We start from the raw sequence: 288,358 nt of genomic DNA, 5'->3' as shown, positions 1-288,358 counted from the left end.
AACAGACACAGGACAAGCAACAGAGTGGTCTGCTGACTGGTATGCAGAGATGTGGCTACCATTCCGTGGCATGGCACAGGGCAGGCTTGGGGCCAAAGCAGGGACTTCAGAATAGTCAGTGGCTGTGCCCTAGAGCAATGCCGTGCGTCACTCACACCTGGAGAACAGAGGCCAAGTCATCTCTGCAGAAGATGAGAGAGATCATCAACACCCAGACGTGTCCCCCGGTGTCATGATGCTCCAAAAGTCTCCCCAGGACCAACAAGCTACCCCAGAGGTGAGAGAGAAAGAAGAGAGGGAACAAAAGTGTCTAAAACTGGTAAGTTTTAAACCAGGATAGGTTTGCTTTAGATGACTGGAGAGGACTAAGAAAACTAAATGACGTTTTCTGTTTCGGAGTACAAATGAGTGCCTCTAAGTTAATTTTACTGTAGAAAACTGTTTCACTTTTTGTACCTGAGATTTAGGGACTATTGACTTTTAAGAATAGATCCTTTACACCTCACATGTGTAACACACTTTCAAGAAGTCTGTAAATCTCTTGGAATAGCACCACAAGGGCTTCCCAGGTGGCTCGGTGATAAAGAATCCACCTGCCAGTGTAGGAGGTGCAAGAGACATGAGTGATCCCTGGATCGGGAAGATGCCCTGGAGAAAGAAATGGCAACCCACTCCAGTATTCTTGCTTGGAAAATACCATGGACAGAGGAACCTACCAAGCTACAGTCCATGTGGTCACAAAAATCAGGCATGACTGAGCAACTGAGCACCCAGGCATGCATGTACCATCTATGAATGCAGATTAAGAATATATGCCCTAGGGGATCTGGTTTTATTAATCTGGTTTTATGAAGAATCTTTTTTAACTGAAAAAATACCTGTTAATATATATAATTTTCCACTCATGTATTATTTGAAATTCTATTTTCTGAAAGAGTAGTGTCTATAAGTTACAGCACAATGGCTCATGTGCTTGTGCTTAGTAAATGCCAGAGAAAGAACAGAATCATAAATAGAGAAATTATAGACAATCACTGGGTAAAGATAGCTATATTCACATGGAGGTGACAGTATCATGCTGCTTTACTTTGAGAAATAAAAAGCTTTTTAACAGAAGTCTTCAAGATGAAAACATCTGAGTTAATTGTTTTTCTTCTTCCCCATTTTCAAGCAAATACTTTTTATTACCTAATTATATGTCAGTAGTGTCATAAAATGAAGGAGAAGCTACATGTCAGACATATTTGTAGGGAAGGCTTGTGGTAATCAGGGCCATTAATTGCAGTGACATTTCTGAATATTTTCTTATATCTTGTTCATCAGTGTTTCTCTCTTGCATTCCACTCTTAAACATACAAACAGATTCTTCTCACCCTATTTTCAAAAATTTCCCTACATCCAATATGTGTGTCAATTTCCTATCCTGGGTCCCTTCTTCCTTGGTATAATCAAGCTCTGTCATCTCCTCGTGAATTGACTTAGGCTGGAATAGACCAATTTTGATCACCAGAGTAAGGCAGAACTTGTATCTCCATCTCCAGAGATGCCTCTCCACCAAGACTTAATCTGTGGGACTTCCCTGGTGGTCCAGTGGTTAAGACTCTGTGCTCCCACTCCCCATGCAGGGGGCACTGGATTTGATCCCTGGTTGGGGAACTAAGATCCCTCAAGCTGCTCAGTGTCGGGGGAAAAAAAGACAATTTGTTTTTGTTCATCAAGACAAGATGTGTACTTTGTAATCAAGTTAGGGCTCAACCATGGTGTTCCCATTCACTGGTTGTGTGACCTTTGGTGAGTGCCTTCAAATTTGGGGGTCACCTTATCTGAAAAATGGGGACAGTAGTACCTACCTCATAGAGAAATTCTGAGACCCCCAGGACACTACAAGGACACAAAATGAGCTGACACCCATCTTGCCCACGCGTCTGCCAGTATCCTCTTGCCAAGACTGAAGAACACGGACAGGTAAGGGGCACAATGAGAGTTTCAATGTGAAACCTTCTAATGCATATGTCTGCAACTCGCTATTTTCACTATTACCTACAACCTGATATCTGTCACAGAGATATTGATTGGCACCTGTAAAGAGTCACATGGTTTTGAAGAATCTGCCTAAAGTCTTGGCATCTGAGAGGAGAATTTTCCAAAAAGCTTGAAATATAAACCTTCTGCAAAACCACTTCTAACTCCCAGTCTATCTTTACAACTCTGTTCCCTATTCAGTTCTAACAAGCATTCCCAGAGCACCTACTGTTTGCCAGGAATTGTACTAAATTCTGGGAATAAAGAGGTGAAGGAGGAATAAAATTTGTCTTCAGAGAGCACATCATTTACTAGGTTTAGACTTGACTTTTCTAAACCTAGCCTCTCAATTTATTTCTTTACTACTCAATTCACTTGAACATTACATTTATTGTCTTGTACACAGAGGGTACAGGGGCAACCCAGGGATGAGCATAAAATTTAGTCGAAAGGACAGAGTAAGGATACAAACAGGCATAAAACAAGTAGAGAGATTAAGCTGGCATGCCATGAAAATCAAGAGACGAGAAATCAAATCTAGTTGGAAGGATCAGAAAAATCTTCACGAAGGAGGTGCTGTTTGATATGTGAGAGATTTCAGGAAACGAGGTTGGCACAGATTCCACAGGGAGGCCTTTCAGTACATGGTGTGTGGAGAAAACCTCACCCACCAGAGCAGTCCTTCTCATCCACTCCCAGGAGTTATTGTTCAGTCGCTCAGTCGTGCCAGACTCAGTGACAACATGGACTGCAGCACGCCAGGCCTCCCTGTCCTTCACCATCTCCCGGAGTTTGCTCAAACTCATGTCCATCGATCAGTGATGCCATCCAACCATCTCATCCTCTGTCATCCCCTTATCCTCCCACCTTCAATCTTTCCCAGCATCAAGGTCTTTACCAATGAGTCAGTTCTTTACATCAGGTGGCCAAAGTATTGGAGTTTCAGCCTCAGGATCAGTCCCTCCAGTGAATATTCAGCATTGGTTTCCTTTAGGATGGACTGGTTGGATCTCCTTGCAGGGACTCTCAAGAGTCTTCTCCAGCCCTCTGAGGAGACCACGCTTCCCCAGCACCGTGAACCAGCCTCAGTGGTACCACTTATTGCATTGGATTTGTTTACCTGTGTGTCTCCCTCACTGGGTGGCAAGTCCTCCTAAGAGGACAAACCATGTTTTAGACAGTTTTATACAACAGATACAAAAGTTCCAGAAAACTCTGAGAACTAGGAACCTAGAGTATTTTACATCTCTCTATTTATTTTTGGCTGTGCTGGGTCTTCGTTGCTGCTTGGGCTTTTTCTCAAGTTGTGGTAAGCGGGGACTACTCTCCAGCTGAGATGCACAAACTTGTCATTGCAGTAGCTTCTCATTGTAGAACATGGGCCTTAGGCACATGGGCTTCGGTAGTTGCAGCTCCTGGGCTCTACAGAATGGGCTCAATAGTTGTAGCACACCAGGCTAAGTTGCTCCATGGCTGTGGGATCCTCCAGGACCAGGGATTGACCCCACGTCTCCCGCACTGGCAGGCAGACTCCCCACCACTGAGCTACCAGGGAAGCCATATCCAACTGGAGCCTCTCACTACACTTGCGGAAAAATCTACCAGTTTTTAGCGTCTGCTTCACCTGTCTTAGACCTTCCGCTTAGAAGGGGGTTTACTTAGTCCTGAGACATCTCTGACCCACGGTTCTCTCAGCACTTTTGTGTTCATTGCAAGGTCATCAGGAACTTTAGACCTGCACGTAGCACATGAAGGTCATGAGAAACCACGGCCCATCCATCTAGAACCTTCCTCTGTCAAAGCTTTCTAACACGTTCCCCTGGTATGGAACTGCTCTGAGAGGGGCCAGGTTTGGGGTTCTTCGGAACATGTATCTACTCCCTCCCTTGAAGATTAACCTCTAAGGGAGAGGCAGGACGATCACATGTGTATCCCTGCCCTTTTCTCATCTCCAGCCCTTTCTCCCCTCCTCGTTTTGTACTTTGCTACCCTGTTCATCAAGGCTCCTACCTCATAGCCTCCTCTTTTTCTAGTAGCACTTGTATTTCCCTTTCTTCTAACAATAATGCCAGGGAAGATACAGAGAAAGAATCTGAGTGACCATGAAGAGTAAATTTATATGGGTTATTTCCAAAACCTCATCCCATGTTACACAAATTGATGAATGAATGTGTATATGCTCATGCGCGCGCGTGTGTGTGTGTGTGTGTGTATGTGATCACTAACTTTTTGAAGACTTTAGAAATTCCAGAGTAATTTTTTCATGTACACTCGAGTATTGGTTTCTATAACATATTCCAGCAAAGCATAAAGTTACAGATATTTTTCTTTGTAAATAGAATATAAGCTTCTCACGCAGAACGCATTGCAATATTCTCTAAGGTAAAAGCCGAGAAATCATTATAGATAACTCAAAAGTGCTCTTCCTTTGAAACACAGCACTTGTGGGCAAATAGGATCATTTGAAACCTTAGGAAAAGGTTGAGGAAATTCATCAGTGTGAAAAGACAACCATTTTATTTGGTCTAAAATGAAGTAACATTTTATAAGGCTGAATTTCATTTTCCTGAAAGTTATAATGAAAACAAATGATTGACTCATTTTATGCTTTCTATAACATAAAAATAAAAACCTCCCTGAGTTAGCCTTTTCTGGTTTTGTAATGGAAAGCTTCAGCTGAGAGTAGGCTTGCATGTTTTATTTAAAAACAAAAACAAACAAAGAAAAAAACCTCGATAGGGTACTCAGAGGTGATTGGGAGCAGAGAGCCAAGAAACACCACTATTTTAGAACTGTGAACATTTTATCAAGTTCTCCAAATGGAAGCTTAACTTGAACCACATGTCAGATTGCTTTTGATTTAGGAGGAACAAGGTACCCTGGTGGATTTTGATAAAGTGGTGGTAATCCACTGGTGGTAATGATACAGCCAAAAAGAATATTATTCTACAATGGGACATTCAAAATAGTGAGGAAGCAAGCAGTTCCACATAACAATGAAAAAGGTCGTCTGCATTCCAAACCCTACTACATCTCTGAAGAGGATTATGTTTCCTGGAGGCTAGCTCTGAGCTGGAGGTGAGGAGTGGCAGATGAGAGAAACTAGATCTGTCTCTTGCTGGACTCGGAAGACTTTGGGGCGACTGAACTCCAGGCAGGAAGCTCAAGACCAAAGGCACTTTCGTTCAAGGGTGCCGAGTGCTCTCTGCACTGTGTTTGTCTACCATGTTGCCTCCCCTGCCCACCCGATTCTGTCCCTGTGGCCACATCCCAGCTACCCCCATAGAAGGATGTGGCCAGCACACTTTAGAAGAAGTCCTAAGAAGTCTCCTGTTCTTTGCTTGTTCTTCATCCGTTGTCATTCCTTTCTGCGTCCATCATGTGTCGTAAAGTGTAGTTAAACACAACAGCAGGATCTTAGCTGAGCCTGGGTGACTCTGTCCTATCTCTGGGTGGATCTGAAGGCAGCAACAGTGTGGAGAAGCCAGAAGATACAAAGAAAGGACTTGAATTACCATGAAGAGAACCAGCAGATGATTGGTTGAAGGGATTCGCTAAACAAAAACAAATTGGTAGAACAGATAAGCATCCTTTGGATCAAACAAATACTAGACTTTGAAATATCAAATGAGATACCAGCTCCAGCTATTCCTTTTTAAAATTTTTCATTTGAAGTATAGAGTTCATGTGCAATATTATATGTTACAGGCACACAATATAGTGATTCATAATTTGTAAAGGTTATACACTCTTTACCATTATTATAAAATACTGGCTATATCCCCTGTGTTGTACAATATATGTTTGTAGCTTATTTTATACCTGATAGTTGGTACCTCTTAATCCCCTTCCCCTATAATGCCCCTCCTCCTCTTTCTCGCCCCACTGATAACTACCAGTGTTCTCTAAGTCTGAGAGTCTGCTTCTTTGTGTTACATTCACTTGTTTGTTGTATTCTTAAAATTCCACACATCTTAATTGCAAAGAAGTGTGAACCTAGAAGCTGGAGAAGCCACACGCATTTGGGTGATATTTAAAATAAACAGAGGTACATGGGACAGATGTGAAATACTAGGAATCCATAGTGTTGGCCTGTCTGATGGGTCCCCTCTCTGTACCTCTCATTTTTCTCTAAAAGGAAAGCCACTAGGATCTCTGCTTCTTGGATCCTGGTCAGTTTATACTGGACAACTAGGAGTGGAGGGGTGAAAGACAACTTGGGGGATTCTACCATTCAGAATCACAATTCTGCTCTCTTATCTGAATCCTTCTCTTTGAACATTAATACTTCTCAGCAGCTTTCATTGTCTATGCTTCTTTTTGGAGGTTCCTCTTTGTCCTCCTACCACTAACTGAATTGATCTTCTGCATTCTCAGTCCGAATTGCAAAGGATAGCATCAGATCAACTAAGAGAATTAATCTCTCTGCTATTAAGAAGAGAGACCAGCAGACTACTTGGTATATTGCTAATGTATGGTTAAACTAGTCTTCAGTTAGGTATCCATGCTTCTCTGGAGCACATAAAGGGCAACCTAGCATCATTTCCAAGGGCAGGGTACTATGGACTAGGCATATTGGGCACCAGGCTAGTAAAGATCCTTAATGGAACAAATGCACATTCAAATACATAAGAAAATGGCTTTGGTGAAAACATACACACATACAGTGAAATATGTTTCTGTTAAAGGTCATGAAATCAAGGAAAGTGGTTCAAGTACCTCTCATCACTACTGATCACACTTACAGATGGGGTGAAGCCAACCTGGCAACAAGAAAGTCAAATCTCTTACTGTTAGGTCAAATTCCTATTATGTTGTTCATTGTTGAGCTTTGTCTTTCTGAAATAAGAAAAACACTGGCCAGTTTTTGTTCTGTTTTTCATAATAAAGCATGCAGTTGTGGCTTTTACTAGTTTCGAAAGAGAAAGCATACTACATGAAATAGCAGGGCACAGTATGATGGTCCCTTGATAATCTATATTCCAGGGAGGCTGCTATTTATCCAACTATTGATGAAAGGCTAAATTTTTATTATGTACAAACCAATTTAAACTGTTCTTAAAATGAATAAAGAAGAAAAGTCATCTCTGCTTGTACAACTACAAAATTATATGGTTTTCAGCAATCTCTGAATATTTCTTTCAGATTCCCTTGGAACATAGCTATTTTTATATTACCTATGTGAAGGTATTTTTCCCCCTCCCTGGGAATCTGAGGAATAAAATTCAAGGCAAGTTTCGACTTCCTTCTATCCCAGTGTCAGACAATACCCTCAATCAAAATGGCTAACTGGTGAAAGAGATTCAAAATCAATACTGCAGGGACCTATTTCATCAAGTGCCTGGTTCCCAGCCACTGTATTTCTCCTCTCCTTGCAGCTGGAGCCACTTGACACCTTTGTGTGGACTCAGCCATTTCTCTTCCAGAGGCCTTTGGTGAGAAGGGTTCAAGGACAGCCACACCACATGGGAGAGGCCAGCTTCAAGACAAAGTTACTGTTCATCCTTCTCGGACCTTGTGTCCGGGGCTCCTGAAGGGTTTTTCCAGTTTCCAAAACCTAGAATGAAAAATGGCTTTCTGAAAATCAGCTCTGTGATTTGGAAACAGGCCATGGAACTTTTCAAGGACTTCTCTTCCATTTTTTGACATCAATATGTCTTACCGAGATATCCAGGGCTATGTGCTGTCTCCTAGGTTCTTAATTACAGTTCGATCAACGTCATAGAGCGGAGTGGTATCCTGTAGACTAGAGAGATGGCTAAACAGCCCAGGAACCAAATCAGGGGCCAGCAAATTATGGCCTGAAGGGCAAATCCGCCCTGCAGCCTGCTTCTGCAAACCTTGCAAGCTAAGAGTAGTTTTCACTTTGTCGAGTTGAGTAAAAAAATAAAAAGAGGAAGAAGAACCTGCAACAGAAACTTTGCATGGTCTACAAAGCCTAAAATATTTACTGTTTGGCCCTTTACAGGAAAAGTTAGCCAATTTCTGAACTAAATGACCCCACAGAGCCAGAGAGTTGATGCAGCTGGTTGCCCATTGCTCCCCTCTGCTAGTTGAAAGGCAACTGCATCTATGGTCTCTTGTTTAGTAGCTAAGTTGTGTCTGACACTTTTGAGACCCCATGGACTGTAGTCTGTCAGGCTCCTCTGTCCATGGGATTTCTCAGGCAGGAATACTGGAGTGGGTTGCCATTTCCTTCTCCAGGGAATATTCCTGACCTAGGGATCAAACCCATGTCTCCTGCATTGGCAGGCAGATTCTTTACCACCAGGCAAGCCCTTGGTCTCTTGGGGTATTTAATTTCAAAAAAGCATTTGCCAACTTGGAAAATCCACATCAGGCATCAGGGTCTGTGTGCACTGGCTTCAGAAAATCAACCCCATATGGAAAAGCAGCTTTCATTGGAATCACCCTCTCATTAAGTTTCTGATAATCCATTGATATTGTTCTCAAGACCCATCGGTTTTCTCACTGGTCAAACAGGAGAGCTTAATGAGGATGTGGGAGGGGAAGTTGGGGATGTAATAGGAATTATAATCCCAGCCTTACTCAAGGGTTTGATATTAACATTCATCTCTACAACTCCTCCAGGGGTGTGTGGTATTGCTTTAAGTCAACTAACGTGACGCCATCTGAGAACAGAAGCTATCCCTTGCTCATCTAGAGCCTTCATTCCACAAGTCCAGCAGCCAGCACGTAGTTGTTGATGAGGACATCTATTCCAACTATACATGTGGGAACTGGGACAGTAATCACAGGATGAATCACCAGGAGGTCCACGCTGACCCACTGCTGAGGTAAACCCAAACCAAGTCTCCATGTAGGCTCCATAACCTCAGTAAGTCCCCTCTGAGTAGGGGACCACACTGGTATTTCTGGGTCCTGAGGAATTCTCATTAGCCACAGCTCATGTGAAATCCCACAGAGATCGGGGTGGTTCCTTTCTCTGGGGGCAACCATTTTCCTGAGAGATGACTGCAAGAATATGTCAGACTGTCCTTTTTAGGGGAATAGAAGGGAGATGAACAGTGCTTGTGGCACTACCATAGAGTACCTTCCTTATGGGCTGTGGGTCTATAAACCAGTAAAGGGTTAGAATTACTCAGGTCACCTAGGATTTTGCTTTTGTTTTGGTGTCAGTTTACCCAGATCAAGAAGGATTATAATAGGGCTACACATTTCTTTCAGCCTTAGGCACATCTTACACCGTTTACCACTGCCAAACATCAGTTCAGTTCAGTCGCTCAGTCGTGTCCGACTCTTTGTGACCCCATGAATCGCAGCATGCCAGGCCTCCCTGTCCATCATCCACTCCCAGAGTTCACCCAGACTCACGTCCATCGAGTCGGTGATGCCATCCAGCCATTTCATCCTCTGTCATCCCCTTCTCCTCCTCCCCCCAATCCCTCCCAGCATCAGGGTCTTTTCCAATGAGTCAACTCTTCACATGAGGTGGCCAAAGTACTGGAGTTTCAGCTTTAGCATCAGTCCTTCTAATGAACACCCAGGAACAATCTCCTTTAGGATGGATTGTTTGGATCTCCTTACAGTCCAAGAGACTCTCAAGAGTCTTCTCCAACACCACAGTTCAAAAGCATCAATTCTTCAGTGCTCAGCTTTCTTCACAGTCCAACTCTCAATCCATACATGACCACTGGAAAAACCATCAATGACATTCAAAACCCACGATCATTGTTCCAGCTCTGCTGCCTATTATGGTAACCACAGCCATTTTGCCTCGGTCTTTGGTCCTGTCCTTGTGCTGTCCTTGGACTTTGCTACCTGGGACCCCGTCACCCCCAGAGAAATCAGGGAGCCATTTTCCTTGGCAGTAGTTCCTACCCTTGGAAGGTGGTCACTCTGGCACTTTTCAAGGTATTTCTTTTTAAAAAATTTTATTGAACTATAGCTGTTTTATGACGTTGTGTTCATTTCTTCTCTACAGCAAAATGACTCATTATATACACACACACAAACTATATATATATATATATATATATACATAAAATGACTCATTATATACACACACACAAACTATATATATATAGTTTGTGTATACATATAGTATATAGTTTGTGTATATATAGTGTGTATATACACACACACACACACATATATATGTATTCTTTTTCATATTCTTTTCCATTATGGCTTGTCACAGATTATTGACTCTAGTTCCCTGTGTTATACAGTAGGACCCTGTTGTTTATCCATCATCTGTAGCAACATGGATGGATCTAGAGATTATCTCACCAAGTGAAGCACATCAGAAAGACAAACATCATAGGATATCACTTACATGTGGAATCTAAAATACAATCCAGATCAACATATCTACAAAACAAAAGCATCCTCACAGACCTAGGGAACAGACTTGTGGTTGCCAAGGGGCAGGTGGGTAGGGAAGGGATGGAATGGGAATTTGGAATTAGCAGTTATATATATATATATTTCTTGATGAAGGTATTTCTTGATGAAGGCAGTGCCTCACTGAAGGAATGATACTTTAGTCTCCCTGGGGGACATGACTAGATGTAGATGAGTGATTTATACATTGTAAAGATACCCCAATATTTCTTATCTTTACATCCATTTCTCTACATCATCCCAAGAAATTTCTGGCATCATAGCTCAAGCATTGGCTAGGGCGATGGGGACGGCTATGAGTATAACAGCTACTGGCTACCATTCCCACATTTCTATCAAATATGCTGAGCTGCTCAAGTGAGCATATTGAACTCAGAATCTCTGGCAAGTACACCCAATGCAAGATAATCAACCCGATCTAAAATTAAGCTTCTCTCTTCTTGGTCTGACATCCTCAGAAATCACTTCCACACAGATTGCAGGTTTTTGCCATCACAAATGAGCAAAATCCTGTGATTCTTTCTGTTGTATAAACCTTTCTCTCCAGCTTTGACTGTATCTGCCACCACACCAGCAGGCTGGGGTTGGATTCTAGCTAAAGCTCTGAAGGCGGTGCTGGGACGTAGGGCCCAGGGAGGGCTGGCATTCCTACCGACTGAACTCGCTTGCGTGGAGAGACCACAGGGACTTCTGGCAAGAAAGAGGAAGCCTCTGTGAAATGGGAAACAGGTTTGCTTCTGCTTTCCAGGAATACTTGGTAGGATGTGGGCTTTTCAGGTATTCACAGTCATAAGATCTACCAAATTCTCTATTTCAATTGTATTGGTCCCATTCTTTACTCCAAACGCCTTGTTCTCATGGGACACAAAGCCTGTGAATCCACCCTGCACATATATGTCTGTTTCTAACTGTTGGCCTTAACTTTTGGGCAGTTCAATAGTTACAAAACAAAGGAGACTCCTGCAGGTAGCCATGGAAGTTCCCTGATACTCTGAACATACCTTAAGCAGAACACTTTAAATCTTAATTTCCTTCAGGGTAAGTAGATGGGGGAAAAATGGAAACAGTGGCAGATTTTCTTTTCTTGGGCTCCAAAATCACTGCAGACAGTGACTGCAGCCATGAAATTAAAAGACGCTTGCTCTTTAGAAGAAAAGCTATGATGAGCCTAGACAGTGTATTAAAAAGCAGAGACATCACTTTGCCAACAAAGGTACATAGTCGAAGCTATAATTTTTCAGGTAGTCATATATGGATGTGAGAGTTGGACCATAAAGAAGGTTGAGCACTGGAGAATTGATGCTTTTGAATTGTGGTGCTGGAGAAGACTCTTGAGAGTCCCTGCAAGGAGATCAAACCAGTCAATCCTAAAGGAAATCAACCCTGAATATTCACTGGAAGGATTGATGCTGAAGCTGAATTTCTAATACTTTGGTCACCTGATGCAAAGAGCTGACTCACTGGAAAAGACCCTGATGCTAGAAAAGACTGAAGGCAAGAGAAGTGGGCAACAGAGGATAAGATGGTTGGATGGCATCATCAACTCAATGGACATGAGTTTGAGCAAACTCTGGGAGATGGTGAAGGACAGGGAAGCCTGGCATGCTGCAGTCCATGGGGTCACAAAGAGTCAGACACGACTTAGTGACAGAACAACAACTTTACATTCTATGTAACCCATAGAAGAATCCACTACACGTACCCACAACATTCCTTACATCCCTTTTTCTCCCATAACGACTAGCATCACTTAAGCCACCAAAACCCTGACATTGATAGGTCTCTTATTCTACAAAACCCCAGGTGCTGACTGAAGTTAATACATTACCAGTATGCACCAGTGTCTATCTCATGATACTAGTAGAATCTTAGCTGCCTTAATTTCAAACTGGTGAGCTAACCAACCTAAGAATCTCATTTCTTTGAGAGTCTGTTGCTTATGATCACGATAGCCAGTAATTACCCTGTGAAGGTTCAATTATAGAGAACAAAACCTACTCCAGATTGTGTTAGCAGAAAGGCATTTGTTTTACAGGGTATTAAATGGCTTATAAAATTGTTTATAAACGAAAGGGAATTTAGTCTGATCATTCAGATAAAAAACTCTTAAGTCATAATGCAGAACTGCTGTTGCCCTGGCCATAATCAGGAAGCTGCCTGATGAAGCAAGAAGTCATGATGACAGCTGCTAGCTCAAGATCGAATCACTTCCACTTCAATCTGCACCAGCAAAAATAGGAGCCTCATGTCTCATCCCTCCACTCTTATTTCAGTTCTGGATTTTAGTCTTCTGTAAAGGCATTTGGTTGGCAGAGAATAAATCACATCCAGAAATATGGGATATGTAGATTTTAGCTCACCAGCCTCCAGAATATAGGAAGCCACACTAGAAAGAGGTGGGAATTTATTCTAAAAAAGCCAGTCTGCAATACCCGCTCCGGTACTTTTTCAGGGGTCAGGGGTGGGGGTGGGGTCCTGTGATTGGAAATCTGCTACCCGCTGATGGGGCCTCCTAATGTCAACCTGCCTGTCTTTCACATTCTGTATATCGACTGCTCTGATATTGTCTCCTCCCTCAGTGATCAATGCAAAGAAATAGAGGAAAACAATAGAATGGGAAAGACTAAAGATCTCTTCAAGAAAATTAGAGACACCAAGGGGACATTTTATGAAAAGATGGGCACAATTAAGGACAGAAATGTAAAAACAGAAGCAGAAGATATTAAGAAGAAATGGTAAGAACACACAGAAGAACTATACAAAAAAGATCTTCATGACCCAGATAACCATAATGGTATGATCACTCACCTAGAACCAGACATCCTGGAATGTGAAGTCAAGTGGGCCTTAGAAAGCATCACTATGAACAAAGCTAGTGGAGGTGATGGGATTCCACTTGAGCTATTTCAAATCCTCAAAGATGATGCTGTGAAAGTGCTGCACTCAATATGCCAGAAAATGTGGAAAACTCAGCAGTGGGCACAGGACTGGAAAAGGTCAGTTTTCATTTCAATCCCAAAGAAAGGCAATGCCTAAGAATGTTCAAACTACTGCACAACTGCACTCATCTCACATGCTAGCAAAGTAATGATCAAAATTTTCCAAGCCATGCTTCAACAGTATGTGAACTGTGAACTTCCAGATGGATTGGAAGTTCAAGATGGATTTAGAAAAGGCAGAAAAACCAGAGATCAAATTGCCAATATCCATCGGATCATCAAAAAAGAGAGTTCTTAAATTCTTAAAGCGATGGGAATACCAGATTACCTTACCTGTCTCCTGAGAAATCTGTATGCAAGTCAAAAAGCAACAGTTAGAACTGGACATGGAACAACAGACTGGTTCCAAATAGGAAAAGGAGTATGTCAAGGCGGTATATTGTCACCCTGCTTATTTAATAATATAAATGCAGAGTACATCATGAGAAACACCGGGCTGGATGAAGCACAAGCTGGAATCAAGATTGCAGGGAGAAATATCAATAACCTCAGATATGCAGATGATACCACCCTTATGGCAGAAAGTGAAGAGGAACTAAAGACCCTCTGGATGAAAGTGAAAGAGTTGGCTTAAAACTCAACATTCAGAAAACTAAGATCATGGCATCCAGTCCCATCACTTCGTGGCAAATAGATGGGAAAACAATGGAAACAGTGACAGACTTTATTTATTTTTGGGGGGCTCCAAAATCACTGCACATGGTGACTATAGCCATGAAATTAAAAGACTTTTGTTCCTTGGAAGAAAAGCTATGACCAACCTAGACAGAATATTAAAAAGCAGAGACATTACTTTGCCAACTAAGGTCCATCTAAAAGTGGTGGTTTTTACAGTGGTCTTGTATGGATGTAAGAGTTGGACTATAAAGAAATTTGAGCGCTGAAGATTTGATGCTTTTGAACTGTGGTGTTGGAGAAGAATCTTGAGAGTCCCTTGGACTGCAAGAAGATCCAACCAGTCCGTCCCAAAAGAGATCAGTTCTGAATATTCATTGGAAGGACTGATGCTGAAGCTGAAACTCCAATACTTTGGCCACCTGATGTGAAGAACTGACTCCTGTGAAGACCCTGATGCTGGGAAAGATTGAAGGAGGGAGGAGAAGGGGACAACAGAGGATGAGATGGTTGGATGGCATCACCAACTCGATGGACATGAATTTGATGAAGCTCCAGGAGTTGGTGATGAACAGAAAAGCCTGGCATGCTGCAGTCCATGCAGTCTGACTCACAGACATGACTGAGCACTGAACTGAGATTGTCTCCTTTCCCTCCATGTGTGCTCAGTCGTGTCTGACTCTTTGTGACCCCATGGACAATAGCCCGCCAGGCTCCTCTGTTCATGGAATTTTCCAGGCCAGAGTACTGGAGTGGGTTGCCATTTCCTACTTCAGGGGATCTTCTTGACCCAGGGCTCGAACCTGCCTGTCTTGCATCTCTTGCATTGGCCGGTGAATTATCTACCACTAATGCCATCAGGATAGTTCATTTCCATCTATTAGACAAATATCCTCCTCCTAACTATTTGATATTAAAACTGCCCCTTGATATGAACTTCTTCCTGGACTATTATTACCTGCTTCTCCTTATTTTGGTCTTTCCATGCAGTTTTTTGCTACTAGGTTGGGCTTTTCCTTCCCTTACTGCTTGCTACCTTCTTTATTCCATCCACCAAAAAGACTCTACTAACATACCCAACCCCAAATCAGGCAATTTGGACATGTTGCAGCCAATCTCATGATATATTGATAAAGACTTTTTAATGACATCGCTTTGGATCCCTATTCCAAATTCTCAAAGAGGTCCATGTCATCTCTTAGGAACATACTAACATCTTAATTGTTTTTAGAATCAGACGTGGAATCAGACGTTAGGAATATTAACATCTATCAAGTTCATATCTAGAAACTAAATAATATCTTACATCTTCCTTTTAAACCAGGTACATATACAAGACGGTATACTTTTTCTGATTCAAATATTTCCTCTTTTCCCAAAAGAGCATTTATTATGCTGGTCAGCCATCCACTGGTAACCAGATTTACGCTAAAGAGCTCATCTCTGTTCTTCCAAACACATTGACTCTGGAGGCTTTATGTTTGAACTTCAGATTTTTCTGAAGAATCTAGTGCAAAATAAATTATGTAGCTTCTTTCTACACATAATTAGGTTTCATAAAGTTTTTTTTCTGTCAGTGATCACACAAAGATCACTCTTACCCTCACTACTCCATGACCTTTCTGTACTAGTCACAGCAGAATTTAAAAGGAGCCCATTGAAAATGTAGCTTTTTCCAACTGTGTTGTATCTTCCTAATTACTGGTCTATAACAGAATTTTATTCTTGATCTTGTACATAGTTTATATCACACTTAATACACTATGATAAAGGAGCTCTGTTTTATTTCTATTTGAGATTTTTGTTGAATTATTACGTGTGCCACCAATAATATAGAAATTTGGTTCTAAAACAATCACTGTATATTTCTTGGAGACGACATATCCAGCATGTAGTTCCAAGGTTTCTATCTTTGAGGAGTTAGGAAGTTGGTTTTGTGTAAATGTGTCTGACACGTCTGATTCTAAAAACAAATTGTGGATTGCTCTAAGGGTAGCCTTCAGAAATTACATAATTTTCACACATTATTAATATCACTTGGAATTTCTCTTTCCATGCTGTTTTAGAATTCAACACATTGTCTCCCCCGTCCCCACTGTCTCCATCCCCCCTAAGTCTTTCTTTTTTCTTTTAAGAAAGGCATTGACTTTGTCTTTCTGACCAGGAATAATAAACTCCCAAGCCCACCCTCATGTACTTTCAAACCTTTAAAAACAGACATTTCTATTTGTTCTGAATTCTCTTTTTAATGATCACTGCACTCTCTTCCAAGGCAGAAGCAAATCACGTGGCAAAGCTACATCCCCCTAGTATTTCCACTCAGGTCCGCCAGGCACATGTTTACCAAGGTGTTCCACAACGGGCTGCATCGAACCATGGCTTCGGTTCTCTGCAGCTTGTCTCCCGGATCAATGGATTATTGCAGCTAGGCTAATTATGCAGCAATTTATATCGACCGTTTATAGCAGCAGTGGTGAATCCTAGTAACTGAACTTCCTATACTAAGATTTGCTTCTTCTCAGGCTGTAGAGTTCAAGATAATAAAACACCTTGTGAACTTCCATATTTTTTAGGTATCTGCGATCGCATGTGGTTTAAACAAATTAGCTTTCTTAGCGCTTACATATAGCTTTAATATGCGAATTATTGACTAAGGTGGAAATGACGAAATCTTTTCTTACCACTTTTCAATGATTATTAATGCCGAGATTAGCCATGCCCTTAATTTTATATATGAGCAAGCACAATATTATTGTGCTTATAGAGTTCATTTAATATCAAATAGACCTTAGGCCTTTTTTCCCCCACATTAAAACACTGAATTAGATGCAGCCTCAAGGCTCTAGTTAGTTTACATTTTAAGTCAAGCTTTGAATGATTTCTTAGTTTTGAAGGGTTTCTTTTCTGAGGGAGAAAGAGGAAAATTTTCACACATTAGGGTAGTGTTCTTTACAAGGATACCTCACCAGTGTCTGGACTGCTGTTACATAGAGGTGTGTGTGTGTGTGTGTGTGTGTGTGTGTGTGTGTGTGTATGTGGGTGTGTGTTCAAATTGCTAGCTAAGAGCCACTAATGTTTTAAAGACAAGTACAATAGTTTTCTAAATGGAAAACATTACAAAAGACTATTGACTGGCAAGCCATAGGTGACTTCAGCTGCTCTTGAATTACTGAAAATAGCCAATGCTCCATTTGCTCTTTACCTAAAATAAATGAAGTTCTTCCAACTCATGAATGCTGTAATAAAAGGTCAAAATCTTTTATTCTCATCTCAGGAGCAATGTCTCTAAAAGATTGTGCCCTATGCCTTTGCTGAGCAAAACAGCTCAAGGAATAGCGATTTTTAATTATAGTCTACAAGGCTTTTCTAGCGACCTTATGACTTCGGGACATTAAAATGCCAGTTCACTAACAAGACACAAAAACAGAAGAAACATGAGTGAAAATGTCAATTTAAATGTTACATAGGAGTTCATTTAACAGTGTATGAATGAAAGAAAATGAGTTCCATGTCTTTTTCAAAATAAAATTTAATACCTGAATTTTCTTTGCTTTCCTTATTTGTTTTGTCTAAATATGTTAATATGCACTTCTTTTTATTACACTACAGAAATTGCTACTGGGATGGCCTTTGGTTTGGGTAAAGTAATACAAGATTTAAATGTGAAATTTTGATTACAGTAATAGATTAGGTAGTTCACAGAGAAAGAAAGATAAAATGTTTTTAAACTCATTGGGTCACCACTGGTGACTGAATTTCAGGATAATAGAACAGGTAAGGAAAAGTATTCCAAGTGATGGAGTCCACCAATTAATTATTTTCTGATACTTTCAAATTTTTTTCTATCTACAAAAGTATTCACACTTATTTAGAAAATTCCAAAAAGTGTTTTAAATTAAATTATCTATTATAACCTATTCCGAGATATTTAGTAGTACTATTTTGGTAGATTTTATTCCAATATTCAGTGGTTAAGAGCATGGAATCTAGAGCCAGTCCAGATTACTACAAGCCTTGAGACTTTGGGCAAGTACCTTAACTGCTTTGTGACTCAGTTTCCATGTCAATAAAATGGGCATTATAATAGAGATAATTCATGAAGTCATTGAGACGATTAAATGAAGTAATATATGTAAAGAACTCAGGAAAGATTCTTGGTATACAGTAAGAGTGTAGTACATAATTGCTTTAATTACTATCATTAAGGTTTTCCCTTTTACATGTTTCCTTTTATATACTGATGATTTATTATGTTTGGGGGCATCACTAGCTTTAAAAAAGAATTCATGAAACTTCTGGAAAATTTGGAAAATAGGAACAAAATTTTAAAGTAAAACTATACTACTTGTTATTACATTATCAGACATAACCACTGAGCATATCTAAGTATATAGGTCTAAAACCATCTCTGATCATGATAGATCCAAAATACTCCAGTGAGATTTTAAAAATTATATAATACATAGAAATAAATTTAACAAAAGTGGTAGAAGACTTGTACACTAAAAATTATAAATATTGCTGAGGAAATTTCTAAATGGTTGGAGAGAGAGTCCATCTACATTAAATTAAATACTCATTAGTCATAAGATGACAGTTGTTCCCAAGTTGGCCTATAAATTCAAGATAATATCTATTAAAATTCCAGTAGGTCTTTTTTCGCCAGAAACTGATGAGATGATCCTAAAAGGTATACAAAACCACAAAAGACCTAGAATAGCCAAAGTTTTGAAAAGAAGAACAAAGTAGGAAGACTTTGACTTCTTGATTTCAAAACTTAATCTAAAACTACAGTTATCAGGACAGTGTGGTTTTGACATAAAATAGACATATCATTTTTTACATATAAAACTCATTTTTCTTTTGAACAAATGGTTTTGGGGCAAGGGGATATCTACACGCAAAACAGATGAACTTCAGTCTTATATCATACACAAAAATGAACACAAAATGGATCATAGATTAAAGACCTAAATCAATAAAATTTTAGAAGGTAAGAGAAAATATTTCAGAACTTAGGTTAGGTAAAGATTTCTTAATACAACATTAAAATTATGGTCCATAAAATTTTTCAATAAATTGATTTTTAATAAACTTCCTCAAAATTCAAAGCTCTTGCATTTCAAAATATACCATTAGCAAAATGAAAAGACAAGCCATAAACAGAAAAAATATTCACAAAACACACATCTGATAAAGAACATGTACTAGAATACATCGTTGTAAAGAACCCTTACAACTGAACCACAAAACAAGCCAATCAAAATACGGCCAAAAGATTTGAATACAGATTTCACCAAAAACAATAAATGAATGAACATGAAATGATTCTCAATGTCGTTAATCAGTAGGGTAAATTAAAACCACAATGAGATACCATTATAATAAAAATACAGATAATGACTGGTGTTGGCTAGAATGTGGAGAATCAGGAAGCCTCCCACACTGTGAGTGGAATGTTAAATAGTATATAGCCAACTGGAAAACTGTTTGATAATTTCTTATAATGTTTAACATAAATTACTATGAGGCCCAGCAATTCCATTCTTAGGTATCTACCCAAGAAAAAAGAAAATATTTACCTACACAGAAGTTTGCACATGAATACTCATATCAGTATTAGTCACAATAGCCAAAAACGGGAAGCAATCTGTGTCCCTCAATTAACAAATGGATACACGAAATGTAGTATACCCATACAACAGGATACTATTTAGCAACAACAAGGAAGAAACCACTGATACATGTCACGATGTCGGTCCTGGGCCTTTTCATTCACTTATTATTGACATTTCAGTTCTTAAGCAACCAGTTGTCAAACATTACACTCAGGGAAAGGAGCCAGGTAGAAGAAACCATATAATCCCAGTATTTTTTAATATTCAGAAAAGGCAAATCTATAGAAAAAGAAAGTAGAGTAGTGGTTGCCTAGAGCAGGGTAGTGAGATGCAGATGGAGAGAGTAGAAGCAAGGGACATAAGAAAGATGACAGGGTGATAGAACTGTCCTAAAATGATTCATGCTGATGGCTGTACAACTTGGTAAGTTTAATTAAAAAAATCAAGGAGTTAGGGACTAACAGATTCACACTGCTGCTGCTGCTGCTGCTGCTGCTGCTGCTAAGTTGCTTCAGTCGTGTCTGACTCTGTGCGACCCCATAGACGGCAGCCCACCAGGCTCCCCTGTCCCTGGGATTCTTCAGGCAAGAACACTGGAGTGGGTTGCCGTTTCCTTCTCCAACGCATGAAAGTGAAAAGTGAAAGTGAAGTCGCTTAGTCGTGTCCGACTCCTAGTGACTCCATGGACTGCAGCCTACAAGGCTCCTCCGTCCATGGGATTTTCCAGGCAAGAGTACTAGAGTGGGTTGCCGTTGCCTTCTCTGCAGATTCACACTACTTTATATAAAATAGATATACAATAACAATCTACTGTATAGCACAGGGAACTCTGCTCAATATGTTGTAATAACCTATAAAGGAAAAGAATCTGAAAAAGAATATATATATACATGTGTTTATATGAATATATGCATATATACATATATGAATATATATGTATATTCTTTCCTGGCTCAGATGGTAAAGAATCTGCCTGCAATGCAGGAGACCCAGGTGCAGCCCCTGGGTCGGGAAGATCCACTGGAAAAGGGAATGGCTACTCTACTCCAATATTCTTGCCTGGAGAATTCCATGGACAGAGGAGCCTAGTGGGCCACAGTCCATGGGGTCACAAAGAGTCAGACACTACTGAGTGAACAACACTTTCACTTTTCACTTTCACGGGCTTCCCAGGTGGTGCTAGTGGTAAAAACCCACCTGCCAATGCAGGGAGACATAGCAGACTCAGGCTTGATCCCTGGGTTGGGAACAGCCCCTGGAGGAGGGTGTGACAACCCACTCCAGTATTCTTACCTGGAGAATCTCATGGACAGAGAAGCCTGGTGGCTACAGTCCATAGGGTCTCAAAGAGTCAGACACAACTGAAGCAACTTAGCATGCACATATGCATATACATACACAGATATGTACATACACACATACCTATACAGAAATATAAATCTGAATCCCTTTGCTGTACACCTAAAGCTAACACAATGTTGCATATCAACTATATTTCACTTTTAAAAATCATAACATTGTGCTTTAAATAGGTGGGTGATATGATGTGTAAAATATACCTCAATAAACTTACACTGAAAAAAACATCCTAATGGATTCCATCCTCAGCAATATATCTCTATGTTTCAAAAACAGTACACGGACTACATATTACATACACAGAAGCATAATTTGAGCTCATCAAAATGACTCATTTGTAAGTCACCCACTAGAAGTCCTATAGGTAAGACATAGAAATTTACATTTGTAACAAAGTCCCATGTAATTAGTATTTAATAAATTTTAATGACACTGTATCAGAGAATTACTGTGCTAAAAGTAATGTAACAAATGGCATCCCTGGCTGGAACAAAGTAAAAATCTAAACAACAGATGGTCAGTGCAGCAAAAGGATTAGTTTATGAATGTGAAGGCAGGCAAGGGTGCATAATGAAGAAGGTAGAACTCCTTGAGGATGTATGGTTTGAGTTGAGATCTGAAATATGAATAGGATGAAATAAAGAGAAGAGTGAATTTCAGGCCCATCAGCAGTTGGAACATGATAACTAACTATTTTTTAGAAAGTTTCTATACATCTTCTAGCTGCAAAGGGCATAATCTTCCCGGGTTTATAGCTGCATCCTACAAATGCTGATGAGGAGAGAGACGTTCTGATGGAGGCAGGGGATCATTTGGGACCTGTATGAATATTAAGATTACAAGGAAGTTCCAACAATAATACACCCAGGTGGATATCAAGATGACATACAAGACCTAGATTTTACTTGTTTTAATCATTCACATGATTTTCCCAAAAAATTATGGAGGTATGACTTACATACTTATGTAATTTACCATTTTAAGTGTGCAACAATTTTTTAGTAAATTCACTGAGTTGTGCAACTATCATTACAATCTAATTTTAGAATATTTTCATCACACCAGTAATATCCCTCATGCCCATTAGCTCTTAATCCCTGTCTTCACCCCATATCTCATGTCCCAAGCAGCTAGTTATCCACTTTACATCTTTATTATACATTTGTGATGGATTTTTTCATATAAACACACATTTAGGAGTATGACTTCTTTCACTTACCATAATGCTCTTGAGGTTCATCCATATTATATCACATATCAATACTTGATTTCTTTTTACTGATAAACAGTATTCCATTGTATGAACATACACATTTTCTTACATTTGTACTATTTCCACTTTTGGGCTATTAGGAATAATGATGCTATGAGCACTTGTATGCAATTTTTTTAGCATGGATATATGTCTTCACTTACCCAGGATAGATTTCTAGGCATGAAATTGCTGAAATGTATGGTAAATTTATGTTTAACTTTGTCAAAGCTGCCAAACTGTTTTCAAAATTAGCCATATAATTTTCTATTTTCACAGGAATATAGGTTTTCTGACTCCCCACATCCTTGACAGCATTTGTTATCTTTTTAATTATAGCTATTTTAGTGGGAATAAGGGCTTCCCTTGGAGAAGGCAATGGCACCCTACTCCAGTACTCTTGCCTGGAGAATCCCATGGATGGAGGAGCCTGGTGGGCTATAGTCCCGGGGGTCGTGAAGAGTTGGACACGACTGAGCGCCTTCACTTTCCCTTTTCACTTTCATGCATTGGAGAGGGAAATGGTAACCCACTCCAGTGTTCTTGCCTGGAGAATCCCAGGGACGGCAGAGCCTGGTGGGCTGCCGTCTATGGGGTCGCACAGAGTCAGACACGACTGAAGCGACTTAGTAGCAGCAGCAAGGGCTTCCCTGGTGGCTCAGCTGGTAAAGAACTGCCTGCAATGCAGAAGACCCCAGTTTAATCCCTAGGTCAGGAAGACCACCTGGAGAAGGGATAGGCTACCCACTCCATTATACTTGCCTGGAGAATCCTCAAGAACTGAGGAACCTGGCAGGCTACAGCCCATGGGGTTGCAAACAGTCGGACACAACTGAGCAACTAAGCAAGGCACAGCATGCTAAGGAGGCAAAACAAATGTGATAAAAATTGGCATGTGCTTCTTTATTTGATAGGTAATATTGAATGTTTACCACTTATTTATGAATATATTATCCCATGAATCTTTAATGACTTTTTTATCTGTGAGAGAAACAAAATGAGCATAGCAATCTCAGCAGGCCAAAAATACACAGCTACTAAGAACAAGGGGGCAATTTTTAGACTCAAAACTAGCCTGATGATTCATGGGTAGAGTTTGCTATTAAATAGCCATGCTGCTGCTACTGCTGCTAAGTCGCTTCAGTCGTGTCCGACTCTGTGAGACCCCAGAGACGGCAGCCCACCAGGCTCCCCCGTCCCCGGGATTCTCCAGGCAAGAACACTGGAATGGCTTGCCATTTCCTTCTCCAATGCATGAAAGTGAAAAGCGAAAAGTGAAGTCGCTCAGGTTGTCTACTTGAAAGTTATACAGTCATGTCTGACTCCTAGTGACCCCATGGACTGCAGTCTACCAGGCTCTTCCGTCTATGGGATTTTCCAGGCAAGAGTACTGGAGTGGGGTGCCATTGCCTTCTCCGATTAAATAGCCATGGACCACACTTATACACAATCATATCAGAATCCTGCATTAACTCCTTTAACCAAATGCATCCTGAAGCTAGGGGAAATTTTCTGGCTATTTTTTCATATACAAAGGAAAATTTCCCCATAAACCCTGTACTAATGTTGACTATGCTGAATGATGTTACTCACTGTGAGGGATGATGGGAGATTTCCTTCTACATGGAGCTTCAAGACAGATCAGAAAATAGGACTTTCTTGTAAAATCTGTCATTGAATGGTTCCTGAAATAATAAATTTTAAGCAGCACCAATCAGTCTTTTACTAGATTCTATCGGCTTCCTTATTGCTCCTCACTTACATGTGAACCAACTGTGGCATGCCCCTGGTCTGCCTTGAACCAAGGCAGATAGTGCGCATCACTCCCAACCACTCACATGAAAGATGCTTACAGCAGGGAATACACTTGGTGAGTACTTTTAAAAACTATTTTCAAGATCTTTACACAGGATAACAATGACTGTCCAGTTTATGGATATATAGGAAGCCCAGCTGCTTGATCTCCTTCTCAAATTGCACAGAACCTATATAAAGATTTCTAAAATGTTAAGGTCAACTAATTTACGAAGAAACAGCTCAACTTTACATATCATGAAACCATCTGGCAAAAGCCATCTGTTACTTCCATAACTTTCCCAAATCTGGAAATCTCTCAGGTATGCTTTGCATGTCCAGTGATGAAGAAATGACAAACCAATTGGCATTAAATAATAATCAACTGGCAAACCCCTCAACTTCCTGAACAAGGCATTTCTAAATCCATCATTCCCCCCATACTAAACATAGTCTGCTAATATTAGGTCAATTAGAAGCAAGTTCTTTTCCTCAGTAATAGAGTTAACAATATCAACCCCACACAACTTTAGGATAACTGCATTCTCTCAGTCCCTAACTCTCACCCACGTGTATAGAGGGCGTAGAACCTCATTCTGATACCTTGAGTAACAACTGTAGAACAGTGCTTCTCAAATGCTAACCTGCATACAAATCAGCCACAATCTTATTAAAATGCAAATTCTGATTGAGCAATTCTGGGGCGGGGTCTGAAATCTACCTAATAGGCATCCCAGGTGATACCAAAGCTGCTAGTCTGTGGACCACACCAAGGGGAAAAGTAATTGAGTTCTTTAGCAGAGAAAACATACCTGTAAAGATGACAATATCCAGGTCAAGAATGCTTGCATTCTGTCCACAGGTCACACACAAGCAGTTTAGGAGTGATAATATTACCAAAGAGTAGAACTCTAGGAGAAAAAAAAAAAAGGGTAGGAGGTATTTGTAAGGCCAAACATTGTGGATCCCCAGCACAGAGCTTTGAAACCACAGATTCATTCATTCACTCGTTCCTTATTCACTTACTCATTCATGTATATGAAGTATATTGAGCACCTCCCCTATGGCAGGCACTGTGCTAGATTCCAGAATACAGTGTTGAACAGACAAAAGCCTAGTTTTAAGGAACACACACTCACATCTAAAAATAATACAATATGAGACAAAGGCAACCAGCTTTGGCTGTACACAAAGAAGAGTGAAAACATTAAAGAGAAAATACTTCACTCTGCAAGATGGGTTGAGGCGGACAACTCAAGGAAGGCTTCGTAGTACAAATCAATAATGACTTTTTTGCTAACTCAACTTGTGCTAAGTTCTAAGCACTTTTACTCTCGTCATGACCCTTATCTTCTAGCTGAAGAAACAAGGCAGAAGTAAATTATGTAATGTTCCCAGCAAATCAGTTACTGATGATAGTCACAATAGCAAAATTTCCTCTAGGATCCCCACAATTACTATGCACCAATATATACCCTAAGATAAAAGTTACTAACACTCACTAAGATTTCTGGTTCTCTTTTCCTTCAGGGCACTTTTCTCTTTGAAAATATGCATGGACACATGCCATTGAAATGTGATCAGAAATGACAGGTGTCACTTCCAGGCAGAAGCGTTTAAGAGCCAGTTCACAATTCTCCATCCAGTCCAGTGGTCGTGCAAGCACTTGATGTGGATTGGATACAAGCTGGAAAGATCCTGAGGGATGCTGAACTGCCACGAAAAACACATCATCACAAGATCATCTCCCAGACCTATACAGATCCAAGAAATAAACTTTTGCTATGTTAACTTACACAGATTGTGATGATGTTTGTTACTTTAACCTAACTTTGTCTATCTTCATAATACACTGTAGTTGAGGTGATGTATAAATTATCTTGCAAAATAAGAGTGAGTTTAACTCACCAGAGGAGGGGAGAGTGTGTTGGGAAGGAAGTTCAAGTTGGGCATAGGAGGCGTTGAGAAAATTTAAACAAGATGGTACATTTAGGAAACTTCAGGTAGTTGGACTTTGCTGGAGAATAAAGCTAGGATGAAGTTGCGGAGGAGGAAAGAGGAATAATCCAGGTCTGGGGCCCCTCTGAAAGGAAGAGAAGGCATGAAAGTCTGGGCAATGCTCATCAGGGCTGCATATGGAAGAAGGTAATTAGATTCAACTCAAGTTTAAATCAAATAAATGAGTTTCTGTAGAGGAAATCGAAGAAAGCACTGTGCTGGGAAGAGAGGTCAGCCATAAATGAGGAGGAAGAACAGAGAAAAGGGAAGAAAAGAAGCAAAACAAACCAGGAATTAAAAACCTAGGCTAGAGCTGGAGGGAATGGGAGATATGGGAGTGGGAGGATGGGCTCAAATCAAAGAAAGGAATATGTGTTTATCTACAGGGTGTGGTTCCTCACACCCAGACATGCAGCAGGGGCAACTCTGAGGTCTGCCTTTCCTCTAAGCCCTCACCTGGGTGATGTCCACTAACTAGGCTCAAAGATGTGGCTCTGAGACATCACCACCTGCCCACACTCCCACTGCCCTCACCCCCCAGCCCACCTGGCACCTTCTACCTCCTCACAGAGTCCTTCCTCTGTTATCACTACATGAACCCAAGGGCATTTTAATTGTCCATTCATCTGTCTGCCTCCCCACCTATGACTGACTTCTTTGGGAGACTGACCCCATCTGATTTATTTTTACAATTCCAAGGCCAAGCTCAGAGCTTGGTCCATATTCACATAAACCTAGAGTAAATTTATGGTAAATCCGGGAAAGAATTTTCCCTGAATGTTTTGAATGTTTTATGAATGACATGAGAGCTCAGAAGTGGGTCTCAAATAAAGATTAAAATTTGTCCCATCTTTAATGAAATCACTCATTCAACAAACATTTACAAGTGCTTATTAAGCTAAATATCAATATCCTCAGATATGCAGATGACACCACCATAATGGCAGAAAGTGAAGAGGAACTAAAAAGCCTCTTGATGAAGATGAAAGTGGAGAGTGAAAAAGTTGGCTTAAAGCTCAACATTCAGAAAACGAAGATCATGGCATCCGGTCCCATCACTTCATGGGAAATAGATGGGGAAACAGTGGAAACAGCGTCAGACTTTATTTTTCTGGGCTCCAAAATCACTGCAGATGGTGACTGCAGCCATGAAATTAAAAGACGCTTACTCCTTGGAAGGAAAGTTATGACCAACCTAGATAGCATATTCAAAAGCAGAGACATTACTTTGCCAACAAAGGTTCGTCTAGTCAAGGCTATGTTTTTTCCTGTGGTCATGTATGGATGTGAGAGTTGGACTGTGAAGAAGGCTGAGCACCGAAGAATTGATGCTTTTGAACTGTGGTGTTGGAGAAAACTCTTGAGAGTCCCTTGGACTGCAAGGAGATCCAACCAGTCCATTCTGAAGGAGATCAGCCCTGGGATTTCTTTGGAAGGAATGATGCTAAAGCTGAAACTCCAGTACTTTGGCCACCTCATGTGAAGAGTTGACTCATTGGAAAAGACTCTGATGCTGGGAGGGATTGGGGGCAGGAGGAGAAGGGGACGACAGAGGATGAGATGGCTGGATGGCATCACTGACTCAATGGACGTGAGTCTCAGTGAACTCCGGGAGTTGGTGATGGACAGGGAGGCCTGGCGTGCTGTCATTCATGGGGTCGCGAAGAGTCGGACACGATGAGCAACTGATCTGATCTAATCAAGCTAAATAATGGATATTCTGGTGACCAAAGAAGATACAGTGTTTTGATGATGATGATGTGTGCATGCTTAGTCACTTAGTAGTGTCCAACTCTTTTTGACCCCATGGACTGTAACCCACCAGGCCCCTCTCTCCATGGAGATTCTCCAGGCAAGAATACTGGAGTGGGTTGCCATTCTCTTCAGGGGGATCTTCCCAACCCAGAGATTGAATCCAGGTCTCCCACATTGCAGGAGGACTCTTTACCATTGGAGCCACCAGGGAAGCCCAAGAACACAGGAGTGGGTAGCCTATCCCTTCCCCAGGGGATCTTCTTGATCCAGGAATCAAACCTGGGTCTCCTGCATTTCATGTGGATTCTTTCTTTACCAGCTGAGCTTTCAGGGAAGCTCGTTTTGATGATACTTGGCTACTAATGGAAGAGAAAATGATGATTAAATGAATACATATACTTATTATTTTTTAATTAATTTTTTTTTTTTTTTACTTATTTTTGGCCACACCACACAGCACGTGGGATCTTAGTTCCTAGACTAGGCATCGAACCCAAACCCCCTGCATTGGAAGCACAGAGTCTTAAACACTGGACCACCGGGGAAGTTCTACACCTGTCGTTATAAATAGCTCTTTTCAAGATCTCCAAGGACCTTTACATGGCTAACTCTAAGGCTCAATACCCAGTGTTGGTCTTACATGACTCATCAGTAGGATTTAACACAGTTGATCACTCTTTCCTTATTAAAGCAGGATTTCACATTCCCTTAGTTTTTCTTTTACCTTGATCCCTCTCATTAAATGGTCCCTGTCTACCTCTCAAACTCTGAAACTGGATGTGCCCAAGGATTTTTCCAGTTTCCTTCCACATACACTACCTAGCTGTGATCTCATTCGTGGCTTTAAATGCCATCTCTAAGCCAGAGGCACCCAAAATATATTTTCAGTTCAAACGTCTCCACTGAAATCTAGATCCCTCTGTCCCACTGGCGTTTCAATCTCTCTACTTGGATGCCTACTAAACATCTCAGCGAAATCTGTCCAGAAGGGAGTTTTCATCATTTTCCACATGATCAGTTCCTCTTAAAGTCCTCCCATCTCAGGTCATTGCACATCTACTCTTGAATTTGCACTGGACAAAAATTTTGATCTCATCCTTACCTTCCATCTTCCTATAACCCTCATCTTGTCTACTAGCAAATCTTACTTTAAAATATATTCCTAACTATACTACCTCTTACCACTCTGGTCCAAGTCAGCATCATTTCATACCTGAATTACTTCAGTAGCATCCAATTGATCTTCCAATTTTATATTCATTCACAGAATATATCTATTCTCTATACACATCAACTATAGTGACTTTGTTAGGTCAGATCATGTCACTCCTCAAAACCCTACAGTTATTCCTTATTTCACACAGATGAAACACTAAAGCCCTTCCAATGGTCCGTAACCCTGCAAATGATTAGGATGAAATATGGTCTATCCGAAAAGCATTCTATGACTTTAGTATTTAAAGTACTTTTCTAACATTCATCTCACATGAAAAAAATGAAAACCAAAAGACAGAACTATTCAGCAAAGATACATGATATCTTCTTTTCATCTATATTTTTTGAATGACAGTATCAGTGCAATTGACTGGAAATGGAGTATACTTTTGTAGAAATATCTTTAAAAAAATCATTGTCATTGTCCTTCATTGTCCTTCATTCATGTTCATTGTCCTTCAAAGGATATTGTTAAGTCCATTTACATAGGCTCCCAAAATCTCTTTCTTATTTAGGCAACATCAGGGCTTCAAAGTAATCAGCTGGAACAGAGATTTAAAGAAAGGGGGAAAGCCCACTTCAGCTGATAGAGTTCAAAAAGCATTACTTGAGTCAGTCTCAGCAAAAATTTTTGTGCTACTTATTTCCTCTGTTTCAGCACCAAATCTTAGTTTTTCATTGCTAACCTACAAGTATTTACGACTTGTGTGTGGGTGCTCAGTCGCTTCAGTCATGTCCAACTCTTGTGACCCTGTGGACTATAGCCCGCCAGGCTCCTCTGTCCATGGGATTCTCCAGGCAAGAATACTGGAGTTGGTCGCCATGCCATCCTCCAGGGGATCTTCTGACCCAGGCATTGAATCTGTGTCTCCTGCATCTCCTGCATTGCAGATAGATTCTTTATTGCTGAGTCACCAGGGAAGCCCATTTACAACTTACCTTATATTAAATAAGAAATTTATTTTCTATTCTGATCTAACACTGGAGTGAGTGTATATATCTGAGCCTATGTATTAAAGACAGAAAGAGACAGATAGAAAGAAACAGGAAAAAATGAATCCAGAAGAAGAAAAGGTAGAAAAGAAGAAGAAGAGTAGTCTGGCCTCGTCTTTGTATAAGATGGATAGTCAGCCCCCTAAAGACCAATTTGATGATAGCAGGGTGTGGGGGGGTTGGGGACGGAGGGTAGTAAGAGAGAGATAAAACAGAAGCAGAAAGTGAATTCCTCCCATCATTCCACTCACTGATACCTCTAGAGAAGATGACAACAACTAAAAACAGAAAGGGGAAAAAAATATTGATACTAGAAAGCACCACAGCCCCAACTCAGAATCTATATAAAATAGCCACCAAATTTAAAACCAAATCAAGAAAGGACGTTAAGAAGAAATATATTTCCATGCAGGTCTCAGGCACCCTGAGGAATTCTCCGAAAGTGGCAAACCAAGAGAAAGTAAGTGGCAAACCAAGAGGAAGCAAGCGAATGGCCCTTGCTTGGAGTCTGGAATACAAGACTAGCTGAGCATCTCTGACCCTGCAACCCAACAGCCCAGAGTGGCAGAGAGGCACCACTAAACCAGGATCCTGACAGACAGGCCACCTTGGCAGGAAGCAGGGGTGGGAGAAGCCAGAAGGAGGTGGGAATGTAGCTGCTGACCCAGATCTGCTGAAGGAGAGCAAATGCCAAATCTTGATGCAGAAGAGCTGGGGACTCAGGCTTCTCTCTGAGTTCTAGGAATCCTGGTCTGATGAAGCCAGTGATCTCTATTCATCCGGCAGATTCTCGGCCCTTGCCCTGAGCTACTGGCACAAAGAATTTCTCTGCCTGAAGCTTCTTTGTGTATCTCAGAGGCAAAGGCACAAGCCACAATATACATGACTGGTATGGTATCACCGACTCAACAGACATGAGTCAGAGCAAACTCCGGGAGATGGCGAAGGACAGAGAAGCCTAGCATGCTACAGTCCATGGGGTCGCAAAGAGTTGAACATGATTCAGTGACTGAACAACCAAATGGCCAGCAGAGGCAACAGCAAAGAGCATTTCACCACCACCAAATACCAATGGTGTAGCATGTCTTAGAAGTTCATTCCTTTTTATTGTCAAATAATATTGCACTGTTTAAATGTGCTGTGTGCTTTGCTTAGTCGCTCAGTCGTGAACAACTCTTCTAGACCCCACGGACTGTAGCCTGCCAGGCTCCTCTGTCCATGAGGATTCTTCAAGCAAGAATACTGGAGTGGGTTGCCATGCCCTCCTCCAGGAGATCTTCCCAACTCAGGGATCAAACCCAGGTCTCCCTCACTGTAGGCAGATCTTTACCATCTGAGCCGCCAGGCCAGCCCATTGTTTGAATAGATCACATTTTGTTTATTCGTGTGTTAGATGATGAACATTTGGGTTGTTTCCACTTTTTTTTCTTTAGCTACTTTAAATAATGCTGCAATGAACATTAGTGTGCAAATTTTGAGGTGGACATATGTTTCCAAGTCTCTTGGATACATAACCAGGAGTAGAACTGCCAGGTCATATGGGCTTTCCTGGTGGCTCAGACAGTAAAGAATCTGCCTGCAATGCAAGAAACCAAGGTTCAGTTCCTGGGTCGGGAAGATCCCCTGGAGAAAGGAATGGCAACCCACTCCAGTATTCTTGCCTAGGAAATCCCATGACAGAGGAGCCTGGAAGGCTATAGTCCCTGGGTTTGCAAGAGTTGGACATGACTTAACAACTAACACTTTCACTTTCATGGTAACTCTGTGTTGAACATTTTGAAGAACTGCCAGACTATTTTCTAAAGCTCTATGCCATTTTACATTCACGCTGAAATGTAGGATTTTGGTTTTGCAACAGTCTCACCAACACTTGTTATTATTTGTCTTACTTTATTATCACCATCCTAGTGAATGTAAACTCTTTCTCTATATGTTTAAAAGTTCTTTATGCGTTAGAGATATTAGTTCTTTTTCTAAATGTCTTACTATTATCTTCCTATTTATCATTTTAAAAAAAACTTAATGGTGTTTTTTACCATACCAAAGTTATCTACTTTTAGGTAATCAAATTTATCTATCTTTTCTCTACCACATCTAGATTTGGAGCCATAGTCAGAAAGCCTTTCCCTATTCTCAGATTACAGAGGAAGTCAGCCACTCGAACTTACTGGTTTCACTTTTCACACTGAAATCTCCCACCCATTTGGAGTTGTTCCCAGTGTGACACATGAAGCAAACTTGATCTTTTCCTAGATGTCTATACTACTGTCCAAGCAGCATTTATTAAAAAGCCCATCTTTGTCTCATCTTTATCTATCTTTTGTCATCTCAAGTCCAGATTTGAGATGACACCTTTATCATCTCCTGTGTATTTGGGTCCATCTTAATTTTCCATTTGATTCTGCTGGTCTATTTATAATTTACTGTTTTAATTATAGAAGTTTTATCTTTACATTTTAATGCCTGAAGGACTAGTCCCACATCTTTCATAACTTCTCTTTTTTAAATTTATCTTTTATAAAAAACAATATTTATTTATTTGGCTGCACAGAGTCTCAGCTGCAGCACTCAGGATCAACAGTCGCGGCATGTGAACTCTTAGTTGGGACGTGTGGGATCTAGTTCCCTGACCAGGGGTCAAACCTGGGTCCCCTGCATTGGGAGTATGGAGTCATAGCCGTTGGATCACCAGTGAAGTCGTCATAACTTTTCCATTTTAGTATTTTCTTAACTATTCTCTTATGTTTGTGTTTGCCCATGAACTTTGGTATTAACTTGTCTGGTTTCAGAAAAAAAGCTGGTTGTTTGGGTCATTATTGGAATTTCACTAAAATAATAAATAACACCTTTATGATGCTAAGTAATCCTATCCCAAAACAAGAAATGTCTTTTCACTTATCCAAGTCAAATTTTGTGTCTTTCAAAAGTTTTAGAGTATTTTTCATATAAATGTACATATTCTTGTTAGGTTTATCTTACTAATTTTATCTTTTATTTTGAATGAGGTTTCTCAACCACTCTATCTTATCCTGGCTATAATTGATGTATGTGAAGACTGTTGATCTCTGTATGCTAATTTTACATCTTACTGCAAATGTGAATTATTTTATTGTTTTAGTTATTACTGACTGTCATAAAAGATGAATTTGTCATTGATTCTCTAGTAGAATTTTCAGGTATGTTGCCATATTATGTACAAATAGAAATAAAATAGTTTTACTTATTTTCTAATTTTTATGCCATTAATAGCTCTCTCTTATATGATTCCATTAGCTAATATGTCCAGTACAGTGTTAAATAAGAACATTCTTTTCTTCATACTATTATGGAAATGCCTCTAGTGTTTCAACATTAGGTAAAATTCTAGCTTTAGGACTAAGAAATATAGGGATAGGTAGATAGATATAAAATTATATATATACATAATTTATATATCAGATTAATATATAATTTTACATAAATCATACATTAAGTAAGTATAATACATCAATTCTTATTTTTTATGCTTTCTGCTTTTATCTAGAATGGGGGTTAAAGATTTTCAACACAAGATGATCATATGGCTTGTTTTCTCAGAACTTGATATGGTATTGTCTGTGACAGCTCAAGTAAAAGAATATATTTATTAAAATGTTCTTGAGAATGTATTTGAAACTTTCATTTGCCAGGAAAAATATTTCTTAGACATTTCTCTAGTCAACAATCATTTCTTAATTGAAATTGATGGTGGAAATGATTTAACTTGGCCATCTTAGACCACCAAATATGTAGCTTCAGTGGATTTTTTTCATGTTCTGTTTTTGTCTTCTTTCGTTTTCTAAAGTGATATACTCAATAACTTTCAAAACCAGATTCTTTGGCTACCTAAGATAACCATTATTTAAATCCTGACTGAATGGTGATCCCTCAAGAAACACTCCTGAGATGAGGCTGTTCACAATGTCTCATTATTCAGGAAGCTCACAGCACGAGGAAGATGATTTACACGGGCATAGATTGCGCTGTTTTCAAATACTGAGCCAATATGGGATTTTTATGAGTAGAAACAGAAGCAAATCTCTTACTAAAGTTAAATGGTGTGATTGTAATAGTATCGCCATCCAAACTCCATCTCACTCACACTTCTGAAATACCAGTGGCCTAAAGTTATACCTGACTTCACTTTCCTAATAAATACAGAGCTGACCAGGAAGGGTCTCAAAGGTAGAATTTAAAAACAAGTTGCATGGAAGTGATGCTACAGTTGAAGAATTCTATATGTTTCTGGCCCAGCCAACATGTTTCTAGTGTGTCCTCCTGGTGTTTACTTGGCAGCTTTGTTTTGGAGTTTTCTTCAATGCGCAGCTGATCCAGGCAGCACTGGCGTTATCTGTGAATTCATCAGAAAGGCAGAACTGCATTTTAACAAGATCCTTGGGTGATCTGCAGGCCTATTAAAATTTGGGAAGCACTCTTTTAGAGAACTATCAGAGAGGACTGAGACACCTCTCCAAGGGCCAGAGGCCTCTCCCAGCAGCGACACCATCTAGGACAGAAGTCCCCAACCCTTTTGGTACCAGGGACTGGTTTCACAGAAGACAGTTTTCCATGGACCAGGGCGGGGTTGGGGAATGGTTTCAGGATGGTTCAAGCACAATACATGTATCGTGCACTTTATCCTATTATTACTGTATCAGCTCCACCTCAGATCATCAGGCATTAGATCCCAGAGGTTGGGGACCCCTGATCAAGGAGCTTGTTAGGAATGCAAATCTTTAGCCCTTCCCCAGAAGTACCGAATAAGAAACTCTAGGGTAGGGCCCAGTAACCTGTGTTTTCACAAGCCTTCCAGTTGCCTCTGATGCTCACCAGCGTTTGAGAGCTCCCGGCCATCCAGGCAGACTGCCAGTAATCTATGCAGGGGGTATAGGTACATGGTGCAGTGAGAGGCCAGTGCCATAGTGAGACAGGTGGATGAGGAGGTTGGAGCCCTTGCCAGTTGTAATTAACTAGCTGCATGACCTCAGGGGAGAAACTTGGCTAATTACCTGGATCTATATTCTGTAGCCTCAAAGGGAAAACTGTATAAGTTGCTTGGAGTAAAAATCCTCAAAATGTGGTTTGTGGGTGTCCGCTCAGTTGGTAAAGAATCTGCCTGCAACGTAGAAGACCTGGGTTTGATCCCTGGGTCAGGAAGATCTCCTGGAGAAGGAAATGGCAACCCACTCCAGTACTCTTGCCTGGGAAATCCCATGGACAGAGGAGCCTGGTGGGCTACAGCCCATGGGGTCGCAAGAGTTGGACATGACTTAACAACTAAACCAGGTGGTTTATTAAAGACCCAGTAGGCGATTCAGTTATTATGGAGATAAATATAACAGAACATAAATAATCATAGGGAAAAATGTATTTTGCTTAAATGTAACATATGAATGCCACAGAACTGTGATTTTTGAACAATGATTTGGAAATGTAAGATTTGGATTCTATAGAACCATGATTTAACATCACTGCACACATGCTCTGAGGTCTGGGCTGAACAAAACTGATCAGTTCATCTCAGCTAACTTTTAGGTAACAGAGTACAGCTATTTTCTTGAATGTGTTTTCGCATCATTTACTTCTTAACATTTATATTTGTTCATCTCCCATTTTTGATTGTTGCAATTACACTATATTATAATTACAAAAATGGTAAAAAATAAAAAAATAATAACAGGTTGCAGAATTTAGAGATAGGGAAAATTTTAAAGACCATTGAATCCAACTTTTCCATTTTAAAGAGACTAGGATCCAGAAGATGTGTACAGTATATCTAAAGCCACACAAGTAAGCCAGCTTCATTTGACTCCAAATCCTGACTTCTTTGTATTCTCTATAGTAAAGTTACGCTTTGTATTGTAGGCTTTTGTTCACTGTCTGGATTCTAATCTCCTAGGAATGAGAGTCCACACCTAAATGTAGACTCAATCCAGCACTGAGACAAGCTAACTAAGCTTTCTCCCTAAGAAACAACTGGTGCATGCCAAGCCCAGCTAAGGATCCTGGAGGCAGGGAATTCTATTTCTCATTGTTTATTTGTAGCCTATACATTTCTGATACAACTTCACACATGCAAAAAGTGTAAGTTTATACTTTTTTCTCTGTACGAATCTAAATACAACATCCCCCGTTCATTGGTAGAGTCAACTGTCCAATAATTAACCTAGGCATCTGCTACATAATCTTTCTTACAACGAAATGTGCAAGGGTTATTGTTTAATTAGATTCTATAATTGAAACAAATGAAAAATGAGCTAAGAATTCCAGAGTCAGCAAAGCTGTGCTTTTTCATCTGTGCTCTTTTTTCGCCCCCTCAAAGTATACCATTCTTTTCCCTAAGAATAGTTTTTGAAAATAAGATCTACATTTCTGAAGTATGGGTAGGTCATTCATCAAAAGACAGACAAATGGCACATAAATGTATAAACCAAAATACAAATCCAGAATGACTTTCTTCTGATAAAAAGCTGCTATTACAGATTTGAGCATGGTGCTAAGATCCATTGTTTCTAACGGAGGAAAATAGAAACTACCCAAGTCGTCATGGGTACATGTTTCTCACCCAGTGCCTGCCTTTTTTAACCCTTGAAGATATATTATTGTTGCAATATTTTTTCCAAGACCCCACTATATTTATTTTGTCTTCCTTTCCCTTAAATTTTCTTTGCAAATATACTGGTTTCATTCTGCTCACTGCATATATTTCAGAAACCTCATTTTTTTCCTAACAAAGCTATTGGTTCATATTCAACATTTAAATGCAGCCACATATGTGTATATAAGTCAAAGCATTCCTGTTCTTCATATTTGCCACAGTTATCAGCTTCTTTTATAACAGCTTAAGCTCGGCTACCAATTTGCATAAGAGTCTTTAAAACTGCCAGCTAATTCCATGAGAATTTATTTCTTTAAGAAAGGAAAGTAGCAGTCAACGTTTTAATGAAATGGAAATAAAGGCCCTTTCCCTCATCATTAAGCAACGAGAAGTTTGATTGGCTAGCGAAGTTTCTGATTTTACTGTTACCAAGTGCAACTGCCTGAACGGGTGCTCACTGTTTTGGTATTAAAAATAAGGTTAAGTGGAATAAATAAGTCAGCTTATCAAAGTTACAGGAATTGAGATAATATGAAAGCTACATTTCAATAGCCAATAGAAGATATTTAAGTTTGAATCTCTTAACCCATGGAGCTTGAATGTAGTACGTACTTACCATAATAAGTGATGAGGCCGAAGGACTTCATTAAGTTTGACTGTCATAACAGATCCACCATGCTTGAGCAGAGTCTTTGTCTTAAACAACAACTTCTAAAAACAACCATCAGTGGAGCAAAATGTTATACGTTTTCGGTCTGTGCTTCATTTAAGTCTAGATCTATAATAACAAAGTCAAGAGGAATGTTGAAAATCAAGACACAATTCTATCATGACAATAAAAGAAGACTTGGGAGACTGAATCTTCTACCTGGATTTAGATGTTTCAACACAAACTATGTAATTTCTTAACCTTCCATTCTGAAGATGTAGGCAGTGAAATAATCTGCCAGAGTTTCTGCTGGCATATCTCGCCGAAGCTCAAACCTAAGGATGCTGAAGCCCTTTCCTTTCAGTATTTTCCTGCTCTGGAACCAGTATAATTCTTATTTGAGAAGAACTAAAGCATCCCTTTAGTTCTCCAAGCCAGACTTCAGCAATACGTGAACCGTGAACTTCCAGATGTTCAAGCTGGATTTAGAAAAGGCAGAGGAACCAGAGATCAAATTGCCAACATCAGCTGGATCATCGAAAAAGCAAGAGAGTTCCAGAAAAACATTTGTTTCTGCTTTATTGACTATGCCAAAGCCTTTGACTGTGTGGATCACAATAAACTGTGGAAAATTCTGAAAGAGATGGGAATACCAGACCACCTGACCTGCCTCATGAGAAACCTATATGCAGGTCATGAAGCAACAGTTAGAACTGGACATGGAACAACACACTGGTTCCAAATAGGAAAAGGAGTACGTCAAGGCTGTGTATTGTCACCCTGCTTATTTAACTTATATGCAGAGTACATCACGAGAAACACTGGGCTGGAAGAAATACAAACTGCAATCAAGATTGCCCGGAGAAATATCAGTCACCTCAGATATGCAGATGACACCACCCTTATGGCAGAAAGTGAAGAGGAACTCAAAAGCCTCTTGATGAAAGTGAAAGTGGAGAGTGAAAAAGTTGGCTTAAAGCTCAACGTTCAGAAAATGAAGATCATGGCATCCGGTCCCACCACTTCATGGGAAATAGATGGGGAAACAGTGGGAACAGTGACAGAGTTTATATTTTTGGGCTCCAAAATCACTGCAGATGGTGACTGCAGCCATGAAATTAAAAGACGCTTACTCCTTGGAAGGAAAGTGATGACCAACCTAGATAGCATATTGAAAAGCAGAGACATTACTTTGCCAACAAAGGTCTGTCTAGTCAAGGCTTTGGTTTTTCCTGTGGTCATGTATGGATGTGAGAGTTAGACTATGAAGAAAGCTGAGCACCGAAGAATTGATGCTTTTGAACTGTGGTGTTGGAGAAGACTCTTGAGAGTCCCTTGGACTGCAAAGAGATCCAACCAGTCCATTCTGAAGGAGATCAGCCCTGGGATTTCTTTGGAAGGAATGATACTAAGGCTGAATCTCCAGTACTTTGGCCACCTCATGCGAAGAGTTGACTCATTGGAAAAGACTCTGATGCTGGGAGGGATTGGGGGCAGGAGGAGAAGGGGATGACAGAGGATGAGATGGCTGGATGGCATCACTGACTCGATGGACGTGAGTCTGAGTGAACTCTGAGAGTTGGTGATGGACAGGGAGGCCTGGCATGCTGCGATTCATGGGGTCGCAAAGAGTCGGACACAACTGAGCGACTGAACTGAACTGAAAGCATCCCTATGGGCTTCCCAGGTGGCCCTAGTAGTAAAGAGCCCACCTGCCAATGCAGGAGACAGAAGAGATGTGGATTCAATCCCTGAGTTGGGAAGATTCCCCAGAGTAGGAAATGGCAACCCACTTGCCTGGAAATCCCATGGACAGAGGAGCCTAGTGGGTACAGTCCATGAAACTGCAAAGAATCAGATGTGACTTAGCAAAATCAAAGTAACTGTTCCTTAGTCATTCATCAGCATATAAGTTTTGAGAACAGTGACTTTCTTCTGTCTTGCTTAACCCTTTGTGTATCCTGCCCTAGTTTTTACCATGTAGGTTGGTACTCTATAAATAAGCACTGAAAGACTGAAAATGAAAGAATGAGTAAATGAATGAATTAGTGGATTCTCTGGTGTCCTAGCTGGGCTCTAAAACCACATCCTTCTTGTAACTGAATTCAAATTAGTGCATCTTGATGTATCGCCTGATGTTCCTGAGGTCTTGCCTTGCTCTGCAGTGGTTCTAGGAATAAGTGCACTGTTCCTGAACTACGGTCCCATGGTTGAGCTCTTCATCCGAGTGCTTCCTCATCACCCTTGTGCCAAACAAATGTTGATTTCTTTCCTATTGCTTCTTTCAGATTTCATAACACCATGCTCCACACATCTAGGATACGCACATATATGATCTTTCCTGTGTATCCCTAACCCAGACCTTCTCTGCTTCTCCAGTCACCATATTCTTCTCATGATATTTTTTTGGTAGTGGAGGGACAAAGAAAAAGAGTTGTCAAGTTTGTATGTAATAATGAACAATTTTTTGCTGGAATATTTGAAAAGCTGACACAATACCTACACCTCACTGAATGTTACAAGTGAAAATTACTAGTAGTTTGGTGTTGATCTTTCTGCTTTTTCTGCTCTATAAATATCATAAAAGGCAGAAAGAGGAATAACAATGGCCAATTGTAATCAAGAGAGTTCGACCAAAGGCTGGGGCAGGGAGCGGGGGGTTGGATTTTAAAGAACAGAGTTACTCTCAGCTGATCTGTTGCAATCTTATGTTTATTATCTCCAGAGACCCTTCGAGTCATGGCCAAACTTGAATGAAATGTACCAACAAGTGATGAATATAGTCCTGAGCTAGGGCCCAAGACAGACTAATGGCATCCTGTGCCATTTTATCAGTAGGTTTATAATAAACAAAACAGTTTGCACTTGGGTGCTGTGTGTTCTCTTGGTTTCTGTTACTGAGCCTTTAAAGCTGGTTTAAGCTACATGGCCAGAGAGGCATAAAAGACATCTCCTCATTTGAAACTCTGATTTCCTTGAGATTAAGGGTACTTGTATTTTAAGACTAAGAAGGGAACCCGAGAGCTGACTGGAAAGTATTACACATGTCTGATATTTGTGCATTTTCCCTCTTGCTATACCATATTCTTCACCTTTATTAAGCTTAAGTGAATATCCCAAGGAGAACCTTGTAGGCCCTTTTAATTATCCATCCAACTCTGAAAATTAATGCACTTGACATATATCAAAGGATTTTTGTGTTACTTCTCCTGACGTATTTATTTGTGATGGTGACCTCAGTAGCAGATCGTGTTGACCAAGTTTTCAGGTCAAACATGATTCATCTTGATGGAGTAAATGGCCTGGATATGTCAAACCCAACTGCCTTTCTGTTTCTTTGTAGAGTAGATTCACAATGATAGAGAGTGTCAGTATCCTTTAAAAAGTCAGAAATTTCCTTTGTTAAAAAGAAATGACAAGTCTTTGTCCTCCCACCCATCAAGTCACACTTTTTATTTTTAAAACAGATATAACTACTCAGCCATAAAAAAGAATGAAATAATGCCATTTGCAGCAACATGGATGGGCCTAGAGATGATCATATTAGGTGTAGTAAGTTAGAGAAAGAAAATACTATGTGATATCATTTATATGTGGGATCTAAAATATGACATAAATGAAATTATCTCAAAATAGAAATAGACTCACAGACATGGAGAACAGATTTGTGCTCGTCAGGAAGGAGAGGGGTGGGGAAGGGATAAATGAGGAGGTCAGGATTAGCAGACACAAACTGTTATACAAAACACAGATAAACAATAAGGTCCTACTTTGTAACACAGGGAACTATATTCAATATCCTGTAGTAAACCATAACGAAATATAATATCTATATATTTGTATAACAATCACTGTGCCTAGAATTAACACAACATTGTAAATCAACTATACTTAATTAAAAAAATAGATCTAGGAAGGCAGTCAGAATGAAAAGATATCAAGGACTTTGGATTTTTAGATATTCTCAACTGTATAGCCTTCAAATCCTCTGGACAAACATATTTTATCTGTAAAATAGGGATAAATATTTCAAATTCATAAAGTTGTTTGGGGATTAAAAATAAGAGAGTATTTTGAAAATTCCCAAGCTTCCTAACTAGTGTTCAGTTCAGTTCAGTCTCTCAACCGTGTCCAACTGTTGGTGACCCCATGAACCGCAGCACGCCAGGCCTCCCTATCCATCACCAACTCCTGGAGTTTATCCAAACCCATGTCCATTGAGTTGGTGATGCCATCCAAACATCTCGTCCTCTGTTGTCCCCTTCTCCTCCTGCCCTCAATCTTTCCCAGCATCAGAGTCTTTTCCAATGAGTCAACTCTTCGCATGAGGTGGCCAAAGTAATGGGGTTTCAGCTTCAACATCAGTCCTTCCAATGAACACCCAGGACTGATATCCTTTAGGATGGACTGGTTGGATCTCCTTGCAGTCCAAGGGACTCTCAAGAGTGTTCTCCAACACCACAGTTCAAAAGCATCAATTTTTTGGTGCTCAGCTTTCTTTATGGTCCAACTCTCACATCCATACATGACTACTGGAAAAAACATAGCCTTGACTAGACAGATCTTTGTTGACAAAGTAATGTCTCTGCTTTTTAATATTCTTTCTAGGTTGGTCATGACTTTCCTTCCAAGGAGTAAGGGTCTTTTAATTTCACGGCTGTAGTCACCATCTGCAGTGATTTTGGAGCCCCAAAAAATAAAGTCTGACACTGTTTCCACTGTTTCCCCATCTATTTGCCATGAAGTGATGGGACTGGATGCCATGATCTTAGTTTTCTGAATGTTGAGCTTTAAGCCAACTTTTTCAGTCTCCTCTTTCACTTTCATCAAGAGGCTTTGAACTGAACACTAGTTAGGAAGCTTAGGCTTCCCTCCTAACTCAGTCAGTAAAGAATCTACCTGTAATGCAGGAGACCCAGGTTCAATTCCTGGGTCAGGAAGATCCCTTGCAGAAGGAAATGGCAACCCACTATAGTATTATAGTTGAGTGGGAAGGGGAAAGCAGAAGTGGAGTGCAAAGAGGCCTTTTAAGTCCATGACCTGGATGTTGTACACATGACTTCCACTCACACATCAATGGCCAGTTGCAAGATGGGTGGAAAACGCAGTTTCTAGCTGGGTGAACCATATGCCGAGTGAAAAGTCATGCTAGGTTCTATTCATGAAAATGAAGGAAGATAAGCAGTTGATAATAACCTTTATAACTATTTGCTTTTGAATTGGCTGCTAAAGAACAGCTACTTCCCAGGCCTAAATGGATCCCAAGATGCAGCAGTAGATACAGATGAAGGAAGTAGTCTCCAAAATGAGTGTGCAGACATTCCAAGAAGTGTGCAAAATGATACATAATGGTGTGGGAAGAAAATCTTAGAATCATTGCTTTACTTTAAAAAGAAAAAGGAAAGAAACTAAGTCTTACTGATAATTAACATGTGTCTTGACACTAATTCTGAATCGCATGACTTCTTGAGATAAGCATTATATGAATGCCCAAGGTTCTTTCATTCATACTTTCAATGTATTTGGATGTATCCCTATGCATCACCATTCATGAGTGGCTAGTTAAGTGAATTCACATATTACATAATTCTGACAAGCTAATTTTCATAAAAATGAAGTGTCTTGAAAAGACTCCTGCAAAGAAGCCACAGATTAACAGTAATACTATTATAGAAAGTACAAATAAATATGAAGAAAGCCGTTTTTTAATACAACATTTGTGAAATTGCCCAGTAGGGGTAAAGAATTTTATCAAAAATTTTAAATATGGCCCAAGTTATACTTCCTCCTTTGGAATCTGTTTATTTTTGCGAGAAAACATTTCTACACAGTTAGAACAATCCATTAAAACCAAATAGCAAAATAAACTGAAATTAGAACCAATCCTTTTAGTCTTTGTATCACAAAGTGTTGACCATAGTTTTCAAAATTAATAAAGTATATTTAACAAGACAGAGCTTAAGATAAATATTTGAAAGCACATTTTTGTGTCAGTAATACGAAGTATTTTTAAAACATAATTTACTTTGTTTTTATTTTATAATTTTGTGTTGGTTTTAAACGTACATAAAATTTTGGAAGAGAAGTAAACATATACAATTATCATTAATAGACAAACATTTATAGTCAAGATTTTACTGGAAAGGGTGTGTGATTAAAAGAGCATGGAAAGCACTGTTCTAATCCAAAATTTCTCAAAGTGTGTTCTTCAAAATGCCTCCATGAATAACTATAAGTGACCTGCGGGTGATTTCAAAGGAAAAAATTATGTTTCTTTGCAAGCATTTCACAAAGATTAGATGTAATTTTATCTATGAATTTCAAGAGCATTCAAGCTCTTACTTGCTAACAAGAAGTCTCTAAAGTTCTTCCAATTATTATAGCATTAAGTGTAAACATCCACTACAAAGATTATGCTGATTAGTCACCAGAACTAACATCCAGTTAACAAACAGATCGCAGTTCATCTCAACTAAGATGTTTTCCCATCAACTGTGTGCTTATTACTTACATTTGTTATTACTGGATTTTTATTGTTTCTGTTGCATTTTAGTTGCATTTCTGTTGCAACTAATGTGAAGTTGCTAAGCCCCACGAGCAGATAATATTGTTTAGAGTTAGTTTACTGAAGCATAAGAGTACTAAAGAAAATATTAATCTAAATATTGTAGAGGATAATATCATAAACATACATAATGAATATGACTGCAGAGCAAACACAAAATAGGCTTTGGTAATGATTATTTTACATACATCTTGATATTGAATTTTATTGGACCTGTGTTTCAATTCCTTCCGGTCTCCATGGCAGTTTGAATTATAAAACATTGTCAAGGCTTCTGCTTCATCTCCAAACAAAGCACAACAGCCTCTTTTGTAAACCAATTGTGGGGTTTTTTTTTTTTTTTCTTTTTTCAGAAAACTTACAAAATAATGTTCCTGAGGAAAATATTTAGCGAAAGTTATTACTAAATAAGGAGAGGAGACAAAAAAATAGAAGCAATATACATTATTGCACACTTTCTTGCAAAAATATAGAAATCATATTGCTGGAGAGAAGTCTCTGAAGCTAGTGAAAAGCATTGTGCTAAAAAGGAAACAGAACACATCTCTCTTGATCAATTCAGACTGCTGTAACTGAGTAACCAGAGATGGTATGGCTTAAACGACATTTTCTTCTCACAGTTCTGAAGTCTGGAGGTCTAAGGTCAGAGTACCAGCATGGTCAGGTTTTTGGTGAAGGTCATCTTTCTGGACTAAAAGTGACAGCTATCTTATTGTATCTTCATACAGCACAGAGAGCACTGGGGTTCCTTACTCTTATGAAGACACCAAACCTATCATGGGGGCTCCATCCCACCTGATGACCTCATCTAAGTCTAGCCACCTCCCCAAAGCCCTGCATCCAATGCCCGCACTGGGCATTAAGTTTTCAACATGTGAATCAGGGGTGACACAAATATGCAGCCCATAATAGTGCCATTAGCCAAATTCCTTTACCCCAGTGAACCTGTTGTAAGTCACCAAATATTAATAGCACAGAATGTAGAATTACAAATATATATGTATCCTACCACGTAGTTCACCTTGTGTTTGGAAGAAAGCATTGACGTACAGTGTAAATTGGTTTGTTTGCTTTTTTTTTTTAGCCAGGAAAATCTGACTTTTTTTTAATATAAATTTATTTATTTTACTTGGAGGTTAATTACTTTACAATATTGTATTGGTTTTGCCATACATTGACATGAATCCGCCATGGGTATACACGTGCTCCCCATCCTGAACCCCCCTCCCACCTCCCTCCACGTACCATCCCTTTGGGTCATCCCAGTGTACCAGCCCCAAGCATCCTGTATCCTGCATCAAACCTGGACTGGCAATTTGTTTCTTATATGATATTATACATGTTTCAATGCCATTCTCCCAAATCATCCCACCCTCTCCCTGACTTTTTATTTCTTAAATACACTGAAGGAAGAAGGGGGAAATGTTCCCTGATGATGGAGGGCCATAGAGCAAAGAGCTAGGGATCGTCAGCACAGGCCCTGTGGGCATTAGGGAAACACTGGGGACTGTAGTTAGGGTCTTCCTGGAATTGCTTTTGTATAGCAGCCTGGAGCTGCTGTCAGTAGCTCTCCTGAACTTGTGGTGCCTCCGGGTCAAAGCTCAGGCTCTCAAGGCCCATCAGGAGCCGAGCTCTGGCTGCCTCAGCTGCCTGGCTTATGGCCTGGGAGAGCACTGATGGCAAAGACGTGAAGGGAAAATGGTGATTTCCTGTAACATTTAGCACTAAAATGTCATACTACAGGAGAAAAGGCCTTTTAAAAAATTTTAGCTCCAAGTTTTTGAGGCATGATGTAGCTAGAAGTAGTGTATTAGATGACATAGTTAAGTAGCACTGACCATCTGTGCAGCCAGAAAGAGTGTTATTAAGTTAAGTTTCTGCACTAAAATATCAAACATCTTCTTCATCAATACAAAAAATAAATAAGCTGGAATTCATTTGATGTTGCAGGAAATGGCAATAATTTTTTAGTATAATCAGGTCAAAGTTCTTTTGTTACAGTAGACCAAACCAATTTCTGGCCAATTTAAATAAAAATAAGCTTATTAGAATGGTAACAGGAGCTCAAAGAATTGAGAAATAGCAGGCCAGAGAAATAGGCTTGGGAATGGGCAAGGCTGAAATCAGCCCCAGAGGCTAAGAATTGGGAAGCCCAGCAATTGTGGTTTATCAGAGCCAGGCTGGTAGAAGCTGGCCACTGGTTTGGCACTGGAGACCAACTGTTTACTATTTTCTCTGCACCGGATGCAAATATTTCACCTTGAATAGCAAAACAAAAGGCCCTTGATAAGTGCCCCACCATACTATAACTGGCAGACAAAGGATCAGATCAGATCAGTCGCTCAGTCATGTCCGACTCTTTGCGACCCCATGAATCGCAGCATGCCAGGCCTCCCTGTCCATCACCAACTCCCGGAGTTCACTCAGACTCATGTCCAATACTCAGAGTTTCTGAGAAGCTGATTTTCAGCATGCTACATAAAGAATGGGGCTTCCCAGATGCTCCTACTGGTAAAGAACCCACCTGCCAATACAGGAGGCATAAGAGACACAGGTTTGATCCCTGGGTCAGGAAGATCCCCTGGAGGAGGGCATGGTAGCCCATGCTTGCATGGTAGTATGCTTGCCTGGAGAATTCCATGGACAGAGGAGGCTGGTGGGCTATAGTCCATGGGGTCACAAAGAGTCAGATACAACTCAAGTGACTCAGCATACATGTAAAGAAATGGTCAGTTAAGACAGGAGATACTTGTTCACACGAAGTGCACACTATGAGAATGAAGGGCTCACATTTCAAACGAGGAATTTGGTTATGTCAAAGGGAACATTTCTATCGCGAACTATTTGCTCAGTTGACAGGTATATACTAAACGATACAGGTTTGACTTTCACTGGCTGATGTATATGTAGATTTTTTTCAATAGTAAGTAATACACTTCCTAGGTGATGCTAGTGGTAAAGAACCCACCTGCCAATGCAGGAGATGAAAGAGATGCAGGTTCAATCCCTGGGCTGGGAGGATCCCCTGGAGGAAGGCCTGACAACCCACTCCAGTGTTCTTGCCTGGAGAATTCCATGGACAGAGGAACCTGGCAGGCTACAGTCCATGGGGTCACAAAGAGTTGGACACGACTTGGTGAAGAACAACAACAAAGAGAAAGCAAAACTTGATCAGTAACTCAAACTATAAATGGAACCGGGTGTTTCTAATCTGGGGAAAGGTAAAGCAATACAATCTCACTGAGATTATTGCTATAATTTCAGAAATTCAATATTTTATGTTTAATTTGTCAAAAGTTATTACAATATTTTAATTTAGATTTTTTAATTTTTTTAACTTCTGGAAAGTTGGTGAGTTTTACCTTCTCATGTTGAACACTTCCTAATTCTATACAGATGCCACAACTAGAGAAAGAAGCTGTTCACATCCCACCAGAAGCTGCTCACATCCCACCAGAAGCTGTTCACATCCCACCAGAAGCTGTTCAGCTGCACCTGTAACTCTTGAGCATATTCATTTTTGCCCAAAGTTCAAATCAGGAAATACAACAGATAGCACTTAACATGGATGGTGAGCATGAAAATATTTAATAACTATTATAGAAAGCTAAAGGGCTGCCCTGGTAGCTCAGTGGTAAGAATCTGCCTGCCAATGCAGAAGACACTGGTTCTCTTTCAGGGGATCGGGAAGATCCCCTGGAGAAGACAATGGCAACCCATTGCAGTATTCTTTTTTTTTTTTTAATTGGAGGCTAATTACAATACTGTAGTGGTTTTTGCCATACATTGACATGAATCAGCCATGTGTGTTCATGTGTTCCCCGTCCTGAGCCCCCCTCCCAACTCCCTCCCCATCCCATCTGTCAGCGTCATCCCAGTGCACCAGCCCTGAGCACCCTGTCTCATTCATCAAACCTGGACTGGAGATCTATTTCACACATGGTAAAATACATGTTTCAGTGCTATTCTCTCATATCATCCCACCCTCGCAGTATTCTTCCCTAGGAAATCCCATGGACAAGAGGAGCCTGGTGGGCTACAGTCCATGGGGTACCAAAAGAGATAGACACAACTTAGCAAATAAACATCAATAATGACGACATACAAAGCTAAATCCAAGAACTCAGGCACTCCAAGTTCTCTTTTGGAAATTTACACTAGAAAATAAAGTGATAAAAATAGGCAACAAAGATTTACTGTACAGCACAGGGAATTACACATAATGTTTTGTAATAACCTATAATGGAATATAATCTGAAAAAAGATAGTGATAAATTCAGTGACTAGTCAGATAACAGGTAGTTTTTTTAAATATGAATTATCATGTTTATCTGTCTACTATAATGAGAGGCAACCTGGTATAGTAGAAAGTGTATAGGATTTGGAGACAGAAGTTGCCTTATTCTTGATTTTTCTGCCAAGTAAACATGTGGTGCTGAATGAGTTATTGCACTTAATATCTCTAAACCTGACTTAATTCCTCTGCAAAATGGAAGAAGTAATAATATCCTCATGAGACCACATGAAAAGTAAATAAGGTAGCACCATGTACATGGTGATCTGAAAATATGACTGACTTTTCTACATAATTTCTCAAGTCTTCATTCTACCTAGCCTAGAGAAATAAGATTAAAAAATATGTTTTCATCTTCTGAAAAAGACTAACCTTTCCTCTTGCCCTCCAGAGTTAAAATTAAAATGATAAGCATCATCAGAAATGATAATGTCAAGTAGATGTGATACATCATTCTTATAATATTTCAAGTGTCAAAATAATCTCTTTTAGGCACCAATCCTAACATCAGCCAGAAAGAGTAATGTCAAAATGACAACTGCACTTTTATCATAGTGCGTTCTGTATTGTTAATATTGCCTTCATTTCAAATTCTTATGAATTACCTTCAACAGCATTTAGATTTGCGTGAATAAAAGTAAATATGTTTCCCCACGATGTATGAAAGGCAAGATATCAGAGCTTGAGACCTTTAAGTGTACATACTAAAGTTGTTTTGAGACCTTGAAAGTACTACCCATGTTGAATGAAGTAAAATGCAACTTGCCTAAATAAAACAAATAACCCTTCCAGACTTTTTGTCTGTTCATCGGTGCAGATCTTAATTGAAAAGGTTAATATAAATATAAAATAAACTCACAAAAATAAATCATGATTGGATAAAGCATATATTAACAATGAAGTATGAGTGTCACAATAAGCTTCAATAACAAAAGAATAGCACTTACTGTATAATTTCTCCCAAGCAATAAATGAATTCATTTGGTTTAGGATTTTGATGTGAATAAAATAGATTATTGAATATTCACATCAAAATCCTAAACCAAATGAATTCATGAACTTCCCAATTCAGTCCTCAATCAACTCCCCCCAAACATAAGATATATGGATCCAAGGCCATATATCATGTCATACCTCCAACTTGGCACTTTAAGTATTGCCTGCTAGATATCGCCACCTCAAATGAGGTGGTGACAGCCTTCTTTTTACTAGTAAACACCACAACATTTCTGCCTGACATGTGCCATCCAGAGAGTACCTACATTTCCAGCCTTCTTGAAGCAGGGTGTGGCTAGTAACAGTGCTGGCTGATGAGATAACAGCAGAAATTATACAGGTAATATCCAGGTCATCTCCTGAGAATCATCACGACTTGCCTGGACTGTGCCTTTGCCCTTTCTTATCTCCTCAGAAACTGGGAATGACTGGGACAAAGTTGGAAGCCCCCTGGAAAAGTTACACCTTTTCTATTAGCGTTGGATCACTCGCTACTGTACTCTTACTTTGGAAAGTAATAAACTGCTCTCTTGACTGAGTGAGGCTACTTTGGGTTTCTTAGTTGTAGCATGTGACTAGTGTTCTAACAACCATCCTATCAACAGCTGCAAGGATGAAATACATGGGTCTCAAAGTTGTAAGCCAGTCATTCTCAAAGTGTATTCCCAGAACCAGTAGTATCAGCATCACTTTGGAATTTGTTAGAAATAAAAGTTGTTGGCCACAGGACTGGAAAAGGTCAGTTTTCATTCCAATCCCAAGAAAGGCAATGCCAAAGAATGCTCAAACTACTGCACAACTGCATTCATCTCTCACGCTAGTAAAGTAATGCTCAAAATTCTCCAACCCAGGCTTCAATAGTACGTGATCCATGAACTTACAGATGCTCAAGCTGGATTTAGAAAAGGCAGCGGTGTTAGCTCTTCTCTAAATTTTTGGTAGAATTCAGCTGTGAAACCGTCTGGACCTGGGCTTTTGTTTGCTGGAAGATTTCTGATTACAGTTTCAATTTCTGTGCTTGTGATGGGTCTGTTAAGATTTTCTATTTCTTCCTGGTTCAGTTTTGGAAAGTTGTACTTTTCTAAGAATTTGTCCATTTCTTCCATGTTGTCCATTTTATTGGCATATAATTGCTGATAGTAGTCTCTTAGGATCCTTTGTATTTCTGTGTTGTCTGTTGTGATCTCTCCGTTTTCATTTCTAATTTTATTGATTTGATTTTTCTCCCTTTGTTTCTTGATGAGTCTGGCTAATGGTTTGTCAATTTTATTTATCCTTTCAAAGAACCAGCTTTTGGCTTTGTTGATTTTTGCTATGGTCTCTTTTGTTTCTTTTGCATTTATTTCTGCCCTAATTTTTAAGATTTCTTTCCTTCTACTAACCCTGGGGTTCTTCATTTCTTCCTTTTCTATTTGCTTTAGGTGTAGAGTTAGGTTATTTATTTGACTTTTTTCTTGTTTCTTGAGGTATGCCTGTATTGCTATGAACCTTCCCCTTAGCACTGCTTTTACAGTGTCCCACAGGTTTTGGGTTGCTGTGTTTTCATTTTCATTCATTTCTATGCATATTTTGATTTCTTTTTTGATTTCTTCTGTGATTTGTTGGTTATTCAGCAGCGTGTTGTTCAGCCTCCATATGTTAGAATTTTAAATAGTTTTTCTCCTGTAATTGAGATCTTATCTTACTGCATTGTGGTCAGAAAAGATGCTTGGAATGATTTCAATTTTTTTTAATTTACCAAGGCTAGATTTATGGCCCAGGATGTGATCTATTCTGGAGAATGTTCCGTGTGCGCTTGAGAAAAAGGTGAAATTCATTGTTTTGGGGTGAAATGCTGGAAATAAAAGCAAAAATAAACAAATGGGACCTAATTAAACTTAAAAGCTTCTGCACAACAAAGGAAACTATAAGCAAGGTGAAAAGACAGACTTCAGAATGGGAGAAAATAATAGCAAATGAAGCAACTGACAAACAACTAATCTCAAAAATATACAAGCAACTCCTGCAGCTCAATTCCAGAAAAATAAATGACCCAATCAAAAATTGGGCCAAAGAACTAAATAGACATTTCTCCAAAGAAGACATACAGATGGCTAACAAACACATGAAAAGATGCTCAACATCACTCATTATCAGAGAAATGCAAATCAAAACCACAATGAGGTACCATTTCACGCCAGTCAGAATGGCTGCAATCCAAGAGTCTACAAGCAATACACGCTGGAGAGGGTGTGGAGAAAAGGGAACCCTCTTACACTGTTGGTGGGAATGCAAACTAGTACAGCCACTATGGAGAACAGTGTGGAGATTCCTTAAAAAACTGGAAACAGAACTGCCTTATGATCCAGCAATCCCACTGCTGGGCATACACACTGAGGAAACCAGAAGGGAAAGAGACACATGTACCCCAATGTTCATCGCAGCACTATTTATAATAGCCAGGACATGGAAGCAACCTAGATGCCCATCAGCAGATGAATGGATAAGAAAGCTGTGGTACATATACACAATGGAGTATTACTCAGCCATTAAAAAGAATACATTTGAATCAGTTCTAATGAGGTGGATGAAACTGGAGCCTATTATACACAGTGAAGTAAGCCAGAAAGAAAAATACCAATACAGTATACTAATGCATATATATGGAATTTAGAAAGATAGTAACGATAACCCTGTATGCAAGACAGCAAAAGAGATACAGATATATAGAACAGTCTTGTGGACTCTGTGGGAGAGGGAGAGGGTGGGATGATTTGGGAGAATGGCATTGAAAGATGTATAATATCATATAAGAAACTAATCACCAGTCCAGGTTCAATGCACGATACTGGATGCTCAGGGCTGGTGCACTGGGATGGACCCAGAGGGATGGTACTGGGAGGCAGGTGGGAGCGGGGTGCAGGATGGGGAACACATGTACACCTGTGGCGGATTCATGTCAATGTATGGCAAAACCAATACAATATTGTAAAGTAATTAGCCTCCAATTAAAATAAATAAATTTAAATTAAAAAAAAAAAAAAGAAAAGGCAGCAGAACCAGAGATCAAACTGCCAGCATCTGCTGGGTCATCGAAAAAGCAAGAGAGTTCCAGAAAAACATCTATTTCTGCTTTATTGACTATGCCAAAACCTTTGACTGTGTGGACCACAAGAAACTCCGGAAATTTTTTAAAGAGATGGGAATACCAGACCCCCTGACCTGCCTCTTGAGAAACCTCTATGCAGGTCAGGAAGCAACAGTTAGAACTGGACATGGAACAACAGACTGGTTTCAAATTGGGAAAGGAGTACATCAAGGCTGTATATTGTCACCCTGCTTATTTAACTTCTATGCAGAGTACATCCTGAGAAACGCTGGGCTGTAAGAAGCACAGGCTGGAATCAAGATTGCCGGGAGAAATATCAATAACCTTAGATATGCAGATGACACCACCCTTAAGGCAGAAAGTGAAGAAGAACTAAAGAGCCTCTTGATGAAAGTGAAAGAGGAAAGTGAAAGAGCTGGCTTGAGGCTCAACATTCAGAAAACTAAGATCATGGCATCTGGTCCCATCACTTCATGGCAAATAGATGGGGAAACAGTGAAAACAGTGGCAGACTTTATTTTGGAGGGCTCCAAAATCACTACAGATGGTAACTGCAGCCATGAAATTAAAAGACACTTGGAAGGAAAGTTATGACCAACCTAGACAGCATATTAAAAATCAGAGACATTACTTTGCCAACAAAGGTCTGTCAGGTCAAAGCTATGATTTTTCCAGTGGTCATGTATGGATGTGAGAGTTAAACTGCATGGGCCCACTTATATGCAGATTTCTAAAGTAAATATTAATACATCCTACAGTTTGTTGAATCTGTAGATGCACAACCACCAATGAGGAGGGGCAAGTGTAAAGTTATACATGGATTTTTACTGGTACCTTTAGTCTTAGTCGCTCAGTCATGGCCAATTCTTTGCAACCCTATGGACTGTAGCCTGCCAAGCTCCTCTGTCCATGGAATTTTCCAGGCAAGAATACTGAAATGGGTTGCCATTCTCTTCTCCAGGGGATCTTCCCAACCCAGGGACTGAACTTGAATCTCCTTCATTGCAGGCAGATTCTCTAATGTATGAGCCACCAATTCAAGGGATAGATGTAACCATTTTCAAGACAGACAAAGGAAATTTGTCATTTCAACTATTTGCTCAGAAGCTTCTGGCATTTTGTGGCCTCAGGGCTTCAGAGTTGAAAGATTCTGGCTTCATTAGACACATTCTGTGATTGTGTCCTCTTCAAGGTTATCAGGAAAATGCCCTGAATTCCATGACTCCTACAGGTGAAGAAGGCAAAGATGGATAGGGAGTGGGTTTTATTTAATGTGTAAGAAAATTCAGTTCCTTGCATTAGGTGGCCAAAGTATTGGAGTTTCAGCTTCAGCATCAGTCCTTCCAATGAATACTCAGGACTAATTTCCTTTAGGATTGACTGGTTGGATCTCCTTGAAGTTCTAGGGATCCTCCTCATCGGTGGTTCTGCATCTACAGATTCAACAAACTGTAGGATGTATTAATATTTTCTTTAAAAATCTGCATATAAGGCCCATGCAGTTTAACCCATGTTGTTCAAAGGGCAACTATACTGTACTCTTCTAGCAATGGATGTAAGTAGATGAACTTCTGAGTTGGAAAGGGGTTGAAATTATTAGATTATAGAAGTTCGGGCTGAGGGAAAACAGTGTTTGTGAAGTTCATCTGTATTTCTAAAAAAAAGAATTATAAATCATTGACTTCAACCCCTGGAAATGAAGTGGATTAGAATCTCTGAGATCTACTAAAGTACAATCAGATTCCAGATGAAGTACTATCACGGATTGCTGGGTACAGAAAGGAAGTTTAGTCTATTGGGAAAGAGTTCAATAAAATTAGAAATATCAGCATCAAGGAAACACAAGACCAGGGTTACCCTGTAAAGATCTGTTTCAGGTCTGGGACAGGAATCTAGTTTGGGGCCTGCCTTGAGGTGGTGGAGCTAAACCAAGAGCCTCACTGGGCCCCTTAAATGGGGCTCAGGTGGCCTCATGTTAGAAGCATCACAATGGTTCCAAGCTAACAAAGGAAAATTTCTCTCGAAGAAACATAAATCAAGGCCGCTAAGAAATAGCACTTTACAACTGCCAGACTGGGAAACAGTAATGATAACAATAATCTGATCACAGAAGTGCTGATGAGGAAGCAATGAAAATCCTCATATGTATAAAAACAAACAGTAACAACTCAAATGTTCACTGAAAGACTGAATTTTTTTTTAAGTTATATAGACAATGAAATGTTAAACAATAGGGAAAATCAAGAACTAAAACTGCAAGTAGAAATAAAATTCCTTTAATTTTAAGGTAAACCCTTACATCTGATATTGAGCTTGAAAAATTTCTTTACAAATATGATAGAAATTATTTAGTCTAGGACTCTCAACTGCATTCTGGAATTGAGGGCATGTACGTGCCCTACAGTACCTCTCTGTCCATCTTGAATTCACTAGGTGATTTTTAAAAAATTATTTCTGTATCTGGAAGGGGAGAATATAGTAGTTCTCAATCAGTATTTGTTGATTTTTTTAGAAATCAAGTCAAACCAACTCTGTATGTATTTATTAATAGGAGATCTAAGAACTATAATTATGCAAAAGTTTACACTCTTAAGAGTTACTCAAGTACCCAGGACTTGAGTATCTCAATGGTTATTTTCAAAATAACCATTATTTTGAATATTTGCTATTTTTTGCTATAATTGTGTCTAAGACACTAAAGACCACACACCTATTTATACATATATATATAAACTAAGATCGTGGCATCTGGTCCCATCACTTCATGGCAAATAGATGGGGAAACAGTGGAAACAGTATCAGACTTTATTTTGGGGGGCTCCAAAATCACTGCAGATGGTGATTGCAGCCAGGAAATTAAAAGACGCTTACTCCTTGGAAGCAAAGTTATGACCAACCTAGATAGCATATTCAAAAGCAGAGACATTACTTTGCCAACAAAAGTCCATCTAGTCAAGGCTATGGTTTTTCCAGTGGTCATGTATGGATGTGAGAGTTGGACTGTGAAGAAAGCTGAGCACCGAAGAACTGATGCTTTTGAACTGTGGTGTTGGAGAAGACTCTTGAGAGTCCCTTGGACTGCAAGGAGATCCAACCAGTCCATTCTAAAGGAGATCAGTCCTGGGTGTTCATTGGAAGGACTGATGCTAAAGCTGAAACTTTTGGCCACCTCATGCGAAGAGTTGACTCATTGGAAAAGACTCTGATGGTGGGAGGGATTGGGGGTGGGAAGAAAAGGGGATGACAGAGAATGAAATGGCTGGATAGAATCACCGACTCGATGGACATGAGTTTGAGTGAACTCCGGGAGTTGGTGATGGACAGAGAGGCCTGGCGTGCTGCAATTCATGGGGTCACAAAGAGTCGGACACCACTGAGTGACTGAACTGAACTGAACTGGTATGTGTGTGTATATATATATATACATACTTGTATATTTCTTATCTCTTGTCTGCTGAGAGGGCCTAAAATCAATCACACACAGCAGCAATGAGCAATCTTGAGCCAAGTTCTTGCTTTTCAAATGCCATTCTTACTTCAATTAACCAAAAATCCTTCAAAGAAATGGCTGATTTCAGGAATGCTTCAGGAAAAGTGCAGGATGAGCCTGGAGCATTTTGTTGTGCCAAAAAGTAAGAAGTATAGAAATAACCATGGCAATTTGGCAAAAGATCACAGGAATCAGTTAGAAGGAACCCCACTGGCCAAATCTGAGACAAACTGAGCAACAAACTAATCATAATAATGAACTATAACCCAATGAATAAAATAATAATCCATGGGTTTATTCTGATATAAATTAATAATAAAATAAGTGGAAAAGAGGAAAATCTCTTATAGTTAAATGACAACTAATACAGAAAGAATTATGGAGCAGCAAAATCATTAGTGGATTACAAAACTAGGAAGTAAAAACATGGTGAGGAACATGTTTTTTATATAATTGCATAGTATCTTCCTATAAATTACTTGTTACAAAAATAAAAAATAGCTTACAGTGTAGAAACCTAACATCACCAATATTAGAACAAACTGACATCATGTGCCTCTGAAGATGAATGTCTAAGAAACAGATAGCATTTCTTTAGTTGCTTTCTTACCAAAAATACTCAAAAACAAAATTTTAAAAATCCGAAATTAGGAAAAAATCCAGTAACTAAGTTAAATGTCACTCTATCAAGTACTCTTCAAAGAGTCTAGAAAAACAAAGAAAGACTAAGGAATGGTCTCAATGGATTAAAATTAAATCCATCATAAGAACAACCATGCTTCTAGATTTGATCTTAGGTCAAGAAAAAAAAAAGCTGTAAAAGACAATGGATAAATTTGAACAGGCAATAAATAGATAATGGCATTGTATCAATGTCAAATTTCTGGATTTTAATAATAAAAATTAAAATATTATTTTTCTGAGGACATACATACAGAATTATTAAGGTATAAAGAAGTATAATGCCTCAACTTATTATCAAATGGTTCAGAAAAAAACTTTGCACACACATGAGAAAATAGAAGGAGACAAAAAGACAAACAAATGGGCAAAATGTAAACACTTGGTTTATCTGGGTAAAGGGTTTATTGGTATTTCATGTACAATTCTTGAAACTTTTCTGAATGCTTGAAATTATATAAAATCATCTCCTCTCCTTTTGATTAATTTGAATTTGACTCTGCAAGTCTGGAATATATGCCTTTAGCACAATCTCTTTTGGTGCCTGGTTACATCCAACCACCATCACCAGCCTCCCAGCTGGTCAAGTTCCTCTCCCCATTCCTCAAAAGCTAAGAGGAAATATATACAGGGTCCAGATCAGATTGACTTGTCATATCACTTTTCCTTCCTTACATTCTTCTTTTTCCCTTAAGGCCATCGCCTTCCATGGAGTTAAATACCCCCATCGACAAAGGGCCCCAGCTCTTCCCTTCCCGTAATGCAGAAAGCTCATCTATCTATCTATCTATCTATATATAGTGTGGGTTTTTTTTTTGGGGGGGAGGGGCATTTCTGTACATTACCATGGGTAAATACAAAGGGGAATTCTGAGATAAAATGGAAGCTTGAGCCCATAGTCTGATACTAGGATATCAATGGAGTCCCCTCTTGTCTGGCTTTCCATTGGTTTCAGTTAATAGAACTGTCAAGAGTTGAAAGAAAGGAAAGTAGGGTTGTAGTATTGATTCACTAAAAGCTTTCTTGCTGGGTCGATGTGCACTGGATGCCTCCTGATCAGTGGCCATCCATTTACAGCTTCCCCTGCAGCCCTTCATGACCCCTGTAGATTTACGATGGGGAAATGCCCTTCTGAGATTAGCCTTGGATTTTTGTACTATCCTAAGCGCTTTCCTCAAACTCTGCCCAATCCTTAAATAATCCCTTTATAAATGCCTACCAAATTACTCAATTGTAAACTTGATCTTAAGGAACTATATCAACAATTAAATGCTCAACACTTCCAAATATAAGTCTCTAATGAAAAGCGAAGAAACAGGACCTTGAGCTATGGGATAGGACATAGGAGCAGATACAGATGAGGCTGAAGATTTTAAGCCCACAACCTTCTGAGCATCCCTTGTAGAGTTCAAGGAACTCTCTCCTTTAAGAATACTCCCTCCCTCCAAGGGATTCACTTAATTCTTAGTAAAGACCTTTCAATAACTAACTGGGAAGAATTAGTCCACAAATCTATTCTTAGAGTACACCCCAGCCACTCCTCATTGACTCTGGATACTAACAAGAGTTAAAGGCCCTACATAGTGCAGACAGAGGAATACAAAGTCAGCTCCAAAGGAGGTAACCTATCCAACAAAAGAGATACACCAAGTGCTAGTATAGCTGAGGAGCATATATGGAAGCAGATTCTGAGAACATCAGATCTAGCAGAATGAAACATAAACGGGATCCAGCTGAATTCACTAACTAGCATCTGTTCACACAGGACTCGCAAATAATGCATTAGATCATCAACAGTGGTATTGATAATTTGTTAAGTTACTAACTGTGAATTTGAAAGTCAGAGTCACTAAGTCATGTCCAACTCTTTGGGACCCCATGGACTATACAGTCCATGGAATTCTCTAGGACAGAATACTGGAGTAGGTAGCCTTTCCCTTCTCCAGTGGATCTTCCCAACTCAGGGATCGAACCCAGGTCTCCCTCATTGCAGGCAGATTCTTTACCAGTTGAGCCACAAGAGAAGCCCAAGAATACGGGAGTGGGTAGCCTATCCCTTCTCCAGCGGATCTTTTCAACCCAGGAATAGAAATGGGGTCTCCTGCATTGCAGGCAGATTCTTTACCAACTGAGCGACCAGGGAAGCCCTTACTAACTACAGCTGGACTTAAAAGCTATCTACATCAGGGGCCATCATACTAGGGCCTGTCAGCCAAATCCAGTTCTCAATCTGTTTATATAAATAAAACTTTATAGGAGCACAGTAAAACTCGTGTATTTTCTATTGTCTGTAGTTGCTTTTGAGCTATCATGGCAGAGCTGAGTAGTTTCGATGGAGACTATATGGTCCTCATGAGTGAGGGCATGCATGTTCAGTTGAGCCCAACTCTTTGCAACCCCATGGACTGTAGCCCGCCAGGCTCCTCTGTCCCTGGAATTCTCCAGGCAAGAATATTGGAGTAGGTTGCCATTTCCTCCTCCAAGGGATCTTCCCAACCCAGGGATCGAACCCATGTTGTGTCTCCTGTGTCTCCTCTATTACAGGTGGATTCTTTACCACTGAGCCACCAAGGGTGTAAAATATTTGCTATCCAACCCTTTACTGAAAAACTTTGCTGACCCCTGATCTATATCACTGAGGTCAAAATGTGGGAATGCTCAGAAGTTGTAAGGGAGGAAGGAGTCCTACTGGGAAATAGAAGGCAGGAATGAATCCATTATATGGCAACTTGCTCACCACCCTAACCGTACCTCATAGGATGGCGCAGAAAATACTTCGGCTACCAAGGCATTGATGAAATAGGCACCAGAAGGTTGAAAAGCTCTGCGTTAGATGTCCTCTGCAAGATGGAGATAACACTGAGGATGCTGCATTAAAATTTAGTTTCCTGATCTCAGTGGAAATAATGTGATCCCAGAGGGGGAGAGACCAGGTGTTGGCAATTAACTGTCAGCGATAAGGTGCTGGCAATTAAGCAGTAAGCCTCTGGGGAAAAGGAAGTCAGCCTGTTTCGACCCACAAAGATCAAAACTGGTGAATAGACCATGGAATCATCAGGGATCCCTAGAAATAAAGCAGACAACTTACCCATTAAGGCATTTCTATATGTACCTTGGCAGAAATATTCTAGATTTAGTCATCAGAAACTTAAATCCCCATAGTGAAAATGTATACCTGATCCATCCAGAATGAGGCCAGTTCACAAACCCAGAGGCCCTTGACTGCAGGGATGGCTGGGATCTTTAAAGGAACATGGAACCCAGCCAGAGGCCGCTATCCTAAATCTCACCCCAGTCCTTCCCACAGGAACGTGGAGTCATTTTGCCAGTTGACTGTGCCCTAAAGAAAGGAAACTACTCAGAATTTCTGAGGCTTATTAGAGCCCAGCTCTGCTCCGGTGCCAATCCCAATACCTGAAACACCACCACTGTCCTGAGAGGGTGCTTCTGCACTCTTGGTCCAGGTTCATCTAACAGCTGAGCCAGGAGGACCAGCAAGGAGGACCAGCAATAAAAATGAGGATTTTTATTCCGGCTGCTCCCTCCCTGCAATGTAACCACTGGCTGGCTGCCTTCCTTAACTGAAGTTCACAGCTCTGATGTGGATACATTCCTTTCTCTAAACTCTATCTGGTTAACCCTTTCTCCCCTTGTTCCTTCAAACCTAGGTGTGATAAGTGCACCTAGCTGTTACCACTCCTGAATTCTGGTTTGCGTGTGTGCTAACTCGCTTCAGTTGTGTCCAACTCTTTGCAACCCCATGGACAGGCTCTTCTCTCCATGGGATTCTCCAGGCACAAATACTGGAGCAGGTTGCCATTTCCTTCTCCAAGGGATCTTCCCGACCCCAGGGATCGAACCTTCATCTCTTTTGTCTCCTATATTGGCAGGCGGGTTCTGTACCAGTAGCACCATCTGGCTACTGGTAAAGAACTCTGCTGCTGCTACTGTTGCTGCTGCTGCTGCTGCTAAGTTGCTTCAGTCGTGTCTGACTCTGTGTGACCCCATAGATGGCAGCCCATCAGGCTGCCTCGTTCCTGGGATTCTCCAGGCAAGAACACTGGAGTGGATTGCCATTTTCTTCTCCAGTGCACGAAAGTGAAAAGTGAAAGTGAAGTCGCTCAGTCGTGTCCGACTCCTAGCGACCCCATGGACTGCAGCCTACCAGGCTCCTCCGTCCATGGGATTTTCCAGGCAAGAGTACTGGAGTGGGGTGCCATTGCCTTCTCCGTTGAGCAACATAGCGTTTCCAATTGATCTAAAGGTACGGATTCGTGATGGACAGTAGAGAATAATAAAATTCATAAACATGGGGATGCTGCAAAGGTCATATAGAATATTGCCAAATACTCTCTCAGTCACTGCATCTATAGTTGCTGGATCACTTTCTTGATCACTCCCTTCCTGCTTCCCTCTGACATTCCTGGGTCTGCGTCATGTTGACCTCCCTTCTCCTTGACTTCCTTTCTTGTCCCCTTTTCAGCTATTAGTATTAAAGACATGACCAAATGAAATAATGGGTGTGTCTGAGGATTTACTGATGTGCCTGTTTTATCCTTAGGCGGTGCTTTGCATTTCACAAGATGTCTTGTTTGGCTGCCACCCATTGCAATAAGTTTCACTCTCTCATCTTCTCACTAGACTAGACGGATAGTTTAAGATTCCTTAAGTTAACCAGTGGTGTCAAAATAAATCGAGGAAATGCAGGAAGCCAGCTGAATACAAGGAAGCCATAGCTTACAAAGCAAATTATTGCCTTATCCAAAGAAAATGATTATCTAAACATTCGTTCACAAATCTAGTATGGTAAATTGAGGTGAAACCCATTAGGTTTTGATGTGGTCAGGAGTGGTGGCAAATTGGGAAGAAGGCAAGTGAGGATACGTGTATAGAAAGAGTATCACTAAACAATACAAAAACATAAGCCAATATTTTGGAAACACTTTATACAGAGGTTTCTAAATTTCCTTTCATCATCAGAGACACACACTTCTGTAAACCTAAGACACCACCATCTTCTCTGCTGCTGCTAAGTCACTTCAGTCGTGTCCGACTCTGTGAGACCCCATAAATGGCAGCCCACCAGGCTCCGCCGTCCCTGGGATTCTCCAGGCTCTACTCTCTATTAAAGTTTGATTTAATGAAACACTAGGTACAAACCACAATAAAATGTCATCTTGAACAATACAATAAGATTAAATTCTTTGGAATGCCTACACGAAGGCCCAAGCTCCATATGAAATCTCTCCTATAACAACATTCTGTTTCTGTGTCATAGTGTGCATTTTGCATTCCAGTCACTATAGCACACATGTTGAACCGAAAATAATGTTGGCAGTCAGAAAAGTAGCAAAAACATTGCCAAACACTGTATTTTTCTAGACACAAGTAGCCTCTTTGATTAACAAAATTAAACCTAGAACCTCCAGGGCTAGTATTTGAATAAGGTTCCAGGCATGTAAGGATGCGCAGGTGGACTTCACGTCCCACCTCGATTCTCTCTAGAATCGCTTTCTCCTTTTCTTATTTCCAGTGCCACCACCATGCCGGCTGGGGTAGAGAATATTATTGTTCCCCATTTAATGCTCTAGTCTAAACTACAACTGAAATCACACTGGAACAGTTAAATAAAAATTTTATGAAACTTGAAGATCACAAAAGGGAAATCCACATATAAAGTTAACATTAAACTAGATGTATATGTAATAGCTATAATATTTTGAGAATAATGGAACCATGTATTTTTAATTCCCTATCACTCTCTGAGTCATTGAATCAAGGGCTTTCATTGCTTGAAGGGAAGAGCCCATAATACCTAGAGAAAAAGAATGGCTTAGATTTGAGTGTTAAATCAGATTTGTAAAGTTCATAGTGAGAAATAGTCTTGGAAGTACGGCTTCCTTGAGCAAGAGAACTGCCCCTCCCCAACACGCATACCCCTGGATTTTCAAAACCTTCTCCTGAAACATCAGCAAACGAAATTTGGAAGCTTTTCTACACAGCAGAGCACCATGCAGAGCAGTCAAGATATGTACTAAAGGAAATTCTCATTCAACCGCTAAGCCTCTCTCTGAGGAAAAGGAAGAGAGGGGAGAGGAATGCAGAGTAAATAAATCCATTGGGGCCAAACCGGCTCCTGCAGGAAAAGTCCTCGGGTGGAGGGAGAGTGGCTGAAACGTGAAGACAGTTGTGGGGTCTCTCAGAGCCAGAGGCATCTTTGCTTCCCTTGCTGGGCAAGTTGGGAATAAGCCTCTCAGAGAAACAGGTTGCTCTGTGGGCTAGCTCCCAACACGGCACCACGGCCAAAGCACAGACGTGGCTGAGGGAAGTCGCCTGGAGAATCCCTATATCCCCAGCAATGGGTAGAGGACAAATTAATCAATTAACTTATTTATTTATTTGGCTGTATCAGGTCTTAAGGGTGGCATACAGGCTCAGGAGCTGTAGCTCCAGGGCTTAGTGGCTCCGCAGCACGTGGCGTCTTAGCTCTCCAACCAGGGTTTGAACCATATCCCCTGCACTAAAAGGTGGATTCTCAATGACTGGACCACCAGAGAAGTCCCGAGGATGACTTTGCACACCCCTGAGGAAGAGGGAAAATCACTTGAGGATGTTGACTTGAACTGTTGCCGCAGGGGGAGCAGGTGAAGGGTTCAGTTCAGTTCAGTCGCTCAGTCGTGTCTGACTCTTTGTGACCCCATGGACTACAGCACGCCAGGCCTCCCTGTCTATCACCAACTCCCAGAGCTTACTCAAACTCATGTCCATTGAGCTAGTGATGCCATCCAACCATCTCATCCTCTGTCATCCCCCTCTCCTCCTGCCCTCAATCTTTCCCAGCATCAGGGTCTTTTCCAAGGAGGCAGTTCTTCGCATCAGGTGGCCAAAGTATTGGAGTTTCAGCTTCAGCCATCAGTCCTTCCAATGAATATTCAGGAATGATTTCCTTTAGGATGGACTGGTTGGATCTCCATGCTGTCCCACGGACTCTGAAGAGTCTTCTCCACACCACAGTTCAAAAGCATCAGTTCTCTGGTGCTCAGTTTTCTTTATAGTCCAGCTCTTACATCCATACATGATGACTGGAAAAACTATCACTTTGACTAGATGGGCCTTTTTTGGCAAAGTAACGTCTCTGCTTTTTATTATGTTGTCTAGGTTGGTCATAACTTTCCTTCCAAGGAGTGTCTTTTAATTTTATGGCTGTAGTCACCATCTGCAGTGATTTTGGAGCCCCCCAAAACAGTCTATCATTGTTTCCCTATCTATTCCCCATGAAGTGATGGGACCAGATGCCATGATCTTAGTTTTCTGAACGTTGAGTTTTAAGCCAACTTTTTCACTCTCTTCTTTCACTTTCATCAAGAGGCTCTAGTTCTTCTTCTCTTTCTGCCCTAGGTGTGGTATCATCTGCATATCTGAGGTTATTGATATTTCTCCCAGCAATCTTGATTCCAGCTTGTACTTCATCCAAAGGGTGGCCCCTCTTAAAAATAAAGTGTCCCAAGAGCAGAGGCCCAGGGTCAATGCCTAGGGATGAAACAGGACGCCTGACCATGCCACATAAAGTAGACCACATCAGGAGGACAAGGGAGGAGGCGCTCAGTCAGCAAGAAAGGAGTAATGACTGTGATAACAGTAAGAGGAAGTTCTCCCCCACCCCCACCCCATCAGACACATACAGCAGAGAAACCAGTCTGCTGCCTCCCTGCCCCAAGGATACCCTACCTGCCTGTCTTGGGAAGCAGAAGGGGAAGAATACTGGATAGAAGTAACCTTTTTAAGAAGTTCGATCTTCGAATCAAGTGAAGACTGAAGTAAACTCTGCCTCAAGTGCATATTCGCTTTTCTAAGACAGAAGGTATTGGGAGTGCTTTAGATGGTGGAGTCAAGGAGTGTGCCTTTCCCACCATCAGCAGCACTGGGGACCCAGGAGAAACTGATCTCAGATACAGGAGACAAACTCTATTGGTTGTACACGCTGATTTGCTGTGACTTAAGTTTCCACCCTGTAAGATAAAGAACACAGCTTAACAATTTTTAGCTCACATATTCCAGAAAATGTGGTAATCTCCCCAGAGCATGACAGGCAGTGCTCGCCCCCATCCTGGCCTTCCTAGGACCACTGTTCTGTACACCATCCCATATAACAATTAAGAGCATTGGTTTCAGAGTCAGGAGTGCATGGGTCCAAACTCTGGCTATATTATTCTTCTTTTCAGTTTGTTTATTTTTGGTTGCACCAAGTCTTCATTGCTACGGGTAGGCTTTCTCTAGTTGTAGTGAGTAGGGGCTGCTCTCCTGTTGCAGAGCACAGGCTCTTCGGTCCATGGGCTTCAGTAGTTGTGGCGCAGCGGCTTAGTGGCCTTGCAGCATGCGGGGTCTTTCTGGATGAGGTATCAAACCCATGTCTCCTGTACTGGAGGGTGAAGTCTTAACCACTGGGTCGTCCGGAAAGTCCCCTGGCTATACTATTTAACAGCTGTTGGGTCCTTGGTGACCTAAACCTCCGATTTTTCATCTTTGAAATGAAGACAATAATTAGGCTTGCCTCACAGAATTGCTGAGACAGGTAGGTAAAATTATACATGTAAAGAATTTAATAGAATGTGTTTCGTGTAGTAAGAGCTCACCACGTGTGTATGTGTGTAGGTGTGCATTTTCCACAAAGAGGCCCAAATATATAACCAAAGTGTGCAAGATTTATACAGCCTTGCACTAAAGGCTCCCCTAATTTCACATCCTCTAGAAGGTGATCTGATGTTACTCTGGCAGTTTCTCGAATAATGAGATGCACTTAGGGAACTCCCTGGTGGTCCAGTGGGTTTCCCTGGTGGCTCAGCGAGTAAAGCATCTGCCTGCAATGCGAGAGACCCAGTTCGATCCCTGGGTTGGGAAGATCCCCTGGAGAAGGAAATGGCAACCCGCTCCAGTATTCTTGCCTGGAGAATCCCATGGATGGAGGAGCCTGGTGGGCTACAGTTCATGGGGTCGCTAAGAGTGGGACATGACTGAGCAACTTCACTTTCTTTCTTTCTGGTGGTCCAGTGCTTAGGATTCAGCCCTTTCACTGTTGGGGCTCAGTTTGATCCCTAGGCAGGGAACTAAGATCTTGTGAAGCAAGGTGAGGCTGAAAAAAAAAAAAAAGCTTAAAAAAAGGGATGCACTCAAGGACTATTGCAGGTTCCCACACTCTGCATCCATGGCTTCTGCGCTATGTGTCTGGGTCAGGGGGAGGCAGAAAAAGCATAAATGTTCAGGTGCTATGTAAGTACCTTCATCACAATAACTAATGAAGGTTCCAACTCACTGAGCAATTTTACTGAGTGTTTCATGCTGTTCTAAGTCCTTCATCTATATGAACTCATAATCTCACAACAACCCTCCTAGATGAAGACTGCTATTCCCATTTTACAGATGGGGAAACTTAGGCAAACAGAAGGTAAATGACTCCAAGGTCATGAGAACTGTAATTTGAAACCAGGTAGTCTAGCTTAATACATCCCGCTCATAACCACTTCACAACTCTGCTTGGGAAATATTTCTTCTCTCTGCCCTGTGGCATCTAGCTCCTGTCTATGCAGCATCCCCACCTCTTCTAGGGTGGCTTCTCACTGATCTCTTCCTTCCTTCTCTTTTCTTTCCCAGCCTTGGCAAATCACCAGCCCTGCCAGCCAATGAGGACGTCACTTCCATGAACAGACCAACTAGTCAAATTCCATTTACTTTCATTGTCAGGCCTGGGTCTTCTCAGCAGTAAGTGCACGTGCTCTAAGACTTGGATTCCCGCTGAGTTCACAGCTGCCCCAGACAGCTGAGCCAGCCAAACATCTCTGAACTCCTGTTGCCGTGGGGATAACTCAAAAATGGATCCAGATGTGCAGATAGATATCTCTTGATCCTGAAGCAGAAGTGTACAGCTCGTCCATGGATGCACAGATGGCTCGGGGCACTAGCTTCAGTTCCTCCCTTCCGGTGGACTGCAGGCAGGTCTGCCGAGCAGCACAGATGGCTCTGGCCACGTCACAATCTGTTTACAAGGCCATCTCTCTGCTCAAGTGGACACCTGGAGCTAAAACAGATTTCCCTCACTGATTCTGAGGAGCCAGAACAGTGCTAGCTGCATATGTGCATTATGCATAGTGTTTGCCTTTTTTATTGCAAATATTTTATATTTATAGTATAAAGGCACTATAGCTTGTGACTTGAGTATTTCCTTATGTGTCATTTTACGGTTTCAGCAGTGATGCCAAGCCAGAATGGTTGTCTTATCTCCTGGGCCTTGCTCTGGCTTTGTTTTCTATGCCCAGGTCATCTGTAGGTAATATTTAAAAAAAAAAAAAATAAGAAAAACTTAAGACTAAAATCTTTGAAAAAAGGGAAACTCAAATTTGGATGGTTTAAACTAAGTACTTGGCTTCCCCAGTAGCTCAGTGGTTAAAAAAAAAAAAAAATCCCCCTGTAATGCAGGAGATGTGGGTTAGGAAGATCCCCTGGAGGAGGGCATGGCAACCCACTCTAGTATTCTTGCCTGGAGAATCCCATGGACAGAGGAGCCTGGGGGGCTATAGTCCATGGGGTCACAAAGAGCTGGACACAACTGAAGTGACTGAGCACACAAACTAAGTACTTAGTATGGAAATGAAATATTTTCCTGAATTATCTAATTCCAGAGTCAATTTTTCTCTGAGCTCTAGCTTCAGAGGGATCAACTATTGTCAGAAAATTCTGAGGGGCATAAACTCATTTTTATATTTGAAAAAAATTATCTGGATATATCTAGGCAGTAAGGAAAATGCAATTCTCCATTTTCCATTGGTGACTATACTTATGGTTAGCTACCCAGGAAACATGTGTTATCCTCATAAACAGCATTTATGTCCATGTAAAAGACTAAGTTTTCCTATGTATAAAAAGTGCTTTAAAAACTGACTATAAATTCATTTTATGCTTTAATTTTTGAGACAAGGTAATTTCAAAGAATAATTCTATTAACTATAAGTAGTAAGATGTTATGAATATTTCTATATTCCCCTAAGTGGCTTTTAATCCTCACTTCAGTGTTATGATTTTCATTACCAATAAAAATTAAATGTACATATTAAGTATCTAACGTATAATTATGATTTAAATAAACTACAAAATTTTTATTATCGTGTTCTAAATTCAACTAAAAATCAAAATAGTTTGAATAGTTAAATGCAGACCTAAGGACAATATTTGTCCCCTATTAAAATATGCATTTATAGCAAATAAGTTAAACCATCTAGGAAAAAGACCACATCTCAGATATCTTTTTTAGAAAACTCTCAATAAACTTCAGAGCAGGAAGAAGATCTGTGAGGAGAGAGAAAACTGTGATGTGTAGGCATCCTGGCAGTAGCCAACTGAGACAGTGTCGACAGGGACAAGAGAGCTAGAAAGAGGACAGAACCCTGAGACACCAACATTTGAAAGGCTGGAGCGAGGCAGGGAGTCCATGAAACAGACTGATGAGAACTCTTTGGAGCTTTATAGGGAACATCAAGAAACAATGGTGCCATAAGGGAATGAAAATGGCTGAGGAAATAGGGACAAGGACACAGGATGACTGAAGAGGGTTTTTATGGTGTTTAAAAGACAGAGCGGGCAGGGTGTGGGCCTTCATGTCATGCATGCATGGATGGATGGCTAAGCAAGAAGCTCTGTTGCCCTGTGCTGTGCTGATGGTTGTTGTGAAATTAGCATAGATTAGCATAGTGGGCGGTGCTTGGCCAAAGATGCGCCCTCTTTTCTGTATCAGCACAGCAGGTAATAAATGCCAACAGCAATAGTAATAACGCACATGACTTTGGCCCCTGTCATTCCTCAAGCATCTGTACTTGCTTAGGAGTGGCTTCTGCAGCACCCGGTCAGTGAACCTCCTCAGAGGCTACTACACTGAGCCCCACAAGCCACCATTGGGGTCACCTGTTGCCACAAGGATCCTTTTACACTTAGTCAGGAAATGAGAACTTCCGTTACTTCTCCAAGCACAGCTCAGTCAAGCTGTAAGTCCCCATGATGATTCACAAAGAGTAGGGAGAAAACCATAAGCCCAATCCAGAGATTAATGCATAACTTATTTCCTGATGTGGCTTCCCCTGGGGTTCACAAGACCATCTTGTGTTTAGAATCTCTCTCAGGATTTCTCACTGTCTCCATGTGGCAGAGGCACCTTGTGTGTCCAAGCTGTGGAATCCAGACCCAACGTTCGCAGAACCAGAATGAGGAAGAGTCAGACCCGCCCTCTAGTCCATGGTTCACTTTCCCAGGAAAATCTCTGCTGTCCTTTGCAAAGATGGCTGTCCTCCAGTAACCTTTTTCTAGAATGTAGGAACCTAGTCTTCTACCAAGAGCTCATGTATACTCAGGGCAGGGCCCCCCAGAATGGTATGTCACAGACAAAGCGGTGCAAAGCGTAGAGGGGAGCATTTTTTCCTGGCACCCCAGGCAGAATGCATAAGGATCTGGGCAGACAGAAGCCCCTCAGCCCTCACATCTCTCTGGGGACACTCTTTACTGACCCTCCTCTGGCCTGGGTTTGGGACCAGGATGTGGGTGAGGCATCCTCTGCCAAACCTTGTTTAGGAGGCCTGGGCACAGCTAGCTCTTTCGCTCCCCTTCCCCAGCCACCTGGTTCATGCTGGCATCTTCAGCCTTTTTCCAGGGACTCATTTACCTTGATCTGTTCAAGGGGTCTGTGACTTATCTCTACAGTCCCCATGAAGTTTCCCAGTCCATCCAAGGAAATGGCCATTTTTTTAGCCAAGGCTAAATTGGGGATATTTCCATTTTATAGGTACCTAAGAAGAGCCTTAGGAACTCTTGTCTTTAGGTGTTGAGCACTTCCCTTCCAGACTGGGATGGAAGCTGAGGGTCCACCCTGAGCAATGCTGAGCTGTAATCAGTGGCCAAAGTTCCACAAGGAGTATTATGGAGCTTCTTACTCTTGCTATCAAGTATGATCTGAATTATTCTTTTAAGCTATTCAATTGGTCTTGTTAGGGTGAAGGCACTTGAAGTCCATGTATGAGTTGGAAGGAACTTAGAATCTGGCTTCTGAAAGTCCAGGTGCAAGCATCAACTTTCCTTGAATTCAATGGCCGTGGGCAAGTCTCTTAGTCCCTTTGAGTTTCAGTCCTCATATATGAAAATTGAGGGTTATAATAAACTATCTTGAATGTGCTTTCAAATGATAAAATTCCAAATTTTTCATAATTATTCTCTGCAGTATCTAAAGACCTAAAATGAAGATAAAATAATTATCCAAAGACTTCTGCCATGTGAATAGCTATGTAAGATAGCTAAGGAAAAAATTAGTTCAATCTTATTTGAGGTTAAGAATAGCTTATACCTTAAATTAGGCACTTAAAAAAAAATAGAATAGAAGCTCTTTGTTAAAAATTATCCATTTGGGGGAAATAGAATTCATTTTATAAGTCTGGCAGAAATATATGCTGATGGAGTTAAGGATGTTAAGAAAGTCGAAACATCTTGCAGCTTTACTTACTAGACCATAGAGTACAGCATCTGAGAAGCAAATAGGGCTCTGAACATTGTTTTCTTAATTAAAATTCTCTATTTAATCCACTTGAAATATATAGTGAAAAAAGAAATAAAAAGAAAATTCAAAGCAGAACTATCTTTGGGAAATATTACTCTAAGTACTGGCTATTTGTTTTTCAACTTGTAGGGAGTTTAAGTTGTATAATCATGATGTAGTTAAAAACATAATGAAGAATGGGCATGGGGAGTTTTATAGAGTTTGAAGATTGGTTTTCATGCACCACGCTTTTTTGTTATTTAAACTTTGTTACTGTCATCATTTTTCTAGCTGTTGAGTTTAACCTTTGTACACCACGGCTGCAGGCCCATCAAGCGTGTTCACAAATAAATGAAAAATGTTACTGGACCCAATGATCCAGAGGGTGTGTCATTCCACAGGGAAGTTTGCCTGAAATGAGGCCTGTTTATTTGTTCATGCCTTCTTAAGCCAAGCATAAACAGCCCAATTTATAAACCACTGTGATTTCAGTTATAGGACTCCTAATCACCACCACTCCCCCCACTGCCAAAATCATTTAAAAAAATGAATCTACAGTCAGATAAAGTAGAGAATTAAATCATTTGAATAATCACAGAATCTGAGGACTGGATGTACCTTAAGGTCTTGTAGATTAATTCTTCCCATTTAAGCCTTAAAATAAGAATCATCTGTAATCTTATTCTAAAATTGAAGTATAGTTGATCTACAATATTAGTTTCAGGTGTGCAACATAATGACTTGATATTTTTACAGACTACACTTCCCATAAAGTAATAAAATATTGGTTATATTCCCTGTGCTGTGTATCACACCCTTGTATCCAATTTATTTTATAACTAGTAGTTTGTACCTATAATCCCTTCACCTAACTTGCCTCTCCATCTACCCCTCTCCCCAGTGGTAACCACTAGTTTGCTTTCTGTATCTGTGAGTCTGTTTCTATTTGGTTATATTCATTCATTTGTTTTAATTTTTAGATTCAACATATAAGTGAAAACATACAGTATCTGTCTTTCTCTGACTTATTTCACTAAGCATAATACCCTCCAGGTCCACCCATGTTGTTGCAAATGGCAAAATTTCTTTTTTTTATGGCTGAGAAATATTACATTACAATATATATATATGTATGTATGCATACAAAAATATACACATCTTCATTCATTTGCTGATAAACACTTAGGTAGCTTCTATATCTTGGCTATTGCAAATAATGCCACTATCAACATTGGGGTGCATATATCTTTTCAAATTAGCACTTTTGTTTTCTTTGGATACATAACTGATTATGAGAAGAATACTTCAACAGGCACTTTTCCAAATAAGACACATTGTGGTCAACAGGCATATTGAAAAGATGCTCAATATCACTAATCATCCAGAGAAATGCAAATCAAAACCATGAAATATCACCTCATACCTGTTAAAATAGCTGTCATCAAAAAGACAGTAAATAAGTGAGGTGAGGAGGTGGAAAAAAGGGAACCCTAGGACTGGGAATATAAATTGGTACAGCCTCTACAGAAAATAGTATGAAAGTTCCTCCAAAAATTAAAAATAGAACTATTATAGGATCCCAGAATCACCTGGAATATCTTATTAAAATTTTCTAAATTAAAAAGTGGAAAAAGATTATTGGGTCCCAACCGTGCACACCTGAAATAGAATCCCCAGTGAGAAAAGCCTTGACTAAATAATTACAAATGTTCTCAGGTAGTACCTGATCGGGTCCAAATTTCCATCTGAAATTTGAATTCCAGTCTTATGGTTCTTAATACTTTACCTACGTGAGAATCACCTGAGGAGTTGTCTTGTTTTGTTTTCAATATGGAATCCAATACTTCCACAGGTGTACTTCCAAAATGTGAACTTGTAATCTGTTTGCTCTTGTTCTCTTTTTTTTTTTTTTTGTAGTTTTGTTATTTATTAATGTTTTTATATGAGGCTGCTGCCCAGGCTGGTTTAGGAAGTCCTTAGCTTTCCTTTGTCTGACAGAGCTTTTCCTATACTTGCCTGAACACCTCCAAGCTGGGAGCCCAAACCATTTCCACCTAAAGTAATTACAAACATTGTTATTTTCTCTACCTAGGAAAACTGAGTCTAGTCAAGGCTATGGTTTTTCCAGTGGTCATGTATGGATGTGAGAGTTGGACTGTGAAGAAAGCAGAGCACTAAAGAATTGATGCTTTTGAGCTGTGGTGTTGGAGAAGACTCTTGAGAGTCCCTTGGACTGCAAGGAGATCCAACCAGTCCATCCTAAAGGAGATCAGTCCTGGGTGTTCATTGGAAGGACTGATGCTAAAGCTGAAACTCCAATATTTTGGCCACCTGATGCAAAGAGTTGACTCATTGGAAAAGACCCTGATGCCGGGAAGGATTGAGGGCAGGAGGAGAAGGGGATGACAGAGGATGAGATGGCTGGATGGCATCACCGACTCGATGGACATGAGTCTGAGTAAACTCCGGGAGTTGGTGATGGACAGGGAGGACTGGCGTGCTGTGATTAATGGGGTTGCAAAGAGTTGGACACGACTGAGTGACTGAACTGAACTGAGGAAAACTGATATTTTTTTCTACTGCCTTTTATACACAGACTGTAAGAGCACACCCAATCTATAAAAGGGAGTAGATCTTTTGATTCCTGTTATCAATATATTGACAATGAGTTGGATGAAAGTTTTTGTGCCATGACAACATTCTCTCCAGTGCAAGATGGGAGGGATGGAAAGGGGAGGAGAGAAACTTAGCCAAAACCTGTTATTTTGCAGCATGAGCACAAAACAGTGAGTTCACTAGCTAAACTGTTAATGCTAACTGATTAAACCCATCAGAAATATGACATTATACATTTTGAATACTGGAAAGCTCAGCTATGTAGGAATCACTTTAAAGAAAATTACTGTTCACTTAATGAGCCCATTTCTTATTCTAAATCGACGTTTTGAGCCTTACTAATATTATGGGAAATCATTAGAAATATACTAGACTGAATTTTTTACATTTTTTTACCACAAGCATATATCTTTGGGGCTTACTGTGTACAGGCACTGTTCTTGACACTGGGGATACAGCAGAAAACAAGACCATTCAAAGACTGTACCCCCTGGAACTTCTCCATGGTAGGGGCTAAGAAGGACATGAGCTATAAAGAAATACGCATATTGTATCTGGCAAAGATAAGGCTGTGAAGAAAATAAATCAAGAGAAGCAGACAGCAAATGACTTAAGCCGTATATGGAATACAGGGCTCAGCCCATCACCATTAGCTGGTATTCATTAGTATAATTTATGAATGTGCATCTTCTTCCTTCGTATATGATTATGATGATGCTGGAAATGTTACTTTCCATATTTATGGATATGGCTTTAAAAAAAAAAAAAAAACTGCAAATGGCTCTAAACAAAGACGCTTAGCTGGTCGAGCCCTGCCTTCGGACTCCAGGCACCAATACAGGGGCTATCACTGTCTGCTGATGTTCCTAGCTTCAGCGGCTGCTCAGTACCTTCAATCACAATGAGCCCATCGCCACGTACCCTGTCTGTCCACAGACAGTACCCCTCACGCATCGCCAGCAGCAGCTCCCTTGGTGTCACCTACAAGTGCTGCGGGCTTCTCGGGGAGTGACTGGCTGGAGGTTTCTGCTTGGGTCTTGCTGTAGAGCAGCTGCTCCACTTCCGCCAGTCATCCATCCTGAACCAGGGTGCAGCTGAGCAGAGCGGTGCACACAGCTTCTTCCGTGTTTGCCGACTGGCTGCTTTCCAGGGCAGCTGGGAAGGGCTAGTGGGACGCAGTGCTGCTCTGCATTTATACAGTGATTATCATCCTCACGGCATAACCACAGGCTGATCAAACAGTATGTCCACACTAATGGGACAATTTCACCACCTCTCCCTACCTCTTTTTGAAGAGGGAAACAGGGAAAAGTGAGTCACAAATAGCCATTAGAAATGACCAGCTTATAAAAACAAAGAATTAGCAAGCTTAAATTGTCTTTTACAGCATTAGTGCATGTGCAGACAAAGACAGGGAGCCAAAGAGGCCTGGCCAAGGATGCCTGGCATTTTCACCAAATGGGTGAGGAATAGCTACCATACGCTACATACACAAACCACATCTCTTATTTTCATGGTTTATTTAGGTCCAAAGCTCTTTTGTATATATTATGTCTTTGTATGTTCACTGAGTTTTCATTGTAAATATTTTTCAAATGAACCATACAAATTAACTTTTCGTAAAATGACATTTTAAAATATGTTTAGAGAGCTTCACTTTATGACTCCAAAATGGACTATGTTTGCAGTTAACTCACATCATCCGTGTCCATGGATGGAAACAATGGAATATATTGTGGATAACCCCAAATAATCCAAAAGCTAGTTATACCACAGAATTCAATTACTTGCATAACTAATGTATCAAATGTTTTGTCCCACGCATTCACCACAGAATCTTACTGCCCCACTGATTAGTACCACCCTTGCCCCAACCTCCATGGCACCACTCAGGGTCCTTCTGCTACCTGTTGGTTAATTCCTTTTCTTCCTCTCTCCCTCTAAAGAAGCACATGTCCTAAGATTCAGGATGCCATGCTTTGTCCATCTTTTTATCCATTCACCCACCCCCCCAAATCTCATCCACCTTTACACCTTTACATTTTCAACTTTCACCTCTTTGTGGATGACTCTCAAACCTTTATCTTCCACCTTAAGATTAGCATACACAAATCCCATCTGAATTGTCCCATAAAGGGTATTAGAGCATCTGACAATTCATTTGGAAGAAAAATTTTTTAAATGTAGATTCTATCTTCACACCATATACAAAATTCAACTCTAGACGAATCAAACAGATAAACATTCTTAAAAGACCTTTTTAAAAAACGTACAGAGTAGTCATAAAGTTTGTGTGTGTGTGTGTATATATATATATATATAATATACATATTTATTATTATTTACATTGTGTGGTTTAGTTGCTAAGTCGTGTCTGACTCTTTGTGATCCCACGGACTGCATTACACCAGCTTCCCTGTCCTTCATGGTCTTTTGGAGTTTGCTCAAACTCCTGTCCATTGAGTTGGTGATGCTACCTAACTATCTCATCTTCTGCTGCCTGCTTCTTTGGTCTTCAGTCTTTCCCAGCATCAAAGTCTTTTCTGAATGTGTCGGCTCTTCACATCAGACTAAAATATTATTATTATTTACAATGTAATATAAACATAAATATATATTTACAAACTGAAGCTCTGATGATGTCTTCTGAGATACACTAGAAGCACAAATTTACCCAGTGAAAACCAGAGATACAATCTAGTGCATCACAGGTACATGTGCAGGGACTTCTGGAAACTTCATGTTAATGTGTCACATTTGCAAATTTGTGGTGCATTGAACTATGTAACACTAATAAAGAACAGCATGTTGAATATATCATGAATGCCACTGAACAAATTTATCGTAACCCAATATCAATAAGCCATTTATTATGCATATTTACTTAAGCTTCTAGAATTTCCAGGTCATCTTGTTTAAGGAAAATGAATATGATTATTTTGTTTAAAATCATGAGATAAGGGAGGCCTTTCTACATGTGTACTAGAATTCAGAAAGGAAATATTTTTAATGTGTTTTTAAAAGGCCCCCAAAGACCCCAAAATGTTTTCAAAGATTATCTTTATGAGTGTGAAATTTTTATGGTTTGATAATTTCTGAATTGTCAAGTTTTTTAATAACAGGTATATTTTCATAGATTATTTGCATAAATTTTAAAATAAAAATGAAAGGCACTGTACAGTACTTACCTAAGCCACTAATAATCAAAGTTATTTACTGGATTGATAAATTCTATCAACATACTTTTTAAAACTGCTGATAAAAATACAAAATATCACATATCTTCAACCAAGCAAGAATCAACATGCAGAGAAAAATTAGTTTCTCTCCCTGAGTTATCCTCAAGTTAGCCAACTCTAGAAGTCTTTGGCACCCCACTCCAGTACTCTTGCCTGGAAAATCCCATGGACGGAGGAGCCTGGTAGGCTGCAGTCCATGGGGTCACAGGAAATCAGACACGACTGAGCAACTTCACTTTCACTTTTCACTTTCATGCATTGGAGAAGGAAATGGCAACCCACTCCAGTGTTCTTGCCTGGAGAATCCCAGGGACGGGGGAGCCTGGTGGGCTGACATCTGTGGGGTCACACAGAGTCGGACACGACTGAAGTGACTTAGCAGTAGCAGTAGTAGTAGAAGTCTATACAAAATGACAGAAATACAGCTATTTTGGTTAGAAATGTCAGAAACAATGAGAGTGTGTTATTCACTCAGTCGTGTCCAACTCTTTGCAACCCCATGGACTGTAGCCCACCAGGCTCCACTGTCCATGGAATTCTCCAGGAAAGAATACTGAGTGGGTTGCCATTCCCTTCTCCAGGGGATCTTCTCAACCCAGAGATCAAACCCTATCTCGTGCATTGCAAGAGGACTCTTTACTGTCTGAGCCACCAGGGAAGCCCAATGAGAAGTGATTCCAAAAAATAATGGAAAAATAAATTACAGATTAAAATAGTTGTTTCCCAAAATTTTTCCCTTAGAATACTATCACTTCCGAATACAAATCTTCTATAGGGGAAACAAACTGCTTCATCATCCAAAAAGTTGGGAAGAAATCTAGGCTAAGAACAAACATGTTTCATAACTTGCAGTCTTCCTGAAGCCCTTAACATATGTTCATGCAGGTGGTGACTCTCTAACAGAGGGAGACAGGATCCGATGCATCCCACACTGACGTGATCGCAAATCCTTTTTTCCATGATAGCTATTAACAGCTCACGCTGTGCAAAATGCTTATCAACATGTCAAGGAGGTTTCTAAATTTAAAATAGTTGGTTCCAAAAATAGAAATTGCAAATTGTACCCCAGGTTCCTTAGTTAACCAAATAAATCTAGACCATAGATAGACTGCACCGTATGTTTCCTTAGACTAAATGGCAGCAGAAAGTTTTAGAAATTCTTGGGGAAAAACAGCCTATGTATTCATCCTGACCTCTCTTCCAGGTGTTTGGATCATACTTTGTTTACCTCAGCTGTATCTGGGCTTGGGGAGTATCCCTATTAGTCCTCTTTTATAATTTGTAATTAAAATGTCTATAATGTTATAAATGATTAATAAAGTTGTCCTCTTATATTTAAAAGCTTCAGATCAATAGCTTTTGCTTTCAGAACTTGTATCTTCTGGATGTAATTATACTAAAACACTGCATACCAAAAAGTGTGTAGCAAAACTCCCATAATTCAAATTATTTAGACTAATGATTAGTGTTTATATTCACAACTCAAATTAAGCCTAATAAATGCTTTCTACAGTTATATTTAAGAAGCATAACACGGGTGGAGTAGAAGGACATGCGCTCATCTTCTCCTGAGAGAACTCCAAAATCGCAACTCGCTGCTGAACAACCATCGACAGGGGAATGTTGGATCCCACCAAAAAAAAGATATCCCATGTTGGAGGGCAAAGGAGAAGCCCCAATAAAATGGTAGGAGGGGCGAAATTATGTTTAGAATCAAACCCCATACCCACCACAGAGATGGTCAGAGGGCTCAAAGAAAACTTTGTGTGCACCAGGACCCAGGGACCCCACAAATATTGAGCCAGACGTGCCTTTGAGTATTTGAGTGTCTCCTGCAGAGGCATGGATCAGCAGTGGCCTGCTGCGGGGACAGGGGCTCTGGCTGCAGCAGACTTGGGAGGCACGCCATGTAGTATAAGTCCTCTTGGAAGAGGTCACCATTAGCCCCACCATGGAGCCACTGGCCCCACCACAGAGCCACTGAGCAGATGACCAACAAACTGGAGAACAATTATACCAAAGAAGTCCTCACACTGTTATGAAAACTCTGCAACCCACAACAGATTTCTCGACCTGGGGATCCGGCAAAGGTCTGAGAAACGCCAGGGAATTTGACTTTGGAGGCCAATGGGATTTGATTACAGAACTTCCACAGGACTGGGAAACAGACTCTTGGAGGACACAAACAAAACCTTTTGTGTACCAGGAGCCAGGAGAAAGGAGCAGCATCCCCACAAGAGACTGAGCCAGACTTGCCTGTGAGCGTCCAGGAGTCATCCTGGTGGAGGCATGGATCAAAGTGGCCTGTGGCTGGGCCTGGGGCGCTGACTACAACAGTGATGGTCCTTTTGAAGGAGGTTTACCACCATACCATGGTTTGGCCTCAGGCCAAACAACAGGGAGAGAACACAGCCCCACCCATCAACAGGAAATTAGATTAAAGACTTACTGAGCATGGCCATTGGACTGCAAGGAGATTCAACCAGTTCACCCTAAAGGAAATCAGTTCTGAATACTCATTGGAAGGACTGATACTGAAGCTGAAACTCCAATATTTTGGCCACCTGATGCAAAGAACTGACTCATTTGAAAAGACCCTGATGCTGGGAAAGATTGAAGGCAGGAGAAGAAGGGGACGGCAGAGGATGAGATGGCTGGATGGCATCACCGACTCAGTGGACATGAGTTTGAGCAAGCTCAAGTTGGTGACGGACAGGGAAGCCTGGTGTGCTGCAGTCCATGGGGTCACAAAGAGTCAGACAGAACTGAGCAACTGAACTGAACTGAGCATGGCCCTACCCACTGGAACCAGATTACCAAGAACCAGATTACCCCACAGCCAGTCCCTCCCATCAGGAAGCTTCCACAAGCCTCTTCTCCTTATCCATCAGAGGGCAGACAGAATAAAAACCACAATCACAGAAAACTAACTAAACTGATCACACGGATCACAGCCTTGAATAACTCAATGAAACTGTGAGCCATGCCGTGTAAGGCCACCTGAGACAGACAGGTCATGGTGGAGAGTTTTGACAAAACATGGCACACTGGAGAGGGGAATGGCAAACCACTTCAGTATTCTTGCCTTGAGAACCCCATGAAGAGTATGAAAAGACAAAAAGATAGGACACTGAGAGATGACTCCCCAGATCTGTAGGTATCCAATATGCTATTGGAGAAGAAAGAGAAATAGCTCCAGAAAAAATGAAGAGATGGAGCCAGGGAGAAAACAATGCCCAGTTGTGAATGTGACTGTGATGAAAGTCAAGTGTGATGCTGTAAAGAACAATACTGCATAAGAACCTGGAATGTTAGGTCCATGAATCAAGGTAAATTGGAAGTGGTCAAACAGGAGATGGCAAGAGTGGTCATCGACATTTTAGGAATCAGTGAACTCAAATGGATCAGAATGGGCAAACTGAATTCAGATGACCATTATATCTACTATTGTTGGTAAGAAACCCTTAGAAGAAATGGAGCAGCCCTCATAGTCAACCAAAGAGACTGAAATACAGTACCTAGGTGCAATCTTAAAAATGACAGAATGAACTCTGTTTGTGTCCAAGGTAAACCATTCAATATCCCAGTAATCCAACTCTATGCCCCAACCACTAATGCCGAAGAAGCTGAAGTTGAATGGGTCTATGATGAATGGGTCAAGACCTTCTACAACTAACACCAAAAAAAAAAAAAAAAAAAAGTCCTTTTCATCATAGGGGACTGGAATGCAAAATAGGAAGTCAAGAGCTACCTGAGTAACAGGCAAGTTTGTCCTTGGAGTACAAAATGAAGCAGGGCAAAGGTAATAGTGTTTTGAACGCACAGGTCATAGCAAACACCCTCTTCTAACAACACAAGAGATGATTCTACACATGGACATCATCAGATGATCACTATCAAAATCAGACTGATTATATTCTTTGCAGTTAAAGAAGGAGAAACTGTATACAGTCAGCAAAAACAAGACTGGGAGCTGACTGTGGCTCAGATCATGAACTCCTTATTGCCAAATTCAGACTTAAATTGAAGAAAGTAGGGAAAACCACTAGATCATTCAGGCATGACCTAAATAAAATCCCTTATGATTATACAGTAGAAGTGACAAGTAGACACAAAGGATTAGATCTGATAGAGTGTCTGAAGAACTATGAATGGACTTTCATGACATTGTACAGAAGGTGGTGATCAAAACCATCCCCAAGAAAAAAGAAACACTAAAAGGCAAAATGATTATCAGAGGAGGCCTTACAAATAGCTAAGAAAAGAAAAGAAGTGAAAGGCAAAGGAGGAAAGATATATCCATCTGAATGCAGAGTTCCAAAGAATAGCAAGGAGAGATAAGAAACCATGCCTCAGTGATCAATGCAAAAAAATAGAGGAAAACAATAGAATGAGAAAGACCAGAGATTTCTTCAAGAAAATTAGAGATATCAAGTGAACATTTCATGCAAAGATGGACTCAATAAAGGACAGAAACTGTATGGACCTAACAGAGGCAGACAATATCAAGAAGAGGTGGCAAGAATACACAGAAGAACTATACAGAAAAGATCTTAATGCCCCAGATAACCACTATGCTGTGATCACCCAGAACCAGACCTAGATAACCACTATGCTGTGATCACCTAGAACCAGACATCCTGGAGTGTGAATCAAGTGGTTCTTAGGAAGCATCTCTACAAACAAAGCTAGTGAAGGTGATGGAATTCCAGCCGAGCTATTTCATATCCTAAAAGATGATGCTGTGAAAGTGCATCATCAATATGCCAGCAAATTTGGGAAACTCAGCAGTGGCCACAGGACTGGAAAAGGTCAGTTTTCATTCCAATCCCAAGGAAAGGCAATGCCAAAGAATACTCAAACTACCACACAATTGCACTCATCTCACACACTGGTAAAGTAATGCTCAAAATTCTCCAAGCCAGGATTCAACAGTACACAAACTGAGAACTTCCAGATGTTCAAGCTGGATTTAGAGAATGCAGAGGAACCAGAGATCAAATTGCCAACATCCTCTGGATCATAGAAAAAGCAAGAGAATTCCAGAAAAACAGCTACTTCTGCTTTATTGACTATGCCAAAGCCTTTGACTGTGTGGATCACAACAAACTGTGGAAAATTCTTCAAGAGATGGGAATACCGGACCACCTGACCTGTCTCTTGAGAAATCTGTATGCAGGTCAAGAAGCAACAATTAGAACTGGACATGGAACAACGGACTGGTTCCAAATTGGGAATGGAGTACATCAAAGCTGTATATTGTCATCCTGCTTATTTAACTTCTATGCAGAGTGCATCATGAGAAACGCTGGGCTGGATGAAGCACAAACTGGAATCAAGATTGCTGGGAGAAATATCAACAACCTCAGATATGCAGATGACACCACCCTTATGGCAGAAAGCAAAGAGGAACTAAAGAACTTTTTGATGAAAGTGAAAAAGGAGAATGAAAAATTTGGCTTAAAATTCAACATTCAGAAAACTAAGATCATGCCATCCAGTCCAATCACTTCATGGCAAATAGATGGGGAAACAATGGAAACAGTGACAGACTTTTTCTTGGACTCCAAGATCAGTGCAGATGGTAACTCCAGCCATGAAATTAAAAGACACTTGCTCCTTGGAAGAAAAGCTATGACAAACCTAGCCAGCATATTATAAAAAGGAAAGACATTAGTTTGCCAACAAAGGTCCATATAGACAAAGTTGTGGTTTTCAATAGTCATGCGTGAATGTGAGAGTTGGACTACAAAGAAAGCTGAGCGCCGAAGAATTGATGCTTTTGAACTGTGGTGTTGGAGAAGACTCTTGAGAATCCCTTGGACTGCAAGGAGATCCAACCAGTCCATCCTAAAGGAAATCAGTCCTGAATGTTCGTTGGAAGGACTGATGCTGAAGCTGAAACTCCAATACTTTGGCCACCTAATGCAAAGAACTGACTCATTAGAAAAGACCCTGATGCTGGAAAAGATTGAAGGCAGGAAGAGAAGGGGACAACAGAGGCTGAGATGGTTGGATGGTATCACCGACTCGATGGATATGAGTTTGAGCGAGCTCAGGGAGGTGGTGAAGGACAGGGAAGCCTCGCATGCTGCAGTCCATGGGGTTGCTAAGAGTCAGACATGACTGAGCAACTGAACTGAACTGAACTGAACAGTTATATTTGAAGAGAAGATTTAGTTTTCTGTGTGTTTACAGAAAGAAATAAAAGTTTGTATTAATACATAGGATAATTTTTCGTACGTTAATGTAAATACAAATGTATGCATATACACATTTACATATGAATATGCATATACATTAGGGATCTGATTTTCCTTTGCCTCCTCATTAAGAAGATACTGAAAATCCTTAGCGCAATATGGTCTAAAAATAATCCTCTGTTCTTTCTGGGATTTATTTCTCCTTTAGTCTACAAACACTATGAAGTCAGGCATCAGCTTGCTCCTTTGGGCAGAGACATAGATGTTTTCATAATTCTTGAATAACATTAAGCATCCTTCCTTGTTGCAATGAATTAGAGCCTTGCCATTTAACCATTGTATACCCATAATTAAATGAGCTACATTGTTCAAAAATGCTTGCTCTTCTGAAATTAAGGCAAAGCTCTAATCTCATAGAGAATTACTGGTTCACTTCCTAAAGAAATAAACCTAATGAAAGATATATAGTACTCTGTATAGAAATATATAAGAGTACTAAGATATTCTTCAAAGACAGAGAGCCAGAGAGAGAGAGAGATTCCATTCACTGAAATGCTCAATTTTTTTTTTTTTGAAATGCTCAATTTTTAAATTTATCAATTCCTTCCAGAATAATCTATAAATTTAAAGACATACCAATAAAAATTCTACCAGAGATTTTGGTAGACACTGACAAGTTGATTCTATCATTTATATGAGAATTCAAAAAGAAACAAAGACTAGCTAAGACAAAGAGAGAACAACTTTGGAGGATTTATACTTACTCAGCTATCAAGACGCATTATAAACCAAAGTAATAAAAAATATGATTTTGCCACAGTAGTGATAAATAGGTCAATGAACAGAAACAAGAGTCTAGAAAAATAAGCAAACATATTCATTTGATGTATGACAAATAAATTATACTGGGTCAGTTTTTATCTGCATAAAATAAAAACAAATCTTAATCCTTACCTCACATAAAACTCAATTCCAAGTAGATTGTGACTCTAAATGTGAAATGTAAAATAGTAAAACTTCCAGAAGATAACATCAAGAAACTCTTCCAGACTGTCAGACAGACTCTAGGGTAGCCTCCATGCCATCACCCTTGAGTGCAGATGGGACCTGTGAGTTGCTTCCAACAGAATACAGCAAAAGTGTAAGGCTGCATGACTGGTTGCGTGCTCAGTCGAGTCTGACTCTGCAAACTCATGGAGACCCCATGGACTATAAACTGGCAGGCTCCTCTGTTTCTGGGATTTCCCAGGCAAGAATGCTGGAGCAGGTTGCCATTTCCTTCTCCAGGGGATCTTCCCAACCCAGGAATCAAACCCGGGTCTCCTGGTTGGCAGGTGGATTCTTTACCACTGAGCCACCTGGGGAGCTCCAAAGTGCAAGGTATTCCAATGTAATTAAAGCCTCAAACCATCTGATTTGAAATTATTATCAAAAGAGGGATTATCCTATACGGATCTGAGTTAACCACGTGAAATCCTTTAATAGCAGGACTCTCCTTGGGCGCCTGATGAAGTCAGCAGCCGTGAGAAGAAGCCCATAAGACAATGACCTGAAGGATGCCTGCAGGAACTACAGGTGGCCTCTGTGCCCCGAGGTGGCGGATAGTCATTGGAAGGTGAAAACGGATGCCAACAAGGACAACTGACAGCTGCCGAACAGATATTTCACCCCTCTGGTTCTGGGCACTGGAGAAAGGCCCTCAGAATATATACAACGTATATTCTCTTAGGCAGAATTGAAAGGAGAAAATCCTGAATGGACTGAGAAATTGCTGAATTAACTAAAATGACCATGGTTAAATTCGTGCCACTAGGCAGGGGACAGAAATTAATTTCAGTTGTAGAAAAATACAATTATATTTTTGAACTCCCAAATTTGTGGAAAATTAAATTAAAACCTATATAATTACTTTAAGCTTTGGATCTTACTGGTTTGATCATTTTAATTATTCATATACCACAATTCAAAAATAACTAACTCTGATGAGTAATTTTTCTGTCTACTATTTCATTTTTCCTGAAAGCTTGATATTCTTCTTAGTATCTCACAGCAAAGAATGAACTGCCTTATTATTTGCTTCAATTCCATAGTCTTGATGACTTTTAAAATCCAATTTGTCTTAGACATAAAATATTTACTATTTTAAACAGTTAATTTCTATTGACTCATACTCTTCTAAATATTACACTCCTGAGATTGCCTAGTCCATTAGTCCTGGAAGGGCCCCTAACATAATACCTTTCCAAATTCATTATTATTAGTTTTGGGGAAGCTTTTGTCCTTGAGCAGAGTTAAAATATTTTTCAATGATAGTTGAGCAAATATTCAGTGAGATAAGCCACCAGGTATAACTGATGCAAGAAGTACTTTTGAAGGACAGAACTGCAAAGAACAGAATTTCAAGGAGCAAAGATAAATTCACAATTGCAGGTTTAGTCACCATAAGCACAGAAAAAGTGTACACATTCAGCAAACACCACCAGCACACACGGCAGACACAAATGCACCATAGCCTTTGCACAAAGAAATTCTCAGCCATCTTTTCAATTGTAGTTTCCCTACTGCATGTGTACTAAGTCGCTTCAGTCGTGATGTCTGACTCTTTGTGACCCTATGGACTGTAGCCTGCCAGGCTCCTCTGTCCATGGGATTTACCAGGAAAGAATACTAGATAGTTGGGTAGTTGTCCCCCTTTCCAGGAGATCTTCTCAAGCCAGAGATCAAAGTTGCTTCTCTTGCCACTCCTGCACTGCAGGCAGATTCTTTACCAATAACCCACCAGAATAGTTTCCCTTTTGGCCCACTCCATCTGTACTAAACTCAAAATTTGTACACTTTTTAGCCACAGAGAAGGGTCTACTCATGCTTAGATGATAGCCCTACTTGCATTTTTGCCCCCTTCAATCTATTCCCAACCAAGAGCCAGAGTGATCCATTTAGACACGTCCAATCATGTCACTCCTTCCACAGAATCAATTGCTCACTGAGGATAAATCACAAAGTCCTTACAACAGTAGGCTCTCTTTCTGCCTTTCTGCTCTCAGCTACTGCCTATACACCATTCACTTCACTCAGCCTCACTGGCCTCAATTTGTTCATACAAGCACATGTCTCTCAGCCTGTGACAATCGTACTTCAGATTTCCATAGAGTTTATTACTCTCTTGTGTTTTCCAAATCTTTGCTCAAATGTTCTCTTCTTAATGAGACCATCCCTTTAAAGTTTCACCCTCCATATGCATTATTTTTCTTTTTTTATACTCCATTTGAATTTATTATAAAATATTGAATATATTCCCTGTACTGCATAATAATATCCTTGCAATTTACTCATTTTATACAGAATAGTCTGTACCTGTTAATCCACTATCCCTATCTTGCCCTCCCGCCTTCCCTCTTCCCACTGGTAACAACTAGTTTGTTCTCTATATCTATGTTTGTTTTGTTATAGTCATTATTTTTCTTAATAGAAGTTATCACCTCATTATTTTTCTTAATAGCAGTTATCATCTCATAAAATATTAAATGATTATTTATTTCCTTATTTTATGTTTCCACCCATCAAAATGTAAACTTTATGAGGGAATTTGTTTTCTGTTTTGTTCACTGATGTACCACTAACCCCCAAAACACTGCCTGGCACATAGTATGCCATCAGTAAATACTTGTTGAATGAATGCATGATAACATGGCTTCCAGGCATAACTACAAAAAGGTAAGTATTTGTTACACTGTTTTTCCTTGATATATTTCATTTTTACCTACCAAATCCAGGACTTCTGCTATGAATAGTATCACAGCAAATTTCTGTCTATCCTATGTCCAATACTTTATATTTTTACCTCCATCCTTTTCTAAGGGACTATGACAGCCATTAAATATTCCTGGAGATTTGGCCTTAGGTTCTGATTTCTATACGTTAGCCAAGTATGATAATGTCGCTTCTCTGTGTATCTGTAAAAGGTAATAATTACTGACACTACTGCCCAGAATTTAAGATAAATATCAAGATGACAATGGAAATCGATTAAAATTTCTTCAATAACTCAACATTCAGAAAACTAAGTTCATGGCATCAGGTCCCATCACTTCATGGGAAATAGATGCGGAAACAGTGGAAACAGTGTCAGACTTTATTTTTCTGGGCCCCAAAATCGCTTTCAGATGGTGATTGAAGCCATGAAATTAATAAGACGTATACTCCATGGAAGGAAAGTTATGACCAACCTAGATAGCATATTCAAAAGCAGAGACATTATTTTGCCAACAAAGGTCCGTCTAGTCAAGGCTATGGTTTTTCCAGTGGTCATGTATGGATGTGAGAGTTGGACTGTGAAGAAAGCTAAGTGCCGAAGAATTGATGCTTTTGAGCTGTGGTGTTGGAGAAGACTCTTGAGAGTCCCTTGGACTGCAAGGAGATCCAACCAGTCCATTCTAAAGGAGATCAGTCCTGGGTGTTCTTTGGAAGGACTGATGCTGAAGTTAAAATCCAATACTTTGGCCACCTGATGATGCAAAGAGTTGACTCACTGGAAAAGACTCTGATGCTGGGAGGGATTGGGGGCAGGAGGAGAAGGGGATGACAGAGGATGAGATGGCTAGATGGCATCACTGACTCGATGGACGTGAGTTTGAGTGAACTCCGGGAGTTTGTGATGGACAGGGAGGCCTGGCGTGCTGCAATTCACGGGGTCGCAAAGAGTTGGACATGACTGAGCGACTGAACTGAAATGAACTGAACTGTAATGAATAAAAGAGAATGACAGTATGAGACCAGCAGTAGAGAAAATCAGCTGCAAAATATAAACAGAGTTGCAGAATTGAATCTTCTTTCTTCCATAGATGATATCGTATATCTTGACATGGGTTTGATTTTAACAAGTGCTTCCCAGCTGGTGCTAGTGGTAAAGGAACCCATCTGCCAATGCAGGAGATGTAAGAGACACAAGTTCAATCCCTGGATCCAGAAGATGCCATGGAGGAGGGCATGTCAACCCACTACAATATTCTTGCCTGGAAAATTCCATGGACAGAGGACTCTGGCAAGCTACAATCCACAGGGTGGCAAAGAGTCAGACACGACCAAAACAACTCAGCATGCACATTCATTGGTCAAAACTCAATGCCTGAGCTGGTAATGCTTGCATATTTTATTATATATATAAACTTTATATAAAAATAGTAATTCAATATTAAATTCTGGTTCATTATATGCATGCTGAAATATTTAGGGGTAATTTACTGATATCTGCAATTTTCTTTGAAATACATTAGAATAAAAAAACGGATTAAAGGAAGGATAAAAGATATATATAAATAGGTGATAAAGGGCCTATAGAACAATATAAGTGAGAATTTGGGTTATGGTTATATATGGTGTCATTTTTCATTGTAAATTCTCTCAACTTTGCTGTATATTTGAAAAAGATCATCATAAAAATGCTTTAAAATTGAGCATCTCAGCTCCAACCATGACTTATTAGAGAAACTGCTCTGGATCAATGACCCTTGTGATTAATGCATCTCCTTGGGATGGATGAGCCTGAAGAAAGACTTTGAGGCCCTAAAGGCTGTGGCCAGGACCTCCAGCAGCTTCTTCCCCACCCCTGATGATTTGTTTGAATTGAACTCGAGTCTTGGTCATAGGAACCCTGGCATCCAACTTTGACTAGAAATATGCTTTCCCCGAAAAAGGATGAAATATAAATAAATCTTTATACTCACTGGCCTTGTGATAACAAAATTTTACATAAACTTATAGTATAAATGTTTAGTTATAAAAAGAAAGTATTTCAGCCCCATTGCAATTTTATCTTTTTGTTCTCCTTGTAAAAACTACACTGAGATTTATTGCAAGGACCTTATAAAAGTAATAAAATAATATAAAATGATCATAAAACTAATCACATATTTTATAGAAAATAGCAGAATAAAATCACTTTTTTGTGAGATGTCAAATGCAAAGAAATGTATGACTTAAGACAACTCTCTGCTGTCTTTAAGCATCTAAAGTGTTCAACTTCTTGTGTTCTTGTAGGACTGGGAAGACATTTATTCCTGTCAATTTGAAAAAGCTCTACTGACCACTCTCCATGCTTATAGGAATGTTCAGTGTGAATTCTGTTAGCTGAAAAACCTTTTTAATAAATGTCTTTCTTGTCTTTTCCATTGTGTTTATTTAGACTGTATCCCTCCATATCAGTCAAAAGAACAAACAAAACAAAAAATATTCAGGCTTCCTATAATCATATCCTTTGAAACAAGTTGCTATTATAACATACTAAGGTCTACTAACTTCTGTATATGCAGAAATGTAAACAAAATAAGTCCAGAGATAATCAGGCAATACAGGTTGAATATGACCCAGGAATTCATCACGCTTCCAAATAAACAACTGCTATCTTGGACTGAATTAATAAAAGCATAATGAGATCAAATGAAGCATTAACTCAATTAGTAGGACTCTGTCAAGATAAAGATTCAATAAGGAATTTATAGAAATTTTACAAACTAGAATACATTTCTGAGAAGACACACAAAATAATATTTAAAAGAATGGAACTAGGACTTCCTTGGTGGCCCAATGGTCAAGAATCTGCCTTCCAATGCAGGGGAGGTGGGTTCAAGGGTCAAGGGACTAAGATCCCACATGCCATGGGACAACTAAGCTGGAGTGACACAGCTAGAAAGCCCACATGCTGCAATGAAGACCTGGAGCAGCCAAATCAATATTAAAAAAAACAAAACCTCACACTGCCTTAAAATAAGTAAATAAATAAAAGAATGGAACTTAATGGAAAACCATGAAAAAAAGAAAAAGACAAAAAAAGTGACCCAGCTGGTGACTGTCTGCCCTCCAGCTTTGCTGGAACAGAACAAGATGAAACAATCGACAACAATAGGTGAAATAAGACAGAATACTCACTCAATGGCCCCCTTTCAGTCTCCGTGAACCTTTTCTTTCTGAAGCGCTGTACACCGTCAGTCGCTCCCTCCCTTAGGATGAGTCTCCTCTCCTTCTTAAAGTAGAACTCTTTCTCATCTTATCTCGATGGGCACTTTTTTATATCTATGGTCTCCAAAGTTTCAAGGTCATAAAAAGAAGGCAAGAGTTTGGAAATCAAATGGGTTAGTCTCCACATAATGTTTTACTTTCACTGTGTTCGTTTGCTTTTACTTTTTTACTTTTACTGAGTGCTGTAAAATGTGGATGTTATTTAAAATTATACCCTTTTTTTTTTGACCCCCTTTTCTTTTTATTCTCTTTCTCCTCCCTGTATAATCTCACCCACACACGCTGGTGACTCTGAAAATTACATTCTAACTTTAATCTCTTTCGTAAACTCCAAACTGAATTCTCTTCTCCTCAGGGGTCTTGCAGGTTTATAAAATACCATCATGTTGAAAACCAAACTTATCATTTCTGCCTAGACCTTCTCCTTGTATAATATTTTCTATTAATGGCATTCCTATCAAAGTAATTGGAGAAGGAAATGGCAACCCACCCCAGTATTCTTGCATGGGAAATCCCATAGACAGAAGAGCCTTGCAGGTTATATAGTCCATTCCCTGGGGTCACGAAGAGTCAGACATGACTTAGTGACTAAACAACAACAACATCAAAGCAATCCTCCAGATTAGCAACCACGAAATGACCTTAAGTTTCTCTGCCTCCTTCTCAACCTCCCACATTATGGGGTTCTTCTGTCTCTCCTTTCTATACTGATGCTTCTTGAAAGTAAGGACTTATTGTATACATCCTTATCTCAGTGCCTAGAAGGGTGTCCAGTACATACAAGGTGTACAAGGTAGGATGGAAGAAAGGAGAGAAGAAAGGAAAGGAGGGAGAAACAGAAGAAAGGAATAATGAAAGGAGAAGAGAGAGATGTAAGGAGGAAAGCAAATAATAAAATGACTGAGTTATTACTAATAATAGGATAGTTAAAGTTTATAACAGCTGACAGCTGAGGCTGTAATTCTTCTGTGGCAGAGAGTTCTTTTTGCTGGAAAGACTTATGAAAAATCTTTAGAGTAAAAGTTAAGCCCCTCAGGGCCTACTTATCAATCAATGAAAGCTTGGAGGGAATGTGGAATACTCTACGTAACAAAAAGAGTTTGGAGGATTCCAAGGCAAAATAAGAGACACAGGAAGAAAAAATGAGGCACTCATAAGGACAGTGCACTCATCACCGTGACCCTCAAATCCTCCGTCAGTTCTAGGAAATCCATGAAAATCTTGGTGTGAGTAGATATTTTCATTCTTGAAATGCAGTGAAATGACAGAATTTAGAATCTAGGTTTACATAGGATAAAAAATGAGACAAAATTAAGAGACACAAAAGCCAGAGTGTTAGGGAACCATTGGTCAAAACTGCTCAACTTAGCTCAGCACGATGATAACCACTTGCACGAGCTATCTCACAGCAGGAGGTCCCGGTGAGGAACACGGTGCTGTCATGGAAAAAAACTAACTGGGAACATTCAGAAGGGGCCAAAATAAAGAAGACACCAGCTCATAATATGTCCTACCAAACTCCCAGAATCCTTTACACTGGAATCTGTCTTGGCTGAGAGCTGCATGAACCACCAGGAAGGACTCTGAGTCAAATTAAAGCAAGATGACTGGCCAGAGACAACTCAGAAACTCACCCCTCCCCATGAGGCCTGAGACGGTAAGCCACACGGCAGAGCAGTTCTCCTGGTTTCCCTTACCGCACTGTTCTCCACCCAGGCACGCCATTCCAATAAAGTCTTTTGCTTTGTAAGCACATGTCTCTCCTTGGAAAGAGTCCATTCTGGACAGGGTTTTCTCTCCTGCAACAAGAGGACAAGGCAACAAGCAGAACTGGGGTTACATTCACAGTCACACGTTACAGGGAAAGTACTTAGATTGGCCGTGAACGTGGCAGGTGAAGCATGACCTCAGCCTCTGCCAGGGAATCTAACATGGATTATCAGATCACAAGGACAATGATTATCCAAAAAATCAAACCAAGGTTACAAAACTACATGCTCAAGATTGTGCGTGACATAGCTCTATTTCAAATTCACAGACAGGGCCAAATAAACCAGCTTAAAATTCTCATTTTAAGTCAAGAATTTTGGCTTTGATCTGGGGCCACTCCTTTTTCCTAGAGCCATCTAGAATAGTGGTATGATCCCTGAAGAGGTGTAAATGCTTGAAGCTAGTACAGCCTTGAAAACAGATACTGCTCCCTACTGCTCAAATAGAAGGAAATCTGTATAAGCTGATACACACTTTGGCAGGAGGCCAACAACTTCAATATACTCTTTCTTTATTTTGTTTTTTACTTTTCAAGGGGCTCAGTAGTCACCAATCTACACTTGTATTCTTATAGTTAAGTGAGATGGGGAGTAGAAGAAAGAAATGGGAATATCTGATGGTTTGAGGTAGAAACATTTATGTCTGCCAATTCAGTTGAGTTCAGTTCGGTCACTTAGTCATGTTTGACTCTTTGTGACCTTATGAACCACAGCACGCCAGGCCTCCCTGTCCATCACCAACTCCACATCCCAAACCCACATCCATAGAGTCGATGATGCCATCCAACCATCTCATCCTCTGTCATCCCCTTCTCCTCCTGCCCTCAATCTTTCCCAGAATCAGGGTCTTTGCCAGTGAGTCAGCTCTTCGCATCAGGTAGCCAAAAGTATTGGAATTTCAGCCTCAACACCAATCCTTCCAATGAACACCCAGGACTGATCTCCTTTACGATGGAAAGATTGGCTCTCCAAGGGACTCTCAAGAGTCTTCTCCAACACCACAGTTCAAAAGCATCAAGTCTTCGGTGCTCAGCTTTCTTTATAGTCCAACTCTCACATCCATACATGACCACTGGAAAAACCATAGCCTTGACTAGACAGACCTTTGTTGGCAAAGTAATGTCTCTGCTTTTGAATATGCTGTCTAGGTTGGTTATAACTTTCCTTCCAAGGAGTAAGTGTCTTTTAATTTCATGGCTGCAATCACCATCTGCAGTGATTTTGGAGCCCAGAAAAATAAAGTCAGCCACTGTTTCCCCATCTATCTGCCATGAAGTGATGGGACCAGATGCCATGATCTTAGTTTTCTGAATGTTGAGCCAACATTTTAACTCTCCTCTTTCACTTTCATCAAGAGGCTCTTTAGTTCCTCTTCACTTTCTGCCATAAGGGTGGTATCATCTGCATATCTGAGGTTATTGATATTTCTCCTGGCAATCTTGATTCCAGCTTGTGCTTCTTCCAGCCCAGTGTTTCTCATGATGTACTCTGCATATAAGTTAAATAAATGGGGTGACAATATACAGCCTTGATGTACTCGTTTTCCTATTTGGAACCAGTCTGTTGTTCCATGTCCAGTTCTAACTGTTGCTTCCTGACCTGCATACAGGTTTCTCAAGAGGCAGGTCAGGTGGTCTGGTATTCCCATCTCTTGAAGAATTTTCCACAGTTTAGTGTGATCCACACAGTCAAAGTCTTTGGCATAGTCAATAAAGCAGAAATAGATGTTTTTCTGGAACTCTCTTGCTTTTTCGATGGTCCATTGGATGTTAGCAATTTGATCTCTGGTTCCTCTGCCTTTTCTAAAACCAGCTTGAACATCAGGAAGTTCATGGTTCACATATTGCTGAAGCCTGGCTTGGAGAATTTTAAGCATTACTTTACTAGCGTGTGAGATGAGTGCAACTGTGCGGTAGTTTGAGCATTCTTTGGCATTGCCTTTCTTTGGGATTGGAATGAAAACTGACCTTTTCCAGTCCTGTGGCCACTGCTGAGTTTTCCAAATTTGCTGGCATACTGAGTGCAGCACTTTCACAGCATCATCTTTCAGGATTTGAAACAGCTCAACTGGAATTCCATCACCTCCACTAGCTTTATTTGTAGTGATGCTTTCTAAGGCCCACTTGACTTCACATTCCAGGATGTCTGGCTCCAGGTCGGTGATCACACCATTGTGATTATCTGGGTCATGAAGATCTTTTTTGTACAGTTCTTCTGTGTATTCTTGCCACCTCTTCTTAATATCTCTGCTTCTGTTAGGTCTCTACCATTTCTGTCCTTTATTGAGCCCATCTTTGCATGAAATGTTCCCTTGGTATCTCTGATTTTCTTGAAGAGATCTCTAGTCTTTCCCATTCTATTGTTTTCCTCTATTTCTTTGCACTGATCCCGGAGGAAGGCTTTCTTATCTCTCCTTGCTATTCTTTGGAACTCTGCATTCAAATAGGTATATCTTTCCTTTTCTCCTTTGCTTTGCGCTTCTGGTCTTTTCACAGCTATTTGTATGGCCTCCTCAGACAGCCATTTTGCTTTTTTGCATTTCTTTTTCTTGGGGATGGTCTTGAGTCCTGTCTCCTGTACAATGTCACGAGCCTCCATCCATAGTTCATCAGGCACTCTGTCTATCAGATTTAGGCCCTTAAATCTATTTCTCACTTCCACTGTATAGTCATAAGGGATTTGATTTGTCTGCCAATATCAGGTTCTAAATATAAAAAGTTTCTTACTACTGGACCACTAAACCCTTCACACTCATTTTCATGCTATATAGGCTAGTTTATTTTCTTTATATGCTACAGTCTGAGCTTTATAACTTGTAATTATATGTGTTGTTATATAAAAAATGAATGTAACTACTCATTTTGACAGGCTAATGAGGTGCAGGAGTGCAAAATGGTAGAAGTATGTGATTTCATAGAAAATTCTACTACCATACTTGTTTATTTAATAAACCAAACTGCAGGCCTCCAAAACTTGCTGCTGTCTTATAATAAAACCATTCACAGCCATAGCTAAGAAAAGAGGCTTCCTAGTTTTCAATCAGTGGCAGTCACCTCGGCTATAAAAGAAAATACTCTGGGTGGTTTTGTAGCAGAAAATGGGTCAAGACCCAGGAACACTCCAAAAACTGTTAGTTGTCAAAATAAACTAGCAAAGCCTCAAAGTCATTAGAAAATATCAAATATTAAGGAGTTATAACAATCTTAGATACTGCCTACTCTACCAACAGTATTTACATAACATTTTTTCACTTCACTAATTTTCTTGGTTATTGGCATTGTTCCCAGATATTAATAGTATCTCCTCTTCCCTCTAAGATGCTCTCTGTCACTTATACTTTCCATTAAAATCACTGTCCAGAATCTTTACACTGCATTTTTCAAATGCATATTCCCTTGCATAGTATTAATACCAACTATTCACATAAGATAAACACTTTTTTCCCTTGACTAACAGGGGACCTTTTTTTTTTCCTTTAAATCAGTCCTATTTGGAAAGTTTTATACTATAGCACCAAAGAAAAACACCAATGACATTCTCTAGACTTTTTTTTTCTTTCTTTGAAACTTTCCCTCTGACATCCTGGTGACATGAACAGCCAATATGTGAAACAGCAGCTTCACATGGAGTCCAGGTCAAGAGCCAGCAAATTACTCGGTCCACTTAAAAAAGAGAATGAATAGACTTCTAATTACAGTGATGTCAAACATAGAAAAGAAACACTGGATTTCACTTCTGAATCCCTGCTTTATAATTGAGCTGCTTCGCATGGTATGGAGTAAGCTCCCTCACTGTTTTCTGACATGACTGGCCATATTACCTCACCTTTGTGGAACCTGAATTCCTTTCAATTCCATCTGCCTGTAATAGAGTAAGGAATGTCCTAATGACCAAAAGTGCTATTTTTACATGAGTATCTCTCACCATTTTTCAGAATCTATTCATTCTTAATTCAAACAGAATTTGAAGAAGGCAGCACAGTATCATTATTAAGAGCATGGACTCGAGTCAGACTGACTGAGTTGAATCTTGGCTCTGCTGTTCACCAACTCTGTTACCTTAAGTTACTTAAACTCAGTGCTCTGTTTGATCACTGATAAGATGAGGAAAACAATATCTTTTATGGAGTTCTTTTAGAATAAAATTAATTAAAATATGTAAAATACCTAGAACTGTTCCAGGCATAGTGTTTGTTTGATTTCTAAACCCATAAAATATACAGCAAGAAGAAAAGAGATGAGAGCTTCTGTAGGCATTTGCACTGACCCCAGCAAGCAGTACCCACTTAAAGTGTAACAGCAAAGGGAAGAGATGGGGTATTGCTTTAAAACAGATGTAGAACTGGGAACATGGAGTATGGGAACTGAGAAATGGAATACTTCCTGGCATATTAGTAAACAAGGCTGTCACAGTCATCAGCAATTAGAGCCCTCCAATGGGAGCTGGTGAGGCCTAAGGGCACTCGAAAAGAATACCTGTGACCTGCCACTCCCTACGGTGAGCCCCAGGAGACCTCAGGATGCAAAAAACACAGAATACTGGCCCGGATAGCTGACATGCATATGGAAGGAATGATTTCAGTGAGCTCAGACTCTTGCATCTTCCCATACATAGAAAGTGCTAAATTCCTTAATGAGATATCTAGTTTTCTTTGATTAACAGTAATCTTTTGATGACTAGCTACCCTTTGTTGGCCAACTTCTATATGATTTTGCTCCTCCCCCTGCCCTCCTTGGAGCAGTTCTCTTAGGGTCACTTCAGATGCTGTCTCCTAGGCATAAGTCCGAATTTCCACCAAATAAAACATAACTCTCAACTTTTAGGTTGTAAATATTTTTTAAGCTGACAGAATAAAAGCCTGGTGAGTATCCGAGGGCATTACTCTATTACATTGCTATGGAGCAGTGAACATTTATTAAGAAGAACCTGAACCGCCATGTCTGAGGACCTCTATTTCAGCTCAGTAAAATAGTTAATGTTTGTAAAGATAACCCTAAGCATTTAAGAAATGATTGAAATAGGCTTAACAATTTCACAGAAGCTGCAATGAAAGTTGAGATTTCTAATCAAAATACTCAAATAAAAAATTTTAGTCCCATATACATACTTAACTAGCCAAAATACTCAACTATTTAGGATGATTTAATCTAAGTGATCTAGTTATAAGAAGATACAGAGAGAATAAAATCATAGTACAAAATAGCAAATGACCTCATGAGGAGGTGTGACAAAGACTGCTAATTATTCTCTAACCTTTCATTTTCTGAGTCTTCTTTTGGACATAGAAAGGTGCTGAATATATGGGGACACGACTTTCCACTCATCTAGAGGCTACATGTCCTTGTCTCCCTTGCAGTTCAGTGTGGCATGTGGTTAACCTCTTATCATTGGAGTGTCAATGGAATCTATTGTATTATAATCTAATTTATTGTGGTGCTTCCTTATTGGAAAACTGTTTGCGTTCCACTTCCTAGTCCTCTCCCCACGAGCTGTATGGAGAACAGGAAGCAGGTAAGCTAGTTTCTACCATGCAGATGAGGTAGCAACCAAGGAAATGGAACAAAAAGAGGTAACTGGGTCCCTAGATCCACTCGTGGAGGGACGAGGGTGATTGCCTCCCCTCAAGGCAATTAACTTCTATCTCATTCAAGCTAGAGCAATATGGGGTCTTTTTGTTGTAGGAGCCTAGTATTATCTTAATAATTTTAGAAAAAGATAACAAATTAAATTCAAATGTATTTGGAGTGCAAGTATTATACAAATTGCTATGTGAGGCTTTCTAAAGATGCAGTATTAATTAGATGCAAGTTCTGCCTCCAGAGACTTTATAACCCAGAAAAGATGAGCCAAGTACTCAGACAATTACATTACCACATAGTCTGTGTTGCTTGTCATCTGAGAGTTATAAACAAGGTGCCATGGGATTAAGGTAAGAAACAATTCTATCAACTTGGATCACAGAATCTCAAACCAGGAAAATCCTCATGAAGAGAGCCTTTCAGAAGGACCTATCATTGAAAGGCAGAGATAAATAATGATAAGGAAAAAAAAACATTATAAACAAAAGCACTAGAGCAGAAAAGTGGATACATATTCATGTGTCTTATTAAAATGGACTGTAAGGTTGAAAGGCTTTGGAATGGGTAAGCTAGAAGAGTAAGTTTAGAACCACATTGAGAAGAGCACTGAATTACAATTATAAAATATGTATTAAGCTCTTTCCATAGGCAAACATTGTGCTAAGTGTTTTGTGTACTTTCTCAGTTGGTCATCAACATAAACGCTGATCTTCTTTGATGCTACTGATGAACCTATTTTCAGGGCAGCAATGGAGACGCAGACATAGAGAAAAGACTTACAGACAAGGGTCGGGGGAAGGAAGGAGAGGGTGAGGGATGGTGTGAGTAGCATGGAAGCATATATACTACCATATGTAAAATAGACAGACAATGGAAATTTGCTATATGACTCAGGGAACTCAAATTGGGCCTCTGTAACAACTTAGAAGGGCTGGGACAGCGTGGGTGGTGGGAGGGTTTTAAGAGGGAGGGGACATATGTACACCTATGTTCATTCATGTTGATACGCGACAGAAATCAAACCAATATTGTAAAGCAATTATCCATTAGTTAAACAGAAATGAATTAAAAAAATAAATTCTGGTCTTCCACACATCACTTCTAGTGTGAGGGGTCTGTACCTAATTCAGCAGGCCATGGACATGAGAAAGTGGATGACACTCCCCAGCTGGGCTGCAGGAAGGTCATTCACCATGTGGCAGTGTGCAGTGCAGGATGCCAATGACGGCAGTGATGTGTGTGTGTGTGTGTGTGTGTGTGTGTGTGTGTGTGTGTGATAGACAAGGCAAAAGATGAGGGTTGAGGGCTTGAACTAGTGTGGCAACACTGACCCAGGAAAAGAGGGAGTAGCTGGACTCAAGACATTATGAAGAACTTGGCAAGGAATTATGTGATTGTGTGAAGAGTTCTGTGAAAAAGGAAGTGGGGGAATAACTCTAGGGTTTAGAAACTAAGCCTTGAAATTAACAAAATAAGGAATTAGATGTATTATTAACAACAACAACAAAATAGGAGGTAAGGAGGTTTACTGGGCTTATTGAGATGTTGAGGAAGTCTATGCAGAGAATCTTTGCTTTCTCTGTACCATGATTCAGTATATGCCTTTGCAAAACATAGTTTTGTGTTTTGCATAGGCAAAAACATAAATACATAGGCAAAAAACCACATAGTTATTTTTTCCTCTGAAAAATAGAAATAAAAACATCCTTTATAGACTTTTCTGAGATTGAAATAAGATTAAAAAAAAAAAAAAAAAAGGTACGAAATAGTACCTGGCACCATAGCACTATAGATAGCACATAGTAGGCAGTTACTGCATACGTGCTAAGTCACGTTCAACAAGTTGTGACTCCTTGGACTTTAGCCTACCCAGCTCCTCTGTCCATGGGTATTCTCCAGGCAAGAATACTGAAGCAGGCTGCCATGCCCTTCTCCAGGGGATCTTCCCAACCCAGGGATTGAACCTGCGGCTCCTGCACGCAGGTAGATTCTTTTACTGCTGAGCCACCAGGCAAGCCGCAGGCACTGACTAAGCAGTTAGTTATTGCTGCTGCTTCTGCTTTTTCTCCTGACACGATGGAAAATTGGGAGCAAGAGCTATAGGTTTCAAAAGCTTCTATGTGTATATGCTTATGTGTGTGATACATATATATATATATAAAATGTATATTCATTCAAGTATGAAGGAGAAATCAAAAGCTTCTCAGACAAGCAAAAGCTGAGAGAATTACTGCACCACCAAACCAGCTCTCCAACAAATACTAAAGGATATTCTCTAGACAGGAAACACAAAAATGGTGTATAAATTCGAACCCCAAACAATAAAGTAAATGGCAACGGGATCATACTTATCAGTAATTACCTTAAATGTAAATGGGTTGAATGCCCCAACCAAAAGACAAAGACTGGCTGAATGGATACAAAAACAAGACCCCTACATATGTTGTCTACAGGAGACCCACCTCAAAACAGGGGACACATACAGACTGAAAGTGAAGGGCTGGAAAAAGATTTTCCATGCAAAGAGGGACCAAAAGAAAGCAGGAGTAGCAATACTCATATCAGATAAAATAGACTTTAAAACAAAGGCTGTGAAAAGAGACAAAGAAGGTCACTACATAATGATCAAAGGATCAATCCAAGAAGAAGATATAACAATTATAAATATATATGCACCCAACACGGGAGCACCGCAGTATGTAAGACAAATGCTAACAAGTATGAAAGGAGAAATTAACAATAACACAATAATAGTGGGAGACTTTAATACCCCACTCACACCTATGGATAGATCAACTAAACAGAAAATTAACAAGGAAACACAAATTTTAAACGATACAATAGACCAGTTAGACCTAATTGATATCTATAGGACATTTCATCCCAAAACAATGAATTTCACCTTTTTCTCAAGCGCACATGGAACCTTCTCCAGGATAGATCACATCCTGGGCCATAAAGCTAGCCTTGGTAAATTAAAAAAAATAGAACTCATTCCAAGCATCTTTTCTGACCACAATGCAGTAAGATTAGATCTCAATTACAGGAGAAAAACTATTAAAAATTCCAACATATGGAGGCTGAACAACACACTGCTGAATAAGCAACAAATCACAGAAGAAATCAAAAAAGAAATCAAAATTTGCATAGAAACTAATGAAAATGAAAACACAACAACCCAAAACCTGTGGGACACAGTAAAAGCAGTCCTAAGGGGAAAGTTCATAGCAATACAGGCACACCTCAAGAAACAAGAAAAAAGTCAAATAAATAACCTAACTCTACACCTAAAGCAACTAGAAAAGGAAGAAATGAAGAACCCCAGGGTTAGTAGAAGGAAAGAAATCTTAAAAATTAGAGCAGAAATAAATGCAAAAGAAACAAAAGAGACCATAGCAAAAATCAACAAAGCCAAAAGCTGGTTCTTTGAAAGGATAAATAAAATTGACAAACCATTAGCCAGACTCATCAAGAAACAAAGGGAGAAAAATCAAATCAATAAAATTAGAAACGAAAATGGAGAGATCACAATAGACAACACAGAAATACAAAGGATCATAAGAGACTATTATCAACAATTATATGCCAATAAAATGGACAACGAGGAAGAAATGGACAAATTCTTAGAAAAGTACAACTTTCCAAAACTGGACCAGGAAGAAATAGAAAACCTTAACAGACCCATCACAAGCACAGAAATTGAAACTGTAATCAAAAATCTTCCAGCAAACAAAAGCCCCTGGACGGCTTCACAGCTGAATTCTACCAAAAATTTAGAGAAGAGCTAACACCTATCCTGCTCAAACTCTTCCAGAAAATTGCAGAGGAAGGTAAACTTCCAAACTCATTCTATGAGGCCACCATCACCCTAATACCAAAACCTGACAAAGATCCCACAAAAAAAAGAAAACTACAGGCCAATATCACTGATGAACATAGATGCAAAAATCCTAAACAAAATTCTAGCAATCAGAATACAACAACACATTAAAAAGATCATACACCATGACCAAGTGGGCTTTACCCCAGGGATGCAAGGATTCTTCAATATCCACAAATCAATCAATGTAATACACCACATTAACAAATTGAAAAACAAAAACCATATGATTATCTCAATAGATGCAGAGAAAGCTTTTGACAAAATTCAACACCCATTTATGATAAAAACTCTCCAGAAAGCAGGAATAGAAGGAACATACCTCAACATAATAAAAGCTATATATGACAAACCCACAGCAAACATTATCCTCAATGGTGAAAAATTGAAAGCATTTCCTCTAAATTCAGGAACAAGACAAGGGTGCTCACTTTCACCATTACTATTCAACATAGTTTTGGAAGTTTCGGCCACAGCAATCAGAGCAGAAAAAGAAATAAAAGGAATCCAAATTGGAAAAGAAGAAGTAAAACTCTCACTATTTGCAGATGACATGATCCTCTACATAGAAAACCCTAAAGACTCCACCAGAAAATTACTAGAACTAATCAATGATTATAGTAAAGTTGCAGGATATAAAATCAACACACAGAAATCCCTTGCATTCCTATACACTAATAATGAGAAAACAGAAAGAGAAATTAAGGAAACAATTCCATTCACCATTGCAACGAAAAGAATAAAATACTTAGGAATATATCTACCTAAAGAAACTAAAGACCTATATATAGAAAACTATAAAACACTGGTGAAAGAAATCAAAGAGGACACTAATAGATGGAGAAATATACCATGTTCATGGATTGGAAGAATCAATATAGTGAAAATGAGTATACTACCCAAAGCAATTTATAGATTCAATGCAATCCCTATCAAGCTACCAACAGTATTCTTCACAGAGCTAGAACAAATAATTTCACAGTTTGTATGGAAATACAAAAAACCTTGAATAGCCAAAGCGATCTTGAGAAAGAAAAATGGAACTGGAGGAATCAACCTACCTGACTTCAGGCTCTACTACAAAGCCACAGTTATCAAGACAATATGGTACTGGCACAAAGACAGAAATATAGATCAATGGAACAAAATAGAAAGCCCAGAGATAAATCCATGCACATATGGACACCTTATCTTTGACAAAGGAGGCAAGAATATACAATGGATTAAAGACAATCTCTTTAACAAGTGGTGCTGGGAAATCTGGTCAACCACTTGTAAAAGAATGAAACTAGAACACTTTCTAACACCATATACAAAAATAAACTCAAAATGGATTAAAGATCTCAACATAAGACCAGAAACTATAAAACTCCTAGAGGAGAACATAGGCAAAACACTCTCTGACATACATCACTGCAGGATCCTCTATGACCCACCTCCCAGAATATTGGAAATAAAAGCAAAAATAAACAAATGGGACCTAATTAAACTTAAAAGCTTCTGCACATCAAAGGAAACTATTAGCAAGGTGAAAAGACAGCCTTCAGAATGGGAGAAAATAATAGCAAATGAAGCAACCGACAAACAACTAATCTCAAAAATATACAAGCAACTCCTACAGCTCAACTCCAAAAAAATAAATGACCCAATCAAAAAATGGGCCAAGGATCTAAATAGACATTTCTCCAAAGAAGACATACAGATGGCTAACAAACACATGAAAAGATGTTCAACATCACTCATTATCAGAGAAATGCAAATCAAAACCACTATGAGGTACCATTTCACACCAGTCAGAATGGCTGCGATCCAAAAGTCTACAAATAATAAATGCTGGAGAGGGTGTGGAGAAAAGGGAACCCTCTTACACTGTTGGTGGGAATGCAAACTAGTACAGCCACTATGGAGAACAGTGTGGAGATTCCTTAAAAAACTGGAAATAGAACTGCCTTATGATCCAGCAATCCCACTGCTGGGCATACACACTGAGGAAACCAGACGGGAAAGAGACACGTGTACCCCAATGTTCATTGCAGCACTGTTTACAATAGCCAGGACATGGAAGCAACCTAGATGTCCATCAGCAGATGAATGGATAAGAAAGCTGTGGTACATATACACAATGGAGTATTACTCAGCCATTAAAAAGAATACATTTGAATCAGTTCTAATGAGGTGGATGAAACTGGAGCCTATTATACAGAGTGAAGTAAGCCAGAAGGACAAACACCAATACAGTATACTAACGCATATATATGGAATTTAGAAAGATGGTAACGATAACCCTGTATACGAGACAGCAAAAGAGACACTGATGTATAGAACAGTCTTATGGACTCTGTGGGAGAGGGAGAGGGTGGGAAGATTTGGGAGAATGGCATTGAAACATGTGAAATGTCATGTATGAAACAAGATGCCAGTCCAGGTTCAATGCACGATGCTGGATGCTTGGGGCTGGTGCACTGGGACGACCCAGAGGGATGGTATGGGGAGGGAGGAGGGAGGAGGGTTCAGGATGGGGAACACATGTATACTAATTAAATAAAAATTAAAATAAAAAAAAAAAGAAGAAAAGAAAAAAAAAAGTAGAAAAAAAAAGAAAATGAGAGACTGAATCTTGATGGAGAAGTTGCCATTAGCCTGGTGGGGAGTGGCGGGAGGGGGTGGAGGGGGGGGGTGGGGGGATGGGGGGGTGGGGGTGGGAAGGTGAGTGGAGCAGGGGTGGGAGGGGTGGGGGGCGGGGTGGAAGGGAGTGGGGAATAGTCCCAGGAAGAAGAAAGGGCAATAGCAGGGACAAAGAAGTAAAGAGAGTGTGATGCATATTAGAAGATGCAAGGTGGAATCCTGTGGCTAGATGAGCTCAGAGCAAAGGTAAAAAAAAAAAAAAAAAGGTACGAAATAGTACCTGGCACCATAGCACTATAGATAGCACATAGTAGGCAGTTACTGCATACGTGCTAAGTCACGTTCAACAAGTTGTGACTCCTTAGACTTTAGCCTACCCAGCTCCTCTGTCCATGGGTATTCTCCAGGCAAGAATACTGAAGCAGGCTGCCATGCCCTTCTCCAGGGGATCTTCCCAACCCAGGGATTGAACCTGCGGCTCCTGCACGCAGGTAGATTCTTTTACTGCTGAGCCACCAGGCAAGCCGCAGGCACTGACTAAGCAGTTAGTTATTGCTGCTGCTTCTGCTTTTTCTCCTGACATGATGGAAAATTGGGAGCAAGAGCTATAGGTTTCAAAAGCTTCTATGTGTATATGCTTATGTGTGTGATACATATATATATATATAAAATGTATGTATCACACACATAAGCAGTGAACTCCGGGAGTTGGTGAGGGACAGGGAGGCCTGGCGTGCTGCGATTCATGGGGTCGCAAAGAGTCGGACACGACTGAGCAACTGATCCGATCTGATCTGATAAAATATATATATATATTCCATATATATATGGAAGATGTACGATGATGAAAACACTAACAAAAAAAAGGAACAGTTTATTTATTTATTTATTTTTGACCTCATGGCATGTGGGATCTTAGCTCCTCAACCAGGGTTTCAACCCACCCCTTGCATTGCATGTGCAGTATCTTTAACTGCTGGACCACCAGGCAAGTCCCAGGGGGAAGTTTTAAGGGGAGAATCTTGGTAAATACTTCCATTTTAAGACACTGTAGAAAGATGGGAGCTGGTGAAGGAGACAGAGGAGGCAAGCAATGAGGTAAGAAGAAATGAGGGCTGAGGAAAAAAGAAAATTCAAAGGGAGATGGTAACCACGTCAAATGCTGCTTAGAGGACAGAAGAGAATTGCAATCTGAGAAAAACAGTATTGATTCGAGTGTCAGAGTAAAAAAAGAAAAAAATGAAACTTGTCACAAGATGGAGAGCAAAAGGTGTTTATCAACATGTGGGAAAGATCTGGTAGAGAGAAGGATTAGATTTACAAAGGAGAAAGAAAAATCAAAGGAATGAAACCTCAGAGGAAGGAAAAGAGTTTCGATGAGGAGCATGGGTGCAAACATCAGCCTTTGCCAGGAAGAGAGATGCCCTTTCCTCATGGAGGAAAGAAAGAGAAAGGGGCGGTGTGTGCGGTGAAGACAAGAAGATACTGCAGCAACTCCGCCTCTGATAGGGTACCTTTAAGCTGGCTTTTTAGTAAAGTAATAGGTTAAGTCAACTACTGAGAGTCAGTAGTAGTTGCTTAAAGACATCAGTTCCTGCCCCCCGACTGCACCCACAGGTAAAGGGCATTTATTAAGTATATGCTAGTTGCTCAGTCATGTCCGACTCCTTTTGACTCTATGGACTGCAGCCCACCAGGCTCCTCTGTCCATGGAATTCTCTAGGCCAGAATACTAGAGTGGGTAGCCAATCCCTTCTCCAGGGGATCTTCCCAACCCAGGGATCAAACCCAGGTCTCCTGAAATGCAGCTGGATTCTTTACCATCTGAGCCACCAAAGACATTATTTATTAATGTTTCCACTTTAATAATATTTTTCCAAACCCACTTTTCTCCTCAAAGCATTCATTTTTCTACTGTTTGGTGAGAGTCCTCAGAGAAAAGCATCTTGAGTGACTGAAATGAGTCATTCCCAGTCATTCCCACTCCTTAATGTCGACTCTGCATATAAAAGGAATAAATGGTGGTGGCTGCGGAAGGGATAGAACCTTGCACAGACCATCCTGAAACACCTTCCTATGCAGAGTAGGAAGGTTCATTGTAATGCAATTTTGACAGTATGTTCTATATCCACTGTACTGGCATGAAGGATGTTTGCTAAAACTTCATGTCCACCCAGAATCTCAGACTGTGACCTTGCTTGAAAATAGGGTCTTTGCAGATGTACTAGTTAAGCAAGGTCATTCTGGATAAGGGTGGACCCTAACTAGTATGACTTTTACCCTTCTAAGAAGAGGGAAATTTGGATACAGACATGTCCAAAGGACATGTGAAGACATGTGAAGACAGAGGCAGAGTTTGGAGTTATGCCGTCCCAAGTCAAGAAATGTCTAGAACATTCAGATGCTGGAAGAAGCAAGAGAGAATCATCCCCTATAGGCTTCAGAGGAAGCAGGGCTCAGTAAACGTCTTGATTTTGAACTTCTGGCCTCCTGAACTGTGCGTGCGAGCTGTCACTTCAGTCATGTCCAACTCTTTGCGACCCTATGGACCACAGTCCACCAGGCTCCTCTGTCCATGGGATTCTCCAGACAAGAATACTGGAGTGGATTGCCATGCCCTCCTCCAGGGGATCTTCCCGACCCAGGGATCAAACCCACACCTCTTACGTCTTGTGCATTGGCAGGCAGGCTCTTCATTACAAGCGTCACCTGGCAAGCCCTTCCAGAACTGTGCGATGGATCATAGAAAAACAACAACAACAAATTTCTGTTGTTTCAGGCCACCTAGTATACGGTGCTTTTTATATCAGTCCTAGGAAACTAATAACACCCACCAAAAAGAAATAAGGCGCTAAGTCCCATGACTGATAAATTCTTCCTTTATTGGACCTCATAAATATCACCTAAAAATCAAAAGTACCATTTTCTATCAGAACTTAGCTTTGTTGAGCCTGAATCGCTCTCCAGAGGGAGCAAGAAAAACCCTCTAAGTTCTTAAATTGTCATTGTAAGCAGAGTAGCGGTTTATCTGAACACCCTGAAAATATGATGGGAAATGGACATGAGGGAAGAAGAGCACTTTAAAACCTATTACATAAAAAATTACCCAAGTGCCATTAGTCCCAAGGATCTATAGAAGAGGTCAGTCAAATAAGGATGAGAACTAATCACTCAGAATAACCAATTAGCAGAGAAAAAAATAATAGCCTAAGGCCCTAATATGTGTCCCTTTAAAAGGAAAGACACCCAGTTAGAACACTGAGCCTGGAGCAAGGTACAGTGATGAAAGCAGGAAAAAAAAAAAAAGTATTTGGGTTCCATCTGGAATTCCTTGATAACACATCAAAAAGAATCACATGGGTTTGGACGGCCAGAGGGACCAGAAGGACAAAGACCCACCCCGTGTTTGAAGACCGTGTTTCTGAATCTTACCACACATTTGGATTAAAAAACCTGATGCTATGCTTTGAGCACATAAGATATCACAGGAGGAAATAAAACAAAATTTAGAGATCAAGGTCTCAGATTGTGGTGCAATTACTCTGGAGAGGTGGTGAAAAATACTACAAAGAGCCATAGAAAAGCACAAGAGAAACTTTAGACCTAAGCTCCTTTCACATGAGACAATGAAATCAGTGGGAGATAAAGGGAGAAATCTATTCCTTTTTTATTTAAAGAACTCCGGGAAAATATGCTGTGTTTATCTGTGCAAAATGAAACAAAAAATAATGGGGTAAAAAGGGTGACAGCAAAAAGTTATAATGATATTATTTTGTAAGAACACCAAATTTTGATTTTAAAATGGACTAGGATCATTACAGACTTCCAAGGATTTGACTAGCAAGATCAAAATGACTCTTCAGAAAGATGTTTCTTCCTGCTCTCTGTGAGCAGGATAGTTTGCAGAACAGAGAAGGCGATAAAAAGAATTTGAACATGAAGCAAGTGAGTACCCAGACTGGGTTATGTATGTAAAAAGACCAAGACACAGAATTCAAAGTGGATTAGATGAAACAGACCTGCACTTAGATCTGCTTTCCTCCCATAAGCACTCCAACCAAAACCTCCAATCTTATTCTCCGGCCCTTAGGCAAACATTCCATCAACCCTTTGCCTACAATCCCTTGATCCCAATAACCTTTTCATTGTCCCTCATCTCCCTGGCGTTCCTGCCTCCCTGCTTACACAATTTAAATAAAGCCATTCATATTATAATCACCCCCTTTGGGCTACCAACTCCTTACCTCCCTTTATTTCCATTATACTCAACTGGCTAAATCCCAGTGTTTATTAAGCCTGGTTCCCTACCCTCTCCACTGTTGCACCCAGACATCTGATTGGAGCTAAAGAAAAACACACAACCATGCTCACCCTTCTCCCTTCTATTTCATAATCCCTAACCTTTCATACGGAGAAGGCAATGGCAACCCAGTCCAGTGCTCTTGCCTGGAAAATCCCATGGACGGAGGGGCCTGGTAGGCTACAGTCCATTGGACTGCGAAGAATCAGACATGACTGAGCAACTTCACTTTCACTTTTCACTTTCATGCACTGGAGAAGTAAATGGCAACCCACTCCAGTGGGCTCTTGCCTGGAGAATCCCAGGGACAGCGGAGCCTGGTGGGCTGCCATCTATGGGGTCGCACAGAGTCGGACACAACTGATGCGACTTAGCAGCAGCAGCAGCAACCTTTCATAAGACACTTGCACAGCAACTGTCTTCCTGGTCCATTCACTCTTTTTGCTCACTTAGATAATTATTTCATGTCATCTCTGTTCTCAAATCTCCAGGACCATTTCTCCTTAGCTGATGGTCTTGTTTCCTATTTCTCTGAAAGGACACATGATATCATAAGAGAAAATTTTTCAAGCTCTTACCACTCTATCTGCTTTTACATCATTCTTTCTTTTTTGATGCTAAAAATGAATGACCCAAGCTCTTCCCCAACCCCTTCCCTTGACTCCAGGGTCTTAACCTGCTCAAATAGGTCACTCCAATATTTATCCCTACTCCCTCTTTTCCATGATCATTTTTTCTCTCTTAGATCACTACCACTGGCAGACATCTCTAAAAAAATTGTTTCCATACTCTTCTTCAATTATTGTCCTATTTTCCAATTCCAAACTGCTCAGAAGCTTAATTTTCTGTCCTGAACTTCATTCTTCTTCAACCTTATTCACACAGCTTTTGCTTTCACCACTTAAACTGGACTCCTATTTTATACCACTCACAAAAAGCAACCTGAAATAGATTAAAGGAATAAATGAAAGACCTGAAACCATAAAATGCCTAGGATAAAACACAGCAAAAAAAGCTCAACACTGGTCTTGGCAACAATTTTTCGATATGACATCAAAAGCATAAGCATCAAAAGCAAAAATCAACAAGTCGGACGACATAAAACTAAAAAGCTTCTGCACAGCAGAAGAAATAATCAGCAAATAAGGAAGCAACCTATGGAATGGGAGAATATATATGTAAACCATAGAGCAAATAAGGAATTAAGATCCAAAATATTTAAGGGACTTACACAACTCAATAACGAAAGTAAAAACAAAATCCTAATAATCCAATTTTAAAATGGGCAAAGAACCTTAACAGATATTTTTCCAAAGAAAATATACAGATAACCAACAAGTACCTGAAGAGATACTCAACATCACAAATCAGAGAAATGCAAATCAAAACCACCATGACATATTACATTACATCTGTTAGAATGGCTTTTATCAAAAAGATAATGATAACAAGGATGACAAAAATGTGGAGAAAAGGAAACCATTGTGCACAGTTGGTGAGAATATAAATCAATGCAGCCACTATGGGGAACAGTTTCTCAAAAAACTGAAAATAGAACTATCATGAAAGTGAAAGTGTTAGTCGCTCAGTCCTATCTGACTCTTTTCGACCCCATGGACTGTAGCCTACCAGGCTCTTCTGTCCACGGGATTTGCCAGGCAAGAATACTGGAGTGGGTTGCCATTCCCTTCTCCAGGGGATCCTCCTGACCCTGGAATCAAACCCAGGTCTCCTACCTTGCAGGCAGATTCTTTACCATCTGAGCCACCAGGGAAGCCCCCAAAAACCACCAAATGATACAGCAATTCCACTTCTGAGTATACATCCAAAGGAAAGGAAATCACTATCTTGAAAAGATATCTGCACTCCCATGCTTATTGCAGCATTATTCACAACAGCCAAGATATAGAAGCAAATTGTGTTGTGGTATATATAGATATTAAATGGAATATTACTCAGCCATAAAAAGAACTGATTATATTCTTTGCAGTCAAAGATGAAGAAGCTCTATATAGTCAGCAAAAACAAGACCGGGAGCCGACTGTGGCTCAGATCATGAACTCCTTATTGCCAAATTCAGACTTAAATTGAAGAAAGTAGGGAAAACTACTAGACCATTCAGGTATGACCTAAATCAAATCCCTTACAATTATACAGTGGAAGTGAAAAATAGATTTAAGGGACTAGATCTGATAGACAGAGTGCCTGATGAACTATGGACGGAGATCCGTAACACTGTACCGGAGACAGGGATCAAGACCATCCCCAAGAAAAAGAAATACGAAAAAGCAAAGTGGCTATCTGAGGAAGGCTTATAAATAGCTGTGAAAAGAAGAGAAGCAAAAGGCAAAGGAGAAAAGGAAAGATATACCCATTCGAATGCAGAGTTCCAAAGAATAACAAGGAGAGATAAGAAAGCCTTCTTCGGTGATCAGTGCAAAGAAATAGAGGAAAAAAACAGAATGGGAAAGACCAGAGATCTCTTCAAGAAAATCAAGAAATACCAAGGGAACATTTCATGCAAAGATGAGCTCAATAAAGGATAGAAATGATATGGACCTAACAGAAGCAGACGATATTAAGAAGAGGTGGTAAGAATACACAGAAGAACTATACAAAAAAGATCTTCACAACCCAGATAATCACGATAGTATGATCACTCACCTAGAGCCAGACATCCTGCAATCCAAAGTCAAGTAGGCCTTAGAAAGCATCACTACGAACAAAGCTATTGGAGGCGATGGAATTCCAGTTGAGCTATTTCAAATCCTAAAAGATGATGCTGTGAAAGTGCTACATTCAGTATGCCAGGAAATTTGGAAAACTCAGCAGTGGCCACAGGACTGGAAAAGGTTAGTTTTCATTTCAATCCCAAAGAAAGGCAATGCCAAAGAATATTCAAACTACCGCAGAATTGCACTCATCTCACACGTTAAAAAGTAATGGTCAAAATTCTCCAAGCCACATTTCAACAGTACATTAACTGTGAACTTCCAGATGTTCAAGCTGGATTTAGAAAAGGCAGAGGAACCAGAGATCAAATTCCCCAAATCACTGGATCATCAAAAGAGCAAGAGAGTTTCACGAAAACATCTACTTCTGCTTTATTCACTACCCTAAAGCCTTTGACTGTGTGGATCACAACACACTGTGGGAAATCCTTCAAGAGATGGGACTACCAGACCACCTGACCTGCCTCTTGAGAAACCTGTATGCATGTCAGGAAGCAACAGTTAGAACTGGACATGGAACAACAGACTGGTTCCAAATAGGAAAAGGAGTACATCAAGTCTGTATATTGTCACTCTGCTTATTTAACTTATATGCAGAGTACATCATGAGAAATGCTGGGATGGAGGAAGCACAGGCTGGAATCAAGAATGCCAGGAGAAATATCAATAACCTCAGATATGCAGATGACATCACCCTTATAGCAGAAAGTGACGAAGAACTAAAGAGCTTCTTGATGAAAGTGAAAGAGGAGAGTGAAAAAACTGGCTAAAGCTCAACGTTCAGAAAACTAAGGTCATGGCATCCTGGTCCCATCACTTCATGGCAAATAGATGGGGAAACAGTGGAAACAGTGCCTGACTTTATTTTTTGGGGCTCCAAAATCACTGCAGATGGTGATTGCAGCCGTGAAACTAAAAGACGCTTGCTCCTTGGAAGAAAAGTTATGACCAACCTAGACAGCTTATTAAAAAGCAGAGATATTACTTTATCAACAAAGGTCCGTCTAGTTAAGGCTATGGTTTTTTCAGTGGTCATGTATGGATGTGAGAGTTGGACTATAAAGAAAGCTGAGTGCCAAAGAATTGATGCTTTTGAACTGTGGTATTGGAGAATACTCTTGAGAGTCCCTTGGACTACAAGGAGATCCAACCAGTTTATCCTAAAGGAAATCAGTCCTTTTGGAAAGACTGATTTTGAAGCTGAGTAACACGACTGAGTAACTGAACTGAACTGAGAAAAAAGAAATCTTGCCATTTACAACATGCATCAATCTAGAGGGTATTATGCTAAGTGAAATAAGTCAGACAGAGAAATACAAATACCTTATGCTTTCATTTATATGTGAAATTAAAAAAAAAAAAACACCTCATAGAAACAAAGACAATAGTTGTATGGGAACTGATATTGATAGAAACAGGGAGTAGAATGGTGGCTGCCAAGGACTAGGAGGTAGTCAAAATGAGGAGATGATGTTCAAATGGTACAAACTTCCAGCCAAAAGATAAGTTCTATAGATCTACTATAGAGTGCAGATCTAATATACTGTATTATATACTTGAAATTTGCTGTGAGTATAGATCTTGAGTGTTCTCACCATACACACAAAAACAGCTCTAATCAGAGAGGTGACAGAGGTGTGCACTAAGTGTGGCAATCATTTCACAATGCCACCTGTATCACGTCATCACATCACATACCTTAAACTTACATGATGTTATATATCAATTATATCTCAATAAAGCTGCAGGGAAATTAAAAGTAAAATAAACATAGCATGACCAAAATAAATTGTTTAGGTCCCTTTCATCCCTACCCCAAGATTTATGCAGTATTTCTCATCCATTCTTCCTGTTTCTCTGACCAAGAACTTTGGACTCATCCCTGGTATTCTGCTTTCTCTCTTTGGTGAGTGTTGCTAAGTCGCTTCAGTCGTGTCCGACTCTGTGTGACCCCATAGACAGCAGCCCACCAGGCTCCCCCATCCCTGAGATCCTCCAGGCAAGAATAGTGGAGTGGGTTGCCATTGCCTTCTCCATACCAGCCTCTATTGCCAGACAAGGATTACACATTTATTTAATGATTTCCTCTTTCCATGTGCTCCGGGACTCAGTAAAAAAAAAATTCTGTGCAGTTACTAAACAAAGGCAGTGAGAGAGAATCATGAAATTCACTCAGTAGGAAGAGTTCCAAAACAGTTTTTTAAATCTTGGATTTAAAATCACAAGGACTTTGGCTGCTTAAGGAAAGTGAATATTGCAGCCAGAGTGTTGGCGACAGCTTGGCAAAGCAGTGGGTTTATTTTGTGACTTTATTTGCTCTCTCAAGAGAATATTAAAACTGTAGTCATGTACAGATACCTTAATTCAACTCCAGAACTAAATGCTGAGTTAATTTTTTCAAACAAACTATTAAGAGCAACACAAATTTAGATCATTTAGGTTGTGTCTGATCCCACTGTAGTTTTAAGAACATGTTTAGAATCTTAAATAACATGTGTTCTATCTCATTTTTTGTTTCTTTCTCCTTCATGATCTACTTTGCTCAGTAAAACATTTTACTGTATGTAGAAGCAGGCTTGGAAGCTTTTCTGCAAATCGAACACTATGCTTCGCTGCCAGGTACCCTTGGGATTTTGAGCTATAGTGATTTTTTTTTTCAACTACCCTATTAATTGGTGAGGAAATATATGAGATTATAAATATATGTTCTTGTCCTTATCAGTGCATACTGACATATAATTTTAAAGGGTTAAAAGGGATACTACATTCCTATAATAAGAAAATATTAGACTTAGCATTCTTATCACCATGGCTTGAGGTAGAAATTGTGACTTCATTATAGTCACTCTCTACTGCAAAAGCCTTCTACCTCCATGGAATGTCAGAGTAATTATGGTATCACAGGTACCATGAAAACATCATATCCTAAGACAGAAAGCTCTACCCCAAGCAGTGACCCATCTTATCCATATTCAACAACCATATAGTGCATGGTGCATCTCTGGCACTATATTTATAATACATGACATTAAAAAAACAGTTGAGGGATCCATGATAAAGCAATTAAAATGAGCAAAATCACAATAATTGAGAAAACATGGAGCACTGAAAAGTAAAAGGACAAACTAAAGCAGAAGCCAAATGAAAAACATCCTGAAGCAAAAAAATGACAATTTTATAATGTAATTATCTAATAGCTGATTCAATAGAAAATAGCTAACTTATCAAAATATAACATCATGGAGTTTCAAACACAAGAGTAGGAAGAATATTTCCGTCAAAATTAGACGTGGTTAAAGATACACAAAGAAAGGAAGAGTCTGAAAATACAGAAAAATTGTTAGAAATTCTCCTATAAATATGTTAATATATTTAAATTAAGATCACAGTGATAGCTACATTTTGTAACAGACTCATCATTAACTACTGGTCACTATTTCTCTTTCCTGGGTTACGGTTTTCTACTCTGTTTTTCTCCCATATATATTTATAATAAGTGCTGACTGTTCAAGATGAAGCTCACCAGTTATTAAATGTTATGCCCTTGCACCTTCATGACTCATTTGCTCGAGAGAATATATTACCAACATCCCAAACAAGAAACATACAAGGACAAGATGATTTTTATGTCTTTTTCATGGGAGTGAAAAATATTATGAGAACAGGAATTATTACTAAGTTACCCCAAAAGAATTCTGTCACTAGTTGTCAAACCATCTAAGGAGAGATAACACCCTCATCTTAAAAAGGGGTGAAATAAGTTTACCAAAGTAAGAATTTAATTTCATTAATACATCAGTTTCCCAAGAATAAATAGAAGATCTTGCAATACTCTTCTTTCCTACCCCCTCTTCCTCTACCTAACAATACTTTTAATTTGGTAGTTTTATTACTTCTCAGGCAGTGGAAGGTGTGATATAACAAGGAGACAATATTCTTCAGTAATCCTTAATTTGAGGAAGGAGATGCATGATTGTGTGGTTTTGTGTTCGATCCTGAGGCAGCCAAACAACTGGAAATGCAGAGTCCTCTATTTCTGCAATACTGAGGTCTCTAAAGAAATTGATAGAGTTTGGAGAAGTCATAGACATAAGAGCATGATGGAAAACTACATCTGTATTGTTTTCAATTTGAATAGTAGTTAATTTTTGGGCACAGTTTAGGATATTTTGTAATATGTATTATTTTGTTAAATTGTGCTATAATCACATATACACACACACACCCAAACACACATATACAGTAAATACAAATTCACCAGTGGTATTGTTGTTCCAAGACTTTCAATAGTTGAGACCACAGAATTAACAGTGGAGTCAAATTCAGATAATGAAGGTATAGTTTAGACAGAATTGAGAGGTAAGGTATCAAAAAAGGCTGAAAATTAATAACCAACTTGGAACTAGAGATCAAAATTAAACAAATAGGGATTAGAGAAATCACAGTTGCCAAAAGATTAAGACTGTTAACTGCATCAAGAACAAGGATTTAGGAGAACATGTAAGATTAAGATAGTAAAGAGAGAACTAGAACCAGATTAACCAGGGAACTTCCGCTAGAATAAAAGCCAGTTCTACAATGTGACAGTTCAGGACCTAAATACAGAAGGTAGTTTACATTTGAAAAATACTATACGGATTAATCTGATTAGATGAAGAGATATGATTAGGTGGGGCTTCCCAGGTGGCACTAGAGGTAAAGAACTCGCCCGCCATTGCAGGAGACGTTAAGAGACGTGGTTTTGATCCCTTGGTCAGGAAGATCCCCTGGAGAAGGAAATTGCAGCCCCCTCCAGTATTCTTGCCTGGAGAAACCCATGCACAGAGGAGTCTGAGAGCAATAGTCCATAGGGTCGAAAGAGTTAGACACAACTGAAGTGACTTAACGCACGCATGTGCAGTGCGCATGTGCACACACACACACACACACACACACACGATTAGGTGATATTTAAAACCAGGTGAATAGACTCTCAATGTCTGGAAATCTTCTGCAAAGCCTGTAAGAAATGCTACAAAGCCTATAAGTGCTTTTGTGAGAGAAACATTTAAAAGTTTGAAGACAGTGGATATGCATTATGATTAAGGTGCTTGCTAGAAATGTTTGTATTTGTCATAAGCTTCTAATGCAAGTTGCTTTTGTAGAACTATTTCTGTAAAGACACCCTAAGTGGTCATTTCCACACATTACTTACTTCTGGGGAGACCTAAAAGTGAGTCCCACTACCCAGAGTGAGATGCAAAAATGTGTCTATAAATTTTCATGAACATTCAGAAGATTTTTAGACAAAATAAGTCTTTTTCACAGGCAGTTGTGCACCTTTAGGAAAGTCAACGCCAGTTCTGCACAATTTTGAGCTTGATGTTTGCATCAATTCATGTTTTGTTTAGTTCAAAAAACAAGAACTTTTCTCTTCAAAGCATAAAGAGACTTCAAACAAAATTGAGGTGAAATATTAGAACATTTAGGTAATGATGCTGACTAATGGAAACTGATGCATATTTCTCTATCTTTACATAAAATGAAAAAGAAGTAAGGAGAGTCATAAGAGAAAAAAAAAACCCATGTAAAAAATTAATTATTAGGACATACCTGGTGGTACAATGGCTAAGACTCCGTGTTCCCAGTGCCGGGGTCCTGGGTTTGACCCCTGGTCAGGGAACTAGATTCCACCTGCTGCAACTAAGAGTTCACATGCTCTAACTAAAAATCCTGCATTACCACGACCAAAGATCCTGCATACCACACAGATCGAAGATCCCACATGCCACAACTAAGAACCAATGCAGCCAAATAAATCAGTATTTTTTAAAAATCAATTATTGATTAATGGTTTCCACTCTAATTATAGCTTCAATAGGTTCTTAAATAATCATTGACAAGACCTCTGAAACAGCTATTCCATTTTACAGGAATGGTTTGGAAAGGGTCCTCTCAGACCAGTTTACTTAATACTGATTTTCCAGCATGCTTCCCTTTGTCTCTCTCTTTCCATCCATTCAGCAAACACCCATGTCTTGTGCTGAACACTTAGTGGAGGACAGTGGGTAGTGCTTGCTATTTGGTGATAAATAAAAATTTCGGTTAGAGCAGAGTGAAGAATGTCATCTACAAATTATATTGGTCATGTACTATTCAGAGGAAATTAGCCAAATTTCAAAATATTTTTAAATTCCCAGAATAAACTTATTTTCTCACAGGTTAAGAATAAAAAAACAAGAACAGAAGAAATTTCTCACTCTATCCAACAAAGTCATCCTAAATGAATGCCTGCTATACACCAGAAATTTGCTGGAGGTTGTGTTCATGAAGTTGGCTGTCAGCTTAAGAGCAGATGGGGGAATTCTAGCAATAAAGGTGTGATTAATATATAAACTCAAAGGGAATAGGGCCATCATATTACTTGACAAATATCAGGCCCAGAGAAATAATTCCTCATTCAAGTTTAAAGAAATCATCAAGAAATGGGAAATAGGGGAACTTTAAAATAACAACCCACTGTGATCTATAAGAAAGAACACAGCTATTACCCTAAAAACCATACAGATGTATACCTCTTAATAATATTCATCCAAGAAATAAAAGGAAAGCTTATATCATTTCTTTTTCTTTAATCTCAATAAAATATAAGAGCTCAAAGAGCCAGTGAAATAAGAGATATGACACAAATGAAAATTGAGCTGGCAGAGAAAAATTAAAATGCAAAGTCTTCAAGAAAGCACAATAAAAGATTAAATAATTAAAATATGCATTGGAACAAGTACAAAATTAAGATTGTATAAACTTTAAATCAGTAAAAATCTAGAAAAATTCTCTAAGAAAATGATAGCTACAGTGAAAGAGAAAATTCAACATTTAAATAGTCACCATAACTGAGAAAGGGAGAAGTAATTGTCAACGATTTATTAGAAGGAAAAAATAGTAATACCCTGAAGTAGAAAAAAAGTATAGACATTGATAGTTTAAAAAGTTTACAAAATTCCAGGCAAAACTGATATAAAATAGGATAAATTAAATATAAACTAAACACAATTTTAAATTTCAAAATAAGATTGTTTAAAAATTCAGGCAGAAATAAGATTACATTTGAAGAATAAAAAACAAAAATAAAAAATAAGGCAGGCCTGTCCTCTCACTGAACCCATAAAACCAAAACTGTCTGGAATTTGAGGAGAAAAATGATGTGGCAATTATTTTATACCCAGACAAGATAACATGATGACATGGTTTAAGGAATATACTGTCCATATATATCTACCTGAAAAATAAAACACAAAAATCTCTTCACTATATTAAGAGAAAAATTAAAAAGTAAGCATGAGAAACCAGAAATTTAAAAGGACTATGTCAAGCAATTTAAAATATGAAAACAAAATATAATGTACTAATCAGGGAGGAGTTTAAGAAGCTATAACAAAAGACTTGCAAAATGCAGCGGCTCACACAAGATTGCAGTTTACTTTTCTCTCTTGTAAGAATCCCAGATGGGAAAGGCAGAACATCCATTAGATCATATGCAAACCCAGATTCCTTCTTCTTCAGTGATCTTCTGGAGTGTTGACCTCATGTACATACTTAAAACTGTCAAGGACAATCGTGTGCACATTCTAGGCCATGGAAAATGGGAAGTATTAATAGAAGGTATGGAAAGCAAGTCATTTCCTTATACAAAATTAAACTGGCAATCACACACACTACTTTGCTTACATCTAACTGGCAAAACTTAGTCACGTGGCCTCACTCAGCTACAAGGAGATTAGGAACTAAAATCTCTACTTGAGTGTGTATGTAACCAATTAAAATGTGTTTGGCTTTCCTCTAAAGCACACTGTGTGGAGAGAGCAAATTAGCCAAGATGGTATGTTCAGGCTCTCTCACCCCATTTTTGTAAATAATGACTATGTAACAGCTGAGCTCATTTGTAGCACTGCACATGCTCATCACGAAGTGCTCACTTCATCATGGGCTACTTTGTGTGGTACAGATGTATGCTGCTGCCGCCGCTTCAGTCATGTCTGACTCTGTGTGACCCCATAGATGGCAGCCCACCAGGCTCCGCCATCTCTGGGATTCTCCAGGCAAGAACACTGGAGTGGGTTGCCATTTCCTTCTCCAATGCATGAAAGTGAAGTTGCTCAGTCATGCCTGACTCTTCGCAACCCCATGGACTGCAGCCTACCAGGCTCCTCCGTCCATGGGATTTTCCAGGCGAGAGTACTGGAGTGGGGTGCCATTGCTTTCTCTGACAGATGTATGAGCTCCATCTAAAGAAAGCGGGGGTATTTTGCTGCTGCATCATGGTTGTGTCTGTTGGGTCAACCACTAGAGGAGAATACAGCGTGTCTCCTGCTACGGCTGCTGCATCAGCCAGGAGAGAATGAACGTGCCTGTAGTTCCTGCAGCTCCTCGAATCTCCGTCCAGCCTCTAGCTCACACCTTGCTACCTTCAGCTCACACCTTCAATGAACAGTGCAGACAGTGTGAACAGTGAGACAACGGGCATCACACATAGATCAGTGATGCACACACCCAGTTAAAAGTCATGTGGTTCCTAACACATGCTTATCCAGCAATTTAGCTGCCTTTTCCACTTGTGCTAAAGTTTTCTCTCACCTCAAAGTCATTTTACTCAAAGAAGCACATATTTCATCACTTACCAAGTTACTATGGACAAGGAGAGGACAACAAAGCCACACAGAGATAAAGTGCTGCACTCAGACCCAGTCTGCCTCAGTCCACGTTCTTAAATCAGCAAAATCCAATATTCTTATATCATGGCTCTTAGGGGCCAATTGTGAAGAGCTGAAACCAAAGCATATTAAACCTGCTAAATAAATGTGGAACATGAATCAAAAGCACAGATGATATATGCTCTTATAAGAAAATTAATGTTTTTAATTAAATTAAGAAAGAAAAAATTTAACTAGGGTATCTAATTAGACTTTCTATGGTCTGAAAATATTGGATAAAAGTTCAAAGAAATTTCACTCTGAAGAGAACACCAAAGAGCTTCCAAATATCCACTTTGGAGCTTATTAAAAGAAACCAAAATCAGGTATGATTCCTTCACTCCCCCTCCACCCACCTCAAGTTGATTTAAAGGGAAAGCAATGGTAAAGAAAGGGCTTCCCAGGTGGCACAGTGGTAAAGAATACTCCTGCCAATGCAGGAGACTCAGAAGATATGGGTTTGATCCCTGGGTTGGAAAGATCCCCTGAAGTAGGAAATGGCAACCCACTCTAGTAGTCTTGCCTGGAAAATTCCATGGACAGAAGTCCACGGGGTCACAAAGAGTTGGACATGACTGAGCATGCACATGCTCACAATGCTCAAGTTTCTGTAGTAGAGAATGATCTGAGATGTGAGCTGTGAGCCTACAAGAATACTGTGAGTCTCCCCCTCTACTCCCCCATTTCAATCTTGTTGAGGAGAGTCTCCAAGAGAATCAGTCAGAGAGATCAGGAGTGCCTGGAAGAGCAAGAAAGTGGCATCCCCACCTCTATGGAATATACAGTCCCTGTACTGCCAGTGCTGAGTGGGTTAAGGAAAGGGAGCTCTTGAGAGAACCTGACGAATGTCCCCTACAGCTAACATGAGCAGATGGAAAGCGCAGGGCAAGGAGAGAGAAGAACAAGGAGGAGCCTTCACTTGCACCAGTACAGGAGGTGCTAAGGTCTTAAGGATGTCCTGTGAGAGGGCTGCCTGAAGACTTCAGGTGTGCTGGTAGGGTGGCCAAGATGTCCCTACAGTGTTCCAAAGGACTAATCCCTGCATTCTGGAGTCCACAAAGACATCAGTGACAATCACAGTTCAAGCTTTAAGACTTTTGACACCTTGTCTTATCCCCCTGCATCCCATCCAAACTCTGTGGGAACCAAAAGAGGTAGACAGCAGAAGAGGAGAGAGAAAAACAGAAGGCAGCAGGAAATCACACCTTGCCTTGGCTCTCACCGCTCGTCTCCAGCCACAGGCCACACTTGGGATTGCACTTGAGGCAGTGGTCAGAGGCGAAAGACTTTGAGCTGCAGTTAGAACAGTATATTTCAAACATGAACTTGTAGGGGGAAAGGAGAGGGTGGGACAAATGGAAAGAGCAGCATGGAAACATACACTACCATATGCAAAATAGATAACTAGTAGGAATTTGCTGCATGATTTGGGGAGCTCAAAGCAGTGCTCTGTGGTAACCTAGGGGATGGAGTGTGGTGGGAGATGGGAGCAAGGTTCAAGGAGGAGGAGACATATGTATGCCTATGGTTGATTCATGTTGATGTATGGCAGAAACCAACATAATACTGTAAAACAATTATCCTCCAATTAAAAATAAATGATCTAAAAAAAAAAAAAAGAATTTGTTCTTACACCTATGAATAACTAGAAAGCCATGGGACCTGACAGATGTCTTCCAAGAGGAGGAACGGAGATCATCAGAATCTCCTAGAAGCCCTAGATAATCCAAACCACTATCATCTACTGCCTGGATTTTTGCAATCAGTTATTTAATACTCTCCTTGCTTTGGTCTTTGCCCTCCTCCAATCTCTTCTCAACACAGAAGCCAGACTGATCTTGTAAAAATTGTACCAATCAGCTTTTGCTAAAATAACAGTGAGGAGGAGGGAATGTGCAAGTTTGACTTTAAAGTAAATGAATAAATAAAGTGAGAATTTGAAATAACACTACTGTATATTGCTCAGTGTCTAAGTGACATTATTAACAAGGTTGGTATACATGGCAGCCAATCTGCACATTTGGTCCCACAATGAACCATGCCCCCCGGTATGTATTTCCTTCTCTAGTTCTGCCCTATATTGAATTTAATGTTGGTGGTCAAGAATGTAAACTGAGATTAGTCAGTATATTTGTGAGTGTGAGTGAGTATCTTTTTTGGCAACTGTATCTTTGGCTCCTAGAATAGCGCCTTGCACATACTAGACTAGGAATAGTCAAGTAAATAAAATTTTAATATAATCCCACAGCATGCTTTTAAATGATGCTTTTAACATTGATGGTATACACAGTACATAATGTTCAAGTATGGGCTTACCAGTACCTTACCAGTAACCTGTGAATCCTTTTTAGACAAGTCTAGTGCCCTTCTACATTGAATATGGGCTGGCTGTTTTAACCACTAGGCTGTGGTGGAAGTGGTTCTATGTGATTTCTGAGATTAGGTCAGAAAAAACCTGTAGTTTCTGCCTTGGTCTTCAGAACACTTATTTTGGTGGAATCCAGCAACCACAGCAAAATGCCTGACAATTCTGAGATCCACAGGCTATGAGGAAACTCAGTCTACCATTGTAGAGAGACTACATGGAGAAAGACATAGATGACAGGCCAGTCCTAAGCTCTCCAGCCTTCCCAGTGGAGGTGCCAGACATATGAGTCAAGAGGCCATCTTGTACAACATCCCATTTAAGCCTTCAGTGATTCTAACCTGAGCACCATCTAACTGCAATCTAAAGACATTTCCAAAGGAAGAAGTGCCCATGTGACCAGCCAACCCACAAAATTTTGAGAGATAACAAACAAATTGTTGCCTTAAGCCACTAAGCTTTAGGGTTTATTGTTGCACAGCAATAGATGCCAGAACGGTTTAACTAGGATAATGAGAAAAAGAGAGAGTGTTAAATCAAAAATTTAAAATTCTAAGGAATAACACCAACATAGTAGTTTTTAATGTATCATTTCCTACCAAAAAGAATAGAGATCTTTGCAGAAATGGCCAATCCCATAGCTAGGGAAGAAATGTACAAGATTAGTGTGAAACATCTTATCCAGAAGACAAGCAATTATCAAAGACTACTACTAGGACCGTACCATAAGGATTCAAGAATCGACTTGAAAGGGTACCACTGTTTACAAACGGAGTAAATTGAGCAGCAATAGGAATATTGACTATAACAGTTTGAAACATGTTCCAATACTCAATGCTTTATAAAACAAAAGGAAGAGGAACTAATTGGTCACCGCTTGAAGATGAAGAAACAAATCATTATTCTGAAAACAAGAAAAGAAAGAAAATCATGACAAGAACAAAGCACCTGTGGCAGTCTGTATAATGAAACTTACCCTCAGAATCACCAGAGTTTAGATTCTCAACATGCAGAAACAAATTAATAAATGTATTTAAAGTGAAGGTAAAGAGGAATAATGTCAACAAGATGACAGAATAAGAAGTCCTCTAATCTCCTTCCCAGCAGGGACACAAAGATTCAGCAAAAATACACAGATTCTCTATGAGCAGTCCAGAAACCAGCTGAGAAACTTCTAGCAAGTATGAAAACAACCTCATTGAAACCAATGGGAAAATTTGATATTCCCTAGCACCACAAGCCCACCCCCTGACACAACATCACATAATCATAAGGAAACCCTCAACTCCCAGTTTCAGCATGGGGAAGGAATGAAATGACTGGGCCAAAGATCTGATACTTCTGAACTTATTTCCACCTTGCCTGAATCTGAGCACTGCCAGGAAAAGGTCATATGTTGGGGCCTGTTGAGAACAATAACAGTTTGGAAGAGCATGCACACACTCATGTAACTCAGCCTTCAGCAAATGGATGAAAACCCCCAAATCCCAGCTTCTCCCTGGGAAATGAAAGACTGGACTGTGCATCAAACATTCCATCTTTTCTGGGGGCTGCCCAAGGGACTGACTTCTGTCTTGCCTGTCCCTGAGCACTTCCAGGACCCAGCATATTCTAGATGCCTGAGAGGTGTAGAGAACAGACTTGGTTACAGAAGGAATGTATCTCAACATAATAAAGTCTGCATATGACAAGTCCTCGGTTAATATCATACTCAGTGGTGAAAGGTTGAAAGTTTTTCTTCTAAGATCGGGAACAAGGTAAAGATGCTCATTCTCATTCACCATTCCTGTTCAACACAGTACTGGAAGTTCTAGTCAGAGCAATCAGGCAAGAAAAAAAATAAATAAGAGGCATCCAAAGAAGAAAGGAAGAAGTAAAACTGTCCCTGTCTTCAGATGACATGATCTTATATATAGAAAACCTCGACCCCAGACTCTACCTAAAGACAGTTAGAAATATTACTCAGCCATAAAAAGGAACAAAATTGAGTCATCTGTAGTGATGTAGATGAATCTAGAGTCTGTTATATAGAGTGAAGTAAGTCAGAAAGAGAAAAATATTACATACTAGCACATATATATGGAATCTAGGAAAATGGTACTGACTAACCTATTGGCAGGGCAGGAATAGAGACACAGATGTAGAGAATGGACTTGCGGACACAGCGGGGGGTGGGGTGGGGGGAGAGGGTGGGATGAACCGAGAGAGACGGACTGACATATATACACTACCATGTGTTAAACAGAGAGCCAGTGGGAGGCTGCTGTGCAGCACAGGGAGCTCAGCTCCGAGCTCTGTGATGACCCAGAGGGTGGGATGGGTAGGTGGGAGGGAGATGCAAGAGGAAAGGGATATATGTATACATTTAGCTGATCCATGTTGCTGTGCAGCATAAACTGACACAACACTGTAAAGCGATTATACTCCAATTAAGATAAAGAGAATACAAAAGTCATCATTAAAAAAAGTGATAGCAGAATCTCAAACAACAGAAATAATACATGAATTCAGTAAAGTTGCAGGACATAAAAATCAGTATACAAAAACTAGCTGTGTTTCTATTAACAGCCATCTGTAAAAGAAATTAATAGAACAATCCCGTTTACAATAGTATCAAAAATAATAAAATAATTATAAACTTAACCAAGGAAATGAAAGATCTGAACACTGAAAACTATAAAGCATTGCTGAAAGAAAATGAAGACAACACAAATAAATGGAAAGACATCCCATGTTCATTGATTGTTAAGATCTAATATTTAAAGCAATATGGAGAGTCTGTACAATCCCTATCAAAATCTCAATGGCATTTCCTGCAGAAATAGAAAAGAACAAACCCCAAATTCACAGGGAACCACAGAGGACTTTGAATAGCTAAAACAATCTTGAGAAATAATAGAGGCATTTACAGTCAAATGATCTTCAACAAGCATGCCATATGGGGAGACATGCTCAGGCAAGGCTCAGCTATGCAAGATGAGTAAGTCTGAGAGATTGCGTCTACAACATGGGCCTTGTAGTCAACATTACTCTCCTTGTACATATGAAAATTTGTTAAGAGGATAGATTTCATGCTGTGTTCCTGATGTTCTTTTGGTACATTTTTTTTTTTAAGCTTGAAATGAAAAATAAAGAGATGATTAAAAAATCTAAGAAAAATATAGGTAAAGGAAGAGAGAACTCCCTTCCTCTCCCAACCAAACTGAACCTTGGACACATGTTCCAACTCTTTCCCTCCCCAGGGAGAAGCCAGGAGTAGGGGATTTCCTCTGCATTGAGCTAGAGGGAGGGACTAGTCCAGATCAACACCAAATTCTCAGCTTCCCTGGACCTGGTACCCTTTCTTGTCAGCACTTAGCTTCAGGCAAGACAGAAACAAGTCCTTCAGGCACACTCCCCCCAAAAGTCTGAACAGTTGTATATATGTTTCATTCTTCTCTTTCCCTCCTTAGAAAGAAGCCAAGAGCTGGGAGTTTTCTCCAGATGCAGCCTGGCAGAGTGGGTGTCATAAATTTTCCTACTGACTTGGTTGCTAGCTGGTTTCACTGCTCCCCTGGGGTGCAAGTGCCTCTTAACTGGTTCTGAATTTCTCACAGAGGGAACTGGTCCATGTATTGTTGAATGGATGTCTCTTTTGGGAGGGTCTGGGGCTCCCTAGTCTCCATCTTGCTGATGTCATCCTGAAACTTACTTTTGGAACTACAAATCAAAGAAGGCCTGCAGTCCCTGAAAACCTTTGGAAGATCTTTCTACATCACTGCTTTTATTAGAATTTTCTAAATAAAGAAAGAAAAAAAGTGTGGCTGCTTAAATTTTTATAACCTCTGAAGAAAGCGAGGAATCACACTAAAATGAAATGGTTTTGCTTTAATTTTATGCACTTTTTAATGTGGGTTAAGATTTCCTTTGATCTTTATGGGAGTAACTGGGGAAAATTAAATGCTCTAACAAATGTCAAGTTTATATATGTGTATGTGTATATATATATATACATACACATATATATGTACACACAAAACTTTATGTGCATATATTACATATAGGTGGGTTATAGATATACACACAAATATGTTTGTATGTGCACACACAAACATTCAAAAGCAATAAAGCTAACTCTTTTCCTTTTAGAAAAGATAGCCAAAATATAAAGGAAACTAAAAGAAAAATACAAATTAATATATAAATATTTTCTTTCAGGAATAAATAAAATATGTAAAGTGTTTGTTACAGAATAAAGTAAAATTGTTGCCTTTGATATACCAGGAAAACACTGGTATATCATCAACCACATGACACTCAGTTATGGAATTTCAAGGGCTTGGGACTGTTCAACATCATCTAGGAAAGATCATAGCCCAGAAACTTTTCTTTATTGACTGACAGAAGTGAGGGATCATGTTTTTAATGTTTCATTTTTATTTTGCGTTTTATTTTGTAATAACATAGAGAAGTATGTGTGCTCAGTCGCTTTGTCGTGTCTGACTCTTTGTGACCCTATGGACGGTAGCCCATCAGACTCCTCTGCATGGAACTTTCCAGGCAAGAATACTGGAGCAGGTTGCCATTTCCTTCTCCATAAAGAAGTATAGACAATATTAAGGTAAAACATCTTGGGTCTTGAGAAATACATTTCTTAGAATGCTTTCATTAACAATAAGAAAATCCAAACCAGGGTAGCATAAATTTTTAAAGGGGGACTTTATCATATAAGACTGTAAGAGTATCTCAAAGACTCAAGCATGTGGCTGGGCTCAGGACAAAGGGAAGCCAGCTGTTTAAATTCGTTCATGATTTTTCTCCCTCTTTCACCATTGCTATTCGTTAAAGTCAGCTCTAGTCTTTTTTTCTTTTTATCTCTGCAGCCAGTTGTCTGCCTTTGGCAGAAAACATGGCAATAAAAAAAAAAAAAATCTAGGGTTGAAAATTCAAAAGACCCATCAGAGTAAGACCTACACTTAACAGCTTAATTTCAGATAGGTTCTGATTGGACCAACAGGGTGCAGAGGCCAGGAGGCCAGTCCTGTCTTATTAGCATGGCTGTTCTCTCTATAACTGTGTAGCTTCAATTAGTGTGTCTGTGTGTCGGAGGGGGATCAATGGCCCAAGGTCAATCAGTGGGGCAAAAAAAGTCCCATGAGTACATCTTGTGATTTGACAACTTCTAGATTTTGCCGTTTGCTGTTGTTTAAGTCAATGTTGTATTTGTTGTTAGTGAAATAGAAAGAGAAGATAATAGAACCCACAGTAAATGTTTAGACTAACAGCCTCTTATATTTGCCAGTGCCCCTTTAAAGAAAAATAATTAGTCCAGAAACAAGAAATCAAGCTAGCAAATAAGTGCTAAATGGGACAATCATTTAGCACAGTGAACAGGGAAAGGATGTGACTGTTACTGTGGGAAAAACCATTGAAACAATCAGCCCATGCAAAAGAGCAATAAAGAAAAGAAAATGAGATACTGGGATATTCTTAGCTGAAGAAACAAATGTAAAAACAAAAATGTGGCCAAATGTTCTCCAATAAGATGTCTGTTCCCATTTGGAGAATTGAGTGGAGAACTGATCACCAGAATGCAAAAAGACACTGACTCAGTAAAAGTGTATATATTTTCCAGCCCAAGCACAGAAGTACTAAAATCACTTAGACAAATTTGGATAAGAACTTAGTATTTCTTAGCGACCTGATATTTCTTATAACAAATGAACAAATACGTTTTAACAGAGGCATTACATTTATAAACAAGAAAGCATCAAAAATTTATTAACTATCAGCAAGTAAGTGTTACATCCAGCAATATTATTCCCCGCAAAGTCTAATATATTGAAAGGATTAGTATGGAAGAGTAAATGGGAAAGAAAGATCCTATGCATCCACGTTAGTTAGGGGTTGTTGTGGCAGACTAATATCATTTCTTTGAAAACCTATCCAATACTTCCCAGGAGTAGCATCCACCAGTGAAACTCTAATAGTTATGTAAAACATTCATTTATGGAATAAAATGATTTTACTCCTTAATAATGTAAGTCATATTACTTGCCCTTGCTAAAAAAAACAACCAAATTCAAATATCTTTCTCAGGCTTCCGATTCTAAGTCCTTTGCTACTTCAAGAAGCAGAAGTCATTATTATTCATTATAATTTTCTCATAATTCCTGATCAATTAATATGTGCACAGGAATGCTTAATATGCTTACTATTATATACATGTAGTTAAGCCATTATTTTCTATTTCATTATCAAGGAGTCTATATGAGATATTCACTAAGACGCAGAAATTTCTATGCCCCTTGCTCTATGAAACCAATCACTGCACTTAAAATGAAGACATCATTTCAAAACCTTCAGTAGAATACCTACGTTTTACTTTTTAAATATTTATGACAAATGTCCATTTTTGTTGAGGGTAAATTATCTTAACAAACAAGATATTAATTAGTATTCAGATATTTTTGTAATGTCATTGAAGTTAAATTTCTCACAAGCAACTATTTGGGGACATAATGTTTTCCAGGTCACACTTTGAAGAACTGTGCTCTAACTGATTTTTGTATTACAAGCTTTCTTTATTGAGGCTCTTTGAACAACAGTGACTTTAATACTGGTAACTTAAAATCACATGGAGTCCCCACCTCTACCAACTTGATGTGGGGAAAAACACGTTCATTTCCTTTGGTTATATTTCACCTATGAGCATTTATGTCAGTGTAACAGACTTTTCGTTGTTTTAATTATGATTTAAAGCTCACTCTTGGTGTGAGATTTTATCAGTATTTTGTCATCTCTAATGATTTTACTTTTGTTCTGAACTGAGAGATCTTGTAATTATAAAATGACACAAATAACATACATCTTGGTAATCGTTACTAGTAGGTATGTTCCTCTCGCACAAGATTCTAATTAAGCTCAAGATACAAACAAGCAATGAAATCATTAATTCTTTCTACAAAATGTTAAGTACAATCATCATGAGATGAAATCTAATTTGGTAATTGTAGTATATTGTGTATATTCCAGAGTATTTGATCAAAAATATACTTTTAAAGACAGCAATTTACACACCATTGAGCCTCTTGAAAAATTACTACTGGATACAAGAAGAACACAAAAATTAGTTTTGTTTTTTTGTTCATTAATAACACTACCAGGCAATACCCAGAGTGCACATATATCCCCTTGCATATGGTTAGCAGTAATTAAAATGTTTCTTACTACTAATTTCCACCAGCTCAGAAATATGAGCAGCCCTGGATTTCCAAATAGACACATAGGATGCTCGTAAAATGGAGCAGTGGAGCACAATTAACGAGAAATATCAAGTCTCCAAAATTTTAACTTCCCAGGTACCTTTTTGTAAGAAGCTACTGAACAATATACTACAGTAAAATTAAATAAATACACAAAAAAGAAGACATGGAATCCAGAACAAGTTTCTAACAGAGGAAAGAGATGAAAGGAATTTGTACGAACTTGCCAAAAGGAAGTCCCAAGATGAGAGCCGAGCAGGCAGTCTACACCACACACCGTCATGGAACAGAAGACGGAGCGTTCCAGAAAGGATGCTGTTAGCAAAAATAAGTAAAAGATGATGGTGAAGCTACTGGCAGATTATCTTAGAATAACTACTTAGAATATTGGATTCCTAAATATTTTACAGAACTGTTGAAGAATATAGAAAGACAGCTTTTAATTAAAAGAAAACTAAATAAGGGGGGGGGGGACAATTATCAACTTCAAAGGGAAAAATATCTAACAACAAACTTTTTATATTGTAATACTTGACTTTAGCAGTGACTACCCTCCCCCACCCACACACAAACACTCATAATGAAAACACCAAAAATAGATTTAACCAAATATTGCTATTTTATATGGGGAGTAGAAAAAGGATAGAGAGAAAAATCCTCATCTACTATAATAAGTCAATAATGTTTTAAAACAGCTTGCACATATTTAAAAATATGGAAATAAATGCCTCGAAAGTTGAAAAATGTAAAGCAATTGCCCCAAGGATAGGAAGTTGGAAAATGAAGGACACAGGTAAATGATACAAGAAAATTTTGGAAATTCTATTAATTTCTAGAAAATCTAGTAATAAGTAAGGTGACCATATATTCTGCTTTGGCCACAATAGTCTTAGTTTATGGGAAGTTTCTCCCAGGATCCTGTTCAATTTGGCAATTTTTTTCTTGATTATTCATTGTTAATGAAGTTTTTATTTTTAACAGTTGCATTAAAATAGGATGCCTGGGTTTAGCAGACCTCCACTTTGACCTTCCCACTTCTGCCATGGTTTTATCTAAGCCTACAAGACTTGTGTGCACTAAAAAGAATTCTCACCTTAATGTGTAGCTAAATCTCAAAGCCAGTCAGCAGCAACCTGCCTTTCTCCACTGATCACTTCCAGGCCCAAAAAACACCCTGCTTCAAGACAACCGTAGGACTACTGCTTACGAAATAGATTGTCTCTTGAGGTAAATGATTAGGACAACCGTCTCTTTCAAGTCTCGGGTAGGCATCAGAAAGAATATTCTGTGCTGCCCTCCTGTGAGTCTACTGGTAAAACACCTCGTTGTGCACAGTCCATCCTGGTCTGCAAGATTCACGAAACCATCAGATGACCAGTTGCAGTCAGAGGAACAGATCAGTGCGAAACATGGGAACATACAGCCTAGGTACACATGAAATGCATGCAAGAAACAGCAGAGCAGTTCTTCTGCAGAGCATACAGAGAATAGCCTGAACAGCACTGCGACATGGTCTAGCCATCTGTTAGATGACAGTAGTATACAGCTATTTAGCTTATTGGCAATTCTTATTTTACATACTCCTTCAGCAGCCTCACCTCAAAACTGAATTTATGTAATGTAAAGTCCTGTACTAAATTTCTGACTCTTAAAAAGGTGATGATAACATATACCTTATTTAAAATATTTACTATCTACCATGACATGGACCTTTCCTGGTAGCTCAAAGGGTAAAGCATCTGCCTGCAATGAAGGAGACCCAGGTTTGATCCCTGGGTGGGGAAGATCTTCTGGAGAAAGGAATAGCAACCCACTCCAGTATTCTTGCCTGGAGAATTCCATGGCAGGCTGACAGTCCATGGGATCACAAAAAGTCAGACAAGACTAAGCAACTAACACACACACACACGACATGAGGATAACAGAGATACCAATAGCTATATAAAAATCAGAAGTCAGAAATCTAAAGAAATTCCAGCATCTACTTTACTTTGGATATTTAACATCTCTGTGTGTCCACGGATGAAAACAGAAAATGCAGCCATAGAGATGTAAGTACATATCATTCTATGAATGACTTTTCATCTAGATCAAATGACACTGCTTTTACACTGCTGCTGCTAAGTCGCTTCAGTTGTGTCTGACTCTGTGCGACCCCATAGACGGCAGCCCACCAGGTTCCCCCGGTCCCTGGGATTCTCCAGGCAAGAACACTGGAGTGGGTTTCATGCTAATGTAGCTAATTTTCTATTCTCTACTTTCTTGTACATAAATTAAAAAAGTGAAATGATAGTTAATTTTTTGGCTGCATTAGCAAATCACAAATGATTAATTACACCCGTTTCGTATCTATGTCATCAGATGCTTCAAATAGAAAACAAGCCAATCCTAATAATGTTTTTTTTTTCATAAAATTTATGGAATCAAAGTGAAACTTAAAAAAATCATTCCATTTAAGGTGAAACATCTGACATTAGTATGAATCCTATTGTGAAAAAAAGGATTTATTTTTCCAGTAATGATATATATACAAATTTTGATGGAGCGCATCATCATGGTAAGAACAACATTTAAGACATATAACAAAGAAATATACTTAGAACTGATTATGGTGCACACATAATTCATAACCAAATTCAAATATGCCATGATAGTCTACCAGTTAAAAAATAAGTGGAGGTCTTAAAAATTTACAAATAATTTATATATACATTACAAATGACTACAAAGTTTTGCAACAAAACTAATGTGGAAATAAAGTAACAGAAGAAAGAAAAAGAGCTTCCACGTGGTAGTATAAATTTTTCTTTGCTACCTGTCTTCAAATATTTAAACCCTTGAAGAAAAAAATCGTAAAACTAAATGTTTTTAAAAAACATTAAACTTTTTGTGAGAAAGTTCTTTACATTTAGATTGCATCTTGTTCGGGGAGACTTCGAAATCAATAATTATAGATTAAATAATTAACAGGCTAAAGTCTTCAGATTTTGGTGCTTTTAATTATTTGCAATGGTTATAAGGGAAGTCTGCAAGCAAGAAGATGCTGAAATGTATCACTATGAACTAAAGTAAAGGAAAATATGTGTGACCTAAAATTTGGTGATAAGTTTTCAGATACAATATCAAAAGCACATTTCATGAAAGAAAAACTAGATAAATTAGGTTTTATTAAAAGTAAAATTTTCTATCCAGTGAACAAAACTTTTAAGGGAACAGAAAGGCAAGCCACAGATGAGGATAAATGAGGATAAAGTATTTGAAAAACACACTATCTTTCTCTGGCCAAAATATAGAAGGAAATTTTAAAACTCAACAATAAAAAAAATAATGGGCAAAATGCCTGGACACCTCACCATAGACAATAAACAGATGGCAAATAAACAAAAGAAAATATGCTTGAAACCAGTCATTAAGGAACTGCAAATTAAAACAACAAAGATATGCCACTACACCATAGAAAAGCTAAAATCCAAAAATTAAACAATAGCAATTGCTGACATGGATGCAGAGTAACTCTCATTCATTGATGGTGGGGATGCAAATAGTTTAGCCACTTTGGGAGAGTTTGGCAATTTCTTATAAAGCTAAATATACTCCTACCATACAATGCAGCAGTCATGTTCCTAGGCATTTATGCAACTTATGTGAAAACTTATGTTCACCAAAAAGCCTGCAGACTTCAGATGTAAGGAGCTTGGAAGTCACCCCTCCATCCTAACAACAAGTAAAAAGCTGAACAGAATGAAAAACCAAGAACTCTTCTAGGAGCCATAGGAGAGGGGAAAACACAGGGTAAACCACTGTCCCCAAGACTGGAGAGTCAGACAGGTGAATACAGGAAGTCATGGCTTCCCTGAGCAGAGACTCACAAGCAGAAACTGCCAAGAAAACCAGTGCTGCAGAAGACTTACACAATTGAATTGCTGGAGGCTCTGCGTGGACAACTCTGACAGTTAAAAAACTCAGGGAACCCAGTCGTAGAGGGATTCCTACACTTTCGTGTGTTTTACCTCCAGTTCAACCAGATCCTCACAGTAAATATCAGAGAAAAATCCCCTTGTGCTACCAGCACCAGTAGGGAAAGGAAACCATTTTGAAATATACCAGGACAATCTGTTCTTCTTAAGGCCTGCCCTCAGGGGAAACTAATTAACCTGAGCTTAACTGGCTGGGGTATGATCAGAGTCTAACTCACCTGTAGGAATGTGAGAGTTGGACCATTAAGAAGGCTGACTACCAAAGAATTGTGGCTTTTGAATTGTGCTGGAAAAGACTCTTGAGAGTCCCTTGAACAGCAAGGAGATCAAACCAGTCAATCCTAAAGGAAATGAACCCTGAATATTCATTGGAAGGACTGATGCTGAAGCTTCAATAATTTGGCGACCTGATGTGAAGAGCTGACTCACTGGAAAAGACCCTGATGCTGGGAAAGATTGAAGGCAGGAGGCAAAGTGGATGACAGAGGATGAGATGGTTGGATGGCATCACCCACTCAATGGACATGAGTCTGAGCAAACTCTGGGAGATAGTGAAGAACAGGGAAGTCTGGTGTGCTGCAGTTCATGGGGTTGCATAGACTCAGACACAACTTACTGACTGAACAACAACTCACCTGAGAATTACCTGAGAAATACTCAGTTCCAGTCAGCTGTAGCCCTGCAAGTGGGAGAAGGGAAATACCCAACCTGAGGCCACTCAAGCCATCCTCTTCCACCCAAGGGGACAGAAAAACACAGAAACACTTGTGAAGTTCACAGTCCAGAGCTCACTAAAACACTCAGGTCTAATCATAGGACCCTGAAACACTTCTCTTTGCCCCTCTCCCCACCATATTACTAAAAGCCTATTTACAACAGTTCTTTGTTCATGTCTATCAAAGAAAAAATTACAAGGCATACTAAAAGGGGAAAAGCACAATTTGAGGAGACAGAGGAAGCATCAGAATCAGACGGCAGGGATATGAGAATTATATCAGGATCTTGAAAGATCTATGATTGATATGCTAAAGGCTCTAATGGATAGAGTAGACAGCATGCAAAAATAGATGGACAGTGTACGCAGAGAGATGGAAATCCTAGGAAGGAACCAAAGAGAAATGCCAGAGGTCAAAAACACTGTGGCAGAAATGAAGAAAGCCTTTGATGGGCTTACAAGCAGACTCTTAATGGCTGGGGAAAGAATCTCTGAGTTTGAGGACATCACAATATAAATCCTCAAAATTGAAAAGCAAAACCAACAAAGACTGCCCAAAAAAAGACTATCCAAGGACTATAACGTGCTTAGTTGCTCAGTCATGTCTGGCTCCTTGCAACCCCATGGACTGTAGTTCACCAGGCTCCTCTGTCCATGGGATTCTCCAGGCCAGAATACTGGAGTGGGTTGCCAGAAGATCCAGGGGATCTTCCCAACCCAGGGATCAAACCCAGGTCTCCTGCATTGCAGGCGGATTCTTTATCATCTCAGCCACCAGGAAAGCCATCCAAGGAGTATAGAACAACTACAAAATGTATAATATACATGTATGAGAAAACAAGAAGCAGAAGAAAGAAAGGAACAGAAAAAAATATCTGAAACAATTGACTGGGAATTTCCCCAAATTAATTTCAGACACCAAATCACAGATCCAGAAAGCACAGTGATCTTCTAGCAGAATAAATCCCAAATAACTCTATGTAGGCATAAAGTAGAGGAAATCAAAGATGAAGAAAAAATCTTGGAAAAAATCTAGAAAGATGGTGCTGGTGAACCTATTTGCAGGGCAGCAATGGAGACGCAGACACAGAGAAGAGACTTGTGGACACAGTCGGGGAAGAAGAGGGTGGGATGAACTGAGAGAGCAGCTTGGAAACATATGCATTATCAAATGTGAAATTAGACAGCCAGTGGAAATTTGCTGTGTGATTCTGCGCTGCTGCTAAGTCGCTTCAGTTGTGTCTGACTGTGTGACCCCATAGACGGCAGCCCACCAGGCTCCGCCATCCCTAGGATTCTCTAGGCAAGAACACTGGAGTGGGTTGCCATTTCCTTCTCCAAGCTGTGTGATTCACGGAGCTCAAATCTAGTGCTTTGTGACACTAGATGGGATGCGATGGGACACTAGGGTGGGATGGGGTGTAGGTGGGAGAGAGATTCAAGAGAGGACATATGTATATCTAGAGCTGATTCATGTTGATGTATGGCAGAAACCAACTCAATATTGTAAAGCAATTATCCTCCAATCAAAAAAAAAAAAAAAAAAAGCCTGCATGCAAATGTTTATAGCAATTGTGAAAAGCCAGAAGCAACCAAGTTCTCTTTCAATAGGTGTGAAAAAAACACCTATAGTACATACAAACAATAGGATGTTATTCAGTGATAAAAAAAAAAAAAAAAAATGAGCTACTGAGCCATGAAAAGACATGGATAAACTGTAAATACATATTGCTTAATGAAACAAGCCAATCTGAAAAAAATAAATATTGTATGATTTTCTGGAAAAGGTAAAAAGATAGATATGATTTAAAAAAAGTCAGTGGTTGCTTTGTGCTTGGGGATGCAGGAGATGTGTTAAATAGGTGAAGTACAGGAGATTATTTTAGGGCATTGAAACCATGCTGTATGATACTGTAGTGGTGAATACATGATACTCTGTATTTATCAAAACCCATAGAAATTTACAGTACACAGTGAAAATTAACAAGTGCAAATTAAAAAAAAAATCATTTACAAGGTTGGAAGAATCCCACAGTGGAATGCAGAATGTGACAAAACAAGCTAACTGCATTGCAAATGCATGAAACAACCTCACTTAAGAGACTGGGAAAGAAAAGGTGTTGACCCAACTAACTACGGAAATGAGTGGAGGCTGTAAAGTAAAAGCCAAAATAAATCTACAGAAGCACTGTACTCTAGTTGAAAATGGTGTTTGCCACAGAGGTACGGATTAACAATTTTGATACTGCTATACTAAAATTAAGCAATTAAGTAAAGAGAAAACAGATGGTGGAAAGCCAGACTTCTCACTGTGGAAGGTACACATAAGCAAGGGGAGGAGATCTGAAGGATCCACGTGGTAATGAACCAGGGTTGGAGACATTGGTATGAACTCATGTTTAATTTTAAGACAACACTGATAGCTACATATGGAATTATTTCTATTTCTGGATATTTCCAAATTTACATATTTCCATATAAATTTGTAGGTATTTATAGACATGTGTATATTAACCTCAGGTGGCACAGTGATAAAGAACAAGCCTGCCAATTCAGGAGATGTTGGAGACACAGGTTTGATCTCTGGGTTGGGAAGATTACCTGGAGAAGGAAATGGCAATTCACTCCAGTATCCTTGCCTGGAGAATTCCATGGACAGAGAAGCCTGGCAGGCTACAGACCAAGGGGTCACAGAGTCTGACACAGGTTAATATGTACTCATATACTTCCTTTTTTATTATTATTTTTCCTTGCTGAGAGAGCCAAGAAGTAACATCAGCCCCATACCAAAGGGAATGTCTAGTGCCAGATCTTAGTTTCTAATACTATTCCCCAATAAAAGGAATCAGGGCTCCGTAGAGGAATGAGCAGGTACAGGAAATATACAAAATAAGCATGTAGTAACTTGCACTTTCAGAAGGTAAGAAATATCTTTAAAAAAAGAGCCAAAAAAGCAAAAACAAAAAAACATAGACGATGATTGAGGGACATGTCAAAGAGATGTATTTTAAATCTTTAAATATTATATATTCTGTTACTATCATCCCATAATTAAAATATGAAGATAAGTAATCAATTTTATAATAAACAATATCTGATTTCTATGTAATGCTAGCTTCTAAGTTTTGCCAAGAAATTTATTAGCATTATTTATTAACTTTAATGATAGCCTTTAAGGAAGACAGAAATGCTATCTATTATCTCTGAAATCAAGATATTGATAGATACAGTGATTCAAGTTTTTGGAACACAGGACTAACAGCCAAATTTTACAATTACCAATTGTTTGACATTGTAACATACTTGAAAGTGATAATTTTTACATTTCAATTTTACTCCCATCAAACTTTATGTTCTTAGAAAACACTAAGGGGCAAACTACTCAATGCAAAACAGTATTCAAATTTATGCAAATTTAGAACAATTGGTTAAGATCCCTTTAGTTAAAAGAAGAAAGAAAATATATCTTGGATACATTCCAAAATCTTTTAAAAGAAAACAAAAGCCAATTCTTTAGCAAAGAACTGGAAATGGGAAAACAGGAAATTTTTATTTTACTTTATTTTATTCTGTTCTATTTATTTTTGGCTGTGTGGCATGAGAGATCCTAGTTTCCTGATCAGGGATCAAACCTGTGCCCCTCCAGTGGAAGTGTGGAGTCTTAACCACTGAACCACCAGGGAATTCCTTGGAGTACACCATGTTTTAACAGTGGCTCTCCCTCCTATTGGTTTCTCTACCATAAAGAACACACCACTACACACTGGTACAGATTATCTAAAATGAAATGACTACAAGTATCTGCTCAGCTCTGAAACATTCCTGGACCAAACTCTAATTCAGTCTCACTGTTGTATTCCTCATCTTTCACCCACCATGATTGCCTACTTCTCTTAGTTTGATACCTGGATCCATTCTTCTCTGGTCAACAGTCAGAGATTAGGAGACCTCTGTGGGTGCATTGGGCAAGAAGTACCATTCATATATCCTCTGCTTTGCTTCTCAGCTAAATTTTGTTTGGATTGGCAAACCGAGACTCTGGCCCCACTAAAATCTCAGACCTCTTCCTCTTTAGAATTTCATTTGGTCTGCCTCCAACACACCATAACTGAATTTATGAAATTCCCCATGCTGAGGTACAATCCAAATGAGATATATTCACAAGTTAGTTGGGAAGAAAATCGTTCACAAATCTTTGAAGCCCATTCAGCAATGCTTCTCAAACTTTTTAGCTTAAGTTGAATAAGAAGTATCAGCAGTTTGGCAATTAAAAAAGATTAAAAGACGATTAATCAACTCTAACATCTCAGCAATAACTTAATCACTCCTATAGCTGGCATTTCTACCCTCTAGGATTTCCTTTCTGTTAACAAGCAGGCAAACATTCTGGCCAACCACATCAGCAAGAGGGGTTACAGACACCACTCCCAGGATACTCTTGGCAGATTCAGTCAATCTCTTATTTACTGCCTGAACTCTTTCTCGGCCCAAAGTACCCATGCTTCATTTTCCATTTGAAAGCTTCCCAGACTCCCCAGTGATCTCTTCTTCAAGGTGAAGCTCTGAAGACCATAGTTTGTTCTGCCTTTAGCTACATTTTTACTTGCCTGTTGCTTTCTTTATTACTCGTTGACAAATGGGATAAAGATGGAGGCTTCCCATAACCAGGTGGCACAACAGTGATGTCAGCACAGTTTCAGTTCAGTTCAGTCGCTCAGTCGTGTCTGACTTTTTGACCCCATGGATGCAGCACGCCAGGCCTCCCTGTCCATCACCAACTCCTGGAGCACAGTTGAGTTTCACAGTTTACTTTGCTCCATTTGGAAGAATCACACGTGTTTTTTTCACTCACCTAATTTTTATGATCATAAGAATGTAATCTCTAGAGTTCTCTCTTTTGTCTTCTGTATCTTCATATACTTCATTGACTAAGACATCGTCTTTTAAATCCACTAATGAGAGGCCTTCCATTCTATTGTATTTCTATTATATGCTTATTATTTCCAAGCATAAATAACAATAAACCTCTTGGATAAGCATGTTTTATATGTTTATTACACTAACAGTAGATTTCCTTTCTAATTATAACTGTCATACAATATTACATGGACCTTTAATTATCTTCAGTTAGTTATCTTGCTATTCAGTGAGGGGAGTATTTTGTGCCCTGACCACAGTTTCTTAGATACTCAAGAGGCAAAAGTCTCACAAATCACAGTAAATTCACTATCATTTTTAGGCATTAATTGGTCCTAAAATACCCTTCTAACTTCTTAATTGTATAATAACTTTTAATCCAAGGGGCTTCCCTGGTGGCTCAGATGGTAAAGAACCTGCCTGCAATGCACGAGACCCAAGTTCGATCCCTGGGTTGGGAAGGTCCCCTGGAGAAAGGAATAGCTACCCACTCCAGTATTCTTCCCCAGAGAACTCCACAGATAGAAGAGCCTGGTGGGCTACAGTCCATGGGATCGCAAAGAGTTGGACATGACTGAGCGACTAACACTTTCAAACTCTTTAACCCAATCTTTATAGTCTCAAGTAACACACGCAATCAATTTTCCATCTGACACATAATCTTCACAGTAACTGTTAACACAAAAATGTTTGCATACTGATGGAAAAATTAAAGAATTCACTGTGACCTGTTAAGACTCACGAGTTTATTAGCTATATTAGTAAAAGTTTATTACACACACAATAGGTTTCCTTTCTAATTATAACTGTCATACAATGTTTCGTGGATCTTTAATCATCTTCAGTTAGTTAGTTATCTTGCTATTCAGTTATCATTTGAGGGAACTATTTTGTGCCCTGACCACAGTTTCTTAGATATTCAAGAGGCAAAAGTCTCACAAATCACAGTAAATTAACTATCATTATTAGCCTAATAACAATAATAAATGTGTTGATGTTGTTAGGAATCAGAATTCTTATTGTAGAAGGGTGACAAAATTATGGATTAGAGGCTATAAATGAAGAAGCCTAAAGTATCTGGAATCAGATATATCAGGAATACATATTTCATTCAGAGGAATGAATTATCATTCATTATCATTGTTATTAAGACTTAGAGTTTATTAGCTATATTAGTAAAAGCTTACAGAATTTATTCACAGTAAAATGCTAACAAGTAATGCCTCTCTCCTTTTATCCAATCCTTCTCATCACTCCAGGAGTATTAGTTATTACTTCAAGCATATGTAGGTTAACTTCAGATATACATTTTGAACAGGATTTCTCCTAAATGAAATCACTTCCTCTGAATGAAATATGTATTCCTGATGCATCTGATTCCAAATACCTTAGGATTCTTCATTAATAGCCTCGAATCGATAATTTTATCACCCTTCTACAATAAGAATTCTGATTCCTAACAACATCTACACATTTATTCATTTATTCTATTTATATTATGCACAAAGAGTTTTGGAACTACTATAGTACCATTATCATAACAAATCTGAGTAAAATGTAGGATTTTCCTGTAGCTCTATTTGCCCTTTAATTTGCCCTTTTAATATAGTCCTTGGGCGGGTCATGGTGGAGAGATCTGACAGAATGTGGTCCACTGGAGAAGGGAATGGCGAACCACTTCAGTATTCTTGCCTTGAGAACCCCATGAACAGTATGAAAAGGCAAAATGATAGGATACTGAAAGAGAAACTCCCCAGGTCAGTAGGTGCCCAATATGCTACTGGAGATCAGTGGAGAAATAACTCCAGAAAGAATGAAGGGATGGAGCCAAAGCAAAAACAATACCCAGCTGTGGATGTGACTGGAGATAGAAGCAAGGTCCGATGCTGTAAAGAGCAATATTGCATAGGAACCTGGAATGTCAGGTCCATGAATCAAGGCAAATTGGAAGTGGTCAAACAAGAGATGGCAAGAGTGAATGTCGACATTCTAGGAATCAGCGAACTGAAATGGACTGCAATGGGTGAATTTAACTCAGATAACCATTATAGCTACTACTGCGGGCAGGAATCCCCCAGAAGAAATGGAGTAGCCATCATGGCCAACAAAAGAGTCCGAAATGCAGTACTTGGATGCAATCTAAAAACGACAGAATGATCTCTGTTCATTTCCAAGGCAAACCATTCAATATCACAGTAATCCAAGTCTATGTCCCAACCAGTAACACTGAAGAAGCTGAAGTTGAATGGTTCTATGAAGACCTACAAGACCTTTTAGAACTAACACCCAAAAAAGATATCCTTTTCATTATAGGAGACTGGAATGCAAAAGCAGGAAGTCAAGAAACACCTGGAGTAAAAGGCAAATTTGCCCTTGGAATACGGAATGAAGCAGGGCAAAGACTAATAGAGTTTTGCCAAGAAAATGCACTGGTCATAACAAACACCCTCTTCCAACAACACAAGAGAAGACTCTATACATGGACATCACCAGATGGTCAACACCGAAATCAGATTGATTATATCCATTGCAGCCAAAGATGGAGAAGCTCTATACCGTCAGCAAAAACAAGATCAGGAGCTGACTGTGGCTCAGACCATGAATTCCTTATTGCCAAATTCAGACTGAAATTGAAGGAAGTAGGGAAAACCACTAGACCATTTAGGTATGACCTAAATCAAATCCCTTATGATTATACAGTGGAAGTGAGAAATAGATTTAAGGGCCTAGATCTGACAGATAGAGTGCCTGATGAGCTATGGAATGAGGTTCGTGACACTGTACAGGAGACAGGGATCAAGACCATCCCCATGTAAAAGAAATGCAAAAAAGCAAAATGGCTGTCTGGGGAGGCCTTACAAATAGCTGTGAAAAGAAGAGAAGTGAAAAGCAAAGGAGAAAAGGAAAGATATAAACATCTGAATGCAGAGTTCCAAAGAACAGCAAGAAGAGATAAGAAAGCCTTCTTCAGTGATCAGTGCAAAGAAATAGAGGAAAACAACAGAATGGGAAAGACTAGAGATCTCTTCAAGAAAATCAGAGATACCAAAGGAACATTTCATGCAAAGATGGGCTCGACAAAGGACAGAAATGGTATGGACCTAACAGAAGCAGAAGATATTAACAAGAGATGGCAAGAATACACAGAAGAACTGTACAAAAAAGATCTTCACGACCCAGATAAATACGATGGTGTGATCACTGACCTAGAGCCAGACATCCTGGAATGTGAAGTCAAGTGGGCCTTAGAAAGCATCACTACGAACAAAGCTAGTGGAGGTGATGGAATTCCAGTTGAGCTATTCCAAATCCTGAAAGATGATGCTGTGGAAGTGCTGCACTCAATATGCCAGCAAATTTGGAAAACTCAGCAGTGGCCACAGGACTGGAAAAGGTCAGTTTTCATTCCAATCCCAAGGAGAGGCAATGCCAAAGAATGCTCAGACTACTGCACAATTGCACTCATGCCACACGCTAGTAATGTTTAAAATTCTCCAAGCCAGGCTTCAGCAATATGTGAACCGTGAACTTCCTGATGTTCAAGTTGGTTTTAGAAAAGGCAGAGGAACCAGAGATCAAATTGCCAACATCCGCTGGAACATGGAAAAGGCAAGAGAGTTCCAGAAAAACATCTATTTCTGCTTTATTGACTATGCCAAAGCCTTTGACTGTGTGGATCACAAGAAACTCTGGAAAATTCTGAAAGAGATGGGAATACCAGAACACCTGATCTCCCTCTTGAGAAATTTGTATGCAGGTCAGGAAGCAACAGTTAGAACTGGACATGGAACAACAGACTGGTTCCAAATAGGAAAAGGAGTACGTCAAGGCTGTATATTGTCACCCCATTTATTTAACTTATATGCAGAGTACATCATGAGAAACGCTGGACTGGAAGAAACACAAGCTGGAATCAAGATTGCTGGGAGAAATATCAATAACCTCAGATATGCAGATGACACCACCCTTATGGCAGAAAGTGAAGAGGAACTAAAAAGCCTCTTGATGAAGGTGAGAGGGGACAGTGAAAAAGTTGGCTTAAAGCTCAACATTCAGAAAACGAAGATCATGGCATCTGGTCCCATCACTTCATGGGAAATAGATGGGGAAACAGTGGAAACAGTGTCAGACTTTATTTTTCTGGGCTCCAAAATCACTGCAGATGGTGACTGCAGCCATGAAATTAAAAGACGCTTACTCCTTGGAAGGAAAGTTATGACCAACCTAGATAGCACTTTCAAAAGCAGAGACATTACTTTGCCAACAAAGGTTCTTCTAGTCAAGGCTATAGTTTTTCCTGTGGTCATGTATGGATGTGAGAGTTGGACTGTGAAGAAGGCTGAGCACTGAAGAACTGATGCTTTGAACTGTGGTGTTGGAGAGGACTCTTGAGAGTCCCTTGGACTGCAAGGAGATCCAACCAGTCCATTCTGAAGGAGATCAGCCCTGGGATTTCTTTGGAAGGGATGATGCTAAAGCTGAAACTCCAGTACTTTGGCCACCTCATGCGAAGAGCTGACTCATTGGAAAAGACTCTGATGCTGGGAGGGATTAGGGGCAAGAGGAGAAGGGGACAACAGAGGATGAGATGGCTGGATGGCATCACTGACTCGATGGACATGAGTCTGAGTGAACTCCGGGAGTTGGTGATGGACAGGGAGGCCTGGCATGCTGTGATTCATGGGGTCGCAAAGAGTCAGACACGACTGAGCAACTGATCTGATAGTATAAGATGCTGCAGATCACTCCATCTTTTCAGTCCTTTCACACAAGATCCTATCAAAATAAAACAATATTTATATTATCTCATATTCCAAGGGATTTAAACATAAGATCATATTGGTTATGTATCTGACAACGGCTCCCAGAATATATTATATCTTCCTGGTTGTTCAGAAATTCACATCATCAAGTAAAGGGGAGAGCTTCACTCATCTTCTTCAAGTTTGTGTCTAGGGAACCAGAGTAATGAACCACAAGAACCAGAAACTGTAATCTCTGCTTACAACTCACTGGGGTTTATTCAGGCCCATGAGGATAAGGGCCAGGCTTATTGGTAATTCAGTCAGATCTTCTATGCTCCAGCTATCAAATAATTGGAAGTTAACTGACCCTGAGGCAAATTAAAAAAAAAAAATCTAAGCAGAGTGCTGAGAGTCACACAAAGAAGCAAATTACATGTCATGTTCAAGGTCAGGTTCAATAAAAAAAAAAAAAAAAAAACCAGGGCATAAAGCCAAAGGTTCAGGAATCAGATAAGTGCAGAACCTAGCAAGATGCAGGAAAGGAGCAAAAGCCCAGGACTTGTGTTGTGCGTTGGGTACATGGTGTGTGGGTGCATCAGCCCACTAAACTAAAGACACAGCCTAGGACTACAGGCTCATTTTTCCAGACACTGCACTGTTTCTATGAATATCACACAATGTGATGATTCTCAAAGAACCTACCTATAGGAAAATCAAGACCATACACCACACAGGAAAAATCATAAGGTACAATCTCCCAATATTATAGGTCATCTTTGATTTCTTTTTAAAAATATTTTTATTAAATTCATCTATTTTTAACTGAAGGTGAATTGCTTCACAATATTGTCTTGGTTTCCGCCATACCTCAACATGAATCAGCCACAGGTATGAATATGTCTGCTCCATCTTGAACCAACCTCCACCTCCTACTTCATCCTACTCCTCTAGTTGCCACAGAGTACTAGTTTGAGCTCCCTAAGTCATACAGCAAATTCCCACTGGCTGGCTATTTTACATATTGTAATGTATATGTTTTCATGCACCTGTCTCCATTCACATTCTTCCTCCAACCTCCAAGGTATACTGTGTACACAAGTCCATTCTCTATCTTTGCAAATCTATTTCTGTCCTGCAAATAGATTCATCGGTAACATCTTTCTAGATTCCATATGTATGTGTTCAGTTCAGTTCACTTCAGTTGCTAAGTCGTGGCCGACTCTCTGCAACTCCATGGACTGCAGCAAGCCAGGCCTCCCTGTCCATCACCTACTCTTAGAGTTTATTCAAACTCATGTCCATTGAGTCGGTGATAACATTCAACCATCTCATCCTGCTGTCCCCTTATCCTCCTGCCTTCAATCTTTCTCAGCATCAGGGTCTTTCCCAAGCAGTCACTTCTTCACATCAGGTGGTCAAAGTATTGGAGTTTCAGCTTCAGCATCAGTCCTTCCAATGAATATTCAAGACTGATCTTCTTTAGGTTGGACTTGTTGGATCTCCTTGGTGTCCAAGGGACTCTCAAGAGTCTTCTCCAACACCACAGTTCAAAAGCATCAACTCTTCAGTGCTCAGCTTTCTTTATGGTCCAACTCTAACATCCACACACAAAAACTGGTAAAACCATAGGTTTGACTAGATGGACTTTGTTGGCAAAATAATGTCTCTGCTTTTTAATATGCTGTCTAGGTTGGTCATAACTTTTCTTTCAAGGAGCAAACGTCTTTTCATTTCATGGCTGCAGTCACCATCTGCAGTGATTGTGGAGCCCAAAAAATTAAGTCTGTCACTGTTTCCACTGTTTCCCATCTATTTCCCATGAAGTGATGGGACCAAATGCCATGATCTTAGTTTTCTAAATGTTGAGTTTTAAGTCAACCTTTTCACTCTCCTCTTTCACTTTCATCAAGAGGCTCTTTAGTTCTTCACTTTCTGCCATAAGGTGGTATTATCTGCATATCTGAGGTTATTGATATTTCTCCTGGCAATCTTGATTCCAGCTTATGCTTAATCCAGCCCAGCGTTTCTCATGATGTGCTCGGCATATAAGTTAAATAAGCAGGGTGACAATATACAGCCTTGACGTACTCCTTTCCCGATTTGAAACCAGTCTGTTGTTCCATGTCCAGTTCTAACTGTTGCCTCCTGACCTGCATATAGATTTCTCAGGAGGCAGGTCAGGTAGTCTGGTATTCCCATCTCTTTCAGAATTTTCCAGACTTTCTTGTGGTTCACACAATCAAAGGCTTTGATATAGTTAATAAAGCAGAAGTAGATTTTTTCCAGAACTTTCTTGCTTTTTTGATGATGCAATGGATGTTGGCAGTTTGATCTCTGGTTCCTCTGCCTTTTCTAAATCAAGCTTGAACATCTGGAATTTCACGGTTCATGTACTGTTGAAGTGTGGCTTAAAGAATTTTAATCATTACTACTAGCATGTGAGATGAGTGCAATTGTGAGGTAGTTTGAGCATTCTTCGGCATTGCCTTTCTTTGGGACTGGAATGAAAACTGACCTTTTCCAGTCCTGTGGCCACTGCTGAGTTTTCCAAATTTCCTGGCATACTGAGTGCAGCACTTTCACAGCATCATCTTTTAGGATTTGAAATAGCTCAACTGGAATTCCATCACCTCCACTAGCTTTGTTCATAGTGATGCTTCCTAAGACCCACTTGACTTCACATTCCAGGATGTCTGGCATTAGGTGAGTGATCATATCATTGTGATTATCTGGATCGTGAAGATCATCTTTGTACAGTTTTTCTGTATTCTTGCCACCTCTTCTTGATATCTTCTGCTTCTGTTAGGTCCATACCATTTCTGTCTTTTATTGTGCCCATCTTTGTATTAAATGTTCCCTTGGTATCTCTAATTTTCTTAAAGAGATCTCTAGTCTTTTCCATTCCATTGTTTTCCTCTATTTCTTTGCACTGATCACTGAGGAAGGCTTTCTTATCTCTCCTTGCTATTCTTTGGAACTCTGCACTCAAAGGGGTGTATCTTTCCTTTTCTCATTTGCCTTTTTTTCTCTTCTTTTCACTATTTGTAAGCCCTCCTCAGACAACCAGTTTGCCTTTTTGCATTTCTTTTTCCTCCAGATGGCTTTGATCCCTGCCACCTGTACAATGTCACGGACCTCTGTCCATAGTTCTTCAGGCAGTCTGTCTATCAGATCTAATCCCTTGAATCTATTTCTCACTTCCAATGTATAATCGTAAGAAATTTGATTTAGGTCATACGGTTTTGTAAGTAAGTTCATTTGTTTCATTTCTTTTTTTGGTGCCACATATAAGGATGTCATATGTTAATCAATATCTTTACCAAAAAAAAAAAGTAAATCTGAATAATATACTCTTTCTTCCGGTTTAAAATTAATCAGTTTTTATAGCATTCATTTAGTTCAATCTCAGGACACTCCAGTGACTACTGTGCAGTTTCCAGAATCAGGCAGTTGAATGCTATGCAGTTGGAATGGGAAAAGGCAAAAAATGCTGGCTATCCCATTGTTGGCCTGCTGGCATAAGCCTGGAATGGAAGAGTCCAGCTGCTACAAGATAGCTCAGGATACATATCACAATTTTAGAACTCATGAATGAAGAAGCACCAGTTTATGGACTGGACCCAATTCTAGGTTCAATGTATCCAGTTTTCAAGTTAATAATACTACACAGGGTATTGTCAAGGTATCCCAGGCCATAGTCCTGTATGTCTCAGTAATAATGGATTTCTAAGACCAAGATAGCAAATAGGCTTAATTTTGCATGTGACTCTGATCGATGGCTGCCTACAGCAACTTCTTCAGAACATCCTAGTGTCACTCAGGGGCTTCCCTGGTGTTTCAGACAGTAATGAATCTGCTTACAATGCAGGAGACCTGGGTTTGATCCCTGGGTTGGAAAATTCCCTGGAGGAGGGCATGGCAGCCCACTCCAGTATTCTTGCCTGGAGAATCCCCATGGGCAGAAGAGCCTGGTGGGCTGTAGTCCACAGGGTCGCAAAGAGTCGGACACGACTGAGCAACTAAGCATAGCATAGCACAAGGTCACTCAGAGGAAGTGCCAAGATATATTAGCAGTGTCTATCATGGATTCAGAAAGGAGGAAATAACAATTTAAACATCCCATATTTACTGATCTTGAGCCAGAGATTTCATGGGAAAAAAACAGTTGAAATACCTAGCTCACAAGTTCAAGTAAAATCTAAACTGTGATAGCTTATCTCTACTACTCTGTACTCCCTCTCCCTAACAAAGGAACTTCTTAATCTCTATCAATGTTTCCTTTCATGTGTTTCTCCCTCTCTTCATTTATTTCCTAATTCCTCCATTTCTCTACCAAATACAGTATTATAAACCTATTTAATGAAACAATGTTTCTTTCTTCTAAAAACATCATATAATGAATTTTTATATAGTGTCCTGTCCCAATTACAACAAAAGCTTCCAATAAAATTTAAATTGTGTCTTTATTTGTGTGTGACATATTATTTTTAGTAGATCAATTCACCTATAGTAGGAAAAAAAAAAGCATCCTATTTCCTTTTGAAAGGTCATAGATCAGAAGTCACCTGATCCACATCACACGTGTGTGTGTGTGTGTGTGTAGGCTAGATATTGCCCTGGGGGTCTGTCTGCCCAGCAACCAATGCTCTATTTCCTTCACTCCAGCTCACCTCCAATTCTGATAAACAATGTCTTGATTTTTTTAAAGACCACAGTCCACCATCTTCAGTCCATATGATTAGGGTCATTTCCTTAAAAGATATGAATCCAAAATCCAAAAACTTCACTTAGTTTTAGATATAATTTACTTAGTAATTTTCCTGCCAGGATGAGGAGAAAAACCAACCAAATAATGCTAGGGAAAATAGAAGAATCATAGTATTTGAGGACATCCCAGAATAACTGAACTTACACGGACAACTGCCTCTGGATTTCTTATTACATGACCAAAATAAACCCATACTTTAGTGGCTTCAGTCCAAACTTTTTGTTTCTAACAATCAAAAGATATCTTCAATAATTGACATGGAAAAGACAAAAAAATTTAAGAGTGAAACAAAGATTTTTTTTTAATTTAGGAGACCTTAGAGATAAAACCTACATGTGAATTTTGTGAATTATATCCCTGTAAGAAGACAAACTGTGCGGTGTATCATGATCAAAGTACCAAGAGGAATCAAGGGCAAAAGGAACCCTAAAGTCAATGAAGATCTCAGTCAGTGAAATGCCATTTTTACGAAGACCGCTTGACCTTCATGAGCCAGTGTTTTCAAAATTTTGAAGACTTTGTAAACCATGCAGATAAATTTCCTTTCAAAGGAAACAGTCCTTATACTGGGAGAACTCATTCATGGAAAAGGACAGGAAGAGCACTTTAGTGCATACTGCTGCTGCTGCTGTTAAGTCGCTTCACTCATGTCCGACTCTGTGTGACCCCACAGATGGCAGCCCACCAGGCTCCCCTGTCCCTGGGATTCTCCAGGCAAGAACACTGGAGTGGGATTCCATTTCCTTCTCCAATGCATGAAAGTGAAAAGTGAAAGTGAAGTCGCTCAGTCGTGTCCGACTCTTAGCGACCCCCTGGACTGCAGCCTGCCAGGATCCTCCATCCATGAGATTTTCCAGGCAAGAGTACTGGAGTGGGGTGCCACTGCCTTCTCCTTAGTGCATACTAGAAGAATGGAAAAACAGGTACGTCTTTGGATGGGCTAGAGATTATAGCAGCAAAGTTTTTAAATGGCAAGAAGAAAATGATGGAAAATACCCATGTAAAAAATCTGATGGTGAAATCTCCTTAGAGTTTAAAAACAGAAGGAAAGAAAATGCAGTTACAGGACCTAAGATTTCTCACTAAGAACTGTTCCTTTATCTTAAAAAAAAAAAAAAAAAATTCAAGAAACTCTCCAATTAGGCAGCAAGAAACTGCAATGTAATAATTAAATATGTTTTTAGAGAGTACACAAGCAACAATCTTTAACAAGATACTACTAATTAGTACCATTACACATTCCAATGAGATGAACATTTACCCTCAATAGACCTCAGTGTACTCGTCGACAGAAGAAGAAAAGGAGTTTGAACTGGATAATATCTAATACCCACTACAACCTCAAATGCTAAAGTAATATATATTTTTATTACATAAGTAATATAACACTCATTAGAGAAAACAAGATAACATGGTTTTTGCCAAAATCAAGACTGTCTTATTTGACTTTTACTTTTCAAAATAATGGACAGAGGTTTAAGAGACAAAGGTCAATCAGGGATTTTCCTGTCTATTTTGTACCCAAGGCCATGTTAGATGTGGTTCAGATGTTTGGGTCAGATTTCCTAAACTGCTTCTCAACCAACTCATGGTGAGACTTTCTCTTTCAAATATGCAAACCATCTGAACCCTTCTCAGAACAAACATTTGGTGGGGGGGAAAGAGGGGTTTCTTCAGGAAGTTGCTTCAAAGAAAAATGATATCCCTAAACAATGACTTCTGTACTTGACTCCACGGAGCACTGACGGGCAGGCTTTTTTGTTCCCTAGCAAAACCTTTAAAAGAACTATATAAACTGTAATTTCAGAAGAAAGAATACAAATACAGATCTTTTGGACACCACGTTTCTTACGCTGCTGTAGTACTTAACTTAAGAAAACTAATGGCAATTTATTGGTCCCATTTTTTTCCCCTGGAGGAGAAAGATTTGTACATGTCCAATGTCAAAAATGTCCCCAGGGGACTTCCCTGGTCATGCAGTGGTTAAGACTCAGAGCTGCCAATGCAGGGGGCACGGGTTTGATCCCTGGTCGGGAAACTAAGATCCTACATCCAAGTGGTATGGTCAAAAAAAAAAAAAGGAAAAGAAAATCCCCAGACTCTAGCCAGGATAATATGAGGGTCTTCTGAGACCAGTGTATTATAACAGATTTATTCTTACATAACAAAAGTTATGACCAACTAGATAGCATATTGAAAAGCAGAGACATTACTTTGCCAACAAAGGTCCATCTAGTCAAGGCTATGGTTTTTCCAGTGGTTATGTATGGCTGTGAGAGTTGGACTGTGAAGAAGGCTGAGCGCTGAAGAACTGATGCTTTTGAACTCTGGTGTTGGAGAAGACTCTTGAGAGTCCTTGGACTGCAAGGAGATCCAACCAGTCCATTCTGAAGGAGATCAGTCCTGGGTGTTCTTTGGAAGGACTGATGCTAAAGCTGAAACTCCAGTACTTTGGCCACCTCATGCGAAGAGTTGACTCATTGCAAAAGACCCTGATGCTGGGAGGGACTGGGGACAGGAGGAGAAGGGGACGACAGAGGATGAGATGGCTGGATGGCATCACTGACTTGATGGACGTGAGTCTGAGTGAACTCCGGGAGTTGGTGATGGACAGGGAGGCCTGGCGTGCTGCGATTCATGGGGTCGCAAAGAGTCAGACACGACTGAACGACTGAACTGAACTGAACATATTATAAACATCTTTTCACATCATAAAATATATTTCTACATTATTTTTCTTAAGAAGAATTCATTTGTTTTCTAATTATAAATGTAATATATTCTCCACTACTTATTAACTGTTTTGTCTTGGACAATTTACATAAAATCAAGCGTCAGCTGCCTCATCAGTAAATAAAAATAATATAATTCCTATCTTTTGTTGTGAAAATTAAAAGAAAAAATTAATATATATTATTTATTACAGTGCCAGATACACAGTACTGTACGTATCTTTTTTTTAAATTTCAAATAGCAGAAAAAGTTACTTTCAAAACGTGAAAATAATCTATAATTCTACTACCCTGTAGACATTTTCCTTCAATCTTATTAGACTTTTCTCTACTCTTTCTATTGGCAGAAAGTGAAAAGAACTAAAGAGACTCTTGATGAAAATGAAAGAGAATAAAAAAGTTGGCTTAAAACTCAACTTTCAAAAAATTAAGATTATGGCTTTCAGTCCCATCGTTTCACGGCAAATAGATGGAGAAAAAATGGAAACAGTGACAGACTTTATTTTCTTGGGCTCCAAAATTACCGCAGACGGTGACTGCAGCCATGAAATGAAAAGATGTTTTCTCCTTGGAAGAACAGCTATGACAAACCTAGACAGCATATTGAAAAGCAGAGACATCACTTTGCCAAAAAAGTCCATATAGTCAAAGTTATGGTTTTTCCACTAGTCATGTACAGATGTGAGAGTTGAACCATTAAGAAGGCTGAGCGCCTAAGAACTGATGCTTTCAAACTATGGTGCTGGAGAAGACTCTTGAGAGTCCCTTGGACTGCAGGGAGATGAAATCAATCAATCCTAAAGGAAATCAACCCTGAATATTCACTGTAAAAATTGATGCTGAAGCTCCAGTATTTTGGGCACCTGATGTGAACAGCTGACTCACAGGAAAAGATCCTGATGCTGGCAAAGATTAAGGGCAGGAGGAGAAGAGGCGACAGAGGATGAGATGGTTGGATGGCATCACCAACTCACTGGACATGAGTTTGAGCAAACTCCAGGAGATGGTGAAAGACAGGGAAGCCTGGAGTGCTGCAGTCCGTGGGGTGGCAAAGAATAGGACAAGACTGAGTGACAGAACAACAACTAGGCGTACATATACATAAGTGCTTAGAGACACAAATTTATGTGTTATTTTGGTTTTATACCATTGTTCCCCAGAGCTTCACAGAGTGTTAAAATATTTAAAACATTAAGGAATTAATTAGTAAAAACAAAATGTGATTTTATGAAAAGTCTCTATTATATTTAGCCCCAGCCAATGAAGCACTTATTTCATGTAATGATTGACATATTAAAAAGTCACCACAAAAAATAAATTTAATATTCTTTCACAGTATGTTTAACATGATTTAACTTTCAATTTTAAAAATATATGTGTGGGCTTATATCAGTTAAAATAGATTACCTGCAAGTAACAGAATATGTAATTCAATTAAGTTTAACAATGAAGGCATTTATATTTTCACATAACTTGAAATCCAGAGACAACATGTTCTTCAAGGTTGTCTTAATTCAACATATTTGGCTCAATTTCTTTGGACCGTGACCTCTTCCAGGTTTTAGATTCGTTTCCATACTAGCAACAAGATGCAGAGTTTCCTTGTATCACATTCACACATGAGAATGGCACAAGGAAGAATGACAGTTGACTTCCAGAAGTTCTCTGGAAGTTCACCCATAATGAGGCAATAAGTATCAGATCTGCACTCTTGTAGTGGGCTTCCCTGGTGGTTCAGAGGTTAAAGCGTCTGCCTGCAATGAGGGAGACCTGGGTTCGATCCCCAGGTTGGGAAGATCCCCTGGAGAAGGAAATGGAAATCCACTTCAGTATTCTTGCCTGGAGAATCCCATGGATGGAGGAGCCTGGTGGGCTACAGTCCATGGGGTAGCAAAGAATCAGACATGACTGAGTGACTTCACTCACTCACTCACTCAGTCAATAACAATAAAGCAAGACAAACATAGGTAATAAAAGTTTTCAAACATTAAACAAAAGCAAGCATGGGCATATAATCTTAGACACAAGGAAAACACAGAAAGCAAGTTTTGCTTTCACCCTGACTTTTGATGCGGGCACACTTTCAAACTGCCTCTCAGAAAAGTAGAGCTTAAATCTGTTTTACAAGGTATAGAATATAAATATCAGAATGAGGGGCTGTTGACACAGCAGGGATGCATTCTAACCAAGGAAATTACTTGACTAGATTGATTGAAATTACTTGATAGAAATTTGAGTTCCACACCAAATAGTGTCTAATAGTAAAAGTTCGTTAGACTGGGTGCTGGAGAGGAGGCAGCTATGAAAAGAACACATATATCTATCTAGAAGTTCTCCTGAGTTTTTGGCTAGATCTTTAGCTGTGTATCTGCAAGCCTTGTTGTTGTTGTTGTTTAGTTGCTCAGTCGTGTCCAGCTCTTTGTGGCCTCGTGGACAGCAGGCTTCCCTGTCCTTCACCATCCCTCGGAGCTTGTTCAAACTCATGTCCATGGAGTCAGTGATGCCATCCAACCATATTGTCCCCTGTCATCCCCTTATCCTCCTGCCTTCAATCTTTCCCAAGCTTTTCAATCTTTCTGCAAGCCTGGGAAGGGTCAATTGCTGGGAGTCCATAAACTAAACTGGACATTCAAGGATCACACAATTCTGGGTCTCTGCCCTCCCATGTAGCTTATACACTATGTATTCAGCATTCTTTCAACCATGTTGTTCTCAGAAAGGCCACAATTAGAATCTAGACACGTAAGTTCAGTTCAGTCGCTCAGTCGTGTCCGACTCTTTGTGACCCCATGGACTGCAGCATGCCAGGCCTCCCTGTCTATCACCAACTCCCGGAGTTTACTCAAACTCATGTCCTTTGAGTCGGTGATTGCATCCAGCCATCTCATCCTCTGTCGTCCCCTTCTCCTCCTGCCCCCAATCCCTCCCAGCATCGGGGTCTTTTCCAATGAGTCAACTCTTCACATGAGGTGGCCAAAGTATTGGAGTTTCAGCTTCAGCATCAGTCCTTCCAAAGAACACCCAGGACTAATCTCCTTTAGAATGGACTGGTTGGATCTCCTTGCAGTCCAAGGGACTCTCAAGAGTTCTCCAACACCACAGTTCAAAAGCATCAATTCTTTGGCGCTCAGCTTTCTTCACAGTCCAACTCTCACACCTATACATAACTACTGCAAAAACCATAGCCTTGACTAGACGGACCTTTGTTGGCATAAGTAGAAGTGACCAAAATTATATTTCTGTTCTTCCTCCCTGTCCCCTTCTTCCATTTTTCTCCTCTTTCTACTTTTTCTCTCCCTTCCTCCTCCTCCTCCTCTTCTCAGATCCTAAGGTTTTCTACCAAGTAAAATTACTACATAGTAGAATGACTCTTGGAACTGGAAAGTGGTTCAGAGGAACAATGATATGAAAACAATTACTTTAAGTGCTGTGCTCCTTAAAAATAACTTCCTCAAAACTTGTTTTTAACAACATTGATGGAGTGCTTCAAATGTATCAAACACTGACCTAGATATGTGAAAAAACATTTCATTCTGACAAATTGCACACAATGGAGTCAGCTATGTCAAAATTCAAACCCAGCTCAGCCAGAAACAGAGCATGCTGCTGCTTCTCGTTTCTCATCATGAAGACTTGTCTATACACTGGCCTGTGTACTGATAGCCTTTGGATTAATTCCTATTCAAGCTAATTAAAGAGACAACCTCAGTTTGCCTTCAGGTATTCTTATCAGCTATAAATATCTACTGCTTCTTTTGACAGTGTTATATCCTCACTATTTATGACCTCTCTTCCTGAAGTAGAGAGCTGAACATTATCGTCTATGGGCAACTCCTTACCCTACTTATGAATCTTTTTTCTTTAATTAGTAAAATGTTTCTATGCTAGTCAGAAAGGAAAAAGAACTCTTCCCTCTTTCCCAATATTCTACCTTCAGAAGAACTAGATAGAGAGGAGGAGGATGCAGGAAAAAAGCATAAGAGGACACGAGGCATCTCATTGTAGTCACAGTGATGCTGTATTAAGCCGCTAAGACAGCCTAGCAACTGCAGCTCTAAAATGTTCCTATGGTACAAATAAATTATAGCTTGGGCAGAAATCTAAATAGACATCTTAATAATAGATATTTGAAGAGGTGTGTCATAATAAAATATCTCATATATATTTAGCACTTTCTCCTAAGAATTTTTACAACTATTACATTGAGTCTTACACCAAGCCTGTAAAAAAGTCTGAACAAATTTATTATTTTTAAAAATCCTACATACATTTTTATTGTTAAAAGTTCAAATAACACAGTACATAGAGAAAAACACGAGGGACCCCCTTGGTAAAGCCCAGTGACTTTCAACCATTTCCCTGTGTTTGTACACAAGCACACGCAAGCACAGAGTTCAGGGTGGCAGGTGTGCATATAAATAAGTGGGTATACATACTATTTTGTGAAATTCTTTTCATACTTAATAGCATAGCCTGGTGGTGTTTTATGACAGAATCAAAAATCTGCCCAATCCTGGCCACACAGCCATCCATAATATGGAAGTACCACAAGTTATTAATTCATTCCCCTAGATGTATATCGGATTTTATTAACTAGGTAGGCTAGAGCTATAACAGATAACACTGAAACGTCAACAGTTTAACTCAGTAAAGTTTATGGCCAAACTCAGGTCACAGGCCAATGAGTCAGTAGGGGATATTCTCTTTCACACAGTCCTACAAGTATCAATCTCCTTTCTTCCTCAGTGTCACGCAATAGACAGGAGAAAGAGAAAATATGAAGACACTCCACTTTTCACTGCCATGGATAGAAGTACTTTATTTCTCCTACTCATGTTCTGTTAGTAAGAACTATTTATGGAGTCTACCAAGAAGACTGGAAAATTTGTTTGAATTTTTGCACAGGAAGTAGAAGAAGGCTTGATGAGTATTTAGCCAGTCTATTCCATGTAGATTAATTTTATTTTTTCACTATTAAAACCAATGTTATAATAAACACCTTCTACATACATCTTTGCACACTTATGCCAGTAGGATAGATAGCTACACTAGGAATTGCTAGGCAAAAAAATACACAAAAGATATTTTCTAAAATTCTGTTTTAAAATGGCTTAAATATAAGACATGATAACATAAAACTCCTAGAAGAGAACATAGGCAAAACTTTCTCTGACATGAATCACAGCAATATTTTTTTAAAGTCAGTATCCCAAGGCAATAGAAATAAAAGCAGAAATAAACAAATGGAACCTAATTAAACTCATAAGCTTTTGCACAACAAAGGAAACTATAACCAAAACAAAAAGATAACCTATGGGCTGGGAAAAAATATTTGCAAATGATGAGACTCACAAGAGGTTAATTTCCAAAATATACAAACAGTTTATACAAATCAATAACAAAAACAAACAACCCAATCAAAAAATGGGCAAAAGACCCAAAGAGACATTTTTTGAAAGAAAACATGCAGGATGGCCAACAGACACATGAAAAGATGCTCAGCATTGCTCATGATTAGACAAAATGCAAATCAAAACCACAATTGTTGTTTAGTCGCCCAGTGATGTCCGACTCCTTGCAACCCCATGGACTGCAGTACACTAAGCTTCCCTGTCCTTCACCATCTCCTGGAGCTTGCTCAAACTCATGCCCATTGAGTCGGTGATGCCATCCAACGATCTCATCCTCTGTCGTCCCCTTCTCCTCCTGTCTTCAATCTTTTCCAACATCAGGGTCTTTTCTAATGAGTCAGCTGTTCACATCAGGTGGCCAAAGTATTATATGGAAGTTCCTTTAAAAACTAAAAACAGAGTTACCATATGATCCAGCAATCTCACACTTGGACATATATCCAGAAAGGATAAAAACTCTAATTTGAAAAAATACATGCATGCCGATGTTCACAGCATCACTATTTATAATAGGCAAGATATGGAAGTAATTTAATGTCCATTGACAGATAAATGGATAAAGATGTGGCATGTATATACATATATATGCATATATATATAATGTATATTATATATAATGTAATATTATATAATATATAATGTAATATTATTGTCACAAAAAAGAATGAAGTAATGCCATTTGCAGGAATTTGAATGGACCTAGCCGAAGCTGAAACTCCAGTACTTTGGCCACCTCATGCAAAGAGTTGACTCATTGGAAAAGACTCTGATGCTGGGAGGGATTGGGGGCAGGAGGAGAAGGGGACGACAGAGGATGAGATGGCTGGATGGCATCACTGACTCGATGGACAAAAGTCTGAGTGAACTCCGGGAGTTGGTGATGGACAGGGAGGCCTGGCGTGCTGCGATTCATGGGGTCACAAAGAGTCATACACGACTAAGCGACTGAACTAAACTGAACTGAATATTATCATACTAAGTGAAGTAAATCAGACAAATATCATATGGCATCACTTATATATGGAATCTAAAAATGATATAAATGAACTTATTTTCAAAACAGAAGTAGACTGAGACATAAAAAACAAACTTATGGTTGCCAAAGGGTAAAGGAGGAGGAGGGATAAATCAGGAGCTTGGGATTAATATGCAGATACTACCATATATATAAAATGGATAACCAACAAGGACCTACTACATAGCACAGGGAACTCTACTCAATATTCTTTAATAATCTACATGGGTAAAGAATCTGAAAAGGAGTTAATGTACATATATGTTTAAGTATATGTGTAACTGAATCACTTGGTTGTACACCTCAATTAACACCACATTGTACATCAACTGTACTTCAATTAAGAAATTTTAAGAAAATTTTTAAAATACAATGAATTTTATCTCTTCCTTTCCAAAGTAAAAATAACATTTAATAGTGTTAAATCAATCTTCTAGCACACATTACATAAACAGTAAGACACTGGCATTCAAAGCATTACATGATCTGGTCTTTGATGTATGGCAAAACCAGTACAATATTATAAAGTAAAAAATAATAATAATAAAAAAATTTTTAATAAAACTAAATAAATATAATAAAATAAATAAATAAAAATAAAGACTTTCTACTATACCCCATAAAAGCCTTCCACTTCTCTGAGACTTTTACTTCTGAAACATGTTATGACTATTCATCTTAAATCCTGGATTGCAATTTATTATCTCTGGGTTCTTGGGAATACCATTTTGCCCACTCTGAGTCTTGTTGCATCGTTTTGAAAAGAGGTAGCATTATAAACCTCCCAGTTTCTTGAAATGATTAAATGATGGAAAATGGTGTGTATGTGCTCAGTCGGGTCTGACTGTGAGACCCCATGGACCGCAGCCCTTCAGGCTCCTCTATCCATGGAATTTTCCAGGCAATAATACTGGAGTAGGTTCCCATTTCCTCCTCCAGGGGATCTTCCCAACCCAGGGACTGAAGCCGTGTCTCCTGTGTCTCCTGCACTGGCAGGCGGACTCTTTAGCCCTGGGCCACCTAGAAAGCCCACGGCACATGTGGAAAACGGCACATGTGAAAAGCCTCGACATAATAAACCCTCAGTGACTGTTTGATTCTGCCCTTCCTTCTCTATCTCAGGCTATAATAATGCTCCTATTCATGAATTCTTATACTTGTTTATACTACTTTTTTGTTACCTAGCATATATGACCTTCTTCATTATTTATCCTTCCATGTGACAGCTTGTCTCCTCATCGTGACTATAAGCAACTAGAAGCATACCATATTCCTTGGGTCCCCATTCCTCTGTGCAGTGCTATACCATGTAGCCCCCAGTAAATGTTTGGGATGATGCCAATTAAACTGAGCATGCCAGTGGTGTGGAAGAGAGAAGGCAAAACAAAAGAAAAATCCATCCGTTATTCAATTTTAGAAAAAAAAAAAAAAAACTTGAAACACCTGTAGAGATTAGTTAGGGAGATATTGAACGATAGAATTTAAAAATTAAATAATCCACAGGAAGCTGGAAAATATTTGTGAACACTTCATTGAAAACCCAAGATAAACATCCGTCAAATATTAAAACGCCAAGGGGTGTATGTGTGTGTGTCCATGTCTATACAAGATTAAAGGACTGTAGAAGCATATTTTTCCATTTAATAGAATTATTTGAAAAAGAATTATTTTAAAAGAAGAATAAAGGAAGGGAAGTACAGGGAGAAAGGGAAGGTTGGGAAGAGAAAGGGAGAGAGAAAAAAGTAAAGAATCTTTCAAAGACTAGAAAAGTGGTTCACTATTTACAAAATAGACTCATAAACAAAGAAAACAAATTTATGGCTACCAAAAGGGAAAGGTAAGCAGGAGGGATAAACTGGAAGTTTGGGACTGACATGTACACTCTGCTATATTTAAAATGGACAATCAACAAGGACCTACTATGTAGCCCAGGGAACTCTGCTCAATATTCTGTAATAATCTAGATGGGAAAGAATTTTTAAAAGAACAGATTTATGTATATGTATAACTGAATCACTTTGCTATACCCCTGAAATTAATACCACATTGTAAATCAACTAGAGACCAATATAAAGTTTTAAAAAAATTAAAAGTATTCCCGCTAAAGAGAGCAGGGAAACTCAGGATGGATACAGGATAGGTACAAGCTGGAAATGAGGCAGATCAAAGGGGAATTATGTGGAACTTTTGAAGAATGTCCCAAACCATCAGCAGAACTGAAAACAACTTGTGTGCTGCGTGCTTAGTCACATCAGTCGTGTCCAACTCTCTGCGACCCCATGGACCACAGCCCGCCAAGCTCCTCTGTCCATGGGATTCTCCAGGCAAGACTACTGGAGTGGGTTGCCATTTCCTTCTCCGGTGATAAAGTATGAAGAGTGAAGTGAAATCGCCCAGTCATGTCCGACTCTTTGCAACCCCATGGACTGTAGGCTACCAGGTTTCTCCATCCATGGGATTTTCCAGGCAAGAGTACTGGAGTAGGTTGCCATTTCCTTCTCCAAGGCAAAACAAGGCTCTGGTTCCATAGACACAAAGAACTGGCACTGAGCACCTTCAGCTGCACTAGACATAAGTATATCCTGCGTCCATTCAGTTTCAGTCCTGCCCGATTTATCAACAGAGTTATCTGACAGCCCCATTCCCAAGATGGAAGTGTGTCCCTCAGCAAGCATGCCTATTCTTCTTTGTTCTTCTATGTGGAATTCCTTCCTGACATTTCCATAAGCTGTAACTTTAGTACATATTCAACATTTAACTGAAACAATAGAAACACTTAATCTTCTTTTTATTTCATACCACCCTTATTCCATATTATATACATTTAAATTAGTCCCTAAGATAAAAATGTCTTTTGCAATATCCAAAAATCAATAAAAAGCCATTTGACCCCTGCTTTTTAAAAAAATATTTACTTTTTATTGAAGGATAATTGCTTTACAGAATTTTGTTGTTTTCTGTCAAACCTCAATAGGAATCAGCCATAGGTAGACATATATCCCCTCCCTTTTGAACCTCCCTCCCCATCCCACCCCTCTAGGTTGATTCAGAGCCCCTGTTTGAGTTTCCTGAGCCATACAGCAAATTCCCATTGGCTACCTGTTTTACACATGGTAATGTAAGTTCCCATGTTACTCTTTTCATACACCTCACCCTCTTCACCCTTGCTTTATTGCTATTTCAAAACCACTACTAGTGATAAGGTTAAAGAGTGTTACAGCAGTGAAAATAGGATAAACATTTTAATATACACAAACTTGTCTTTGACAACCATGAATACAGAGGTATTGCTTTTTTGCTTTTTTAAAATAGCAATTCTTAGCCTCTGTTTCTGTTCCCAGAAAAAACAAACATCACTTTAGTGCCCTAATATTCACTGTGAACAAAAATGTAGGCTTTGCATTTGTGTTAATGAGGAGCCTCCCAGTGATCTCTCTGCATAGGTGTTGTATCATAGTGAGTTCTTGATCTACTCAGCTTCACCTGCATTGACATCCTAGCTCCCCTACCACTGAACCATGACTTCATTGCCAATAGATTCTTCATTTACATAATGATTTGCATACTTAAAATTCCTTCACATAATTCTCATAATCATGCATCCTTCTGGGCATATGTAACATAATGATCCTGCCATGCTTCTGAAGATGTCAGGTGAGACTCATTGCTAGAACTTTATTAATTTAGTCAACAAATATTAATGGAGGGGCTGCTTAGCACCAGGTATTATTGCTCTAGGTGCTGGGAATGTGAAATGGAATATGATACAGTCTCCACATTTCGAGGGCCTACAATAAAATAAAGGGGAACAGGCATGAAAAGAGGCAATTAAAATACAGTGGATAGATGTCTAACAAATGGCCTCTCTTTATTGCCTTCATGGCATAAAGTGGTTGAGCAAACTCTCTTGTATGCAATAATTATAAAAACTGGACAGAATATTTTAAAAACAATTATTGTCAGACACTAACAACCAAAAGGCCACAGAAACTAATAGAGACAGTACTAGGATGGATAAGGATTAAATTTGTGGCTGAGGTTGGTCTTCATCCCTCCACTAAGTTTCTAAAGAATCCCTTGGTCATAAGAGAAATTAGAAAATTTAATGATAATAAAAATATATCAAAGTTTGTGGTTCTAAAGCAGTGTTGAGAGGGAGACTTACAAATTTAAATAACCAATACTAGAAAAAAAGAGAAAGGCAAGCTCAATGATATAAGATTCCATTTTAAGAAGCTAGGAAAAAAATTAAACCCCAATTATACAAAAGGAATAAAATAATAAAGATAAGAGTAAAAATAAATGAAATATGAATTAAATAAGCAAGAGATAAACCAATAAAACCTAAAGATCAATAAAATCAATAAACTTCTACCCAAAGGGGAAAAAAGTTCAAGACACAAATTACCAATTTCAATACCATTACAGTTATGACAGACCATAAAAACTGAAAGTATTATTTTTCTTGGGCTGCTGAAAAAAATTATTGCAATTTTATAGCTTAAAGTAACACAAATGTATTATTTTACTGTTTCAGAGGCAATAAATCTGAAATCAAGGTGTCAGCAGGGCCATATCTCCCCAAAATTAACAACAAACTAAAATGGACAAATTTTTTTTGAAAGATACAAATTACAAATAAGACACAAGAAAAAATAGACAATATAAATAGTCTTACATCAATATAAATAGTCCTAAGTAAATTGCATTTTTAATTAAAGATCTTTCTACAAGGAATATTTGAGGTCCAGATGGCCTCACTGATAAACTGAAGTCAACATTTAATAAGAAATAAGACCAATCTTACACAAATTCTTTCAGAAAGTAGAGTCTACAAACATACATCCTGTGCAGGAAAAGGGTCAATGCAACAGGCCTGGGTTGTTCAAACCCTGCACATTCTCAAGAACATCTTTTCTCTAGTATTGGCCCTTGGCCACTTCCTGGGATATGAGCTCTAAGCCCTTGGGATATTCTGACTGATAAGAAAGATTTTATATGCATGAAGCCTTGGATCACATGATACGAGTTTGATCAGATGTTCATGGGAATGTGATTTATGATGAACACCTGTTTTTGCCTTGAAGCTCTATCTAAACACCAATACTCAAGTGAGCACCCCTGGTTGGTAACACATGTCATCACACATCATTGTGAGGAGAATAAAGGACATCATGTGACTCCATCAAGAGGATACTGGAAGCTTAGGTTTGGTTTCCCCTGGACTTAAACCCATGTACCTTTTCCTTTGCTGAATTTAATGTGTATTCTCTCACTGAAATGGGCTTCCCTTGTGGCTCAGCTGGTAAAGAATCTGCCTGCAATGCAGGAGACCTGGGTTCAATCCCTGGGTTGGGAAGATCCCCTGGAGAAGGGAAAGCCTACCCACTCCAATATTCTGGCCTGGAGAATTCCATGGACTGTATAGTCCATGGAGTCACAAAGAGTTGGACACGACTGAGTGACTTTCACTTTCACTTCTCACTGTAATAAACCAATCATAAGTATACTAGTTTTCTGAGTCCTCTGAGACTTCCAGTGAGCCATCAAACTGAAGATAGCCCTGGGGAATCCCAATACACTTCCCAACTCATTTAATATTATGAGCTCAATATTATCTTGATGCTAAAAGCAAAGGAATAAAGAGAAAATTATAGACCTATATTTCTCATGAATATATATGCAAAATTTCTCTTAAAATATTAACAGAAAGAATCCAATAATAGAGAAAAAGGATAATACATCATGAACATGCAGGTTTTATTTTAGAAATACAAGGTTGATTTAATATTTATAGATCAATGTAATTATCCACATTAACATAATAAAAGACAAAAGCCACATAATTTGTCTCAATAGATGTGGGAAAAGCATTTGAGCAAAAATTCACCAACCATTAATGATGAGTTCTCAACAAATTAAGAATTAAAGGAAACTTCATCAACCTGATAAAAGACATCAGTGGAAAATTTATAGCCAAAAATCTCATTTAATGGTGAGTCTCATACTGGGGGAATTATTTCCAAACATTTTATATGATAAAGGACTCATATCCAGAATATATATGGAACTCACATTACCTAAATAAGAGAAAAACTAACAACCCAATATAAATATGTTAACTAACACTTCACCAAAGAAAATACATGAACAGCAAACAAACACTTGAAAAGATAGTTGACATTATTAATTATCATTCCCCAGTGGTTCAGATGGCAAAGAATCTGTGCAACGCAGAAGACCCAGGTTTGAACCCCTAGTAAGGAAAATCCCCTGGAGAAGGAAATGGCAACCCACTCCAGTATTCTTCCCTGGAGAATTCCATGGAATTACAATGAGATATCACTACATCTCCATTAAAATGACTAACATTCCAAAGCCTGACAATACTAAGAGCTGATAACTGGAAACAACTATGAAGTAGCTTTCGGAGGTGATGAAAATGTTCTGTGTCTTGGCTGTGGGGTGGTGAGTATACACATTTATTGAAAGATAGTGGACTGCACTTTAAAGGGGCGCATTTTATTATATGCAGATTATACCACAATAACATTTTTAAAAGTACAGCAAACACTAAATAAAAGTGTTCATACTACAGTAATGAATGAAATGAACACATTCAAGATGCTCATTCTGTTTAAATAAATGCACTTACATCATATTCTCCTAAGCTCTTTTCTAAAGCATTAAGAACTTTCTCCATAAATCCTGCATTCACATTTCAGTATCCATTGAAAAATATATGATTATTTTCCATTTTTTATTGATAAGGAACCAAAGATAACTAGAGGTTTCTCTCAGTATGCAAAAGAGTTAACGCAATAGCAGGTCCAAATTTATATAATTACTCTTTCCCAAGATTAGATACCTGTTTTGACTTTTTCCCTTAAGGCAGGGGTCCCCAACCTCTGGGACCTGATGATCTGAGGTGGAGTTGATGCAGAAATAATAATAGAAATAAAGTACACAATAAATGTAATGCACTTGAATCATCCTGAAACCACCTCCCACCAGCCCCAGTCAGGAGAAAAAGCGTCTTCCACGAAACTGGTGTCTGGTGCCCAAAAAGTTGGAGACCACTGCCTTAAGGGCCTTGGTTTATTTTTCTTTCCTCTGTTTTCACTCATACAGCTCATCCAACTGTCTTTCATTAAACTCAAGGAAGATTTCATGCTCAGACTAGAAAAACGAAACACCTGTGCTGTTTATCTGCTCAGACATTAGCTTCTTGGGGCAGAGCTTCTTTGTCTGTTAATGAACCCCAGTGTTTGTAAAACTTAGGTCTTCTATTCTTACATTTAAATTTTTTCCTTTTTTTTTCCCCTTAATATGTATTTACTTTTTTCCCTTCATCTCTCCACAAACTGGGGTAAAAGATTTCCAACTAAAGTATTGCAAAATAAACTCACAGGAAATTCAGAGGTAGCAATTACAGGCAGTCTGACATTCCTGCTTGTTTAAGTAGGTGTTTTAAAAAAAAATTTGGCACAGCTTTACTTACAATGATCCCTATTTTAAATTTTATTTCTGTCATGTTTTTCCTGAGAAAGCAATGGCACCCCACTCCAGTACTCTTGCCTGGAAAATCCCATGGATGGAGGAGCCTGGTAGGCTGCAGTCCTTGGGGTCGCGAAGAGTCGGACACGACTGAGCGACTTCACTTTCACTTTTCACTTTCATGCATTGGAGAAGGCAATGGCAACCCACTCCAGTGTTCTTGCCTGGAGAATCCCAGGAACGGTGGAGCCTGGTGGGCTGCCGTCTATGGGGTCGCACAGAGTCGGACACGACTGAAGCGACTTAGCAGCAGCAATGTTTTTCAGTCATACCACTTTTAAAAATTCTTATATTTATAACATTTGGAGGTAGTTTCTTGTGACATTCATGATAAACTTCTTTGAATAAGTATTTTTCATATTTTAAATCTGAAGACCAGGTAGGATATTTTAAAAGTCTATTGCAAACTGAATATTTTAAAAGTCTATTGCAAAGAAAATGGACTGGAATTGGTGAATTTAACTCAGATGATCATTATATCTACTACTGTGGGCAGGAATCCCTCAGAAGAAATGGACTAGCCCTCACAGTCAACAAGAGTCTGAAATGCAGCACTTGGATGCAATCTCAAAAACGACAGAATGATCTCTATTCATTTCCAAGGCAAACCATTCAGTATTACAGTAATCCAAGTCTAAATCCGAATCCCGACCAGTAATGCTAAAGAACCTGAAACTGAATGGTTCGATGAAGACCTACAAGACCTTCTAGAACTAACACCCAAAAAAGATGTCCTTTTCTTTAGAGGGGACTGGAATGCAAAAGTTGGAAGTCAAGAAATACCTGCAGTAACAGGCAAATTTGGCCTTGGAGTACAGAATGAAGCAGGGCAAAGACTAATAGAGTTTTGCCAAGAGAACACACTGGTCATAGCGAACACCCTCTTCCAACAACACAAGAGAAGATTCTACATATAGACATCACCAGATGCTCAATACCAAAATCAGATTGATTATATTCTTTGCAGCCAAAGATGGAGAAGCTCTATACAGTCAGCAAAAACGAGACCAGGAGTGACTGTGGGTCAGGTCATGAACTCCTTACTGTCAAATTCAGACTTAAATTGAAGAAAGTAGGAAAAACCATTAGAACTAACTAGGTCATTCAAGTATGACCTAAATCAAATCCCTTATGATTATACAGTGGAAGCGACAAATACAGTCAAAGGATTACATCTGATAGACAGAGTGCCTGGAGAAATATGGACGGAGGTTCATGACATTGTACAGGAGGCAGTGTACAAGACCATCCCCAAGAAAAAGAAATGCCAAAAGGCAAAATGGTTGTCTGAGGAGGCCTTACAAATAGCTGAGAAAAGAAGAAAAGCAAAAGGCAAAGGAGAAAAGAAAAGATATACCCATTTGAACGCAGAGTTCCAAAGAATAGCACGGAGAGATAAGAATGCCTTCCACAGTGATCAATGCAAAGAAAGAGGAAAACAATAGGATGGGAAAGACTAGAGATCTTGTCAAGAAAATTACAGGTACCAAGGGAACATTTCATGCAAAGATAGGCACAATAAAGGACAGAAATGGTAGGGACCTAATAGAAGCAGAAGATATTAAGAAGAGGTGGCAAGAATACACAGAAAAACTATACAAAGAAGATCTTCACAATGCAGATAATCACAATGATATGATCACTCACCTAGAGCCAGACATCCTGGAGTGCAAAGTCAAGTGAGCCTTAAGAAGCATCACTACGAACAAAGCTAGTGGAGGTGATGGAATTCCAACTGAGCTATTTCAAATCCTAAAGGATGATGATGTGAAAGTGCTGCACTCAATATGCCAGCAAATTTGGAAAACTCAGCAGTGGCCACAAGACTGGAAAAGGTCAGTTTTCATTTCAATCCCAAAGGCAATGCCAAAGAATGCTCAAACTACCACACAATTGCATGCATCCCACATGCTAGCAAAGTAATGGTCAAAATTCTCCAAGCTAGGCTTCAACAGTATGTGAATTGTGAACTTCCAGATGTTCAAGCTGAATTTAGAAAAGGCAGAGGAACCAGAGATCAAATTGACAACATCCGTTGGATCATAGAAAAAGCAAGAGAATTCCAGAAAAACATTGAAGGCTTTGAAGATTGTATAGATCACAACAAACCTTTTGAAAGCCCTTTGAAGACTGTGTGGATCACAATAAACTGTGGAAAATTCTGAAAGAGATGGAAATACCAGACCACCTGACCTGCCCGCTGAGAAATCTGTATACAGGTCAGGAGGCAACAGTTAGAACTGGACATGGAACAACAGACTGGTTCCAAATAGGGAAAGGAATATCTCAAGGTGATATACTGTCATCCTGCTTATTTAACTTATATGCAGAGTACATCATGAGAAACCCTGGGCTGGATGAAGCACAAGATGGAATCAAGATTGCCAGGAGAAATTTCAGTAACCTCAGATATGCAGATGACATCACCCACATGGCAGAAAGTGAAAAAGAGCCTCTTGATGAAAGTGAAAGAGGAGAGTGAAAAAGTTGGCTTAAAACTCAACACTCAAAAAACAAAGATCATGGCATCTGGTCCCATCACTTCATGGCAAATAGATGGGGAAACAGTGGAAACAGTGACAGGCTTTATTTTGGAGGGCTCCAAAATCACTGCAGATAGTGACTGCAGCCATAAAATTAAAAGACACTTGCTCCTTAGAAGAAAAGTTATGACCAACCTAGACAGCATATTAAAAAGCAAAGACATTACTTTGCCAACAAAGATCCGTCTAGTCAAAGCTATGGTTTTTCCAGTAGTCATGTATGGATATGAGAGTTGGACTATAAAGAAAGCTGAGAGGGCAGTCCTAAGATGGCAGAGGAATAGGACAGGGAGACCACTTTCTCCCCCACAAATTCATTGAAAGAACATTTGAACGCTGAGCAATTCCACAAAACAACTTCTGAATGCTGGCAGAGGACATTAAGCACCCCAAAAGGCAGTCCATTGTCTTCAAAAGGAGGTAGGAAAAAATTGAAGAGATAAAAAGAGAGACAAAAGAGGGAGGGACAGAGATCCATCCCAAGAAGGGAGTCTTAAAAAAGAGAGAAGTTTCCAAACACCAGGAAACACTCTCACCGGCAAATCTGTGGCAAACCTTGGAACTTCAGAGGGCAATATAACCGGGAAGAAAAATAAATAAATAATTAAAACTCACAGATTACGTGCCTAAGGCAACTCCCAGCGGAGAAGCAGCGCAGATGCTTGCATCTGCCACTAGCAAGAGGGGACTGGACAGGGAGCCCCAGGCTGCATTGCTTAGGGTAAGGACCAGGCCTGAATGCCCCGAGGGCAATCTGAGGGAACTAACTAGGGATAGCAACCCAGACTGTGGGATAGCTATCCCGCAAAAAGCCCTAACCTAAGACACCACCAGGCCCGCTCACAGAACAAAGGACTGAACAGAGCTAGCCGACTACAGACCGGCCCATCCCCCGCCGGAGACAGGCAGACGAGGGCAGCCAGAGCCGGAAAGGGGCAATCATGGCCCCAGAGAGGCATCATCTACCAAAGCGCAAGCAGCCCTCGTTGCTCACCAAGACTCCTTGGGATTCTGGACAGTCGACATCCGTCGGGAGGGTCGCAGCCAGGGATCAGCTGCCCAGAGGAGACACACAGCACACCTGAGATAAGTGCGCCCATTGTATACCCAGAAAACCGAGCGGTGGGGACAGGGGAGGCGATAAGTTGCAGCCTTCAACTGGGGACAACTATACACGCCAAGCACCTGGTCACCTGAGCTGCTCGTACCCAGGACGGGCACAAAACTCAGGCCCAACTAAGTCTGTGCCTTTGTGGAGAACCCGAGAACCTGAAGCTGAGCAGCTTTGAACTGGAAACTGCACTCAACCCAGGACCAGCCTCAGACAGTGCCAGCAGAGCAACCGAGAGCCTGAGCAGTGTAGACTGGGAAATCACACACGCCGTGAGTGGGGGCAAAACCAGTCTGGCCGAGACACTGGGAGCACTCTCCACAGATGCCAGTGATATTTGTTTGCAGTGTTCCTCCCTCCCCACAGCACAACTGAAAAAGTGAGCCTAAAAAAAGTGACCACCACCGCCCCCTTGTGTCAGGGTGGAAATTAAGACACTGAAGAGGCCAGCAAACAGAAGATAAAATAAACAGAGGGAACCGCTTTGAAAGTGACAGTTGCAATAGATTAAAACCCTGAAGTTAGCACCGACTACATAGGAATGGGCCTATAGATCTTGAGAAGTGTAAGCTGGATCAAGGAACTATCTGAAAGTGAACTGACCCCACTGTGTCCCACAACAACACCAGAGAAAGTCCTAGATATATTTTTACTATTATTTTTTTAATTAAAAATTAAAAAAATTTTTAAGTCCTCTATTACTCCTTAAATTTTCATTTTTATAACCTAATATTACTTTGCAAAAACAAAAAGACTCTATTTTTAAAGCAAACTTCATATATATATATATATATATATATTTTATAATTTTTGTGACTTTGTTTTTTTCTTTAATATTGTATTTTTGAGAATCTAACTGCTACTCTAGATTTTTAATCTTTGCTTTTTGGTATTTGTTGTCAATTTTGTACCTTTAAGAACCCAATCTTCAGTACCCATTTTTACTTGGGAGCGAGATTACTGGCTTGTCTGCTCTCTCCCGCTTTGGACTCTCCTTTTTCTCCACCAGATCGCCTCTATCTCCTTCCTCCCCCTGCTCTTCTCTACCCAACTCTGTGAATCTCTTTGTGTGTTCTGGGCTGTGGAGAACACTTAGGGAACTGATTAGTAACTGGATCTGTCTCTCCCCTTTTGATTCCCCCTTTTATCCTTCTGGCCACCTCTGTCTCCTTCCTCCCCCTTCTTTTCTCTGTGTAACACCGTGGTCATCACTGAGGGATCCAGACTGTGGAGAGCACATAGGGAAGTGATTACTGGCTAGCTTACTCTCTCCCCTTTTGATTCCCTCTGTTCTCCTCCTGGTCACCTCTATCTCCCTCCTCTCTCTTCTCTTCTCCATGTAACTCTGTGTACATCTCCAGGTGTCCCTCACTATGGAAAAACTTTTCATCATTAACCTAGATGTTTTAGCATCAGTGCTATATAAATGGAGAAGTCTTGAGGCTACTGTAAGAATATGACTGAAAACCAGAGGTAGGAGGCTTAAGTCCAAATCCTGAGAACAGCACAGAACTCCTGACTCCAGGGAACATTAATCACAAGGAGCTCATCAAACCATACCTACACTGAAACCAAGCACCACCCAAGGGCCAACAAGTTCCAGAGCAAGACATACCGCACAAATTCTCCAGCAACACAGGAACATAGCCCTGATCTTCAATATACAGGCTGCCCAAAGTCATACCAAACACATTGACATCTCAAAACTCATTACTGGACACTTCATTGCACTCCAGAGAGAAGAAATCCAGCTCCACCCACCAGAACACCGACACAAGCTTCCCTAACCAGAAAACCTTGACAAGCCACACGTCCAACCCCACCCACAGTGAGGAACTTCCACAATAAAGAGGAACCACAAACTACAAGAATACGCAAAGGCCACCCCAAACACAGCAATATAAACTAGATGAAAAGGCAGAGAAATACCCAGCAGGGAAAGGAACAGGATAAATGCCCACCAAACTAAACAAAAGAAGAAGAGATAGGGAATCTACCTGATAAAGAATTCCAAATAATGATAGTGAAACTGATCCAAAAAATTGAAAACAAAATGGAGTTACAGATAAATAGCATGGAAACAAGGATTGAGAAGATGCAAGAAATATTTAACAAGGACCTAAAAGAAATAAAAAAGAGTCAATATATAAAGAATAATGCAATAAATAATAAAATAAATAATCAAAAACGCTCTGGAGGGAACCAACAGTAGAATAATGGAGGCAGAAGATAGGAAAAGTGAGGTAGAAGATAGAATGGTAGAAATAAATGAAACAGAGAAGAAAAAAGAAAAACGAATTAAAAGAAATGAGGACAGTCTCAGAGACCTCTGGGACAATGTTAAACGCCCCAACATTCGAATCATAGGAGTCCCAGAAGAAGACAAAAAGAAAGGCCATGAGAAAATACTTGAGGAGGTAATAGTTGAAAACTTCCCTAAAATGGGGAAGGCAATAATCACCCAAGTCCAAGAAACCCAGAGAGTTCCAAACAGGATAAACCTGAGGGGAAACACCCCAAGACACATATTAATCAAATTAACAAAGATCAAACACAAAGAACAAATATTAAAAGCAGCAAGGGAAAAACAACAAATAACGCACAAGGGGATTCCCATAAGGATAACAGCTGATCTTTCAATAGCAACTCTTCAGGCCAGGAGGGAATGGCAGGACATACTTAAAGGGATGAAACAATATAACCTACAGCCCAGATTACTGTACCCAGCAAGGATCTCATTCAAATCTGAAGGAGAAATCAAAAGCTTTACAGACAAGCAAAAGCTGAGAGACTTCAGCACCACCAAACCAGCTCTCCAACAAATCCTAAAGGATCTTCTCTAGACAGGAAACACAGAAAGGGTGTATAAACTCAAACCCAAAACAATAAAGTAAATGGCAATGGGATGATACTTATCAATAATTACCTTAAATGTAAATGGGTTGAATGCCCCAACCAAAAGACAAAGACCAGTTGAATGGATACAAAAATGAGACCCCTATATATGTTGTCTACAAGAGACCCACCTCAAAACAAGGGACACATACAGATTGAAAATGAAGGGCTGGAAAAAGACATTCCACGCAAATAGAGACCAAAAGAAAGCAGGAGTAGCAATACTCATATCAGATCAAATAGACTTTAAAACAAAGGCTGTGAAAAAAGACAAAGAAGGACACTACATAATGATCAAAGGATCAATCCAAGAAGAAGATATAATAATAATATATATGCACCCAACATAGGAGCACCACAATATGTAAGACAAATGCTAACAAGTCTGAAAGGGGAAATTAACAATAACACAATAATAGTGGAAGACTTTAATACCCCACTCAGACCTATGGACAGATCAACCAAACAGAAAATTAATAAGGAAACACAAACTTTAAATGATGCAATAGACCAGTTAGACCTAATTGATATCTATAGGACATTTCACCTCCAAACAATGAATTTACCTTTTTCTCAAGTGCACACAGAACCTTCTCCAGGTTAGATCACATCCTGGGCCATATATCTAGCCTTGGTAAATTCAAAAAAATCGAAATCATTCCAAGCATCTTTTCTGACCACAATGCAGTAAGATAACATGTCAATTACAGGAGAAAAACTATTAAAAATTCCAACATATGGAGACTGAACAACATGCTGCTGAATAACCAACAAATCACAGAAGAAATCAAAAAAGAAATCAAAATATGCATAGACACAAATGAAAATGAAAACACAACAACCCAAAACCTGTGGGACACTGTAAAAGCAGTGCTAAGGGGAAGGTTCATAGCAATGCAGGCATACCTCAAGAAACAAGAAAAAAGTCAAATAAATAACCTAACTCTACACCTAAAGCAACTAGAAAAGGAAGAAATGAAGAACCCCAGGGTTAGTAGAAGGAAAGAAATCTTAAAAATTAGGGCAGAAATAAATGTAAAAGAAACAAAAGAGACCATAGCAAAAATCAACAAAGCCAAAAGCTGGTTCTTTGAAAGGATAAATAAAATTGACAAACCATTAGCTAGACTCATCAAGAAACAAAGAGAGAAAAATCAAATCAATAAAATTAGAAATGAAAATGGAAAGATCACAACAGACAACACAGAAATACAAAGGATCATAAGAGACTAATATCAGCAATTACATGCCAATAAAATGGACAACGAGGAAGAAATGGACAAATTCTTAGAAAAGTACAACTTTCCAAAACTGAACCAGAAAGAAATAGAAAATCTTAACAGACCCATCACAAGCATGGAAATTGAAACTGTAATCAGAAATCTTCCAGCAAACAAAAGCCCAGGTCCAGAAGGCTTCACAGCTGAATTCTACGAAAAATTTAGAGAAGAGCTAACACCTATCCTGCTCAAACTCTTCCAGAAAATTGCAGAGGAAGGTAAACTTCCAACCTCATTCTATGAGGCCACCATCACCCTAATGCCAAAACCTGACAAAGATACCACAAAAAAAGAAAACTACAGGCCAATATCACTGATGAACATAGATGCAAAAATCCTTAACAAAATTCTAGCAATCAGAATACAACAACACATTAAAAAGATCATACATCATGACCAAGAGGGCTTAATCCTAGGGATGCAAGGATTCTTCAATATCCACAAATCAATCAATATAATACACCACATTAACAAATTGAAAAATAAAAGCCATATGATTATCTCAATAGATGCAGAGAAAGCCTTTGACAAAATTCAACATCTATTTATGATAAAAACTCTCCAGAAAGCAGGAATAGAAGGAAAATACCTCAACATAATAAAAGCTATATATGACAAACCCACAGCAAACATTATCCTCAATGGGGAAAAATTGAAAGCATTTCCCCTAAAGTCAGGAACAAGACAAAGGTGACCACTCTCACCACTACTATTCAACATAGTTTAGGAAGTTCTGGCCACAGCAATCAGAGCAGAAAAAGAAATAAAAGGAATCCAAATTGGAAAAGAAGAAGTAAAACATCTGTTTGCAGATGACATGATCCTCTACATAGAAAACCCTAAAGACTCCACCAGAAAATTACTAGAGCTAATCAATGAATATAGTAAACTTGCAGGATATAAAATCAACACAAGAAATCCCTTGCATTCCTATACACTAATAATGAGAAAATAGAGAAATTAGGGAAACAATTCCATTCACCATTGCAACAAAAAGAATAAAATACTTAGGAATATATCTACCTAAAGAAACTAAAGACCTATATATAGAAAACTATAAAACACTGGTGAAAGAAATCAAAGAGGACACTAATAGATGGAGAAATATACCATGTTCATTCTATCGGAAGAATCAATACAGTGAAAATGAGTATACTACCCAAAGCAATCCATAAATTCAATGCAATCCCTATCAAGTTACCATGGTATTTTTCACAGAACTAGATCAAATAATTTCACAATTTGTATGGAAATACAAAAAAAAAAAAAAAAAACTTGAATAGCCAAAGCACTCTTGAGAAAGAAGAATGGAACTGGAGGAATCAACCTGCCTGACTTCAGGCTCTACTACAAAGCCACAGTCATCAAGACAGTATGGTACTGGCACAAAGACAGAAATATAGATCAATGGAACAAAAGAGAAAGCCCAGAGATAAACCCACGCACCTATGGACACCATATCTTTGACAAAGGAGGCAAGAATATACAATGGAGAAAAGACAATCTCTTTAACAAGTGGTGCTGGGAAAACTGGTCAACCACTTGTAAAAGAATGAAACTAGAACACTTTCTAACACCATACACAAAAATAAACTCAAAATGGATTAAAGATCTAAACGTAAGACCAGAAACTATAAAACTCATAGAGGAGAACATAGGCAAAACACTCTCTGACATAAATCACAGCAGGATCCTCTATGACCCACCTCCCAGAATATTGGAAATAAAAGCAGAAATAAACAAATGGGACCCAATTAAAATTAAAAGCTTCTGCACAACAAAGGAAACTATAAGCAAGGTGAAAAGACAGCCTTCAGAATGGGAGAAAATAATAGCAAATGAAGCAACTGACAAACAACTAATCTCAAAAATATACAAGCAACTCCTGCAGCTCAATTCCAGAAAAATAAATGACCCAATCAAAAAATGGGCCAAAGAACTAAATAGACAATTCTCCAAAGAAGACATACAGATGGCTAACAAACACATGAAAAGATGCTCAACATCACTCATTATCAGAGGAATGCAAATCAAAACCACTATGAGGTACCATTTCACGCCAGTCAGAATGGCTGCGATCCAAAAGTCTACAAGCAATAAATGCTGGAGAGGGTGTGGAGCAAAGGGAATCCTCTTAAACTGTTAGTGGGAATGCAAACTAGTACAGCCACTATGGAGAACAGTATGGAAATTCCTTAAAAAACTGGAAATAGAACTGCCATATGACCCAGCAATCCCACTGCTGGGCATACACACTGAGGAAACCAGAAGGGAAAGAGACACATATACTCCAATGTTCACTGCAGCACTGTTTATCATAGCCAGGACATGGAAGCAACCTACATGTCCATCAGCAGATGAATGGATAAGAAAGCTGTGATACATATACACAATGGAATATTACTCAGCCATTAAAATGAATGCATTTGAATCAGTTCTAATGAGGTGGATCAAACTGGAGCGTATTATACAGAGTGAAGTAAGCCAGAAAGAAAAACACCAATACAGTATACTAATGCATGTATATGGAATTTAGAAAGATGGTAACAATAACCCTATACTGGAGACAGCAAATGAGACACAGATGTATAAAACAGTCTTTTGGACTCTGTGGGAGAGGGAGAGGGTGGGATGATTTGAGAGAATGGCACTGAAACATGTGTATTATCATATGTGAAACAAATCGCCAGTCCAGGTTCAATGCATGATACAGGATGCTTGAGGCTGGTGCATTGGGATGACCCAGAGGGATGGGATGGGGAGGAACGTGGGAGGGGGCTCAGGATGGGGAACACATGTACACCCATGGCAGATTCATGTCAATGTATGGCAACACCAATACAATATTGTAAAGTAATTGGCCTCCAAAAAATAAATTATTTAATTAAAAAAAGAAAAAATGTGTCATCCCCAAGGGGAATATCTGCATGATGCATAGCACATGATATACTACACAAATAACAGCACCACATCACAAAGGTTTGTCATGAACCCTCTGATGGCAGATAGTCCTATTTGTGATTCTTGAAAAGTAAAATAAACTAAGTAAGGCTTAAAAAAAAAAAAGAAAGCTGAGCACCAAAGAATTGATGCATTTGAACTGTGGTGTTGGAGAAGACTCTTGAGAGTCCCTTGGGCTGCAAGGAGATCCAACCAGTCCATCCTAAAGGAAATCAGCCCTGAATATTCATTGGAAGGACTGATGCTGAAGCTGAAACTCCAGTACTTTGGCCACCTGACTCCAGTACTTTGGCGAAGAACTGACTCATTGGAAAAGACCCTGATTCTGGGAAAGATTGAAGGCAGGAGGAGAAGGGAACGGCAGAAAATGAGATGGTTGGATGGCATCACTGACTCAATGGACATGAGTCTGAGTAAACTCCAGGAGTTGGTGATGGACAGGGAGGCCTGGCGTGCTGCAGTCCATGGGGTCACAAAGAGTCAGACACGACTGAGTGACTAAACTGAACTGAACTGATTACAAACTGATAATTCTGGGCTCTTGGAGAAGTCCTGGATGTCTGGATTTCCATCACTAATAAAACTTAGGTTACCATTTTTCTTACAATTGTAAAGTGAACTCCCTTTTAAATCCCTTTTCATCTCCTTCTTACTTCCAATTCTGTCACTGACACTAATTACTTTGGTCAATTGCAATCAGTAAAGGTTCTCCCTCTGCTGTGGGCTAGTGATATTTTATTTTCTAAAGGTTAGATTACCCCTCCCACCCACCAGCCTGCCAACACAAGTATATTGTCTATGCTCCTAGTTCTGATTCCATGTACACAAGCTACAGTCCAGTTTTCCACATTCTCAGTACTTAGGAAGGAGGGCGCCCTGAAACCATAGTGAGCGTCCCAGTTACTATATAATTGGTTTACTTAGCCTCCATCATACTAATAAGTCAGTAAGATCACATTTTGGTTTATCTATCTACATCAAGAGAACTGAGGCAACATGAGTCAACAATGGAACAGCTGAATATGCTGAAAAAGTCCCATTTCTAGAACTGGGAGGTCAAGCATTAGTCCCTGGCAGCAGTGAAATGCTGAAAAGCCCCATCTCACCAGCCAGCACTGCCACAAGAACCTACCACCAGCAAAATGGTGCCAGTACTAAGTATGTGTCAAGCGCCACGTGAAATTCTATGATGTGTACAATATGCAGCTCTGCTGGGTTTTCAGTCAACTTTCATCGCTTTCCTTCAGCACCTGGTTTGTGCAAAAGGGGATTACAGAAGGGGACGTGTTGTAATATAATTCAAACAGGAGAAAAGAGACAGAGATGCCTTTAGCAGAACAACAGTAGGGCTTAGAAGCACTATGAACAGTCAATTATTTTTGGTACAAACTTGATTTTTATTATACATGCTTTTACGGCAAGTCTAGACTGATGAGGGCAATCTTCCTTCCTGCATGTATATGGATTAGAAGCATACCCAGGCAACCTTAACCAGAAAAAGACTGAACAGAATTAGTAACTATATAAGACCCAAGACAGGGATGGGGAAAACTCCATCATGAGAAGAGCTTCCCAAACAACAAGGAAATCACCAATTTAGGGAAAGGACTACTGTCTGGATCTGATTGCACAGCCTTTCCTGTTTTCCACACATTCTTGGGGGTGCACGTGCTGTGTGCTCAGTTGTGTCTGACTCTTTACAACCCCGTGGATGGTAGCCTGCCAGGTTCCTTGGTCCATGGAATTCTCCAGGCAAGAATACTAGAGTGGGTTGCCATTCCCTTCTCCAGGGGATCTTCTTGACCCAAGGATAGAACCTGCATCTCCTGCAAGTCTCCGGCACTGTAGCCAGATTCTTCACTGCTGAGCCACCAGGGAAGCCCTTACTCCTGGAGGAGACAGGGGTTAAAAAGTCTCTCCCCTCGCTTTCTCACTGGAGTCAACAAACAGTGAGAGCTTCTTGCCTCCCAATGGGACTAAACTGTATTATCCCACCCTTCTGTTGTATGCCACATAATAAAGGGTTTAAAACAGACCAAGAAACAAAAATATCCTACTCTCAGAAAGTTAATGCTCTAAAGCTACATGTGCTGAGTTGTGTAATATTATATGTATTTTTTAAGCTTATTTAAGACACACCATCAGCTTAATAATTACTTTTGTGAGTATGTGTGTTCAGTTGTAAGATGTACCTTTATTTCAGAAATATTCACTAGACAGAGGGCAAAATGGAATATTAAAAGTGGAAGTGCAAATATTGCCTATGTTGATGGTGCAAATTAAACCTATATCTAATTTCCACTATTTGTAAAAATGTAAAAAGTGACAAACTCAATTAATACACATAGGATATAAGTGCAATGAGATAAATCTTCTCTTGACCAAGGTAGTTCTTTTAAAATAATTTTTCTGTGGGGGTAAAAAAAAAAAAAAAAAGACCGAGAAAGAAAAATACCACATACTAAGCTGGGGCAGAATTCTGAGGTGTGATGTTATTAGCAGCACCTTCCGGGGAATAGTTGGTATTCATGATAAAATGCTGGAGCAATTTTATGACAGATGATAATGAGATTCAAACTCCTTTTGAGAAATTTGAGTAACATCACTCAGCTAATAGTCATCTTGCAATAAGCCTAATGATCTCTAAGTAGACATGCTTTTTTTAAGAAATCTAATTTAACAATGATTTCTTAACCACTTATTTCCCCAGAAGATGTCTCTACCAAGAGTAAATCTTTGGATTGGCTTTCTTAGGAGTCTTCTCCCTACGGCAAGTTTGAAATAAAACTGACACATGCTTACAATCTTAGAAGTTGTCACACAAGAATTAAATCACAAGTGACAGTGATGAATTAGCTGTGCCTCTGCTCTCCCCTGGGAGAGTCGGGACTTCCCTAGTGGCTCAGTGGGTAAAGAATCCGCCTGAAATGCAGGAAACACAGGAGACCTGGGTTCGATCCCTAGGTCGGGAAGATTCTCTGGAGTAGGAAATGGCAATCCACTCCAGTATTCTTGCATGGAGAATGCCATGGACAGAGGAGCCTGGCTGGCTACAGTCCGTGGAGTCACAAAGAGCTGTACACTACTGAAGCGACTGAGCACACTGTTCTCCTCAAGGAAGACCGTGGGATATGAGGGGCAATACTTGACAGAAGGCAGGCCCAGGACAAAACAAAACAGAAAACAACAGGGAACAAAAACAGGAGAGAGATGGGGCTGGGGTGGGGAGGGATGGAGTGGGGGGAGAGGGAGGTAAGAAGGAAGAAAGAAAACAAAAGTTTTCATTCAGTGAAAGCTGGAAGCCAGAGGACAGATTCTCCTTTAACTGAGGAAGAAAGAAGCTCAGCTTGAGATGAAGAAAAACAGTTTAAAACTCAAGACACATAGACTTCTTCATGCAAAAAGTTCAGCTTTGCCAATTCGAAGAGAAGAATACATATGGGGATGAGCATGCTCAGTGGCTCAGTCATGTCTGATTCTTGGTGACCCTATGGACTGTAGCCTGCCAGCCTCCTGTGTTGTTGGGATTTCTCAGGTAAGAATACTGGAAGTGGGTAGCCATTTTCCTGCTCCAGGGGATTTTCCTGACCCAGGGATCCAACCCACGTCCTGCATCTCCTACGTTGGGAGGTGGATTCTTTACTACTAAGCCACCTGGGAAGCCCCATACAAATAGGAGGGAGGGTAATTTAAACAAAATATTCAAACAGGTAGAAAAATATGAAACTTTTTTTAAGGCATTGTTCAAGTTTCTCTGACTCTATGCTGAAGGTCTACACCTTTCTTCCTGATTTGTCCTCCCCATTGGCGGCAAGGTCTTTTTCGGTGAGTTCCTAGAAAATTGCTCTCAGAAAGTCATACTCTGCAGCAAAGGGATGATACAGGAGATAATCAGCAGGACTGACCCACTGACCATAAACTAGCCCTATCCCACAGTGCCAGTGTCAGAGGGAGAAGCCTGCCTGCAAGTTTCATTTCAGTGTATCAGATCTATTGACTATGGTGTGCCTTCTGGAAAGAAAGGAAGGGCAGGGACATTTTAGTAATAAAATAGTTTTAGGTCTGCCTGAGGCAGCAGAAAGGGTGCAGTATCTTTTTCCCATGCTGTGGTGACATGTCAGTTTTTCTATTTGCCAAGTAACAACTGTAGATTCAAGCAGGAATCTTCTGAAAATAGTGCTATGGCAAAGGGATAGAATTTCAGGTGCATGGCAAGCTTTTAATGGCCTCTCTTATCAATCAATAGACTTCTGTCTATCAGAATCCTCCTCCCTGACCCAACCAGGGAACAGATGATGCCTGAGTTTAAAAAAAAAAAAAAAGACACAATTCCTACAATCTCCAACTTCCTCAACTACTTCTATGATTCACTCAATAAATGTTCGCTGAGAGCATGTCACATTTTAGAAATTGCCCTAGATCCTATAAAGCATTTTAAAAATGAATAATAAATGAGGTGGAATCCCTGTATTCAAGAAAATTAGTCTTTTTCCCCCCAAATATATATATAACATCCAAAGATAAACAATTACATAAAAATTTAAAAGTTAGAAATTCCATGTGAGGGAATCCAGAAATAGTTCCATGAGTATATGTAAATTTAATTATATAAAAGATTATACTTCAAATCCCAACAGAAGAAAGGACTACCTATTGATTGTTATCTAGGAAAATTTAAAGACAGACTTTATCTGAACATAAAAACACATTAAAACACATCAGATGAATCTAAGAATCATAAAGCAAAACTATACATGTATTAGCAAAATTTCTATTAGAACATTCTTACAATCTTTGCTTCTAGAAAAGGCCTTTCCAGGACTCCCCTGCTGGCCCAGTGGTTCAGACTCAACACTCACATTGCAGGGGATGTGGTTTTGATCCTGGCTTGTGGAACTAAGATCCCACAAGCTGCAAGACATAGCCAAAAGATTAAAAAAAAAAAAAAAACTAATTTAAAAAAATAGAAAAGGTCTTTCCAAGCATAAAGAGAAAAGATGCCAAAATTTAATATTCTACAAATAAGATCTTCTGAATAAAAATATCATCATGAACAAAGTTAAAAACAAGCAACAGATGAGAAAAAACATTTGCAGAATATAACAAACAATGATCATTATTGAGAATAAAACGTATAAAAAGTTCTGATTAAACATAAGAAGGAAAATAACCCAATATAAACATGGGCAAAAGAGATGAACTGACAAACTATAAGAGATACCGATGACCAACACATTCATTCTTCCATTCATTCAACCAGTAGTTATTGAGTCTTCCTCTATGATAGCCACTGCCCTAGCAAGTAGACATATAGCAGTGAACACAAAATACAAAAAGGAAAGGAAGAGAATTAAATATAATTTATCTGATTGGCAAAAATTTACAGAGATGTGGAATATCAAGTGCTGGTGAGGATACGGAAAAATGGGCATGTCGTGAAGTTTGGGAGTATAAACCACAGAATTTTTGAAGTACTAAAAGTATTCGATTGTGTATTAACGCCTATATATGGAATCTTTTTGCCTTTTCATACTGCAAAAGCCTGGCATGCTGCAGTCCATGGGGCCACAAAGAGTCAGACATGACTGAGTCATTGATCTGAACCGATATATGGAATCTAGAAAAATGGTCCTGATGAACCTATTTGCAGGGCAGGAATAGAGATACAGACAGAGAGAATGGGCTTGTGGACACAATGGGGAAAGTAGAGGGTGGGACAAATTGAGAGCGGAGCATTGACACATATACATTACCGTGCGTAGAAGAGCTAGCTAGTGCGAAGCAGCCATACAGCACAGGGAGCTCAGCTCAGTGCTCTGTGATGACCTAGATGAGCGGGATGGCAATGCGTGGGAGGGATGCTCGAGAGAGAGGGGACATATGTGTACTTATAACTGATTCACGCTGTACAGCAGAAATCAACATAATGTTGTAAAGCTATTATCCTTCAATTAAATTGTTTTTAAAAAAGTATTTGAAGTATACTGTAAGTAACATCTTATGGAAAACCCCAAATGAATTGTTTGGCCAGTTGAATACAAATTAGCAGGATCGATCAAAGTTGTTCATATAGTTTCATAAGCAATTTCATTTCATAGAGTCTATCCTACAGAAATATTCATACCTGGCAAAAAAGCTGCAAGGATGGTGATATCTGACATCATCCCCACCACAGATCTGACAGTATCTGTGGTGGGAAGAGAGGCAGTAGCATGGGGCCCATGGAGGCCTCTCTCCACGCGCTGCTGATGAGTAGACTGAAGAGAAATTCAGAGTATGTAACAGTCTTCGGAGTCAAATAACATGGGGTCAAATTCTGATTCTGCTGTCTTCAAAATGTACAAATCCAGATTCTCCTTCTGTGAAATAATTATTGTGCATAATTCATAAAATGGTGAGAATTCTCAGAATTCAATTAGGAAACCCATCAAAAATCACACCAAGCAGGCACAGAGAATTCATCTAGTAAGTATTAATTATTAATTAATTTTGAATTACTTGAATCAATTATAGTGAGGCTGTATTCACATATTATTTGTGCAGTTGAAAAGACAATCAAAAACACTCTCTAACGAAAGTCACAAATGGAGGGCTATGGGAATTCAGAAGAGTGAGAAACCTATCAATTATAAATGTTGCCACATCCTAGACCAGCTTCTCCCTAGAACGCAACAAATGCAGAAGAATCACAAATTGTGTTGGGCAGAACCACAAACCAAAGTTTGTCTCACACCTCCTCCCATTAAAATGTAGAAAAGAAAAACATAACTAATCCAATGGTCTCCTAATTGGAGAGCCTAAGTAAATGGAATTAAATATTTACTGCTCCTCTAAAGATTTGTACATTTCTTTTTTTATTTTGTCAAGTTAGACACACTTATAAAACATTCTCCTAAAAGAGTCTCTTAGTAACTAAAGCAAGTTTAAAACTTCTGCAGAAATAATTCTCCTTTATGGGAAATACATTTTTTCCTAAATGATTTGTTGTTCAGTTGCTCATTCACGTCCATCTCTTTGCAACCCCACGGGCTGCAGCATGCCAGGCTTCCATGTCCTTCATCATCTTCCAGAGCTTCCTCAAACTAATATCCATCGAGTCAGTGATGCCATCCAACCATCTCATCCTTGGTCACCCCTTCTCTTCCTGCCTTCAATCTTTCCCAGAATCAGGGTCTTTCCAGTGAGTCATTTCTTCCCATCAGGTGGCCAAAGTATTGGAGTTTCAGCTTCAGCATCAGTCCTTCCAATGAATATTTAGGACTGATTTCCTTCAGGATAGACTGGTTGGATCTCCTTGCAATCCAAGGGACTCTCAAGATCTTCAACATCACAGTTTGAAAGCATCAATTATTCAGCACTCAACCTTCTTTATGGTCCAACTCTCACATCCATACATGACTACTGGAATGATCCCATCCATACACAACTACCTAAAATGATTACTATTACTTTAAAACTATGTATAAATTTTTACAACTGTGTTTTATCACTTGTTTCTTTCTAACAACAATTATTCTTTTTTTATTATTTTTTAATAAAATTTTGTGTGTGTGTGTGTGTGTGTGTGTGTTTAATTTTATTTTATTTTTAAACTTTACAATATTGTATTGGTTTTTCCAAATATTGAAATGAATCCACCACAGGTATACATGTGTTCCCCATCCTGAACCCTCCTCCCTCCTCCCTCCCCATACTATCCCTCTGGGTCATCCCAGTGCACCAGCCCCAAGCATCCAGGATTGTGCATCGAACCTGGACTGGCGACTCATTTCATATATGATATTATACATATTTCAATGCCATTCTCCCAAATCATCCCACCCTCTCCCTCTCCCACAGAGTCCAAAAGACTGTTCTATACATCAGTGTCTCTTTTGCTGTCTCGTATACAGGGTTATTGTTACATCTTTCTAAATTCCATATATATGCTAACCCTCTTACACTGTTGGTGAGAATGCAAACTAGTACAGCCACTATGGAGAACAGTGTGGAGATTCCTTAAAAAACTGGAAACAGAACTGCCTTATGATCCAGCAATCCCACTGCTGGGCATACACACTGAGGAAACCAGAATTGAAAGAGACACATGTACCCCAATGTTCATCGCAGCACTGTTTATAATAGCCAGGACATGGAAGCAACCTAGATGTCCATCAGCAGATGAATGGATAAGAAAGCTATGGTACATATACACAATGGAGTATTACTCAGCCATTAAAAAGAATACATTTGAATCAGTTCTAATGAGGTGGATCAAACTGGAGCCTATTATACAGAGTGAAGTAAGCCAGAAAGAAAAACACCAATACAGTATACTAACAATTATTCTTTAAGGGAGTTCTCAGTGTTACACAACCATGCCAAATCAGAAAAACCACCTGGGCAGGCTATTAAAAATATAGGTTCCCAGGATCCTCCTTTGGAGAGTCTGATTCTGTGGGGCTAAAATGTTGCAAAGGAATCTGCAGTTTTAACAACCATCTGAGGCAATTCTCATGACCAGGCAAGGCTGGAAAAGCCTGGGCTTGATTATCTGTGTCATAAGCTATGTCTCAATTTCACAGGAACCAGCTGATCCATGAGCTGAAATGTTTCTGTGTACCAGAGCAAGTATTGACAAATTGTGTTCCTGCTCTTCTATATGGCCTTTTCAAAAGGCTTGTCTACAAATGTTATCTAGATTTCTTCATTCCCCAGTTTTTTTTTTCTTTTTTAAGAAACAAAATAGATTAATACATGTGTGTGAATTATTTAAATTTTTATTTCATTTTATTTTCATTATTGGAGTGTAATTGTTTTATAACGTTGCGTTAGTTTCTGCTGTACGACAAAGTGAATCAGCTATATGTGAACATATACCCCATCCCTCTCGAGCCTCCCTATGACCCCCACATCCCACCTCTCTGGGTCATCACAGACCACCAAACTGAGCTCCCTGTGCTATACAGCAGCTTCCCACTAGTTAGCTGTTTCACACACGGTAGTGTATCTAAGTCAATGCTTCTCTCCCAGTTCATTCCTTACCCTGTACCTCCATTTACATTGGCAAGTCTAGGTCCTTTACCTTTCCACAGAGTTTACGGTCAGCTTATCAAAAGTCCACCAAAAGAAAAACAAAGAAAATGCATAAATGTAAAATTAATTTGAGAAGAATCACCACCTTTTCACTCACCAAACTGAGTCCCAGTGCCACGGTTGCTCGTTTTCTCACTGTATGCCCATCGAGAAAGTTTCAAAATTCTCTCCATAAAAGTTAAACGTGCTTCTGCAGATTTACTCCTAAGTAATTTTTAGTTTTTATTGCTAACATGAATGGAGTTCCTTGAGTGTGGGTGTGGATATGAAAGAAACAAAGGAAGAAATATATAAACAGAAAATGTGTGAAACATTGTAGATGTTGAACACTGTAAAAACAGCAATATAAAAAAAACCATCTACTTCTTTCCCCACAAGAACCAGGACTTAACCAGAATCTCGTGTGGAATCTTACCTCCATGATCTTATTTCTCCCTTCGTCTTTCACAGTTATAAATTCTATTGTAAATTTTGTGTTAGACATTCAGTGTTTTTCTTTATGGTGCTATCAGCTATTTACATATCTGTGAACAATATACTGATCAGGTTTTGATGGTTTTCAACTCAGTAAGATAAAACCATGCTGTATGTATTCTCTACACTTCATTCAGTCAAAATCATGTTTTCCAACTGAACCATATTGGTACATGTGATGATTGTTCAATAACTGTCGTAGCTGTGGAGTGTTTCCAAGAGTGAGCATGCTAAATTTTGCCTCTTCTATTGTAGATGGCCATTTTGGTTGTTTTCAGTTCGGGGCTATTATACAGAAACTGCTGGTATGAACAATGTTATATGTATATCTTCAGGGAACTGTACTAGTTTTTCTAAAGTCTATGCCTAGGAGTGGAAACGCTGAATCACAGTGTCTACTTATGTTTAAATTGAAAACTATTATTAAGTAGTGTATCATTTTAGATGCCAACATTGAGAATTTCTGCTGCTCCATATTAATGATAACACTTAGCATAAGGCTTTTTAATGTTTGCTCATTTGTTAACTATAGAATGGTATCTGATTGGCAGTTTTATTTGTAGTTCTTTAATTCTACTGAGATAAGCACCTTTTTCATAAGTATATTGGCCTTCTGGATCTCCTCTTTTGTGATATGTCTGTTTAAAAATTTGCTTATTTTTCAAAACTGCATCTCTTTTTTGTTGATTTCTAGGAAATCACTATGTATTCTGAATATTAATCCTGTTTCAATTATATCTGATATTGAAAATACTGAAAATTATCTTCCCACTATGACTTTTTATGCTCCCTTCATGTGTCTTTTGATGAAGAAGTTCATCATATAAAGTGAATAAATTTAGTCTTTTTCTCTGTAGGTTGCATTTTTTTGTATCCTATTTAGGAACTCCTTCCCTACTCCAGTATTATAAACCTAATTTCTCACATTGCCTTTGAAAGGTTTCACAGTTTTGTGTTAAATATATGTCCTTTATCTACTTGGAATTCATATGTGTGTATGACATGAGGTAGGGATTGAATGAACTTTAAAAATTATGTCTTGCATATTCTATTTGCTTACTTCTGATGTACAGGAACAAAAGCAAATTCATCTGTATACAGGAACTTTGCAGATTTTCTCATTAGGTCTAATAGTTACCTGTTATTGATTACACCAGAGCCTTTGACTGTGTAGATCACAATCAACTGTTGAAAATTCTTAAAGAGATGGGAATACCAGACCACCTGACCTGCAGGTCAAGAAGCAACAGTCAGAACCAGACATGGAACAACGGACTGGTTCCAAATTGGGAAAGGAATACGTCAAGGCTGTATACCGTCACCCTGCTTATTTAATTTACATGCAGAGTGCATCATGCGAAATGCCGGGCTGGATGAAGCGTAAGCTGGAATCAAGACTGCCGGGAGAAATATCAATAAGGTCAGATACGCAGATGATACCACCCTTATGGCAGAAAGTGAAGAGGAACTAAAGAGCCTCTTGATGAAAGTGAAAAAGGAGAGTGAAAAAGTTGGCTTAGAACTCAACACTCAGAAAACTAAGATCATCTGGTCCCATCACTTCATGGCAAATAGATGGGGAAACAAAGGATACAGTGACAGACTTTATTTCCTTGGGCTCCAAAATCACTGCAGATGGTGTCTGCAGCCATGAAATTAAAAGATGCTTGCTCCTTGGAAGAAAAGCTATGACCAACCTAGACAGCATATTCAAAAGCAGAGACATTACTTTGCCAACAAAGGTCTGTCTAGTCAAGGCTATGGTTTTTCCAGTGGTCATGTATGGATGTGAGAGTTGGACTATGAAGAAAGCTGAGCACCAAAGAATTGATGCTTTTGAACTATGGTGTTGGAGAAGATTCTTGAGAGTCCCTTGGACTGCAAGGAGATTCAACCAGTCCATCCTAAAGGAAATAAATCCTGAATATTCACTGGAAGGACTGATGCTGAAGGTGAAACTCCAGTATTTTGGCCATCTGATGGGAGGAGCTGACTCACTGGAAAAGACCCTGATGCTGGGAAAGATTGAAGGCAGGAAGAGAAGGGGATGACAGAAGATTAGATGGTTGGATGGCATCACCGAGTAGATGGATATGAGTTTGAGCAAGCTCCGGGAGTTGGTAATCGATAGGGAAGCCTGGCGTGCTGCAGTCCATGCGGCTGCAAAGAGTTGGACACGACTGAGCAACTGAACTGAGATATTCTTAAGTTTTCTCTGGTGGAAATTTCTTCATCAACAGTTTTTTTTCTTATTTCTGTCTAGTGCTTTACCATTTATTTCATTATTGTATCTATTTCATTGGTTCAGACCTCCAGCACAATATTGAGTAGAAGCAATAATAATGAGAATTCCTACATAGTTCCTGATCTTAAAAAACAAAAATGTTCTTAAAGATACAGTTCTATTTCTATTGCTGAGTTTTTCTATCGTTGTTGTTTATTTTAAAATGATGAACTCATGTTGCTGCTGCTGCTGCTGCTGCTAAGTCGCTTCAGTCGTGTCCTACTCTGTGCGACCCCATAGACGGCAGCCCACTAGGCTCCTCTGTCCCTGGGATTCTCCAGGCAAGAATACTGGAGTGAGTTGCCATTTCCTTCTCCAATGCATGAAAATGAAAAGTGAAACTGAAGTCGCTCAGTCGTGCCCGACTCTTAGCGACCCCATGGACTGGAGCCTACCAGGCTCCTCTGTCCATGGGACTCTCCAGGCAAGACTACTAGAGTGGGGTGCCATTGCCTTCTCTGGAACTCATGTTAAGTTTTATCAAATTATTTTTCTAAGGTGTAGTAGAGTGAATAATAACCCCCAATAGATGGCTGCATTCTAAACTAAACCCCAGATCCCGTGAATATTTTGTTTTATATAATAAAAGGCACTTTGCAGAAAAATGGTACAGATTAACCTATTTGCAGGGCAGGAATAGAGATGCAGATGTACAGAACAGACGTGTGGACACAGGTGAAGGGACAGGAAGGGGGAGTGGAACGAATTTAGAGTAACGCTGACAATATATACACTGCCATGTGTAAAAGAGAGAGCTGGTGGGAGGCTGCTGCACAGGGAGCTCAGCTCGGAGCTCTGCGGTGACCTAGAGGGGTGGGATGGGAGTGGGGGTGGAGTTCAAGAGGGATGAGATATATGTCTATACATGGCTGATCCGCTGTGTTGTACAGCAGAGACTAACACAATATTGTAAAGCAACAATTCCTCAATTAAAAAGAAAAAAAAAAAATTCTGAGATGGGGAAAATGTCCTAAAATAGTTGGATGAATTAGATGTAATCACACTGATCCCTATAAAAGGGAGTCAGGAGCATTAGGGTGAGAGAGAGAGAGATTGAAATAGGCTACACTGCTGGCTTTGAAGATAGATGAGACCATAAGGCCATAAGAATGTGAGCAGCTCCCAGAAGCTAGAAAAAGAAAGGGAACGAATTTTCCTCTAAAGACTCCAGAACAAATGCAGTCCTATTAGCACCTTGATTTTAGCACACTGAGACTGACTTTGGACTTCTGACTTTCAAAGAAACATAAGATACTAAATTTGTGTTATTTGAAGACAGTAAATTTGTGGTGATTTCTTTACAACAGCAATACAGGATACAACAGCTATTATATTGAGTTTTAACCTTGCTTCATCTGTGATTACGCTAAATTATAAAATTTCAGTTAGTGAATCATCCTTACATTCGTGAGATGATTCTTGCTTGGTTAAGATATTTCTTTTTTTAATTCAGTGGTAGATTTACTTTAGGAATATTATATTTAGATTATTATAACTTTGTTCATAAATAAGAGTAGCCTTTAATTGTCCTTTCTTATACTACTTTTTTGGGGTAGCACGATTACCTGGCCTCCTGAAAGGAAGTGAGGGGTACGCCCTCTTCTACTCTTGTATATGTTAATAAACAGGTCTTATAAGATTAGGATTATTGTTTTCCTTAAAAGCTTCATAAAATTCAGCTATAAAAGGTTCAGAGAAGACTGCCATTAGTTGAGATACAAACATGTCATTTGGTGTGGAAATATTTGATGCTCTAAGAATCATGGCATTTGTTTTGATAGAAAAAAGGACTGCCACTGTTGAGCATCAATATGTGAATGTTCATTCAGTGCTTTAGTGTGTTTTATAATTTCTTTTGAATCTATTTTCTAGAAAAGTATTTCAGCTCTTTTTCAATCATTAACATGTCTGTTTATAACATTCTCTTCTTCTTAAGCTTTTACATGTAGTGATGCCTGTTATTTGATGCCTAATATTGTTTATCTGTGCTTTCTCTTTATTTATTCAGTCTTATAAAAAGTTATTTTATTAGTATTTTCCATCTGACATTTAGCTTTTTATTTAGTCAATTTTATATTGCTTTTTAATTTCTATTTCTTTAATCATGCTCATATCATTATTATTTTCTTTCTTCTATGTCATTTGGGCTTACTCTATTTTTCTCTTTTAAAAATTTTAGATGCCTACTTAGCTTATGAATTTTTAGCCTTTTTCTTTGCAAATATGTTTAACTATTTAAAAAAACTGGAATACAAACAAATAATTGTACCCCCTTCTTGCCCATTAAAATTTTATTAAGTGAGTTCTTTACAATAAATTCTGTAACAAAACTCACGTTTTCCTTCATCTGTCAGAGAGGAAGAAAATTTCCTCCACCATTCTGGGTTCTTCTGGATGGTCTAAGAATTAAATTGACAATGAGACAGATGAACAGGAGAAAATCAAACAGAAATTTAGTAACATGTATACATGGGAAGGACCTAGGAAAACTGAGTAACTCACCAAAATGGCTGAAATCCTCACCTGAAGTATCATCTTCGGCTTAAAAAAAAAAGAAGAAGAAGAAAAGAAAAAGATATCAGGGCTAGTGGGACTTTGGGACTTGAAAGAGGAAGAAGGCAACTGCATGGAGATGGAAGAAAATGGTACGCAGAATGAACTCTGATCTTTATGGACCACACCTAGTCTGAATTCTTTTCAAGTATCTCTGGAGATAGCTCTATCCTATCAAATTCTTTAGGCAACTATGGAGGAGGTAAAAAGCAAGACTTCCAGAGCCTTCTGTTTCTTAAAAAAATCAGCCTAAATAATCTTCTTGCCAAAGAGACACATTTGGGAACAGCAATTTTTGCTTCCCTATATCACAAATGATAAAAATCTTTTGGTCACTTCAGTTCCAAGAATAGTCTAATAATTTGTAATAGTCAAAATTCTGAAATTTATGAAAAGTCAAAACATATTCCCAATGTTCATTCAGGCCTGCTTTAGAATCTGTTGTGTTCCCCATCCTCCCATCCTCTCCCCACTAAGGATCTCTACCCCTCACCCCCACCCTAGTCCATTAGTGAAACCATGCAACTCAAATTGAGACTCGAACCTACAATCTTTTAATTGAGATCACACCTGGTCTCGGGACTTAATGAAGCTCTGGTTCTTAATGCCCCAGAGCAGGAAGAATTCAGTCAGAGACAAAGTGACAGGCAGGAAGTAGATTTATTTTGAAAGAAACACACAGGTTGCAAAGAGTTAGACACGACTGAAGCAACTTGGCACACACGCATGCACACTCCAGGGAGTACAGGCCATTTCAGAAGGCAAGGGTGGGGATTTTTCCAGCAACTGGGCCGCCACCCACTGTTGACATTTTATGTTTGACCTTGGAACCATCAAGGGACCTGTGGTTGTGTCATTTAGCTTGTTGATTTGTCACAATGAGCACATACTAAGGCTCAAGTTCTAGTGGAAGTCTTGTCCACCATGGTGGACCTAGTTGGTTCTAACCATTTATATCGTGTCCTATGGCTACATCATTCTTTTAAAGGGTGTGCCCTGCCCCATTCCCTCCTGTTTCACTAGCATGGCAGCAGGAATTCTCAGAGTTCAAAGCAGGAAGGCCTTTCTCTGACAGCATCTAAGGTTTTAGTGGGTGTTTATAAAGCTACCCTTCTACTCATTACATTGGTTAGGACTCTTTGCTGCTGCTGCTGCTAAGTCACTTCAGTCGTGTCCGACTCTGTGCGACCCCATAGATGGCAGCCCACCAGGCTCCCCCGTCCCTGGGATCCTCCAGGCAAGAACACTGGAGTGGGCTGCCATTTCCTTCTCCAATGCATGAAAGTGAAAGTGAAGTCGCTCAGTCATGTCCGACTCTTAGCGACCCCATGGACTGCAGCCCACCAGGCTCCTCCATCCATGGGATTTTCCAGGCAAGGGTACTGGAGTGGGGTGTCATTGCCTTCTCCGAGGACTCTAAGGACGCAAATTAAGAAACATTCTACAATATAACTGGCCAACTGGCCAGCACTCTTTAAGGATGTCATGGTCATGACAACAAAGGAATCGTTCTAGATGAAAGGAGACTGAGTAGATACGACAATTACATGCAATGTGTAATCCTAGATTTGGATATAAAAAAAAGGACACAAGTTGGACAATTGGCAAACAAACTCTGGATAATGTTTGTTATTAGATAGTGCTGTGTGAATGGTAATTTCCTGGCTTTCATAATTGTACTATGGCTATGTAAGATTGTAACATTTAGGAAACCTAAATGTATACAAGATTTTTTGGTACTATTTTTTTTTTTTTTATATCTGAAATTATTTTAAAATAAAACATGAAAAAAAAGTATATGTGCCTGTGATCTCAAGTTTAAATCTCTAGCCCAAATCTCTCCCCTGAACTCCAGACTAGTTTATCTAGTGCATTCAGTTTTCTGCTTCTTATGTCCCTGTGATGTAACACAGACATTTCAAGCTTACAATTTCTTAATTTGAACTCTTACCTTATCTTCACAATCTCTTCAACTAAAAGTCTTTATCCTGATCCCTAAACACCACCACTACCTATCCAACCATATTCAATCCATCACTGAAACCTGTTGATCTTATTTACAAATATGTATCTCAAATCCATGTGATTCCCTCAATTTCTATTGTCATGACTCTAGTCTAAGAGTCATGACCTTGACCTTCTGTAACAGGAGGTTGTAGCAGTTTCCCAACTAGCTTGTCCGCTTTGACTAGGGCCACCATCCAAACCATTCTCCAAACAGGTTCCATGTGATACCTTTAAAATGTACATTAGATCATGACTCTCCCGTTTTGAAAATACTTCAATAGTGTCTCATTGTACCTAGAATAAAATTTAAAATTCTTAAGTTGGTTTAAGGCCAATAGAGCCTATACAATTTGTCTGCCCTCCTTAACTCTCTTCCAAACACACAAACCACACTTTCTCTCACTCATCAGGCTCCAGAACACAGTTTTGAGAGTCCTCAAAAACTGAGACCTATGTGTTGCCTCAGGATCTAAGCAATCACTATTTCTTCTTCACTGGATGCTCCTTCTACTGCCTAGGATCCTCTTCCTAAAAGTTTCCCCTTGACTAGTGCCTTTCCACCCATCACATTCAGGTCTCAGATTAAATGTCACCTTTTAGAAGTTTTTCTTCTATAAGCACTTACGATAACTTTTAATTATAACTTCATTTGTCACTTACTCACTGTCTATGTCTACCACTAGACTTCAAGCTTGGTGAGAGCTAGAATCAGGTCTGCTTTGTCCACCTTTATACACCAGTATTTAGCTTATGCTCAATAAATACATGATAACAACTACTTTATGAGCAGCAAGCTAAATTTGTTTTATAATGATGGTCTCTGTAGGCTGGAGATGAGGAATTATTTCCACACCTAAGGAGATGCAGAAGAGGTATCTTCTTCCATAACACAGTTCAGCATCTCCAGTTGGTGGGCATTCTGTGATTTAACATGAAATGAGTAGAGTGGCCTCACATGCTGGCTAGGCAGTCATCTCCCCACCAATTCCCTCTGGTAACTGTAGTCTGCAATGTATTAGGAAGTGCACACGTGGCCTCTTCCTGTATGTCAGGAACACGCACAAAACCACAACCATTTCTGAGTCTCAGAACTACGAGGTTGAGAAGATCTAAATTATGAAGCAAAATTTGCACTTACTGTATTTGGCTCATAAAATTCTGGGTATAAGGTTGCAGTGGGAATGTTCTCATGTAACTTTCTGAACTTTGGACGTGTATGAGAGCTGGGTTTAGAGCCTTTGAAGATTTTGTTGGGAATGTGTAAGTTCCAGCAGCAAAATAAGAAGAAACGGGAAGGAAGATTTCACGTTAAGGGTTTTAATTTCACGGTGGAAACTTGATAATAATAAAAACAAAAAGTATTTAGATTTCAAGCTTTTCATATTATTGCCATTGTGTTAATAGGATTACTGGAATCCGTACATAATCCTCTTTAATTAACTGAGTTGCGTAATCCAAGAAGGACTGTGAAACAGGGGGTGAATTTTTTTTAGAAAGTGTGACCTAAGAATTAACACAATCAATACCGTGTGTACTTATTTCAGAACCTCTTCTGATCATTTCTGGATCTTTTCCCATGGGAGACATCCTGGACCTTAGATTTGGCTTTTAAACTCAATGGATCAACAAGATAAATAGTGAGGTCAGAAGAGAACTTAGGCAAAACATTCTCTAACATAAATTGTATCAGTTTTTTCTTAGGTCAGCCTCCCAAGGCAAAGAAATGAAGCAAAAATAAACAAATGGGACCTAATCAAACTTAAAAGCTTTTGCACAGCAAAGGAAATCATAAACAAAACAAAAAGACAACCTATGGACTGGGAGAAAATATTTGCAAATGATATGATTGACAAGGACTTACTTCCAAGATATACAAGCAGCTCCTACAACTCAGTAACAACAACAAAAAACAACCCAATAGAAAAATGGGCAGAGAGTTAAATAGATATTTCTCCAAAGAAGACATACAGAAGGCCCAATAGACACATGAAAAGATGTTCATCACTGCTAATTACTAAAGAATTGTAAATCAAAACTACAATGAGATACTACTTCACACCAGTCAGAATAAACATCATTATAAAGTCTACAAATAATAAATGTTAGAAAGAATATGGAGAAAAAGGAATCCTTTTACACCGTTGGTGGAAATGTAAATTAGTGCAGCCATTATGTAAAACAGTACGAAGGTTCCATTAAAAAATCTAAAAATAGAGTTATCAATCCCACTACTAGGCATATACCCAATCAAAACCATAATTCGAAAAGATACATGCATTCCTGTGTTCATAGGAGCACTATTTACAATAGCCAAGACATGGAAACAACTTAAATGTCCATCGACAGATGAATGGATAGACAACGTATGGTATATACTATACCATCTTTGCAAATGACATTGCTCCTCACATCCAAAGGTCAGTGTGGGAATGCATTTTGGTTTTTCTTTTCTGGATGTTTCTTCTCCGTAGCCTAAATTATGGCAAGATTTCAGAAAAAGTAGTTGAGTCTATAATAATCAATAGTCCACTGAGTTTTAGGTGTGAGTCATTAAGGGATAAATTTCTGCTTCTCTTAATATAGACTTAAGGGGACACGGATCATGAAGGCAGGACCTGAACTGACGGATGAGCTAGGAAGTGAGTAAGGGGGCACCATGTACGTCTGAACCAGCCTTAGAGACCAGGACAGTACAAATAAGCCACTGTATCTGTCTGGTTGCTGATGTCAGAAGTAATGCTCTGGATGTCTGTAGGCAGGAATAACTGCACCACATCCTCAGGAAAATTCCCGATAAAAGGAGCCCAATTGGGACTGCGGCAGGAGAATGGAAATCCTGACGATCGGTCCCATTTCCTTTTTTGTTCAAAAACCCGACAAATGAAAGAGTTCTAAACTTAAACACTGGCTGGACTAAAAAGAATTGAAGCAAACCTTGTATATGTTACATAAGTCATGACTTCACCAAACGCAAGCTCCTTGAAGGAAGGGACTTTGGTTTTGTTCCCTGCGTTATACTCTATGCCTGGCAGTAGATATTAAATGTACACATACTGATGATATGAAAAGTATTCCAATCTCATCATGACTTCAGTAGCGCCAGGAGGACCTGTTTGGCTTAGAATCATCATGATAGAATATAACTCTGACCTTCCTTAGCTAAAGAACAGCCAAATCCAGAAGAGTTCTTCCTTCTTCCCGACAGTGAGGCCAGTCCCTTAAAACAAGTGACAATCCTTGGGTTGTTGCAAAGACACAACTTATCTGTTTATCTGCAAGTGAAGCCAGGACAGTAGATGTCTAGTATCAGCTGTGTCAAGGACATAAGAGTGATACTGGATGAATCTTCTAGTGTCACACAGCCTGTCTTCCTTCCAAATTGAGAGTGATCACTTCTCAAACTCAGCCTTTGTACTAGCTGTTCTTTCTGCTTGGAAAGCTCATTCCCAGAATTACAAAACCTGGCTACTTCTTATCATCCCTGGCTTGGTATCAGTGTCGCCTCCTCAAAGAGGCCTTCCAGCCTACTATGGTACCTCAGTCACTCTATGGCATCGTCACACTTTATCAAGCAAGCTCATATTCTCCTGTTTCTTTGATGGTGTTTTACTTTTGTTTTAATCTGATTTGTATCTGTCTTCTTCTAGAATGCAGCTGTAGTCATTAGTTGGGTGACTTTGGCCAGACTCTCAGAGCCTCAGTTTCCTTGTTGAGTTAATAAGTATCAAATGAAATAATGATGGAGATTGTCCTGGCATATAGTCCATTTTCAAGAAGCACTGGTTTAAAAAAAAAGGATTATTCAATTTAGTAAGCTTAATCTTTTGAAGGGGGAAAAAATAGTGGCAAATACCATTTTAAATTCTACGAAGAAGAAATATAATTTGCTATTCCATAAATAGGAAGACACTTCTTTCAACTTTACAGTGAGGAATATATGAAAAGAGTGATAAAGATAAAACTTTTTTTTTTCAAACCCATAGAGGGAATAATAATTAAATAACACTAGAGTTTTCCTTTAATACAGTTCTTTAGATGAATAAAGAAATGACTCAGTGTTACCAGGATTTTCCACTAGAAGCATTTTAGTTCCTCTTTAAGATACAGAAACAGGTATGAAATCTTCCTAATTTTTTGCAGAAAATTGTTAATGCCATGACTCAGGAGTGTTTTACAGACTTCTACAGTGTAATGAGCCCATCTTGTGGTCTTTTATAATATTGCTCCTTTTAAAGTGAAACACATTTTTTAAACCATAGGTTTAAAGGTGTCATTCATTCAACAACTTCTGAGCACTCACTGTGCGCCAGGCATTACACTGACTGCTGGAGACGTGGTGAGAGGAGACGTAAGAAAAATGAAGTCCTTGCTCTAATTCGTACAAATTTAAAAGAGAGAGACTTTTAGGCACAGGTAATCACAGTAGGAAAGTTAAGTGCTACGGTACAGAAGTACAAACACACTACACCAGAGTTAAGGGAAGTGCTCCAGAAATCAGAATGAAACTGGTATAGCTCCATTTCCAGGAATAACTCCGATCACTGGAGAAATCATGTATCACTAGACATTGGGTTAAACATTAATTTAAAGTCTTACATTTCACACGCAACTATTATATGCAGATTTTTTTTTAGCCACAGAAAGCTCAGTATATCTGGCTCTAATCTCAATCACCCATTCTCAGAGTGTGACAAGTATAATATTTTTAAAATATCTTCCTATGTATGTCGCTTATTGGTAAGCAGGTTTTCTATCTCCCTACACCCACTTACATCACAGCTTTGAAGAAACAGAGACACAGTGATCTTTGGAGAAGTGAAGGATATGACACAGAATATTTTAATCAGGCAGGGAGAGAGGGGGAAAGCTTGTCCTTTCCAATATGATGAGAGGAAATGTGAATAGAGGAGAATATAAAGAGAGAATGTGAATAGAAATAGGGAATATAACTTTCCCTGGTTGTCCGGTGGTTAAGACTGCAATTTCAATGCAGTGGGCTCCAGTCTGATCCCGGGTTGAGGAACTAAGATCCCATACGGCACGCAGGGCAGCCAAAAAATAAAACAAAGAAGTAGAGGAGATAAATGATCAGGTGTGTGCCCAACCTCCTGGCTTCAAGGCTCTGCAGGGGGAGGAGGAGAAAGTGACAGACTGGGAGGAGCATTCCTTATTCAGGACTCTGGGAGAGGCTCATAATGCAGAGCGGCCCTTGACCAACAAATGGCCACACCCTGTATGGGTGAGACAGTGGAGAGGCATGGTCAGCCAGAGACAGGATCAACCTCTGTTCCTACGGAACAGGGCTCCTGGGATGAGAATGCACAGGCCATAATCGGGGGAAAAGTAGAGCCACAGCCTCTGCTGCAGAGTGGACATCCTTGGCCAAGGTTAGACATAGGGTATAAGAGAGACTCAACAGGACTTAGTAGTATGAGGAGCTAAAGAGAGGCCACATCAGTATGAAGGGGCGATCAGTACTGGACCAAGGCGAGAAAAACTGCAGCACAAGTTTACCAAGCAGAGAACTCAGCAGTAGACAGAGACAGAACACAGGGATTATAGCAATAAACATTATCAAAGCCTCAACCCAAACCCAAGGAGGAAGGCTTTCAGCCCAAAAGCAAGGATGTCATATGGGCAACATCCATATACCCTGATGTCTGGGTCCCTCCACCCCTTCTGTTCAGAATACAGTCTTCATTCATTTCTACATCTTATACCCACATATCATCTCATTCAGCAAAACAAATGGCTCTTCCTAAGAGTCCATCCTCCTTAAAAAGCATTAAAGAGAGAATTAGAAAATGTTAACTATTTTAATATATGTTCTTTCCTAATACTTATATTATCATAAGATTGAACATAGGGTTTCATGGTAAAAGCACATTAAAAATATCAAAGGAAATAGAAAATAGAAGATTTTAATCTTGACATCACTTCTCTAGAAAGATCTCTTTGGTAGAAGTGTGCTAAGGCAAGCTAAAATTTTCTTTCTCTTCTCTTTGCTCACTTACTCCAGATGTTATGTGTATAATTAATACGATTATGATTTAAGAGAAGAGGGATTTTTTTTTTAACTCCTCCAAAGTTTTCAGATCTGGAGATCAGATGAATTTTTCAGCAATCCATTCAACTAATTTGTTTTAAGTATTTTCTAAGCATACTGTGCTGGGAGAAGGCAATGGCAACCCACTCCAGTACTCTTGCCTGGCAAATCCCATGGATGGAGGAGCCTGGTAGGCTGCAGTCCATGGGGTCGCGAAGAGTCGGACACAACTGAGCGAGTTCACTTTCACATTTCACTTTCATGCATTGGAGAAGGAAATGGCAACCCGCTCCAGTGTTCTTGCCTGGAGAATCCCAGGGACGGGGGAGCCTGGTGGGCTGCCGCCTATGGGGTCGCACAGAGTCGGACACGACTGAAGTGACTTAGCAGCAGCAAGCATACTGTGCTGGGCACTAGATAGTATGAGTTATATTAGAAATTAAGAATGTAAGAAATGAAATCGCTTCTTAAAGGATTAGATCAAGTAAGCTGTCATAGTTTTATCAAGATGACTGATTCTCAAGCCAAGTGTATTTTCCAAGGATTTAAGGTTTTGCTGACTTTTTCTCAGATCACTTGGTTATAGAATTGCTTTCTTGAAATTAAAGTAAGATTAATCCTCCAGTTAAGTGGCTTTATGTCAAGTATCAACATGACAGTTTCCTTTTAAAAAAAAGTCCTTCTAAATAAACACTCAGTTTCCTGTTTTCCTACTCTTCATTCATTCAGTGTACTCAATACATATGTATTGTCTGCTTCCACGTGGCAGTAACCTGTACTAGATGTTTGTGATGCAATCGGAAGCAAGACTTTCAGTTCCTATGTTTTTCTCCATTGACCCTCTCTATTTAAAGGGATCTGAAACTCTGGTCTAGATTTTAGACTACTCTAGACCTCCCAGTCTACAGTCCCATCTGCCTTTAGGTAGGGAGGGTCAGCCCTTTCCTGTGTCAAGCCATTCGATGGGTCACTTGCATCCACGCATTGCTATCAACCACCTGTGGTCACGCTGCTCCAACACCATGCAGCGTCCACAGCCTCTTCCTCTAACTGGGTCTCACCTTCCTTGAGTCATGGAAAGGGCAATAAGGCACAAATCTTGCTCTGGCTTTCTCAACTCCATCGTGGGGTTTCTGTTACCCCAAAAGACCTACACTCTAGGGGAAAGAGACAAAAAAGTGAGAAGGCGTCTTACTTGGAACTTACACTCCTCTCCCTCATTCCAGCCTTCTCCGCTCAGGCCCTAAAGAGCTTTTATCTTCTCCCTGTGTGAAGTGTCCTGTATCTTTCCTGCTCTGGAGCTTATAGTAACATTCTTCCTTAGCCTCCCAGTCTTTGGTTCTAAATTATTAAAGAATAGCTTTTGGAATTGGGGGAACCCTTTTCTCTTTGGGGGTGACTAGTTTCACAGTTGAAACTCTGCCCTTCAAAACTATTTTCTCCCTATGGACTATGAGTGTCAAAGCTGAGAGTGCCCTCATTACTCTAGTCTGTCTTTGTCTTCTTCCTCAATCAACGAATGGGTGAAGAACCACAAGCAATGAGAATAATTTCAGGAAAGAGGGTTATGGAACCTCAGGTTAAAACTGCAGCAGCAGCAGTAGTAGGATTATTGTTGTTGCTTAGTTGCTAAGTTGTGCCCGACTCTTTGCGACCCCATGGACTGTAGTCCACCAGGCTCCACTGTCTATTGGGTTCTCCAGGCAAGAATACTGGAGTGGGTTACCATTTCCTTCTCCAGAGGATCTTACCAACCCAGGGATTAAACTTGAGCCTCCTGCTTGGCAGGCGGATTCTTTACCACTGAGCCACTTGGGAAGCCAGAAGTAGCTACTGCTACTTACATTCCAGTAATTACCTGGTAAGTATCAGTTTCTCTCACTAGGCTGCAGTGTCTCTACAACAGAGACTATGTCTGTTTTTCCCTCGAGTGCTTCCCCAGTTAATAAAGACATGACTCTTGCCCTCAGTGTTCAGACAGACAATTAAACAAACAATTACAAGGCCATGTGTTCTGCTCTATAACAAGAAACGATAAAGTGCCTTGGGAGAACATTTGAGGATGACTTACACCAGACTTGGGGAGAATCCCAGAGGAAGAGCTAGATAAGCTGAGACCTGATGGGTAAAGAGAAATAAAGTCAAATAAAGGTTATTTGTGAGGGACTCAAAAATTATGCTCTAGCATTTGGATTTATTTCTAAAGGCAATAGAAAACCACTGAAGCATATAAATAGGGGATTGAAGGCTTTTACAGTAAAAGGTCATTGTGTAGGATAGAGATTGAAAACAAAAGGATGTCTGGAGGTGGGAGAAGCCGTTACGAAGTGTTTGCCTACTCTAGGCAAGTTTGCAGAATTCCAGGTGGCCTGGCCAAGGGTGACAGTGGGAATGGAGAGAAGGACTGAGTTGGTGATGAAGCAGAGAAGGAATGAGAGGACTTCAGGACACTGGCTAGGTTTCTGACTTGAGTAACCAGATGGTACCACTGGCTGATATAAAAGATAGGAGCAGAAATGGTTTTGTGAGCAATCTACAAAGCTATTTGGAATGTTTCTGCATAAAGGCCTCCACGGTCATTTGTTCCTTATACGTATTTTCATTGCCAGAGGTTCATTTTTACAAATTTCTCCTCACCAGCAATAGAAAGTTGCTCAGTCGTGTCCAACTCTTTGCGACCCCATGGACTATACAGTCCATGGAATTCTCCAGGTCAGAATACTGTATTGGGTAGCCTTTCCCTTCTCCAGGGGATCTTCCCAACCCAGGGATAGAACCCAGGTCTCCCGCATTGCAGGCAGATTCTTTACCAGCTGAGCCACAAGGGAAGCCCAAGAACTGGAGTGGGTAGCCAATCCCTTCAGCAGATCTTCTCAACCCAGGAATCAAACCGGGGTCTCCTGCATTGCACGTGGATTCTTTACCAACTAAGCTATGATGGAAGTTCCCATTTTTACAAATTTCTCCTCACTAGCAATAATCGTGTTACCTTTCTAAGATTTAGGGAAAGTTAGAGACCTTCCTCTCTGGGCCTGGCATTCATCCCACATATGCCAGAGCCACAAACTTTCTCTGTAAAGAGCTGGATAACTATTTAACTATGCTATCGTAGCAAAAACAAACAAAAAATAGCCATTAAAAATAAAATGGATGAGCTTGACTGTATTCCAATAGAACTCTATTCACAAAAATAGACAGTGAGCAGAATTTGGTCCATGGGTTGAAGCTTGCCAAGTCCTGAGTTAGAACTGTGTTTCCCAATATACTCTAGCAATGCATAACCTTTAAACACTTCTGGATATACTTCCACTTAGAAATTTTAAAAATCATTTCTCCATTTGTGGGTAGAGTTTTAGCTTGGGCCACTATAACAGATGACCTAGACTGAGTGGCTCAAACAATAGACATTTATCTCTCACAGTTCTGGAGGCTGCAAAGTCTGAGATCAAAGTGCCAGCAGATTTAGTTTTGGTGAGGACCCTCTGCCTGGCATGCAGACAGCTGTCTCCTTGTACCTCATACAGCAGAGAGCACAGAGAAAGGAGACAAACTCTCTTGTGTCTCTTATTAGGTCACTAGTCCCATCGTGAGGGCTCCACCCTCCACCTAATTAACTTCCTCAAAGTCCCATCTCCAAATACCATCACACCATATATTTTCAACATATCAATTTTGAGGGGGACACAGCCATCCCATCCTTAATAGACAGTATATAAGACAAAGACGTAATTTGAAATTACCATATTATTAAAGACCATTATGTTGACTTTATAACCACAGCATCTTTATTTAAAATATTCATAATATATGAAACTAGATTTCTACTTTCTCCCCATTAACAACTAACATATATTTTATTTTTTACCCTTTGAGCCAAGCATCATTTTCCAAATGATAACAGAATAAACTTCGATTTCCTATTTGCAGGTTAAATAATACTTATTGCTCCTAAATAAAAATGTAATTTGGATACAACCATCATTACATATTTTTCATTTTTAAATGAATAGGTATTTAAAGTACTGGCAATCTTTAACATATAAAGTGAGAAAATTAAATAATTCAACTTTTGTATTTGTTGAAAATCAAACTGAGACGAAATTGGAAAAATTGTCTTCTCCCACTTCTCAGCTCTAAACTTCCCACCCCGCAACAACATTACATTCTCCTGCTACAGATTCTCATACTCATCTAAACTTTTTATTTAAGGGGATGACACAGGAGCTGAAAGCTGAAATCAGGTTTGAGCTGAGATTTTAAGTCAGATCATGCCAGTCCTCTGCTCACAGCCCTCCATGGCTTGCCATTTCAACTGAAGCAAAAAGTCAAAGTCCTTCTGCTGGCTTGCTTATAAGTCCCTGACCTCCATTTTCACCTTCCTCTCCTATTTCAGCTTCTTTGCTGTTCTCAAACTTGCCTAGAGCCCTTAACCTGCCCTTTGCCTGGAGACCATTTCTGCCAGCTTAGTATATGGCTTATCTTTTCTTTTGGGCTTCCCTGATAGCCAAGTTGATAAAGAATCCACCTGCAATGCAGGAGATCCCAGGTTAGATTCCAGGGTCCAGAAGATCTGCTGGAGAAGGGACAGGCTGCCCATACTCCAGTATCCCTGGGCTTCCCTTGTGGTTCAGCTGGTAAAGAATCTGCCTGCAATGCAGGAGACCTGCATTCAGTCCCTGGGTTGGGAAGATCCCCTGGAGAAGGGAAAGGCTATCCAATATTTTGACCTGGGGAATTCCATGGACTTTTCTTTTACGTCTCTGCAGAAATGCTACCTCTTCAGCATAGAGAACCTGGAGGGCATAAAATACCTGCAACTCCATCCTGCCCCCTTGCTCTCTGTTTCTATAATACTTATCATCACCTTATTTATTATATGTATATTTGTTTATTTACCGTCTGATATTGTATGAGGACAGTTGTTTCATTGGAAAAGACCCTGATGCTATGAAAGACTCAGGGCAAAAGGAGAAGGGGACAGCAGAGGATGAGATGGTTAGATAGCATCACCTACTCAATGGACATGAATTTGAGCAAACGTAATGGGAGATGGTGAAGGACAGGGAAGCCTGGTGTGCTGCAGCCCATGGGCTCAAAAAGAGTCCAGACAAGACTTAGTGACAGAACAACAACTGTATGAGGGTAGAAACTTTGTTCAGTTCCCTGCTCTCAACCCACCTCCTAGAGCAATGTCTGGCAAGATATATATGCTTAGTAACTCTTTGTTAAATATGAATGAATCGCATGTACTTCAGCTTGTACTTGTGTGATAATTTGATTGATACCTTATATTAGTCAAAACTGTAAACTCTATTAAGACAAAGTCTTTATCCATTTTCACTCATTTTATTTATTCAGCTTATTTGTTGAGTGCCTACCCTATGTCAGCAATGTTCTAAGTACTGGACAAAATTATGTTTTCATGGAGTCTATATTCTAAAAGCCACTAATTTATCACCTATCTATAACCTGGTGACTACTATTTAGTACAATGTGGCAGATTATATTTTCCAAAGAATATACAACCTTTGTCACCTGTTATAGGTTGAATTGTGTCCCTAGAAAGATATATTGAAATCCCAATTACCAGTAACTAAGACTGTGTTCTCATTTGGAAATAGGGTTGTTGTAGTATAGTTAGTTAAAACAAGGCCATAATAGAGTAAGTGTGAATGTGTTAGTCGCTCAGTTGTGTCTGACTTTTTGTGACCCCATGGATTCGGGCCCACCAGGCTCCTCCACCCACAGAATTTTCCAGACAAGAATATTGGAATGGGTTGCCATTCCCTTCTCTAGGCGATCTTCCCAACCCAGAGATCGAACCCGGGTCTCCCACACTGTAGGCAGACTCTTTACCTTCTGAGCCACTAGGGAAGACTATACTAGAGTAAAGTAAAAGTGAAGTTGCTTAGTCGTGTCCAACTCTTTGCGACTCCATGGGCTGTAGCCCACCAGGCTCCTACATCTGTGGAATCTTCCAGGCAAGAGTACTGGAGTCAGTTGCCATTTCCTTCTCCAGGGGATCTTCCCAACCCAGGGATCAAACCTGGGTCTCCTGCATTGCAGGCAGACACTTTACCGTCTGAGCAACCAGGTAAGGTGGGCCGAAGAATTGATGCTTTTGAACTGTGGTATTGAAGAGGACTCCTGAGACTTCCTTGGACAGCAAAGAGATCCAACCAGTCCATCCTAAAGGAAATCAGTCCTGAATATTCATTGGAAGGACTGATGCTGAAGCTGAAGCTCCAATACTTTGGCCACCTGATGTGAATGAAGAACTGCCTCTTTGGAAAAGACCTTCATGCTGGGAAAGATTGAAGGTGGGAGGAGAAGGGGACAACGGAGGATGAGATGGCTGGATGGCATCACCAACTCGATGGACATGAGTTTGAGTAAGCTCCAGGAGTTGGTGATGGACAGGGAAGCCTGGTGTGCTACAGTCCATGGGGTTGCTAAGAATTGGACATGACTGAGCAACTGAACTGAACCAATCCAATATGACTGGCATCTTTATAAGAAAAGGAGAGAGAAAAACAGACAGGGAGAGATGATCACCATGTGATGACAGAGGCAGAGATTGGAGTTTTGCATCTACAAGCCAAGGAATGCCAAGGGTTAACAACTATACAGGAAGCTGAGAGAGGGGCATGGAAGAGTTTCTCCCCTCCCATGGAAACACCTTGCTTTAGGATTTCCAGCCTCCAGAACCATGACTTCTACAGAATTTGTATTCTTTCAAGTCACGCAGTGTGTGGTACTTTGTTACAGAAGCCCTGATACAACATCCCACATGCTCTTATACGGTGACCTTGGCACTCATTCCACCAACTATGAGCAGAGTGATACCCCCTCCCCTTGAAGCTGAGTGAGCTTTCATGGCTGCCTCAACCAATAGAGAGGAAATGACACTGCGTGACTTCTGAAGCTAGGCCAGAAAGATGTCATAGCTTCTGCCTTGTTCTCTTGGGATCTCGCTCTTGCAACCCACCCATTATGCCATGTGGAAGCCCACGCAGCTCATGGAGGAGTCATGTGAAGAGGTACCAATGTCCCTGGTGCAGAGGCTGGTTGAACTCCCAGGTATATGGGCGAGCATCTTGAAAGCAGATCCTCCAGCTCCCAACAAAGCCACCCCAGATAGAAACATGTGGAACAAAGATCAACTATTCTCCCTGAGCTGACAAATGACAGATTCCTGAGCAATGGAAATCACTGCTTTTGTTTTAAGCCACTAAGTTTGGAGGTGGTTTGTTATATAGCAAACACTCTGTATAACATTCTGTATAATAATGTTTGTTATACAGAACATTGATACACATACACTTATTAAATATTTATTGAGTGAATAAATAAATGAACTGATACTTCATAGTGCTACTATGCCCTAATAAATGGGTACATCCTTCAAAATTGATCTAGTTTAAATCTGGAACGTATTTATTTTTTATTATCTGAACAGTCAGATACCATACCAAAAGCACACACTAGTATAATCAAGAGACCAAGGTTCTGGAAGAAGGGGATGGAATCCTGTGAAAATGTATAGATTTACTCTGGAGAAACCGAGCCCCATCACTTTCTGAGATGAAAGATAAGAATTTTCCAATAGATTAGCTTCTGTGCTCATACATTTTAATCCTTGCTTTTCATCCACTAACCACTTATTTCTGTTCCTTGCCCCACTGAACATAAGACTTTTAGTCTCATACCTTTATATCATAACAATGGGTTACCTGACACAGCAGTGCCAGGGACAGTCTTAGAACCCATCCTTACACCATGATAGCTGGTAATACAGAAATGACTACAAACCACACGATTCAGTTCAGTCACTCAGTCGTGTCCGACTCTTTGCGACCCCACGGACTGCACTACGCCAGGCTTCCCTGTCCATCACCAACTCCTGGAGCCTATTCAAACTCATGTCCATCGCGTCAGTGATGCCACCCGACCACCTCAGCCTCTGCCGTCCCCTTCTCCCGCCCACGAATACTACGCACCAAAAGCCAGCCTAATTACATTTCCTATTCTACTCTCGATTAGCTTCATGGTACATCCCCTGGAGACTAGAGGAGACCAAGGATGGCACTTGAAGCTGCCAGCTCTTCCCCACCTTGATAACGATGCTTTAGCCTCGTCCATTCTCCTCCTCTTCATCATCCCTTTCCCCATAGAAACTGATACTGTCTTAGGAGGAAGGCAACCAAGAGGAGGAAGTTGTATGAAGGGCTCCACATTTTATCTAAGAAGTATTAAACACTGCTTAAAAAGCCAGTTTTAAATTATTGAGCCAGATAAGGTTTACATTGGGTATTAAGTTGGTTTCACTGCCTTCCAATTAGATGATGGAGGTTGTATGGAAAGATCAAAGTAATTGTAGGCTACATTCATTAACTATCATTTTTCTGTATGCCCAAGTTAGTAGGTTTTACCTTACTAAACTAATATTTATCGAATTGCAACCATGTGTCTGATATTGTGTCCCTCCTTTCTACAAAGAAGTTTAGAGAAAAAAATCATGGGATTTTAATATTAGCATCTGAAGAGAATTGCAGAAAAAATCTAGCTCTTCCAAAAAGCATATTATTTGTCCAAAGTTATCAGTGGTTCAGTGGCAGAGCCAAGACTTAACTTTGGCTTCCTACTGCTAATCCTCCCACTTATTAGCATATGAAATTACCCAGCCCATAAAAAGTAACCAGCCCAAACTCCAGGGCTATTACTCTAGCCTGGGGTAATTTTGTCTCTGCAGGGACAGAGGAGGCTTCTGTTAAGACTGTATCACAGCTTGAGTTCTTCTCCTGTTGAATCCTGCTCTTATCTTCCCTTCAGCAAGTGCTAATCCTAAGAATCAGATCAGATCAGATCAGTCGCTCAGTCATGTCCGACTCTTTGCGACCCCATGAATCGCAGCACGCCAGGCTTCCCTGTTTATCACCAACTCCTGGAGTTCACTCAGACTCATGTCCATTGAGTCAGTGATGCCATCCAGCCATCTCATCCTCTGTCTTCCCCTTCTCCTCCTGCCCCCAATCCCTCCCAGCATCAGAGTCTTTTCCAATGAGTCAACTCTTCGCATGAGGTGGCCAAAGTACTGGAGTTAGCCTTAGCATCATTCCCTCCAAAGAAATCCCAGGGCTGATCTCCTTTAGAATGGACTGGTTGGATCTCCTTGCAGTCCAAGGGACTCTCAAGAGTCTTCTCCAACACCACAGTTCAAAAGCATCAGTTCTTCGGCGCTCAGCCTTCTTCACAGTCCAACTCTCACATCCATAATAACCACTGGAAAAACCATAGCCTTGACTAGATGGACCTTTGTTGGCAAAGTAATGTCTCTGCTTTTCAGTAAGCGTCTTTTAATTTCATGGCTGCAGTCACCATCTGTAGTGATTTTGGAGCCCAGAAAAATAAAGTCTGACACTGTTTCCCCATCTATTTCCCATGAAGTGATGGGACCTGATGCCATGATCTTCGTTTTCTGAATGTTGAGCTTTAAGCCAATACTGCCCAATAAACCTTCTACACAAGGAATGTGTTTCCCAAGAAAGTCAACTTAATGGCAGACAGACATAATCTAAGAATGCCACTGGGCTGCAAACACCAGTCATTTCTTATGAATAGTATTACATTTCAACAAACTGTGTGAACTTCCATACAATTTGGGCACAAACCATACATTAAAGGCTCAATGCCTCCACTAAATGGTCCTGACTTCAGATGTCAGCAGCAAGTTCAAGGGGTCCCCAGGACACCCACACTTCTAGTCAACTGGCTGCAAATTCAATGGTTCTCATGACGCCTTCAGGTTCTATTACTCACTGGTATGATTCAGAACTCACAAAAGCATTATACTTACAATTACAAGGATTGAACCCAGGTCTCCTGCATTATAGGCAGATTTTTACCCTCTGAACCACAAGGGAAGCCTGACTTACAATTATAGTTTTATAATAAACAAACTCTGGAAAATTCTTAAAGAGATGGAATACCAGACCACCTGACTTTCCTCTTGAGAAATCTGTATGCAGGTCAGAAAGCAACAGCTAGAACTGAACATGGAACAATAGACTGGTTCCAAATAGGGAAAGGAGTTCATCAAGGCTGTATATTGTCACCCTGTTTATTTAACTTATATGCAGAGTACATCATGGGAAATGCTGGGCTGGAGGAAGCACAAGTGGAATCAACAATGCTGGGAGAAATACCAATAACGTCAGATATGCAGATGACACCACCCTTAAAGCAGAAAGTGAAGAAGAACTAAAGAGCCTCTTGATGAAAGTGAAAGAGGAGAGTGAAAAAGTTGGCTTAAAACTCAACACTCAGAAAACTATGGCATCTGGTCCCATCACTTTATGGCAAATAGATGGGGAAACAGTAACACACTTTATTTGGGGGGGCTCCAAAATCACTGCAGATGGTGATTGCAGCCAGGAAATAAAAAGACGCTTGCTTCCTGGAAGAAAAGTTATGACCAACCTAGATAGCATATTCAAAAGCAGAGACATTACTTTGCAACAAAGGTCCATCTAGTCAAAGATATGGTTTTTCCAGTAGTCATGTATGGATGTGAGAGTTGGAATATAAAGAAAGCTGAACACTGAAGAATTGATGCTTTTAAACTGTGGTGTTGGAGAAGACTCTTGTGAGTCCCTTGGACTGCAAGGAGATCCAACCAGTCCATCCTAAAGGAGATCAGTCCTGAATATTCATTGGAAGGACTGATGTTGAAGCTGAAACTCCGATACTTTGGCCACCTGATTTAAAGAGCTGACTCATTTGAAAAGACCCTGATGCTGGGAAGGATTGAAGGCGGGAGGAGAAGGGGACGACAGAGGATGAGATGGTTGGATGGCATCACCGACTCAATGGACATGGGTTTGAGTGAACTCCGGGAGTTGGTGATAGACAGAGAGGCCTGGCATGCTGCAGTCCATGGGGTCACAAAGAGTAGGACACAACTGAGCGACTGAACTGAACTGAACTGAATAAAGGATACAGCTCTGACTCTTCTCTAACTTGTAAAATAGAGAGTCAAAACTATTCATTACTCATCATTTATATTCTAAAATTTCACTGTACTTCCTAATATTCTGTTACATTGTGTTTCTCTTTCAGTTACAGAAAATAATCTGGCACATGTACAGACATCTTAGAAATTAATTTCAGCTTTCATAATAAAATCTAAAGGTCATGTTTCCATTTGTTTATTTTGTTCATACACTCCCAGACTAAATAAACTGTCCTTCTCACTCTCATATTAGGCATGAACATACTTCTTGAAACATTAAAATTATTTGATGTTAGGTTCTATATCTGCCTTTCAAAGTTATTGACATCAATGGAAATAAAGATGAAAACCTCACCTTTCCTGCATGGTGTTTTCCAATATCCTTAGTGAAGTCACCTAGGGTACCTTCTAGAGGAAGTATCTTTCACATTCATTTATTCCTTCAATGGCATTTTCAATTATTCATTTAGCGTGCATGTATTGCATATAACTAATATATTAGGCATTTGATGGGCACTGTGAATGAAGAGATCTTAAATTTTCTCTAGTTTGGAAAATGCTACAGTTATATAGTTCTAAGAGCCCCAAGATGACTTCTTGAATTTAAAAAAGTAAAGGTTTAGCAACATAAGCACCTTACATCTTTTCATTCAAACTATTAAATTTCAAACCAGTGCCCTTCTCCCCTTTCATAACCTAGGGTAATGTGTCCCTAACATTTTATAGTAACAATTTCCATCAACAAGCTAATCTACTTTTGGTATCAGTTAGGACTGTGTTTACCTCTAAATAACCAAAAATTTGACTAACAGTTGTTTAAGCCATGGGGGTTTATTAACATCATGCAACAGGAAGTCTGAGGGTTGGCAGTTCAAAGGCTCGATGATGTTACCAAGCCAAGAGACTCCTTCCAGCTCCTGTGCTCACAGCTTTGGCAGGGGGTACAAGTGTGCAAGGCGGCACTACACCCCCAGGCACCTGCTAGGAATCAGCTCATCCAGAAGAAAGGAGGAAAGAGACTTCGGTTTATCACATCTCGATCACATGGCTCATCCTAGCGTCAACAAAGTCTAAGGAACATGAATCTTTAAGGTTTTCAGCTATTGCAGTAGAAGAAAAGAAAGGGGGGGGGGTTATAAACAAATTTGATACAGTCCCATCTATAATATCGGCCACACTCTTCTGAGGCAGTTATTTTCCATGTATCCCATCCCTCCACAAGTCCACACACTCCAGATCAGAATCACCTTTGGGTGTCATATTTCTTAGGTTGGTTGAAGTAAGCAAAATCTGTGAGATATATACTATTCTGGATATAGAGGGAAATCCAATTTCCTTTTATTATGAAATATAGATTGAATATCCAATTCTTAATATTGAGCATTCAGAGAACTTAAACTCACCTCTGTGTGTTCTAAACTATAAAGCACTCTTACATAAAACTGGTAACCATAGAGTCATTTGATTCAATCTAGATAAACACCAATCACTTTAAAATCCAGGTTTTTCTATTAACAGCAGCATTTAAGAATGTGGATTGGATTTCAGACCTAAAGTGGGCATCCTGGTAACACTGTAACTCTGGTCTGTAAGACCCTCTCAGGGAGAGAGGCAGAATCATAGAGTAGACTGTAAAGCCACTTGTCAGGCAGTCAGAGCTGCCAAGCAACACAACTCGAAGGGGGCTCAGGTCACATACACTATTATGCAGCACATAACACGTGAGGCGCAGGCAAGGGCCTTGCAAAGAGAGTGGCAAGCTCTTTTTCACACAGAGGAAAGCACTGCCCAATCTCTTTCAATCCTATCACATAGGAATACAAGGAAAGTAAACAGGATAAGAGTTTGGGACTTCGCTGGTGGTCCAGTGGCTAAGGCTCCAAGCTTCCAATGCACAGGGCTCAGGTCAGGGATCTGATCCCTGGTCAGGGAACTAGAGCCTGCATACCTCAACTAACACCTGGCACAAAAAAAAAAAAAAAAGATAAAAAAATTTTTTATAAGAGAGAGAGAATAAGAGCTTGAGATATCTTAGCTCAGGCTGCAACCTACTGCCCTATTCTCTCATTCACTAAGAAAGAACCATCAGATTAGTCAGAATCATCAGATTACCCCAAATCAATCAAATCATCTCCTTCAACTAACAATGTGGAGGGAGGGACAGAATCTTCCCTGCCAACCCGTCCCTCTAGGGCAGAGGTCTGCAAGCTATAGCCTTTGGGTCAAACCCATCCAGACTTGTGTTTTTGTAAAGCTGTGTTGGAAACAGCTATGTCCTGTTCTTTACTTATGGGCTCTGTCTGCTCTCATGCTACGGTGACAGAGTTGAGTGGTTGTAACAAAGACCATAGGGATCGCAAAATTGAAAACATCTACTAGCTAGCCCTTTACAGGAAAAGTTTGCCAATCTCTAAAGCAACTGACTTGGCAAGACTTTTTGACCATACTCACAATAAAAAATAGTTTTATTGTAATGCAGTCTGCTTCATATAATTATATATGTGTGTGTGTAGATATACAGATATATACAATTTCATAGGACAATAATTACCCCTTATTGTGTATTATATGGGCTTCCCTGGTGGTGGTGGCGATTTAGTCACTAAGTCGTGTTGAACTCTTGAGACTCCCTGCCTGCCAGGTTCCTCTGTCCATGGGATTCTCCAGGCAAGAATACTGGAGTAGGTTGCCATTTCCTTCTCCAGGAAATCTTCCTGACCCAGGAATCAAACCAAACTACAAGGGAAGCCCAGGCTTCCCGGGTGGCTCAGTGGTAAAGAACCTGCCTGCAATGCAGGAGATGCGGGTTTGATCCCTGGGTCAGGAAAATCCCCTGGAGGAGGAAATGGCAACCCACTCCAGTATTCTTGTTGGAGAATTCCATGGACAGAGGAGCCTGGCGGGCCACAGTCCATGGGGTTGTAAGGAGTAGGACATGACTAAAGTGACTGAGCACACACGCACACATGTGTTATACACTCTGATATCTTCTCTTCTAGTCCATGACATTTTTTAAAGCTGGTCACACAACCCACTAAACTGACCTGCAAACTGCACCCTCACCAAGGCAGACAGGCAGAATAGTTTCTCCCTATACTTACATACACAGTAAACATGGAAAAGATTATAGCAATTACTATTGTTTGTTATTTATTAACTTTCTATTAAAAAATATTTTTGCAGTAAGGGAAAAAATACAGATTTGCCTGAACTCAGTATTCATTTATGCAACCAGTGCTTCAACAAATATTTATATAATACATGTGTTCTGAGTATTTGTTAGGTTCTGCAGGTATAATAGTAAGCAAAACAGACATGGGGCTTAGACTGCAGTAGGAGAAAAAGATTTGAAACAAATACAAAAACATATAATTACTAACTTTCATATGAAGGAAAATCACTAAGTCTCATATTTACAATGTATGCATGCGTGCTGCATGCTCAGTCGTGTTTGACCCTTTGTGACCCCATGGACTATACCCCGCCAGGCTCCTCTGTCCATGGGATTCTCCAGGCAAGAACACTGGAGTGGGTTTCCATTTCCTCCTCCAGGGGATCCTCCTGACCCAAGGATTGAACCGAGTCTCCTGAAGTGGCAGGCAAATTCTTTACCCTGAGTCACAGGGGAAGCCTTACAACATGAGAGGTAGGTGGAAATTAGTCCACTTTTGGAGAGAGTGAGGCTGTTCTACTTGGAATGGTTTTAGTAGGGAAGTGAAATGGCAAATACTGGATGCTTGGGGCTGGTGCACTGGGACGACCCAGAGGGATGGTATGGGGAGGGAGGAGGGAGGAGGGTTCAGGATGGGGAACACATGTATACCTGTGGCGGATTCATTTCGATATTTGGCAAAACCAATACAATATTGTAAAGTTTAAAAATAAAATTAAAAAAAAAATAAAAAAAAGAATGAAGTTAATTGGACAAACAGAATGGGAGGGGAAGAGCAGGATGCAAGTCAATTTTAAAGACTAAAGACTTCAGTTAATATTATACAGCATCTCCTACCCCTGTCTAAGCATTTTACACATATCAACTCATAGTTCAGCTAGAAAGAGGCAGATATGAAGCCAGGATCCATGTCCCAAGACACTAGTATAACCAAACAGCTGAATGAGATAAAATGTGATTGGTAGAGCTGGAAGGAAACCTTACAGGATGGGCAAAAGACATACTCCAGCTGTACTTGTGCTTAAACTTCTGAGGATTCTTGGACAAACTGCCCAACTTCTCTGAACTTCACTTCCTTTATTATAAAGTTAAATATTATAAAATTTAAATTAGATAGTATATTATACTATTGACTGACATAGGGTAAACTATATTAACCTGCTTTCTAAATTCTACCCACTCTCTAAACTCAGAGCTCCTTAATTAAAGGCACGGGACTAAATCTAAATTCATCATTCATTCAGCATACTCATATTCACAAATTGTAGGGGGTAGAGTCCAGTACTCTTGGCCTGGAGGATCCCATGGTCGGAGGAGCCTGGCAGGCTGCAGTCCATGGGGTCGCTAAGAGTCAGACACGACTGAGTGACTTCACTTTCACTTTTCACTTTCATGAGTTGGAGAAGGAAATGGCAACCCGCTCCGGTGTTCTTGCTTGGAGAATACCAGGGGCAGGGGAGCCTGGTGGGCTGCCATCTACGGGGTTGCACAGAGTCAGACACGACTGAAGCAACTTAACAGCAGCAGCAGCAGCAGCAGGTGGTATATATTGGAAGAAAAAAGACAAAAGAGGCATTCCTTCAAAATCCTGAGGGAAAATTATTTTCTTCCCATAATGCTACCTCCAATCTCTCTTTTAAGTGAGTCTAAGGATTTCCGGGGTGGCTCAGATGGTAAAGCGTCTGCCTATAGTAGGGGAGACCCCGGTTTGATCCCTGGGTCAGGAAGAACCCCTGGAGAAGGAAATGGCCACCCACTCCAGTACTCTTGCCTGGAAAATCCCATGGACGGAGGAGTCTGGTAGGCTACCGTCCGTGGGGTCGCTAGAGTCAGACACGACTGAGTGACTAAACTATGTACTATGTAAGGATAGAAAAGATATTTTATAACATGCAAGGTCTCCATTTTACTTCAAATAACCATTTCTTAGGTAGTCACTGGAGAATGTGCTCCACTAAAACAAAGAGGGTAGTAAGCCAAGAAGGAGGAAGACATGGAAAGCTGGACGCAGATGAAGGCAGAGGCAGAGAGGATGCCCAGCATGATGGTGAGGGGGCCCCAGCAGGTCTACAGAGAGGCCAACTGCAACGGGTCAACAAGGACTCGGAGAGGGCTGTCAACAGGGAAAACAGAAACCTCCAAATTACCACTGCATCTGACTGTGCTGAAAGCATTTCAAACTTCTGTGGGAACCTAGGGGCGAAATTTATAAAGGAGCACAGAAAACGAAGCACGATATTTTAAATAAAGCAATTATTCATTTCATGAAAGACAAAAATTGGACAAGAAACATAAACATGGGTTAGCTATGTACAATATTTGTAAGTTTATAACTATGTATACAATTACACAAAAATTCATTTATTTACACATTGTGTGTTCATTTACACAAAAATTACGATACGGGGAGGAGAGACAGAGAGAATGTGTGGCTGTGTCTACAGTGGGTAGCAGAAGGGGACATCTGAGAGTTACAGCCTCAACCTCCACAAAGGAAGTCAATCAAAAGAAAGTTCAACATTTTCAAATCATTATCTCACCATTGTCTAACTTTTACTTTTTATTTTAAGGTGTTTTAAGTAAATATAAATTAAAAATCAAGGAAGAGTAGTATATAGTCACACTGAAGAAATAACAGGAGAAAAAAGCTAAAGAAGAGTTGAAGGCAGTGCGGAGAGGAAATTGGGGGTAGGGCAGGCAGAGGAGAGAATAACTGCTTTTCTTTTACGCTTACAGTGGCATCTGTGCAACTGCATGCAATAAATAAAAACTTAATTTTAAAATGACATTTACATTAAATAAGCATCACTGCAGGCTTCCAGGAAAAGTGTTTTAAGCTATTTAAATATTCCTAGGACTCTCTTAGAATATTGGACAATGATCATAACCTGGACCTCGCATAATAAAAGCTTAAGTGACTTTACAGTGACTTTATTTGGGGTCACTTGGATTATACCTATGATAACACTATGAAGTATAAGTATCCCATTTTAGAGGTAAGAAAACCACGTTAAATAATTCACTCAAGAGCATACTGCCAGGGACTTCCCTGATGGTCCAGTGGTTAAGACTTGGCCTTCTAATACAGGGGGTACCCGATCAGGGACCTAATTAAGATCCTACATGCCTCGCAACCTTACCAGAACATAAAAAACAGAAGCAATATTGTAACATATTCAATAAAGACTTTAAAAATGATCCACATCCCCCAAAAAACAATTAAAAAAAGAAAAAAAAGCACACTCCCAGTACAAAGAGGTTATATATGTAGCTCCCACATAGCATCAGAGACATTCAATTTTTATTGAATATCAAAAGCACAATTCTAGAAGTCAAAGAATTTTTCTAAGTGTCTAGCTTAACTTTCTTTCACTGAAAGGTGATCATGTTCAAAGTGAAACTGGAAAAGTTATTCACTAAATCATCTAGTAGCACATTTCTACTTTGATATTTATTCTACTGGCCTATTTTACTTTATTATTGTCCTCTTATTTTTGTCAAAAATAAAATGTATTACAAATTCACAATTTGTGAAAAGTTATCAAGAGTAAAGAAATATATAAGCTGTAAAACTCTACAAAATCATGAACATTTATTTATGGGGATGGCAGACAACAAACAATAGTTGTATACTGATGATCTGTGTGAATACCATATGCCCTGGAGTTAGATTCTATTTTTGATAAACTAGTCATTTAAGTGTGAAATTATAGAATATGCCTACAGTACATTACTGCCCACAGATTTAATTGCGGAAAATGTCCTTTAACAGTGTGAACAATCTACGATGAAGAATTTGGCTGAGGGTTAAGACTTCATCAACATTTGAACAGCTTCAAGTAAGTCAAACATTAATTTTGCCTTTTGAAAATCTTTAACTTAAACACTCTTACAAGGTGCTTATTTTTTTGACAAAACCAATGAAACTTGACTCAAAAACTATTCTTAGTTAGGTCACCTAACTAAAGAGTAATGACTACAAATAGGGTAACTATTTTCATAAGTTTTATCAAAGTTCCTATTTTCCATGTTCTATAGTAGGTTGGAGTGATGGGGACAAAAATAAAAGGCAATTTTAAATGAAGGGAATGGTTTCCTGCTTCAGTAATGCCTTGATATCTCTCAGTTTCATCTGTCTCTAGTCGGATCCTAGAACTTCCCATATGGCTCAGCGGATAAAGAATCTGTGTGCAAGGCACTTTGGTTTTCCCATTATTGCTAATTCCATATCCCTGATGTCTTTATTCTATGTCACACTCTTCAAGTTCTTTCAAGAGGTTTTACTAAGCAGAGTACATGAAGACATGGAGCCGAAGAAAAACAACACCCAGTTGTGGATGTGACTGGTGATGGAAGCAAGGTCTGATGCTGTAAAGAGCAATACTGCATAGGAACCTGGAATGTTAGGTCCATGAGTTAAGGTAAATTGGAAGTGGTCAAATAGGAGATGGCAAGACTGAACATTGACATTTTAGTAAGATCATGGCATCTGGTCCCATCACTTAATGGGAAATAGAAGGGGAAACCGTGGAAACAGTGTCAGACTTTATTTTTTGGGGCTCCAAAATCACTGCAGATGGGGACTGCAGCCATGAAATTAAAAGACGCTTACTCCTTGGAAAGAAAGTTATGACCAACCTAGATAGCATATTCAAAAGCGGAGACATTACTTTGCCAACAAAGGTCCGTCTAGTCAAGGCTATGGTTTTTCCAGTGATCATGTATGGATGTGAAGAAAGCTGAGCGCTGAAGAATTGATGCTTTTGAACTGTGGTGTTAGAGAAGACTCTTGAGAGTCTCTTGGACTGCAAGGAGATGCAACCAGTCCATTCTAAAGGAGATCAGTCCTGGGTGTTCTTTGGAAGGAATGATGCTGAAGCTGAAACTCCAGTACTTTGGCCACCTCATGTGAAGAGTTGACTCACTGGAAAAGACCCTGATGCTGGGAGGGATTGGGGGCAGGAGGAGAAGGGGACAACAGAGGATGAGATGGCTGGATGGCATCGCCGACTCAATGGATGTGAGTTTGAGTGAATTTCGGGAGTTGGTGATGGACAGGGAGGCCTGGTGTGCTGCAATTCATGGGGTCACAAAGAGTTGGACATGACTGAGCAACTGAACTGAACTGTACTGAACTAAAATAGACGGAATTGGTGAATTTAACTCAGATGATCATTGTATCTACTACTGGCAGCTTGAATCCCTTAGAAGAAATGGAGTAGCCAACATAGTAAACAAAAGAGGCTGAAATGCAGTATGTGGATGCAATCTCAAAAATGACAAAATGATCCCTGTTCATTTCCAAGGCAAACCATTCAATACCACACTCTATTTCCCAACCACTGATGCTGAAGCTGAAGTTGAACAGTTCTATGAAGACCTACAAGAACTAACACCCAAAAAAGATGTCCTTTTCATTATAGGGGACTGGAATGCAAAAGTAGGAAGTCAAGAGATACTTGGAGCAACAGACAAATTTGGCTTTGGAGTACAAAACGAAGCAGGGGAAAGACTAACAAGAGTTTTGCCAAGAGAACACACTGGTCATAGCAAACACCTTCTTCCAACAACACAAGAGAAGACTCTACATGTGGACAAGACCAGATGGTCAATACCAAAATCAGATTGAGTATATTCTTTGCAGCCAAAGATGGAGAAGCTCTATACAGTCAACAAAAACAAGACTGGGAGCCAACTATGGTTCAGATCATGAACTGTGTATTGCCAAATTCAGACTTAAATTGAACAAAGTAGGGAAAACCACTAGACCATTCAGATATGACCTAAATCAAACCCCTTTCGATTATACAGTAGACGTGACAAATAGATTCAAGGGATTAGACCTGACAGACAGATTGCCTGAAGAACTATGGATGGAGGTTTGTGACATTGTACGGGAGGCAGGGATAAAGACCAGCCCCAAGAAGAAGAAAGGCAAAAAGGCAAACTGGTTGTCTGAGGAGGTCTTACAAATAGCTGAGAAAAGAAGACAAGATAAAGGTAAAGGAGAAAAGAAAAGATATACCCATTTGAATGCAGAGTTCCAAAGAATAGCAAGGAGAGATAAGAAAGCCTTCCTCAGTGAATAATGCAAAAAACAGAGGAAAACAATAGAATGGGAAAGACTAGAGATCTTGTCAAGAAAATTAGAGATACCAAGGAAACATTTCATGCAAAGATGGGCACAATAAAGCACAGAAATGGTATGGACCTAACAGAAACAGAGATATTAAGGAGAGGTGGTAAGAATAGAGAGAAGAACTATACAAAAAAGATCTTCATGACGCAGATAACCACAGTGGTGTGATCACTCACCTAGAGCCAAACATCCTGGAATGTGAAGTCAAGTGGGCCTTAGGAAGCATCACTACAAACAAAGCTAGTGGAGGTGATACAATTCCCACTGAGCTATTTCAAATCCTAAAAGATGATGCTGCCCTCAATATGCCAGCAAATTTGGAAAACTCAGCAATGGCCACAGAACTGGAAAAGGTGAGTTTTCATTCCAATCCCAAAGAAAGGCAATGCCAAAGAATATTCAAACTACCACACAACTGCACTCATCTCACACACTAGCAAAGTAATACTCAAAATTCTCCAAGCCAGGCTTCAACAGTACCTGAACTGAGAACTTCCAGATGTCCAAGCTGAATTTAGAAAAGGCAGAGGAACCAGAGAACAAACTGGCAACATCCACTGGATCATCAAAATAGCAAGAGAGTTCCAGAAAGGCATCTACTTCTGCTTTATTGACTATGCCAAAGCCTTTGACTGTGTGGATCACAACAAACTGGAAAATTAACAAAGAGATGAGAATACCAGACCACCTGACCTGTCTCCTGAGAAATATGTACTCAGGTCAAGAAGCAAAAGTTAGCACTGAACATGGAACAACAGACAGGTTCCAAATAGGGAAAGGAGTACTTCAAGGCTGTATATTATCACCCTGCTCATTTAACTTAAATGCAGAGTACATCATGAGAAACGCTGGGCTGGATGAAGCACAAGCTGGAATCAAGATTGCTGGGAGAAATATCAATAACCTCAGATATGCAGATGATGCCACCCTTAAGGCAGAAAGCGAGACCTAAAGAGCCTCTTGATGAAAGTGAAAGCAGAGAGTGAAAAAGATGGCTTAAAACTCAACATTCAGCAAACTAAGACCATGGCATCTGGTCCCATCACTTCATGTCAAATAGATGGAGGAAACAGTGCAGACAGACTTTATTTTGGGGGGCTCTAAAATCACTGCAGATGGTGTCTGCAGCCATGAAATTAAAAGACACTGGCTCCTTGGAAGAAAAGCTATGATCAACCTAGACAGCATATTAAAAAGCAGAGACATTACTTTGCAACAAAGGTCCATCTGGTCACAGCTATGGTTTTTCCAGTAGTCATGTATGGATGTGAGATTTGGAATATAAAGAAAGCTGAGCACCAAAGAATTGATGCTTTTGAACTGTGGTGTTGGAGAAGACTCTTGAGAGTCCCTTGGACAACAAGGAGATCCAACCAGTCCATCCTAAAGGTATCAGTCCTGAATATTCATTGGAAGGACTGATGTTGAAACTCCAATACTTTGGCCACCAGATGTGAAGAACTGACTCCCTGGAAAAGATCCTGATGCTGTGAAAGATTGAAGGTGGGAGGAGAAGGGGACGAAGAGGATGAGATGGTTAGATGTCATCACTGATGCGATGGACATGAGTTTGAGTAAGCTCTGGGTACTGGTGATGGCCAGGGAAGCCTGACATGCTGCAGTCTATGGGGTCGCAAAGAGTCGGACATGACTGAGCGACTGAACTGATATGTAACAAGAGATTTAAGCAAAAGAGACATTGTTAGAGAGAAAAAGAGGAGGTTATGAGGGAGGCTCAAGAAGGAGAGTATATATGTATACTTTTAGCTGAGTCACATTGTTGTACAGCAGAAATCAACACCACATTGTAAAGCAATTACCTCAAGTAAAATAATTTTAATACAATAAAAAGAGGACTTACTGAAGCTCATGTAACTGGAGGAAGACTTGAGCAGGAAGCATCTGTGAAAGGAAAAGAATCCAGTCAGCTCAAAACATCGTTACCATGAAATGACACAACTCCAAACATCTCTTGTCCCTATGAGTTGTGAAAAATTAATAAACAGAAACCTCAATGAAATAGATTTGGGAGACCAGAAGGGGAGATCTCATGCCCTGTGAGCATAGCAGAGCCTAACAGAAGAAGACGACTCCTCTTCTTTCCTGGCAAGGACACGAAGAGCCACAACCTCCTCTTTGTTCACTAGAGCTCTCCCCTGCTCCAATTCCCTCTACAAGACAGTTCTCCTTCCCCTGCTGTGCAGGGGACATGCAGGTTGGCTCATCATGGCTATAGACCCTCAGATTGCAAGTCTGCTGATCCTAAATAAACGCATCTCTGCTAGAGAAATATCTGGCAGTCTATTTGCTTTTGTTTTTAAATATTGTTTTTTTGATGTGGACTGTTTTTAAAGTTTTTGTTGAATTTGTTCCAATATCGCTTCTGTTTTATGGTTGTGTTTGCTTGTTTGTTTTTCGCTGTGAGGCATGTGGGACTTTGCTCCCAGAACAGGGATTGAACCTGAACCCCTGCACTGGAAGGCAAAGTCCCCACCACCCGACTGCCAGGGAAGTCTTGGCCTAGCCTTGGTCACATAGAGCAGAGAACAAAATCCAATGACAGCAGGATTCCACAAAATTCACATGAATGGAGAGTGGGATGGAAATACCACTAAGGGAAGGATTGCTATTAAAAAAAAAAAAAAAAGGTGGGAGGTAACTGTTCATAGAGACAGAGGCAGGGGGAATATGCATGAACTTGATAAGCATGCTACTCACTCAAGTGTCAAAGACCTACATGCATCTCTACCCAGCTATTAACCCTCTCCTTTTGTAAAATAGGTGCTCCCTGCTCCTGTTTAAGCAGAAAATCTCCTGAGGTGCTTACAGCCCATACTCTACCATCTCTTCTTTTGCCATCTCTCTCCAATATTTCTCCCAATCTCTCTTCTAATATGCTTTATCGTACCACACAAATAGCCCCAAATCTCCCCCATCCTAAAAACAAGTCCTTCTGACAAATGTTTCCTTTGGCAAACTCTTTCTTCTTTTCCACCAAGCTCCCAGGAAGGGAAGCCCATGTACTTCCGACTTCCTCCCTGCCTCAGCATCCTGGCTTAGTTTACACTGTCTCACTGGACTGCACTTCTCGAGTCAAAAACAACTTCCTGTCACATCTAGTTGGCATATTCTGGCCCCTGCTTTTTCAAGTTAGAATACCACAGTGGTTTAAGAACATCAACGATGTAGTCACGTCCAGGGTTCTCGATCTTGACTTTGCCACTTACCTTAGGCAACTTATTTCTTCTATTTTCTTATCCACGAAGAATGGTGAATAAAAATACCTATAGCACAGATTTAACTTGAAGTGAAAGTGAAAGTGTTAGTCACTCAGTCATGTCTGACTCTTTGCCAGCCCATGGACTGTAGCCCACCAGACTCCTATGTCCATGGAGTTCTCCAGGCAAGAATACTGGAGTGGGTTGCCATTTCCTTCTCCAGGGGAACTTCCTGGCCCAAGGATCAAACCCAGGTCTCCTGCATTATAGGCAGATTTTTACCGTCTGAGCCACAAGGGAAGCCCCTTAAGTTGAAGGGGCTCAAAGCACAGCCTGACATATAGTAAGAGCAACATAAGTTGTAAGCTACTCATCATTATTATTTTACTGGGCCTTTTTTAATGGTATTTAATATTATTAATAATATCCTTAAAATCCTTCAGTTTCCTTGGCTTCTCTGATATTATTCTCTTGAAGTTCTTCTCCTCCTCTGTCATCTTTTCAAGTGCCTCTTTCATTATCTGACTCTTAAGTTACTCTGGGTTCTTTTCGTTTTTCATTTGACACACTGTCCTTTGAGAAACTGTATCCACTCCCATGGTCCAAGTACCCTTATAATGAACACTTCTCTGTGCTCACTCCCTCCCTCTCTCTCTCTTTCCCTCTCCAGCTGTCTGTCATTTCACTCAACAAATAAGCATTGACAGTTATTCTCTGCCAGGCATCATGCCAAGCATTCTGACCCAGATTCCTGCCAGAGCTCCAGAGCCACAAAACCCATTTGACCTCTCTTGAGGTGTCTCAAAGGCACCTCACGTTCGAGGTGTCCAGAAGTCCCTAATCTTTCAAATGTGTTCCTCATTCCATATTCCCTGACCCAGAGACAAGGGCTTTCACTCACTAGGGTGCCCAATCCAGAATCCAAAGAGCTACACCTGAGCTCTACACCAGGACCCTCTCTGCTTCTAATTAGTGGCTAATCTCTCTCTCTTAAACATTTGTCTGTTGTATGGAGTTTGACAGGTCAGGAAGCGACAGTTAGAACTGGACATGGAACAAGAGACTGCTTCCAAATAGGGAAAGGAGTACATCAAGGCTGTATATTGTTACCCTGCTTATTTAACTTATATGCAGAGTACATCATGAGAAACGCTGGGCTGGAGGAAGCACAAGCTAGAATCAAGATTGCAGGGAGAAACATCAATAACCTCAGATATGCAGATGACACCACCCTTAAGGCAGAAAGTAAAGAACTAAAGAGCCTCTTGATGAAAGTGAAAGAGGAGAGTGAACAAGTTGGCTTAAAACTCAACACTCAGAAAACTAAGATCATCTGGTTCCATCACCTCATGGGAAATAGATGGGGAAACAGTGGAAACAGTGACAGACTTTATTTTGGGGGGCTCCAAAATCACTGCAGATGGTGACTGCAACCATGAAATTAAAAGACGCTTGCTCCTTGGAAGAAAAGCTATGACCAACCTAGACAGCATATTAAAAAGCAGAGATATTACTTTGCCAACAAAGGTCCATCTAGTCAAAGATATGGTTTTTCCAGTAGTCATGTGTGGATGTGAGAGTTGGACTATAAAGAAAGCTGAGCGCCGAAGAATTGATGCTTTTGAACTGTGGTGTTGGAGAATACTCTTGAGAGTCCCTTGGACTGCAAGGAGATCCAACCAGTCCATCCTAAAGGAAATCAGTCCTGAATATTCATTGAAAGGACTGATGCTGAAGCTGAAACTCCAATACTTTGTCCACCTGATGCAAAGAATTGACTCACTGGAAAAGACCCTGATGCTGGGAAAGATTGAAGGCTGGAGAAGAAGGGCACGACAGAGGATGAGATGGCTGGATGGCATCACCAACTCAATGGACATGAGTTTGAGTCAACTTGGGGAGTTGGCAATAGACAGGGAGGCCTGGCATGCTGCAGTCCATGGGGTCACAAAGAGTCGGATATGACTGAGCGACTGAACTGAACTGAACTGATGGAGGTTGAGTTCCCTGGGCTCTCAAGTCACAGCTATACCATTTTCTGACTCCATAACATAAGTCGTCTAGCCTCTCTAGACCTCATTTTTCTCTTCTGTAATATGGGGATGAATATTCCTTCATAAGGATGTGTGTGTGTCTGCGTGTGTGTGTTTAGTTGCTAAGTCATGTCTGACTCTTTGCAACCCCTTGGATGGTAGCCCACCAGGCTCCTCTGTCAGTGGGATTTCCTAGGCCCCACTGGTGCCACCTGGGAAGCCCAAGAATACTGGAATGGGTTGTCATTTCATTCTCCAGGGGATCTTCCCGACCCAGGGATCAAACCCACGTCGCCTGCATTGGCAGGCTTCTTTTCTGCTGAGCCACCAGGGTGCTGCCACAGGGACATGGTGAGTATTAAATGCAACAGTCCATGAACCGTACACAGCACTGTGCATAGCACATACAAAGCATTCAATAAATAAAGATTATTTTATTAGCTCATCCTCACTGACACTATATTTGTTTAAACCTCTGACCTTTTTTGGCTAGCATCCTAACCAGTCAGCAGTAGCATCCTATCCAGTCTCCTTATATCTTACCTTGTGCCTCATCAGTCCATTCTTCATACCACTACCCAAAAATCTGACATAAAACACATTAGCATAAAATAGAAATGCAGTGAACTCAGAAGTGAATAGTTCACAGCCTCTGAATTAGTCACATATGGTGGGGGGAAGTCTCCCCATATTGAATCTGTATGAAAATTAGTATCAGATCAATGGTAAAGATAAGGGTCTTGTAATCAATTTTCAAACACAAATCGCATTTCCAAAATACTGGCAAACTTCCTCCATAGCAAATACTATTCATATCCATTAAACTTGGCCAAAGTAAGTGGTTAAGGTCATTTACGAAAAGATTCTAATTCCTGATTCTTTGTTAATTGACCAAAATATAAAAGAGATGAATGTTTACAACTAAATTCAATACCAAAGGAAGCCCACTAAGAAGAGAAGCTATATAACACCAAATTTTTGATAAGCATTTTTAAAATTCAGAATTGTCAACAACCTGTAAGTTTAACGAACCTTTTCAACATGCCCTGAAAAAAAAATTGCATGAAGCAGCATTTTCTCTATTATTTATTTAACATTTTTAGTCAAATACACTTACAAAATTATTATTATTCACTCGCTAAACAAACAAGGGTACGCTAATTTTTTTTATTTTTTACCTCAAAAGTACCAGAGGGAAGAAATATTCAGAATACCTCATTTTTCATAGTTGAGTCAGCTGTGCTTTTAAAAGCTTCTGCAGCAAACCAAACCTTATGGGATAACTGATGTCTTCATTACTGCTTTCTTTGTAACTTCATCTGTCATATAATCCCATCTTGAGCTACGTTATTAAAAAGTTATAAAACGTAGAGATAGGGAGATCAAGATTAGTTCCTTCACAAATGAAACCATAAAATCAATGAAGCACCATTATTCATACATAGATAAAAGGAAATGTACAACTTTTGCTGATATTATGCCTCCAAAATACTTAAAAGGCAGAGTTTCCACATCATTGTACAAGTCCTGGTCACAAATTTCTTATCATGTGCGTGTATTTGAAGAGTTGAGAAGGCAACTTGTTCAGAGAATTTGTTAAATGGCTAAAGACAAGAGACAATTCTAAAGAGAAGGTATTTTTGAAAATTATATCTCTGTCCAAACTACAAGAATCTTATTTCCAAAATATATTTGTTAGTAAATAATGCATCAGAGTCTTCTGAAATATTTGCAACTCAAATTTATACATTCCTTAGCCCTGTCTAGAATTAAAAGTGCACAGATCTAAAGTGTTTATTTTTTGTGCAGTCTGGCTTTCAGACCATATGAAAAAAACAAACACTGGCATTTAATTTAAAATAAATTTTAACAACGAATAGGACTAATAACGTATTTAACTTCTGGCCTAATAACAGCAGTTCCCATAGGTTGCAATAAGAGAAAAACAGCAAGCATAATGTGATGAAAGAAATATACATGAATTAGATGAGATTAACAATTCTCTACAAAGCCTATTCAAACTGCTGATGAAACTTTCTGAAAGGTTACATGAATCATTTTTAACCTTTCAATTTTGGCTTACAGTTACTATATTCTTCAAAAAAATCATTAGCAATAATCAAGAGTTTCACATTATTGAGAAAAGAAATCTTGAAAGAAGCAGTAGTTTCTCTTTCATTTGACATATCAAGTCTCTTTCGACCACGTGCCCAATCTCTGGAGATAAATTCAGTAGCATGGTCTCAAGAACACCCTCTCGGTCAGTCCCATTCTCAAACCAAAGATGACGGTGCTGCCAATATATTGCTGTTACGTTATGATAGACAACCGGGGTAACATATTACTCCATTTAGTTCAACAGGCCGGATTCACCAAGGCATCTCTTTCCTTTCTATCACTCACCAACACACATTTTCTACCGCAAACTTAGCTTTACCTCCCATTCTGTGCAACAGAGGCTTGGGAACAAACATCCAATTATCCACACCATAATTATTGTCTCTACTTTATAATACTCTACAAAGGCACTGTGGTGCAGCAGAAATCACATGAAGTTTGAAATAAGGCAGATAGTGGTTAGAATCCCAAGATGACTTACTAGATATAAGCCCTTGAGAAAATTACTCAGCCTGAATCTGTATCATTATCTGTAAAATAGGAGGAACAATACTTCATCAGCAAATTTGTTGTAAAACTTAAATGTAGTATATAAAGTACCCATCCCCACCAAATAATAAATACAAAGGCATACATTAAAGCAACAAGTTTTCATTCTTTGTGCACAGCAAGGTCATGCTTTGTACTGTTATCTATAAAAAGGTAACAAGGCCTCCGTGAATTATTTAATCCCACTCCCTGCGGCCCATCACCAATCCATTCCCCACTTCTGTTGCTTTCATTCCTAGCCAGGTGATCCTATGAGAATGCCCCAAAATTCCTACATAGAAGGTATTAGGAGCCACAATCTGGTAAGAAGGAGACATTAGAAAGACTATCTTAAAGCTGAATTTGTACAATAGGGTTACTATTTTGGTTCCAGTAAAAAGAGGGATTTTTGCATTGACTTTGTGCTTGAAAAGCAAGCAACCTGACTTTATCTATGCTATATGTTACAGGAGTTTTCAGGAGGCTGATGGAGATACCAAGCACCTTAAAAAAAATCTCCCTTCTCCAGACATACAGATGGCCAACAATCACGTGAGAAGATGCTCAACATTGCCAAATATTAGAGAAATGCAAATCAAAACTACAATGAGGTACCACCTCACATCATCAGAACGGCCATCAGTAAGGTCTATATCCTGCATACCTAGAGCCAGACATCCTAGAATGTGAAGTTAAGTGGGCCTTAGGAAGCAGCACTACAAACAAAGCTAGTGGAGGTGATGGAACCCCAGCTGAGCTATTTCAAATCCTAAAAGATGAAGCTGGGAAAGTGCTGCACTCAATATGCCAGCAAATTTGGAAAACTCAGCAGTGGCCACAGAACTGGAAAAGGTCAGTTTTCACTCTAATCCCAAAGAAGGGCATTGCCAAAGAATGTTCAAACCACTGCACAATAGCACTCATTTCACATGTTAGCAAGGTAATTCTCAAAATCCTCCAAGCTAGGCTTCAACAGTATGTGAACCAAGAACTTACAGATGTACAAGCTGGATTTAGAAAAGGCAGAGGAACCAGAGATCAAATTGGCAACATCTGTCGGATCACAGAAAGAGCAAGAGAATTCCAGAAAAACATCTATTTCTGCTTCATTGACCAAAGTTTTTGACTGTGTGGATCACAACAAACTATGGAAAATTCTTCAAGAGATGGGAATACCAGACCACCTTACCCGCCTCCTGAGAAACCTGTATGTACATCAAGAAGCAACAGTCAGAATCAGACATGGAACAATGGACTGCTTCCAAATGGGAAAAGGAGTACATCAAGGCCATATATTGTCACCCTGCTTATTTAAAATATATGCAGAGTACATCATACAAGATGCCAGGCTGGATGAAACAGAGGCTGGAATCAAGATTGCCGGGAGAAATATCAACAACCTCAGATATGCAAATGACACCACCCTAATGGGAGAAATCCAAGAGGGAACTAAAGAGCCTCTTGATGAAGGTTAAAGAGGAGAGTGAAAAAACTGACTTAAAACTCAACATTCATAAAACTAAGATCATTGCATCCAGTCCCATCACTTCATGGAAAATAGATGGGGAAACAATGGAAACAGTGACAGACTTTATTTTCTTGGGCTCCAAAATCACTGCAGATGGTGACTGCAGCCATAAAATTAAAAGACGTTTGCTCCTTTAATACTTAGATAGCAGGTATGAAAAAGAAGAGACATCACTTTGCTGACAAAGGTCTGTATAGTCAGAGCTATGGTGTTTCTAGCAGTCATGTACGGATGCAAGAGTTGAACCATAAAGAAGGCTGAGCGCCAAAGAACTGAGGCTTTCAAACTGCGGGGCTGGAGAAGACTCTTGAGAGTCCCTCGGACAGCAAGGAAATCAAACCAGTCAATCCTAAAGGAAGTCAACCCTAAATATTCACTGGAAGAACTGAGGCTGATGCTGAATTTGAAGCTCCAATACTTTGGTCACCTGATGCAAAGAGCTGACTCACTGGAAAAGACCCTGATGCTGGGAAAGATTGAGGGCAGGAGGAGAAGGGGGTGACAAAGGATGAGATGGTTGGATGGCATCATTAAACTGAATGGACATGAGTTTGAGCAAACTCTGGGAGATAGTGAATGACAGGGAAGCCTGGTGTGCTGCAGTCCATGGGGTCTTCAAGAGTTGAACACAACTTGGCAACTGAACAACGACAGTGTGTTACTTTTTAATTTATTGTACGTATGTTTATTGAGTACTTACTGTGTGCCAAAAACTGAGAATAAAATGGTGAATAAAAACAGTATTTCCCCTTCCTTGGTGATGCTTGTGTACAATCAGGGGAAAGCACCACCAATCCAATTATCATCAAATTGAAAACATTAACTATGAAAAATGTTGCAAGGTAAAGAACATGATGCTGTAAGAAGGCCAATTTGCCAAAAATCAATTTGCAGCAAGCCAATTTGCCAAAAGTCAATTTTCCAAATGACTGATTCATTGAATTCCCTAACAGAAAATTCACTGAAAGATAGTTCATCCAAAACCAATTTCTAGAAAATCAATTTGATGAAAAGTAGTCTTTCAGATCATCACTTCATCAAATGACCAATTTACTGAATTATTGAGGATTTTTTGAAGTCTTAATTTCACAGAAGTTTCAATGCAGTCCTTTCATGACAGCTCTTTAACCTCAAATTTGACAGTCTGTCTGGGCTGGATATCAATTTCATGTTTTCACATTTCAGATGCCAAGTCCTTCTCTAAAGCCCAATGATCCAGTACTTTAATGTAAGCAAATGGTGGGTTGCTTCTTATATGTAGTTACTGTCTTTAGGTTTGAGCTTTTTCCAGAAAGTTTGCTGCAAAAACACATCCTTGACCTGGGTGATGCACTGGTCTCCTGAAAGTTGGTTTTTGCTAAATTGGTTTTTAGCAAATTGGTCATTCATGGAACTGACCCTAAGTTTATTGTTTCTCAGTGAAATTACCTAAAGGCAATACTTTGGAACTGGGGAATTTGGCCTTTCATGGCAGGGACAGAAGACTTTATTGAGGAAAACATAACTGAACTAAGGTCAGAAGGATAAATTTTAAAATCAACCAAGTAAAAGGAGGAAGGATCAAAAGGCAAAGAATATGCAAAAACTATTTGAAAGGGCAAAGAATGTTCAAACTACTGCACAATTGCACTCATCTCACGTGCTAGCAAAGTAATGCTCAAAATTCTCCAAGCCAGGCTTCAACAGTACATGAACGGAGAACTTTCAGATGTTCAAGTTGGATTTAGAAAAGGCAGAGTAACCAGAGATCAAATTGACAACATCCGTTCATAGAAAATGCAAGAGAATTCCTGAAAAACATCTACTTCTGCTTCATTGACTACACTAAAGTTTTTGACTGTGTGGATCACAACAAACTTTGGAAAATTCTTAAAGAGATAGGAATATCAGACCATCTCCTGAGAAATCTGTATGCAGGTCAAGAAGCAACAGTTAGAACTAAACATGGAACAACAGACTGGTTCCAAATTGGGAAAGAAGTATGTTAAGGTTGTATATTATCAGCCTGCTTATTTAACTTATAAGCAGAGTACATCATGTGAGATGCAGGGCTAGATGAAGCACAAGCTGGAATCAAGATTGCCGGGAGAAATATCAGTAACCTCAGCTATACAGATGACACCACCTTAATGGCAGAAAGCTAAGAGGAACTAAAGAGCCTCATGAGGAAAGTGAAAGAGAGTGAAAAAAGCTGGCTTAAAACTCAATATTCATAAAACGAAGATCATGGCATCTGGTCCCATCACTTCACGGCAAATAGATGGGGAAACAATGGAAACAGTGACAGACTTTCTTTTCTAGCGCTCCATGAAATTAAGACGCTTGCTCCTTGGAAGAAAAGTTATGACCAACCTAGACAGCATATTAAAAAGCAGAGACATTACTTTGCCAACAAAGGTCTGTCCAGTCAAAGCTATGGTTTTTCCAGTAGTCATGTATGGATGTGAGAGTTGGATCATAAAGAAGGCCAAATGCTGAAGAACTGATGCTTTTGAACTGTGGTGATGGAGAAGACTCTTGAGAGTCCCTTGGACTGCAAAGAGATCCAACCAGTCCATTCTAAAGGAGATCAGTCCTGGGTGTTCATTGGAAGGACTGATGCTGAAGCTGAAGCTCCAATACTTTGCCCCCCTGATGTGAAGAACTAACCATTGAAAAACACCGTGATGCTGGGAAAGGCTGAAGGCAGAACAGGATGACACAGGATGAGATGGTTGGATGGCATCATGGACTCGATGGATATAAGTTTGAGCAAGCTCTAGGAGTTAGTGATGGACAGGGAAGCCTGGTGTGCTGCAGTCCATGGAGTCGCAAAGAGTCAGACACAATTAAGTTACTGAACTGAACTGACTAATCTGAAAGGAAGAAGCACTGAAATCAGGAGAGTTTGCAGAATGGTCAGTGTGGGTCAAGTACAAAGAACATGTGGGGAGCATAGTATGAACTGAGTCCAGAGATATGGCTGGGAGCTAGACCATGCTGCATCTCATAGACCGTAATAAAAATCTCTGTTCTTTGAAAAATGTGGAATTTTAATACATTTTATGTACAGGAATGATATGACCAGATTACACTTTAAAAGATTATTCTGCAAGTGGTGTGGATACCATGTTTTAAGAATGTGGTGGTATAGGCTATTTTCTTACCTGGAAATTTATTATTGAAGTAGTTCAGAAGAGAGAAGGTAGTACTTAGACTAGGGAACAGAAAACAGTGGAGAAAGTTATTTAAGAGGTCAAAACAGCATAATCTGTTATGCAGTGTTTGACATGGAGATGAAAAAGAGGAATGTAGGGAAATGTCTCGGACAACTCCTAGATTTCTGGTTTGCATAGCTAGATTGTGGTGCCATTCCTCAGAAAGGGAAAACTAGAAGACCAGATTCGTATAAGATCCTCTCAGTGTATTGCTGTATATTTGTACATTTTAGCTATCTATCAGAATATCTTCTTTCAAACTTTAAGTTACTGAGAAATGAAATGTGAATTTAATTGAGTCTGGATACATTGAGTCTGTTGCTGTTGTTCAGTTGCTAAGTTGTATCCGACTCTTTTCAACTTCAGGACTGCAGCACACCAGGCTTCCCTGGTCCTTCACTCTCTCTCAGAGTTTCCTCAAACTCACATCCATTGTGTCAATGATGCCATCCAACCATCTCATCCTCTGTCGTCCCCTTCTCCTCCTGCCTTCGATTTTTCCCCAAACCAGAGTCTTTTCCAATGAGTCAGCTCTTCGCATCAAGTGGCCAAAGTATTGGAGCTTCAGCTTCAGCATCAGTCCTTTCAATGAATGAATATTGAAAGTTGATTTCTTGTTGGATTGATTGGTTCAATCTCTGTGCTGTCCAGGGACTCTCAAGAGCCTTCTCCAGTGCCCTGTATGTGTGGGTATTCCATAAATCATAATCATCTTCATCCAGCCTCCATCATTACTAGATTTGGTGCAACTGACTTAGTCTCTCTGTGCCCCAGTTTCCTCAGCCTTAAAATGGAAATAATACCAGTGCCTGCCCGGGAAGAAACTAGCTAGCAGTGTTTCCACAATCCATTCTCTCCCTTTACTGAAGGGAGGCCCCTAGAAAAGAGGGACACTGACCTAGTTGAACCTCCTTATGAACATAATGACAAATCTCCTAGCAAATCTGAAGCAAAGTCAATTATGCCAAATTATCATGTCACCCAATGATGCCAGTGAGATCTCTGACTCTTGTCTGACTGGAGAATACAATCTTTGTGTTAAGATTACTACATCAGAGGACACTAGTGAGGACTAAATGAGTCCATGCTTGTGAAAATGGAGTGCCAACTCGGTTAGCAGGCACTCATTAAGCTGGCGACTATTAATAATATATTATTATAATACCAAAAAACAGTAAGAGCTATCATTTACAGAGTGCATATTATGTGACCGGCAATTAAGCTAAGGGTCTTCCAGGGATTATCTCATTTAATCACCAAAAAAGCCCTAAGTTCTATGTTTTTACCATTATATAAGAAGCCTGAAGCCCGGAGGTTAGTTTTCCCAGTCATACAGCTAGGGAATTGTGGTACTAAGTTTTACACCCAGGCAGTCTAACTCACCAGTTGAGCTCTTGTCCCTAATTCCAAATAACACTGCCTTGCTACACTCCCGCCTCTGAAAGCTCACTACAGTGTCCGTCCGGGTACTATTTTAGTATGATGAAAGCACAATTTATTAAGAAGCACCAAAATGGCACTCAAAATGTTAATATAGTTTCTAAATATACATGAGTTCCATTGAGGGAGCTGCTAACCTCAGGAGAAGTAAAAACAGAGAAAACTATTATTTTTACTCCATTTCTCAACATGTAATGACCATTTGATATTCCACTGAGCACAGCCCCCTTGTGCTGCCCCCAAAAGAGGCATAGGGCTGGTCAGTTATGAAACCATGAAATAAAACTGGAATTGTAGGAAAATTACCACAAGGTTTGGTGAGTTTTTCTCTCTATGCTCATATCACTTAAGTTATTTTATCTCCTTATTGTTATCTTATAAACAACAATAGGGATAAACAAAGCAAAAGAAGAGATGCAAGTTAACTCAACTTTGCGTACAGCAATAATTAACAAATATGGCTAAAATATTATTTTGGAGGGTGAAAGAGTATTGATTTGAAATCACGTTTAGAAATGACATAGGCTTTCCACAGCCTCTATTACATAAAAGTTATAAGCCACAGGCACTCAATTTAGTCTTGTTTCATTCATTACGGCTGTTCCCTTTTTAATAAAATCATCTGTATATTGGACACGAAATCTTATTCCCATGAATTTTACAACACACACAATCCTGAGAATAAAATAACTATATATCAGTGTCCCTGGCACTGACACAGGAAAGTGGAAGATTATCTAATGTTACCCAAGAAGCATTATGGTAGCCATGTTCCTGCCGATTGTGGTTTTCAGTCTAGATATCAAACAGGAAGCATTTTTCCTGCTAAACGGAGCAGACCACAGCCTTGAAGAAAACAGGACATGGCAAAGAGAACCAGGTGCACAGAAGCCATGTGAGCAAAGGGCCATATTTAAAGTAAGCTCTGCTCTAGGAACTTCAGATGCATAGGCAAAGACATTTCTGTAAATAGTTAAAGGCTTTGATACAAAAAAGGTCACCATTCTATGGCAGATTTGAATGGAACCCTCCAAAATATGATCAGGAAGACCTGGAAGAAAATAAATCTAGATTGGACCAGAACACAGAAGAAAGCTTATTAAGAAGGAAAATAAAATTGGCATCAGTATCCCATTTGTGAATAATTCATACTTAAATGTTATATAACTATATGGAAGTTAACTGTACATGAATATGCATATTTGTTGTTCTGGAAATCCCAATATGAAGAAATTCTCTAAGTATCATTGGAGATACCAGAACTGAAAGGACCTATTGGGAGATGTAATCTGCCATGGGCAGTTAGCATCCTGCACTTTTTTTGCAAGGTGTGAAACGCGTGCAAAGCTCTGACTACTCTCTGCTCAGGCCATTTCTCAAAATTGTGTTTGCAGAGACCAATCTTGAGAGAGAAGGTAATGCACCCATCACAAAGAAACAGCAGGCTTGCTTGCTGCTTGCTATAAAAACCATGGATCCCCAAGTTTGGCTAGAATATAACTGACTGCATGTGTCAGCTCCCCACTAGGCCCTCCCAGGGTACTCTCACATGAATGAGGGGCAAGGGGAACTAACACCAACATACTGATGCTCATGCATTGATAAAACAGTAACATGCTTGCTGTTAGCTTGCAAGCATGGTAAAATCAAATTCCAGAACTGAAAAATCCTGCCTGTCCTTATAATAAATTTCTGGGGCCCAGAATAAGAGAAGTAAGCAGCATCTTTCATAATATGTCTTGGTTTTTCAAAATAGGCTTTATTTTTTAGAGCAGTTTTGAGGCTTCAAGTAAAATTCCCCAGAAAGTTTAAAGGAATTTCCTATTCCTCCAGGTTTATACACTATCATTAACTAAATGTGACACACTTGTTACAATCAATGAAACAATATGATACATTAGGGTTTACTTTTATGTCCTACATTCAGTGGGTTTAACAAATGCATAATGGCATGTCCATCATTAGAGTATCACATAGAATAGTTTCACTAACATAAAAATTTCCTGTGGTCTACTTATTCAACTCCTCTTTCCCCTAACTTCTGGAAACCACTGATTCTCTTTATTCTCTCCTTGGTTTTGTCTTTTCCAGAATTTCATACAGTGGGGATTATAAAATACAAAACATGTATCCTTTTCAGACTTGCTTGTTTCACTAAGCAATATGCATTTTCCCCCATGTCTTTCCACGGCTGGATAGCTCATTTAATTTCATCACTTTGTGATCAGAGAAGATACTTGTGTGCTCTTTGAAACTACTGAGAATGTGTTATATACATAACCGGGAAATTTTCCCATGTGACCTTGAGAAGAATGTTTTGCTATTTTTGTTGGATACAGTGTTCTGTATGTATTTATTAGATCTTGTTAGTGTATTGTGTTAAGTCTTCTATTTCCTTACTTAACCTCTGTCTGTTCTATCCATTATCGAGAGTGTACTGAAGTCTTCCAACTATTATAGAACTGTTTCTCCTTTTATTTTTTCTGGTTTTATAATTGACATACAACATTGAATTAGTTTAAGGTGTGCAACAATGATTTGACATGCGTATATACTGCAACGGAGATGGCACCCCACTCCAGTACTCTTGCCTGGAAAATCCCATGGATGGAGGCGCCTGGTAGGCTGCAGTCCATGGGGTCGCTAAGAGTCAGACACAACTGAGCAACTTCACTTTCACTTTTCACTTTCATGCATTGGAGAAGGAAATGGCAACCCATTCCAGTGTTCTTGCCTGGAGAATCCCAGGGACGGCGGGGCCTGGTGGGCTGCCGTCTATGGGGTCGCACAGTCGGACACGACTCAAGTGACTCAGCAGTAGCAGCATATACTGCAAAATGATTAGGACAGTAAGTTTAGTTAATACTTCCCTGGTAGCTCAGAGGTTAAAGCGTCTGCCTGCAATGTGGGAGACCCAGGTTCGATCCCTGGGTTGGGAAGATCCCCCCCTGGAGAAGGAAATGGCAACCCACTCCAGTATTCTTGCCTGGAGAATCCCATAGACTGAGGAGCCTGGTGGGCTACAGTCCATGGGGTCGCAAAAAGTCGGACACGACTGAGTGACTTCGCTTTTCTTTCATATAGCTACAGGTTTTTTCTTGTGATGAAAACTTGTGAGACTCACTCTCAGCAACTTTGAAATATACAATATGGTATTTGTAACTGTATTCACCATCCATATATTACATCCACAAAACTTATACTGGAAGTTTGCACCTTTTGACCACCTTCACTCTTTTCCCCTACCCTCAACCTCTGCCTCTGGCAACTACCAATCTGCTCTCTGTTTCTGAGTTTGATTTTTTTAGATTCCACATATAAATAAAATCATTCAGTATTTGTGTTTACCTGATGTACTCCACTTAGCATTATGCATAGCTCACTTTAATTCTGTTTTGCTTCATATATTTTGATGGTCACCAAGTGCCTAAGTGTTTGTTACATCTTCTTGTTGCATTTAAACTTTTCTAAATGTTTTTGTCTCTTGTAACCTTTTTTGATGTAATGTCTATTTTGTCTGATAGAAGTAGAGCAACACTTTCTCTCTTTTGGTTACTATTTTCATAGAATATCGTTTCCCATTCCTTCACTTTCAATCTGTTTGTACCTTTGGATGTAAAATAAACCAATTGGAGACAGCATACAGTTGGATTACGTGTTTTTAATCCACTCTTCTGATCTCTGTTCTTGTCATTCACATGTAAGTACTAATAAGGAGTACTATCATTTCTTCCAGCCTAATTAAGATATAATTGACATAACACTGTGCAGACTTCGGAGAAGGCAATGGCACCCCACTCCAGTACTCTTGCCTGGAAAATCCATGGACAGGGGAGCCTTGTAGGCTGCAGTCCATGGGGTCGCTAAGAGTCGGACACAACTGAGTGACTTTACTTTCACTTTTTACTTTCATGCATTGGAGAAGGAAATGGCAACCCACTCCAGTGTTCTTGCCTGGAGAATCCCAGGGACGGGGGAGCCTGGTGGGCTGCTGTCTATGGGGTCGCACAGAGTCAGACACGACTGAAGCGACTTAGCAGCAGCGGCAGCAGCAGTGTAGACTTAGATTAGGGTATACAATGTGATCCTTTGTTACACATATATACGTGAAATATTTACCATAGTAAGATTGTTAAAATAGTCCTCCTCTCACACAATTACCTTTGCTTTTGTTGTTGGGGTGACAATGGTTAGAACTCTACTCTCACAGCAACTCCCTAGCGTACAACACGCTAACGTTAACTAGAGTCCCCTTGTACTACCTTAGATCCACAGGATTTACTCTTCTAACTGGAGTCTGTACTATTTAACCAACATCTCCCTATATCCTCTATTCCTCAGCCCCCGGCAATTACCATTCTCCTACTGAGCGACTGATCTGATCTGATCCAATCTTTCTGTTTCTAGGAGTTTGTTACTGTTGGATTCCAGGAGTTTGCTACATTTAGATTCCACGAGTGAGGTCATAAAGCATTTATTTTTCTTTCCCTGACTCATTTCACTTAGTAAAATGACTTCAATGTCTATCCATTTGTCACAAATCGCAAGGTTTCTTTTACATGGATAAATAATATTCCACTCTACAAATATACCTCATGTTCTTTGTCCATTCATCTGTCAGTGAACACCTAGGTTATTTCCATGTCTTGACTGTTGTGAAGAACAACAGTGAACATGAAGGTATAGGTATAGCTTTGAGATAGTGATTTCATTTCAATACACACTCATCAGTAGGATGGGTGAATCATATTATATTTGTATCTTTAATCTTTTGAGAAACCGCCATACTTTTCCAATTGTGGTTATACCAATTTACACAGGAATAAAGGTTACTAAGAGTATTGTCAAAAGAACGTACTGGTCATAGCAAACACCCTCTTCCAACAACACAAGAGACAACTCTACACATGAACATCACCATATAGTCAATATCAAAATCAGATTGATTATATCTTTCAGCCAAAGATGGAGAAGCTCTACACAGTCAGCAAAAACAAGACCAGGAGCTGACTGTGGCTCAGATCATGAATTCCTTATTGCAAAATTCAGACTTAAAATTGAAGAAAAGTAGAGAAAACCACTAGACCATTCAGGTATGGCCTAAATAAAATCCCTTTCCATTATACAGTGGAAGTGACAAATAGATTCAAGGGATTAGATCTGATAGACAGAGTGCCTTAAGAACTATGGACAGAGGTTCATGACAATGTACAGGAGGCAGGGATCAAACCACCGCCAAGAAAAAGAAATGCAAAAAGGCAAAATGGTTGTCTGAGGAGGCTTTATGAATAGCTGAGAAAAGAAGACAAGCCAAAGGCAAAGGAGAAAAGAAAAGATATACCCATTTGAATGCAGAGTTCCTAAGAAAGGCAAAGAGAGATAAGAAAGCCTTCCTCAGTGATCAATGCAAAGAAATAGAGGAAAACAATAGAATGGGAAAGACTAGAGATATTGTCAAGAAAATTAGAGATACCGAGGGAAATTTTCATGCAAAGATGGACACAATAAAGGACAGAAATGGTATGGACCTAACAAAAGCAGAAGATATAAAGAAGAGGTGGCAACAATACACAGAAGAACTATACAAAAATGATCTTCACGGCCCAGATAAGCATAATGGTGTGATCACTCACCTAGAGCCAGACATCCTGGAATGTGAAGTCAAGTGGGCCATAGGAAGCAAAACTATGAACAAAGCTAGTGGAGGTGACAGAATTCCAGTTGAGCTATTTCAAATCCTAAAAGTTGATCCTGTGAAAGTGCTGCACTCAATATACCAGCAAATTTGGAAAACTCAGCAGTGGCCACAGGACTGGAAAAGGTCAGTTTCATTCCAATCCCAAAGAAGGGAAATGCCAAAGAATGTTCAAACTACTGCACAATGGTACTCAACTCAAACACTAGCAAAGTAATGTTCAAAATTCTCCAAGCCAGGCTTCAACAGTATGTGAACCGTGAACTTCCAGATGTTCAAGCTGAATTTAGAAAAGGCAGAGGAACCAGCAATCAAATTGCCAACATCTGCTGGATCATCAAAAAAGCAAGAGTTGAGAAAAACATCTACTTCTGCTTTATTGACTATGCCAAAGCCTTTGACTGTGTGGATCACAATAAACTGTAGAAAATTCTTAAAGAGATGGGAATATGAGACCACTTGATCTGCCTCCTGAGAAATCTGTATGCAGGTCAAGAAGCAACAGTTAGAACTGGACATGGAATAACAGACTGGTTCCAAATCAGGAAAGGAGTACGTCAGGGTGTATATTGTCACCTTGCTTCTTTAACTTATATACAAAGTGGTGGTGGTGGTGGTGTAGTCACTAAGTCATGTCCAACTCTTGTGACCCCATGGACTGTAGCCCACCAGGCTCCTCTGTCCATAGGATTTTCCAGGCAAGAATAAAAGGGTGGATTGCCATTTCCTTCTTCAAGGGATCTTCCCGACCCAGGAATTGAATCCAGGTCTCCTGCACTGCAGGCAAATTCTTTACCGACTGAGCTATGAGGGAACATCATGAGAAATGCTGGACTGGATGAAGTACAAGCTGGAATCAAGATTGCCGGGAGAAATATCAATAACCTCAGATATGCAGATGACATCACCCTTATGGCAGAAAGAGAAGAAGAACTAAAGAGATTCTTGATGAAACTGAAAGAGGAGAGTGAAAAAGCTGGCTTAAAACTCAACATTCAGAAAACTAAGATCATGGCATCTGGTCCCATCAGTTCAGTTCAGTTCAGTTCAGTTCAGTCGCTCAGTCATCACTTCATGGCAAATAGATGGGGAAACAGTGGAAACAGTGACAGACTTTATTTTTCTTGGGTTGCAAAATCCCTGCAGACGGTGACTGCAGCCATGAAATGAAAAGACACTTGCTCCTTGGAAGAATAGTTATGGCCAACCTAGATAGCATATTAAAAAGCAGAGATATTACTTTGCCAACATAGGTCTGTCTAGTCAAAGCTTTGGTTTTTCCAGTAGTCATGTATAGATGTGAGACTTGGACTATAAAGAAAGCTGAGCACCGAAGAATTGATGCTTCTGAAGTGTGGTGCTGGAGAAGACTATTGAGAGGCCCTTGGACTTCAAGGAGATCTAACCAGTCCATCCTAAAGGAGATCAGTCCTGGGTGTTCATTGGAAGGACTGATGCTGAAGCTGAAACTCCCAACACTTTGGTCACCTGATGCAAAGAACTGACTCATTGGAAAAGACGCTGATGCTGGGAAAGATTGAAGGTGGGAGGAAAAGGGGATGACAGAGGATGAGATGATTCAGTGGCATCAATGACTCAATGGACATGAGTGTGAGTAAACTCTGGGAGTTGGTGATAGACAGGGAGGCCTGGCGTGCTGCAGTCCATGAGGTTGCAAGAGTCAGACATGACTGAGCGACTGAACTGACTAAACAATTTACATTCCCACAAACAGTGTACCAGATTTCTTTTTCTACACATCCTTGCCAGCATATGTCTTTCTGAGAACAATCATCTTAACAGATGAGAGATAGTATCTCATTGTGGTTTTGATTTGCATTTTCCTGATAGTGACACAGAGCTTCTTTTCATATGCTTTTTGGCCATTTGTATGTTTCCTTTGGGAAAAAGACTGATTTTTGCTTTTCTTACTTGTGTCTTGGGATTCACATCCAAAAAATGTCATTGCTAAGACCTATGTCAAGGAGCTTTTTCTGTTTCCAAAAAAGTTTCATAATTTCAGGTGTTATGTTATTTAATTCATTTTGAGTTACACATTGTGAATGACAGGAGGGTGTAGCTTCATTCTTTTGCATGTGAATATCCAATTCACCCAACATCATTTACTAAAGAAACTATCTTTCCCCATTGAGTATGCTTGGCTTCCTAGTTGGCCATATATGCATGGGTTTATTTCTGGGCTCTCAATTATGACCTATTGGTCTATGTGTCTGTTTTCTGCCAGAACTATACTGTGTTTATTACCATAGCTTTGTAATATAATTTGAAATCAGAAATTGTGATGCCTCCAGCTTTCCGAGATACCTTTAGCTAGTTGAGGTCTTTGTGATTCCACATAAAATTTAGGATAGTTTCTTCTATTTCTCTGAAAAACACCATTGGAATTTTGATAGAGATTGCATTAGATCTATGCATGTTTGAGATTAGTGGTCCCCAACCTTTTTGGCACCAGGGCCCAATTTCATGGATGATAGTTTCTCCACAGACCAAGGGGATGGGGTGGTTCATGTGGTAATGTGAAAAATGGGGAGTGGCAGTTAAAGTGCCACTCACTTGCCCATTGCTCACTTCCTGCTGTGAGGCCTGGTTTCTAAGAGACCACAGACTGATAACAGTTGGGGCCCCCTGGGTTTAGGTAGTATGGCCATTTTGATAACATTAACTCTTTAGATCCATGGACATGGAATATCTTTCCTTTTATTCATGTCTTCAATTTCTTTGATCAATGTCTCAGTTTTTGGAGTACAGACCTTTCACTTTCTAGATTACATTTATTCCTAGATATTTTATTGTTTTTGATCCTACAAATGAGACTTTTCTTTTTCACACAGTTCATCATTATAGAATTCCAAATAATTTTTGTATATTTATTCTGTATTCTGCAACTTTACTTAATTCATTTCTTAATTCTAACAGTTTTTGGTGGATTCTTTAGGATATTCTACATACAAGATCATGTCACCATCAAACAGTTTTATTTTTTTCCTTCTTAACATAAATGTTTTTTATTTCTTTGTCCTGCCTAATTGCTCTGGCTAGGAGTTCCAGTACTATGCTGAATAGAAATGGTGACAGTGGTCACCCTTGTTCTAATTTTAGAGGGAAAGGTTTTGATTTTTCACCATTGACTATGAAGTTAGTTGTCGGTTTGTCATGTATGGCCTTTATTATGTTGAGGAAGTTCCTTCTATACTCAACTTTTCTGTTTTTACCATGAAAAAAATTTTGTCAGCTGCTCCTTCTGCATCTAATGAGGTGATCATATGATTTTTGTCTTTCATTCTATTAACGTGGTATATTATATTTATTAATTTGTGTATATTAAGCCATACTTTCATCCCAGATATAAAAATCACTTGATCATGGTGTATGATCCTTTCAGTGCACTGTGGAACTCGATTTGATCTTCTTTGTTAAGGATTTTTACACCTACAATCATCAGAAATATTGGCCTGTAGTTTTCTTCTTTTGGCTTTGGTATCCAGGTAATGCTGGCCTTATAAAATAAATTTGGGAGTGTTCACTCCTCTTAAATTTTTTGGAAGAGGCTGAGAAGAACTGGCATTAGTTCATTGTTAAATGTTTGGTAGAGTTCACCAGTGAAGCCATCTGTTCATGGTCTTTGATTGGGAGTTACATGATTACTGATTCAGTCTCCTTGTCTGTTCGAATGATCTGTCTTCATGGTTCAGTCGGTAGGTTGTACTTCTGTCATGTTGCTTTGTTTTCTGTATGTCTTAAACATTTTTGTCATCCATTTCCTATATTACTGTCCTCTTTTGTGTTTGTGCTTAGTCACTCAGTTGTGTCTGACTCCTTGCGACCCCAAGGTTCTCTCATTGTCTTTGGCACTTCTATGGGTTGTTTAAAATGGAAGGTTTTTTATAGGAAGAAGGGTGGGGAAGGGAGCTATTAGCAACAGAACAGAAGGATTACTTTAGGCTGGAGGACATTTTGGGGTGAGTGGGGAGGAACCACAGGGTTTTATCATGCAGATTGCCTCTCTTCCTCTAGGGGATGGAGAAGGCCCACAGTGGCACATTGCCTCTGGTCAGATTGGTGCTGACGGAAAATTCCAGACTTGTTGATTAAGGGCAAACCATCCTTCAGTTCAGTTCAGCTCAATCGCTCAGTTGTGTCCGACTATTTGTAACCCCCTGGTTGCAGCACGCCATGCAACCTTTGGTGAAGGCTTCCCTGTCCTTCACCAAAACCCAGAGCTTGCTCAAACTCAAGTCCATCAAGTTGGTGATGCCATCCAACCATCTCATCCTCTGTCGCTCCCTTCTCCTCCTGCCATCAATCTTTCCCAGCATCAGGATCTTTTCAAATGAGTCAGTTCTTCGCATCAGGAGGGAAAAGTACTGGAGCTTCAACTTCAGCATCAGTCCTTCCAATGAATATTCAGGACTGATTTCCTTTAGGATAGACTGGTTTGATTTCCTTGCTGTCAGAAGGACTCTCAAGTTCAAAAGCACCACAGTTCAAAAGCATCAATTCTTCGGTGCTCAGCTTTCTTTATGGTCCCACTCTCACATCCATACATGACCACTGGAAAAACCATAGCCTTGACTGGACAGACCTTTGTCGGCAAAGTAAATCTCTTCTTTTTAATATGCTATCTAGGTTCGTCATGGCTTTTCTTCCAAGCAGTAAGCATCTTTTAATTTCATGGCTGCAGACACCATCTGCAGTGATCTTGAAACCCAAGAAAAAATCTGTCACTGTTTCCATTGTTTCCCCATCTATTTGCCATGAAGTGATGGGACCAGAAACCATGATCTTAGTTTTCTGAATGAGTTTTAAGCCAACATTTTCCTTTTTCATTTTCCTCTTTCATCAACAGGCTCTACATTGTCTTTGCATTCTAGATAAGAGTGCTGTCATCAGACTATCTGAGGTTATTGATATTTTTCCCAGCAATCTTGATTCCAGCTTGTGCTTCATCTATCCCAGCATTTTGTATGATGTACTTTTTATGAAAGTGAAAGAGGAGAGTGAAAAAGTTGGCTTAAAGCTCAACATTCAGAAAACTAAGATCATGGCATCCAGTCCCATCACTTCATGGCAAACAGATGGGGAAACAGTGGAAACAGTGTCAGAGTTTATTTTTCTGGGCTCCAAAATCACTGCAGCTGGTGATTTCAGCCATGAAATGAAAAGACGCTTACTCCTTAGAAGGAAAGTTATGACCAACCTAGACAGCATATTAAAAAGCAGAGACACTACTTTGTCAACAAAGGTCTGTCTGGTCAAGGCTATGGTTTTTCCAGTGGTCATGTATAGATGTGAGAGTTGTATTATAAAGAAAGCTGAGTGCCAAAGAATTGATGCTTTTGAACTGTGGTGTTGGAGAAGACTCTTGAGAGTCCCTTGGACTATAAGGAGATCCAACCAGTCCATCCTAAAGGAGATCAGTCCTGGGTGTTTATTAGAAGGACTGATGCTGAAGCTGAAATTCCAATACTTTGGCCACCTGATGTGAAGAGCTTACTCATTTGAAAAGACCTTGATTCTGGGAAAGATTGAGGGCAGGAGGAGAAGGGGACGACAGAGAATGAGATGATTGGATGGCATCACCGACTCAATGGACATGGGTTTGAGTGAACTCTGGGAGTTGGTGATGGACAGGGAGGCCTGGCGTGCTGCGGTTCATGGGGTCACAAAGAGTCGGACACGACTGAGCGACTAAACTGAACTGAACTGAACTGAACTGAACTCTGCATATAAGTTAAATAAGCAAGGTAACAATATACAGCCTTGATGTATGCCTTTCCAAATTTGGAACCCGTCTGTTGTTCCATGTCCAGTTCTACCTATTGCTTCTTGACCTGCATACAGGTTTCTCAGGAGGCAGGTCAGGCGGTCTGGTATTCCCAACTCTTTAAGAATTTTCCAGTTTGTTGCCATCCACACAGTCAAACTTTAGTGTAGTCAATGAAGCAGAAGTAGATGGTTTTCTGAAATTCTCTTGCTTTTTCTATGATCCAACAGATGTTGGCAATTTGATCTCTGGTTCCTCTGCCTTTTCTAACTCCAGCTTGAACATCTGGAAGTTTTCTCTTCACAAATTGTTGAAGCCTAGCTTGGAGAATTTTTAGCATTACTGTGCTAGTGTGTGAGTTGAGTGCAACTGTGCAGTAGTTTGAACATTCTTTGGCATTGCCTTTCTTTGGGAATGGAATGAAAACTGACCTTTTCCAGTCCTGTGGCTATTGCTGAGCTTTCCAAATTTGCTGGCATAGTGAGTGCAGCACTTTCACAGCATCATCTTTTAGGATCTGAAATAGCTCAACTGGCATTCCATCACCTCCACTAGCTTTGTTCCTAATGATTCTCCCTAAGGCCCAGTTGACTTCACACTATAGGATGTCTGGCTCTAGGTGAGTGATCATACAGTTGTGGTTATCTGGGTCATTAAGATCTTTTTTGTATAGTTCTTCTATGTATTGTTGCCACCTCTTCTTAATATCATCTCCTTCTGTTAGATCCAAACCACTCCTGTCCTCTATTGTGCCCATCTTTGCTGAACTGTTCCCTTGGTATCTCTAATTTTCTTGAAGAGATCTCTAGTCTTCCCCATTCTATTGTTTTCCTCTATTTCTTTGCATTGATCACTGAGCAAGGATTTCTTATCTCTCCTTGCTATTCTTTGGAACTCGGCATTAAGATGGATATATCTTTCCTTTTCTCCTTTACCTTTGGCTTCTCTTCTTTTCTCAGCTATTTGTAAGACCTCCTCATACAGCCATTCTGCCTTTTTGCATTTCTTCTTCTTGGGAATGGTTCTGATCACTGCCTCCTGTACAATGTTACGAACCTCTGTCTACAGTTCTTCAGGCACTCTATAATGTCTAATCCCTTGAATCTATTTGTCACTTCCAATGTATAATCGTGCCAGTTCACATCTACTAGGATCGCTAGTGAAAGTGAAAGTCACTCAGTCGTGTCCAACTCTTTGCAACCCCATGGACTATACAGTCCAGGGAATTCTCCAGGCCAGAATACTGGAGTGGGTAGCCTTTCCCTTCTCCAGGGGATCTTCCCAACCCAGGGATCGAACCCAGGTCTCCTATATTGCAGGTGGATTCTTTACCAGCTGAGCCACAAGGGAAGCTTCAAGCTGGTTTTAGAAAAGGCAGAGGAACCAGAGATCAAATTGCCAACATCTGCTGGATCATCGAAAAAGCAAGAGAGTTCCAGAAAAATATCTATTTCTGCTTTATTGACTATGCCAAAGCCTTTGACTGTGTGGATCACAATAAACTGTGGAAAATTCTGAAAGAGATGGAGAAATGTAAGAAAACTCATCAAGATATAAATATATTCCAATTACAGTAAAGGAAAATAACACATAGTCCCTACAGATTTATAATGCCACTAAAAATCTTATTTCCTGTCTAATTTCTCTTTAACAATACTGATATATGCCAAATGAGCATATCCCCAAAGAGACTTTTTTTTTTTTTTAACTAAAACCAAGATTCATTATTTAATAATTACTGAGTGCTGAGTACTGGGAGATATTGTGCTGGGTGCTGGGTAAGGAGCAGGAAGAAAGATAAAACATGACAAGTAGCCTCAAAGAACTTACTTTCTAAGGTAGAAAAAAGACATTCAAAAATTACAGAAAAAAATAATATAATTGTGATAGGTGCTTGAGAGGAATACAGGATGATCTGAGGATATTTTATAGAATACTTGATCTATTTTGTGAGGTTAGGTAAAATTTCCCCTGAAGACAGGACATTTAAATTGAGATCTGAAAGAAAATGTTAGTGATACTTGAGAAAAGGAACCATGATAGGGAATACCTACTATTATTAAAAACACACACACATGCATACAGTAAAGAGCTTATGTAAATAACTAGAGAGGGTTTTTTACAACCAGAAGTCATTATTTTATTTCTATAAAAGATTCTCTGGTGGCTCACTGGTAAAGAGTCCATCTGCAATGCAGGAGACACAGGTTCGATCCCTGAGTTGAGAAGATCCCTTGGAGAAGGAAATGGCAACCCGTTCCAGTATTCTTACCTGGGAAATCTCACGGACCTAGGAGCCTGGCGGGCTACAGTCTATAGGGTCGCCATAGAGTCAGACACGACTTAGAAACTAAAAAGCAACAAGACATTCCAAAACTAATCAAATAATTTCCAGAGAACTTTCAAGGAAATACAATTTAAGGAACCACTGGGCTCTGTACCTTGCATATTTCATTTCATTTAGTCTTACAATGAAACTATGAGGTAACTATTTGTATTGGCCCTGGTTTTATTCTATAATTTGCCAAACTGAAGTGTGTCTTGCACGCTGATTGTCATGACAGAAACTTTAAAAATAACCTAAACAGTAAATGATAAAGTTCTCAGTCCTGCTTTCCATCTAAGTCTTCAAAACCCGTACACAAACACTGCATGATTATCCATTCCAGCCCTCTCCCCATCTTAGCAAACTTAAGTCTTCAGACTCTGTAAATACCCTAACCGCATAAGAAGTAAAACTGCTGCCATGCCACAGCCACCTGCTTCCTTGTTCTTTACCTCATTCCTACTGACATCACCCTGTAACTACATGGACCTCTTTGAGCCAATCGAAGCCTTCACTGTCCCCAACCAGAAAAGTTTTTACCTCTCAACATTCAAAAGCAGTGACAGTTCTCAGTTCCTTTTATAAATAAATGGAGACACAAAGATCTAGTCTTAGGTTAGGGGAAAAGATAAGCATGTGGACCAGATAAGAATTATGTAAAAGTTAATATTCCCACCCACTGCTTTTTCCAGTATCACATGTTGCTTACTTGTGGCAAAAGAGGAAGTATTACACTTTTTTTATTAATATGTGTCTATAAACATTATTGGCTTCCCTGATAGTTCAGTTGGTAAAGAATCTGCCTGCAATGCAGGAGACCCCAGTTCAATTCCTGGGTCGAGAAGATCTGCTGGAGAAGGGATAGGCTACCCACTCCAGTATCCTTGAGCTTCTCTGCTCAGCTGGTAAAGAATCCACCTGCAATGCGGGAGACCTGGGTTTGATCCTGAGAGAGTCATTTCCTAGGCAGGTTTATAAGAAGTCTAGGGGTACCCAAGGAGAGAGAGGTCTGGAATTCTCAAGGAGGAAGAAAAGACAAACTTTTTTCCCTCTACATTCCTTAGGATTATGTATCCTGCCTGAGGACAGTCTCTGGATTAAACCTTCGGGCTAATCCTGTTATTTTAACATATAAATTATGGGAGTAGGTCTGGTCTTTATAAGGATTATATAACAATAATGTAACCTGCCTGAGGACAGTCTCTGGATTAAACCTTTGGGCTAATTTGGCAAGGTCTTTACAACCTCCAGACATTCTTTGGATTCATTGGAGAGTATATAACTCCATTGCTAACACCAGCAAGGGGGTACTATTTCTACCCCCTTCTGATGCCTATGTCAGAAGCTTTCTCTATCTCCTTTAAACTTTAATAAAACTTTATTACACAAAAGCTCTGAATGATCAAGCCTCATCTCTGACCCCGGATTTAATTCTTCTCCTCCGGAGGCCAAGGATCCTGGCGTCCTTGTGTGGTTCAACAACAACCTTTCAATCCCTGGGTTAGAAAGATCCCCTGGAGAAGGGAAAGGCTACCCACTCCAGTATTGTGGCCTGGAGAATTCCATGGACAGTCCATGGGTTCACAAAGATTGGGACACAACTGAGCGACCTTCACTTTCATAAACATTATGTCCATTTTTTAGGTCTGGGGTCCCCCATGATTTCTTTATTTGAAATTCAAGCTCAGCCAGTTATAACTGCTATGATGTTTTGGGATTATTTTTCAAAAATCAAAATCTCAAGTTTCAAATTTTGCTTGAATGCAACAACATGTAAAATGTCTACAAATCAACAACATACTACTGCTATTCAAACTCCTCTCATGCAAGAGGGCAAAAAATCACTGCCTAGCTTTTGAGAAAGATCCTCTTCAGATGATGAAAGTCTTTGAGATAGCAGCAATAATTGCTAGATGATGTAAATTGAAGGTAATGAATAATAAACTTTGATTATCTCCAAGGTCTTCAGATCCCTTCATAACCCCATAAACCACCCTGCACCTTTTACAAGGCAGACATTTGCCAGCCGACATTTCACTCATGACTGATCCAAGCCCAAACTTGTCCTTGAATAGGCACTGAAGTTGCACATTTATTTCATTATGGTTTCCACTCTGAACTTAAAGCTTCTTTCAAAGACTTTCATCAGGATGAATCTTATGATGCCCTTTATGCCTGCTGATTTTAGTTGTCACAAGAAGCCAAAGTTAACTCTCATCTTCGGGACTCTAATTTCCGTAAGACTGAACATCTCCCTTTCAGACCCATTTCTTATCCCTGTCCAATACCTGAAAACTCTCCACTGGGTTCTGTGAGACTCAGTCATCAGCAAACTCACCTTCTCTGTAAACATTCCCTTCCCTTCTTGCTGTAAAACCTGATCAGCCCTGCAGCCCTCTCAACTCCCAAAGGCCACCACTACTAAGTCCGGAGGTGGAGATGACATGCCTGCTCCCCGTTGCTCCTTCCAGACCACTCTTCTTCTCTCAATAAACCTGCCCATTTAAGTATTATGACTTCAAATAACAGCACTAAGTCTCCTTCTCTGCTGCAGTGCTCAAACAGTCCCCAGGCCAGTCTCTCTTTCCCGTTCCCTGGATATTTCAGTTCCTTACTCCCCGACACTGTTTCAGCCCTACTCCTATCATTACTCTCAGCAGCCTTCAATGTCCACAGAGATGATCTGCCTAATACACTGCTACTCAATGCCTCAACCTTCTCTCCTCCACTGATTTTATTCTCCACCTTACTCCAGCTACGTACTCATGGGGCCATACCTCAACTCTCATCTTTCTCAATAACTACCGTCAGCCCTCCGTATCTGTGCATCCCAGATCAACCAACTGTGGATGAAAAAACATTCAGAAACAAACTCTAAAAAGTTTCTAAAAGCAAAACTTGAATTTGCTGTGCACTGACAACTATTTACATAATATTTACAGTTGACCCTCGAACAAGATGTAATTGAACAGTACAGGTCCTTCCACGTGGGTTGTTGTTTTTTTGTTTTTGTTTTTGTTTTTTACTAAATACTATAGTATTGCATGATCCACAGCAGGTTGAATCTGTGGATGTGGAACCAAGCATACAGAGAGCTGACTATCAAGTTTTTTTTTTTTTAATTTATTTATTTTTCATTGGAGGATAACTGCTTTACAATATTGTTGGTTTCCGCCATTATATCAATGTGAATCAGCCATAGGTATACAAATGTCCCCTCCCTCTTGAACCTCCCTCCCACCTCCCTTCCCATCGCACCCCTGTAGGCTGTCACATAGCCTGGGGTTTGAGCTGTCATACAGCAGATTCCCACTGGCTATTTATTTTATATTTGGTAATGTATATGCTTCAGTGCTGCTCTCTCAATTCTCTCAGTTCCCAGCCTCTAACTCCTCCCCTTCTCCACAAGCCTGTTGTCTATGTCTGTGTCTCCATTGTTGCCCTGCAGATAGGTTTATCCATACCATCCTTTCAGATTCCATATATATGAGTTAATATGCCATATTTGCTTTTCTGACTTTGTAAAGTTATACATGGATTTTCCAATGCACAGTCAGGGCTCTTAACACCCACACTGCTCAAGGGTCATCTGTACTCTGCATTAGGTATTATAAGCAATCTAGAGATGATTTAAAGTATACAAGAGGATGCACAAAGGACACAGGCAAATCAAATGCCATTTTATACAAGGGACTGAGCACCCATGGATTATGGCATCCATGTGGGACCCTTGAACCAATCCTCTGCAGATACCAAAGGATAACTGCACTGTCTCTCAATCGTCTCAACTTAAGGCATCTCACTTTCTGACTACCATCTCCTGCTTTTCCAGCTCACCACTTCTACTGGGAAACTGTAAAATTTCAACAGTCCTCTGACCTCACCAGAACCAACAATTCATTGATTCTAATATATTTTTCTTGTGTCTCATATCTAAACTTCTATCCTTATTCAGCTTAAACTGCATGGTCAATCATAACCACTCCTTTGCATACACTCTTAATCCTCCAGATCTTTTTCTGTTTTTCCCTGTACTTGGCTAAACTACAACCCTGGTAATGTCCAACCCTCTCTGCTTACTCTATGCTTGCACTTGTGCATGTACACTTGGCTGGAGGAAACAAATAAATTTGTTTCTAGTCTTCCAAATATCTTAATGTTGGAGCACCCCATCATAGAGGGTTTGTTTTTTTTTCCTCTCCCATCTACACTGATTCCCTTACTGATCTCAGACACTCTGCAGTGGGCAAATTCGAAATGCTAGACCTGCCTTCACTTAATGCAAAGATTCAAAGACTTAGGGAGATTGAAATGTCAAGAGTGGATTTGACAGTTAAGACCCAGGCATCCACACTGGGAAGGTCCAGAAAATATTCTCACCACTACCGTGAGAAACAGACTTCTGAGAAGAACCCCAACATCTTTGAAGAACTCTGTGATTGCTCTTTGTTTTAGGCCAGACCTTACAACAGGGATTGCAGTCACTGAACTGGAAAGCCTAAATGCAGTGGGAGTAACTATATCCTGGCTGGCAGGGATCTGCCAAAGGCAAGGACAGTATGGTGACCATAATGGAGAGCAAAGCAGCAGCAATCAGAATAGTCTGACTTGTATAGACCTAAGGCATTAGCTAGTTGAGCATGTCATTCCTAGAAATGCAATAGTTAGGAAGCCTAAAAAAAAAAAAAAATAGGAAGCCTACTAAATTCTTTCTTGAGATGCCTAAGCAGGAAAATTCTAGGTCAAGAGAACAAAAATTTAACCTGAACCACAAAAAGACAGGTTTCAAGGTCCCTCATTCATTTCCTAGATTTGATCTGGTTTATAGGTCCAGAACCCATTGGATAAACTGCCAAAAATTTATGCTGTTAATCATTCTCCCAGCCTTTCCGAAAGTAACCCACAGTTTTTGCCAGGGTAATTGTGATTGGGCAAAAGGAAATTGATTAATTAGTGTTTTGGGGGACTAATGTCAGTGTTGACTCAGAACTGACATTAATTCCAAGAAATCTAAAACATCGTTGTGATCTAGCAGTCAGAGTAAGAGCTTATGGAGGTCAAGTGGTCAATGGAATTTTAGCTCAAGTCTGTTTCACACTGAGTGAGCCCAGGGGGTCTCTAATCTATTCCGTGGTTATTTCCCAATACCAGAATTATTGGAACAGATATACTCAGCAGCTAGCAGAATCCCCACAATGGCTCCCTGACCTACAGAGAGAGGGTTATTCAAATGGGAATAGCAAGGTGGAATCCATTAGAACTGCCTCTACCTAGGAAAACAGTAAACTAAAAGCACTGCCCTATTCTCGGAAAGACTGCAGTAGATTAGTTCCACAATCAAGGACTTGAAAAATACAGGCATGGTGATTTCCACTACATCCACATTCAACTCATCTATTTAACCTGTGCAGAAGAGAGATGCATCTCAGAAAATGACAATGGACCATCATAAGCTTAATCAGGCAGACAGGCCAGTTGCAGTTGCTCTCTCAGATGTAGCTCCATTGCCTGAGCAAATAAACACATCCCCTGGCACCTGACACGCAGCTATTGAGCTGACAAATGTTTTTTGTTTGTTTGCTTTTTCTCTATATCTATTGGTAAGACCAGCAGAAGCAGTTTCCAGCTAGCAAGGCCAACAGCAATACAATTTCGCTCTCCTACCTCAGAGGACTATGAACTCTCCAGTTCTAAGTAAGGGGTCATAATCTAATTCACAGGTATCTTGATTACCTTTCTCTTCCAAAAGATAGCACATTGCTCCATTACACTGATGGTGTTATGCTCAGTGGGCTTGATGAGCGAAAGATGGACCTGGGGTAGGAACTACTCTAGACTTAATGGTAAGACGTTTGCACACCAGTAAAAAATAAATCTGCACCAAAGGCCTCATGGGGAGTTCCCTAAATCAGCTGACAGAGGAAGAGAAGACTCTGGCCTTGTTTACAGATGATTCTGGACAATATACAAGCACCACCCAAAAGTGGATGTCTGTAGTAATACAATCCCTTGTTCTGGGACATCCCTGAAGGGCAATGGTGAAGGAAATTCTGCCAGTAGGCAGACTTTGAGCAGGGAACCTGGTTGTTCACTTTGATTGGAAAGAGAAATGGCCAGATATATGATTACAGAATGATTCCTGTTGTATGGCCAATCACTTTTTCCCTAGCCACCCCCATCACTGCCCAATGTTCTCATGGACAAAGTGGACCTGGTGACAAGGATGCAGGTTAGACATGGACTCAGAAACATGGACTTCCACTTCCACTCCTCAAGCCCAACCTGGCTATGGCCACCGCTGAGCACTGAACCTTCCAACAGCAGAGACCAACCCTCGGGTTACCATGCCTTGAATGCTAGCCAGTGACCTGGTGGCAGGTTGATTACCATGGACTCTTTCTATCATGGAAGGGGAAATGTTTTGTTCTTACTGGAATAAATATTGACTCTAGATATAAACTTGCCTTTCCTGCACACAGTGCTTCTGCCAAAACTACCATCCATGAACTTACAGAATGCTTCATCCACCATCGTAGTACTCTAGGCAGCACTGCTTCTGATCAAGAACTCACTTCACAACAAATGAAGTGAGGTACTGGACCCACATTCACAGAATTCACTGCTCTTACCATGTTTCCCATCACTCTGAAGCAGCTGGCTGGACAGAATAGCAGAGCAGCATTTCCAGCAAGGTGACTAGAACTTGCAGAACTGTAGCAAAGTTTTCCAGAATGATTATATGCTTTGAATCAGCATCCAATACCCGGTGCCGTTTTTCTCATAGTCAGAATTCATAAGCCCAGAAACGAAACGGTAGAAATGGGAGTGGTACCACTCAACTATTTCTCCTAATGACTTACTAGCAAAATGTTTGCTCCCTGTTCTCGAGACCTTATGCTCTGCTTGTAGAATGCTTCCGCCAGGAAATGCAACAGTGATTCCATTGAATTTCAAGTTAAGAATGCCACTAGGCCACCTTGAATTCCTCATATCTATAAATCAACAGGTAAAGAAGGGAGTTACTGTGTTGGCTGGAGTGACTGATCCTGACTACCAAGAGAAAATTGGACAGCAACTCTATAATAGAGATAAGGAATGCACTCTGTCTGGAATAATATCCCTTAGGGCATCTCTTGGTATTACCATGCTCTGTGATTAAAGCCAGTGTAAATCTACAACAATCCAACCCAGGTAGGACTACTCACAGCCCAGACTCTTCAGAAATGAAGGTTTGTTTGGGTCACTCCATCAGGCAAAGAACTACAACCAGCTGAGGTACTTGCTGAAGGCAAAGGGAATACAGATTAGACAGTGGGAAAAGGTTGTTAAAATACCAACTATAATCACATCTTCAGTGACAGAACCTGGACTGTTATTGTCACAAGCATTTATTCCTTATTTCATTATGAATGTGTAATATATTTGCTTAGTATATATAACAAAAACATTTGCTTCAAATATATATTAATATGTATAACAAATATTGTCTCTTTTCCTCTCATTCCCTTATTACGTAACATAGGATGTAAGGTATAATGTCTAAATATTGTTAATTTTACATCTTAGATTTTAAATTAAATCAGTAAATTCACAATCCTACCATTCATTCCTCTGTTTTACTTTCACCTTATTTTTGTCTTCCAATGCGGCACCATTCCCAGTAAAGTCAAACTTTTCTCTGTAGTTTTACTTTCCATCTATTGGGGAAAAAAAAGTTCCAAAGCTATTCCTGAGCATGACTTTTACATCCACCAATTACCTCATTTCTCTTTTATCGTCAATCTCTTTCTACAAACTAACTCGATCTCAAGTTTCTCTACCCAGTTTCTATCCTGTTTAAACTGCTATTCTTTTCAAGAGTATCCACCTGTGTGTGCTCAGCCAATTAGTCACGTCCAATCTGAGACTCCATGGACTATAGCCCTCCACGTTCCTCCATCCATGGGATTTTCCAGGCAAGAACACTGGAGCAGGCTGCCATTCCCTTGAGGGGATCTTCCTGACCCAGGGACTGAATCTGCATCTTTTGCCTGTCTTGCATTGGCAGGCAAATACTTTACCACTGAACCACCTGGGAAGCCCCATGATTACCCTCACCAATGTATTAAATATATTGATGTAACCACTTTGTAAATTGGTAGAAACCCAAACACCATTGATCAAAGTAAACAACTCACAAGTTTGCTTCTTTTCTACTGTACATTTTAAATGAACCAGCTGTTTAAATTTTCGTCTGTATTACAGGCCATTAAGGTCTGATTTCACAATCATAGGAGTCAAGTCTTAACGGAGACATAATTAGGTAATTTTTCAATTTAAAGGCCTCCGATGAAAGCCTAAATTCTTATTCAGAATCTTGGGAATTTAAGTTGAAAAACTACAAACATGATGACTCCATCTAGTCTTTATTGTTAACCAGTGTCAGCATAACATAAATACTGTTAAGATTTCAACGGGTTTATTTTCAAAGTACTGTCATTCTTTCTCATCTATCATTTTCCTTATTCTCCTCCCATTCTGGGGACAACGTATTTTTCGCTATCCCACACTGTCATTGTTTCCCCATCGCTCAGTCGTGTCCGACTCTTTGCGACTCCATGGACTATACAGTCTACGGAATTCTCCAGGCCAGAATACTAAAGTGGGTAGCCTTTCCCTTCTCCAGGGGATCTTCCCAACCCAGGGAACAGAACCGGGGTCTCCTGCATTGCCGGCGGATTCTTTACCAACAGAGCTATCAGGGAAGCCCTGACAGCTATCCCACGAAAGCTCATTAAAAAGATAGCTGTTTTTTTAAAAAAAAAAAGTGGATCGTTTCTAAATGTATACCGGGCCAGTACCGCCCTTACTTTAATAACCATACGTTAAAAGAAAGGCACTCGCATTTAGGAACCCTAGTTCATTTCTTGATGAATAACTTCTCTTCAATCCGAATTTTGGGTCCTTTTCCTTATTTTCTCCCCCACATGCTCTTCGGTTCGCGTTTCCAAAACTTTATGATTCACAAGACTTGAACTAAATAAAACTTTCTCGGCCTTTCACATGTAACCCGACCCGAACAGAACCGACAAGAGATCGGAAGGTGGGAATCCTGGACTCGTCACTTCCACCGCTCTCCGGAGCGGTTCCCTGCCGCACCTCCCGGAAAGCCGCCTATGACTTACACGTGATCCCCAGTGACGCCGGTGTAGCGGCGCGACTCCACCGGGGCGGCCGCGCCTGCGCGGCAGCGAGGAGGCGGAACCGCGGGGGGATCCGAGCCGGGCCCGGGAGTGGGTAGGCGGGCGGGGACGGAGGAGGGAGAGAGAGGAGGGAGGAAAGAGGTGGGGTGGGGAGGAGGGCGGAGGGGCGGGCCTTTCCGGAGGTTCCGACACTCTTCACTTCCTGTTCGCTGGACTTTCTGAATCCGGGTCAAGGGTGTCCGCCTCCTCTTCTCCCCGGCTGATCCGGCACCTTTCGTGACAGCCGCTTCTGACTCAACCCAGGCTGGGTTTCATCCCAGGACCGGCTGGAGCCCGAACGCCTGCACCTGCTGCGGCACGCGGAGGCGCGCTTCCTCACCCGGCGGCTGGCAGCCCCGGGTCCTGAGTGCCCGCCGCAGCTGGGGGGCCCCCGCTGGCCCCTCCGCGCTGATGCTGAGAGAGACCGCGGGCCCGGGGCGGCGGCGGCGGCGGCGGAGTGTGGGCCTCTGGCTCCTTAGGCCCAGCGCGGACGGGGCCGGTTCTTAGACTCCCCAGACTTGCCAACTCCCGCCCGGACTCGGATGGGCCCCCCTGCCCGATAAATGTGGCTACTGAGGCGGCGGTGGCGGTGGTCGGTCCCGCTGCTGCTGCTGCTGCGCTCCAGGTTCGCCTCCGCCCCGGGGCTCTCCTGGCCCACCTCGGGGCCGTGGCCACCGGCTCCTCACCCCCTGGCCCGGGCCTTGCCGCGTGGCGACAATGGACAAGATCCTGGAGGGCCTGGTGAGTTCTTCGCACCCGCTGCCCCTGAAGCGGGTGATCGTGCGGAAGGTGGTGGAGTCGGCAGAGCACTGGCTGGACGAGGCGCAGTGCGAGGCCATGTTTGACCTGACGACCCGGCTCATCCTGGAGGGCCAGGACCCCTTTCAGCGGCAGGTGGGCCACCAAGTGCTGGAGGCCTACGCGCGCTACCACCGGCCGGAGTTCGAGTCCTTCTTCAACAAGACGTTCGTGCTGGGTCTCCTTCAGCAGGGCTACCACTCGCTGGACAGGAAGGACGTAGCCATCGTGGACTACATTCACAACGGCCTGAAGCTGATCATGAGCTGCCCGTCGGTGCTGGACCTCTTCAGCCTGCTGCAGGTGGAGGTGCTGCGGATGGTATGCGAGAGGCCAGAGCCGCAGCTGTGCGCCCGACTCAGCGACCTCCTGACAGACTTCGTGCAGTGCATCCCCAAGGGGAAGTTGTCCATCACCTTCTGCCAACAGCTAGTTCGAACGATAGGCCACTTCCAGTGCGTGTCCACCCAGGAGAAAGAGCTGCGGGAATATGTTTCGCAGGTGACAAAAGTGAGTAACTTGCTGCAGAACATCTGGAAGGCCGAGCCCTCCACCCTGCTGCCTTCTCTGCAAGAAGTTTTTGCAAGCATTTCCTCCACAGGTAAGGGTCGTGGCCTTCCCGGACAGCCTCTCTTGGAAATGTAGTTTGTGTCTCTTACATACACGCTGTGTTCGTTTCCCTGCTCTGAAAACGTCTTCGTGGAAAAGCTGATCTTAACACCCTCATCCAGATTCTCTTCCACTTGCCATATTCAGCCTGTCACTTTGGACCTTAAAAAAAAAAAAGGGCAGTGTTTCTATTTTAAAGGTTGAGAATGTCCAGGTCTAAGACCTTTGGCAGGAAACAAGTCGCTTAATTACTCAGCCTCTGCTCAAGTTATGGAATGCTTTGAGGATGACAGCTACTATATAAAGCATGTAAAGCTTTTATTCATGAGTGACTAATGGCAGCATAATCATGTTTACCGTATCATAATTGTGCTGTGATTTTGTCATCTTGTTGTCATGAGTTTTTCCTTAGCTTCTGAATTTTCCCACATTTTAATTCCTGGACTGTGCCGTTCGTTTTATTACTGGATTATCCTAGTTAACCGTGTAGTTGCTGAATATTGGCATTTTCTGTTTGTGAGAGTGGATGCAGGGGGGCTGAGTGATCGGTGTTTCCCGCTCCAGGTGTATATAGGCCTCGAATTGTGTCCTTAGAACTACAGGAGGGGGTCAGGTGATACTTAACAGGAAAATGCCTTCTCACCCAGAAATTTTACCTGTGTGTTTACATTCCTTGTCCAGACATGGAGCTTCCAGCTCTGTAAGTTGTGCAACACGAGATCCAAAACTGTGTTTACTCCCTCTCTGCTTGGTACCGTCATCCTTCCGGAATTTGCATCATCGGAGTTTAGGTTTATTTTTTAATTGTAATTGTTCTTATATTGCCTGTGTTGCTAGAACAGTTAGATTTCCCCAGAAGTTTCTCACTTTAGCAGTAAAGGTGCTCACCTTGGCTTTGCCCAATTTTTATGTGTTTTAAGCAAAGTCCCCCTAAAATTCATCTTAATTTCTACTTCTTTAAGAGATTTAAAAAATTGTCCTTAGAACAATGTAATGACTACTGTAATTAATAGGGATAAGCTACTTTGGAGGATCTAAGGAGTTCATTTAAATGATGCCTTGCATTTCTTTTCTGACTACTGCTTTTACAAATGACTATTTTAGCACGACAAAAACAGTATTAAAGAATGCAAGAAAATAAAGTAACTTATGGACTAAATATGGTGATAGGAATAGTTTTTATGTTGCAGTAGTTCTTCCTGTAGAGTGAACGTTCATCGCTATTAGCTCTTAATCTCTCACTTCTGCAGTTCAACATTCCTTGTATGTTAGTGTCTACACAGGAGGTGGAGCATAACAACCACTTGGTGGAAGGGGTGGTAAACTCTTCTCTCTACATACTTCATTTAAACCGTCTTGCTATATTCCTTTGTCTTTTTCATTAAAACAATATAGATGCTTCATTTGAACCTTCTGTAGCACTGGCGAGCCTCGTGCAGCACATCCCTCTTCAGATGATCACAGTTCTCATCAGGAGCCTTACAACGGATCCAAATGTAAAAGATGCGAGTATGACCCAAGCTCTTTGCAGGTACTTCTTCATAACATCATAGATGGAAATTGTAGATTTGGGAGGAGAAGATTATTTTGCTGTATTTTGTGGGTAATGAAAAACTTAGGGCAATGTGCAGAACTGAAACCATGGAATCAAATATATAAAGATTCTCCTAATTAATTGAAATGAATCATTTACCTGCGGGCATTCCAGTAATTCACGAATACATTTTCAATTCAACATTTTTTAATTACAAAAATATAACACATATACACACTTATTGTACAATCAGGAGTTGGTTGGATTATCGATATACTTTATGAATTTCTTTGCTCGGTATCATTTCCTGAAACCTATTTCCTCCCTCTGGGATCTTCTTTTTTCTTCCTGACTAAGGATGTACCTTTACTTATTACATACTTTTACTTTCTCTTTCAACCAGGGCCTCTGGGTAAGACTTTCTTAGTCTGTTCAAAGCATGTTTCTTTCTTGCATATTCTCAAGTATATGATTTGGCAAGACACAGAATTCTAATCTGATAATAATTTTCTCTTAGCATTTTGAAAATAGTGCACTATCTTCTGGCATCTGTTGTTGCTAATATGGAGTCTGCAGTCGGTTTGATTATCTTTCCTTTGTGAGTAGTTAGGCTCTCCTGGTATGTTTATGCTTTCTCTTTATCCTTAATGTTTTTCAGTTTTAGTCTTATATGTCTAGGTGTAAACTCAGTGTTATTTTTATTTCTCAGTACTCTTGTACTCTTGTGCTCTTGTGCTTCCCGTCATTCAGCTATTCAAACACATCTATTGGGCACTTACCAGGAATGCCAAGCAATGTTTAAAAGTCAAATGGATAGAAATATCTCTCCTCATGAGCATCTAGTTGGGGAAGCAGGCAGATAGTATTAACATATTATATTGATTCCAAGATACATCCTGATTTCAGAGATGTTGAAAGGTATAGTCATTGGTGTTTAAATTGCAGAACTTTTGTTGCTGCAGTGGTATATAACCTAATTATACATCCTAAAATTGATTCTGTTTTTAGATTTAATTAGATATGATAAGTAAAATAATTTAGTACGTTGGGTAGTGATGAATGGTTTTGGAAAAAAAGTAGATAGGAAGGCAATAAAGCATGGGGAATGGTTTGCAATTTTAAATAAGATAGACAGGAAGCCCTCACTGAAAAGGTGACCTTGAAGTAAAGATACGAAGGAAATGAGAGTGCAGACCTTTTGGAGATATAAGGGAAGGACAGCAATACTATCTTATAATTTACTAATTTTTCTTTCAAAGGTAAGATATTATTAGTTACTGAGTTTATTTCAATGACTATTCTAATTGAGCTTTCCCTGTCTTCCTATTCTTGTTTCATATCTGTCTGATTTTGTTTTGTAATTTTTTTCTATTTTTTTCCCCCTGTGTATATTGATAGCACATTTTCTTTAAAGAAAATGTAAGGATTTGGAACAAAATGTTTTCTGCATTACAGATTATATTTTAACTAATTATAAATTACAGTCATGAAGTAACATGTAAACTTCAGTATCCATACTTTATGTTGGGGTCTCAGAAATTTACATGTGTACAAATCTCGCTCTCTGGTTCTTTTTTTTTCTTATGGTTGATTTATAATGTCAGGTATGGCACCCTTTTCATACTGTTCATGGGGTTCTCTGATGGCACCCTTAGTCGTAATTTTTCAGCCTCTTCAAAACAACGATAGTTTCCAACTTAAGAATTTATTTTAAGATATATTTGAAAATTATTTTTTACCTACATGTTTCTATGGGAAATTGTGATCCATTTTTTGTATTGCATTTCCAATTTATCTCCTACATGATCCTATTTAACTTACAATGTACCTGGAGTAATTATTCTTGTATTACAAATGTAAATGAAAAGGATAGTAACATTTACTTTTATCATACCCCACCCTCTACTCCCTCATGCTCTATATTTCACACATAGCGCTTGTCATGCTTCACTGTCATTTTCCGTGACCCACAGAAACCCAAATGCAGATACTGTACCAGAACTAGATGAGTCACACTAGAGGATGAAATAGGCCAGGTATAACTGACCTGGTGGCTCAGTGGTAAAGAATCCATCTGCGAACACAGAAGATGCTGGTTCGATCCCTGAGTTGGGAAGATCCCGTGGAGAAGGCAACCCACTCCAGTATTCTTGCCTGGGAAATCCCATGAACAGAGGACGCTGGCTGGCCACAGTCCGTGGGGTCGCAAAGAGTTGGACACAACCTAGCAGCTAAGCAACAACTGAAACAATAGGAAATAGGGTTCATGCTGCTGCTGCTGCTGCTGCTAAGTCGCTTCAGTCGTTTCCGACTCTGTGCGACCCCATAGACAGCAGCCCGTTAGGCTCCTCTGTCCCTGGGATTCTCCAAGCACTTTCTAAAAGAGAAAGCTGACCCTCAACTTCTGCTGTCTTATTATCAAGGGGGAACTTTTTTTTGCTTTTAAACTTTTTAATTTATTTTGGAGTATAGCCGATTAACAATGTTGTGGTAGTTTGAAGTGGACAGCAGAGGAACTCAGCCTACATGTACATGTATCCATTCTCCCCCAAACTCCCCTCTGGTCCAGGCTGCCATGCAATATTGAGCAGCAGAGTCCCCTGTGCTATCCAGTAGGACCTTGTTGGTTATCCATTTAAAATAGAGGAGTGTGTACGTGTCGATTCCAAACTCCCTAAGTATCCCCTCCCCGATCCTTCTCCCCTGGCAATCGTAAGTTCCATTCTCTAAGTCTGTATCATAGGAAAATTTGAGTTCAGTGTTGCTAATCTGATTTTTCAAAAGAAGCCTGACGTCCATTTTTTATGTGAAGTTTTCCAATTTTTAAAACATTAGAAAGAATAAGACTGAAAGCTGGATCTAGCCCTTAAGCTGCCATATAAAAGTGAAAATTGCCTTTATTCTCTACAAATTAAGATTGGATCTATTTTGTGGGCTTTCATAATATTATGTGAGTCGTTCAGTCATGTCCAAGCCTTTGCGACCCCACTGACTGTAGCCCACCAGGCTCCTTGGTCCATGGAATTCTCCAGGCGAGAATACTGGAGTGTGCTGCTGTTTCCTTCTCCAGGGGATCTTCCGGAACCAGGGATCAAAGCCAGGTCTCCCGCATTGCAGGTAGATCCCTGAGCCACTAGGGAAGCCCTGCCAGTTTTAATTTTTTTACGTTGCGTGTCCTTTTTTTAGCTCTAGAGGGTAATGATTTCATTTAGTCAATAGATTTGAGCTCCATTTCAATGCAGATCAAAGATTAGAGATTAAAAAACAGAACAGTGACAACACTGTTCTTAATCCCACAATCTAATGGAGGAATCAAGATTTATTACAACTACTGAATGTTCTTTAAATAGTAGGAAATTAAATCTGCCTATCAGGGTTAAGTGTCCTTAAAATTCAAATTGTAACCAGTACACAGTGGATAAGATTACAGTAGTCAACCATAAAAATAACTGATTCTAGAGTGACTGTGTGTGAGAGGATTTGAGCCTATGTATATCCAATCAAATTGAAGCAAGACTAGAATGTGATTAAAGTGTAGCCAACAGTGTCTCTTTACCTGCCAGCAGAGCAGGTAATGAGACCATTGCTTCAGATACCAGCACTGCTACTTATTGTGTGGCCTGTTGAATATTTCCTAACTTTCCCTAGCAGTTTGAAGGCATACATCCTAATTTAGAGTTATATTCTTAGCATTTAATGCAGTATCTATTATATAATAGACACTCGAATATTTTTTGAATGAGTGGCTTCTAATTTGTGTTACTTCTGACTTGAAGTATCTTTAGGGTGGTTAGGACATGGGGTACACATGGGATAAGGTAAAAACTAGATAGAGGCTTGTGAGAGGGGAGGCTGGAAGTGGAGAGGATGGAGGAAAAGGCTGATTGGGTGATTAGAGATGTTGAAAAGCCATGGCCAAGTGGAATTTGCTACTCTGCCCCCACCCCCGGCTTTCCTTGTACTGCCCCCGGACCTGAGCTGAAGGGAAACTTGGGCCCTGTGTGCTAGGGAGCCCAGTGTGGTTCCATTCTGGGACTGTGCTCCCCACGGGGAAGAGTCTATAGAACCAAAGAGAGGTGCTCGCTTGTTCTCCTTCTCTAAACCACAGTTCTTTCGTGTACATTTTATAGTAAATATATATATATACATAAAACATGTACTCATATGTTTTCTTTTAAACAAATCAGTTTTTAAAAAGATTTACTAGCATTTTTTTTCTTTTTTAATTCAATAATAGCTCAGATATTTTTGTGTTAGATCCCTGTGGATAGATTCATATCGACCTATCTCATATTTTAAAACTCTACCTAATGTTCCATAGTATATGTAAGTCATTTCCTTATGACAATTTTGCATTTTTTCTGTATTGTAAGCAGTGCTGCAGTGAATATACTCTTCACACACAAATGCAAATGTCTCTCCGGGTGTGTACAGTGGCCACAGACTTGTGAAAACCAGATTAACAACAGTTGAGAGGTGTGGAACAGCTCTCAGATACAACTGTAATGACTTAAAACCATCATTGTTGGCCAGAAAAACAAGAAAGGGAAAAAGAAATAATGTGTGTAGAGTATAGAGGAAACGTACAGATAACCTGTAGTAAAATGAGTATGAACTTTGGAGCCACTCAGGGTCTGATAGGACAGGTTAATCGTTAAGAGCAAAAATCTTAATAAAGGTAACACTCCAGTGTTAATGTAGACAGTTTATATCAATATGAAAGTCAGTGCTTTTGACATGTTAGTTGCTCTTTTGGTCATGTGTTTATGTACTTAGTATTTGTATTTTACATTTTGTACAATCAAAGTATGTATTTATTTCCTCGTCTTAACATTTAGAAGGGAGACATTCACAGTATTTCCAGTGTATTAGTTGATTTAACCTTCTCATCAGTCCTGTAAAATTCATTCATAACCTACAGATGAAGAACTGAAACACAAAGAAGTAACTGATAAAAGTATTTAGGGACCCCCAGCTAATAAATGGTGAACTGAGATTTTTAAACCAAATCACTCTGACTTAAAAATCTGGTTTGTTTTACTATTTGTTTTATTATATATTCACCCAAACTGGATTACTGGATCGAAATCAGATAATATGAACATCTGGCCCAGTTGCCTTCCAGAAGCACTGTAGCATCTTCATCGTGGTTGATATCTAACATAAGGCACAGTTTCCATCATACCCCATATTACTTTATTTTCATTTAATTGGGTTGGTACTCAGAAAGGTGGTGGTAGTGGTTCAGTCACTAAGTTGTGTCCAACTCTTGGGACCCCATGGACGGTAGCCTGCAAGGCTCCTCTGTCCATGGGATTTCCCAGGCAAGAATACTGACTGAAGTGGGTTGCCATTTCCTCCCCCAGGGGATCTTTGCAACCCACAGATCAAGTCTGAGTTTCCTGCATTGCAGGCATATTCTTTACCGACTGAACCACCAAGGAAGCCCTACTCAAAGAGAAAAGCACTCACTGTTACAAAACGAGGCCATTTCAATATTTGTATACTTGGTGCCCTTTTATCTATTTGAAATTTCTTTTTGTTGTCTTTGTATAGTAGAATTTTGAGAGAGATGAAGAGACCTGTTTCACAATTCAAAATGTAGTCTTTTTTTAACAGTACATTTTATATTTATTTAGATTGTAATCACCAGAAAGGAGAAATTTTGGTTCATATGCATGTCTTAGTTCAGATAGCCATATTTGAACTGTTCTTCTTAAAGTAAATTTGCCTAATAAATTGACACTACTGAAAAATAAATTCAAAACTTTGCATTTATGCAGAATGATTATCAGAAATTCTTTTTATACAAATGTCTTATATAAAACTGTCAGTTGACAAGATTGGAAATCCCTGAGTACAAGCAGCCAATTGTTCATATTATTTGATTTTGATCCAGTAATCCAGTTTTGGTGAATATATACAACAAAAATAGTAAAACAAACCAGGTTTTTAAGTCAGAGTTATTTGGTTTAAAATCTCAATTCACCATTTATTAGCTGGGGGTCCCTAAATACTTTTATCAGTTACTTCTTTGTGTTTCAGTTCCTCATCTGTAGGTTATGAATGAATTTTACAGGACTGATGAGAAGGTTAAATGAATTAATACACTGGAAGTACATCTTCAATAGTACTTTTCACGTGCAATTTCAGTAAATATTGAGTCACAAAGTGAGTGACTTTGTAACTACTGCTGTAGTTACTCTTGTTATTCCTGACTGAGTAATGTCAAAGCTATTGTCAATGCTAATAGTTGTGTTATCCTTTAATTTTCAGAATGATTGACTGGCTGTCTTGGCCATTGGCTCAGCACGTAGACACATGGGTGATTGCACTCTTGAAAGGACTGGCAGCTGTCCAGAAGTTTACTATTTTGATAGATGTTACTTTACTGAAAATAGAATTGGTAAGTAGGAGTATATTAATCTTTTGGAATGTATAGAGCCATTTAATACATATGTGTGCTAAGTCATTTCAGTCATGCCTGACTCTTTGCAACCCTATGGACTGTAGCCCCCCAGGTTCTTCTGTCCATGGGATTTCCTAGGCAAGAGTACTAGAGTGGGTTGCTGTTTCCTGCCCCAGGGGATCTTCCTGACTTGGGATCGAACCCACATCTCTCTCTTAAATGTCCTGCACTGGCGGGTTCTTTACCACCAGTGCTACCTGGGAAGCAGGACCCGAGTAAGTCCATATAATAAGTCTTTTTATCTTTGGCTTGGCCCCTTTAAAGCATCTAGTTTTGAATATATTCTTGTTTGGGGTTTTCTTTTGAATAAAAATGTTGAATAGGCTTTAGAAATTTAAAATGCTACTTAAGATTAGGTCATAATAATAATTTTGCTGTTTTCAAATATTTATTATGAAAACACAGTCTTCCCATTATCTCTTGAATCACGACTAATCAAGCTTTTACCACCATTTTTCTGCCAAAACGATCTTTGACACCTGTGCTCTTCAGTGTTGCTTAACTCAAGAGTTATTTCTCAAGCCTCCTCTCATTTGACCTGTTAGTCATTTGACATAGTTGATCACTCCCTCTTGAAACACTTTCCTCCCTTGGTTTCCAGGATGTTATACTCTCCTGGATTTTGTTCTCGTTCACTAGATTCTCAGTCCTGGTGTGGATCTTTCTAACTTTAGAGAGTGCCTTAGAGTTTCATCTCTGGTTTCCTTTCTTCTCAGTTCACGCAGCCACCATGGCTTTAAACAACATCTCTAAGTTTATGACCAATGGGTTTTTATTTCTAGTCCATTATTCTCCTGTAAATTCCATATTCATGTATCCAGCTCTCTATATACTTGGATCTCAGGTTCAGCTTATCCACAATCTAATTCCTGAGTTTTCCCTCCCAAACCTGGTCTTCCCGATCTTAAATGACTATTTTAGCCTTTCGTGTCAGAGAAGGCAATGGCACCTCACTTCAGTACTCTTGCCTGGAAAATCCCGTGGACAGAGGAGCCTGGAAGGCTTCAGTCCATGGGGTTGCTGAGGGTCAGACACAACTGAGCGACTTCATTCTCACTTTTCACTTTTGTGCATTGGAGAAGGAAATGGCAACCCACTCCAGTGTTCTTGCCTGGAGAATCCCAGGGGCGGAGGAGGCTGGTGAGCTGCCGTCTATGGGGTCGCACAGTCGGACACGACTGAAGCAACTTAGCAGCAGCAGCAGCACCAGCCTTTCATGTGCTCAGGCTCAACCTTGAAGCTATTCTTGTCTCTTTTCATGCTCTCTCATCCCATATCTTACAAATCCGATTGACTCCACCTTTAAAATATATCCCAAATTCTACCACTCTCAACCAGCTACATCACTACCACCCTGGTCCAGATTCATCACCGGTTGTGCTAAGTCACTTCGGTTGTGTCCGACGCTATGCAACCCTCTCGACTGTAGCCCACCAGGCTCCTCCATCCAAAGGAAATCTATAGGCAGGAATACTGGAGTGGGTTGTCATGGCCTCCTCCAGGGGATCTTCCCAACCCACAGATCGAACCTGGGTTTCCTGCCTCGAAAGCATCACCCCTTGCTATGTTGATTGCAGTAGCCCTGCGGCTCCTATTCTTTATCCCCTTTGGGCATCACACGAGGTCTTACCCAATCTGAGCCACTGCTGCTTCTCTCGTCCTGTCTTCCACTGTAACTGCCTCAATCTCCGTGCTTTATTTACACACACTGCCCTCCTTGTTATATCTCTAGTCCACCAGGCTGGAGGCCTCGGGGCTTTTGCAGTGCTGAGTATATATAATAAGCAGAGCAAAGGCCCTTCTCCCAGTTATCTGTCAGACTTAATCTCATTCCCTTCAGTTTTTTGTAGTCAGGAGTCACGTTTATCATGAGGCCTTTTTTAAATTCCCTATAATAAAACAGCAGAGCCTTTTGCCACTCAGCATTCCCTATTCAACATGCCTTGCTTTCATAGCATTTTTCTCTCATGTTACTTTTAATTGCCTCTATCCAACCTTCTAGACAGTAAGCCCTCTAAGATCAGAGGTTTCCTTTGAATCCACTATTGTTTTCTCAGAATATACAATAGTGCCAAGCAGTAGTAGATGATCAGTAAGTATTTTCTGAATGAATAATGGGCCAGGGAGTATCACCTTGTAAACATTGTTTAACAGATTTTTATTTGATGATGTAGTTTTAAGAGTTGGTGGGGTCATTATACTCCCTTGATCTCTGTCATATTATTTCCTAACTTTCTCCCTCTCCCAGAGTTTAATTACATATGTTATGATAAAATTTCCCAGGAGGGAGATATGCACGTAAATAATTTGGGGCCCTATGAAAGTAGCCACCGATTGGGGTAACGGTTTCCATGCCAGATCCTAAAGTGGATGCTTGTCTTTTGGGCAGGTTTTTAATCGCCTTTGGTTTCCTCTCGTGCGACCTGGTGCTCTCACAGTTCTCTCTCACATGCTGCTTAGTTTTCAGCATTCTCCAGAGGCGTTCCATTTGGTAAGTTACGACTCAAGTTTCCTACTTCGAAAAACCTTGTTTTAAAATTTCAACTTAGTATTGAGTCACATTTGTATTTGTGAAAAGATTATAGATTGGTCCTAAATCTATTTTCCTGTAGCTTTATGAGTCCTTTTAAAATTGATATTGTGAGATTTCCTCTCAAAGAATATATTTTAGAATGTTTTGGATCTCACCAAAACTTCCACTTGGGATCACAATGAGCAACTGAAAGTTAGAAGTTACTTTTGCACTTGAGAAGTGTCACGTGTCAGTGTCACCGTTCACTGTCGGTTGCACACATGAGCAGTGTAGAAGGAGAAAAATGGTTTAAAACCACTGACTGCTCTAGAACTTCAGAAGCAGGAGAACATCAGTCTTGATTGCCCTAGAATTAGGGCTTTGCATTCTCTCTCAGCTCATACCCTATAAATTCTGTTGATTCCTCCTCTAAAATATATCCAGAATCCTACCACTTTTAACCAGCTGCATCACTGGTTTTGGTTTGACTTCATATTATTTATTTAATTATCAGTATTGCAAGTGAGAAATGACAAAATGTACCTTTGAGAACCTGTCCATTTTTCTGTCTAGGGCATCACAGGAAAGCAGTGTTTTGTGTGGTTACTCACTCCCTCCCAGGTCTGATCCTCAGTTTTACAGAACTAGAAACTCAATCAACACACCCACAGTTTAAAATTTTAGGAGGCCTGACCCACCACAAACATATTCAGAAGAGGCTGATGAAATGTAGAATATTCAGTTGCTGATTGTTGGTTGGAAATTTAACTAGCCTCAGAGAATTATGTATCACATCAGCTACTCAGTGCCCCATTTCCACTGAAGGAAAATCTGCAGGCTTATCAGAAATAAACCTTACTAACAAGTAATTACATTATAATACATTATCACTTAGGAAGAGTGATTTCTGTAGTTTATTGTTCTAATTGGTGAGCCTGATCATCAGTTAATAAACTTGTTATCCATTACATAAAACTCAAACTTGAGCTAATGTAGCAAGAATACTAGCAAAATCGTCCAAGGGAAAAAAAACAACTCTTTGTCCCTCCCTTCAGGCACAGTCAGTATCAACTGTTTGAGAAAAGGTTTATATTTATTTACTTTCTGGGGAGGAAATCCATTCTAATGTTTATTACTCTCCACACATTCCTTTTTCTCTCAGATAAGTCACTTTTGCTATACTCTAAACCTATTTCTTTGCTCAATTTTTTAAAAGATGGAAGGGATCTCCTTACCTTTTGTTGCCTTCCCCCTCCCCGCAAAAAAGTAATTGAAATGGCAAATGGTTGACTTTGAAAATTTGACTACTGAAATAAGTAAATATGAAATCATTTATTTAAAGAACAGTTAGAGCTGAAATAGGAAACTGTGATCTGGCTTAATAAAGTCTAAAAACAAAGACCTAATTATTCTGTCTACATACTGTATATAGCCTGACCTACTACTCAACTAAAATTAACTTGGGCATCTAGTAGTGGGTCATGCAGGAGTTAAATCACCTGTAACTCTAAATAACTCAGCAAAGGACTCAGATTTAGGAGTTGCTAAGTATGAACAGGAACCTGGAATCACTAGTGTATTACACATTTAGAATATTTTAAAGCAAACCAAGATTGATGTTACAGAGTATGTTTTTATGGACCATTTGCTTTTCATATGCTTTTTATAAGTGACGAAAAAATTTTAAATGGAAGAGAAAATATCAAACCTTCTAATTAAATGTTATACATATTTTCTTAAATAGTAACTTAAGTTTAATGAATATCACAGTAATGTCTGCAAATATTCAGATTTGCTCATTCAGGAAAAAAAATCAGTTTTCAGATATTTAGAAGATAATAAACTGCTTGGACATCTGTCTTATACACTTGTGAAGAACTTAGTCTTATTTTTGAGTCAGCGATCATTTTTTACCATGTAAGATGTAATAGTAGATAACTAGGTATATTATCTGTCTGCAAAGATCCAATCTACACTAGGAAGGCTTTTGGATGATTTAGTATTATACATTAAATAATCATTTAAAAATTCTTTCTTCTCTTCCATCTTTGTCTCTCCTATCACCTCTGAGGAAACCATAATTTTGGATTTCTGATTATTTTAGCAAATATCTGATAGATATGGCTTTATGGAGAAAAAATTCAGATTTGCTTTGAAATGTAGCGATGATAGCAGTGGTGTGAACCATTAGGAACTGGTAGTTTTATGGTCAGATTAATGCCTTCAATGGAGGTAAGACTAAAGAAAGTGGTGTGAAAGCAAAAATATGATTTAAGACCTCAAAGCATAAGAGTAAAACCAGAGAGGAGAACGAAGAATAGCACTATTATTTTAAGAATATGAATTTCTTTCTACAAGAAGGAAGGGGGCTGACTGGAATATAACTGTAATTGTTTGCTGTTTGACGGTAAGACCATAGAGCTGGCTGTAACTTCACTTTTGTCATGAGTTAGCCATGAACCAAATAGATGTTCTACATTGCTTATACCAAATAATGTTCTACACTGCTTTTTATTTGGCTCATTTGGCTACTTTAAAAGTAGTCTAAAGGAGGGCAAAAGGTGAAAGCAAGGAGACCATTTGGGAGGCTTTGCATGAATTTGAGGCAAGAGATGATTGTCAGTTGAAACAAGAAAAGTTCTAGGCAGTATATAGGTTTGATTCCATTTGTACAAAAAAATCACATATATGGTATGTGCCGTGACATGCCATATAAAGTTTGATATACAACCAATGTCTTTCGCTGGACAGTGGGACGGAGACTTTTACTTCATACATGTTTGTATCATCAGATTTTCTTTATACTAAGTGTATAATTCATTTGCAACAAAGTTAAACTTGTATAGAAAGATAATATAACAATATAGGAAGTTAGGGCAATATATCATGAAATTACCCACAATCTCACTACACTAATTTTTATGTTTTCCATTACAATGTTTTTTCCCCTAAATATTTTAACAAGGTTGTATTTATATTTATAATCAATATGTAATTTTTGTATCCTTCTTTTGAAATTTAACATCACATAATAAATATTTTCCCATGTTGCTACATATACACACACACATACATACACAAAAGTTCTACAAAGAGAAAATAATAAGATGCTTTTTACATGTGGACTCTAAATATGTAGTATCAAATTATAATAATTAGTTGAAACAAGTGTAGTTCTGTACTAATGAGCCATTGCTGCAAAGTAGCATTTTTGATAATATTTTAAATATGTGATTGGCTCTGTATTGACTTTTTCTTTAATTTTATAATGAAAGGACATTGTTGTGCTTATTATCAGTGTTAATAGTTTTCTACATAATTATGAGCAATGAGCATTTTAGATTTCACTTTAATTTCTAACCCCAGTTCCTTAAAAATAATGGACTTTCCTAATTCTCTTTATTTTTAGAATCATCTCTTCTTTTTTGGAAGTGGGGCATGGGGATCATTAGTAAGGATAACCATGGTTGCATAAGACACCATCCCTAAAATAAAGGTAGTCCCTTGTCTAAAATAGAGGTGGTGCTGTAGCCTCAGCTGTAATTTTAGTTGTATGGATAAGTTATCATGAAAATTTTCTTGAAGCATTCTTTAATGTGCTGCTGCTGCTGCTGCTAAGTTGCTTCAGTCGTGTCCGACTCTGTGCGACCCCATAGCCGGCAGCCCACCAGGCTCCCCCGTCCCTGGGATAACATGTCTAGTTCTTTCAAGTGAAAAATCTAAAATTCACACTAGATGGCGCTCTTAAGCTAATGCTTGGTTTATCTTTTAAACATTTGTCCCTATTAAACAATCTGGTAAATATAATAGCCCCAACATTTTTCAGTTTAAGCCATTTTTAAATGGCAGCAGTGACTTAGGCTCCTAGTTATTACCTTAATTTTTTGTACCTTAGTTTTAAATGGAGTATAAGCATGAGGAGAGGGGTCTTATATGGATTACAATTACATATGCTTCAAAAACTAGATTTACCTTGGTATTCTAGAAATGTTTAACTTCATAACGTTTTTAGAAAAAGGCAGTGACCAAACATACAGAAGAGCATTTGCTAATCATGTAACACTTGCGTTCCATTTGTACTGGTGTGGGTTGCCACTTCTTCTCCAGGGGATCTTTCCCAAACCTGGGTCTCCTGCATTGCAGGCTGGTTCTTTACAGACTGAGCCACCAGGGAAACCCTATTCCATTTGTAGGCTAGGGAATTTGTTGCCAGTTTGTGCAAATTGGAAGAATGTGTGTCTTTTTCTCTGTTCAGATTGTTCCTCATGTGGTTAATCTGGTTCATTCCTTCAAAAGTGATGGTCTGCCTTCCAGTACAGCCTTCCTAGTGCAGTTAACAGAACTGATTCACTGTATGATGTATCACTACTCTGGATTTCCAGATCTCTACGAACCCATCCTGGAGGCAATAAAGGTATGATGGCAGTTGCACCAGTGTCTGTGGAGCTGCAGCCTATGATGTGATAGATGAACGCGATGAAACATTCCTATAACCAGCTATTCAATTTTCTTTTTTATGGAAATGTGCGTTTTGTTTGAAAAATGCAACTGGAACCGTGGTTCAATAATTCTTAGTGATGTCTTTCTTATGTGCTATTACTCTCCAAATTAATAATCATATTTCTTCAGTTCTACAGTGCCAACAATGATAAGGCATATCTTTAAATTCGTAACAGCTTTGGAGGAAATTTGTTTTAAAAAATGATATATTAAGCTGATATGTACATAAGTTGCTTCCCAATATCAGAAATGTCAAAATATGTAAGATACATCTTAGATTCAAAGGAAGGCATTGTAATTACAGTATTTGACCTCTGTTTCTTCTCTGATTTTTATTTCATTTTTGCTATGGATTGTTCATGAATGTTCATATATCTTAGAATCTTTACTTGAATTATTTGTGAACTCACTGTTTTTCAACTTTGTGTGGATACTGGATCTGAAAAGCATTGATTCTGTTTGTCTTGAAAAATGGGTCACAGATAGCACACTTTCCTCTTAGTAAATGTATTGCTTAATCAGGGAACAGCAAAATAATTGGAGAACTTCCTTCAGCTAGATGTGTTCAGAAGTCATTAGAAATCAGTTCTATTGATAATGTTCCTTTTTGAGATCTGAAATAAAGTATAAGGTCTCATTATCTTTACTTCTGTATCTGAAATGAATACAAAGCATATTCTTTCTACTGTAGAGTTTCTAGTTAGACTTAGAATGAGTTTGGATGAGGCCAAAACACAAAACTGTTCAGCAAAGAAGGTATACTACTGGTATGACCCTTGGACACTTCAGAAGTAACTGTCTTTATTTATAAAAGATTTTTGTCATGGATTTGATAGCAATATTAACCTCTTTCTGCAATGTTGCTGTGTCCATAGATGAAAGCTACTGCTGTTGTAAAATGTCATTCTTCACCACTAAAAGCTGAAAATTCTGATAACTGAAGTAGGCTCAGTTTGCACAGATCTCCCTGTTAAACTAAGGGAAGCATTTTCTATTAGATGTCAACAATAACAATAAAATCAAAAGATTAAAATTCCTCCAGAAAGTATTTTCTGAGGTTTAAGTACTTTAGGTGGTAACAGCAGTCCAAAAAAGCCTTCAAGATTTTGCCCCAGCTTTCCTTAGTCTCCAGTACTCCACTCATGCTTGAAAACCACTGACACGGAACATTTTCTCTCATATGTCACAAAGCGGGGAAGAAACTGTACCTTGTAATAATTTTCTCTATGGTTAAACATGAGATGGAGTTTTGTGTTTTAAAGTCAGAGGTCATTGTGCTTAGATACTTCCATTTTTCATCCTCTGACTACTTTGAGATTTCATTTCTAAGGGTTAACACTGGGTAAATATTAGTAGTGAATGATAAAGAGATATTTCTTATTTTACTATGAACTCTGAAAGCAAATTGTGTGCTACGTCCTCATTCTACAGACTTTGAATAGCACTGCCACATATTCTCTGATGGCAGAGGTTTATTTTGAAAATATTTTTCTGGCAAATAGGAAGTAGAAATAGTTCAAATGTGACTTGAGTTCCTATTTCTTGAGTATTCCTCAGCTTGATAAACTCTAGGAGATATTTATTCATTTTTGGAGATCATTATTTTTGCCATGTACTGTGATTTTTCTTGACCATCAGTGATGTCAAAACTAAATGGGAAAAGAGAAAGATTAAATGTCAGTGGAAGAATCTTCTTTATGGTGTTAATAACAAAAAATAGTTTATATTTTATACTACTTTTCCTCTTTATGATCTACAGGATTTCCCTAAGCCCAGTGAAGAGAAGATTAAATTGATTCTCAATCAAAGTGCCTGGACTTCTCAATCCAATTCTTTGGCATCTTGCTTGTCTAGACTTTCTGGAAAATCTGAAACTGGGAAAACTGGTCTTATTAATCTAGGGAATACATGTTATATGAACAGTGTTATACAAGCATTGTTTATGGCCACAGAGTAAGTTTAAATTTGAACTTTTAAAAAATTTTTCATTTTAACTGTAGAAATTGATGCATGCTGATGAAATATAAGATGGTGAGATTGTCTTCAAATTATTTCTTATATATGGCAGAACAAATATTAATATTTTCATATAATTGCCTTATTCAGAAATGAAATTGCTTTTAGTGCCTGGACCTATTAAAATGCTAATTTATATAAATTATACTTCATGTCTATATTATTTATTTCATTTAGAGCCTTTCAATTGCTCTGACTTGATATTTATTAATATATCAGAGGAAGTGATTGAACTTATTTCACAGAATTTAAGAGTCCTCAAGTATTAATTTGTTATTATCCTGTAAGACTGATTTTTTTTTTTTAACCTGTATATCTTCTGAAGTGGTCATATTTAGTTTTTTCTGCTTGTAGGTATTTTGCTGTTTGTTTCTCAGATCAATAACTTCTTCACTGCCCTTAAAGAAATTCAAGCTGTGCTTCCCATCCCAAGTTGATAGATACTGAACAGATGTATAACAGACATGTTCCTTTGTCGTCTTACAGATTTACTTTCAAATACATTTTCTTTCGCAGCCAAGCAAATAGGAAATCAGTGGCTGTTAGCTATGTGAATGCAATCTGTAAAGGAACAAAATAGTGATGAACTTTTCCTGAAGGCAAAAACCTGGTTGAATTTTTCTCTTCTATACCAATAGGATATTCATGGAACTTGACCAAAGATGTTTACAAATTGAATTTTAGGCCTTTGTAAGTTTTTATGCCTTCCTAGAGGTATCACAGGAAAAGGAGAAGGAAATGAACCTTTCCCACTCCAATACTCTTGCCTGGAAAATCCCATAGATGAAGGAGCCTGGTGCTGCAGTCCCTGGGGTCACTGCGAGTCGGACACGACTGAGTGGCTTTGCTTTCACTTTTCACTTTCATCATTGGAGAAGGAAATGGCAAACCACTCCAGTGTTCTTGCCTGGAGAATCTCAGGGACAGAGGAGCCTGGTGGGCTTCTGTCTATGGGGTCGCACAGAGTCGGACACGACTGACGCGACTTAGCAGCAGCAGCAGCAGCAGCAGCAGAGGTATCACACCTGGAGCAGGGTTTGGCAGCCCACTTCAGTATTATTGCCTGGAGAATCCCATAGACAGAGGAGCCTGGAGGGCTGCGGTGTGGGGTTGCAAAGAGTCGGACATGACTGAGCGATTGATCACAGAGGAATCATAAACTAAAAGCTGAAGAGTTTAGCTTTATTTTCTTTCCTGGCCTCAATATATACAATCAAAACTAAGGTGTTTTCATTTTGTCTAGTGGTTCGTTTGTTTTTAGGAATTTTTTCTTGTGTTCTAAGAAAATATTTATTCATAGACACAACTGATACTAGGCATAAAACCAAAATAATCCATGTCTTACCACCAGAGGTCATCTCATCCAGCCATCTCATTTTACGAATGATAGAGAAAGCAAAAACTCAAAGCAGTTATAACTGACAGCTACAATTAAAAGAGCACATCTTATTTTATAGCAGCCAATACTATCTCAGAATAGGCAGACAGCATATTTTATTTCTTTGGTAATATGTAAATTCTTAAATAAATCTAGGAGTACATAAAATAAAAATCAGACATTCCCATAGGTTTCTGTTAATAGTTTTGCTTGCATTGTTCCAGACCTATTTTTTGTATACTGATAAGATTTATCTAGTATAAAACAAATGCGTTGGTTTTTAAAAATATGTTTACAAAGAATCTTGTTTATTCTTTTCCAGCCACTTATTTTTTTTCTTTTGATGATTTTATATTGGAAATAGTCCCATGTTAGTGTAATGACAGAGCTATGTCATTCTGAGTAAATAGATGTGCCATAGTTAATTTAATCATCTTCCTAATGATGAATATTAGGTTGTGTTGCTTATAATTAACATATGCCTATGATATAGAGGCTATTCTTTGAATAGGGTGTGCCATATTGGTCTCCAGAAAGGTTATAGCATTTGAACTTGCATACTAATACATGATTGTACCTATGACCCCATACCTTTAGCAGTACTTGATAAAATCAGTATTAAAAAATCTTTCCAATCTGGACGACAGTGTCTTTGTGCATCTTGGCTGACCTTTACAGTTTTTTGTCCTCTCTAGTATCTTTGTTCCCTTGTGTCTCTTTTCTGAATGACCTTTTCTTTCCATTGCACACCTTTCTGTTGGGTCCTTTTCTTTTTCCCACTGATTTATCCTGGATGTATATGTGCTTTCTTCCCATCAGAATGATACATTTATCAAGTGTTTTGTTTGCAATTTTTTATTTTATGTAGACAGATCTGCTATTTATCATTTATAGCTTCTGAATTCTAGGACACCTTCCCCTCCAAAATCCCTTTACCCCCTTTTCTTCTGTTAAATACTTCAGTATTTTCATATTTTATATTTAGCTCATTACTTCTCTGTGGCATCTGTAATGATATGAAATCTTGTTTAATTCCATTTTTTTCCCAAAAGGATACCAAATTGTTCTATACTGTTTTTTGAAGTTTCTTCTTTTCCCATTCAGCACTAGTACTACATTCTTTAAAACTCTAACTTTATCATAGTTTTGATGACAGGACATTTTTTTATATTTCATGAGTTGAAAGAATTTAAAAGTTGTTTACTCAAGTTATTAGTTAATAGCTTCATCTATTTCTATTTGCACCATTTTCTTTCTTCTTCACTACACTGTAGGCAGTGACTTTGCTAGGTAAAGGGCCTTCAGGTAAGTGAGATTTTACTTTAAGGATAATAACTTGAACTAACTTCCCTTTAGCTTTTAAAAAGTGCATCATGTATACACATGTAGACAAAAAATCATTTTATGTTACTATCTTTCAGTTTCAGGAGACAAGTATTATCTTTAAATCTAAATGGGTGCAATTCATTAATGAAAAAATTGCAGCATCTTTTTGCCTTTTTGGCTCATACACAGGTGAGTGTAAGTGTGTATAGTATGTATATGTTAACTGAATTGATAATCTTCTTTAAACTTCACATTATATCAAATTTGATGAACCTTTTTAACTGAAGAAATAATATATCTCTCTCCCAGCACAACAGATCCGCATAGAAATCTAAAGAGATACTGCCTAAAATCAGGATATGCCCTAAGTTCTTACTTCTCCCTTCTACTTTCCATTCTTGTAGATGAATATTTTACTGACCCATTATTCTAATTATTATAGGTAAAATTTGATTTCCTATCAAAAATTAGCTCGTTCATGAAGAAATATTTTAAAATGCATCTTTAATTTAAGTTTATAGATATTAATTTGGTAGATTTTCATAGTAATGAACAATTTAACATGAGTAATTAAAATAATTTTGTGGCATCTTGGCTTTTTTTCCCTCCCGTTTCTAATGTATATATCCTTTCATTATGACTAAACTTTTGAACTTAATGGATAAACTGTTTATCTGTTAAAAGTTATGGAGCTTAAAATTTTGTGATCTTTTATGTCCACAAATTAATCCAAGGAAATAAGTTTATGCTAACAGCAAGAACGTCATGTAAATAGCCATTTATTGAGAGATATAATATGAAGTCTGATAAGCATTCAGAAAGGAATCCTTATGCTCAAGGAACTTGTACTTTTAAGTTTTGAGTAATACCTATGAATAATACAAATCATTTATAAATAATATTTTCTGGTTTTACTGTTTTCATTTCACAGAGGTCTAAAGGAATAGGTAGTTACAGCCAGAAGAGAAGATAGATTTAGAATTGATGGAATTGAGTTGTTAGGAATGCTTTGTTTCCTATCTACAAGCTGAGAAATATCTCAAGTATAACTTCTTAAATGGAAGGAATCAAGATTGACATGAGTGATGGCCTGAAATACTCAGAGGATCATTTTACTGTTCTCTACCTGGAGGAAATATGTTCACAAATTTAACACCTCAGGACCAAAGGAGATGAAATCTCCTCCCTGCAACTTCCAAACATTGTTTTCTTGTAAATGGATGTATGTACTTGCTGTATTTACTGTATGCTGTATTTACTGTATGTTATATAGAGTTTGCCCTTGAACATCACAGTCGAACTGCAAAGGTTCACTTACACATGGATTTTTTTCAATAAATATGTACTACAGTACTACATAATCCATGTCTGAGTCCACAGATACAGAACCACAGATATGGTGGGCCTATTGTAAAGTTATACACAAGTTTTTGACTAAGCAGAGGGTCAGCACCCCTAACCCCATGTTGTTCAATGGTCAGCTATATAACATGTATGCATATGGTAGGTGTGTGTGTATCTATGTGTACATGTGTAGAAATAAATACATTATATATACTATATTAACTTAAGTCAGAGCTATTAGGAAAAAGCCTTAGGAGTCTTCCATATTCCCAACAAAAGAACAATTAACAAGAGAACCTAATTAAACTTCTGCCATAGTTGAGACCCTGTCTGACAAGTAGATTAGGTAGGTAGATTTACCCTATATGATTTAACAGGCTTTTATTCTCATAATTAATAAAGCTATTATGTATTGAGCATTTAAATTAGTCACTTTCACTTTTCACTTTCATGCATTGGAGAAGGAAATGGCAACCCACTCCAGTGTTCTTGCCTGGAGAATCCCAGGGACGGGGGAGCCTGGTGGGCTGCCATCTATGGGGTCACACAGAGTCGGACACAACTGAAGCGACTTAGCAGCAGCAGCAGCTCCTGTGCTAGGTGGTTTACATATATTATCTCTTAATCCTCAAAATCAATCTGTGAGGTAATAAGGTAGTGTCCCCATTTTACAGGTAAAGAAACAGGGCTTACATGACCTGCTTTCATGGCCATGCAAACAAGTGGCAAGACTGGAATATGAATCAAATGATTTCTGAAACCCATTGCAAACAATCCACCAAATTCCTTTTCTTCAAAATGCCATAAACACACCTATTTTGATAGAAATGTTTTCCTTAACTGAGAACCCTGTCATATATACTACAAATACTCAAATTCTAAATTTTCAAGTTATAATCACAACTTTGTAGATGTCTTTTTCAATTCTTTTTTTGTTGTGGCAAAATCTAGGATTTCAGCCTACCTTGCTCTAAAGTCCACAAGCAATCACTTCACTAAACTGCTCCTATGCTAAAACAAATAAAGTTAGGAAAGTTCCTGACCAGTGTGTTCATATTCCATACATTTATGACATGTGTTCCCAGTCAAAGAAATTTTCACCTAAAATCAGTATGCATGGCTCTTTAGAGTATGTCCCTTATTAATCCAAAATATATATCCACTAACTTTTTTTTTTCAGATATTTTTTTAAATTGTGGATTCAAGCACATCAGAGAGATAAGGGCAGAAGCACTGTATTAAGTTAAAGAGACTTGGGGTCTGATAAAAATCCCCTCTGCTACTAGTTGAGCTATATGACCTTGGGCACATCACATACTTTCTCTAGATCTTATTTCTGATCTGCAGAATGAGAAGTTATGACTGAAAGTTACCTAAATGTATTTGTTTGGTCTTTTGTAGTAAAGGTTAAGCCCATGTAATTGTAGTAATCTTTATTAAACATTATATATTAAGATTTAGGTATTTAGCTCATGATGTGAGAATCACTTCTTTGTGTTTTCTCGATCAACAGAGAGAAGCATATGCACCTCGGATATTCTTTGAGGCTTCCAGACCTCCATGGTTTACCCCCAGATCACAACAAGACTGTTCTGAATACCTCAGGTTTCTACTAGACAGGTAAAAAGTATTTCTAGAGCTGTGATTTGAATTAGTTCTTTCTTAACAGGTTATTTCTACCGAATATTGTTTTTACCTTTAAAGACATTATTTCTAATGTTAAACTCTAAAATGCCTTGCATTTATTGTATTTTTTTAGGTGTTTTTAATTTAGTTTCTTTTTTAATTTTTCTTACTTTAGCTGTTCTCAAAGTGTAGTACAAGAACCCCTAGGGGTTCCCAAAACACTTTCAGGGGTCTTTCCCTTTCCGACTGCATATCTGTGTATCTGTAGTTAAGGCCAGACTTTCTTCATATGCTTCATCCAAAACAACAGAGCACAATAGACTGAATGCAGAGCAGATACAAGGATCCAGCCTGCCTTCTGTTTAGCCAGATGCTTGAAATATTTGCAAAATGAGCCATTCTTCTCACTAAATTTTTTTGGGTTTAGAAAATATAACTGCTTTTCATTTAAAAATGTTATTTATATTAGCATGTAATGAGTTTATTATTTATTATTATGTAGCACTTTATTACTTTTATTCTCAGTTTTTGAATACAGTAAATATTGATAGATACAACCACATACATGATAGCTCTCAGGTTCCTCGGTTATTTTTAAGAGTATAAAGGCATTCTGAGATAACAAAATTTAATAACTTCACCTTTAGACCAACTGATAATTAGGTGGGTTTGATAAATTTTATTGTCTTCTTCCCCCTTAGGTAATAAAACCTATTGTTTCCTGGTCTTTGCCTCCTTTCTGGAATGTAAATGACTAGTAAAGTTAGTTGAACCCAACATGTGCAACATGTTCTTCCCATTCAACAAGGATACGTTGAGTAGTTTCTTTGTGCCAGGCTTTCTATGAGATGCCAGGCAGACAAAGATCTATAAGGCAGTTAGTGGGTATATACGGTATAAGTGCTATAAAATAGCAGTATGACGAAAGTGTAGTGAGAATATAGGTCAGGAACAATCCCTGAGTTATCTTCTGATCTACATTCTCGAACTGTTTGATAAAGGGTTATCTGGTTTAAAGGAGGAGAAACTTTATTTTTTAAATAAGCATTATATTTGATAAGAATAATTTGTCTATTTATATAAGCCAAGCCACTCATATTTTTGAGTAGAACTGACATTTAAATGTAAGCCAAGTAGCTATATAATGATATACTCTCCTGCAGGCTCCATGAAGAAGAAAAGATCTTGAAAGTTCAGTCCTCACACAAGTCTTCTGAAAGTCCAGGATGCAGTGAAACTTCTTTACAGGAGGTAGCCAATAAAGCAGCTGTCCTAACAGAGACCCATTGCACAAGTGACGGTGAGAAGACGCTAATTGAAAAAATGTTTGGAGGAAAACTGCGAACTCATATTTGTTGTCTGAACTGCAGGAGTACCTCACAGAAAGTGGAAGCCTTTACAGATCTTTCACTGGCCTTTTGTCCTTCCTCTTCCATGGAAAACTTGTCTTTTCAAGATCCAGCATCATCACCCAGTACACAAGATGATGGCCTAACACAGGCCAGCGGGCCTGGTCCTTCAAAAGAACCAGGAGTCTGTAACGCGTCAGCAGTTGCCATTGCCTGCGACTCAGCTGTGAATGAAAGAATGGTTGACAGTCCTGATGAGTTCTGCTGTACTGAGGACACTTCTGTCCCTAATGACTCTAGCAAGATGCTTGTTAATAAAGATGTACCTCAGAAACCAGGAGGTGAAACCACACCTTCAGTGACTGACTTATTAAATTATTTTTTGGCTCCAGAGATTCTTACTGGTGACAACCAGTATTATTGTGAAAACTGTGCCTCTCTGCAGAATGCCGAGAAAACTATGCAAATCACAGAGGAACCTGAATACCTTATCCTTACTCTCTTAAGATTTTCATATGATCAGAAGTATCATGTGAGAAGAAAAATACTAGACAATGTGTCACTGCCACTGGTTTTGGAGTTGCCAGTTAAAAGAACTCCTTTCTCTTCATTGTCAGAAAGTTGGTCTCTAGATGTTGACTTCACTGACATTAGTGAGAATCTAGCTAAAAAGTTAAAGCCTTCTGGGACTGAAGAAGCTTGCTCCCCAAAATTGGTGCCCTATCTCTTGAGTTCTGTGGTCGTTCACTCTGGTGTGTCCTCAGAAAGTGGGCATTACTATTCTTATGCCAGAAACGTCACAGGAACAGAGTCCTCCTGCCAGATGTGCCCCCAGCCTGAAACTCTGGCGTTTTCCTCCTCCCGGAATCACTTACTAGGGAGAGAGAGTCCCACTGTAGTGATTGAACAGGACTTGGAAAATAAGGACATGTCAAAAGAATGGTTTTTATTTAATGACAGCCGAGTGACGTTTACTTCATTTCAGTCAGTCCAGAAAATTACGAGTAGGTTTCCCAAGGATACAGCTTATGTACTTTTGTATAAGAGACAGAACAGTACTAATGGTTTAAATGGTAATAATTCAACCACTGGACTCTGGGTAAATGGAGACCCACCTCTACAGAAAGAACTAATGGATGCTATAACAAAAGACAATAAACTATATTTACAGGTAAGTTGGAAATATAGTCATCATTTGTGGAATATATTTAAACAGTTGATAAATGGTTGAATGCTTGCCTTAATTTTGAAATCCACCTTTACACTTCCTAGGAATTTACAAAGTGGTGATTTTGAAATTTGAATCTGGGTTCATATGAAATGGGTTCAACCTTTATAACTAAATTTTCTTACTTGCTAATATTATGAATTAGTTATGGAGAGTCACAATTAGATGCAGTATAGAAGCCCTTCTTTGTTTTCAATTAGAAAAGATCTGATCATTATAAAATCATGCCATTCAGAAATTTAATGTTTAATAAATTTAATAAGAATAAATTCAGAAGTTTAATAAAATGGAAATGTTTTCCTCTTCCTTTTAGTTCCACCTGCCAGGGGAAACAACTGCTAAAGTTGTATTTATTTCTTCTTGACCTTTGTACAAATATTTTAAGAACTATTTATTGACAAGTGGTTAAAAGGAGACTAAAAGGCAGAATATGTACACAACAGGTGTTTGTATTCTTTAAGGACCTGAGGTAGAATCAAGGCAATAGTACAACAGTAAAGAAAACTATGGAATAAGGATTTCATATGAGCTGGATTTACTTATAGATATACTTTTCACAAAGATTTTTCTTACTTTAAACTTAATATAGACCTTGCTGAAAGTATTTTTCTTTGAAACCTGCCAACTTGCTATCAACATAAAAGACCAACAGTAAATAGGAGTTAAAACTGTAGGTGTATTACAAACACACCAAATGATTTTATGAGTTTAAATATGTAAGTTTCTAAAAATTTTGTGTTACAGACTCTTAAAAGATTCAGAATAAGAGAAAAAACAGTACTGATTTTTGGGAAAGTTTACTGTATTATGAAATATTCAAATAATGATACATGATACATTTTTAAAGGAGTATGGCAGTGTTCCAGCATTACACAGAAACAATACATTTTGCAGGAAAAAAAAATAAGAAACTCAGAATATTCCTTATTCACTACCAGAAAGGCTTATGATCAAGGTAATAGAATATATTCAACCATGTACTTCTTGCTAGATATCAAATAAGCCATTAGATAGGAATCATCAGGATTCTTGAACATTGGAAAGATGGAGTAAGGGTAAGAAGGTAAGGTTGAAACAGAATTTCTACAATATAAAATATGAAAATAAGGCCCAGTGCAATCTTGACTTTTGAAATATATAAAAACTACTCTCATTTCTATAATTGGAATGCCAAAAACTTACCCCATTACATCCTATTTTACAGTGTTTGTGATGAGCCATTCTTTTCATTATTACTTTATTATCCGTATGCCATTATAAAGAAAAACCATTATGTACTTTGTGAATTCAGTTTCTCGTGCTGTGCAGTTGTTCTAAATTCCATTTTATGTCTCAGATTGTCCAGTTGTCTAATGCAAAAAAGTTATCACTTCATTTTACATTAAAGTTATTACCTGTTTTAAGATATTATTTATTTACCTGTATTAAGACTCTTAGGCTGTTAAAGCTTCATATTAAAGTGCCTTTTTGAACCAAATTACAATAACAAATACCCAACTAGAAATTAATTAGAAATTTAAATATATTTAGACATTATATTATTTAATTTCAAATACAGTACTATAATGGATAGGTTTTGAATGGTGATGTTTCTCATACTGTAACCAAGTCATTCTGGTGTTTTAAGTTTGTGTTAGGAGCTGTAGTGCTGCTTCTGTTGTGAACGTGTCTTCATAATTGCCTGGCAGTGACAATATGTGGTGAGATTTTATATATAGCAGTTTTCAGCTGTCATTCTTTAGTTTTGAACACGTGGAACATATATGTGTATATTTTTCCTCTCATTTCCAGTGCTGTTTTTACATTCACTCTTGAGTTATAGTTAAAAGTGTGTGCCCATTTCATAGTAAAAATGCTTTGTAATAGATTGCTATGTTTGGGATACAGCTTTGGCTTTAAGAAATGGCATTCTGCCTAATTATAAAATAGTTGTAAAAAACTTACCAAATCTTAGTAAAAGTAAGGCTATGGAGTTAAGTCACAGCTAGATTTACAAGTGTTAGAAAGACTCTTGCTCTTTATAGTATGGGAAGCACTAGTGGTTTTGAAAAACCTAGGCAAAAGAATTCTACCACACAAACTATTTTCTACTCTGTATCATAACCTGACACGCAGGAAAGCAGTGCAAACTGTAGATCTTGAAGTATATCTGGGAAAGGGCTTGTTCCTCATATCCTTCTACCCCCAACTTCCATTAGGAGTATCTCCATTCTTTTAGCGACTGGACTACAAACATCATGCTTTCTGTTAGGATCCAGTGTGAGAAAGGATGTGTGAATGGTATCACCTAACCCCATGTGTTCCACCCTAACTGCAGACAATCCTCCCCTTTCTTGTTCAGTTTCTTTTCTTTCTTTGGAGGAGGTGGGAGTTTGTCTGAATATCTTTCTTCATCATACATAAGAGTATATATTGTATCTCATGCATAAGAGTATATATTGTATCTGTGTAGTTTAAAACAAACAAAAAAGCTGGATCAATTTTATGCTTACAGATTTACTTAAATGAGAGATCTAAATATACTGAAAGGTTTTTGTCCCAAAGCAACAGTAGCTCCTTTTTGTTACTTGACCAATAGTCCACTATTGAAATAAGAATTAATTTTAATACTTTATATAAATTGGGTAAAATTACTTATAAATTTGTGAATTTACCTAATATTCTCATCTATATTCAAAGAAATAAAATGAAATGTTTCCCCTACTTTTATCCATAGTTGAAGCTTATCTTCTGAAAACAGAGTATCATATGCTTTCCTCCATCAGCCATGTAATTATATAAATAACTACAAAAGTAAAAATGAAATCTTACTTCCTTGAGAAGCCCTATATCTTAAAGTATAATATAATATAGGTTTCAGATGTCTCAGAAGCAATGGGGTTACTCAGTTTTGTATTGTGTAGGTTCTTCAACATAGTTTCTGGTGGGAAATCACTGTTTAAGAGAGTCTAGGCAAGATCTTCTTGAATAGAACTTCTTGAACTCTGCCTTGCATTTACTCAGTTTATTTATTTCATTAGGGACCATGATCTGTATCCTAAACCAAATATTGTTTCTTAGATACAGAGCCATATTTTCATTGCTTGTTTAGATAGCTTAATATATTATAGAGCCAGAATGGAGTATTTCTGTTTTTATTTTTGTGTCTATTTCTGATATCTGTATGGCAGCTTTTATTTTTTTATCTGTCAAACATATGTAATCTTACTCTAACTTTACAAATTGAAGAATAAATTAATATAATCCCTGAGAAATATCGTGTGGTTAGACATGATACAGAGGAGCCAACAGTTATAAATGTTGTAACTGATAGAGTTAATGGAAGAATTGTTTCTGAGAAATATCCTGTAAATTAAGTTTTAAAAGCCTTTCTAAGGGCCTATCAGAGACTGGTTAATTAAGCCATTCTGCTATAAGGATTTCTTATCTATGATCACATTCAGCCATAAAATATGTGGTTGTTGATCATTTTGTGTATTGGGAATCGCACAGCAGTCATGTATGCTTACTGAGAAACCAGGGTGTCCATAATATAGAGAGATGTCAAGGTATGCCTGAGGTTTTTCCTCCATGATAAAACTCAGGCATCTCATGAAGAGGGTAGAACAGTCAACTAAGAAAATTTAGCTAGAAATTGAACATTACATTGCCAGGCGGAGCAAACTAATTGGACTTGTAGTTGAAAAGCTGGAAATAGTACAGTTTTTAATATTAATGTTGATGGCACTGTGAGAGTCCTTCAGGATGAGTATACCTAATCATTTAAGGGTTATGCTGTTACCAGTGGCTTTTACACCTTGTTGACACTAATGACCTCATTTGACAGTTGCGGACTCTTTCCCAGAAAATGGACCTATGCCAGAATATTTTGCCTATTCTTCCTTGGAGTTTGTGTCAGTTTTAGAATCCAGTTCAACACCTTGCCAAATGAATTTGCAATTTACAAATAAATGTTTATTCATATTTGTTCCTTTCATGGCTGAGTACCTAACAGTGTTCTAGTTTGAGATCATGAATATTTACTGAGCACTTAATATGTGTCTGGCACAGAGATGAATATGAGTCCTTATAAAAGTTCTAATAATCTGGTAGGGGATGGTTTTAAGTAATACTGTAAGAAGACAGGCTCCATTTTCTTTAGCAGTGTTTTTGAGATCTGTTATTTACTGAGAAATATTCTGAGGAAAGGGCAGGAAAACATTGAGCCCTCTTTCATTATTTATACCTTTTACTGTAATCACCCACTTCCAAAACAGCCCCACTTGACGGAAAGTAGATAATCCATTGTCATAACCTTTGAATTTTGTGTTCTGTGTATTAGGAAAGAAATCCATTCTTGTATTTGTTGATGAGCTTTGCAAGAACTGTGATGTTTCTGTAGAGAAATCTGAAGACTGTGGGGCTTCAGTTAAAGTGGGGTATTGACAGAGGATGGCCTTTAGGATCTATCATTCTCTAAAATTACACCAGGATTTTGCTCTCTCTCTTGTTTGCTCCATCTGTGATTATGTACTTTAGTACGATTTGATAAGGATTAGTGTAATCAGTATTTTTAAAGTTACTGAGATTTGAAGGATACTTAAGGATTAAAGCAACTGAAAAATATTTTTATAGATGATATACCCATCCACGGTAGTTAGAGTTTTAATGTCATAAAAACTATTTTAAATTTCAGGAACAAGAGTTGAATGCTCGAGCCCGGGCCCTACAAGCTGCATCTGCATCCTGTTCTTTTCGGCCCAATGGATTTGATGACAACGATCCACCCGGAAGCTGTGGACCAACTGGTGGTGGGGGTGGAGGCGGATTTAATACAGTTGGAAGACTCGTATTTTGATGCTGAGAGAGTCCAAAATGCACTGGTCACAAAACATCCAATACCATGACTGTTAAAATGTCAGACTGTAACAAATATCATATCTATCTTTTATTTTTCTTTTCATTAGACCCTTATACTTTAAGAAAACACACTCAGTGCTTGTTTTATTTTCTTGACAATACATTTATTAACAAAATGCATCATGGGAAAAAAAAATCTACCTCTTAAAACTCCATTTGCTTTTATGGTTAGACATGCTTGACCAAAAATTTTCAGAGGAAAATATGTACCTGGTCCCTAATGAAGCTGCATTAAATTTAGTTAGAGGCATTTAAATGGTCCTTGCTCAGTTTTACTGAACAGAAAATAGATTTCACTTAGCATCCTTTATAAAAGAATTGTGTGTTGGAGGTGAAGGAAATATTGTTTAAAAAGAAAGCAAATATTTTATTCCCTTTGTAGTTACCCCATTATTAAATTCAAGTCTTTGAGAATACTAGCAATGATACAGTCTCTTATGAAGGCAATAACATAAACTTTATCAAGCTGTAGTACTTTTCAGGTTTGTTCAGTGCTGTCTTCAGCATCACTGTCTCTGCATTTCGAGTAAAAATGTTTTAAAAAAGGATTATTTATACATATGTGCTGAATTTGATCTTAAGAAAGGTGCATGATCCTGTAGGAGTCACATTTTTACCTTAAGAATTGCTAACTTTGTAGTATTTCTAATTGAGGATTTTAAAAATTCTATTTCAGGGAGTATATCTTCTGTGTGTTTTGAAGGAGGTGAGTTCTGTATGTGCCTTGCAGTACTGTAATTCAAAAATAAGAATCTTTGGCTGCGGAAAAGGTTTTCTAAAATGAAATGTTAGGAAGTAATTTTTTGTGCTAACATTAAAATTATAACTTTTGAAAGGTATTAGATTTTCCTGAAGTAAAATCTGATGGTTCTAAATCAAAAAGTGTGGTAGTTTGTTTTTAACTCTTAAGAATTCAGAGGAAATGAACTAGATCAAGTAAAAAAATTTTTTTTTGATTTTTTTACTTAATCCTCAGAATATTAAACATTGATCATATATTTTCAGAGTTGTACATTTGGCTTTTTTTTTTTTTTTTGAGTCATGTGTTTTGCACAGTTATATCTGTTTCACAGTTTCAGATAAAATGTCAAAATGTCAGCCCCTACCTTCCCACATTTTCTTTGCTGGGAAACTGGAAACAAGTCACTTCTAGGTCTTGATTATACAGTATTCAGGAATTATCCCAGTTGTCTCCATTCCTAAAAGTTTTAACTTACCCATCGTGTACATAGCTCCGAAGATTGGTCATATATTTATTTTTAAAACATTTCACGGAAAGAATGTTCTTTGTTGATTTGGGATTTATCTTTTTCCCAAGCTTTTAATGTCAGTGGTTAAAAACAGATATCCTCATCTTCATTCTACTACTTCCCATTCCTAACCTGTTTCTGGTCATCAGGAAGATTAGAAAAACTGATTGGATTAGTTAAAAACTGGAAGTTCTTTACAGAATTGAGATTTCTCTTCCCTACAAATCACTGAAACCAGAAGGAATTTTATCAAGTTTCTTTCCTATGGACTTCCTGTTGTTCTAATAGTGAATGTCTAAGTTATGTGTTCAGTTATCCACTGGCTAGAAAATGATTTATAGTCAGACTGTATCAATCGGCATCTATTGAAACTGGTAAAGTCATTTAATACTTGGTGGGTTGATATTGGATTCAACTGCTTCTACTAGGAACTTGCATAAAGACAATTAAACCTACATAAAGTTTTATCTTTGAATAGCAAGCCATTCAAGGATTTTTATGTTTCAAGGTAATTGAATATTCAGAATGATAACAAAGATGAAATTCTAGTTATGTAATATACTGAGCATGGGGACTTCCTTGGTAGTCTAGTGACTCTGTGCTTCCAATTCAGGGGCATGGGTTTGATCCCTGGTTAGGGAATTAGAATCCTAGGTGCTGTGTGGTGTGGCACAAGAAAAAAAAAAACATACTACTGAGCATATTTAGATTAACTTCATACCACTACCAAAAACTGGAAGTTAAAGATTTCCTTTTAAAATTACAACTATAGTAATAGTTATTTGGAAGCAACCTAAATGTCCATCAACAGATGAATG

General features: G+C 39.4%; 1 protein-coding gene and 1 long non-coding RNA gene across 4 annotated transcripts; one reads left to right on the top strand and one right to left on the bottom strand.

The window, feature by feature from the left end:
* Positions 1 to 153,941: 153,941 nt before the first annotated feature.
* On the bottom strand, positions 153,942 to 254,798 carry LOC132342581 (uncharacterized). 3 transcript variants are annotated; one of them, XR_009491002.1, is made up of 8 exons: positions 254,646 to 254,798; positions 219,475 to 219,515; positions 199,363 to 199,409; positions 189,188 to 189,226; positions 189,021 to 189,084; positions 184,025 to 184,173; positions 180,977 to 181,211; positions 153,942 to 155,879 (listed from the first exon to the last, which is right to left on the bottom strand). It is a non-coding gene; the product is annotated as an uncharacterized lncRNA (long non-coding RNA). The 3 variants fall into 3 exon arrangements; XR_009491001.1 differs by lacking the exon at positions 199,363 to 199,409; XR_009491003.1 differs by lacking the exons at positions 184,025 to 184,173; positions 199,363 to 199,409.
* Positions 254,799 to 254,927: 129 nt separating this feature from the next.
* USP38 (ubiquitin specific peptidase 38) lies at positions 254,928 to 287,291 on the top strand. Its single transcript, NM_001102167.1, is given in 10 exon segments — positions 254,928 to 256,101; positions 257,505 to 257,640; positions 263,920 to 264,049; positions 266,502 to 266,603; positions 270,880 to 271,038; positions 272,884 to 273,077; positions 275,940 to 276,033; positions 278,702 to 278,808; positions 279,978 to 281,334; positions 286,067 to 287,291. Coding segments are annotated over 10 exon segments (3,123 nt in total). The 5' UTR covers positions 254,928 to 255,419; the 3' UTR covers positions 286,229 to 287,291.
* Positions 287,292 to 288,358: the final 1,067 nt, after the last annotated feature.

The sequence above is a fragment of the Bos taurus genome, chromosome 17 (assembly GCF_002263795.3).
Source record: "Bos taurus isolate L1 Dominette 01449 registration number 42190680 breed Hereford chromosome 17, ARS-UCD2.0, whole genome shotgun sequence".
NCBI classification, from domain to species: Eukaryota; Metazoa; Chordata; class Mammalia; order Artiodactyla; family Bovidae; genus Bos; species Bos taurus.
Note: the sequence above shows the minus strand (reverse complement) of the source record. Positions and strands in the feature narration are given on the sequence as shown.